Source organism: Schistocerca nitens, chromosome 4, assembly GCF_023898315.1.
Source record: "Schistocerca nitens isolate TAMUIC-IGC-003100 chromosome 4, iqSchNite1.1, whole genome shotgun sequence".
NCBI classification, from domain to species: Eukaryota; Metazoa; Arthropoda; class Insecta; order Orthoptera; family Acrididae; genus Schistocerca; species Schistocerca nitens.
In genome coordinates this window covers 262607201-262895558 of record NC_064617.1, presented here as the reverse complement: position 1 = coordinate 262895558, position 288358 = coordinate 262607201, and the positions used below count along the sequence as shown (strand labels likewise).

Here is a 288358-nt window from a genome sequence, read left to right as displayed (position 1 = left end):
TTCCGTTAATGTTCAGCAACGAGGCACTGTGTCAAAAGCAAGACAACTGAGGGTAATGGAACAGATGAAAAAAACTTTATTCAAATGACTGGAAGTAACAATGTACAGTTTATGAAACTGAACAATCACACAAACTCAGTTACAGGTAAAGCAAGCATTACATTTCAGTTGGTTGGTAGATACCTAGGAATTACAGTTTCTCTACAGAGAGACTCTTTACAAAACACTTGTACTGCTCATTCCGGAATACTGTCAGTTTGTATGAGATCCACATTAGGTAGGAGAAACAGGGGACAGAGTAAATACCACCTGGTTGCCCAAGACTTTGCACATAGAGCCTCCTGCAGTTTGTGAGAATTGATATCTGCTTCTGGTGCCTTTGAGTCATTTTTACGTGTTTTGAATGGCATAATATGAGTTTTTATAAGACTAAAGGTTAAGATGTTACCTGTGAACCAGTTGTAAGCTTCTAGCTGTGTCAGTTAGAGGTGTGTTTATCAAAATAATTGTTCATCTACAAACATGACAAATTTTGAAGCATCCTCTAATGTCACAGACACATTATGTAGCCTAGAAACAGGAGTGGGTCAAATGCCAAATCTTGTGGGTAGTTGAAGTAGTCATTCATGAAGGAGTGACTCCAAAGGAATGTTTCAATAAGTTGAACAAATGGGCCATGGAAGGGCTTCTAAGGAACAGTCATTAACCATTCTTTTCGGCTCAGTCCTGTTCCCATCTCAGTCTTCTTCCTCCTTGAAGTTCTATCATTCTTTGTTCCTGTTGTGGTCTCATTCAGTCAGACTCATTCATTTAAGAGTGGTCACTTGTACCTCATTCCAGCTTCAGCATGCCTCATTCAGTTGTAATTCCTTCCATTTATTGTATTCACCAATTCTTGTTCAGTTTCAAACCATTCTCAGGACCTTGACTTAAAGCTTATCGTGTATGCTGTTCTGTGCCCATGACCATTAAATTATAACTTTATTATAATTATTTTTTAAAATCAGCACAAGAAGTGCAGATTCACTGAAATTGGTTTTTTGATGTGCTACTGCACGTTTTTTCTAAAAGTGAAGTATTCATAAATTCTACTTTAGCTTTCACCAATGAGATGAATAGCCATAACACTTTTATTCAAAGACAGTAATTACAAAGGAATCACTGTGATTCATGAAGGTGAGATGTGATTCTTAACAGAATGTGTGATAACCATACATGGCAATGCATGCCCTGCCATGTGCACCAATGTTGGCCACAGGGTAGGTAAGCAGTTATTGTGGTAGGGCGTTACATTCCTCCACTAGTGCTGTTGACAACTATTGCATGGTCATTGGTGCAACTGGATGTGCTGAAATATGCCTGCCCAATGCATCTGACACATGCTCAATGGGGCTTAAGTCAGGTGAACAGGCAGGCCAGGCCAGTCCATTTACTGAATGTCCTCTATCTCCAAGACAGTGCTTTTCGATGTGGTCACACATTGTCATCCATAAAAATGAAGATAGGGCTGAATTTGCCCCTGTAAAAATGCACATGAGGAAGAAGTACAGTGTCACAACAATGTTGACTGATGAGTGTGCAGTGTTCAAAGATTTAGAGGTCAGTAAACACATGCAACACTATGCCTCCCCACACCATAACAACCAAAATGATCATGTTCAGCAATGCAGGACACATCCTCATATGGCAGGAGATGAGGACATGTAGTGCACCCAGTAACATTGTCAAACATGATCGTTTTGTTGGTCCAGGTGATACCGAGTGGGGAGGCATAATGTTGCTTGGACGTACTAACCTCCAAACCTTTGAACCTAGTACACTCATCAATCAACTGACACTGTACTCCTTCTTCATACGCTTCTTTTCAAGAGTGCATTCAGTCCTAACTTTACTTTTAGGGATGACATTGTGTGACTGAATGGAACAGCACTCTCTTGGAATGAGAGGATATTCAGCAAATGGACTGCCCAGTGAATTAAATTGCATCAACCACCTGTGGAATGCATTGGATAGACATAATGCAGCACATCCACATGTCCCAACAACAATCCGGCAGCTGCCAACTGCACTTGTGGAGGAATGGAATAGCCTACTACAAGAACTAATTACCAATCTTGTGACCAGCCTGGGTACACATTGCAGAGCACCCATTGCCATCTGTGGCGATCACAAACTCTATTCAGAACTATAATAACTATGTCTCACCATTTTTAATGTCCAGAGGACATCGTGAATTTCAGTTATCTCTGTGTGTTACCTTCTGTGTTATACTGTAGTAGTAATTTCTATGTATTGTCCAAGTTTCATCAAGTAATGTTACTTTGCAGTGTCTGACAAATCAGGTGGATTATTTCCGTCTGTGTGTCCCTACACCAAAAATTATTATTAATATTATTATTTTGTGAAGTTTGTGACATCTTTAGTACTGTCATTTATACAGCACAAGCACAGTATCTAAAAATCTCAAATACTGACCCTGGGCTTGTACAACTTAACTTTATTATGAGTTACCTTCTGAATCCACTAGTATAATTAGTTTGGCTGTATCCTGTGCTGATTAAAATATATCAGTGATTTAAAATTTCATTATTGTTCATACATGATTACTCAATTCTTGATGAGGTAGATAAAAAGGCTGTAGAAATAAGTAAAGTATTCAGCCAATCGGCAACAAAAATATGCTAGCAGCACCTACACTCATTTAATTTTGCAGTAGCTAACATTCTTAGATAAAACATTGTTACTGAAGTAGAACTGCATATTTAGGCATATTAACTGGCTAGTTCAAAAGAAATTATTACTGTATCTAAAAGTTCGTGTTCAAATGAGCCTCCATTATTATTTAGAAATGTAAATCTTTAATTGTTATTTGTAAAAATATGGCAAACAACAATAGACAACTTCAGTTTTAATCATTTTAAACTTATAAAAGAGGCACGTTGGAAGCCATGTTCAGTCAATCTGCAGTCAGTTTTGAATGGAGCAATATCTATGACCATCATTATGATGGAATATATCACAGCCAGTTTAGAACAGATTAAAAGTTGTAAAATGTACCACATTTCATCTGGATTTTGCAGCTGGGAGTTTAGTCAATAAAAGTTAGTGACTGTTTAATGATTAGTTGGATTGTGAATGTGTAATTATTTCCATGGACTGTACTAATGGTTATCACCAATTGTGACAATGGAGCTAGGTCATGAACCACGTTGTTTTAGAGACTGATATCTACTCTACAGATTTTATTCATTTTGGTATGGTTATTGTAGTATCGTAGTCTATTGATACTGCCAGAGCTGGTTATAAGCAGTGGCCACCTGGGTACCAGTTTTCTAAATCAAGATTACTTCTAGTCAAGAGTACTTCTGTGTCACTATATAGTGTGTAACATCATAGATTAAGAGTCAACCTGTGACAGCAATCGCACAACTTGCATACGGGCCACTAGACGCCGCCGCAAGCACTAAGAGTGCATTGCGATCGCAGGCGTGCATGTTGCGTACGGACCGCGAGGTGCCGCCACAAGTGTAACCGTATATAAGTGCCGATGGAGTTCGGCCAGCTCTCATTTTGTTGGCATCTCATTTTTGCCTATTCTCTTATTTGCTTAGTTGCTTAGCTCTTTTTCATTTATGGCTCATGTTATTGTGCTCTCTTTCAGCCATTCTGATTGTTTTGATTTACTCCCAATTGAGACGTACTCATTTTGGCATTTCACTTTTGCATATTTCTCATTTTGCTAATAATATGCTCCTTAGCTTTTTACAGTTGATTTGATTAACATAGTCTCATGTACTGCTTGTTCATTTCAGACTGTTCATATTTTGATGTTCTTTAAATACTGTAATAATTATCGGAAGCATTTCTTTCCTTAAACTTGTGTAAAGTATTCTCGATGTAGGATTTGTTCTGTGACTCAGGTGTAAGGTTTTGAATATAAATTACATAAGAAATTGAATATAAATTATATAAGAAACTGTGCTTTAATAGGAATTTATGTTTTCAGTTTGTGCTACATCAGATGACAATTTTGTGATATGAGGCAGAAATTTGAGGGGTGAACCCATGGAAATAGTCTTAAGTGATCCCCTTTAAAAATCAAAATTTGTGTGACACTGAAAAATGTGACACTGTAGGCACCGCAAAAAAAAAAAAAAAAAAAAAAAAAAAAAAAAAAAAAAAAATATAAATATATATATATATATATATATATATATATATATATATATATAAAAAGAAAGATGATGAGACTTACCAAACAAAAGCGCTGGCAGGTCGATAGACACACAAACAAACACAAATATACACACAAAATTCAAGCTTTCGCAACAAACTGTTGCCTCCTGATGAGGCAACAGTTTGTTGCGAAAGCTTGAATTTTGTGTGTATATTTGTGTTTGTTTGTGTGTCTATCGACCTGCCAGCGCTTTTGTTTGGTAAGTCTCATCATCTTTCTTTTTAGATATATTTTTTTTTCCACGTGGAATGTTTCCCTCTGTTATATATATATATATATATATATATATATATATATATATATATATATATATGTGTGTGTGTGTGTGTGTGTGTGTGTGTGTGTGTGTGTGTGTGTGTTAAGCCTATTTCTAAACTAAGTTCACAATTTATTCATCAAAATAGGAGTTATATGTATATCTTTATTTTTCTGGTAAAACTGGCATTCTGCTAATCTATGTCTGTTTTCTTTTTCGTGTAAACGAGTGTATGAGCAATTGTAATTATAAATCGATTCTTCAAAATCGACAGTTCAGCTGGTTAAACAAGTTATTTGGTGAGCAAAATGCTTTATTTTGTCCTAGTGCTTTATCTACCTGTAGAACACCCAAGTGTAGTGAATAGTTTCCAACCGATACTTAGTGAACAATTTTCCTTTCCTATGGTATGTAGCGTAGCGGGTAGTGCTGTAGATAAGTGGAACCACTGCTAAGTGTAATCAAAACGGGCCACGGTGTAAGCATGATGGACATGCGTCCCTGAATATTGATCTGTATTTCATGTGACGACTAGCCTAAGATTTGAAATTGATGTGTGTAGTCATGGGTTTACAGGAAATAGGTGAAGTACAATTGGAGACTAGTGAGACTGAGGAATTAGATGTTGCTGAAAATCTTCCCAGTATACAAAAGCAATTATGAATCATGATGAGTACCATATCCGCTATATTTTTTCAAGTAGGTGAGATGAATAAAAAACAGGAAGCCCTGTCGATAAGAGTAGATGACATACATAAAAGTCAGGAAGCCGTGTCGATACGAGTAGATGACATTCATAAAAATCAGGAAGCCGTGTCGATACGAGTAGATGACATTCATAAAAATCAGGAAGCCGTGTCGATACGAGTAGATGACATTCATAAAAATCAGGAAGCCGTGTCGGTACGAATAGATGACATTCATAAAAATCAGGAAGCCGTGTCGATATGAGTAGATGACACATAGAAAAGTTAGGAATCAGTGTCGGCACAAGTAGGCAAAATGTCTCATAAGATAGGGCAAATTTCTCAAAATTAAACACAAATGGCTCAAGAAATAATAAATCTGAGGCGAACACGAGGACGCGGTCAGAGACTTAAATTTGGATGTAAAACAGTTAAAAGGAAATCAAGGCGCTCTCGAGGTCATAGTAAATCAATTGTCTACGACACTCGACGAATTGTCATTAAAGCATACAGAAATATCTGTAGAAATAGATTCTGGGGTAAAGGAAGCCGTAAATTCCATTTCAAAAGAACAAGAAAGACAATCGATAGATCCAACTGCTCAGATTTCTGAAGTAAAAATGCAAATTACTCAGGAATTATCTCAATGGCGAAGGGGAGTAAATGAGCAATTAAACAAATTTAGTAATGAGTTTACCGATATTAAAGAGGTAGTCAAGAGTGATGTTTCCAAGATGACACGTGGAGAGAACGTAGTAGATGCTAGTACACAAAAACGGGTGCAAGCCACCAAAGTAAATTCTGAGGTAACTCGGGATCAGGAATAATATTCATTACCGGGGGCTACGACACCTTATGTAAATGTCATTATACAGGAAAACATTATCAAACACAGGAGGGGTCAGTCATTCTCACCTGACATGAGTGGGGTGCATCCAGTAGTATTTATTCGTTCTTTTCGTGGTGTGTTATCCGCAAAATGGACGGAATTACAAAAGATGCATTACGTAAGTGGATTCATGTTAAATGATGCGGCCTTGTGGGCCACTGAAGTCATTGAAAATGTTCCACATATGACGAGTTTGAAAAAAGGTTTCTTGTGAAATATTGGGCTTTAGGGGTACAGCAACGACTTCGTGAGGCTGTATTGAACCCCGAACAGTTTAGTTATAGCAAAGGAATGCTCCGAAAGTATTTTGAGAAGTATCTGAATAAAACGAAATACTGGGATGAGCCAATTTTGCAGAAAGATTTGTTGTGTATTCTTAAGAGTAAGATGCTTATTGATATACGCGAAAAATTAATTCACGCCCCAGATGCAAACATTGATGAGTTTATGCCCATCCTAGATGAAATTGATTTGATGCAGGAGGATGTGCGGGCAAGATCTCTAAATCACAGTCAGGTGTGGAGGAATGGAAATATTCAGTGCCGCGAGCTGGCTGGCAGAGAACCCAGCTCGGTGTACCAAAGCCAAGACAATAACAGTTTAGTTATAGCAAAGGAATGCTCCGAAAGTATATTGAGAAGTATCTGAATAAAACGAAATACTGGGACGAGCCAATTTCGCATAAAGATTTGTTGTGCATTCTTAAGAGTAAGATGCCTATTGATATACGCGAAAAATTAATTCACGCCCCAGATGCAAACATTGATGAGTTTATGCCCATCCTAGATGCAATTGATTTGATGCAGGGGGATGTGCGGGCAAGATCTCTAAATCACAGTCAGGTGTGTAGGAATGGAAATATTCAGCGTAACAAGCCGACTGGCAGAGAACCCAGCTCGGCATAACAAAGCCAAGACAACAACAATGCGTATGGCTATGGTAGAACAGGCCTGTGGGAATGAGGTACTGCGTATAGGAGGCAGGAACGTAGGTTCACTCCAGGATACTACAATAATAATGAAACAACACAAAACAGAAATCAAGGGAGACAGAATACCCAGACACAAAACCCGATAAATCAAAACTGGCGACAGCATCCACCACCAACAGTAATCGATGAAGTAAATGATACCGACATGCGGCCAATTTCTCAGCCAGCGGAAAACAAATTACCGCTGTATTAAGTCCTGAAGTGCAGGCGGGTGGGCGAGATAGGGACAATTCTGATTTAAGATTAAAAATGTTAAGGTACAATGATGGCACTGACATGAGAAGTGTCAGTATAATGAGGACACTAAATACAGCACCAATCATCCGGCAGTTATAAAACCTGCCGTTAAAATATTAATTGAAGGTATTTCAGTGAACGCAATATTTGATATTGAGTCTGATATTAATGTGATTTCTATGGACTTATTTAGACAGATCACTAAAGCAAAACGGGTGCCAATATTGCTGGTTAGCAATTGTAAGGTTTTGGGAGCGACTAGACGGAGAAGTAGAAGCGTGAAAATACAAGCCCAATTAGAGATAGAATTTGGAAATTTAGCGATTGAATGCACGTTCCTCATAATTGCTGCGCTGATAGTGAACTGAATTTTAGGGTTTTATTTTTTGCAAGAAAAGGAGGCAAAGATCGACTTTTCTAACGGGGTATGTGAGTTGAAGGTCAAATAGAAAATCGTCTCTCCAAAATTACTGAGGATTACCAACACACATGGAAGGTTTTGCCTGGATCTACAAATGAAGTTTATTTCAAAAAATAAAACTACAGGTTCAGGGAATCAGGTTCAAGAAATAAAATCTGACAGACATGAACAAATGTTAAAAATAGTCTCTGAATCTGCTCAACTGTCCTCAGAGCAACGTTCTGAATTGTTTAAGGTTCTCGTGAAATACGAACGAGTATTCGAAGAAAAACCTGGCATGATTAGGGGATATGAATATAGGATGAATGTCATGCCACATAAAACCTTCTGTCATAGTTCGTACCAAGTACCATGGACAAAAACAAATGCAGTTAGTAATGAAATTCAAAAGATGCTTGCATGGAACATCATAGAACCATCTGACAGTCCCTATTCAAGCCCCTTACTTGCTGTAGACAAACTACTGAAACATAGAAAAAAGAAATCGTATGTTGCTACTAATAAATTTGCTTTTTCACTGTTTTATTCAAAATTTTCAGCTAAACACGTTAACTGTCTAAAGATGTTTCCTACACTCATAAGAAAAAAAAAATTTTTTTAAGTACAACACCTAAAAATTGATTATATTATGTGATATGTGAAAGTACAGAAAGTTATAACAAAATAATGTAATATTGAGGTAGCACATTTTCTACATAAAATTTAAGTGTGTCAAGTAGAATTTTGTAAAGATTCTTCCGGTAAAATGTTGATAAAATAAATATTTCTAATTCAAAGGAATGCGGATAATGTAGTGTAAGGAACAACATAAAATATTTTTGTCTTTAAAATAAGTACTAAATAAATATAAGACCAACTGTAAAATTGTTCCTAATATAACAGGACAATTAGGTAACAAATAGTGGAAACATAGCATGAGACAAAATCTTACGAGAGTTATGGTTCTCTATATGCACATCAATACAAGAAAAGACTTGGAAGAGTCAAGTGATGAGGCAACAGTTTGTTGCGAAAGCTTGATTTTGTGTGTAGTTTGTGTTTGTTTGTGTGTCTATCGACCTGCCAGCATTTTCGTTTGGTAAGTCACATCATCTTTCATGGCAAACGAATCTGCTCCAGTCCGGAATCCCTGAACCATTACACCAACAACCTGACAACAGCTTTTGCATCCCGCAGCTACCCTCCCGACCTGGTACAGAAGCAAATAACCAGAGCCACTTCCTCATCCCCTCAAACCCAGAACTTCCCACAGAAGAACCACAAAAGTGCCCCACTTGTGACAGGATACTTGCCGGGACTGGACCAGACACTGAATGTGGCTCTCCAGCAGGGATACGACTTCCTCAAATCCTGCCCTGAAATGAGATCCATCCTTCATGAAGTCCTCCCCACTCCACCAAGAGTGTCTTTCCGCCGTCCACCTAACCTTCGTAACCTGTTAGTTCATCCCTATGAAATCCCCAAACCAGCTTCCCTACCCTCTGGCTCCTACCCTTGTAACCGCCCCCGGTGTAAGACCTGTCCCATGCACCCTCCCACCACCACCTACTCCAGTCCTGTAACCCGGAAGGTGTACACAATCAAAGGCAGAGCCACGTGTGAAAGCACCCATGTGATTTACCAACTGACCTGCCTACACTGTGACGCATTCTATGTGGGAATGACCAGCAACAAACTGTCCATTCGCATGAATGGGCACAGGCAGACAGTGTTTGTTGGTAATGAGGATCACCCTGTGGCTAAACATGCCTTGGTGCACGGCCAGCACATCTTGGCACGGTGTTACACCGTCCGGGTTATGTGGATACTTCCCACTAACACCAACCTATCCGAACTCCGGAGATGGGAACTTGCTCTTCAATATATCCTCTCTTCCCGTTACCCACCAGGCCTCAATCTCTGCTAATTTCAAGTTGCCGCCACTCACACCACCTGTCATTCAACAACATCTTTGCCTCTGCACTTCCGCCTCGACTGACATCTCTGCCCAAACTCTTTGTCTTTAAATATGTCTGCTTGTGTCTGTATATGTGTGGATGGATATGTGTGTGTGTGCGAGTGTATACCTGTCCTTTTTTCCCCCTAAGCTAAGTCTTTCCGCTCCCGGGATTGGAATGACTCCTTACCCTCTCCCTTAAAACCCACATCCTTTCGTCTTTCCCTCTCCTTCCCCTCTTTCCTGATGAGGCAACAGTTTGTTGTGAAAGCTTGAATTTTGTGTGTTTGTTTGTGTTAGTTTGTGTGTCTATCGACCTGCCAGCGCTTCGTTTGGTAAGTCACATCATCTTTGTTTTTAGACATATTATTCCCACGTGGAATGTTTCCCTTTCTCTCTCTCTCTCTCTCTCTCTCTCTATATATATATAAATATATATATATATATATTGTTCTGTAGCAGCGATGGCGAGCCATTATATATATATATATATATATATATATATATATATATATATATATATATATATATATATATATATATTTTTATTGATGTGACTTACCTTACAAAAGTGCTGGCAGGTCGATAGAAACACAAACAAAAACATTCATACACACAAAATTCTAGCTTTCACAACCAATGGTTGCTTCGTCAGGAAAGAGGGAAAGACGAAAAGATGTGGGTTTTAAGGGAGAGGGTAAGGAGTCATTCCAATCCCGGGAGCGGAAAGACTTACCTTAGGGGGAAAAAAGGACAGATATACACTCACACACACACACATATCCATCTGCACATACACAGACACAAGCAGACATTTGTAAAGGCCAAGAGTTTGGGCAGAGATGTCAGTCGAGGCGGAAGTAAAGAGGCAAAGATGTTGTTGAAAGACAGGTGAGGTATGAGCGGCGGCAACTTGAAATTAGCGGAGGTTGAGGCCTGGCGGATAACGAGAGGAGAGGATATACTGAAGGGCAAGTTCCCATCTCCGGAGTTCTGACAGGTTGGTGTTAGTGGGAAGTATCCAGATAACGCGGACGGTGTAACACTGTGCCAAGATGTGCTGGCCGTGCACCAAGGCATGTTTAGCCACTGGGTGATCCTCATTACCAACAAACACTGTCTGCCTGTGTCCATTCATGCGAATGGACAGTTTGTTGCTGGTCATTCCCACATAGAAAGCTTCACAGTGTAGGCAGGTCAGTTGGTAAATCACGTGGGTGCTTTCACACGTGGCTCTGCCTTTGATCGTGTACACCTTCTGGGTTACAGGACTGGAGTAGGTGGTGGTGGGAGGGTGCATTAGGTTTTACACCGAGGGCGGTTACAAGGGTAGGAGCCACAGGGTAAGGAAGGTGGTTTGGGGATTTCATAGGGATGAACTAACAGGTTACGAAGGTTAGGTGGACGGCGGAAAGACACTCTTGGTGGAGTGGGGAGGATTTCATGAAGGATGGATCTCATTTCAGGGCAGGATTTGAGGAAGTCGTATCCCTGCTGGAGAGCCACATTCAGAGTCTGGTCCAGTCCCGGAAAGTATCTTGTCACAAGTGGGGCACTTTTGTGGTTCTTCTGTGGGAGGTTCTGGGTTTGAGGGGATGAGGAAGTGGCTCCGGTTATTTGCTTCTGTACCAGGTCGGGAGGGTAGTTGCGGGATGTGAAGGCTGTTTTCAGGTTGTTGGTGTAATGGTTCAGGGATTCCGGACTGGAGCAGATTCGTTTGCCACGGCGACCTAGGCTGTAGGGAAGGGACCGTTTGATGTGGAATGGGTGGCAGCTGTCATAATGGAGGTACTGTTGCTTGTTGGTGGGTTTGAAGTGGATGGACGTGTGGAGCTGGCCATTGGACAGATGGAGGTCAACGTCAAGGAAAGTGGCATGGGATTTGGAGTAGGACCAGGTGAATCTGATGGAACCAAAGGAGTTGAGGTTGGAGAGGAAATTCTGGAGTTCTTCTTCACTGCGAGTCCAGATCATGAAGATGTCATCAATAAATCTGTACCAAACTTTGGGTTGGCAGGCCTGGGTAACCGAGAAGGCTTCCTCTAAGCGACCCATGAATAGGTTGGCGTACGAGGGGGCCATCCTGGTACCCATGGCTGTTCCCTTTAATTGTTGGTATGTCTGGCCTTCGAAAGTGCAGAAGTTGTGGGTCAGGATGAAGCTGGCTAAGGTAATGAGGAAAGAGGTTTTAGGTAGGGTGGCAGGTGATCGGCGTGAGAGGAAGTGCTCCATCGCAGCGAGGCCCTGGACGTGCGGAATATTTGTGTATAAGGAAGTGGCATCAATGGTTACAAGGATGGTTTCTGGGGGTAATAGATTGGGTAAGGATTCCAGGCGTTCGAGAAAGTGGTTGGTGTCTTTGATGAAGTATGGGAGACTGCATGTAATGGGTTGAAGGTGTTGATCTACGTAGGCAGAGATACATTCTGTGGGGGCTTGGTAACCAGCTACAATGGGGCGGCTGGGATGATTGGGTTTGTGAATTTTAGGAAGAAGGTAGAAGGTAGGGGTGCGGGGTGTCGGTGGGGTCAGGAGGTTGATGGAGTCAGGTGAAAGGTTTTATAGGGGGCCTAAGGTTCTGAGGATTCCTTGGAGCTCTGCCTTGACATCAGGAATGGGATTACCTTGGCAAACTTTGTATGTGGTGTTGTCTGAAAGCTGACGCAGTCCCTCAGCCACATACTCCCGACGATCAAGTACCACGGTCATGGAACCCTTGTCCGCCGGAAGAATGACGATGGATCGGTCAGTCTTCAGATCACGGATAGCTTGGGCTTCAGCAGTGGTGATGTTGGGAGTAGGATTAAGGTTTTTTAAGAAGGATTGAGAAGCAAGGCTGGAAGTCAGAAATTCCTGGAAAGTTTGGAGAGGGAGATTTTGAGGAAGAGGAGGTGGGTCCCTATGTGACGGAGGACGGAACTGTTCCAGGCAGGGTTCAATTTGGATAGTGTCTTGGGGAGTTGGATCATTAGGAGTAGGAGTAGAAGTAGGAGGCCAGACAAGTGTGTGGTTCCTGAAGAGGGGCAGCAGCCTTTTAGTAGTTGCAGGGGCAACAGTCTGGATGATTGACTGATCTGGCCTTGTAACAGCTGTGCTGGTACTGCGAACGGCTGAAAGCAAGGGGAAACTACGGCCTTAATTTTCCCTGAGGGCATGCAGCTTGACTGTATGGTTAAATGATGATGGCGTCCTCTTGGGTAAAATATTCCGGAGGTAAAATAGTCCCCCATTCGGATCTCCAGGAGGGGACTACTCAGGAGGACGTCGTTATCAGCAGAAAGAAAACTGGCGTTCTACGGATCGGAGTGTGGAATGTCAGATCCCTTAATTGGGCAGGTAGGTTAGAAAATTTAAAAAGGGAAATGGATAGGTTAAAGTTAGATATAGTGGGAATTAGTGAAGTTCGATGGCAGGAGGAACAAGACTTTTGGTCAGGCGAATGCAGGGTTATAAATACAAAATCAAATAGGAGTAATGCAGGAGTAGGTCTAATAATGAATAAAAAAATAGGAGTGTAGGTAAGCTATTACAAACAGCATAGTGAACGCATTATTGGGGCCAAGTTAGACACGAAGCCCACACCTACCACAGTAGCACAAGTTTATATGCCAACTAGCTCTGCAGATGACGAAGAAATTGAAGAAACGTATGATGAAATAAAAGAAATTATTCAGATAGTGAAGGGAGACGAAAATTTAATAGTCATGGGTGACTGGAATTCGGTAGTAGGAAAAGGAAGAGAAGGAAACGTAGTAGGTGAATATGGATTGGGGGGAGGAAATGAAAGAGGAAGCGGCCTGGTAGAATTTTGCACAGAGCATAACTTAATCATAGCTAACACTTGGTTCAAGAATCATAAAAGAAGGTTGTATACATGCAAGAAGCCTGGAGATACTGACAGGTTTCAGATAGATTATATAATGGTAAGACAGAGATTTAGGAACTAGGTTTTAAATTGTAAGACATTTCCAGGGGCAGATGTGGACTCTGGCCACAATCTATTGGTTATGAACTGTAGATTAAAGCTGAAGAAACTGCAAAAAGGTGGGAATTTAAGGAGATGGGACCTAGATAAACTGAAAGAACCAGAGGTTGTACAGAGTTTCAAGGAGAGCATAAGGGAACAATTGACAGGAATGGGGGAAAGAAATACAGTAGAAGAAGAATGGGTAGCTTTGAGGGATGAAGTAGTGAAGGCAGCAGAGGATAAAGTAGGTAAAAAGATGAGGGCTGCTAGAAATCCTTGGGTAACAGAAGAAATATTGAACTTAATTGATGAAAGGAGAAAATATAAAAATGCAGTAAATGAAGCAGGCAAAAAGGAATACAAATGTCTCAAAAATGATATTGACAGGAAGTGCAATGGCTAGAGGATAAATGTAAGGATGTAGAGGCTTATCTCACTAGGGGTGAGATAGATACTGCCTACAGGAAAATTAAAGAGACCTTTGGAGAAAAGAGAACCACTTGTATGAATATCAAGAGCTCAGATGGAAACCCAGTTCTAAGCAAAGAAGGGAAAGCAGAAAGGTGGAAGGAGTATATAGAAGGTCTATACAAGGGCGATGTACTTGAGAACAATATTATGGAAATGGAAGAGGATGTAGATGAAGATGAAATGGGAGGTATGATACTGCTTGAAGAGTTTGACAGAGCACTGAAAGACCTGAATCAAAACAAGGCCCCGGGAGTAGACAACATTCCATTAGAACTACTAACAGCCTTGGGAGAGCCAGTCCTGACAAAACTCTACCATCTGGTGAGCAAGATGTATGAGACAGGCGAAATACCCTCAGACTTCAAGAAGAATATAATAATTCCAATTCCAAAGAAAGCAGGTGTTGACAGATGCAAAAGTTACCGAACTATCGGTCTAATAAATCACGGCTGCAAAATACTAACGTGAATTCTTTACAGACGAATGGAAAAACTAGTAGAAGCCGACCTCGGGGAAGATCAGTTTTGATTTCGTAGAAATATTGGAACACGTGAGGCAATACTGACCCTACGACTTATCTTACAAGCTAGTTAAGGAAAGGCAAACCTACGTTTCTAGCATTTGTAGACTTAGAGAAAGCTTTTGACAATGTTGACTGGAATCCTCTCTTTCAAATTCTGAAGGTGGCAGGGGTAAAATACAGGGGGCGAAAGGCTATTTACAATTTGTATAGAAACCAGATGGCAGTTATAAGGGTCAAGGGACATGAAAGGGAAGCAGTGGTTGGGAAGGGAGTGAGACAGGGATGTAGCCTCTCCCAATGTTATTCAATCTGTATATTGAGCAAGCAGTGAAGGAAACAAAAAGAAAAATTCAGAGTAGTGAAACGTCCCCTTAGAAAAATTGTACATGACTGTGCTTAAACTGACACACAATATTTTTTAGCGCAACGCAATCTGACTTTCAATAATCCCTACAAAATAATGGCCCTGACTAACATTAACCTATACCTTATACCTTTCACAAATCACTTACCTCACAAAAATCTTCGTTACTCGAACTACTGCAATACAGCGAGCGCCACTACTGCCAGCTAAGGCACTAACTACTGATAGGCATAGTTAGCAAATGAAAGATTTTAATAGAGAACAAACAATGTATTTACCTTAATAGTCATAATATATATAGCAGTTCATGACATCCATTCTTACAAATGTACTGTTTCTGATGAACACACGTCCAGATTATCCATTCTCAAAAATCCGCCATCTCACTTCCCCACATCCACCACTGCTGGCGGCTCACCTCCAACTGCGCAACGCTATGCGCTGTTCACATCCAGCTGCCACTGCCCAACACTACAATGGCAGACAACAATGCAAACCAGCCACAGACTGCACACAGCATAGCCAGTGATTTTCATGCAGAGCGCTACGTGGCGTTACCAATATAAAAACCTAAACAGCCTACTTACAGTAGGTATTAAAATCCATGGAGAAGAAATGAAAACTTTGAAGTTTGCCGATGACATTGTAATTCTGTCAGAGACAGCAAAGGACTTGGAAGAGCAGTTGAACGGAATGGATAGTGTCTTGAAAGGAGGGTATAAGATGAACATCAACAAAAGCAAAACGAGGATAATGGAATGTAGTCAAATTAAGTTGAGTGATGCTGAGGGAATTAGATTAGGAAATGAGACACATAAAGCAGTAAAGGAGTTTTGCTATTTGGGGAGCAATATATTTGACGATGGTTGAAATAGAGAGGATATAAAATGTAGACAGGCAATGGCAAGGAAAGCGTTTCTGAAGAAGAGAAATTTGTTAACATCAAGTATAGATTTAAGTGTCAGGAAGTCGTTTCTGAAAGTATTTGTGTGGAGTGTAGCCATGTATGGAAGTGAAACATGGCTGATAAATAGTTTGGACAAGAAGAGAATAGAAGCTTTTGAAATGTGGTGCTACTGAAGAATGCTGAAGATTAGATGGGTAGATCACATAACTAATGAGGAGGTATTGAATAGAATTGGGGAGAAGAGGAGTTTGTGGCACAACTTGACTAGAAGAAGGGATCGGTTGGCAGGACATGTTCTGAGGCATTAAGGGATCACCAATTTAGTATTGGAGGGCAGCGTGGAGGGTAAAAATCGCAGAGGGAGACCAAGAGATGAATACACTAAACAGATTCAGAAGGATGTAGGTTGCAGTAGTTACAGGGAGATGAAGAAGCTTGCACAGGATAGAGTAGCATGGAGAGCTGCATCAAACCAGTCTCAGGACTGAAGACAACGACAACAACAACAACGACAACAACAACAACAACGACAACACGTCACAGGTGCCAAACATTACAATGAGTTGTTGGTAGTTAGCTCCACCAGCAAGCATTCAGTGTACATAGACACTCGCATGTGTGGCTAGCTTATAGCTAGCCACACCTGCCACAAGTTGGCAACAGTGTAGCATTTCCTCACCCATAAGTTGAGTACAATACATTTATTTAAAGTGCACTTGTATCAACTACACTTGCATTTGGCTGTCCAGATTCCTACAGTGACAGATCCCTTTGGCCACCTTCACCCATTTGTCATTTGCAATGAGGGCATAACATTTGGCTCCTCGGAACATAGTGGCTGCCAGCTCGCATCATAAAAGTTATCTGCTTTGAAGGACAGTGTAAACAGTGGCTTATAATGTGACTGTGTTAAGGATTTACTTGCTGCATGTGAATAACTGTGATTAAGTATGTTATGGTTAGGTTACTGAACTCAGGCCATATTGTAGGACATCAGCTGAGTGTAGCATGTGAGTATGTAGTTATTGATTTATCGGTGTATGGTTAAGGGGCTGCGGAAAGGCTCAAAATCATGAAAAGTTCAATTTTTACTTTTTTGCGTTTTCTGAATCTGCAGACTATTACCTTTTAATAGATATATAATTTACTCAATTCCGAAGACTACAACTATTTTTAAATTTTTTTTGAAATGTGTTCTACATGGGCGTGACCCACTGTGGCGCTGTTAAACTGCTGTCAAATGGTGTTATTATTAACGTCCATGTTCATCAGGTACATTTTAGTGATGTGAGATAAAGTATGTGTTGTGGCTAACCTGTGATGGTTCAATATATATCGCTGGTGTGATCGTCGATTGTTTCATGTTTATTTACTCTGTCGTTATCTCGAAAATATTCGTAATTAATTCTGTTTCTTGAGTCTCTGTTTTGTTGAAGTATAAGAATGAGTAAAAGTAAAGTTATTAGAAATCCTCTGAAGGCTTTTAAGAAAAGGAGAAATGTTGGAAAGCCAAAGGTATGTGTTATTACTGTAAACAATAAAGACGATAACCAAGTGAGTGAACCTAACCTCTCAAGTACACCTGCCCATAGCAGTCAAAGTGGGAAAGAAAATACTTCACAGAAGAAGCTTGGTTCAATGAGTGAAAACTATGAATGTTTTATGGGCGAATCGGATGTGAATGAAATATTTGATATGTCGGTTCTCAAAGGAATTTTTTCAAACTGTGTAAGATGTATTCATTGTAGTGAAGTTGGTCTGGAACTCTCCATAATAAAGCACATAGGACTTGATAGTGAAATACAACTGAAATGTGATAAGTATTCATACATGACCACCTTTTGGAACAGTGTTGCAGTAACTGCAACTGAAGAATATGGTAGCAAAATCTACGAACACAACATTAGATTTCTTTATTACTTGCGTTCAGTTGGTAAGGGTGCTACTGCAGGTGCAATTTTCTGTGGCATCATGAATCTTCCAAATCCCCCAACTAAGTTTACGACCTATAATAAATTAATAGGGTCTAAAGTAGAAGATGTCTGTATAGAATCTATGAAGAACGCTGTGGAAGAGGCAGTAATGGAAAATAATGGTAACAGAGATTTGACTGCAGCGTTCGATGGTAACCGGCATAAACGGGGACACACATCTCTTCATGGTGTAGTATCTGCCACCAGTATGTATACAGGGAAAGTTTTAGATGTAGCAGTAATATCAAAGTATTGTAGATGTCCACAAAAATATAAAGGTACACATGAAAATAATTGCAAAGCTAACTGTAGTGGCAGTAGTGGAGGAATGGAAGTGGCTGGTGTTGCCAGTATATTCCAGCGTTCTGAGGCGTGTGATAAAGTGCGATATGTTAATTACCTTGGTGACGGTGATTCTAAAAGTTTCAAACATGTTCAAGGACTGAAGCCCTATGGTGATGATGTTGTGGTGCAGAAATTTGAGTGTATTGGACACGTACAGAAGCGAATGGGAACAAGACTTCGGCGACTGAAAGCTTCGTACAAAAAACAAAAACTCAGTGATGGTAAAGGGTTGGATGGGAAGGGAAGGTTAACTGACAGTGTAATTGACAAAATACAGAACTATTATGGAATGGCTATTAGGCAAAATACACAAAGTGTCGACGAAATGAAGAAGGCTGTTTGGGCTCTTTTTTTTCATACTTCTTCAACCGATGAAAATCCCCAACATAGCTTGTGTCCCAAAGAAGAAGACGGTGTAAATATAACAAAGGATTGCTAACTGGTGAAGTGTACACTCATAAGCATAGTCTGCCTCATGCAATAATGGAGGTGATAAAACCTATTTTCAGAGACTTAGCAGCACCTGAACTGTTGAAAAAGTGTATTCACGGAAAAACTCAAAACCCCAATGAAAGTGTAAATAGTGTTATATGGTCGAGAATCCCCAAGACTGTATTTGTTGGAATAGAAACACTTCACTTTGGTATGTATGATGCTGTTGCGACTTTCAATGATGGCAGCATTGTAAGGTGCAAGGTATTTAGAAATATGGGAATGAAGATAGGTTCTAACATGGTACGAGCGATGCTTGCTTTAGACAAGGAACGCCTTCGGGCTGCAGACAGGGCTGTAAAGAGTCTAGAAATACAAGCAAGAGTAAACAGGAGGAGGAACAAGAGGAAGCTGGAGGAGGAGTTTGCAGAGGATGAAGATAATCCATCCTATGGACCTGGAATGCACTAAAAAGTTAATCCAATCTTTGTCGCTCGATTCCCAAAACTTTTATTTTCTCATACTAATTACATGTTTTCTAAGGATCTTCCAAACATATTTGTTTCAAACTTTCAGTAAATGTTACACAGTACCTTCTGCATAATTTAACACAGCCTTTTTCCAAAAAACTGTATATTTTTGAATATATAAATAAAAAATTGCAAAAAAATGTTGTGAATTTTCATTACAATTGAAAAAAAATCATCTTTAATAACTGAACTAAAATTTTGTAAAATCCCTGTGTTAAGTTGTAGCCCATATTCCAATAAATAATCTGTAAAAAGTTCAACTTCCTACCCCAAATACTTTGTGAGGAAAGATGTAATTTATAAGCGTTATTTTAACATTGCAAGTATAGGGCGTTCCGGAGCCCCTTAAAGTAGATGGGACTTGAATTGGACAGAAACAGAAGTTCATTCAGCATTCAAATGCAGTTAAGGTGTGTGAGCTGCAATTTTTGGTGTGGACTTCATTAATGGTAGTGGACAGTTCCCAGCACCAACTTTTCAGGCAGTTACAATGGAGGCACTGCTATGAAAGTTAACTTTGCAGAAAAATGGGTAAGCTACATTTGGTGCCCCACAGTTTGGGGACACATTGCAAAGGCACTGTAATCAAGTGAGATTATGAACTTACGAGACATGTGGCAAAGTGAATGATCTGATAATTAAGCGTGCGAAACAGTGGACAGTGATGGTGATTACAAGACTTAATAATCAAAGTGGTTAGAATGGACAGTGAAGGATAGGATAGCGCATGATTGGTTTTTGGGACAGTGAAATTTTAACTGAAATTATGCATAGAAGTGGCATTGTAAGGGATAAGTCTGTGTAAAGGAAGTACTGTATTGCATGATGGGTCAATGAAGCCATCTTGGACAACAACGTATCAGTGACTGGGCTTAGCCGATATCACATCATATATCACCTCAACAGATTAGTGTGGAGCGGATGTAAACAACAAAGTGATCAGAAGCAACATAGAGATTATGACTTGTTGTAGTTACCAGATGGCGCAACAGCAGCCAAAACTGCTCTAGAAAATTATCAATTTTGAATTGAGATTGTGTTTGAGCATTGTTACTTATTCATAAAAATGTTGTGACACTGAGATTAAAGAGAGTATGTTAAGTGGTGATGGACAGGAAATAACAATTGTGAATGAACATGAGGAAAATAGTGTTGTTAGGGAGATAATGGGGAAATAGATGAATATAAAGTAGAAATAAAAAGTTAACCTGAAGATGACAGTGGATTTACATCAGGGCTAGACTTAACTTTATACAACAAATTGCATGACAGCCAAATTATGGACTAAATGTCTAGGGCATTCCCCATGGCTCACTTAGTCTAAATAAAGAAGCAAACAGTTCCAAATTTGTGTAACACGTTAACATTAGACTAGAATCATATGATGGAAAATAGGGAAAGTAAGAGAAGTCAAGAAATAAGGAAATTAAGTTACTGATCTGCAGGTTGTGAAGGAAATGCATGAAAACATGTGTAGTAAGAATGTGATTAGCAGTTTAAATTTAAAAATGTACAAAACTACTATAGAAATTGGTGTGGTTAATACTAATCTTACAAAACTACATAAGGAAATGGAGTCTGTAAAAGACCATTTTGAAAATAAATTAAAAGGCTTAGGGGCAAAACTGAGTAACATTATCAGTGTTTGTACAGCTGCAAAACATAGAATTTGGAAACTATGTGAAGGTGAGTGAAATCTGTTGCTAAGTAAGGTAATGATAATTTACAAGTATAAAAGAAATTTAGTTCTCACAACAGGGAGGAACTTGGAAGTCAAATTGGTCAAATTAAAACAAATTTAGATGATAGGATAGAGACAGTAGAAAAGGAAGTAGAAAGTATATGTGTGGCTGCTATTGGAAAGGAAATGCAAAATGCCAGTGAATATACAGATTCTAAGTTTGCTCACATGTAAAAGAAATTCAACAAAGTGCATCGTGTTAAACATGGTGCTTGTACAGTATCTAATGGAGCTTCATTTGCTAGTTGTAATAAATTTAATAATTTTGAACTATATGGTAAGTGTATCCTCTTGATTGTATTAGACAATTCAATTATTTGTCAGACAATAAGGAAAAGATGTCTTTTGTAAGAGGTTTTTGAAATGTGATGCTTATGGTTGGGTAGCTGAAGTTGCAGAACCATGTAAATCATGGGATGAATTTAAGAAATTATTCTAAAATGATTATTGGTTTATAGATGAATAGCACAGTAAGCTACTAAAAACCTGCTCTGACCAATTAAGCAAAGTATTAGCCCATATACTTAATGCCTCTATGTACCAGGGTGTTTTCCCATAGGGCATGAAACTTGCTATAGTGAAGCCTCTCCACAAAAAGGGAGACACAACGCAAGTCTCAAATATCATCCAATCTCCCTCCTGTCCACTTTCGCTAAAGTCCTTGAGAAACTACTGCACTCCAGAATTGTAAGGCACCTAGAAAACTTTGGCATCACAAGTGATAGACAGTTTGGTTTCCGGAAAAGTATGTCCACAACTGAGGCCATATTTTCTTTCACAAATGATATACTGGAATCCCTAAATAATAAAATGAAGGCAGTTGGAATATTTTGTGATCTGTCCAAAGCCTTCAACTGTGTGGACCACAAAATACTCCTCAACAAAGCACGCCACTATGGGATCACTGGGGCACTGGGAAGCTGGCTAAAATCCTACCTCCAAAACAGGAAGCAGAAGGTAATTCTCAATGGGAGCAATAAAGAGGGAGAGGTAGTAGAGTCAGACTGGAGCACTGTACTCCATGGAGTACCCCAGGGATCCGTCCTTGGTCTGTTGCTGTTTCTGATATACGTAAATGACCTACCTTTTTCATGCAATACATGCAAGTTCACCATGTTTGCTGACGACACCAGCATTTTGATTAGTAACAAACAGCTCACTGATATAGAGGTTGATGCCAACAAATTACTTACAGTACTATTAACCCGGTTCCAAGTGAACTCGCTCACAGTAAACCTGAGGAAAACAAATTATATCCATTTCAGCCTTGACCACAAACTCCCCCAGGAGATTACTGTTTTAAATAACAATAATCAGATAGAAATGGTATACTGCACCAAATTCTTAGGCCTCCACATAGACAGTAGGCTCAACTGGGACCACCATGTCCTCGAGACTGTAAAAAGGCTGTCCTCAGCAATTTTTGCTGTTAGGACAATCTCACAATTTGGAGACATAAATGTCACGAAGTCCACATACTTTGCATACTTCCACTCCATTATGTGTTATGGCATCATCTTCTGGGGCAATTCACCCTCATCTAAAAAAAATCTTCCTCATGCAGAAAAAAGTAGTCCGTATAATGTGCAGAGTACCCCCGAGAACCTCCTGCCGTACGCTCTTTAAAAAACTTGGAATACTTTCCACAACCTGCCAGTATATTTTTTCCCTAATGAGATTCTTGGTTGAAAATCCTGTCCACTATGAAACCAATGAAAGCTTCCATTATCACAATACAAGAAAGAAGGCTGACCTCCACTTTGAACTAAAAAGTTTAACTTGGGTACAGAAAGGAGTGCATTACTCCAGTGTCAAAATATTTAACTTATTACTGAACTATATAAAAAGTCTACGTAGTAACAGTGCATCATTCAAAAACAATCTAAAGACACATTTAATTGAGAAAACATTTTACTCACTTGATAAATACTTCAACAGAGAAAAGTAGTCTTTGTATGTATGTATATTTACTGTTGTTTGTTTATGTTCCTTTTGTTCCTATTTGTAACCATATACTTACTGTGACAAACAGGCTTTTGCAATGTGATAAACTTTGCATAATGTATTATTCCTACGACTTTATTTTAGTTCATTATTATTTTTGCAAGTCATGTAATTTATGTCTAGTTCTGCTCTTGTAAACTTATTGATACCATGGTCTGTGAATATATATTACTCAAGTTGTTCTACATCCTAGTGTCATACGCATAACAGGATCAATGGAATTTGTAGATAAATAAATAAAATAAAAATAAATTTTAAGTGAATTTTAGGGAGGTGATAGGTATGATCCTAGGAAGGATGCTATCAAAGGTTTTTTTCAGTTTTGGATTAACAAACTAAAATATTTGCACAAATAACTGGGTAGTGAATCAATAATTATGGGATCAGAAAATCAGCTTTTGCATGCCCACAGAAGTAATATGACTGACTTCTTGAATTATGTGGAAAACATGGAAAGAGTCAGGCACACAGAACAAGATAGTGGGAGAAACTTCAAGGTCAGGAATGATTTAAGAAGAGATTAACATGTAAAATGGATGAACAGAGCAGAATATTGGAGAAATAATGGTGATCTATGGAATAACTGGGTGGCAAATGGTCCAAATGGAAATAGAAAAATGATAGGAGGAATTCCAGAGACTAAAGTGTGGCAAATAATTGTAATTTTGTATCCAATCATTTAAAACGTGATTTGCTCCAGTTGGTGCTTACCCCTGGGCAAGAAACAGGAAAGAGCCACTTGCAAATAATTGTATTTTAATTTCAGAGAAAGTCAGTGTAAATATAAATAATAAAATAGGTGCAGAACCCAAATTGTGTCACTTGCTGATTAAAAGTGTTTTGAGTAGTTATAACTCAAAAGCATGAAAAAAATTGATGAGGTAGAAAATGTTCCAACTATTCAGTGTACAGAATTTTATAAGAAGGGTATCAGGATGCCACAAATAATCTAAACAATGGAAAAAGGAAATGACTTGAATATGTGGTTAACTAGTGCGTACAGAGAACAATTGATTAACCAAGATTTTGAAGGAAATGACAGAAACAGTGATTTAAGAACAGTTCAAATGATAATAGTGAAGAAGTGATATTCAAAGCAAAGCATATTGAGTTTGTTGGTATTGTAAAGGTGGAGTTGTCACAGAGAATGTAGATGTAAATATTAACACAGGTAAGAATGTTGAAATAGACTGTGTGCAGACAGAGGATGAAACTGTTGGAAAAATAAATCACATTGGGCAGGAAGCTGATGTTAAAGAAGAAGGTGAATCATTGGTGATTAGTAGTAGTGAAAATTAGGATCCATTACTTAAGACTGGTGATCTTAGGGAGGAATTAAGACTGAATCAGAATATGTCTTTTTGGTAAATGAAGATGTGATTAGTACTTGTAATGTAAATGATGGTGTTGATGAAGGAGGGGTGAAGAGTGATAAAGATACAGGTGTGGAAGATGTTTAAAGGATGCCTTCTCAGAGGAAGAGGCATCCCTTAAACCTGCTTTCCAGCCTCCATCATCAAATCCCTCATTCCACTCAGAAGTACATATAATTCTGTATCCTAGAATTGTATTTTGTACTTTCAATTATTTCTATTGTAAGTACATGGGCTTTTCAAAAAGTAAGTTACATGTTATTATGGCAGGTCAAGTACTTTTAATGTATGCTGCACTATTCGTCAAAGTGACACAGTTGGCATCATTTCACTATGGCTGGACACAAAAAAGCATTTGGTCCACATACCACCAGAATTTTATGGCGAACCTGTGTGAGATTTACAGGTTTTGACCACAAGAATCATACTGTCACAAACACCTCAACTTTGAAGTATGTTTCTAGTTGCTGCACCTTTCACTAGCACACTGTGATGCACCTGTTACCCATACACCAGCAGAACTGTGTCTGCAGGAAACCCAGAACCACTCCTGTTGCACAATGATGTTAGCATAGGATGACATGTATAACTTACTTACTGAAGTACTGGCAGAGAAACAAATGAGATAAAATCAATCAAATGAGATGAAGGAGGGCTCCATTGGTAATAAAGAAGATGAAACTTCTAAGGACCAAAGGAGAATTGTCTAGAAATGCCCACTCAAAACTCAAGAATAACACAATAAGATCAAAAATAGAGCTGTTGTTTTGAAATCCACTTGTAAAGCGAGCACTAGACAGTAGTACTGATACATGGAAGTAGACATCTCTTTTAGTACATCATAAATCCTAGTAGGTGCAAAAAGAAAAGCAGGGAAAGGTGGGGGATGGGGGAGACATAATTTCTTCGCAGACTACACATCCTCTGGTCACTAGGCTGTATGGCAGAATGTTTTGCTGTCGAAGGGATGGCAGCTGTTGAAATGCAGGTGCCTTTGGTGATTGGGGTGATTGGTGGGTTCGGTGTGGATGGAGCTCTCAGAGAATTGGAGAACAATGTCCAGGAATGGGCTGCATTGGTACAGGACAACTAGGTGAAGTGGATGGGAGAGAAGGTGTTGATGTTGTGAAGGAATGACGATGGTGTGTCTTGGCCCTGAGTCGAGATCATGAAGAAAGTAGCAATGAATCTGAACCAGACTAGGGATTGGGAGTTTTGAGAATGTAGGAAGTTTCCTCTGGATGGCCTGTAAACAGGTTGGCATAGGAGGCTGCCATGCATATGCCCATGTCTATATCAGAAATTTGTTTTTATACCTTCCCTTTAAAGGAAAAGTAGTTGTGAGACAGGATATAGTTAGTAAGGTCTACAACGAATGAGGTGGTGGGTGTGGAGTCTGAAGGACATTGGGAGAGATAGTGTTCAATAGTGGCAAGGTCACTGGCATGAGGGATGTTGGTGTATAGGGAGGTGGCATCAACTAGTGACAAGTAGGAATCCAGGAGATAAAGGGTTAAAGGGGTGAGGGTGGTGGAGAGTCATTGCAGGAAGTGATTAGTATCTTTGATGCGGGAGGCTAACTTTTGGACAGTTGGTTAGAGGTCCTGGTCAACAAGAGTGGTAATTCTTTCAGTGGGAGCACAATAGTTGTCTACAATGGAGCATCCTGGATTGTTAAGCTGCGATTTCTATGGAGCATCTGACACATGCGGCCGCCATTGTGCATCTGCCACACTGTACTGCTACAGATGGTGTTAAATGGGACTGTGTCCCATGTTGTGTCAGCTGCATGCAGCTGACACTACAGCCACGTGCGGCTTTGGCCCAGCCGGTCTGAGAGCAGTCTAGATGCAGCCACAAAAGAGAACGCGACAGCATGTCCAAGGGAAAAGTACTGTTCACAGTGGTGGAAGATGAGAAACTGGTAGAAATGGTTTCTAAATTTCCTTGTATCTATGATGTATCGTTACCAGTATAGGACCAAATTGTGAAGGATAATGCTTGGAGAGAGATAGTGTAATTCGTGGAAAGAACAAGTAAGAAAGGTACTGTATACTTAGTGTTTATTCATAATGTTTATTACTTAGTTGTCAGGCAAATAAGGCATATTGTAATAAACAAGAATAAGTAGCATCATCCCACATAATATTCAGTTATTATTATAATAACAAAGTGTACACAAAGTGAATACCAAACCCTGATGTATGTTATAAAAGTTCAATTTATTATAATGAGCATACAAATTTTTAAAGATTATTTAGTTATGGTAGGGAGTTCAAAGCCTACTGAGTTCTGTTAACATGATCACTTTGCCAAGGTGTTATCCCTGCACCTGCATGGCTGTTGAAGTATTCGGTAAATGAATCTTGCACAGAAAATCCATCAGCATGTGCATAACTGCCACTCCTTGCTAATGGTCCAAGATTTTCAGTAGGTAGTGGTTCACTTCTGATTAATTCAAAATGAGGCTCATTATTTTTCTCTAAGAATGCATCTCCAAGTAAATCGTATAAACAGCAAGCAACAATAATCAAATTATCAGTCGTTTCTGGCTTCAGACTGATCGGTGAATAAAATAAGCAAAATACTTGACTTAACAGAGCGAAGGCATTTTCATAAACTCTACGAGCTCATGAAAGACGGTAGTTAAAAATACCCTTTTTTTTGTCAGTACTAGCAACTCGACGAGAGAAAGGTTTCATCATGTTTGGATGTAATCGAAATGCCTCATCACCTACAAAAACATGTGGCACTAGTATGTCCGAATCTGGCAGCTTAGTAGACGGAGGAAACATCTTACCACTTGAAAACATTTTCCCGATATTACTTTTATCAAAAATTCCACTGTCAACTTCTTTTTCCCATATGATCCAACATCAATGAAAATGAATTTGTAGTTCGTGTTAACCACAGCAAGAAGGACAGTAGAGAAAAAATGTTTGTTGTTGTAATACAATGAGCCTGACAATGCAGGGGAAAAAATTTGCACGTTTTCTGTCAATGGCACCAACACAGTTAAGAAATTGCCATTTTTCTTCATATTCCTTAAATTTTGATTTCAAGTGGTCAAATGACATCAGTGGCAAAAGGATTGGCAGCACAACTTGTATGATTTTACCGGCGTAAGAAGGAGATATTCTGAATGCAAATGCCAGCGATCTGAATGTTTTCCCTGTAGCCAAAAACATAAAAACAAAATAAAAATAAGATAGGAGTAACTTTAAAAATTATTATTATTTTTACATCTAACGAATATTAACGTACATAATTATTTGACTGTATTGTGTTTGACTGCAAAAAAAAAAAAAAAAAAAAAAAAAAAAAAAAAAAAAAAGGAGGAATATAATAGACACACATCAAAAAAGGCAGAGAAAAGGAAAAAGTACTGGAAGTTCTGCTTCCAGTAAAGGAAATAAATGGCCACTGGCTTATATGTTAAAATTTTTAAACAAAATGGATCACAAGCGAATGTAAGTTGCCATACAATTTGCCTGTTTATGTTATTTTTTATTCTGTTTCATTTTATTATTGACACTGAATTACCTGTATTTTTGTAATATATTTCACAGAAGTACATCCAATGTTGAAGCGGATGAAATGCAAGGCCCACAATAAGATGGTGAACTGAGTAACAGATAGGTGTGCCAGACATCGCCAACTTTGTCAGAAAAAGAAATTTTCTCCAAAGACGTGGAAGACATCGTGTCGTTCAGACCACCCAGGAAATGGTCACAACAAAATGACAAAATCATGGAGTTGATGAATTCTCGGTGGGCCAAGAGTAAAACCTTAATGAAAAGACAGGCTGAAGAAAAGCGTGATGATGACATTGATTTATTTTCTAAAAGTATCGCCCACAGCGTAAAAAAATTGAATCATAATTTTATCAATGAAGCCAAATTGAGATTCTTGCAGATGCTTATTGATTTGGAGAATCACTGTTCATTTGAATACTACTCTTCCATGCACCTTGCATCTTTCATCTCCGAGTACTTTCTCAAACTCAACAACTCCAACGACATCAAGTGTGGATAACACTGCCATCACACCATCTGACAACACAGAGACTGAAACGCCAGCTTATAAACCCATTTAATGTTGCGGTAAGTATTAATTTCTTATTTTTGTATTGTGCTATTTTCATTTTTTACATTGTGTGCATTATTAATAAAGCAATAACACATTAACAAATTTTATTGTACATACTTCAATGTTAAAGCTAGTTTTTCATCTGGTGTTATAGGGTATGGATATCTGGGAGATGAATCCTTCCTGATATCTTATTTGATGAAATTGAGAACATACACTCCTGGAAATGGAAAAAAGAACACATTGACACCGGTGTGTCAGACCCACCATACTTGCTCCGGACACTGCGAGAGGGCTGTACAAGCAATGATCACACGCACGGCACAGCGGACACACCAGGAACCGCGGTGTTGGCCATCGAATGGCGCTAGCTGCGCAGCATTTGTGCACCGCCACCGTCAGTGTCAGCCAGTTTGCCGTGGCATACGGAGCTCCATCGCAGTCTTTAACACTGGTAGCATGCCGCGACAGCGTGGACGTGAACCGTATGTGCAGTTGACAGACTTTGAGCGAGGGCGTATAGTGGGCATGCGGGAGGCCGGGTGGACGTACCGCCGAATTGCTCAACATGTGGGGCGTGAGGTCTCCACAGTACATCGATGTTGTCGCCAGTGGTCGGCGGAAGGTGCACGTGCCCGTCGACCTGGGACCGGACCGCAGCGACGCACGGATGCACGCCAAGACCGTAGGATCCTACGCGGTGCCGTAGGGGACCACACCGCCACTTCCCAGCAAATTAGGGACACTGTTGCTCCTGGGGTATCGGCGAGGACCATTCGCAACCGTCTCCATGAAGCTGGGCTACGGTCCCGCACACCGTTAGGCCGTCTTCCGCTCACGCCCCAACATCGTGCAGCCCGCCTCCAGTGGTGTCGCGACAGGCGTGAATGGAGGGACGAATGGAGACGTGTCGTCTTCAGCGATGAGAGTCGCTTCTGCCTTGGTGCCAATGATGGTTGTATGCGTGTTTGGCGCCGTGTAGGTGAGCACCACAATCAGGACTGCATACGACCGAGGCACACAAGGCCAACACCCGGCATCATGGTGTGGGGAGCGATCTCCTACACTGGCCGTACACCACTGGTGATCGTCGAGGGGACACTGAATAGTGCACGGTACATCCAAACCGTCATCGAACGCATCGTTCTACCATTCCTAGACCGGCAAGGGAACTTGCTGTTCCAACAGGACAATGCACGTCCGCATGTATCCCGTGCCACCCAACGTGCTCTAGAAGGTGTAAGTCAACTACCCTGGCCAGCAAGATCTCCGGATCTGTCCCCCATTGAGCATGTTTGGGAAGCGTCGTCTCACGCGGTCTGCACGTCCAGCACGAACGATGGTCCAACTGAGGCGCCAGGTGGAAATGGCATGGCAAGCCATTCCACAGGACTACATCCAGCATCTCTACGATCGTCTCCATGGGAGAATAGCAGCCTGCATTGCTGCGAAAGGTGGATATACACTGTACTAGTGCTGACATTGTGCATGCTCTGTTGCCTGCGTCTATGTGCCTGTGGTTCTGTCAGTGTGATCATGTGATGTATCTGACCCCAGGAATGTGTCAATAAAGTTTCCCCTTCCTGGGACAATGAATTCACGGTGTTCTTATTTCAATGTCCAGGAGTGTAGTTAAACTGCACTATGTTCAACCTGAAATATTCTCTAAATTTCTGGTCATTTTTTAACAACTGCCGATTGATGAGTTGTTCAAAAGAGCCTTCCTCAGTTCTTGTGAGGTAAATCGGATGTTTTTCAGCATTTCCCTCACATAGCTAACGCTGAATTTCTTCATCTTCAATGTCTTCTAACATTAGATAAAACAACAAATTGCGCTCATTCATCCTTTCAGCACAGACACAGCAGACCAACTAAACACTGTGCGGCCGCTGCTCTACAAGAACCGCCAGCTATGCATCAGCCACTCTATGTCAGATGCACAACGGCTGCCACATGCATCAAATGCGGCATAGGAATGCCACCTTTAGGTTTGTGGATTTTGGGGACCATGTAGAATGTTGATGTGCAGAGTGTTGTTGGGGTGAGGAGGGGGATAGTCTCAGGGGAGAGGGTCTGGGAAGGGTCCATGGATTTTAGAAGGGATTAGAGACGATGATGTACTGCTAGGATGAGATCACTATGGTAAAGCTTGTAGGTGGAGGAGTCAAGACAGTTGGCAGACACCACCCCTCAGGTAGTCACTGCAATTCATCATCACAGTGGAGGAGCCTTTGGCTATGAGGAAGATGATGAGATAGGATTGTTTTCAGGTTATGTATGACTCATTTCTTCTCCTGGGGGGTTAGTGTTCTTAGGAAGAGGCATGGGGAATGGTGATGAAGCAATTTGGAGGTAAGCAAGGGGTAGCTAGGTTGTAGGGGGGAGGGAGGGAGGACCACAGTTGGATGGTGGTATGAGCTGGGAGAGGGAAGGTGCAATGTTGGTATTGGGTAGCTTTGGTTGGAGGGATTGATGGCAAAGAAATGTTCCCACTGTAGGACTGGAAGAAGGGGAGTACATCTTTGACAAGTCCAACTTAGCCAAACTTTGTTGAGGGGCTGCAGGTGAGGACTTTTGATAGTACTGAACATTCTTTGGGACTGAAGTTTTTGGTAGAAAGGTTAACTCACATTCTGTTATCCAGTTTCCCTTATAACCACTTAATGCTTTCACTTGTACATTTCCTGATTCATTTCCTATTTCTGTAAAACCATCTCTCCCTCAGTGGACCTCTGCTCCAACTAACTGCACTGTTTCAGAAAAGTATACCTTTCACTGGCTAAAATCCAGTCCCACCTTTTGTACACTTAATTCTGCTTAAACCATGGAACGTCCCTCCCAATGGCCTAACTATAAAAATCCCTTTCTCTGGATGTCACCCCTCCTTTCACAATGACCTTATTCTTTTCAGATTCTGTCAGTCCCTATCCCCCACAAACCTGGTACTGCAGAAATGCCTCTCAACAGCACTAGCATTCCAGATCCACCTCTACTTCCACTGTAAGATATTGTTTCCGTGCAGTCCTTACTAACACCACATCTCTGAAACGGAAACCTTGCGCTTCTCCATCAACACCCATACTAATCATAGTGAACCCCCCATCTACCCCTCATAGCAGTGAACCCAACTCAGTCGTCCTTTTCAGTTTACTACATGCCTCAAAATTCCTTCCCAACACTCCACAGAGTCTAGAACCCAAGCAAAACCAACACACTGTTGGTAACTATTCCACCAAAAATGTCAGTCCCCAAATGTTTCACGCCTATCCAAAGATCTCACGTTCAGTCCCACACCCAAGTTTAACCATGTTAGACAGTCAAAGGCCTACTCTCCTCCAAATCCCTACAGTGGAAACACCTCTTTGCCACCAGTCCCTCCAACCAAAGCCAGTCTCATCCCAGCATTGAACCTTGCCTCTTCCAGCTCATATCCCATCCAACCATGACCGAACCCCCCTACCACCTAACTTCCACCTGGCCACCTTCTAGGAACTCCTTACATCCAACTTGGTCTCACCAACGTGCAAGACCTGCACAATCCCCCCACCCAGTACTTCCTACGCTAACCCTACCACAGGCTTTTGCTACCTGTCAGAATCTGGGCCACCTGTGAAAGCAGTCATGTCATATATAAACTCTGCTGCAAACACTGTACAGCTTTCTATGTTGGTATGGCTATCAACTAGCAATCCACCAGGATGAGTGGCCACCACCAAACTGCTGCCAAGAACAAAGTTGACCACCTGGTGGCACTACATGCAGCTGAGCTTAACATACTCAAACTCAATGGCTGTTTCACAACCTGGACCATATGGATCCTTTCCTCTACCACCATCTTCTTTGAATTATGCAGATGGGAATTATCCTTGCAACACAACCTTCACCACCATAATCATTCTGTCCACAGTCTTCAATAAACCACTGTCCCCGCATCCTACACCCAATAGTTTCCGATTCCTCTGCCATGCCACTCCCTCCAAATTCACATACCCATGTTGTCACGTTCAGTGTGCACCATTCCCTGCTGGCTCTGCCAACCATGCATTTCTAACTCATGTACCTGCCACCCTTCCCTTCCACATTCCTAGCTGGCAAACGGGCTTCTTCATTCCAAGCTGCTAGCAACCAACCCCCAGTTCCTCTCCTGCTGCCCATCCCCCCCCCCCCCCTCAAAAAATCACACCTGACCCAATGCACACCACAACCTACCCCAACTGCCAAAATGCAGCGCTGGCACTGTTTATCCTGTTGATACCATGTAAGGGCCTATATTAGAATGTTTTCTGTGTGTATTTTATTCCAGCTCAAAAAATGATTAGTCTAAAAACTAGCACTTTTTCTTTCTTTTTGTGTGTGCCTCTTGACAACTCAGTGCTTTTACTTTTTGGCGAGTGATCTTCTGTAATTCAAAAGTATTTGCATTCTACCAGAACTTTCTACAATGTTTAGTAAAATTTAATTTTTATAATGCATAGTGAATAATTATTATCAGAAATTATGCAGAATGTGTCACTTAAGTTGACCGTAATGTTAGTGAAGCTAGAAAAAAGTGCAAATATGAGTTTAATGACAAATAAATGTAAGTGAACTTGCAATGAGAGCAACTGAACATCAACCAATAAGATTGCTGAACTGGGAAAGAATTGTGAACTGGAGATTATGAAAAAGAGGTCCCTGAACATAAATAATGGGTGAGAATATTGAGCGTAGTGCAATTATTGTGGAGAAAGGAACCCACACAGCTGAGTCACTAATGTACACTTATGCAGTGACTTGCAACCTGGTGGTAGCCTGTTTTAATCTCGATGAAAGAAGAAATTTTGATCTCAAGGATTTGACCAACAAGGGGAGGAGAGGTGGTGGCATCTGTTCCTGCTCACCCTACTATGTATCAAAGTAGTGGATTAAATTCCAAATTGTTCTGCAATGTGATGGAGTGAGGGTGTGTAACACTGTTGATGATAATCCTTTTGTTGGAGAGGATGTTAAGCTTGACAATCCCATGGTACCACATTTCATCTTCTCTCCTCTGTCATCATAGTCATCATCAACTACAACAACAATACAGATCAGACTATACACACTCAACAGTCACTTATAAGAGACAGCTACACTTATGACACCAAGACATGAAAAGTCCCACAATAGGTACCAAGCAGAAAAATGCGCTAGACCATGGGCTGCACAAGTATATCATTGACAAAGAAATACCATGAAAAATATACAGAAGTGTCCAGAACTGTTCTGCTTTACATGATTTCAGATAAGGTGGGTTATCAGTTACAGTGTGTGGATGATGGATGCCAAAAATGCTAACTGAAGATAACAAACAAAACTAACAGAGAAGTTTCAATGCATTCACTGTTCAGTCCAGATCACACGGCTAATGACTTTCTTTGTAGGAGGAATTGCCTGAATTTCTTATCCAGCATCTGGTCTCCCTCATTACCCACCTTTAGTATTGATGTTAATGCTGATAAATATAATTTTTATATCTCTGTCCACATCAACCAAAGTTATAAGAATCAACAAGCTGCATGGAATTGTGGCAGAACTGCCAGAAAATATTAATATCTTTGCTTTTTTGTACTTCGTTTTACTTACTTTGGTTGTTGACTAGTTGGTGTGAGACATTCGTCATGACTGTTACCGTGATTGTTGAAAACTATTTCTTTGTGTTTTGATTTATATTGTGCCAATAAAAATATTACATAGTGAAAGTAAATGGTGTTTTCTGCATTGTAAGTATAACACTCGCCATACTGGTGACCTCCGACGCGCAACATATGTCCGATTCGACAATGTGGCCGTTTACTTCGACATCTTCACATCGCTTACCTTCTGCTCCTTTCAGACTACAACATGATACTAATGGTGCCTCTGCACTGCCTTTCCATGGTTTCCTACACACAACGCCACCAACAACTGGGATAAAATTGGAAGATAAGCACAACACCGTGGAGTTTTCTCCGTCATCAACAATGCCGTTGTGGTCTTTTTCAACGTCGTCAGTGATGTCACCTGTTACGAAATCTTTTTATATGTTCATCTAGAACAAACCAATCATGAGTCCTTCACCCAGTAACAACACAGGATCAGCAAGTTTATCCTCTCTGCTGGTATCACTCAATTTACGGTAATACAGCCAGGAATTGCTGCTCACCCTGTGCAATGCTCCCAACACGCATGGCGGGCCGCTATAAACGCACCAGTCCGCACTGTGACATCAAGTCACCTAACAGATCACAGGCTAGTACTTTTGAATTATTCTCTCGGACGTTTGTATATCCAGGATATAGCTTCTCAGAAATGGTTTTTAGTGGACACTGGTGCCAATGTGAGCATCATTCCACGTTCAATGGTCACTTCTACAATCACGCATTCGCCTCACCAAATCAGAGCAGCCAACAATTCCTCATTAAAGGTTTATGGTGTAACGCAACTTCGCATTTACTTCGATGATACACATAATTATGAATGGACATTTTCGGTAGTAGAAATCGACGACCCAGTATTAGGATTGGACTTCTTAACTGCTCATAACTTTTCTTTGGGCTTAATTACACCTGCCCTCTGCTCAGTGGATTTTAAACAAAAATTTTCCGCGAGATTTTCCCCATCCACACCAACAGAATGCAGCTCGAATACGTCCTGTCAACAAGACAAAGAGACAGTTTCTATTCTATCTGAGGAGGTCAAAGCTGCCATAGTGAACTTAGTTACGCAACGCCTTGAAATCGACCAACTGTCCGAAGACAATGCAAAGCTACTTCAACATTGTGGTGTCCTGACTGATGAATTGCACGGGTTTAGAGAGGAGATCAAGATTAAAAGTAATAACATGCACGAAACTACACGGGACCTGCATACTGCACCGCTGTTTATACGCAGCCACAGCAGCGCCTGCCATGACCCAGACAGCAAAGACAGCAACCCACCCAGCAACCCCCCACCCTGCGCTTCACCATCTGCCTTTCATCAAAGCACAGAGGGGACAGCTGTTACAGGCGACGCCGCGCATGCGCGCACAACAATTCCTTCGTGCAGTAACACCATGGTCAATGGAACCCCACTGGCTGTTGCACAGTGCAGTTCCGCGGACAACACTGCAGCTTTCACTGAACTACCGTTCAATGATAACGTATTTCAGGTTAGTTCCCTTTCATACTTACCGTGCACCGACGATAACATCGCTCCTTACTGCATCCCTCTACGTATTTCGGCCACACCTATTCACAAAATCAAGGCCATTACTACGGGCGTCTGTCACAGGCTTAACACAACTGAGGGACCACCTGTCCGTTCTCGCCCCCAACGCCTCAATTCAAAAAAACTTACCGCTGCCAAAGAATGTATTAATGAACTTTTACACTTGGGTATAGTCTGCCCCTCGGACAGTGCGTGGTCTTTCCCAATACATGTCGTTCCCAAAAAGGACAATTCCTTTCGACTCTGTGGAGACTATAGGTGTTTGAACGCCAGAACAATACTTGATAACTACCCTGTCCCACACCTCCATGATTATTCACAATCCATGTTCGGTGCCAATTTTTTCTCTGTGTTAGACTGCAAAAAGGCATACCATCAGCTTCTGATGCACTCAGAAGATATCCCCAAAACCGCTATCATCACCCCATTTGGACTATATGAATATTTGTTTATGCCTTATGGATTGAAGAATGCCGCCCAGACCTGGCAAAGATTCATTGACACCATTATATGTGGCCTTAATTTTTGCTATGCCTACCTAGACGACATTATTATTTTCTCCACAACTGCCGAGGAACACAAACAACACCTCCAACAGGTTTTTGATAGATTGGCACGGCATGGAGTTGAGATTAATCATGACAAATCCCAAATGGAGAAGCCAGAGGTTATTTTCCTGGGACATTTGGTCAATAATGAGGGCATTTGTCCCACCTCAGCTAGAGTACAACAAATACTTGACCTTCCCCTCCCTCAAACCTATAAAGAATTACGTAGATACCTCTGAATGGTAAATTGTTTTAGACTCCACATTCCACATGCGGCATCTCTTCAAGCCCCTCTCACTGAGGCCTTAAAGGGAAAGAATACCACAGGTGACAGACACATAGAATGGGATCAGACCATGCAGCGAGCCTTCGACTCTCTTATGTACGCCTTGGTGAACGCTATTACCCTGTCTCACCCTCACCCTGACGCCTCCCTGACAGTAACCACAGACGCTAGCGATAATGCCATTGGCGCAGTTTTGCAACAGACCCTACCAACAGGTACTACACCCCTGCATTTCTTTTCAAAAAAGCTCACCGAAATGCAAGGAAAGTGGTCCGCATTTGATCGTGAACTTTACGCCATTTATGAGGCCGTAAAGTACTTTCGTACAGATATTGAAGCCCGACTTGTGACAGTTTACACAGATCACAAGCCCCTTGTCGAGGCTCTCCGCAAACCAGCATTAGATGTACTACCCAGAAGGTTTCGCCATATGGATTTGATATTACAATATGTTTCAGACTTTCAATATATCAGGGTTAATGACAATGTTGCAGCAGACTACCTGTCACGCCTGTGCTCCCTGAAGACAGCCATTGATCCTCACCGCTTACACAAGCTCCAGCTATCTGACCCAGAGATACAGCACCTTCTCTCTGACTCTGATACTTCCTTACAAATTGCTCTACTTCCATTCCCTAATGATGATTGCTCTTTGCATTGTGACATTAAAACAGGTCATCCTCGTCCTATAGTACCTAAAGCTCTTAGGAAAGACGTTTTCGACACAATCCACAATCTCGCTCACCCGAGCTTTTGCGCGACTACGCGCCTCATTACAGAGATTCACGTTTGGCCTAATGTAAAAAGAGATTGTAATCGGTGGGCGAGAGCATGCATACCTTGACAGAGAGCCAAAATACACAAACATGCTAAGCTCCCATTAGGCAAATTTACTGTGCCCTCAGGTAGATTCCGTCATGTCCATTTGGACATCGTCGGTCCGTTACCGATATCTAACAACTTCCGTTACTTACTGACCATCATAGATCGTACCACACGTTGGGCCGAGGCTATCCCCATCGGGGACATTACGGCTGACACTGTAGCTAACGCTTTTGTCCACCATTGGCTTTCTTGTTTTGGTTGCCCTACTTCACTTACCACAGACCAAGGAAGACACTTTGAATCTAATCTGTTTAATCGCCACTGTCAACTGTGTGGTATCAACAAATTCAGAACTACAGCCTATCACCTGCAATCTAACGGCCTAATAGAACGATGGCACCGTACCCTGAAGGTCGCTCTCATGTGTCATTCTTCCTCTTGGACTGAGGCACTCCCCTGGGTCCTTTTAGGTTTTAGGACGGTTTTCAAAGAAGACCTTAAAGCGTCAGTTGCTGAGATGGTGCACACAGAAAACCTCACACTTCCGCCGGATTTTCTTGATGATCTTCCTCTACTGCCCGAGGGTCAACTTACCGAGTTGGTACGACAGGTTCGACAGCATATCACCAAGTTACGTTTTCCGCAAGCTTGATCGCATGCTACCCCTCCGGTTTTCATTCACCCACACCTCAGTTCTTGTAACTATGTGATGCTTAGAGAAGACGCTGTGCGTCCACCCCTTGCTCCACCCTACACTGGCCCATACCGGGTTCTGTCACGCTCTGAAAATACTTATATGATCCTCTTTAAGAACAAACCATCTGTCGTCTCCATTGAGCACTTGAAAACAGCATGGATCCATAACGACACCGACATACACGATAATGGATTTGTTTTGCAGGAAACTTCAGAGGCCTGTCCTCTCCCTTCTCCACAAGCTAATCAAACACTCTCTGCAAGTCAAGGCCCCCCTCTTCTATACTTCACACCTCCGAGTGCCAGCAGTAATGAACTAGTGTTTCAAGTGAACTTGAGTCACTATGATGTGGACTCTATAAAAATACAACTTGTGGACACTTTTCTTTTTTTATTTGAAATTCAAAACAATTCTGTGCCATCTGACCAGAAAGACATTAAGCTATTACAGTGCTTCAATGTGGCTCCTGGTACTTCACAAAATGACATTTCAGCCTATGTAGACTCCAATAATGTTTTATTTATAAGAGTAAGCCCCCCCCCCCCTTCTCCTTCATCTTCCCCGAATCCTCCTACCCCTATTGCTATCACCCGTGCTGGCCGCACAGTACGGCCACCTCTCAGACTTCAAGATTACGTCATGCCTTAAATGTTTACCTTCCCTGTATCACTTACTCCTCATCACTCCTCCTATGTGCTCCGCACTCCTGGGGGGGGGGGGGGGGCGCTCTGTGGCAGAACTGCCAGAAAATATTAATATCTCTGCTTTTTTGTACTTCGTTTTACTTACTTTGGTTGTTGACTAGTTGGTGTGAGACATTTGTCATGACTGTTACCGTGATTGTTGAAAACTATTTCTTTGTGTTTTGATTTATATTGTGCCAATAAAAATATTACATAGTGAAAGTAAATGGTGTTTTCTGCGTTGTAAGTAAAACACTCACCATACTGGTGACCTCCGACGTGCAACATATGTCCGATTCGACAATGTGGCCGTTTACTTGACATCTTCACATCGCTCACCTTCTGCTCCTTTCGGACTACAACATGATACTAATGGTGCCTCTGCACTGCCTTTCCATGGTTTCCTACGCACAACGCCACCAACAACTGGGATAAAATTGGAAGATAAGCACAACACCGTGGAGTTTTCTCCGTCATCAACAATGCCGTTGTGGTCTTTTTCAACGTCGTCAGTGATGTCACCTGTTACGAAATCTTTTTATATGTTCATCTAGAACAAACCAATCATGAGTCCTTCACCCAGTAACAACACAAGATCAGCAAGTTTATCCTCTCTGCTGGTATCACTCAATTTACGGTAATACAGCCAGGAATTGCTGCTCACCCTGTGCAATGCTCCCAACACGCATGGCGGGCCGCTATAAACGCACCAGTCCGCACTGTGACATCAAGTCACCTAACAGATCACAGGCTAGTACTTTCGAATTATTCTCTCGGACGTTTGTATATCCAGGATATAGCTTCTCAGAAATGGTTTTTAGTGGACACTGGTGCCAATGTGAGCATCATTCCACGTTCAATGGTCACTTCTACAATCACGCATTCGCCTCACCAAATCAGAGCAGCCAACAATTCCTCATTAAAGGTTTATGGTGTAACGCAACTTCGCATTTACTTCGATGATACACATAATTATGAATGGACATTTTCGGTAGTAGAAATCGACGACCCAGTATTAGGATTGGACTTCTTAACTGCTCATAACTTTTCTTTTGGCTTAATTACACCTGCCCTCTGCTCAGTGGATTTTAAACAAAAATTTTCCGCGAGATTTTCCCCATCCACACCAACAGAATGCAGCTCGAATACGTCCTGTCAACAAGACAAAGAGACAGTTTCTATTCTATCTGAGGAGGTCAAAGCTGCCATAGTGAACTTAGTTACGCAACGCCTTGAAATCGACCAACTGTCCGAAGACAATGCAAAGCTACTTCAACATTGTGGTGTCCTGACTGATGAATTGCACGGGTTTAGAGAGGAGATCAAGATTAAAAGTAATAACATGCACGAAACTACACGGGACCTGCATACTGCACCGCTGTTTATACGCAGCCACAGCAGCGCCTGCCATGACCCAGACAGCAAAGACAGCAACCCACCCAGCAACCCCCCACCCTGCGCTTCACCATCTGCCTTTCATCAAAGCACAGAGGGGACAGCTGTTACAGGCGACGCCGCGCATGCGCGCACAACAATTCCTTCGTGCAGTAACACCATGGTCAATGGAACCCCACTGGCTGTTGCACAGTGCAGTTCCGCGGACAACACTGCAGCTTTCACTGAACTACCGTTCAATGATAACGTATTTCAGGTTAGTTCCCTTTCATACTTACCGTGCACCGACGATAACATCGCTCCTTACTGCATCCCTCTACGTATTTCGGCCACACCTATTCACAAAATCAAGGCCATTACTACGGGCGTCTGTCACAGGCTTAACACAACTGAGGGACCACCTGTCCGTTCTCGCCCCCAACGCCTCAATTCAAAAAAACTTACCGCTGCCAAAGAATGTATTAATGAACTTTTACACTTGGGTATAGTCTGCCCCTCGGACAGTGCGTGGTCTTTCCCAATACATGTCGTTCCCAAAAAGGACAATTCCTTTCGACTCTGTGGAGACTATAGGTGTTTGAACGCCAGAACAATACTTGATAACTACCCTGTCCCACACCTCCATGATTATTCACAATCCATGTTCGGTGCCAATTTTTTCTCTGTGTTAGACTGCAAAAAGGCATACCATCAGCTTCTGATGCACTCAGAAGATATCCCCAAAACCGCTATCATCACCCCATTTGGACTATATGAATATTTGTTTATGCCTTATGGATTGAAGAATGCCGCCCAGACCTGGCAAAGATTCATTGACACCATTATATGTGGCCTTAATTTTTGCTATGCCTACCTAGACGACATTATTATTTTCTCCACAACTGCCGAGGAACACAAACAACACCTCCAACAGGTTTTTGATAGATTGGCACGGCATGGAGTTGAGATTAATCATGACAAATCCCAAATGGAGAAGCCAGAGGTTATTTCCCTGGGACATTTGGTCAATAATGAGGGCATTTGTCCCACCTCAGCTAGAGTACAACAAATACTTGACCTTCCCCTCCCTCAAACCTATAAAGAATTACGTAGATACCTCTGAATGGTAAATTGTTTTAGACTCCACATTCCACATGCGGCATCTCTTCAAGCCCCTCTCACTGAGGCCTTAAAGGGAAAGAATACCACAGGTGACAGACACATAGAATGGGATCAGACCATGCAGCGAGCCTTCGACTCTCTTATGTACGCCTTGGTGAACGCTATTACCCTGTCTCACCCTCACCCTGACGCCTCCCTGACAGTAACCACAGACGCTAGCGATAATGCCATTGGCGCAGTTTTGCAACAGACCCTACCAACAGGTACTACACCCCTGCATTTCTTTTCAAAAAAGCTCACCGAAATGCAAGGAAAGTGGTCCGCATTTGATCGTGAACTTTACGCCATTTATGAGGCCGTAAAGTACTTTCGTACAGATATTGAAGCCCGACTTGTGACAGTTTACACAGATCACAAGCCCCTTGTCGAGGCTCTCCGCAAACCAGCATTAGATGTACTACCCAGAAGGTTTCGCCATATGGATTTGATATTACAATATGTTTCAGACTTTCAATATATCAGGGTTAATGACAATGTTGCAGCAGACTACCTGTCACGCCTGTGCTCCCTGAAGACAGCCATTGATCCTCACCGCTTACACAAGCTCCAGCTATCTGACCCAGAGATACAGCACCTTCTCTCTGACTCTGATACTTCCTTACAAATTGCTCTACTTCCATTCCCTAATGATGATTGCTCTTTGCATTGTGACATTAAAACAGGTCATCCTCGTCCTATAGTACCTAAAGCTCTTAGGAAAGACGTTTTCGACACAATCCACAATCTCGCTCACCCGAGCTTTTGCGCGACTACGCGCCTCATTACAGAGATTCACGTTTGGCCTAATGTAAAAAGAGATTGTAATCGGTGGGCGAGAGCATGCATACCTTGACAGAGAGCCAAAATACACAAACATACTAAGCTCCCATTAGGCAAATTTACTGTGCCCTCAGGTAGATTCCGTCATGTCCATTTGGACATCGTCGGTCCGTTACCGATATCTAACAACTTCCGTTACTTACTGACCATCATAGATCGTACCACACGTTGGGCCGAGACTATCACCATCGGGGACATTACGGCTGACACTGTAGCTAACGCTTTTGTTCACCATTGGCTTTCTTGTTTTGGTTGCCCTACTTCACTTACCACAGACCAAGGAAGACACTTTGAATCTAATCTGTTTAATCGCCTCTGTCAACTGTGTGGTATCAACAAATTCAGAACTACAGCCTATCACCTGCAATCTAACGGCCTAATAGAACGATGGCACCGTACCCTGAAGGTCGCTCTCATGTGTCATTCTTCCTCTTGGACTGAGGCACTCCCCTGGGTCCTTTTAGGTTTTAGGACGGTTTTCAAAGAAGACCTTAAAGCGTCAGTTGCTGAGATGGTGCACACAGAAAACCTCACACTTCCGCCGGATTTTCTTGATGATCTTCCTCTACTGCCCGAGGGTCAACTTACCGAGTTGGTACGACAGGTTCGACAGCATATCACCAAGTTACGTTTTCCGCAAGCTTGATCGCATGCTACCCCTCCGGTTTTCATTCACCCACACCTCAGTTCTTGTAACTATGTGATGCTTAGAGAAGACGCTGTGCGTCCACCCCTTGCTCCACCCTACACTGGCCCATACCGGGTTCTGTCACGCTCTGAAAATACTTATATGATCCTCTTTAAGAACAAACCATCTGTCGTCTCCATTGAGCACTTGAAACCAGCATGGATCCATAACGACACCGACATACACGATAATGGATTTGTTTTGCAGGAAACTTCAGAGGCCTGTCCTCTCCCTTCTCCACAAGCTAATCAAACACTCTCTGCAAGTCAAGGCCCCCCTCTTCTATACTTCACACCTCCGAGTGCCAGCAGTAATGAACTAGTGTTTCAAGTGAACTTGAGTCACTATGATGTGGACTCTATAAAAATACAACTTGTGGACACTTTTCTTTTTTTATTTGAAATTCAAAACAATTCTGTGCCATCTGACCAGAAAGACATTAAGCTATTACAGTGCTTCAATGTGGCTCCTGGTACTTCACAAAATGACATTTCAGCCTATGTAGACTCCAATAATGTTTTATTTATAAGAGTAAGCCCCCCCCCCCCCTTCTCCTTCATCTTCCCCGAATCCTCCTACCCCTATTGCTATCACCCGTGCTGGCCGCACAGTACGGCCACCTCTCAGACTTCAAGATTACGTCATGCCTTAAATGTTTACCTTCCCTGTATCACTTACTCCTCATCACTCCTCCTATGTGCTCCGCACTCCTGGGGGGGGGGGGGGGCGCTCTGTGGCAGAACTGCCAGAAAATATTAATATCTCTGCTTTTTTGTACTTCGTTTTACTTACTTTGGTTGTTGACTAGTTGGTGTGAGACATTTGTCATAACTGTTACTGTGATTGTTGAAAACTATTTCTTTGTGTTTTGATTTATCTTGTACAAATAAAAATATTACATAGTGAAAGTAAATGGTGTTTTCTGTGTTATAAGTACGACACTCACCATAGAATCTTAAAGTAATCAGCATGGGACAGTATCCAGCTTATCAATACGTTCTGAGGTCAACCAGCTAAAACTCAAACATACTGATTCAACAGAAGTAGTATTATTAAGAAAAAACAGGTCACATTACACATACATGTGAAGAATCTTTTACCATTTTTAAACTTATTTTTCCATACATGCTTAAATTGTCATAGCAACCAAACTATTATGTTTAAATCACTATTAATCTCAGAATAACTTACGGGTACTTCTCTTAGCGGCTGCTAACTTTTGTTCCATCCAAGTGTCTACTTTCTTTTGTTGTTCTAAGGGATCCTTTGAATGCCTCACAACTGATAAAGAGTTCTGCAACTCCTTTTTAATTTTTTCTTGTTTTTTAGCTGCTTCCTTTTTTTGTAACCATGCAATCCAAGTTTCTTTGCATCGTTTCTCTTTCTTTATTTGGTCCTCTTCCCTGCTCTTCCTCTCCTTTTCTCTTTGTTCTTTTGCTAACTGTCTCTTTTCAGTTTCAAGTTTATGTTTTTTTCTGTACCATTCCCGCCATGCTTTGTTACCATCAGTGCCATGTTCATCCATATACAGGAAAGTAAAGAAAATATTGTTCACTTTACTTTTTCTTTTATTTGTAAAAATTTTCTGCATTAAGCGGAAATCATGAAGCTCTGCTCTTTACGAAGAAATGTGAAGGTCTTCTCTTTAAGCAAAAACACACTGTTGACCAACTAAAAAAAAGGAAACAAAAGAAATCCATTATAGAAAGAATAAGTTAACAGTCAACAAACTTTCATTGGTACTGTGTTTTTGCATGTACTAAAATTACATGTGATATTTATTTTATTCCACATTTTGAAAAAGTATTAATCCAACCCTTTACACATTTTGATATAACTGTTGTAAGAAAGGCAACTGAGTATCATAAAATGCACAAAGCTGTTACAAACAGGGAAAGTAATCTAGCAAAACCAAGAGAGATATGTCACTTCATAGCAGGCAGTACTTGGTGTAAGTAATATAATTAAGCTAACTTGAAAAAAAATCAATTTAATGTTGTAGTCATATATTATTCAGGAGTGGATAGATTCTTCTTCTACATAGTGTAAATTACAGTTAACACAAAATACTCAGACTTGCTGTTTGTGACTTCCTTTTTGCTCAACATAACTGCTGCTGTTTTTATTGTGTGTTCAGGCAGATAAACTGGTGTAATTCAGAAGTGGCAAACATGAAGTGGTTGTTGTATAGAGGTCGGGTAATAAAATATCTCACAAAATTTCATAGTTTACATGAAAACTACTAAAAATTTTATCCATTCCATTTCAATATAATTATGTGGGTGAATTGTGTTAGATGTAATGCCATATTGAAACTTCATAACAGATTAAAACTGTGTGCTGGACTGAGACTCTAACTCAAGATCTTTGCCTTTTTCAGGCAAGTACTCTACTGACAGCTGCCCCAGCATTACTCATGAGCCATCCTTACAGCTTTACTTCTGCTAGCATCTCATCTCCTACCTTCCAGACCTCACAGAAGTTCTCCTGTGAAACTTGTAGGACCAGTACTCATGGGAAAAAGGATATTACAGATATATGGCTTAAGCATACCCTGGGAGTTGTTTCTAGAACGAAATTTTTACTCTGCAGTGGAGTGTGTGCCGATATGAAACATGCTGGCAGATTAAAACTTTGTGCTGGACTGGTACTCAGACTCGGAACCTTTGCCTTTCAGTAGCAAGTACTTAACTGACTGAGTCATACATGCAGTTTCATATCAACACACATTCAGCCACAGAGTAAAAATTTCATTCTGAGAACATCCTATGGCTAAGCCACTTCCCTGCAATATCTTTTCTTCCTGGAGTGCTAGTCCTGTAAGTTTCATGGGAGAACTTCTATGTGATTTGGAAGGTACGATATGTGGTAATGTCAGAAGAAATGCTTCACAGATGGGCCATGAGCCATGTTTGGGTAGCTCAGTCAGTAGAGCACTTCCACATGAAAGGAAAGGTCCTGAGTTTGAGTCTCAGTCCACCACATACTTTTAATCTCCCAGAAAGTTTCAAATCAGTGCACACATTGCTAAAGAGTGAAAAATTAATTCTGTAACACCCTGTTATTTCATTAACATTTCAAGACAGAGAAACAAGGTGTTTGGCAAATGCTGTAATTTTGTTGTGTGGTTAATACTATTAACTACTGAAACAAACATTGTATTTCAAATGGGACTGTAATTTTTTAATGGTATTTGACACCTCTTCTAAAGGCAAGTACACTGATATGAAACTCGTTAATTCTGACAATGACAGTTTTTTGTACAAGTATCTTAGAAATTTGCTACATTGAGAGACCCATAGGGCTATCTTCCATGGCAGCATAACCACTGCTTAGCAGTCCTTTCATACCAGGCTCTGTAGTTGTATCAAAACCTTTTGACTGCTTAATTAGCAGAAAATATGTTGTGTACTGCTGGGCCTACTATCATATGACAGCTCATGTCTGCTTCAGCATTTCTTGCATGCAGTCATGTACACCACTGAGGAAAAATTTTGTATAATACTTGGATAAGATGAACGTTAAAGGCATACTGTCAGAACAGTATGATTGTATGGGGATACCTACCCTAATTATCAGTATTCAATGCACCGGGCAACTGCATGTATTTCAGAACACTAGTGTGAACTGCAAGTTTGAATACCAGAGGAAAAGTAAGATTAGTTGGTTGGTTTAAAAAGGGGGGAAAGGGACCAAACTGCAAGGTCATCAGTCAAAAAGTAAGAGTACTGTAACTGATAGAGCACACAATAAAGCTGTTATGGCTAAAGCACTTATGAACCCACAAGGTGGCATGGGATGTATGTAGGATCTGTCAGAAGAGTGACATTCACATCATGCATTGACATATGTTTCAATCTGGAATGTTGTACTGAATTTTTTCAGTATACTCTGTCATACTTGACAGATGATGCTATCTTTTTCAAACATGTGCTCTTTACCAGTGAAGTAATGTTTACCAATCACAGTAATAAAAACTTAATAATAGCAAATTGGGTATCAGAAAATCCTGCTGGCTTCATCAGGTACAGCAGCAACAGCTGTGGAGCCACAATTATGCCAGACAATTGGTGCCAACAAATTGCTGCAGCATGCACCACTATGTCATCTATTGATGTCCTCTTGTCTGTTCATCTGTTCCTCAAACAGCAGCTGCAAATTATGGGAAACGGTTTGAACAGCTATTGAAGTAAATTATTAAATTATGGTGTGTTGAGATAAGTATTTATTTCTTCGGTGATGGATAGTCACCAAATCATTGTAATATGTATAGTTCATTAACCCGTGTATTCCATTTAATTACAATTTCAGACAGTATTTGTAGCCACACTTATCTGACACAACCAATACGCCATGAAACTATCTCAATCCTTTATGAAACTTTTAGCCACTTTGGACACGACAGATGAGATAATATACATTTTATCCATGGACCAGATGCTTTTTTGTGGAGAACAGACAGACAAAATGTCTCTTTCATTCATTCCAAGCATGCTGCAGAAAGCCACAATGCAAGTTTAAATAGTGAACTACATGAGGAAAATGCAGGTTTTTCTACAAACACTATTCTCTTAAACATGAAGGCATCCACCTATTTAAAGTAGCTTTCCTACTCACCATCTCACTGACTAACAGTTAGTATATTGGTGTGCATAAAAAAAATTGTAGTTGACCCCTATCTCTGCCTAGAAAAATTAGACTTTTATCTTGGTAGCATTGGCTAATCTTCTTGTAACATATGATGATGGGGCCTGGGATGGTAATTCGACTTAGCATTGTTTATACCACAATAATGGATTCTGGCTGTGTTACCTCTCAATTTTGGCACATTTCTCAAAAACTTTTATGAAAAGTTTAAACCCCAACATCAACAAGAATTATAACAATGTACTCACGTTTTCAAGAGTTTCTAATCCTGTCACAAAAGTGCAACATTCCATTAAACATATTTTGGGTGATATCACAGTATTAACCATGTAACAAAATTGGGCCCAATTCTGAGTACTATTATATGCATGAAACCTTAATTCAGTATCTTGAACAGTCACAAAATAAAATAGGCATATCGTGTGTGACACTTCATAAAATGCATTAATTTTGAAAGTTTTCAACAATCAAACACCACAGAAATTATCCCAAAACAATGGGACAGACAAGAAGAACACATTTCTACATCTACTTTTACATCTACATCCATACTCTACATATCACTGTGAAGTACATGGCAGAATGTACACCCCATTGTACCAGCTATTATGGTTTCTTCCCATTACATTTCTGTATGGAGCATGGGAAGAATAACTGACTGAATGCCTGTGTGCATGCAATAATTATTCTAATCTTATCCTCTGGATAACTACACTCCTGGAAATTGAAATAAGAACACCGTGAATTCATTGTCCCAGGAAGGAGAAACTTTATTGACACATTCCTGGGGTCAGATACATCACATGATCACACTGACAGAACCACAGGCACATAGACACAGGCAACAGAGCATGCACAATGTCGGCACTAGTACAGTGTATATCCACCTTTCGCAGCAATGCAGGCTGCTATTCTCCCATGGAGACGATCGTAGAGATGCTGGATGTAGTCCTGTGGAATGGCTTGCCATGCCATTTCCACCTGGCGCCTCAGTTGGACCAGCGTTCGTGCTGGACGTGCAGACCGCGTGAGACGACGCTTCATCCAGTCCCAAACATGCTCAATGGGGGACAGATCCGGAGATCTTGCTGGCCAGGGTAGTCGACTTACACCTTCTAGAGCACGTTGGGTGGCACGGGATACATGCGGACGTGCATTGTCCTGTTGGAACAGCAAGTTCCCTTGCCGGTCTAGGAATGGTAGAACGATGGGTTCGATGACGGTTTGGATGTACCGTGCACTATTCAGTGTCCCCTCGACGATCACCAGTGGTGTACGGCCAGTGTAGGAGATCGCTCCCCACACCATGATGCCGGGTGTTGGCCCTGTGTGCCTCGGTCGTATGCAGTCCTGATTGTGGCCCTCACCTGCACGGTGCCAAACACGCATACGACCATCATTGGCACCAAGGCAGAAGCGACTCTCATCGCTGAAGACGACATGTCTCCATTCGTCCCTCCATTCACGCCTGTCGCGACACCAATGGAGGCGGGCTGCACGATGTTGGGGCGTGAGCGGAAGACGGCCTAACGGTGTGCGGGACCGCAGCCCAGCTTCATGGAGACGGTTGCGAATGGTCCTCACCGATACCCCAGGAGCAACAGTGTCCCTAATTTGCTGGGAAGTGGCGGTGCGGTCCCCTACGGCACTGCGTAGGATCCTACGGTCTTGGCGTGCATCCGTGCGTCGCTGCGGTCCGGTCCCAGGTCGACGGGCACGTGCACCTTCCACCGACCACTGGCGACAACATCGATGTACTGTGGAGACCTCACGCCCCACGTGTTGAGCAATTCGGCGGTACGTCCACCCGGCCTCCCGCATGCCCACTATACGCCCTCGCTCAAAGTCTGTCAACTGCACATATGGTTCACGTCCACGCTGTCGCGGCATGCTACCAGTGTTAAAAACTGCGATGGAGCTCCGTATGCCACGGCAAACTGGCTGACACTGACGGCGGCGATGCACAAATGCTGCGCAGCTAGCGCCATTCGACCGCCAACACCGCGGTTCCTGGTGTGTCCGCTGTGCCGTGCGTGTGATCATTGCTTGTACAGCCCTCTCGCAGTGTCCGGAGCAAGTATGGTGGGTCTGACACACCGGTGTCAATGTGTTCTTTTTTCCATTTCCAGGAGTGTATGTGAGAAATACATAGGGGATTGTAATATATTCCTCGAGTCATCAGTTAAAGCCAAATCTTGAAACTTTGGTAGTATACTTTCTCAGGATAGTTTACATCTCTCTTCATGAGTCTTCCAGTTCAGTTTCTTCAGTATCTCTGTGCCACTCTCCCATGGGTGAAACAAACATGTGACCACTCATACTGCCCTTCTCTGAATACTTTCAGTATCCCCTGTTAGTCTTGGTTGGTACGGGTCCTACAAACCTGAGCAACATTCTAGAATCAGTCACATGAGTGATTTCTAAGCAATCTCCTTTGTAGATTGATTGCACTTCCCCAGTATTCTACCAATAAACCAAAATCTACCACCTGCTTTACACACAACTGAGCCTTTGTGATCATTCTATTTCATTTCCCTACAATGTGTGTAACCCTCGAGTATTTGTATGAGTTGGCAGGTTCCAGCTGTGAATTACTGATGTTATAGTCATAGAATACTATCTTTTTTTCATTTTCTGAAGTGCACCATTTTATATTTATGAACATTTAAAGTAAGTTGCCAATCTTTGCACCACTTTGTAATCTTATCAAGATCTGACTGAATATTTATGCAGCTCCTTTCAGACATTACTTCATTATAGATAACTTCATAATCTGCAAACATTCTGGTGCTGCTGTTGTCAGCAAAGTCATTAATATACAACATGAACAGCATGGGTCCCAACACACTTCCCTGGGGCACACCTGAAGTTACTTCTATACCTGACAAAGACCCTCCATCCAAGGTAACATGCTGCGTCCTCTTACAAAAAAGCCCTTAATCCAATCATAAATTTAACTTGATATCCCACTATGATCAAAGTTTTGACAATAAGTGTACATATGGTAATGAGTCAAATACTTTTCAGAAATCAAAAAATAATGGATCTACCTGACTGCCTTGATCCAAAGTTTTCAGTATGTTGTGAGAAAAGTATGAGTTGAACTTCATGTGATAGATGTTTTCGGAATCGATTCTGGTTGGCATTGAGGAGGTCATTCTGTTCAAGATACCCCGTTATGTTTGAGCTCAGAATATGTTCTAAGATTCTACAAAAAATTGATATCAAAGATATTGGACGGTAGTTTTGTGAATCATTTGAGCTACCCTTCTTGTAGACAGGTGTGACCTATGCATTTTTTCCATGTACTGGGCATGGTTTTATGTTTGAGGGATCTTCAATAGATTATAGCTAAAAGAGGGGGTATCTCAGCCACAAATTCAGCATGGAATCTGACAGGGATTCCATCGAGCCCTGAAACTGTTCAGTTTTATTGATTTCAGTTGTTTCTCAACACCACTGACACTAATACTTATTTCACACATATTTTCAGTGGTACAAGGATTACACTGGGGCAGTTTTCCTGGGTTTTCATTCATAAAGAAATGTTTGAAAATAGAGTTAAGCATTTCAGCTTTTGCTTTGATACCCTCAGTTTCAGTTCCCATCTCATTCATTAGGGACTGGACACTAACTTTGGTACCGGTACCACTAACAGCCTTTACATACAATCAGAATTTCTTTAGGTTTTGTGAAATATCATTTGACAACATTCTGCTATAGTAGTCATTGAAGACATCACACATTGCTCTCTTGACAGTCAAATGAGTTTTGTTCAGCATCTCTGTCTGTAACCTTACACTTTGTTTTACACCTATTTTGCAGTAATCTCTGTTTCTTTACAGTGATTGCATACCATGGAGGTTGTCTCCTATTATGAACCTATCCAGTGCATGGTCAACTACTCCTTTAACCTCTACATGCTCCTGTCCTGTGCTTAAAATTTCAAGTTTCTCATTGAGGTGTGACACAACATATTTTTTTATCTAGTTTACTGAACGTGTGTATCTTTCTGCCTGTTTCAGTTGTCTTAAAGTGTTTCAGGCTGGCTTCTGTTGTGTGATGGTTTGTTATACTTCACCTCATCCACTAAACACTTACAGAAGTCGGCACTTGAACACTCCTTTTGTATACAATGAATGTTTCTTACTGAATATTTGGTAACTGTTAAGTATTATTAATGAGGGTCCAGCTAGTCCATGCCCTGAATCTGTGTGCCTTCTTCCTCCAACTTGGCTCAGACTTCACCTCCTTACAGGCTGCAGATATTGCTCCTGAAAATTAACTTCTGTCTCATTCATTCCAATTCATAAATAAGAAGTGAGATTCAATTCACCTTCATATATTATCTTTAAAATTATAAATCTTTGCATGACAAATGAGGACAGCTACTGACTTGTATGCTGCCTCTCTGTAATACGTAGGTAGCAGATCTGATATTCAACTCGTTAATTAACCATTACAATACATTTATTATCTTTGACACTTCGTGCTCTTAGATTTCATGGAGCTTCCGAACTGCCTGCTCCATAGAAACCCTATCTCCACCTAAGCAGGTAAGGTCATCTGACTGCTACCCACTTTCGTACTGTCACTGGTTTGTTAGCTCTGGTATCAGCACCTACAATTTAAAACTCCTCCTAACAGTCTGGTGCTCACCACTATTGACTACTCTCAGCCACGAAAATCTTTTCTCTGACATACGTATTTAAAGACATGATACCTCTCTTTCAAGGAATGGGATGTATCATTATATATCCCTCCACTGAGAGAAATGATGTTGTGACTATACATTGATTGCTTCTTTGGTTTCACCATCAATACACATTTCATTATACCTTATCACAAAACTCTCCTTTTTTTTAATCTTTTTTTTTTTATTGTTTATTTTTATTTTTATTTTTTTTAGAGAAGGTAAATATTATCTAAATTCTAGGATCAATTATCAGAGCACTCTGAGATTACATTGTGTCCTCAGAAACAGGTAAATTACTTAACTTTAATAATTTTTATTTAATCAACCTGGAGGACATGCTCTCTCACCCAGATTCTCTACCCTTATGCAAATAATAATACTCATAACATTTCTCAACACTGCCCTCCCAGGGATTAAGTGCTCTTTCCCGTAACTTTGTATGCTTGCTATCGCGAAATACCTCTTCCCATAAAGCAGTTGGAGTCCTCCCTTCATTGGGTCCATCTGAACCTGATATTAGTTCCTTTCTCTGGAGTAACTTACCCATGAACTCCCACAAAGTGCATCACATAGCTTCCTTACTATTACTTTAAGTACCTTAGTACTTCTCTTTTTCTATCCCTAAAACTGTTTTGATTTACAAGAAGGGTTGTACAATCATAGCCCCTTCCTTCTTGTCATTATGATTATTAAACATTTGTGTGTCCACATTTTTTGCGTCGTGCCATTGGTTTTTTGACTTTCCTTCCAGATATTTGGTCATTTGGCAATAATTTTTACTTCTCTTTTCTTTTTAAACTTTTGGTTAAACCTGATATTTTCATGATTCGTATCTTCCTGATTTGGACTATTCTTTGTATTATTCGTGGAATCTAGATTTTCCACAAATGATGACAACTCATTTACAACAGCTGAACTTTGGTACAAAATTTCTTTACGTACATAATAAGGTAGCCGTCTCACAAGTACTTTAGATAAATGAACTTCATCCTGTGGGTTGTCTAAATATTTAGATCATATGAAATACCACTCAGTATACTTTTTAAAACTTTCCCATGAACTACTGTAGTGCTTTGAAATGAGTAATTCTAAAGCTAATTTTTCTTGCATCATTTGTCACCGGTATTTACATCTGAATTCTTCTTGAAAATTCTTCCGAGAAGTAAATTCTTCTGAGTGAGCATTCCACCACTCAGTAGCATCCTCTACTAGATAACTTAATGCAAAATATTTTTTCCAAGAATCCTCCCATTTTTGAGGTAAAGATCTTAAAAAAACCTGGAAGAAGTATGTTGGATATACATCTCTACCGGGTTTAAGATTTGGGAACTGTTTGTATAGGTTCCCGCAGTTGAGTAATTGTAGTTCTTCTAATAAAAGAATTTTATCTAAAAATTTCCCTCTACACTGACATTCTGTGATTCCTTGTCTTATTTTAGCCAACTCATCCCACAGTCATTTAAATTCATTATTTGAATGAGTTATTTCATCCTTGGAATGCTGTACACTATTTAAAGTTTGTGCACTCTCTTGAAATTTTTGATCTACTAAGGCCTGTACTTTCTCCTCCAAACCCATAAAGATATCATATGAAGAAACAGAATCTCCATTCTCACTCCTTTCCTCTAAAAGTTCAGTAGGATTTTGTGCATCTGCGACATGATGCTTTACAAGTTTACACTCCTTTACTGCAAATTCTTACAAACTATCTACATCAGTATGAATTTCGCTAATATGTCCTTGAATTTTGTTATGTACAAGGTCGCATTGTTGAAGCATTTCAATTTTGTTTTTAAAAACATTCAACTTATGATCTAGTGTATCTGCCAAACACTCCTCCAAATGCTCAAGTTTCTCATCAAATTGGTCAAATCTGTCATTATTACTATTAAGTATCTCCTCTTTGGATGACTGTATTTTAGAATTAATCTTTTTAAATTGGTTTTGTATCTGCTTAGTAAATCCATTGAATTTTTCCAATTTCTTTTCTCCTGGTGTGATCATCTTTCTTGTGATGACAGGCATAAACTAATATTTTACTTCTCATCTCAACATGTTTATCATCTATATTGATATTTTCGATTTTAAAATCAATTGCATTCTACACAAATAACTCTTTAAATTGGTCGCAAGCACAGCTCACTATTAACTTTATACTGCGTGGTGTTGATGGACTGCTGGCTTCTCATGGATGTGTGCTCTCAACATGCTGCACGTGTGGTTTGCAATCTGCAGATGATTGCGTTCTGCTGACAAACTGCGTGTAGGCTGCAATGTGGCGACTACACATGCATTGCAATCTTTTGACAGCTGCTTGTAGACTGCTACTGTTGTTAGGTGAATACTGGTTCATTTCTCCCCAACAGATTTTTTTCATTTTTCGCTCAATGTTACTATTTGTTTCTGATTCAGTTTGTCATCTGTACTGTATAGAATGCCTTTTGTTTTATTCCTGTTGCCCTTGGCAATGCATTTTCTCCTTGGCCCTTTCTTACAAAATTTTGAGATTTGGCTTTTTCTTTACACATTACCTGTATTTTAGCTGCTAAGGTTGGCACGTGAACTGTTTCACACTGGCATGTGCTGTGTGGTGGTTTGTTGTACTTCACCTCACGCACCAAACACTTAAATAATCTCCCTCCTGAACACTCCTTTTATATGCAATGTATGTTGCTTTCTGAATATTCAGCCACTGTTACATATTATTAATCAGGGTCCAGTTAGTCTGTGCCCTGTATCCATGTGCCTTCTTCCACCATCTTGACTCAGACTTGGCCTCTTTACAGGCTCTGCAGATAAAGATGCTGGAAATTAATTTCTCATTCTCATTCACCCTCCACATAAATAAGAGGTGAGATTCAATTCACCTTCTTACATTATTTTTAAAATTCCACACAATGCATGATAGATGAGGACAGCTACCAACATGTATACTGCCTCTCTGTACTATGTACATGACATATCTGATGTTCAACTTGATAATTAACAATGACAATACATTTCTTTGGCATTTCACACTTTTAGATTTCATGGAGCTCTCTGTTCTGCACCATCTGCTCTGTGGAACTCTGTGGGCTTTCAAAAAAAAATTAAAGGTGGCCCTCAACTACGTACCCTCAGACTCAGAGATGAAATACTAAAAGTTTTGGATGGTTTCATTGTCTAGGGGCTGGGATATGTAGTTGCCACATTACAAGCCAAATACTGCTGAGTCTACAGTATACAATATGAATATACACACGAATCGAATGGTCAAAAGTTCCTATCACTCGGCAATTGGGAACTTTGAATGTAACATAGAGATTTATAAATGAAAGATTGCAATTAAATAAAATCTGCAGGTACTATTTCTAATGACTTTAAATGATGAGTATGACAGCAGAAGTACCTTTAAGAATGCCGTTTATTACTGCAAAACACTTACTGGAGTTGATGGTACAGCAATTAAATAAAATGCAAGTTGAATAACTAGGAAACAATAGATTCCTACTTCACGTAATTAGTTATGAGGAGGAGGAGGAGATTAGTGTTTAACGTCCCGTCGACAACGAGGTCATTAGAGACGGAGCGCAAGCTCGGTGAGGGAAGGATGGGGAAGGAAATCGGCCGTGCCCTTTCAAAGGAACCATCCCGGCATTTGCCTGAAGCGATTTAGGGAAATCACGGAAAACCTAAATCAGGATGGCCGGAGACAGGATTGAACCGAATGAGTTATGAGCAACAACATAGCTCGCAAGATATTCACTTATAAATGCATACTAGATCTTCACTGCAGAAGCCACGGAAATCTTACAAGTGCACAAGTCGGCACTACGAAATATTTCTATCTCCCGCGACCACGTGCAAACTGTTCTTCACTCTCCAAGTATTTCCCGCGACCGTCCATCGCGCCTTCCTGTCCAGCACACCCCCGTGCCCTCTGCGACCCGATGCTCCTTCCCCACTTCCATACAGTCTCTCCATTGACTTCGGTAGTCACCTACCATAGTAACAAATGCTACGATTGACTAGAGCACTCCCGTCATGTCCCCAAGCCAACGCACACTCACAAACATATTGAAACACATATGAAACACTGGATTTACATTTAAATAACTTGAAATTAAATAAATATTCCTACTGCTGGACCATAAACGTGTTCTAACACATATTATTAAATACATAAACAGATTAAATAAACAAAATTGAAGGAATAGAAACACAGTACATATTTGACCAATTTCTTCATGAATAGTATATATCAGATATAAACAAAGACATAGACAAATAAATATATTTATAAGCGTATCTGCTACCATTTTTTTGTGTAACTGTAGAGTACTTATGGCCTGACACGATCAATAGTAATAGGCCACTTTGATCTCCAATAAAATAACTCATGTACTATTCAAGTTACTTGCCTGTAATTCATATCAATTTAGGTTTACACTAATAGCTTTCTAAAGACATGTCGATCTTTGGAAATTCGTTGCTGGCTGTTACTTACAGTCAGATACTAAACTTTAAACTAATAAAGATATCTGCCATTATGGTTTCACAAAGTCCACCATCTTTGGCACTCATGGCAGACAAATATCCTTTGTCGACACAAAGCACCTTCCTCGACACAGCATCAACATGAAATTCGCAGACACGCGGTCGGCCTGGACCACGCACTGGGGCTACTCCACTTGCTCCGGCTACTGTTCGGCACCACGCGATTGCTAATGAGGCCCAGCTTGCCAAGCAGCCTGTGCGGCCACGCCAACTCCGAACTTAGAATATTTTCAGGGTGCCACAACTCGCCCATTACCTCACAACTCCTATCTATATCTCAGCAGGCAGGGTTGTCTGATTGCTACCCACATCTGTACGGTCACTGGATTGTTCGCTTTGGTATCAGCAGCTACGGTTTAAACACCTCCCAACAGTGGGTTGCTCACCACTTATTGACTACTCTCTGTCACAAAGATCTTTTCTCTGATGTATGTATTTAAGGACGTGATACCTCTAATTCATTGAATGGGATGAATCACTACAGTCCTTTGTGCTTTGGTAATAATTCTTGCCACAATCTCGTCATGGTCACTAATATCAGTTTCGATGTGGACATCCTCAAAGAGGTGAGATCTATTTGTTACCATTACACCCAAAATATTTTCTTCATGAGGGAGGTAGTTTTCAGAGAACACATTTAGTAATGTTTCACAGGATGCCTTATCATGCCTACCACTAACAAAACTGTAATTTTCCCAGTTAATTGTTAGATGATTAAAGTCTTCACCAGTGATTACAGTATGATTCCGGAACTTAACATACAAGTGAACTGAGGCTTTCTCTAAGGTTTTTGATTACATCAGGAGATGAGTCTGGTGGGTGATAGAAGGTTCCATTTATCATTTCCTATAGAGTCTGCATCTCACATGCAGCTTCAATTTCTTCTTGGTGGATTTGACTTTCTTGTCTACCACGACATCACCTCCATTTCCCATTTGCCTATCCTTCTGATACACATTTAAATTTTCCACCAGAATCTCACTGCTATCAATTTCAGGTTCAAACAAGCTTTCTGTACCTAGTATTACATGATCTTCGATGCTTTCCAGGAGAGCTTCATTTATTTAAAAAGTAGAGTGTATGCGTTTTATATTGTGCTGCAACATATCAAAATTATAAATTTTGGAATGGCAGTTTGTAATTTAAACATGTTATTTGAAGTAGAAATAAGAGTTTGTTTAACAGAGATAAAAATATTACGTGATAGTGTCCTTAAATCAATTTGCATGACAAGGGCAGTAATGCTAGGAACATACTTACTTTTGATTGAGAAGATCAACAACTCACAGGCCCTCATTAGGTTGTATTCTATGGGGAAGCATAACAAAAACTTCGTTAAACAGCCTAATTTTAATAACATGTCTAGACCTAAGAGTGATTTTTGTTGGTATTCCATGAAGGATATAAATTGTTACAGCATCCTTACATTGTGCTTCTTGATAATAAAATACAAGTCAAGCAAAAGGACACAGCTGGTAATATTTAAAATATCGATTCTTTGAAATTTTTAAGATTTTAACAAAGCAACGTGGGACCATTGTACCTGAAATGATTTACATAAAGAGATACTGATAATTTAACATCTGTCAAATACATGTGGAGCTAAATTTGTAGTGAGCCAATAGATGTTTTTTTGCAAACTGATACAGCTCATTTAGAAGTCCCCATTCTGCATTTCTTCATAAACATCATACTTCTTCTGAAAGTTTCCAAATCAAAAAATTAGTCATAATTCACATTCTTGTGATCCAGAACAATGGGATCTTAAATAATCCTTATTTCCAACACTGAGTGCAATAGCTTTGTAGGTAAAATTTTAGTGACTCCAAAAATGCTGACTTCTATTAAAAGAGTTTGTCGTTTGTTAATTATTAGATTTGTAAACTTCATTTTTAGCAACTTTTGGCAAGCTCTGGGAATCCCCAAGGAATTAAAAATTAATTTGCATGAAACAGTGCCTATAATTTTGTCTTTTTTCTAGTAGTAGAAGTCATAGTTAAACCAATTTGCTCTTTTGCTTGTTTTCATTGTTTTCAGAGTTTGCTATCTTTCATCATGTTTATTAATGTGTAATATCAGATTCTGATTTTTATTCTTATGCTTGTCTACAAGCATACAGAACAATCCTTGTTTAACCATCAAAAGTCAACATCTCTGTGTTGTTGGTGGTGAGTCCACATTATATAGTCAACTTAATAACATCTCTCACTGTCTATCAGTCAAGATTTAGAATTATTCTGTGAATCAGTCCACACCTAAAAGTTAAATTGTCAACATCTCTGTGTCACTATCAGCCTCCAAGAAGTACTGTTATTATCTGTAGTCAATAATACAATATGAGAAATGAGGTGTAACTAAAATTAACATCAAGCTATTTGATAGACAGAGCCTGACTGTTGAGAGTATTGTAAACATGTTGCCAGTCTGTCAAAACATTCATAGTGCAGGTGCTGACCCATTATACATAAACTGTTAAAACTATTGACTGCAAGTTGATCATCACTATTTTACTGATGGCAATAAATGTGAAAGGACTGCAAATAGTACAGTGTTGTGTTTGTTGTTTAATAAACTGGTTTCTAAAACAAATTGTAACAAAAAACTGAAGGAACAGCAGAACTACTACCAAGGAAAAGCCCAGGTCAGTAACCTTACAAGCAGGGATAAAAGACAAGAAATGAACAGTTATTTACAACTTGTACTGAAACTACATTGCAGTTATAAAAATTGAAGGACTTGAAGGGGAAGCAGTAGTTGAGAAGGGAATGAAACAGGGTAACAGCCTATCACCGATGTTATTCGATCTGTCCCTTGAACAAGCAGTAAAAGAAACCAAGAAGAAATTTGGAAAGGGAGAAGAAATAAAATTTTGAAGTTCACCAATGACTGTAATTCTGTCAGAGACAGCAAAGGACTGTGAAGCACAGCTGAAAGAATGGATAATGTTCTGAATATCAACAAAAGTAAAACAAGGGTAACAGAATGTAGTGGAATTAAATTGAGTGATGTTGATGGAATTACATTAGGAAACGAGAAAGTAAAAGTAATACACGAGTTTTGCTATTTTGGCTGAAGTGAAGAGGACATCTAATGCTGACTGGCTTTAGCAAGAAAAGCATTTTTGAAAAAGAGAAATCTGTTAACATCTAATACAAATTTATGTGTTAGGAAGTGTTTTCCAAACGTATTTGTTTGGAGTGTAGGCTTGTATAGAAGTGAAATGTGGACGAGAATCAGTTCAGACAAGCAGAGAATTGAAGTTTTTTAAATGTAGTGCTACAGAAGAATGCTGAAGATTAGGTGGGTAGACAAAAAATTGTGACACACCATCACTACACAACGGTATGCACTTAGGCATCAAGGATTAGCCAGTTTGGTAACTGGGGGAAGTTTGGAGGGTAAAAGTTGTAGAGGGAGACCTAAGCATGACTAAAGAAGCAGGTTAAAATGGATGTACCCTGCAGTAGTTATTCAGAGATGAAGAAGCTTGCACAAGATCGGCTAGTGTGGAGAGCTGCCTTAAACTAATCTTCAGACCACAGCAACAAGAAATAGCTACTAGAGAAAGACTTAACTTTAGAAGATAGAAGTGAATGAGCTATTCCTAGCTTTTGGAACTGTTAGTTCCTACCTCATGGAAGAAAAAGGGATAGATTTGGGAAGGAGTGGTGGTAGGGCACTCAGACCCCCAGGCTGAGAGGGATCAACCAACACACACACACACACACACACACACACACACACACACACACACACACACACACACACACCTCTAAGACAGCTACATTGTGCCAGATGAATACACAGTGACAGGAGTGCAGTTCTACTGGTACACTGTGGTTAGTGCTTGTATAAGGTACAGTGTGTAAGGGGATAAAGATGATGTGGAGTGGGAAGAAGGGTTGGGGGAGTGTGGTGTATGGCTCGAAGGGAGACAGCAAGTTCATAAGGTAGGAATACAACACATCAGCTCTGGTTAGTTCAGGCAGTCCATGACGACGACGACGAGTGGATTGGGAGATGGCAGAACAGAGGAAAGGGAGACTGTGGAGAAGAGGGTGTGTGCCGAAAGGATCTAAATGACACAGTTGTGAAGTAGCCATTGAAATCAAGCACATTGTGCTCAGCAGCACGTTTTTTCACCACTGTATTGATAACTCTGCTCTTGGCCTCCCAAGTCCTTCTAAACTGGTATTCTGTTGTCCACCCAACCTACTCAATATTCTTGTCCATCACTACACCACACACAACCCATTGCTACATTGGCACATCCCTGTGGAAGATCCAGGTGCAAGATCTGATTCACAGGCTTATCCTATCCAATCACAGGGAGAGATACCTGTGACAGTAGCCAAGCCGTATAGCAACTCAGTTGCAATTTCTGCACAGCAGTTTACGTGGGCATGACAACCAATCTACAGTGAACCCAAATAATAGGTCACTAACAAACTTTGACAAAGAAGAGAGTTGACTACCCTGCGACAATAACGTTGTTGAGCACAACATTCTCGATTTGAGTGGCTGCTTCACACAACCCATGCCATCTGAATAATTCCCTCCTGCACTAGCTTTTCTGAACTACATAGATGGGAGTTATCCTTGCAACATATCCTTCACAGCATGACTAATCATAAAGGTAGGGACCTCGGGGTAGTGGTAACGGTCTGGGAATCTCATACAGTTTGCCAAGGTTATTGCAAAAGTTAGGAGAATGACTGTGTATAGTGTGTGAAGGCAGCAATGGACAGATTATCTCATTTCAGGGCTTAACTTAAAGAAATAATAGCGTTGACATAGTAATGTATTGAGGCATTTGAGACCTGATAAGTCCTGGGTGACAAGGGGGTGCTTCTCCGTTGTTTGGAAGTGGCAGCTATATTTGTCAGAAGGAGACAACTCAGGAGATTTGTCTGTGGACAAGATCTGTGGGGTAATGACAGGTTGATGAAAGCCTGGGAGAGCTTGTTGTTCAGGTGTTAAGGGACTCAAGTGTGTGTGTTAGGGGCTCACTGTCAGAACAGATACACTTATCACATATTCCTACGTTGCAGGAAAAGGAATGTTTCATGTGGAAGGGGTGGCAGCTGTTGAAATTGAGGTACAGTTGCTTATTGGTTGGTTTTATATGGACTAAGATTTGAATATGTGCTTCAATAAGGAAGAGGTCAATGTTAAGAAAGGTAGCTTTGTATTTGACAAAGGACCATGTGAAACTGAGTTAAGAGGAGAAGTCAAGCTGATGCAGAAAGTGGAGTAGTTCTTTACCACGAGTTCAGATCATAAAGGTGTAACCAACAGATCTATACAAAGCCAAAGGGCCTAGCTTTTGGGTGTCGAGAGATATCTTTACCACAGTATGAGTGATCGTGATTCCCTAGATTCATTTTTAGGTATTCCCCTTGCAGGTGATGTAGGTACAGTTATGGATGAATTTGTCTTGGTGACAATAAATGAGTTTTAGGGAGACTTCCAAGTGGGTTTTGGGAGAACTAGTGTTCAAAACCCACATCCTTTCGTCTTTCCCTCTCCTTCCCTCTTTCCTGATGAAGCAACCATGGGTTGCGAAAGCTGAGGGAAAGACGAAAGGGTGTGGGTTTTAAGGGAGAGGGTAAGGAGTCATTCCAATCCCAGGAGCAGAAACGCTTATCTTAGGGGGAAAAAAGGACAGGTATACAATCGCGCACACACACACATGTATCCATCTGCACATATACATATGTGTGTGTGTGTGCGAGTGTATACCTGTCCTTTTTTCCCCCTAAGGTAAGTCTTTCTCCTCCCGGGATTGGAATGACTCCTTACCCTCTCCCTTAAAACCCACATTCTTTCATCTTTCCCTCTCCTTCCCTCTTTCCTGACGAAGCAACTGTTGGTTGCGAAAGCTTGAATTTTGTGTGTATGTTTGTTTGTGTGTCTATTGACATGCCAGTGCTTTCGTTTGGTAAGTCATATCCTCTATCGACACACAATTGGTATTTGCGGATGGATATGTGTGTGTGTGTGCGAGTGTATACCTGTCCTTTTTTCCCCCTAAGGTAAGTCTTTCCGCTCCCGGGATTGGAATGACTCCTTACCCTCTCCCTTAAAACCCACATCCTTTCGTCTTTCCCTCTCCTTCCCTCTTTCCTGATGAGGCAACAGTTTGTTGCGAAAGCTTGAATTTCGTGAGTAAAAACAAAGATGATGTGACTTACCGAACGAAAACACTGGCAGGTCGATAGACACACAAACAAACACAAACACAAACACACACACAAAATTCAAGCTTTCGCAACAAACTGTTGCCTTATCAGGAAAGAGGGAAGGAGAGGGAAAGACGAAAGGATGTGGGTTTTAAGGGAGAGGGTAAGGAGTCATTCCAATCCCGGGAGCGGAAAGACTTACCTTAGGGGGAAAAAAGGACAGGTATACACTCGCACACACACACACATATCCATCGACACATATACAGACACAAGCAGACATGTTTAAAGACAAAGAGTTTGGGCAGAGATGTCAGTCGAGGCGGAAGTGCAGAGGCAAAGATGTTGTTGAATGACAGGTGGTGTGAGTGGCGGCAACTTGAAATTAGCGGAGATTGAGGCCTGGTGGGTAACGGGAAGAGAGGATATATTGAAGAGCAAGTTCCCATCTCCGGAGTTCGGATAGGTTGGTGTTGGTGGGAAGTATCCTGATAACCCGGACGGTGTAACACTGTGCCAAGATGTGCTGGCCGTGCACCAAGGCATGTTTAGCCACAAACCCAATCATCCCGGCCGCCCCATTGTAGCTGGTTACCAAGCCGCCACAGAATGTATCTCTGCCTACGTAGATCAACACCTTCAACCCATTACATGCAGTCTCCCATCCTTCATCAAAGACACCAACCACTTTTTCGAACGCCTGGAATCCTTACCCAATCTGTTACCCCCGGAAACAATCCTTGTAACCATTGATGCCACTTCCTTATACACAAATATTCCGCACGTCCAGGGCCTCGCTGCGATGGAGCACTTCCTTTCACGCCGATCACCTGCCACCCTACCTAAAACCTCTTTCCTCATCACCTTAGCCAGCTTCATCCTGACCCAAAACTTCTTCACTTTTGAAGGCCAGACATACCAACAATTAAAGGGAACAGCCATGGGTACCAGGATGGCCCCCTCATACGCCAACCTATTCATGGGTCGCTTAGAGGAAGCCTTCTTGGTTACCCAGGCCTGCCAACCCAAAGTTTGGTACAGATTTATTGATGACATCTTCATGATCTGGACTCACAGTGAAGAAGAACTTCAGAATTTCCTCTCCAACCTCAACTCCTTTGGTTCCATCAGATTCACCTGGTCCTACTCCAAATTCCATGCCACTTTCCTTGACGTTGACCTCCACCTGTCCAATGGCCAGCTTCACACGTCCGTCCACATCAAACCCACCAACAAGCAACAGTACCTCCATTATGACAGCTGCCACCCATTCCACATCAAACAGTCCCTTCCCTACAGCCTAGGTCTTCGTGGCAAACGAATCTGCTCCAGTCCGGAATCCCTGAACCATTACACCAACAACCTGACAACAGCTTTCGCATCTCGCAACTACCCTCCCAACCTGGTACAGAAGCAAATAACCAGAGCCACTTCCTCATCCCCTCAAACCCAGAAACCCCCACAGAAGAACCACAAAAGTGCCCCACTTGTGACAGGATACTTTCCGGGACTGGACCAGACTCTGAATGTGGCTCTCCAGCAGGGATACGACTTCCTCAAATCCTGCCCTGAAATGAGATCCATCCCACATGAAATCCTCCCCACTCCACCAAGAGTGTCTTTCCGCCGTTCACCTAACCTTCGTAACCTGTTAGTTCATCCCTATGAAATCCCCAAACCACCTTCCCTACCCTCTGGCTCCTATCCTTGTAACCGCCCCCGGTGTAAAACCTGTCCCATGCACCCTCCCACCACCACCTACTCCAGTCCTGTAACCCGGAAGGTGTACACGATCAAAGGCAGAGCCACGTGTGAAAGCACCCACGTGATTTACCAACTGACCTGCCTACACTGTGATGCATTCTATGTGGGAATGACCAGCTACAAACTGTCCATTCGCATGAATGGACACAGGCAGACAGTGTTTGTTGGTAATGAGGATCACCCTGTGGCTAAACATGACTTGGTGCACGGCCAGCACATCTTGGCACAGTGTTACACCGTCCGGGTTATCTGGATACTTCCCACCAACACCAACCTATCCGAACTCCGGAGATGGGAACTTGCTCTTCAATATATCCTCTCTTCCCGTTACCCACCAGGCCTCAATCTCCGCTAATTTCAAGTTGCCGCCACTCATACCTCACCTGTCATTCAACATCATCTTTGCCTCTTCACGTCCGCCTCGACTGACATCTCTGCCCAAACTCTTTGTCTTTAAATATGTCTGCTTGTGTCTGTATATGTGTGGATGGATATGTGTGTGTGTGTGTGTGCGCGCGAGTGTATACCTGTCCTTTTTTCCCCCTAAGGTAAGTCTTTCCGCTCCCGGGATTGGAATGACTCCTTACCCCCCCCCCCCCCCCCTTAAAACCCACATCCTTTCGTCTTTCCCTCTCCTTCCCTCTTTCCTGATGAGGCAACAGTTTGTTGCGAAAGCTTGAATTTTGTGTGTGTGTTTGTGTGTCTATCGACCTGCCAACGCTTTCGTTCGGTAAGTCACATCATCTTTGTTTATATATATATATATATATGAGTCATTTATGTCTGTGTGACATGTTGATTAATCTGGTATCCTATGGTCTAGGGAGAGAAAATAAATACTATGTGAAAAACTATCACTAAGTTGGCAGAGATAATGTAAAAAGACTTCATAAATTGATAGCAAAAAATAACGTTGCAGTGAATGCTTCGCAGCACATTAGCAGGTGATCTGGATCCTGTTTCCAAATGCCTGCACCTCAGAACTGTCATCAGCACTTCACTACCTTGTTGGCGTGAATGTGATTTCTCCTTGTTACCTCATGCTTCTCATAAAGAAACCAGCATCTGTGCTGAAGTTTAGTGTTATACAGTAAATTATATGAAGCATGGGAAAGAATGATTTTACAGCAATGCAGGTGGTTTCTGTCATTTTCTGGGCAAATTTCTAGCCTAGGCAATCAATCTCATTTAGATTTCAGTACTGCTGGTTATCCTCAGGGACATCACAGATCTTACTCAGTGACCATCATTAACATCTGACCAATACAAGCAACCAGAAAATGATGAATTAATTTTACCTGAGTTCTGTTGTTGTAGATATTTCACAAACTTTTCTGTTCTTTTCTTTGTATAAGACAGTACACACTCATATGATGTGCATGGAGAATAATTAAAATTCTTGCAGCAAGTGTGAGGGGCCCCTTTACAAATATGACTAACAGGAGATATTGAATGGATGCAAATGGCAGCACGAATCATTACAGGTTTGTCTGACCCATGGCAGAGAGTCATGAAGAGGCTGAAATAACTTAACTGTGCGATGTTATAAGATAGATGCAAACTGTTCTGCAAAAACCTACTTAAAAAGTTTCTAGGACCAACTTTAAGTAATGATTATAGGAATATATTACAATCCCCTGCATATCACTCTCATGGGGATTGTGAAGACAAGATTAAAGTAATTACAGCATGAATACAGCCATTTAAGCAATTATTCTTCCTGTTCTCCATATGCGAATAGAACACGTGAAAGCCACTAATAAATGGTGCAATGCGATGTACTCTCTGCCATATAATTCACAGTGGTTTACAGACTATAAAAGTAGATCTACGGTAGCCGTTTCAGCATTATTTAAATTCATACACAGAATCACTGCAGTCTTGTGTTGTTGTGTGATGCACACAAAATTACATTTTGCATCCCACATCAGTGTAATTGGCACATCAACATAGTTCACTTTCACTTTGATGCAGAGTTTTATAACTATCTGATACACAGGCAGTTCATCAATAACCATAAACTGATGCACACAGAGGATGAACAATTTTCGTAACACTGTATGTAAGTAAAGAAGCAATTACAGGTTTATATGGTATCCTAACTAATAATTAGAGTTTTACACTCAACGGATTTTTCAATAGTCTTCCAAAAGCTTCCCATTCTGTTCCCAACAGTATATTAAAAATTGTTTTTGCAGAGTATTTTAATGCAAAAGCATACTACTCCACGTAAGTGTGTGAGGAAGCAGATTTAAGTGACATGCAGTTCTAACTAATTGCTTTCATACTAAGTTTTAACAAATTAATGGTTAAAAGATTCCTGCATATATAATTTTCACATTGTATGTAACAATGAGTCACTGATGTAAATGTCATAACATTTTATGTACCACATCTCTCAGCGTTACAAATAAATATTTACATCAATAATATGTTAAATGTTCTCAGGTCAATAAACTCTACTCTGTTCTAACACCTTTAAAACAATATTTATTATGTCTCAAGCCAGTATAAAACAAGTTATGAATATACAAGGGAAGTTCTGGCAGAATATAAACACTTCTGGAGTAAAGGCGATCAGTCACGAACTGCAGAAGCACTGAGTCACCTATAAGCACACGCAAAACAGAGAGAACTTGCTATCTTTTGAAATAAATCTTTGTGAAATATGAGTACAAATACACACACAAAACATGTAATGTAATAATTAAAATATTCCCCAGTCGGAGCACAACAGCAAAATTTTAAAACTATAATAGTTTAACACACGAACAGCTTTGTATGCACTTCTCCTTTTTAAACTTATTATTTTCTGTCTATTACACTTTTTGGTTAGTTTACTGTTACATTTTTTATTTTTCACTAGCTTAGCACTCTGTGTTTCTCTTGTTCTCTTGCATAGGCTGTATGACATGCAATTTTTTTATTTGATTGAATTTTTATGTTGTTCACAAACTGCAACACCTTCTAAGCTTTTCATGCTAATTAAAGCCATACAAGCATGGTGTTTTCCAAACATGCTTCTGACCAAAAAGCAATTATGGTAGCTGGAGTCCAAGGTTTTTGTTAATCATATCTTTAGCATTCTTTTGGAGATAATTCCATTGCAACTTTCATCCCTTAACAAATATTTATATCTAAACAAGAAGTGAAATACCAATTCTGAAAATTTAGCTTTAGTTTTTTTTTTATGTAAAGAAATATTTTCTTAAAAATTTTCATTCCCAATTGCACTACCTTAGGGGTTGAGTTTCCAGAAAAACATTTTTTTAAATTTCTAATTGAGAAGTCAAATACCAGTGTCATAGGTGTAACCTTAAAATCCTTTTGTAATTACTTATTTTCAAAAAAACTTTCACCACTGTTTTACCCCCTTAGTGGTTAAATCTCCAAAATGCTGAAATACATATTTTTTATTTTCTGACTGAGAAACCAAATCCCAGTTTTTGTAGTTCTATCTTCAAATTTCCCTTAGCAGCAACAGACTTTCAAAAAACCTTTCATCCCCTTTTTCACCCCCTTAGGAGGGGAATTTTGGACAATCCCTTCTTAAACGATGCCAATAGTGTCATATCCAAATTTTGAGTTTCTATCCTTAGCAGTTTGGGCTGGGCAGAGTGAGTCAGTGAATCAATCTAACTCTATTTATCCCCTCAGCGATTGTATTTCCAAAACCAGTGACATACATACGTTTTATTTCTAACAGAAAAGTCAAATACAAATTTTCATTGATTTACCTTCAAAAATGAAATTTTCCCATAATAACTTTTATACACTGTTTAACCTCCCAAAGTTTTAAAAATGATTTCATAATAAAATATTTTCGTAAAAAATCTCATCCCCTATTTCACCCCCTTAGGGTTGGAATGTAGAAAAATCCCTCCCACACCTTCTACAAATTTCAAGTTTCTATGCTTAGTGGGCACTGATGAGAGGCAAAGTTAGTTCTCTTTGCTGATGATACAAGTATAGTAATCACACCTGACAAACAAGAATTAACTGATGAAATTGTCAATACTGTCTTTCAGAAAATTACTAAGTGGTTCCTTGTAAACGGACTCTCACTGAATTTTGATAAGACACAGTACATACAGTTCCGTACAGTGAATGGTATGACGCCATTAATAAATATAGACCTTAATCAGAAGCATATAGCTAAGGTAGAATATTGCAAATTTTTAGGTGTGTCCATTGATGAGAGATTAAATTGGAAGAAACACATTGATGATCTGCTGAAACGTTTGAGTTCAGCTACTTATGCAATAAGGGTCATTGCAAATTTTGGTGATAAACATCTTAGTAAATTAGCTTACTACGCCTATTTTCACTCATTGCTTTCATATGGCATCATATTTTGGGGTAATTCATCACTGAGGAATAAAGTATTTATTGCACAAAAGCGTGTAATCAGAATAATAGCTGGAGTCCACCCAAGATCATCCTGCAGACATTTATTTAAGGATCTAGGGATATTCACAGTAGCTTCTCAGTATATATACTCTCTTATGAAATTTGTTATTAACAACCAAACCCAATTCAAAAGTAATAGCAGTGTGCATAACTACAATACTAGGAGAAAGGATGATCTTCACTATTCAAGATTAAATCTAACTTTGGCACAGAAAGGGGCGAATTATACTGGCACTAAAGTCTTTGGTCACTTACCAAATAGTATCAAAAGTCTTGACAGATAACCAACAAGTATTTAAGAAGAAATTAAAAGAATTTCTGAATGACAACTCCTTCTACTCCATAGAGGAATTTTTAGATATAAATTAAGAAAAAAAACAAAAAAAAAAAAAATTAAAAAATAAAAATAAAAAATAAAGAAAAACAAAAAACACAATAAAATAAAGTTGTTATATTAACTTAAGTATGTTGTTAAATTAACCTAATTATGTCATGTATTGGAAAATTCAACTCGTTCCACATCATTACGAAATATCGTATTCATGATCCATGGAACTAGTATTAATCTAATCTAATCTAATCAGTCAGTCAGTCAGTCAGGACACTGCCTTTTATACATAGAGACTAATTTTTAAAGCTACAGAGTGCTGGCACTAATTATCATGCGCTGTGTAAGCCTTAAAAATTTTCATTCCCTATTGCATTATGGGTTGAGTTTCCAGTTTCTTTCATGTGTACCCATTGATGATTCAAAACTTCTGCTTTTCAGTGAGTGGTCCCTTTACTCGTTAAGTATTTAAAAAGTAACTTATTATACATGTGTCACTCAATCGCTGACAGTCCCCTTCTGACTTCAAGTAACCTTGTATTCTGTGACCCTGTGAAAGTCTTTGATTGTGTGAATTATGAAAGTCTGTTTGCCTAACTGAAGTGTTGTGGTACCCCTCTTGCATGGGTGTAGTCCTACTTGCACAACAGAGAGCAGAGGGTCACATTCACGGACTGTATTACAGACATGAAACTAACCTCTCAATGAGGAAAAATAACATGTGAAGTGCCACAAGGGGGGATATTTAACTCATTTGTTTTTAATCCACTTCAGGAATATTCCAATTACTGGATTTTCCATTGTTTAATTTCTTTAAAAGGCAGTTCAAAAACTGTAATTTTGGTGATGACACAAGTATACTAATCAATATCCCACACTCAATCTCAAAAGCACAATTCAGATGGTAACTGAACACAGCTACAAGTGGTTCACAGATAACAATTTCCACGTCTAAATCTTGCAAGCACTAATTTCCAGCTAGCAATGATGATTTGTTGGCAACAGAAGTAGACATTAAAGATCATACACTACTTAAATGATATTCATAGTTTAAAATTCCTTGGGGGACCAGATGGATAGCAGCAGATAAACTCAACAAGAGGCTCAGTTCAGTGTCTTATGCCCCTAGAAGCATATCTCATTATGCTGACCTAAAGACAAGAATTTTAGTTTACTAGCATATTTTCTCTCTGTTGTCTTATGGAATTATCTTCTGAGATAGTGCACCTAAAGTAAATAAAGTGTTTGTTCAGCAGTAAGAATATTATGAAGTTGATACCTGTACATCTTCATGAGTAGTTTTAATCTATCCATTTACTTTATCTTATAAATAACTGGTTACTTCCATTGTTATAGAAGCCTTTTAAAGGATCTTTGCCGAAAAACAAAAATTGGTAAAAGTGAACTTAAGGTGTACTATGGGGTTTCTGTTGCAAGCTGTTGTTGGCAACTGCTGGCACAATGAATGATGGGAAGAGAACACGACAAATTGTGAGTCAATTGTCAGTAGACAATCAGAATGATCGTTTAAATTCCTACAGTTTGTAAATAAAGTTAGCTGGTATTCCCTTCTGTTGGTTTACAATTTAACCACATAGGCAGAATTTTTGGCATAATCAGCAATAAGACATAAAACTAGATTACTGCAATGACAAACATTATACCTCAGGTTATGCTACATTCAGTCTATTACAGTGACCATATTTGTATCGTGGAATTCATTGGCTTCGCCAGCTCCCAACCAACTTGGCACCTTCCAACCAAATCTACGTCTCGCGCTACATGATCGGTCAGTTAGCACATTTAGTTTTCTCCTACTCTCCATATCAGACACAAATCAATTTGCATACTCTGCCAAAAGAAATCATTAGATCCAGCTACTCTCATTGGCTTCTGTATACTATCATCCGATTCGCTACAACTGACAGAAACAAACTGCCAACGGCGGCATGCAGCGGAAGAGTCTGGTACACTGTAAGTGCACTCAAGTTTAAAAATCAGTTTCTGCTAAAGTGTAATTTACACCATGACAACAAACGCAAGGCAAAAAAATGTATTTTATGTGGACTCTGTCTCTTTGTCTAGAGTTCAAAAGGGAGTTGTGTACTCCAACAACCTCCCATCCAACAAAGTAAGACATTGGGATTCCCTATGAAGTCAAAAGAAAATTAAAAACATATTTCATTAGCTGCTCCTTCTACAATTTATACAGAAAACAGGTTAAGTTTATATTATTTCCTTCTTTCTTGTCAATGTACACCTCGAGTCATTCTACAGCCCTTAAGGTTCTCTTCCTCGGTGAGATGCAGGAAACATGATGGGCAGGTAGGTATATGAGTGAATAAACATTAGTAGTAGTATTTCCAAATTCCACCACACGGAAACGCTGCTGAATCCAATGCCACATTATGTATTTGATAACACTTACTGGCACAGTCCTGGTTAACACCACTACAGCAAGGCCAAGCCATTCCATAAGTGACAAAGTATTGCTTTCAGGCAGACATATTCATGTAATTTCATATTTTTATTCAAGGTGTTAAACGGGTTACACTGTAGAGAAAGCTATAAGGTTATGGCTGTCAACTTATACTCACCTGGTGTTATGAAATGCACCACATTATAGCTATGCTAAAAGATGTTCAGAGCTCACAGTGATACAGGAGTTGGGGGAGTGGTGGACTACCACTGGAAAACAAAAACCACATGAGAGAACATAATTTACCATTAAGAAGAGTTGCTATGTGGGAGCAACACTTTGCATAGCAATGGAACTTTAGGTATGAAATACCAAACATACTTTCAGTCTACAACAGAGACCATTCTAAGTGTAATTAGCTACATAGTTTTCAAATAATTGTGTCCGTTCAAACTAGAGCAGTTGTTACCACTGTAAATGGCCGAAATTGTCATAGTGGGTTTTATAAATAAGTAGGCCATGTCCTCTAAAATATGTCTGAAATGGAAACACTTTCATGTATGTTTGTCTTCCTCCTCCTGACACTGTGCCTAGTAGTCTCCAGTCGCTGAACACCTCACCAGACAGCACTCTTCTTTCCCCCACCCATACCCTGCCATCCCTCCCCCTTTCCCACCCCATTACAGATTGCTATTCACGTGAAAGCAGTCATATGTGTGTGTGCGTGTGTGTGTGAAAGGTATGCTTGCTTGTGTGAATGTGTGTGTTTTTTTTTCCTGAAGAAAGCTTTGGTTGAAAGCTATAATGTGTAACAGCCTTTCTGTTATGCCTGTCTGCAACTCAATGGGTCATTTTTATGGTGAACTGAAATATATAACTTCTTAAAATGTTTCTGCTAATGCAGATTGCCCACAAAGTTCTTCAAACTTTTTCTTTACTCCTGCAGGCCATCATTCAGCATTTCCTCCCCTTGTAGTCTTCTCAGATTCACCTTATCCTTCACTTGGTTTCTCCATCTTCTTCTATCAGTTTTCTTCCATATTCTGTCCATTCTAGAGCCCTTCTTTGTAGTCTCTTTTCCCATTCTTTTAATGTGCCAAAATCATTTCAGCCTGTTTCTCTGCATAGTTTCTTTCATAGGATTGATCTGAAGTGTGTTACGTATTGTTCCATTTTTTATCCTGTCCCTTCTCGTCTTGCCAAGGATCCTTAGTAGAAAGCACATCTCTGTTACTTGTATTCTACAATCTTTCTTTGTCCAGGTCCAACATTCTGACCCATGGGTCAAAACAGGTGACAATACGATCTGTAAAGTAATCAAAATAAAATCCTCCTGGTCATAACTGAACAGGGTAGGGAACTTAATACATAGTCAGTGGAGCACAAAATCAGTGTTATAAGTCAATTATTTCAATCAGCCTCCATCGTTGAGAAATATCCATTATACATAAAAATCTCCTTTATCTCATGAGTAATAATAATGCATTCACATATATATGCATACATGTTTTCGCATTCCATCTTAGATTTTCCATAGACAAATTTAGTTTCTATGTAGGGCTTAAGATTGATTTTGCAAATTGGTAGTAATGTTTAAATTACATAATATTACTCACACAATTACCCTCTCAAAGCCAACAATAATATATGCTGTGTTCAAAGCTAATTGCTTGCTATTATATGGTGATTACTTCATGTATTGCTTCACTCGGTAGTAATGTTATTTCATCACGGCATGTGGAGCAGGACATGCATTTTAGTAATGATCTTTCTGTATTACATTCAGTTGTCCAGACCTATGCAAATGCATATAATGTCAAAATTAAAGATGGAGTGGAAATAACCAGACTATGGAATGACAACAGATAATGTAACATAAGATAGAGGAAAGTATTTTTCTCCCTCTGAACCACCAAGACTGGAATACACTATAAAAATTATTCTATATAATGACACGAAATAAAAATAAATGTGGAGGCCTATTAGACTAAAATTATTCAGTGTAAAAAATTTCAATGCTCAATCACACGATTTTCCAGTTTTACCTAGTCCAATTTACAGTTATTGAATGCTCATGTAATGAACTCTAAACCAGAACTACATAACGTATATAAAAAAGTTAGGCCTAGTAATATGGAGTGTTGTTAATTTAGTTAAACAAAATTTACAACAGTCCACTACATCCACATTTCACGATGTTTCAATATCTGGCAAAACAATAAAAAATAATGGACAGAAAAAGTTGCAAGATTCAATTGCAGTGATAATTGTGACCAACAGTGCTTTATTACAATCTATTCTATTTATATCATTTCATAAACTTTATGTATGGTTGTCACACACAAATAATCTGAAAATAAGTAAGTGCACACAAATTGAAATTTTATTCATCTCTTCTTCCATGTAAATTTTTTCCTAGCCTTTTCTTGGCCAGGTTTCTTCCTTTCACGACGCCTGTAGTCCCTTGTTAACAGTCCAGCTAAACGCATTTTTTCTAGCATTTCTTCGTCTACAAAACTGCGTAACCCCCATGCTATGCCCCACCTTATTGCTCCTGCCTGTCCAGAAGGTCCTCCTCCAGTTACAACAGCTTCTACGTCCACTTTATTAAGCATTCCAGTGAAAATAAGGGGGAAAAGAAGCTGTTCGCGTTCTTGGGTCAGTCTGAAATAATTAATATCGCAACCATTCACCTGAAACTTCCCTTCACCTGGATATCTTATCGTGACTTCACCTCTTGCAGATTTGCGTAAGCACTGTTTAACAGTTACAAACTGCTTTCCATCTTCACCTAATTCGGGTTTCGGTATTTCATAATTCCTTGTCTGCATTATCAATGGTTTTCGATACTGGAAAATAAAGTCCTTTTTTAGAAACGAGTATGGATGTTTTAATAGTCTATCCATTGCAAGTAATAAACTGTTATATTCTGTGTCGTGTAAACGTTCAACAAGCAATTTTTCTAGGCTCTCTTTCGGCAGCCACTCTGTTCCTGTAACGTCCAAAGCTTGATCACTTTCTGGTTTAAGATGTTTACGTATCATCCTGTCCTCGTGTTTATTCAAGTAACCCAGATTGCTTACAATATCGTGGAGCAAACCAAAATAATTTGGCTTTCCAGTATAGAACAGAAAGTGATAGGGGCGCCCAGTTTCGTCAAACTCCGCTGCTTTTTTCTGAGGAAAAACTTCTTCTGGAGGTTTCATAATGGGTCTTGCTTTTCGGTCGAATAATCCTGATGGAAATAGATACTGAATAGCATTATCAATGTCCTCTTGTGTAAATGTATCCGGATCTTCGCCCATCATGTTAGCCAAATGCCGTTTACCTAATTTAAATTCGTGTTCTTGTTGTTTCATGAACTCATCATGTTTTCGAGCCCTTTCCAAGTATGCTTTCATAGCTTTGCTGATTTTTTCTTTCTTTTGTATATCTGGAGAACCAGTTGCACTTAATGTTTTCATGTCTGTACTATATAATGATGCGCTGCTCACGCTATAAATTTTAACACAACATACACATTCCTGCTTGACATAAATAGGCACGATTCCATGCCACAATCTACGTAAAGCCGATGCTTGGCGCACTACAAACGGATTCATGTTTTCACTGACAAAAGTTTTGTATGTTTTTTTGTTAAATGGAAGCACTTGAAGATCTCACACCACTAAACCGCAGCATACTACACTGGGAACACATTATCTTTTTTCTGCACATGCATTCAAATATTTACGATTACCGCCGTACTCACAGTAACATCCGTATAACAAACATCTTAACCCGTTTTTGCCTGAGAAGTTAAATCGAAAACAAGGGTACCAGTAGATAATACACTCACCTTCGTCTTTATCGAAGTAAAATATTTACGTCAAGAATGATCGAATTTCCAGAGATCTTTTGCGTGCGATCAGTGTAGTTGTAGCTGTGTAGCACCTGTCAAGTGAAGGCGTTCAGTTGACATGTGTATTCTGTTGTTGCGAACGTGTAGCAAATGTATAACTTTACCGATCCGTCACTGTTACCAGATGTTTCCTGCAATGCAATATGCAGTGAAGGTTATGAAGTAACTAATTTAACATCATCAGATGCTCAGGAAATGCGAAGAGGCTTTATGGTTTATAATGCTGTAAAACCGCCGGTTGAAATAACTTTGCAATTTATATGCAAAATTAATTTGAGTCATATTTGTATCTGGCCGACAGTCGGCAATCAAAAGTCGTGTGGGTTTGAAATAGAGATAAAAGACAGCTATGGAAAAGGAGTCGATGAATTTGTTACAACAGGAAAGCGCAGCTTCGGAGTAGAACCTGGCATTGTGTTTTTTAGAAGGGACTGTCGTGATAATGAATTATCGGTTCCTGCGCAGTTTGTTAAACATCCTTTGATAAACAAACAGAACGCACTTTCCAATTCAGACTGCTTGAAAATCAAGATCTATAAAACGTATAACTCAAGTCTTGCAGCATTGGGACGCATTGAAGTGTGGGGAACGGTCAGCAGTTCGTGTAGTCAGTCAACAAAAGAAACAGTCAGGAAATTATATAGCAAACGGACAGACAGGAAACTTACTGAAATTTCAGGAAGTTGTGTGAATGTGTGCAAAATACAAAGTGAAAAACATCACGCAGTCCCTGCAGACGCAAGTGGATTAATCATACCAGACGATTTTAAGGACGCAATTACGTTAGATATAATGAGTGTTCCAATGATTTTACCAAGCGGAAAAGTTGTGGATCAAAGCACACTAGAAAAGCATGAAATGCATGAAGCCAGATGGGGCCGCCCACCAAGTGACCCTTTCACTGGTAAACTGTTTTCAAATAACAGTCATCCAGTTTTAGCTCCAGCATTAAAAGCAAGAATTGACAAATTTCTTATAGATAATGCACATTGCCAGGAACTATTTACAGTAGCTCGTACCAGTGGAAGACGGGAGACACACAGTTTAAGTCAAAGTGCATGTGCAGTTACTAATAAGGACACTGTTGCAGTTCCAGCAATCAACACTACTGCTGTTTATTTACCAACCAGTTCTAATGATGCCACCTTTAAGGTCTGTTCTGAAAAATCTGATAGCAGCAAACATGATAAAACTGATAGGCCTACCAACAACAGATCTATCACCATTTGCAGTGAAAATTTTTTAAAAACACAAAAAAATAATGAGGAGGGACAGAAGGAGGGGGAAGGAAAAAGAAGTGTGTCATTTGATGAGATTTTGGAATCAAAATTAAATGTAGCTGTGAAGTTAGCATTAGCGAATCGTCCATCATTTGTAAATTGTGATAAGCCTGCGAAACATACAAAAACTGCATGCAGTGATTGTGATGGAAACCAGCTTCTATACATTTTGTCTTGTAAGCATTTGTTTTGCAGGCACTGTCTTTTTAAAAAAGCAGCACAAAAAACTATGATATGTTCTGTTTGCAAATTTCATTATACACATACTGATCCATGCAGATATCATGTAACATGAACTGTTTATTTTGTTATTAAATTTGTATTCATGAATTACAGCATTTGTTTTTTGCCAGTATGATGATAATTTAACCTTTGATATTTTACTTGAATCTCGAGGTAAGTGACGTTTAATGTTTAATGTGTAGTTGTGTAATAGATTATATCTAAAAACAAAGATGATCTGACTCACCAAACGAAAGTGCTGGCAGGTCGATAGACACACAAACATACACACAATTTTGTGTGTGTATGTTTGTGTTTCGTTTGTTTGTGTTTGTTTGTGTGTGTATCGACCTGCCAGCACTTTCGTTTGGTAAGTCACATCATCTTTGTTTGTAGATATATTTTTCCCACGTGGAATGTTTCCCTCTATTATATTCATATGTGTAATAGATTATGCGGAATTAAATATCTACTACTTGGTTGAAAGTACACAAATTGCATAACTGTGTAAATGGTGTTAAGATTTGTCTTCCACATTTAACAGTATTATTTTTGTCCTGAAAATATACGGTATTGCTTAGCTATAAATTGTTTTTTGTGAACCCTTGTACGATTAAGGAACTTTTCGGATGGGAAACTACAATAAAACATTAGCAGAGAGGAGAAACTATATCAAATGATTGTGAATGCTTCATGAAATACAATGTGTAATTGCGAACAGTCTATCTGCAATCCATGTGCCATTCCGTCATACTCCGCGGGACTGGTTGTGGCCCATAACCAAGATGTAACCCAGGACAGAAAGATGGTCAGTGTTGTTTGTAATATCATCTGTCATTTTTTTACTGCAGATCTAGATTTCAGCTAACAGTGCCACTATCATCAGTGTTCTAAAGGTAGTCACGTAGACTCAATGTAATTATAACAACACACATTCCAATATAACTTAGGCATGTACAAGCATTAATTGACTTTCTGCCCATGCAGCATTGGTTGGCGTAGGCTATATGATTTAATCTGATCATCATGTTATATGGCTTCAAGCTAACTGATTATTCTCTATAAATAATTTCTATGATTTTGCATGAACTAGTTTTTCACATTGGTAATTGGGCAATAGCAAGGAGGATTTCAAAATGTTGTTATGTAAGTAAGTCTGTACATATTAGCAAAATATATAACAACTTGTTACAAACATGTAGCTACTCCTGCAAACAAATTTGTGAATTGTAATTGTTGTATGCTGAGAAGCTTTTGGTTTCTCCCAGACTGTAACCATCACAATATCTGATAATTTACTTCTAAATCCATCAGATAAATCCAAAAACCATAATCAGTTAAGCATCTGATTGTGATGGTTAAATGGTAGCAATAAAGCATCCCCATACAAACACTAGAAAAATTTTTGGCACTTCAACACTCCAAGGAATATTCCAAAGAACCACAACTCGATCCCACAGTACTGAGAATATGGGGCTGTCTCATAAACGAACTTAAAATTAACAAAGACTTAAAGCACTTTAGCAATACTGGTGTTATACACATAAGTAATTTTGGTTGAGAGTTGTTTACCAATTGCAGCATGCACCTAAACTGGTCAGGTAAAACAACATTAGGCACCATTTTAAATGCATGACTTATGGAAGAAAATGACAAAACTCCACATTCAGACTCTATTCTCCTCACCTCTCCATCTAAAGACCTAGTTGCCCTACCCTCTCCCAAAATTGCCACTGTATGCCACAACAAGTGGCACTTTACCATCCTGCACCCCTACACTCCGCACCCTAGCCTCCTCCTTACTCCCACCACCCAGACTGTTTTTCCCATTGTGGTCTGTTGCTTCTTGCTGTGTCACCTTGGCAGCCAGAGACACTGGTCCTGTGTGTGAGAGTTGCGTTCGCGTGAATGTGTCTACGCATATGTGGTGCCTAATTCAGGAGGAGGCCTTTTGGCCAAAACTTACTTGTTTAGCAGTTTTTTTGTTGTGCTTGTCTGTGACTCAGCATCTCCACTATATGGCGAGTAGCAGTCTACCTTTTTCATAATATTGTCATTATTCCATCCTGGATATTCCATTATATGCTGACAAATAAGAGTTTCAGCATGTAGCCATGTTTACAAACTAATTTATAATGTGAATGTAAAATGACTCATTCCACATCATTATGATTTGTTGTGCAGAATTGTCTGTGGAACAAGAAACTAAGTAACTAGAAGAAGTTGACATTTTTAAAATCTTGGGAATAAGTTTAATAAATTCAATTGTGAGGTGCATACCATAGAACTGCTGAAGTACCTAAACAAAGCTCTGTGTGCAATGCAAATGTTCTCAGACATAGGTGATTTAAAAAAGAAAAAGCTGGAATACTGTGCTTCTTGCTTTCATTCTATAAAGCCATATGTTGTTGTTGTTTTTTTTTTTTTTTGGGGGGGGGGTGTAACTCATCAATTGAAACGAGCAGTTTTTGGGTGCAAAAATGTGTAATAAGAGTTATTTATGGTGTGAACTCATGAACATCCTGCAGTGGCAATAAAAAGTTTAACTACTAATATAGTTCAGTTTAAGAGGGGCCTAAAGGACTTATTGGTGGCCATGTCATTCTACTCCATAGATGAATTTCTTAGTAGAACCAACTGATGTTTATATTTTACTTATAATATCAAATAATGCAAATATTAATACCATCTGATTTGTGTAAAAATTCAATGCAATAATGTTATAATTGTAAGTAAATATTCTAAAATGAATTTTCCATCGGATGATGCATTGCTGATGCTAGCCTAAGAATTATCGTATGCACCCAAGCGTGTTGAACATTTACGTGTTTTGTGACATTATTTATTACCTTTTAAATGAAAACAATATAACATGGAGTTTCCTTTTAAATAAAAATATGTTTTAAGGTTTTTTGTACTTATTCCACATCCACGATGACCAATTCACAAGGGATCTGTGGAAGGTACATAGGTGTATTTGTTTTTATGACATGTTTTATGATGTTTGGGGTCTCCTCAATATGGATTTATTGAAACGAAAGTACATCTAATCTTATCTGGAGGTGATTGGTAATTTATGTAAGGGGAGAGGGGTGGGAAATCATACAGTGCATTTAGATTAAAAGAGTCATAGTATGGAACAATATACTGAAATGTGGAGTAGAGATTATGTACTATGAATGACTTGGTTGTAGTGTTAGCATCTTACAGGGAATATGAATGTGTCTGAGGCAGTTACATTCACTTTTATCGCATCTACCCTCAACATCCAAGAACTTAACTATTTCAGATTATTATAATGTAAATTTTCTAAATGAGAGCTCTAGTACAGTAGATTTAGAACAGCTACTAGCATCTTTTATCTTTATGGTAGCAGTAGATTTTTCTGACTAGGGTTACTTATAACTTTCAAAATCTGATTGGGTATATGTTTAATTTTATAGATAAGTCAAGAGTAAACAATATCAGTATACCTCGGTTGTTAATGACCTTTCTGACCATGATGATCAATTGCTTATGCACACCGACATTTTTGGAAATCTTTTACGGCAATAAATAAATGATGAGACACTTAGAAATTTCAACTACAGACTGCAAGAGAGAGACTGGAGTCCAATTTTCTATGAAACAGCTGCAAATAAAAAGTATAGTACATTCTTAAATGGATTCATGTTCTTTCTTTAGTTTGCTGGTTGAAGCTAACTTTCCCAAATTAGTAATAATAATAATAATAATAATAATAATAATTAGAAACAATGATATGGGCAATGACAAGAAGACATGGCTCACTGCAGGATTAAAAATATCCTGCTGAGTAAAGAATATGGTATCCCAGAAAGTGTAATGACCCAAAGAAATGGCATCACTACAAACTGTACTATAGCTCAATAAAAAAAGTAATAAATAAGCCTAAGAGTATGTGCATGAAAACTGAAATTTAGAACTCAGAAAACAAAGTAAAAAGCATTTGGAATGTGATAAAGAGGAAAACTGGAGGAAAACAGGGAACATGACATGCATAGAAATTGAACACAGTCATAGTACTGTAAAGCAATAAAGCAACCTGAAATGGCTGCAGAAATCTTGAACAAAGATTTTTTTGATTGTAGCAGTGAAGGCAAACTGTAAATGATCCATTGATGAAGCAGTGGCTCATATACAGAAAGCTAGTAACAACAGAACTGCACAGGTATCCTTACCTCTTGCTACAGTGATTGAGATTGAAATTTAATTAAGTCATTAATAATTAAAATGTCTGTTAATATTTCTTGTAAAATATTGTTATAAATATATAAACCCTGTCTTATGCACATATTCAGTACATCTCTGCAAGGAAGAATTGTCCCTGATACACCGAAACTGACTGTAGTGACACCTCACTCTTAAAAAAGTGATGAAAGTAATGTCAGAAACTATCCCCCAATCTCACTTTTAACTATATTTTTCAAAATCCTTGAAAAACTCATGCTCAGATTGAGTGTCAATCATCTCAACTTCTACAATATTCTCAACAAAAGACAGTTTGGGTTTCATGCTGGTCTGTGTATTGAACAAGCAATACTCTCTTTTTAATAATTAAGTTTTGGGAATCATTAACAAAAAAATGTCTCCAGTAAGTATTTTTTGTGATCTCTTGAAAGCATATGAGTGCATAAACCATCAAATTATTTTGAAAATGGCAGATTGTTATGGTTTGGGGTTACTGTCAGTTTGTGGCTCCAGCCATAACTAAAAGATTGAAAGCAGACTGTAATGCTGAACAGCTCATTAGGAGAACCTGCCTCATGTAAGTGGGGCAGCTTAAGTTGCAGTGTGCCACAAGGCTCCGTTTTAGATCCACTGGTGTTTTGTATTTCCCCTTTGTGTTTTGATACAAAGAGTAAATTTAAATTTTCACGTATTATACTACAGTTCTTATTGATGAACTGTCAGATAACAATCTTGAACAAACTGTGAACAAAGTTTTAACTGAAATCTTAAATTGCTTTTAATCAAACAGTCTCTCACTCAATGCAGGTAAAACCAATTATATGGAGGTTCCATTCAACAGAAACAGGTCTTGAAGAAAATAATAAGTATAGAGATCAAACAATACAAGAAGTTGAGGATACAAAATTACTGGGTGCTTATATAGATAGCAAATGTAACTGGTCAACCTATATTCTTCATCTTTGTAGAAGACGTAACTGAGCAATAATTGCACTATGGGTTATTGGTTCAGTTGTTAAAGTAGATACCATCAAGGCTTCCTATTTTGGCAACTTTCATTTGGATTTAGGTAGTTGTCATCAGTGTGTGTGTGATAAAGAATTATTTACTTATTTCCTTTGAACTGTATTGTGAATATGTGATGTAACAGGCTGATGTAACAGCAGAAACAAAAGTATTTTATTTGTGTGTTCTAATGACATTTTGTGACAGCCATGCTGTAGATAGGTAAGAAACAAAATATGAGCATCTCTGCCCAGCTCTCTCAAGCAGCTGGAGTCGGATATCCAAGTAGTGGAGAAATCACTGATTTCTCTTTACAAAGACAATAGCAAATAACATATTTACAACACAAGAACACAAAACAGTTCTGAACATGTATAATTTGACACTTCCACATCCTTGTGATTCATTCACTATCTGGATCTATAGAAAAGGAAATAAATAAAAAAAGTATCAAATTTATCTGAGAAGGGAGAAGTACAATTACACAGAATAATAAATGCTGACTCAGTCAGCAAAGAATGTACTGAGTGAACAGTTAGAAGAAATTTGCCAAGGATACACAGTAGACGAGATATTAAATTTTTTCCTAAATTTCTTATAACATTTTTGCATTCAGTTTCCCTTTCAAATGGTATGAGGAAGATTTACAGTGGGAGCTTAGGGAAACTGCCATCAACTTGGGGATCAAAGTCTATTGTGAGAAGATGGGAGACACATTTAATGCATAGGACTAGCTCCAACTCAGTCTTACAAGTGCACTACAGTCAATGTGTCATAAAAAAGCAAAAACTATGCACAAAAAATTGACCAACTATTAAATTCAATGACAGTTTGTAACAGTATCATAACTGAAAATGTAGGGGGGAAGAAAACTGAATGATAATGAGGTACAACATCCCGATTTTGGTAATATCATGTTCCACCCGTATACTCTTAATCCAATGCAAGATGTTCATGTGATACAATCATGCCATTTATCTAGTTATTGAGCTGGGGAACCTTCCACAGTGCACATTTTCGTCTGACATGGACACCACCTGGAGGTAAAGAGAAGCAAATGCATGATGTTGAGAAGGCAAAGCGGCAGATGGGCATCCATATCTGCTGGAGACGATTGCCTATGTTTTGGACAGATGGCTTGGCTCTGCTTTGCTACTGTCAGAGTAAAGGATGGTGTAAGACAGAAATCTAAAGAAGAAAACAAACAATTGAATGGTTGTTATGTTATTCACAAGAGAGAACTCGAATAAAACTATCTGTGATGTTGAGTGGAGATTTGAGTATGCGGCCAATATGTCAATCTATGTGTAGAATATTACAAAACCAATTTACTTGTAAAAGTGTTTTGTTAAATAAAGCAGTTATTACAAGAAACTTTCTGATTCCCTCGGTAGTTTAGACAGATGACATGAGTTCTCTTCCCAGCACTGCAACTACACAAGAGGATACAAGGTTCATCACATATTGCTGGAGCACAGTAGGGGTTGGTAAGGAAAAGAACACTATTCGTATGCAAGAAGTAATTCATCGCAATAGAAAAAAAATCCATTGGATTTATTTAGGTAGGTCATATTCCACCAACAAACAACATTATTTCCACCTCGTCTATTAGAGAAATCTCAAAAAGTCACTCTTCTGAATATGACGGTATTTTAACGAAGTACTGAAATCTTATTCTGATTTTAAGCAAACCCTTTGAGTTACCTTTTTAATCAGTCAATGAATGAAGCATATTTCTTCAAAGAGTGAAATATCCATGAGTAACTCTCATTTAGAGATGTGTTACCTGAATTACTTGCAAAACCCTCTTCAGGGGCATCGGGATCATTACACTTTTGTGTCAATACATCTTCTCCCTAATGGTTTTTGTCACTAATAATACTAGAGATCTATTTTTCAATTCACACATCTGATTATACAAAATTTAAATGACAATACAGTGCCAACTACTATTTTCTGTGGCTTGTAAAATGCATTGGACTGTAGAGAACATAGTGTTGTCTTAGAGCAGTTCAAATATTGTGATATAAGAGAGCTCGTTGGTAATCTAAAAGATTGCAGTGTGTGTGATATTGATAAACACAGGGAGATTACACTGTGAAACAGCATCTAAAGATTGATGAATGATCACTACAATTGTGCCATGGGGATTGTTTTGGATCTGATGTTCTTATTGTATATGAACTATGCACCACCAAATATTACAGAGACAGAAATAGACTCTTTGCTGATAATGCAAGTATTTCAATCAAGTCCAATGGTGAAACTTCAATACTTGACAACATGAAGAAAATTCTCTTCAAAAATTAATAATTCACTCTCTGAAAATACACTATCCCTGAACTAAAATAAAACATGCAATTCTGTACTTCACAATATCTGACCATACTATTAAAAAATAAAGTATGAGGGTAAGCCAATAGATGAAACAGAAAGTTTTAGGTTATTTCATTTTTATATTGACAAGGAACTGATGCTACAACCATATTTTACAGATTTTAAATGCTTTGACTTCACAACTTTCGTGTTACAGGTAATACCTGATTTTGGTCATGGGAAATGTCAAAAAAAGTCAACTTTATTAGAAATAAGTGAAAGACAAACACTCACCTGCAGTGGAGTGATGTGTGGAGCACAGAAACACATACCAGCAAACATTAGTCACACTAACTTTCAAGCTCTTGTTCTTTTTCTACAGGGTGTATGGTAAGTAGCTGTGCAGTTACAACGTATGTTGGAAGTGACATCCATGGGAGATATGCAAGTCTAAAGCTGCTTAATTTTATTGGAAAACACTTTCTGCAGATCTGATTGTGATATGCTGCTCATGTATACAGTTATTTCAGTTTTTAAGTCAGAAAGTGTTCATGGCCAATTGTAATACACTGCAGGTTTTGCCGCTCTCCAAAGAAAAAAGTCTGGTGCAGTATAGTCCGGTGAGCGTGTAGGCCAGAGGTTTTTTGAATGACACATTTTCCAAAGCTCTTCTGGAAGACACACAGCATTGTTAGCTGTGCATGCAGTGGTGTAATTTTTATGAAACCATGAGTAGTTGATTTTGTCTTCCTTTAGCTGACCAATTAATTAATTGATCATTAAATAATAATGTTCACTGTTCATGGTTTCTTCAAAAAATGAACATCCAATAATGTGCCGCCTGTATATTGCTACCCACACTATAGTTTTCTGAACATGCAGTGACATTTTAACCACAACAATGAAATAAAATTCTTAGGGATTGACATCACTGATACATTCACATGAAAACCACATTGACATGATTAGTTCCAGGCCAAGCAAAGTTTGTTTTATGCTCCACTCAGTGAGGAATGAGCTAAAAAGATAGTTCCCCAGTCTACTAAACTGTGTAACAATAGTGCTAAATGTATGAGAATCAGAATCTACAACCCTCTCCTGAAGGATGCAAAAAGCATTCAAGAACTTTTTTTTTTTTAAAAAAAAAAAAAAAACCTTAAGAGCACTCTTAGCAAAGCATTGCTTCTACAGCATATAAGACTTTCTTAAATGTGATCTATCATAAATTAAATTATATATTTTTATGATGTTTCAAAACCAAACTGTTTAATTAGAAATAACCTATTGTCCCTTAACGAACATTTGCTGTTTGATTATGACCAGCATTATTATTTGAACTTTTCTTACTGTGGTATTATTATGAATATGTATGTAATATATGCTATGTCTATATATGTTCTCATATAATTTGTTTGACTTGTCCCATATCGTGTTGTACAGTTCTGTACATTGAATGATTGAATGGATCAATAAATACACGAACACAACACAAGGACTCTCCTTTAACCATAACCATGTGCTAAGATGACCGAAGAGGTGCAACCGGGTCTCAGCTGTGTAGGTGATATGAAGATTATCAGTGTATTCCTCTCAATAAAAGATGTAAACCATTTGCAGTAACAGAGTCTCTCATGATCTGCATCTTTCAGGTCTTGCACTGCTGTCATTTTATACTGAAACAGTTTCAGTGTTTACTTAACTACTTTATGCACAGTTGCAAGCCTAATAACTTTTTTTGTGCCAACTTGTGCAGTGATTTTACTGGTCTCTGCTGCATAGTCAGAAGTATCTAACAATCTCTGTTCATTTAGCTTAGGTGGACTTACAATTTTTTCAGCACCAAACATTGAGCCTGTCTGTCAAATAGCAAAAACTGGGCCTGACTCTTAAATAGCAAACAATGAGCCTGTCTCTTGACATTTTTCAGTGAGTCGACAAATTGCAGTGTCATGATATACAGTTGTTTTAAGGAATTTTTCACTGAGTGCCTCCTGCACTAGTTATGTGTATGTAATGCCATGTCAGAACAAATGTTCAACAAGAAAAATACTTTCCTCAGTTGAAAGCATCAAAATATCTTAAAAAATTGAACTTCTAAACACTACAAATCACATTCAATAGGTTTCATCAGCTGAAGCAAACAGTTAAAACTCACACAACAGTAGAACTAATTAAAAAACAATTGTATATCTATGAAGAAACGCTTCTGCAAGCTTGTGTTCTTCCAGCTTTGTTTTGAACTTTCCACTTAATTGACATCCATAGTTCATAGTCAATTGCACAACTACTTCCCAAATGCACTGCAGTAAAAGTACAAATATTCACACACTTCCTCTCTCTCTCTTTTTCCCTGTTTCTCTCTTCATCTCCACCTTCCTTTCCTTTACCCCCACTTCATTCTACCCTCCTTCCCTCTCTCTAGATCTCATATATACCTTACCCTCTTAACTCCATTCATTTTGCTATGTAGTCACTGAATCATCTGTTGAAAGGCCTGCCTCGCTCTATTCCACTACCCCTCCTTGTAGGGAAGGAACTGCATCAGCCCAGGCAATTGCTATCAATAATCAGTCTCACCGTAGCTGAGGGTGTGTTTGTTTGGGTGCCTGTGCATTGTGTATATGAATGTATATACTTTAGCTATTAAAAAAAGCAAGAATTCGAAAGCTAGTGTGAATATTGTTTGCTTTTATGTTGTGTGTTTCTGTGCTCCACTCATCTGTCCACTGTAGAGTAGTTGTCTTATTTTACATGGAAAGTTGACTTTCCTATTTTTATTCACTAGTGTCTGATGACATATAGTGTTTTAACACCTCATTGATGAAAAAAGGTATTTGTTGCAAAGAAGTGTGTTCGGGAATAATATGTGATATCCCTTTTAGAGACACTAGTACACAGCTCTTTAAACAGTTGGCCATAATGACAACAGTCTTGCAATACATTTATTCCCTTATGAAGTTTGCTACCAACAGTCAATCACAGCCTTTTATTTTTTAATAATCTTCATAATACATACAGACCGAGTGTTATTTTTTTACAGACATAATCAGCTTGCTCCTTCCATGAAAGTCAATCTTCTATGCATAAACTGAAGAATTTACAATCTGTACAGGCTTTTGGTAGAATTTCATCAATCACAGTATTTTGTCTGTTTGGACCACTTGGTTTAAAATGAATAATGTTTACTTTTAGGTTGTCTCTTTCAAAGTGTGCTCTTGCCTTTTTAATAAAGTTATGTATCTTTTCATCTAAGATGGGCTCATTGTCTGCACAGCAGACACCAGATGTATCATCTGCATACATAGTGAATGATCAATTGCTTATTGTCAAGAGAACTTGGGAAATCATGTACATAGCATAGGAAAAGGACTGGATATAAAATGGACCCATGAGGAACGCTAAAATGAATATTTCTTATAATTGACCTTCTTCTCTCCAGTATTACTCCATTAGAGTATATAATCTCCATGCACTGCTGTTTACCCTTTAAATGTGTTTCTAGCAATTGCATTAGGTTTCTTGTGACACCACTCCGCAGTTTTTGATGACAGCATGTCATAATGTACTCTATCAAAAGCCCTTCAGAGGTCCAGGAATACTACAGCTGCTTGGGGTTTTTCATTTATTTTTTCACGTACATGATGGAAAAATTGTACTGTTGCTGAAATGGTACTCTAACCTCTTCTGAAACCATGCTGGCAATCACCTAATATGTTTGCATTGTTTTAATGTTCCAGGATTTTTTAAAATATTGTTTTCTCTATCAGTTTGCTGAATGGGTCTGTAGTTCTGTACATGCTTCATTTCCCCCTTTTTGTGTATTGGTTTAACTACAACCAGTTTAAACATGTCAGGGAACACACTGTCTTGGAGACACAGTTTATTAGATGAACTAGCGGTTTCATTAGTCCATGTTTGGATTTCTTCAATAGATATGGAGAAATTTCATATAACCCTGCTGATTTTTTTTGTTTCTGAGGCTATCAATAAGCTGCAGAATGTCATATGTTCTTGCTGCGGGTAGTGTACTGTAGTTCTGTTTGTTGCTGGACTCAAATGTGTGCTGTATGTCCTATTTCATAGAGACAACATTTTTGACAGTATCTATGAAGGTTTTATTAACAATATTGCTGACTAGAAGGGGATCAGAGATATCATTATTCGCAGTTAATTATAGATTATTAATTTTAGTTTCTTTCTGTTTCATTGTTTCTGATTTTATTCACATTTGACCAGCAAGTCTTTGAAACATTATCTGAATCTCATACCTGTTGGCTGATTCCTTCCGCTTTTAATCTCATTATATTTTTAATGCTTGTAGACTTCTTTATGTGACTCTGAGTTAGTCAGTCTGTGTAAGCTATATATGTTTTCCATTTTTTCTTTCAGATCTTTTGTTTTGAAATCTAATGTCACAGGTTTTGAATTTTAATGGTTGATTTTTCTGGTTACTCACTTTTTTTAATGGCATGGCTCTATTTAAGTGCTCAGTCAGAATTTCTGTGAACATGTTCCATTTATTGTTGACCCCAATGGTAGTAATAACTGATTCCCATGATTCCTGGTTTAAACTATGTCTTGGTGTAGCAACGTTGTTTGCAGTAGTATTCACCTGTGCTTGTACATTTTTCTTGTTGAATATTGGTGGGGGGAGGGGGGGATAAAATGTAATGTATATTTATTGGAAACTGATTAAAAATTGCTGCTCAAATAATGAAAAGGTAAATTTGAAAAGAATGATTAAAAAAATTGTAAGGTACACACATCCTGAGTGAACTTTAACTGGCACTATTATCAACAGACCTTCAATATTCAATACATTTAAGATCAAAATTCACCATTTAAATTTATGTACTTCTCATTATCACCATTGTGCATAGAGATGCTTATGACAATCGCCCCTCCGCTTCTCAAACAAATTCCTCTTGTTTGCTTCAATCCTCTTGATGCAGGATTCTTGGCACATCACAGAATGATGAACAGATGGTTTTTTCAATAAAATTCATCTCCCAAATAACATTTATAATACCTCTTTAATGTCTGATTAGAATACACATTTTTGAACAATATTAATGTGGTGAAACTCTTCATACATTTGCCCACTACCACTTATAGAGACAAACAGATTTTTTTTAACAATACTAACTCAGCGTAACTCACAACACGTCTACCCGCTATTAGTTATAGAGGCGAACAAATGAGCACAGAAAATTCATGTTGCATGAAGTATTGTCAGCTTTAGTTCATCATGCGCACACCCACATATCTCACACACACAGTTATCACTTTGCAGGCAGGTTTCATATGTTTTTGCACTTTCATACCGTTGCATTACACAAAATTTCTGTATTGTCCTTTCCACATACTATACGCATAACAAAAAAATACAACTACAAGAATAAACTTATCCTATTCATTTGCTGACATTCCATTTTTGATACTTATATACATTGCAGTCTGATTGTCATTTTGTTTGAGTACGTTGTGTTAAATTATAATTTCGTTACATTGTTCAATTCCAGTTACATGAGTACAATTTTTACTCCCATTTGGTTTTATATTCTTTACATAACATTCATAGAATAATAGACTCTTTTTTTCCTTCAAGGCATAAATTGACATAAATTTCATTTAAATTTACAGTGACCTCTTGTTGGAGCATAGTTATCAAGTTCAAATAATTAAAGAAGCAAACAGTAGACACTACAACAGATTCTATGTGCTGCTTAAATAACTACTCATGGCCTCGCCTTGCTAGCATTCTCCAGGAAGAATCTACACACTACATGGTTGAGTAAATTACACGGAAAGGGATTTATGTGCTCAGTTATGTCTCATTGCTGGTCTTAACTGTGTTCCCAATAACAAAACAGTTTGTTGTTTATAAACACAATGCAAACCTGATGATACCAATACTATCAAATACTTATTCAGTGTTTAAAGTGCACATCAATATTTACTTGTTATATTCATCGTATAAACAATAACCATTTCGTATGCTGAGATATACACAGTTGTATCATCAATTCTATATGTTATGTACAATGAGCATAAAATAGTGTTTAAGTAACAAACGTGCAGAAAAAGTTCAGTGTAAATCAGGTGTTTGATGCTTTCATGAGCAGTTGATGCTCCCAGTAGTTAGGTTTCGACCCCTTGATTATTTGTTGTGCTCCACTTTCGTTCAGCATTGTAATATGCGATGTACTGCAACTGTATTCTTCTACACATATTTTCACTCTATCTCATTCATTCATATCATAAATTTACAACTAAATTTACTTGTGGTGCTGCTCTTTCTTATGTTTATGTGGTACCTAACACTCATCAAGCAGTTATCTTTCTTCACTTTAGGATGTGTCGATGCATTGTTTCCTGGAAGAAAAAACTTAATACTAACTTAAAACTAAATCTTCATAGATAAGTGTACAGTGGCTCGATGGTCACTAATACTTCTTTCATATATTCAACCATGTATTCATTTACTTCAGTGTGCAGTCATGTTATCACAAACTCATATAATGTCGTGTGTGCTTCTTTACATACCTTGTAAATCTAAAAGATAAAGTGTGTTATAAGTGTGGTGCGACCTCTTATTCAGTTTGCCACTCATATTGTACTCGCTTGTTTACCTGCAGCAAGGGTTTTCTGGTCTCTTAATTACAATTAGTGTGTGTACTTTTAATACTTAAATTTGTAAATATATAGATATAATGTACATAGTAACGTAACTTCAGTAAATATTTCGTAGTTTAGGATCCCTTTCTGTGTATATACTAATCTCTTAGCTTATCCTTGTTTGTATGTATTTTGTAGATAGTCGTACTTGTAGTCTAGATTCACCTTGAATTTTCTATGTCCCAGTTTATGCAATAGGCTTTAAAAATGTTAGTGCAGGCTGTAGCTCATAGGGTTGGTTTGTTTTGGGTGCTCCAGCACTTTCAGTTGTGTCTGGCGCACACACACCTGCGGTTTGTTGAATAGCTTTCTCCTCAATGTGCATGCACTGCGTCGCTCTGTTATCATCAACATCATGGCAAGTTGTGTAGTGCATTGTGCGCTACTGTGAGTTTCACAAATTCGTTTATTCATTTACAACTGGGCTACATGCAAGGTGAAGCATTGTGTTTAAAGTATCATCGTATCTAGACACATAAAAGTAACATTCTTCCTTATTTCATCCACTTACCTTATCATTAAAACATTTCACATATAAGAAAAAGATAAAAAAACATAAACAAAATTTTCCTTATCAACTAACAACATAAATTCTGGAACGTGATTTTCCAGCATCCTAAATCTAATATTATTATTCATATATACAACTTAGAGGGTATATCTACCTTGATCGTATCTGATAAAACAAGTGTTGATCAAGCTCGTGCCCCCACTCCCCCCCAAGGTCACAGAATGGGAGCCTACCATGATCGGTTCAAGTTTTCTGGTGTCGCAGTGGCATCGATCTCTAGGTTAGGCGTAACTTCCACTATGTAGACCATTGGAGTTTGGTTACGTCAATTAGTGTCCTGAGAGGCTCTGAACTGAAATTCTCTTTGCCTCTGCATGTTATTTGACATATGTGTGTTACTTTGCTGGCCGAATTCTGCTGTCTGTGGGTTATTCAGTTGCCTGTTATTGTTGTGCGTTTGCAAGTGATTGGCTGATTATTGCTCGTAGCTTGTGTCTGCACATATTGTACAGGCTGGCAATATGCTACTCATCCATTGCAATTGTTTTTGCTAAATTTTTGCCCATTTATTTTATATCCACCTTTGTATTTATGGCTTTCTCCATTGCTGTTGTGATTACCGTTACCATTTGCATAGGTCAGTGTGGGGTAAGGTTGCCATCTGTGTTGTACTAAGAATTGATTGTTTGCTTGTTGGTCTGTAAATCTCTGCATCACCAATGGAGTATTAACAGGCTTCAGTTGTACTGGTCTCTCTTTGTATAGTAAATCTATTGAGTCCAGTACAGATAGAAAGTATTCAGTGTCATGTTCCGGGATGGTAATGAGTTTTTCCCTAATGTGGGCAGGAAAATGGCTATTTAAAATTTTGAGCATGTCTACTTGAGATACCGGGTTTGTCCAGCATCTGGTTTTATCCAAATATTTTTCAAAATAGCCCCTTAAGCTTCCATACTTGCTATTGAATGGAGCTGGGTTGAATACTTAATGTCTGAGATTCTCTTGTATGGCCTCAGACCAATACTTATCCAGAAACGCTCTCTCAAACTGTTCATAATGGAGGCAACATTCTGCCATGTCCATAGCCCACAGCAGAATGTCACCCTGTGTGTATCCAACAACAAATCTAATTTTTTGGGCTTCAGTCCAGGTGCAAGGTAAAACATTTTGAAATGCTGTGATAAAGACCTCAGGGTGTGTTCTTTTCCCTTCAGAAGTAAATATTGGGAATTGTCAATGCCTAAGTAATCCGTCATCTGCAAGTAATGCTGTGCTGTCAGTGACAGGTATGTTTATGTTCGCTTGTGGGGTAGGGCATGGCAACTGCGCTTGCTCAACAGGTGCAGCTGCCAGCAAGTGTTGTTGCATTGTGCAACCTTCACTATTTTCTTTTGAAGAGCTAACCCCATGTTGTGGGTAACCAGTGAAGATATCTACCTTCTCTAAAAGCATAACTTTGTTTTCTGTCATATGTTGTTTTGGAATGTCAGTAGTTTTAGTAACACTACCTCGTAATATTTCCTGTGCTTCCTTTAAACCCATGTTTATTTTAGCTAGAAGTTGACTTTCTTTCTCTGTTAGAGCTTCTTCTACAGTATCTACATAAATTTTGCATTCTGACACTACCTTTTCAGCAAGGGTGCTGTCCTTATCGAGCATCCCATCTTCAGCTTTTTCAGTTATTTCCTTTACATCTGCACATAACTGATCTCTCTGTTTTTTGGCAAATTCTGACTCTAAACTTAACTGATCTGCTCTTAGACTTAACTTGTGTATTTCTGTAGGTAGGTTTTTGCATATGTCTTGCAGCTCGTTGACTGTGTTCATCACATTTTTTACCGACGCATCCACTTGGGATTGCGTCTCCTGTATTTGAGAATATGCTTCACTAAGGTTTTGTAACTCACCTGCAAGTTGTTCCTGTTTATAGTCTATGGATGTTGCCTTTTCCATTAGCATATTTATTTTGCGGGATATGTCAGTAATTATTTCTTGTTTTAGTTGCTTACCAAGCTCTCTGGACTTACCAGATAATTTGTCAGATAATTCAGTGCGTATAGTTTTTCTCACCTCACTGAACTGTTGACTAAACTATTCTTGAAATCGTTAAGTGCCTGATTTTGCTGTGCAAACTGTTGGTTATTAGTTGCATGAGCTGTGTCAAAGTGTGTGTCTCATTAGTATTTGCATTGCTTTTGTGAACTGTTTCCTGAGCTTGCATTCCCAATGTTGTGAGCTTACAAAACGCTTGTTCGTCCGATTCTTGAGTATTGCTCATCAGTATGGGACCCTTACCAGGTTGGATTAATAGAAGAGATAGACATGATCCAGCGAAAAGCAGCGCGATTCGTCATGGGGACATTTAGTCAGCGCGAGAGCGTTACGGAGATGCTGAACAAGCTCCAGTGGCGGACACTTCAAGAAAGGCGTTACGCAATACGGAGAGGTTTATTATCGAAATTACGAGAGAGCACATTCCGGGAAGAGATGGGCAACATATTACTACCGCCCACATATATCTCGCGTAATGATCACAACGAAAAGATCCGAGAAATTAGAGCAAATACGGAGACTTACAAGCAGTCGTTCTTCCCACGCACAATTCGTGAATGGAACAGGGAAGGGGGGATCAGATAGTGGTACAATAAGTACCCTCCGCCACACACCGTAAGGTGGCTCGCGGAGTATAGATGTAGATGTAGATGTAGAAATAATCAAAGGAATTTTCACTGTCGCGTGCTTTAGTTTCACTATTTGAAAAAATGTTTCCCAGTGAGACCTGAGAAATTGTCTCATCGAGCATCATAAAAGTGACATCATGATTAGTTATATTACAAGTGTCATCATTTTTTAATAATGGGATGCCAACCTGGTTGTTTTGGTAGATATTAGACAGTTCACGAGTTGGCATGTTACTTTCAACTGTTGCCAAGCTCAGATTTCCGACATCTTGGCATATTGCATTTTGTACTGAGTTTTCAACAATGGCCATTTCCTTTGACTCCATTGTGAATAGTGTTTAACAAAATTATGAAAAAAAAATTTCAAAAATGAAATTTTGTTTGTATTGGTACTTTTCAATTAAAGCAGTTTAATATGCATATTCATTAATGAACCTGATTATTCTGTGATACAGTCTAACAGAATTTGAATGAATTATTTTGCACTTTCATGTTGACTTTACACAAATTTTCTTCTTTCCTATAGAAATGCACTTTCCGTGAAGGATATTAATTGGAAGGAAAAGAAATTATCTACCATGAGAGAGATAGTGCCAAGCACAGCCATATAAGCATACAGTGTAGCAGCTTCCTACATTAACTGCGAAATCCACATTCCCAGCACGTCTTGTTTGTAGGCAGAATTTAATTTTAATTTGCTCCTTCAAGTTGTTAATAGTCCCAATCTCATGGACATGTAACAAATGCAACAAAGGCATCATTAGTTTCTTGTAACGAAAAAAATGGATAATTTTCTCAAAAAATTTTTATCTCAACAATTGAAAGGTCTGTTCATATTCTGCTCAGCGCCGTTCTTTGAATGGTCACCATTGAATACTGGCAGGGGGAAATAAAATGTAATATATATATTGGAAACTGATTAAAAACTGCTGTTTAAATAATGAAAAGGTAAATTTTGAAAGAATGATTGAAAGAAATTGGGAGGTACACATATCCTGAGTAAACTGGCACTATTATCAACAGACCATAAATATTCAATACATTTAAGATCAAAATTCACCATTTAAATTTACATACTTCTCATTATTGCCATTGTGCATAGAGCTGGTTATGACAATCACCCCTCCACTGCTCACACAGATTCCTCTTGTTTGCTTCAATCCTCTTGATGCAGGATTCTCGGAGCATCGCGGAATGATGAACAGATGTTTTTTTTTTTTTTTTTTTTTTTTTTTTTTTTAATAAACTTCATCACCCAAATAACATTTATACTACTTCTTTAATGTCCAATTACAGTATTCATATCTGAACAATATTAATGTGGCATAACTCATCGTACGTCTGCCCGCTACCACTTATAGAGACAAACAATTTTTTTTTTTTTTTTAACAATACTGACTCGGCGGAACTCACAACACATCTGCCCGCTATCGTTATAGAGACGAACAGATGAATATAAAGAAATTAAAAAATTGAAGTGCACGTATATACAGGGTGGTCCATTGATCATGACCGGGCCAAATATCTCATGAAATAAGTGTCAAACGAAAAAACTACAAAGAACGAAACTTGTCTAGCTTGAAGGGGGAAACCAGATGGGTGCTATGGTTGGCCCACTAGATGGCGCTGCCATAGGTCAAAAGGATATCAACTGCATTTTTTAAAATAGGAACCCTCATTTTTATTACATATTCATGCAGTACATAAAGAAATATGAATGTTTTAGTTGGACGACTTTTTCCGCTTTGTAATAGATGGCGCTGTAATAGTCACAAACGTATAAGTATGTGATATCATGTAACATTCCACCAATGTGGACGGTATTTGCTTCATGATGCATTACCCGTGTTAAAATGGACCGTTTACTAATTGCAGAAAGGGTCAATATCGTGTTGATGTATGGCTATTGTGATCAAAATGCCCAACGGGCTTGTGCTATGTATGCTGCTCAGTATCCTGGATGACATCATCCAAGTGTTTGGACCATTCACCAGATAGATACATTATTTAAGGAAACAGGAAGTGTTCAGCCACATGTGAAACATCAACCACGACGTGCAACAAATAATGCCCCAGTATGTGTTTTAGCTGCTGTTGCGGCTAATCCGCACATCAGTAGCAGACATAGTCCGTGAGAATCGTGAATCTCAAAAACGTTGGTGTTGAGAATGCTACATCAACATCGATTGCACCCATACCATATTTATATGCCCCAGGAATTGCATGGCGATGACTTTGAACGTCGTGTACAGTTCTGCCAATGGGCACAAGAGAAATTACGGGATGATGACAGGTTTTTTGCATGCGTTCTATTTAGCAACGAAGTGTCATTCACCAACAGCAGTAACATAAACTGGCATAATATGCACTATTGGGCAACGGAAAATCCATGATGGCTGCGACAAGTGGAATATCAGCGACCTTGGTGAGTTAATGTATGGTGTGGCATTATGGGAGGAAGAATAATTGGCCCCACTTTATCAATGGCAATCTAAATGGTGCAATGTATGCTGATTTCCTACGTAATGTTCTACCGATGTTACTGCAAGATGTTGCACTGCTTGACAGAATGGTGATGTACTTCCAACATGATGGATGTCCATCACATAGCTGGCATGCGATTTAAGCAGTGTTGAATAGCATATTTCATGACAGGTGGATTGGTCGTCGAAGCACCATACCACGGCCCGCACGACCACCTGATCTAACGTTCCTGGCTTTCTTTCTGTGGGGAAAGCTGAAGGATATTTGCTATCATAATCCACTGACAACGCCTGACAACATGCCTCAGCGCATTGTCAATGCATGTGCGAACATTACGGAAGGCGAACTACTTGCTCTTGAGAGGAATGTGGTTACACGTATTGCCAAATGCATTGAGGTTGACAGACATCATTTTGAGCATTTATTGCATTAATGTGGTATTTACAGGCAATCACGCTGTAACAGCATTCATTCTCAGAAATGATAAGTTCACAAAGGTACATGTAGCACATTGGAACAACCAAAATAAAATGTTCATTATTTTAATTTAAAAAACCTACCTGTTACCAGCTGTTCATCTAAAATTGTGAGCCATATGTTTGTGTCTATTACAGCGCCATCTATCACAAAGCGAAAAAAGTGGTCCAACTAAAACATTCATATTTCTTTATGTACTACATGAATATGTAATAAAAAATGGGGGTTCCTATTTTAAAAAACACAGTTGATATCCGTTTGACCTATGGCAGAGCCATCTAGCAGGCCAACCATAGTGCCATCTGGTTCCCCCCTTCAAGCTAGACAAGTTTCGTTCTTTGTAGTTTTTTTGTTTGATGCTTATTTCGTGAGATATTTGGCCCAGTCACGATCAATGGACTACCCTGTATATAAGCTCTTCAATTTTTCAGTTTCTTTATATGGAGGAAAGAAAAGAAATAATAATATGATACATTACATTATTTTCAATTTGGTATTACAGTTTAGCAGTACTGTTTGGCCTAAATGATCTGAGAAGGGACCATTTATGATGTCCGTTGAGATGATGTGATCATAATTTGTGATAACATGGTCAACTGAACTACTATGTGTGTATGTGTGTTAGCTATTCTGGTGGGTACTAGTCCAAGAATATCTTTAGCCCCATAAGACAGGATACAATCTGTAAAATGTTTGTTTTCCTGACCATCAGGTAAAGTGTTGATGTTCAGATCTCCCTGTATGACAGGATTTACACTTCCACAACCTGGCATTAATTTTCTTAAAACTCCATCAAATGATTTCAGAAAAGCATCAAAATTCCCTCGGGGGGGGGGGGGGGGGGGGGGGGGTCTATATACACCTATGACATAGAAAGGAACAGCACAAAATGTGATTTTAAGAATTGGCATTTTGAAATCTGTCAACACGGAAGTTGTTCCCCCATACCACTTTTTTTGAACTTACATTTTCTTGAGTAGATGGCAACACCGCCACCTTTATCATGTGTTCTACAGTAGCATGTAGCTACGTTGTAGCCTTCTAATTTGCAATATTGAATGTATTCCACTGTTTTCTGATGTTCTGGAACTATTACCACATGTGAAGATAATCCCTTGATAAATAATTCAAAAGCATCTATTTTGTTTTCTAAATCCTGTACATTATAATGCAAAAGTGGTAAATTATTCTTGTGTGGACTGAAATCTGTTTGAGGCACATATGAAACACACACACTTCCATCTGGTGTTGCACTGGTGGAAAGTTTTATTGTACTAAAAAAACATCACTCTTATCCTGTTGATGTATTGTTTCACTGACCTGGCATTTTACGGTTGATTCTCCCAAGTATTCATTATTTTTGTTCATGAGAGGGATGCCCTCTGTAGCACGACACTGCACATTCAATTTGCTGTTTACAACTTCTGAGATCCGTGTCTCTTGACATGTAAGCCATGGGATGTGTGGAATCTTCTTCCTATGCAGCTTATGTCAACACACCTCTTGATTTACACATGACCAGATTGGCAAGTCATGGTAATGTGGAACAGGAAGATGATCATGTTTGAGCTTCTGAGCTCATGTAGCCTTCTTTTGAGTGAGGTCACTAGGTCTTTCATTTTGTTTCTTGCATACAAAAACACACACAAAATCTTTGACCACTGTTGTCTACAATGTAACAGATAGTCAAGTTGACTTCAAACACAAACTGAAATTGTATGTCCTTCATAACTCCTTCTATGTCTTGTACAATTCTGTGTATGTTTTTTAAGAGAGACAGAGAGAGAGAGAGAGAGAGAGATTGGAAATAGCTAAGTATAAATCACTTTATAGAGGAAAAAGGTTGCTTAAGACAATGATGTAAATGGCCAGCATGTTGGCATATTTTTCACTGAGAAAGTGTATTATAATTGTGAAACTGACTTGTTTCATTTCATAGTGACAGGTCACCATTATGGTCCATAGAACATGCAAATAATTAAAATAAACTAAACTCCATCCATGCAAGAGGAATGCTATTAGTGCTATATTTTTCTTTTTAACTCTACATTTGTGAGATGTTGTATTACTTTCTCTGTGGAGAATTCTGTAAGAAAACCAAACGAGTTCTGCTCATCTAAATGAATTAGTATTCTACAATATGGCCTATTTCTCAAACAAGTCTGAAGAGCTTGGAGATGTGAAATATATGCCCCCATCATTGATTGATTACAAAGATAGCATAAGCCTAATCTCATCAATTCACCACAAGATTTTAATATCTTTGTAGAAACAGTATCATACCCCAGAGAATGACTAGTAACATGACGAGCTTCATAATCTTCTTAGAGCTGCTTTTTTCAAACTAATGTCAGTAGGTGGTGTCTTCATAAAAGAATCTAGTGCATCTGTGTTTGGTTGTTTATTAGTGGCTGAAATATCTGCTGCCATTGTGAGGAAATGATGATTGAATTCAATGGTGATTGTTTTGAAAATGTCACCATTTCTCTCAGAGCTAGTTTCAATTGGATTGCTATTTTTGTGTGTTTTTTGTTTAATAACATACCAAAATGCTTATGTCTTATTCTCGGAGCATTTCATTTTGTTGAGTATAATGCATATGCTTAACTTTTTTAATAATAGCCTGGAAGATTTTACAATAAAAGTGGTAACTGAGTTTCAACTATTGACCACAGCTTGGTCTGTGACTTAGGTAGACTTCTCTCTTCCTAGTACCAAATACTTAACCCCAGAATTTATCCAGCCATTGTCCTTGCTTCTGTTCTACTTTACCCTTGTTTGATTCAGGCAAAAACAAGATGAAGTACCGAAGGAAGATGTTTAAGAAAGAGTTAAGTATTTAATCTAACTGGCCGCTTTATGAATTTATCTCTAGCAATCTTCTCAGAATTTCTCTTTAAATCTGACATTGGATCATTATTTACAATACAATACTTTTCTTCTATGATCTGTACCTAACTGGTCACCATGTTGCATTTTAAACTTTGGACTATCTAGGTGAGATAAACCATTTATCTATTGATTTTATATCAAAATCACTGCAGATTGTTGTGTTTGAAAACATTCAGTAATTCCTTCATTGCCAAATAAATTGTCAATGGCTGTTGCACTATGTTGTTCAATACTCACTGGGAATTTTTTCATGATAATGGTGAATAATTAATGCAAAGCAGGACAACAACAACTCTAGCTGCCATCGATCAGTACTAGTGAAGTTTCATAACCTGTAAGGTGCTTCCTGCTGGTGTCCTATAAAGTTACTGGAAGCCTGTGTGTTTCCTGCTCTGCTGTTGTAGCACAGCACAAAATTCATTAACCATAAGATCATGGAACTTAACTCCATTTTTGCATGTGTAACCACTCTCCCTTTCTTTTTACTGAGTCTGCTGTAGCATAATATTAGCTTTTATCCACCAGTATGAATCTGTTCAATACCAGTGATTTTCATGTCTGATGAAATTCTGTCTGCTGTTTCCTTTTCCTGTGTGTTTGTGGGAATTCCATCCTTTTTTTAATTAATGAGGCTTCTCTTGTTCTGGTGGAAGACACTAAATGTGTTTTCTTTAATAACTATGGCTTAGTTCAAATTGCAATATTTTGTTTCACCAATAGCTGTTTCAACTGTACTTACAAGATGTGGATTTAAAATAATGGGACTATTGCTGTAAAACTTTTTATTTTAAAAAATGTACATATTTAGCTATTGTCACCTTCAATATACTTCCCTCTTTTACACCTAAGATGCACCATGCAAATTTTCCATTGATGGAAACAGCGTTGAAAGTCTTCCTTTGTGAGCTCCTTCTTTCACCGCTTCAATGGGAAACAGCATTGAAAGTCTTGCTTTGTGAGCTCCTTCTTTCACTGCTTCAATGGACTGAAACTTTGTTCATTTTAATGCAAACTGAACATTGGGGAATACATAAAAGTCACATGGTGCTAGGTCTGGTGAATAGGATGGGTGATCTAAGACTGGGATGCTATACTTTGCTAGAAGAGACAATGTGGTATGAGCTGGTATTTAGTCTTGATGTAGAACCCATGACTTGTTCTTCCACAATTTGGGTCTTTTTATAATTATTTCCTCACAGAGTTGAGCAAGAATCTCAAGATAGTAATGTTGGTTAATAGTTTGACCTTCAGGAACCCACTGAAGATACACAGTTCCATGAATATAAATAAAGAAAGGAATCATCATCACTTTGAATCATGATTTGCTCATTCTAGCTTTGTTTGCTCTTGGTGAAGTTTGACCTTTCCAGTAGATGGACTGGCACTCAGTTTCTGGATTATAAGTGAAAAACCAAGATTTGTCATGTGTAATCACCCTATCCAAGAAATTAGGACAATTTTCAATAGTATTCAAAGTATCAGTACAAACATTTTCACAAGCTTCTTTTTGTTTGATCATGACAATTTTCAGCACCAGTTATGCACACGCTATTCTCACATTAAACTGGTTATGTAAAAGTAGCCATACACATTATTTGTCAATTTCTACAGTTTAAGAAGTATATGAAATACTCAACTGAAAGTCAGATCAAATTAGATTACCTACTTTTTTAATATTTTCATCTGTTTTCAATGTTGAAGAGTGTTACATATGTGAGTCATCTTCAATGTCTCCTCAGCCATCTTAGAAATGTCTGAATCATCCAAAAACTTGTGTACATGATAAACAGTTTTTCCACATACTTATTTTAGTAGCAGTTCTTTCAACTTTCATGTGAAACTTCATGACAATTCGTTGTTCTGTTATCACACTTATCATTTATCCAGTAAAACAAAATAACAATTCTTCAACAAACAGAGGACACAGTCACACTGATTTGTCTGCAGGCACCAGAAGTGCCAATTTGACTGAAAGGGCTTCACACTTCAAAGCTATTGGTCTTATGTCTTTGATGCTTGTGTACTTACTCCTTGACAGCATCAGTTCATTAGTTTATAGCCACAGTTCGTATATTTATTCTGCAGCTCTGTCTTTCCTTTGAATTCACACTAAAAAGACCTAGGGAGCACACTAGGAATCACTTGAACATGATCGATACCATGTTGACCAGATTGCATGCTTCCTGAAGAAAGGCACCGTCTCTCCTTACTTCCCCAGACATTTCATTCCACATGATGTAGTGCCTAGCTTTGAAATTGTTCTGTCATCCTGTGAATTCCTTAAATACCATATTCCCCAGCTCTTTAGCGACTTTTGGAACCTCATGCTACAACATGGGTCCAGACTAAGGTAAGTTTTTTGACCATACACTTATGAACCATTCTCACACTATCTCATTAGTTTCTTCATGTTCCATCTTCTTCACCTTTCTTTTCAATTGCCTGTTCCCTTTCTGCCATTCATCCCATAGTTTTCCTACACATGAAATGCAACATTATTTCATGTACCGAGAGTTTGTCTCTTTCACTTGTCTTGATTAGCTTAATCTTTTCGTCAAGTGTTAGCAATGCTTACCTTTTGTTCAACATCATGTTGTCACTTAAAGTGTTACAAGTTAACTTAAACTAGCAGAACATATTGCAGACAGTGGAATGTTTGGCCTTGCCAGGTAAAACTATTCTTTAACAGAGCAACACTCATCTCTTTAACATAACAGCATTGTCAGGACTGTACAGTCTCCGTGTTAAAAGTAGTGTTGTTGTATAGATGTGAATAACTGAAGTATACTGTAAAAAGATGGTAGTACTGTACAAACTTTTTTCCTACATTTTAAATGAATTATTAATGAAGTATTAAAATTTTCCTTCCATTTTCACATTATACATGTTCCGCCTCATACAAAAAATTTGCATATAAAAGTGTACTGAATGTGCTGGTACTGAAATATTTGTACAATTTGGCCAGCTCTGAGTTTTACACTTTCTTTTTTTATCAAGTTTTACTGTGTATTCAAACTGAGAATAGGTTCAAGGTTTCTGCCACAAACTGAAGTTAGTGATATTGCTCTGTAATTTTCCGGGTCCGTTCTTATACCATTCTTATTTGCAGAAATAACCTGCACTTTTTTCCAAGGCCTTTGCACTGGGCAAGAGATTCACAATAAATGCAAGCTAGGTAAGGGGCCACTGCTGTAGAAAACTCTTTGTCAAATTGAATTGGGATTCTATTCAGACCAGCTGACTGATTTTCTTTCAAACTTTTCAAGTGTTTCTCTACACCAGGGATGCTTATTACTGTGTCATCCATACTGGAGTCTCTCAATAGTAAAATGGTGGTATGTTTGTATGATTCACCTGCACGAATGATTTCTTGAATGCGAAATTTAAAACTTCAATTTCAACTGCTACATCATACTGGTCAATGAGGGACTGAGTGGAAGCCTTAGACCTGCTTAGTGATTCTACATAGAACCAGTATTTTCTCAGGTTCTCTTCCAGATCTTTTGCTAAGGTATGGCAATGGTATTTGTTGACTGCTTCATGCATACATCTTTTCAAAAGACCTATGAATCTCTGCTAACCTTTGCATGTCATTATTTGAGTGTTCTCTTTTGCATTGAGAGTGCAACAGTCTCTGCTTCCTCAGCATTTTCCAAATTTCATTGGTAAACTGTGGTGGGTCTTTTTCATCCTTAATCCACTACAAGGTACATAATTCTCCAGACCACAATTTACAATCCTCTTCAACTTTGCCCACAATTCCTTTCTGCCCATCTTTCTGGATCTAATTGATGGCAATTCACTGTCTCAGTGCTAACAATTGGCCATCTGCTCTTTCTAGTAGAAATACTCTCCTAGCCTTCTTGACTGATTTATTAATTTTCATAATCATAGTTGCTATGATGATATCATGATTGCTAATCCCTGTTTCTATACTGACACTGTCAATAAGGTCCATTCTGTTTGTAGCTACAAGGTCTAAGATATTTCCATTACATGTGGGCTGCCAAACTAGATGCCATGGCAGTTTTCAGAAAACGTGTTGAAAAGTACTTCACATGACAGTTTGTCCATACCTGCCACAATGAATCCATAGAATCCCAGTCTATACTTGGTAGTTTAAAGGTGCCTTCAACTAATATTGCATGACTTAGGTATTCACATGTTACTGACCACAGAATTTCTTTGAATGACTAGAAGTGTCACAGTGGAACCAGGTGGCTAGTAAAAACATCCAACATTTAACTTGATTTCACCAACACATATTATACGTGACAAGATAACTTCACTGTCACATTCAACTTTATATTCAATAGAGACAATATTTTTGTCAACTGCAATTAACACTTCCACTTTTGACTTAAGTGTAGACAATATTTTTGTCAACTACAATGAAACTTTCCCTCCTATGGCCTCTAATCTGTCTTTTTGATATATGTTCTGTGACTCAATAAATATCTCAGAGCTTTCCACTTTTGTTTTCACCCAGCTCTCAGTCCCAATTTGAGTGCAAGAACTTTCGTGAAGGGCAATAAATTCAGGAAGTTTGTTACAAATATTCAACAATTTACTGATAAAATTTTTACAGTCAAAGTGTGTTTACCCTTAATGCAGTTGGATTTGCCTTGCTGCATATCGACTGATGTGTGTTCATCGGAGTACCTACTCTAACAAACCCTCATGTGCACTCCACAAGTATTTTGCTACTCAAGTACCTGAATTCTGTGTGTAGTGCACCCCTACCTATCAAGGGGAGTCCTACAAACCCCATCTGATAACACAGGTCTAAAAATTTGCAGCCAGGACCATCACAGAGTCAATGAAGCCTTTTGTTGAGATGCTCCACTCAACTCAAAACCAAAGGACCCTGATCAACTCTGGGAATAATGCTACAAATTGTGAGCTCTGCTTGCACCCCATGTGTGAGGCCAACAGCCTTCACCTGTATTAACAGCCTTTGCTTGTATTAACTGAGGATGGCCTCAGAACCCATCCAACAGACACCACTGGTGCCAATGTGAGCCACAACTTGCAGATAACAGCACTCTGCACGCTCGAGTCCACAGACAGGGAATATTCCACATCTCAGATGAGTCCCCTACCCCCCGCTCCCCCCCCCCCCCCCCGCCCCCTGCCCCCCTCCGCCCCTCTGCCAGCAGACATAGTGAGTCCTCATTGCCTTTCTTCCCAGTCCTGAACGCTATCTGTCTAAGGGGCTCCACAAAGTGCATAACGCTTGAGCTCCCAATAGACAGTAAAGCCCCCCCCCCCCCTCTTTCTGCCTGATTGGGTCCTGCTGAACGAACGGCCACATATCCTCCCACAGGGTGAATGGGCAAGGCCAGAAGGCTGATCTTCACATAGGTGCTATGCCTCCATTAACGTCAGTGAGTTACCACCTGCCATTCACCCTGCTGTGAGGGCAGATCCACTTCGTTGGGTATACTATGAGATGCTTCGACAGCAGAGCCTCTGGGTGAGATAAGAAGGTGTCCCATCCAATGTGCCAGATTCTCTGCTACTGTTACATCCTGAGGCAGCAATCTGAAGGTGACTGACCATAGCCAAAAGTGCGTTCAGCTGTTTGCAAACTGTGGCCAGCTCCTCCTGTGTCCACACACAGCATGGACACATCCTACCAGTCCTAGGAAGTCTAACTGAAGAAGTAGATTGTAAAAGCAGACAGAATCCTAGATATGCAACTTGCCACCCTCCTGATGTGTCACCAATGGTTTCTGATGTGTTAATAAGCTCTGTAGGTGGCTGTTCAGAAGAAGTGGAAACTGCACTACAGATGGAATGAATTTAAACTTAACAAAAACAGAGATTAAACCTCTTAAACAGAAAACCATGCACATAATTTAAGAAATGTACTATGAGAAAAACACAAGAACAGATAAGTACTTAACTTGCTGCTCTATAGATATGTATCAGCCAAGAGCTGGGACCTCACTGACTGGCTTACTAATCAAACAAATGCTTGTCTTCAAAACAAGACAATAGAGCAACTACTGTGCTACAGACTGAATGAATTTACACTTACAAAAATGCAAGATTAAACTTTTTACACAGAAAAACTTGTGCAAAAGGTATAATGTAATAAAAAAAATCTATGCAGTAACTAGTGGCTGTCAACTGGTGACCAGTATCTGCTGCATCAAAGACAAACACTTAAGCAGAAATTGGACTTACTCTATTACAGTTGCCAGCTGGCAGTTAGGTTTTATGTCAAAGACTGTACATTTACATATATACACTCCTGGAAATGGAAAAAAGAACACATTGACACCGGTGTGTCAGACCCACCATACTTGCTCCGGACACTGCGAGAGGGCTGTACAACCAATGATCACACGCACAGCACAGCGGACACACCAGGAACCGCGGTGTTGGCCGTCGAATGGCGCTAGCTGCGCAGCATTTGTGCACCGCCGCCGTCAGTGTCAGCCAGTTTGCCATGGCATACGGAGCTCCATCACAGTCTTTAACACTGGTAGCATGCCGCGACAGAGTGGACGTGAACCGTATGTGCAGTTGACGGACTTTGAGCGAGGGCGTATAGTGGGCATGCGGGAGGCCGGGTGGACGTACCGCCGAATTGCTCAACACGTGGGGCGTGAGGTCTCCACAGTACATCGATGTTGTTGCCAGTGGTCGGCGGAAGGTGCTCGTGCCTGTCGACCTGGGACCGGACTGCAGCGACGCACGGATGCACGCCAAGACCGTAGGATCCTACGCAGTGCCGTAGGGGACCGCACTGCCACTTCCCAGCAAATTAGGGACACTGTTGCTCCTGGGGTATCGGCGAGGACCATTCGCAACCATCTCCATGAAGCTGGGCTACGGTCCCGCACACCGTTAGGCCGTCTTCCGCTCACGCCCCAACATCGTGCAGCCCGCCTCCAGTGGTGTCGCGACAGGCGTGAATGGAGGGACGAATGGAGATGTGTCGTCTTCAGCGATGAGAGTCGCTTCTGCCTTGGTGCCAATGATGGTCGTATGCGTTTTTGGCGCCGTGCAGGTGAGCGCCACAATCAGGACTGCATACGACCGAGGCACACAGGGCCAACACCCGGCATCATGGTGTGGGGAGCGATCTCCTACACTGGCCGTACACCACTGGTGATCGTCGAGGGGACACTGAATAGTGCACGGTACATCCAAACCGTCATCGAACCCATCGTTCTACCATTCCTAGACCGGCAAGGGAACTTGCTGTTCCAACAGGACAATGGACGTCCGCATGTATCCCGTGCCACCCAACGTGCTCTAGAAGGTGTAAGTCAACTACCCTGGCCAGCAAGATCTCCGGATCTGTCCCCCATTGAGCATGTTTGGGACTGGATGAAGCATCGTCTCACGTGGTCTGCACGTCCAGCACGAACGCTGGTCCAACTGAGGCGCCAGGTGGAAATGGCATGGCCAGCCGTTCCACAGAAGTACATCCAGCATCTCTACGATCGTCTCCATGGGAGAATAGCAGCCTGCATTGCTGCGAAAGGTGGATATACACTGTACTAGTGCTGACATTGTGCATGCTCTGTTGCCTGTGTCTATGTGCCTGTGGTTCTGTCAGTGTGATCATGTGATGTATCTGACCCCAGGAATGTGTCAATAAAGTTTCCCCTTCCTGGGACAATGAATTCACGGTGTTCTTATTTCAGTTTCCAGGAGTGTATATTAACAGACTATTTTTATGCAGAAAATGCTATAGTATACAATAATATAGGAAAAGACAGATTGCTGTTTACCATAAAGATAACACACATTCTGTCTCAAGCTGGTGGATGTGTGTGCATGAGGTGTGCTTGCTTGTATAAATTAATTGTGTGCATTTCTCTTTTTCCAATGAAGACTGTGGCTGAAAGCTTATGTGTAAGTGTCTTTTAATTGTGCCTGTCTGCAACTTAGTGTGTTATCTTTACAGTAAATAGCAATATGTCTTTGCCTACATTGTTTATATTCATATCTTGAGTTTCCATTGTTTGATACTATAGTATATTGCAGTTAAAATACCAGAAGAAAGAAAATATAATTTTGAAATTTAGTATTTAATGTTTACTTATCAAGTTTTCTTATCATACACCCTATTACAAGCAGATGTTAATATATCTGTTTATTATTGCTCATGAAATGCAGAAATGCAAATTAAATACATTAAAATGTATCTGCTACCTATAGTGCATATAACTTTTTGTTTTAAATTAAACAGCAGTGTCTGTGAAACAGAATATCTTGTACTTAGCCTCAAATTTCAATTGTTTCCAGCTTGTTCAGCATTCTACATTTTTCATTTGTTTTGTGACTTCTATGGATCATGTGAGTAACTGCTTCTGATTTAACTTCTGACTACTTTGTTCCACTTTTCGTTTTTGGTTTTCTCTGGTGATGGAAATCTAAAAGCTACTTTCAGAATGTATCTTTGTTCAGAAATTCATGTTTTTCAGTCGTCATCTCTTTAGGATAACTTCTGATTTCCTGGGGCCACTTTCACCAGGGAGATTTTACTGTAGTTAATATGTTCAAAAAACCTCTTACATATCCTGTTTTCATTCATCCAAACCACACGGCTGTAAAACTACATTCTTTGTTTTCTCGTAATTACATTTATTTGTTCCGTTTTCTTGTACAGATCTCGTTACTACTGATCCTGTGTTCATCATTGTGTTTTACTTGCTCTGATACTTTTCAGGTTTTCTATTTCTCCAATCTTAGTCAAATCCAAGCATACAGCTGCACATAAGCATTCTGGTTTTATTACTTTAACATAGAGCTGTAACTTTTCTCAATTGGTAGGTGTAATATGAGTGACTGACAATATTTTTCTATTAGTTTTACTTTAAGTAATCTTACAGAAAACTGAAACAATGTACAGTGTCAACTTTCTTAGCCACCACAGTCTGACAAGTGACTGACACAACATCAAAATTCCATTATTGTCTTAACTTATTACAAACAGTATTACATTTATGTTGTGTACCTTGTATTAAAGCACCACTATTAGTTCTCACAAGTGTAATTAAAATTCATACTGAGAACAATGTTGTCTGTAGTACTTCATTTCTGTAGAGACATTAATAAACTTCAGCATAAACACTGAACTATTATCAATCAGTTTACTGCCTTAGTGTGAAATGTTTATCAAGATCCTCACATTACTTTATTTTAACTCATATTTGCTCCATCAATGCTGCCAATGTTAAAACACCCAAAGAGAGGTTATTGTAGTAATGCATCACAGTTGACTAACACAATTTGTGCATTCAAACTTGTGAAACTTCTATACTTGAAATGCTAACGTTTTATTGTTTTCTTATACATTTACAGAGAAATGCCTTCATCATGCTATAATGCAACCTCTATTGCATTCTAGAGTCCTAATTTCACGATGGAGAAGCATTTGTCTGTTTAAGAACATCAGCCTAAAAGTGGCTGTGTTTTGTTTTTATTACATTACCAATGCACATGAAAAATCTGAATACCTTACACACAGAGTTGTTTCATTATCAGCTGCATATTACAAATACAATAACTATTTCTAGGAAAACCATGTTTACTCCAGATATGTGAAGATGAACTATAAAACTGTATATAGTGCATTCTGCAGCTGTTTCTGACTGAATAACTAAATGAACCATATTCAGTCTTCACATAGATCATATTGTTGTTTTAGTCTTCCATACATTTCCTCATTGCCTTAGACAAACTGTTTATAAAACATGGGCAACAAAATTTTTCTGAGTTTTTTGCTGTTTACAAAATAAAATTGAAAGAAGATAGTAAAACGTTACATTGCAAAGGAAAGGAAGAAATTCAAATGTCTCACAGATATAATTTTAAAAGGAAATGTCTTCGTTTTTCTTTGTTGTTGTGCAGTAAACTGAATTAGTTCCTTCATCAGTATCAATAATAAATTGTTTGTTGTTTCATCCTGCATGGCATTTACAGCACTACCATGTCATTTAACACTTTTTGTGTGAGTGTGCTCGTACACGCATATGAGATCAATATGTTTGTGGGTAGGCATCACAACGTGGATCGGCAGCAGCCCACCATACATCAGCACCTGTGTACACATCTGTACTTGTGCCAGCAAACCAAGCACCACGGGTTATTACATGACCACGCCCAAATGTTCCTCGATCAAAGCCTGTTACTGGCCAAGTTATTTTGTGCCCTTTCTGGACCAATTGCTGAGAGACCTCGCTTTGTATTCCAGATTCCAGTGACACTGTCCAGGGCTGGCTGCACAGAGGAAAACAAAAATAAGTTATTTTGTGTGGTGGTTACTTACTCTACTGGAAATTTAGCAATGGTTAATATTCACGTTTTTCATACCAGTATATATTCCTGCTAATGATTCCTTTTCACAATATTTTAAAATTCACTGTAAAATATCATTTTAATGTAACACACTCATTTGTTGTGTTCCATGGATCCCAAAATGAAGGGAAACTTCCAGGAATTTGGAAAAAGTCATAGTATACATTAACAGAGAGGAATAGCTGTCAGAAACTGATTCTGTACCTCATCTCAACAGTCATCCGTCACTAAATTACTAAATACTACTTGCACCTACACAATATAAACTAAATATAATACAGCTGGTAGAAATGACAGAACTTTGACAAGGCTGCTGATGTCTTCTCTATACCAAATAACTACTGTTTGTTTGCTGCTGCTAGATCAGTATGTACATAACTACACTCATAATAATCAAAGAATAATGGTTACCCGTATGCGGTAAGAGATCAAACCTGTTCAAATCATCAGTATTACTTATCCTGCTGTTAATGGGAGACTTCAGTCCTGTAATTGTGATAATCATATAATTCTATCAAAAGGAGAATTGAACTAATTAAACTACAAAATTTCAAGGAGATAGTATGGCTGGCCAATACCTATATTCAGTAGGGAAAAGTTCAGTGTTACCAATAGACACAATAAAAATAGAAAAAATCAGTTCTTAGCTTTCAGGAATGTTAGTTTTTTTGAGAGGGAGAAAAGAATGATCATGTACAGAAGGCTGGGAGGGGAGGCAGGTCTCTTGAGTTCAAGCTACATGATACACACCTGATGTGAGAATGAGGAGAGAGACTTTATGAATTCTTACTTCCATGCATTATGTATACTGGTGGTATGTTAAAAACTGAAATACAGACCCCACTCTGAAGTCTACAGACGCCTAAAAAGACAAATGTCTTAAAAAGTGAAAATTACTGATTGCTTAGCCTAGTTCTTCATGCATTGAAAATAATAACTGATACCAACATCAATGGAATGCAACAAAAAGTTGAAACTCCACTCTCAGAAGATAAATTTGGCTTCAAAAAATTGAGGAATCAGAGAAGGATCATTAGCTTTAAACTTAATTATACTGAAATAAATGGAAAGGAATTTAACAAGATACTTAGATTCTTTAATGTACAGAAAACACTTGATATTGTAAAATAGGAAAAATGGTTGAGGTACTGAAAAAATAGGAATTCACTGTAGAAACTGATTACCGATATGGAACCTTTACAAAAATGCCACAGCTGTTATTGGTGGGCATTCAACGCAAGAGGAAGCATAGACTCACAAACAGGTCTGGCAAGGTTGTACACTGTCATGAATCATTTTTAATCTACCCATAGAGCAAGCACTTAAAAAATTCAGAGAACAGTTTGAAATTGGAAGTAGGTAATACTACAGAATGGGGCAGTATTGTTATAGCAGGACAATAGTGTTTATTTGGCCTGTAGTTTAAAAGTTGAGCTCATCCATGAAACTGCAGCAATAATGGAGCTGGTGTGCAATGTATTAACAAAGGTAACATTATTGTTTGCTTGGCTGAATGCCAAGAATTTGTTTATTTTTCACCTACAATCAGTCAGTAAATGTTATGAGAAACAGTCTATTACATGTAAAAAATGTTAATAGTGAAAACTTGAGTTGAAGAGCTTCACAGGTTGTACAAATAGAGCAAGTTAATATCGTTGATTAGATAGTTGGATATTATATGAACATTTACATAAATCTGTATGTAATACTATTGTAAAGTTATAGTGCTTTATATGGAAAGTTGTTTTATTGTAGGGTAATAACAACGATGGAGAGAACATATATCAAGAACCCTGGATCCGGCGGAAGGTGCAAATACAACTCCATTTACCTGGAAAATGTGTTACCGGCTGTTCATCAGGGGAAAATGAGCATCAGGAGAGCATCAGAAGAGTTTGCTGTACTGTACACAAACTTTAATGATAAGTTACGGAATAAGTATAGACACAAGGTAGGTGCACCAATAGCTTTAAACAGGGAAGAGGAGAAAACAGTTGTTGAGGATTTGCTGATATGTGCAAAGTGACACTTTCCACTGAGAAACACAGACATATGTAACATTGTACAGTGTTACCTTAACCATGCAGGGGAAATGGAAAAGAGGTTTAAAGACAATTGGCTGGGATTAGAGTGGGTTCATGCATTTCTGAAAAGAAACTCTGAACTGAGATTGAAAATCAAAGAGAACATAAAAAGAGTTAGAGCAGCTATTTCAAGGGAGATCGTAATAGAATATTACGATAATCTTAGGGAAACATTGAATGAAGTTCCTGACACTAGTATAATTAACTATGATGAAACAAATTTTTCTGAAGACCCAGGAGAGGTGAAGGTGCTTGACAAAAGAGGCGTGAAATATCCTAGGAGAATTTTAGACACAGTACATCTAAAACTAGTGTCAGTGCACAATGGCAGCAGCTGCAGATGCAACATTGTTACCCCCATTTACTGTTTACAAAAGTAAGCACCTGTATGATACTTAAGCTGGGGGAGGTGTCAATGGGGCTGGTTACAACAGGAATATGAATGGTTGGTTTGATCTTAATATGTTTGAACCATGGTTCACAAAAATTTTGTTACCCTATGCCAACAGATTGCAGAGACCAATATTATGATTGGTGATACCTTATCCAGCCATCTCACAATAAGTGTCCTCAAGATTTATGAGGAATATGACATTACATTAGATTTGTCCTCCTGCCTCTAAATGTAACCAACCTTTGCCAGTCTCTTGATGTGGCAGTTAAAAAAATTGGTATTGTGCCTTTCTGTCCTGAAGAAATGTAGTGTCAGATTCCACGAAATGAGAATGATGTTAATAGTCGTAAACCTTCCTGGACTGCATCCTTTGAAGAACTTCTCCAGAAAGCCCAAGTTGGTGACCCAAATAAAGAGACACTGGAGCCTCAACCTTTTTTGTATTCCCAGATGTTGCAGATACAATGGACATAGGAGAAGAAAAATTACAGAGATGTAGCCGATGTCTTGCAAACAAGGAAAGTTTATTTTCTCTGATATTGATGTTAGTACTGTGGAATAGGACTGCTTGTAATGAAACAAGTATTTAAATCTGAGTGTCGAATTGTGTGTTGAAAGTTTTGATTTTTCTTGTTCATGTATTTATATATGCAGGCCTATTTTTTACTTTATAACTACAGTAGTGTTTGTACTTTTTAAAAATTGTAAAATTTTGATCATTGTAACTATGGAAAAGAGTAACATTTATAATCAAGCAAAATAAACTCCTGATTGGAATTACCCCACCCCATGGTGTACCACTGTCAGTGATTTCTTTCCTATACTCATAATATATTCACTTGTTTCAATTTTCTGTCATCAAATGAATGAGAAAGACTCACACATTTTAAATATAAAATTACATAGCATTACATAAATATGGTTTTAATGGCATGGGAAATGTCAGTAAAAATGACTAAAAATGATCTGTATTACCCCATTTTATGGTATGTTGCAAGACAGAAGATACACAGAGATGTGCTAATGATGCTGCTATTTTAACAGAAACTGAAGAAGGCCTTGAAACTATATTGAATAAATTGGATAAAATTATAAGAAAAAAATGGAACAGGAATATAAATTAGCCTAAAACAATGGTGCTGACTTGTAAAAAAAGAAGGTTTCTTGTGAAAAAAGAAGGCAAGCCAGTGCCTGAGAGCATGCATGTGACAACTTGCAGTAACAGAAAGGCTCATTTACTTACTGAAGAAGCAAGATCATGATATGGAAGAAACAAAGAAGAAATAAAAACTGGAACTGATCAAGAAAAGAGAGCCTTCAATAGAAAAAATATTAATCTGAAAAAATAACAGTTGCAAATCAGGATAAGGTTTCTGAAGGTGTGTACTTGGAATGTGGCTCTGGAGACTTAAAAAAGAAAAGATTGAATTCTTCTGAGATGTTTTTATGGGAACAGCCCAAAAATCAAATGGACTGATAAGATAACAAGTGAAATCCTCAAGAGATTGGGAGGGGGGTGCTACTGCACAAAAAAATGCAGATTATTTGTCATATCTTGTGATACAAGGAGCTAAAAATAATAATAGAGACATATTTTAATGGAAAAAGGAAAAGAGGAAGACCACGACTGAAGTACATAATTCAGTATATAAAGGATGTCAATGGTAACTCTTACACGGCAATAAAGAAGAAGGCAGAAAGTCATGGAGACGGAGATCTGCTGTCAAATGATCCTTAATTTAAGCACTAAAGGAGGGAAGCCACTCCCACTTTCCTTTTTTCTGGTTCTGCAGTAGTCTGATATTAGCCTAAATTCTCTCTATTCACCTGGAGGTATCACTTCAGTCTCTGTGATTGTCAAATCCTTTGTTGATGTTCCATTTGCTTTTTTATATTCTTGTGTGAATATATAAGTTCGTGTCTTATTTCTAAGGCTTCTTCTGAACTAAATTAGTGTTCTTCCAGATCATTGCCTTGTCAAGTTGCAGCATTTTTCTTGATTAGTAGCTGGTCATACTGGATATTACTTACATTTAGCCATGCAGGTAACTTCTTACCGCCGGCCGCTGGTGGCCGAGCGGTTCTGGCACTACAGTCTGGAACCGCGCGACCGCTACGGTCGCAGGTTTGAATCCTGCCTCGGGCATGGATGTGTGTGTTGTCCTTAGGTTAGTTAGGTTTAAGTAGTTCTAAGTTCTAGGGGACTTATGACCTCAGCAGTTGAGTCCCATAGTGCTCAGAGCCATTTAACTTCTTACCAGAGGCATGTAGACTAAGGTCATGCTGTGTATGATGTGACCAAGTGTCACAATGATGTACGAATGGTCAGCACACCTGAGCATTTACAAATTTTACAGAATACTTAGTTAAAATTTGTAAAATCACTCAAAGAGTGAGATAATCTTCACTTTTGTGCAATAAGTATTCTTAGTAATATGTCTAAAGTAATCTTGGAATGTATAATTAGCTTGTGGTCAAAACTGTTACCTGCATTTCTGGTCAAAACCAGTTATAGTATTGTGTAATTCTGATGTGATTGTATCACAACAAGTATAAAAAATAAAAACATAATCACTTAATCTTTAAGACAGTATGTCATTATCTGCAAAGAGAACCACTGCTTCATTAACATTTAATAAGGGCTTGATGAAAAGATGGTGGTGGCACTCTAGGCCAGAGACTTCTTGGTACTTTGCCCCACACTCCCACCAATTGCTCATTTGTTTTTATTTTTAAGACACTATTTGCAACTTTTCTTGTCATCATCTCTGTCCTCCTCAATTTCCTTATTTCCAAATGTTTGAAGCTCCACGTTACCATCACAAGCAATGTTGCTTCCATTCCTAACTCTACCACCACTGTCATCACACATTCATCACCATCAGTGCTTTCATTACATAGTGTTAAAAATACACATTGACTTTTAATGTTGCTACTACTGATCAGGTAGTTCAAATTTGAAATTTGCATTTTCACATTTAGAAAATATATTTCCCAAGTCTTTTACTTGAATGGCATATTCCAATCTTTTGTTCAATAGTTAATTTCCTATTTAGTGCACTGCATAGCTTTTTCACACTACTCATTTTTTCAGGTAGAGTGATTTTTTTCAAAGAAAAAGAATGTTAACTAAAATGCACAGGGATGACAACTGGTAACAAAAGCAGTATTAACTCCTACATGAACTGATGATAGATACAACTTTACAGTCATTGTGACAGCAATGTTAAAAGATGCCCTCCAACAGAACTCACCAATGACCTAAACACTAAGCTAGTGACAGTTGTGCTGGCCACTGGGTTGCCTTCCTTGTTTCCACTTTTCCCCTATGTCTATTGAAAATACGAGAGCTGATGGAGGTCTAGATCCAGGCCTATGTGTCTAATGCATAAATCCAGCACTACCTCTAATTCAGAAATGTACCAGGGAATGTTTCACAAATACACTCTCATGGAACACTTCAAATAAAGAGGGATGCTACAAGTGCAAACAATGATAAAACAATCTCATTAATAATCATATTTTCCAAAATATTTGAAAAACTGTCACATAATCAGGTTGTGAAACATGTTGACCAGTTTGGCATTGCGAATAAAAGGTAGTTTGACTTTCAAAAGACTGTATAAATTGAACAAGGTATCTTTACATTTGTACATGATATCATAGACAACAACAACAACAGCTTAATAGTAGGTATCTTTTGCAATTTGTCAAAAGTCTTTGATTGTGTCAGTCACAGATTACTATTAGAGAAGATCTTTCACTATGGCAATTGGCATCCAATACATAAACTACTTATATTCTACCTCATCAGCAGAAGTCAAAAAGAAGTGCTGGAAAGTGTGGACTTCAAACTAGGAGCAGCTGTATAAGATCTTTTGCAATTTGTCAAAAGTCTTTGACTGTGTCAGTCACAGATTGCTATTAGAGAAGATCTTTCACTTTGGCATCAGACATCCAATAAATAACCTACTTACATTCTGCCTCATCAACAGAAGACAAAAAGAAGTGCTGGAAAGTGTGGGCTTCAAATGGGGAGCAGCTGTATAAGATGGAGTCCCTCAGGGTTCTGTTCCAAGTCCAATGTTAACAATTTGCAGTATGTAACCAGGAATGTAAATTCAGCATGTTTGCTGATAATACTAAAATTGTGGCAGAAAATTTGCTAGCCACAGGCAGTGATTATATCCTAGCCAAAGCCCTCACCTGGTTCACGGTTAATGCTCTTTTGACCAACATCAGTAAGATCAATTTTATTCAATTCCACACAAGCCATACAGACCTAGAGGTTGTATTGGTGAAACCAACAGTTACGGAGATTCATCCAAATTCCTAGCTATCCACCTTTACTGCAATTATAATTGAGAGCAACTTGTACTGTAGGCTTTCAAGGGGGCTAGTCATGCAACAAAATTATCTACATTACTTGTGTCACTATGAAGTGTTGTATGGAGTCATTTTCTGTAGGCACTCTACTTATTCACTAAAGGTGTTCATTGTAGATACGCTAGCTTTGTCAATGCAACTGCCAAATCATATCAAAATTTCAAGTTTAGATGTTTTTTTCAATACTGTGTAGGGGTTGTGGCAATTTCTTCAACACCACAAATGACCAGCATCATTCTTCATGTAGGCTGCATCACAACATCCTACATGAGAATAATGGTGAGTTACTTGCACCAATTTACATTAGTGAAGATTCTCTAGCAGCATCTCACTTATGCTCATTTTGACAGTAAAATATTGCTGTATCACTGTATATAGCCAGGCTGTTAACTGTTCCACCTAACATCATCGCCTGAGACTTTGATCAAATACTTTTTCAGTTGCCCCACATCCTCCAACACTTGTACTCTGATGCTATTATACAACCCATTAGTTGTTTGTGAATTATACAAAGGAATTACACAAAGAAATGTCTGTATTTCCTTATGTTTGCAAGAAATGTTTCTGAGACATTTAAAATAATTTGTCAGTAAAACCACTAGAATACGTAGTATTTATAATGTCCTTTGTTACATTAATTGACGAAAATATCCTACATGATTTTAACGATCTTCTTTCTTTTAGTATCTTGGCTTTATTTTTTTAATAGAATCTTTCATTATTTTCCATAAGAGTCATTGTTATTTAAAGTCACTATTCTTTGTCATTTATTTATATTTTGTCTCTGCTCATTCCATTCTTAGTACAGTGGTATTTTGAAGAACTTAGTCAGTGACGTACTTTTGACAGAATTACTTAGATGTTCAGTTATCAACCAATTTCTCCATACAACTTCCAAATGTGAATCCTCAGAATTATAGTTTATATTCTTACTGTCTTGTCCTGAGGTCTTGCTGGTATAATTAGATGCCTCAGTTGTTATGTGTCCTGTATGCTCCTTTAGTTTCCAACTTGTCTTGTTCTTAATCTGAACTACTGAAAGTTTTCTCTGGATATATGTGTTGTCCACAAAACCATCTTATTGTCAAAATCATCAGCTAAGAAAATCACACATTTGTAACCTCACCAGTTCATTTTCTGAGACATTACTCTTATTAGACAGAAAGAGTATCTATGAAGTAAGCAATTACCTCAGAGTCAGTTTTATATGAAACAGAGATAAAAATGAATGAAAAAGATAATAAATATGAACTACATAAAGTTTTAATTCAAAAATTGGTTGAGTAGAATTAGTCAGTTTCTAAGAATATCAAGCAGCTGTGATAACAAACCTTGTACTGACATCCACAAAAAATCTTGGGTAATCCAAGGCTTGCTGTGGATCCATTCCAAATTCCACCATGTTGAGTAGCACCTGGAAGAGAGTAATTGTGTCTTTAAGATCTGGTGTAAAACATCAATGTACAACAGTTAGGAATAGTTGGGTGAGCATGTTCTAAATAATGTGGATATGACATGAACCCTATCATTTGCCAAACCTACAAATTTTCACTCTTTTACTAACTAGCAACTGTTAAAAAACAGATTTGCACTAACACCACAACAAATATTTCTTTAGTAGCAGTCTCATTTCTTTTGGGTTAAGGCCACACATATTGTGGATTTCCGTACAACCGCCAGGAGATGGACTTCTTCTAACATTGGAACAAATGATTCATATTCTTTTGACTAATTTTGGCTATATCTCTTTGTTCACTGAAAATAGCAAAACCCCCTCTTTATCCTTACCAGTCCTCCAAGAGCAGTATTTTTGTGACACACGGATACAATCAACAAAATCAAAGTCCAGGACTTTCACTGTGAAACATGACGAATAATCATCTCAGTCAAAAGTCATTGGCAACATCAATATTTTCAAGCTAAGTATACAAGAAATCATGTCTTGTTTCCTGCTTCAAAAATCTTAAGATACCATACAGCAGTAATCTCAGGGTGAACCAGAATGCTGCTGACAATCTTTCACAGATTGTTCAGGGATACCTTCTGAGTATTTTAGCATGGGGGACCTACAGTCTCCAGTGGCTCCAAGGCACTTGCCTGTGACTGTGAAGGCAGTCATATTTTATTGATACCAACTTTACTGCAACAAATACATAATGTGGTTGACTTCAGTAGCAGCTTCATGACCCAAGTCATGTGGATTCTTTACTAACTTGTCCTGCCTAGTGCCTGAGCTTCTGAACTGCAAAAGTAGGGACACTCTTCACAAGAGAATTATCATTCCCATTAACTCCATGGGCTGAATCTTTGCAGTTTCCTATCCATTACTTGTCTCTAACCATCACCTGTTCTTATGCAGGGTGTTCCTGGAGGTAGTATGGGCCAAAACAAGAAAAGATTGTCTAATCTAATCTTTAAAGAGCATACCTTAAGAGCTATGAGCAGTCCTTCAACTTCACTACTGTGACACACATATCTTCTACTGAACAACTGCTCGTTGCTATTAAAGTATGCACTTTAAATCCCATGGTTACTAGTCAATATTTTCTTGTTTTGGTCATACTGTCTTGTCCCAAAATATGGAAAGGAAAGAGCTTGCAGTAGAAGAGATTTGTTTCACAGTAGCAAAGATGATAAACTGCTCATAGCTATTATTTTTTGCATTTTAGAGCTGATGTTTACTAGAATTTTTTGCTTTGAATGGTCATTTGTGTCATATCCCTGAATACTGACCATTCCTCCTGGGACACCATGTATAATTAAAACCTCTCATGTATAATTAAATCTACAGCAGCCTCATACTAACATAAATACTTTAGCTCCAGTAAAATACATTTTTGAACTGACAAAGTCCTGAGTATTTTGGTATAAGAGACCCACTGTCTCTGGTGACTTGTAACACAGTAATAGTGTAATTATGATTTATTTGGTTTGTTACCACAATAACCTTGTTTCTGTGAAAATAACTTGGTATCAATCAAAATGACTGCAATATGCAATTATTTATAATGGAAGGATCTGGTTTCTTGTAGGCACCTATGCACAAGTGCTAAAGTACTGTTATGAGGTTTGCTGTCTCTGCAGGTACAGTTCAGCATAGCATTTTTGTGCAGCTCTTCCATTGTATTCAGCAAACCAACAATGAGACTTACTCTTCAGCACTAACTCTAGCCCTGCTGCTGTGTATCAGTGTCAGTGTTCAATCAACATTACCAGAAAAAGAAAACCCAAGACAAAACAGAGCAGTGCTCAATGCAAGCTTGAAGACATAGACCAATGTGGACAGAACTGTTGTCAACAGAAAGGACTGTAAGCAAATGGAACAATGTTGTCTCCAAACAAGATGGAAAGCACATACTGACAACATTTATACTAATGTGTACTATTTTCAGTGTAATACAGATACAAAGTTCACTGGTGCAAGACACCATGAGAAATATAATAACTCTCTTATGAGCCACTGGAGACTGTAGGTCCCCCATGCTAAAATACTCAGAAGGTATCCCTGAACAATCTGTGAAAGATTGTCAGCAGCATTCTGGTTCACCCTGAGATTACTGCTGTATGGTATCTTAAGATTTTTGAAGCAGGAAACAAGACATGATTTCTTGTATACTTAGCTTGAAAATATTGATGTTGCCAATGACTTTTGACTGAGATGATTATTCGTCATGTTTCACAGTGAAAGTCCTGGACTTTGATTTTGTTGATTGTATCCGTGTGTCACAAAAATACTGAAGGGAATGAAATGGAAAAGTCTTGAAGGTAGGCATAAACTGTCCCTAGAGAGTATATCAACAAAGCTTCAGGAACTATCATTAAATGATGACCCTGAGAACATTTTACAACCTCCTATGTGCTGACTTCCGGCATAAGAAGTCAGCCTCATTCTGCCAACGGCCTTGTCAAAGAGGGCGGAGGAGCGGATAGAGGTTCAGGGGACTCTCTTGTCCTAGGGGAGGGAAATTGCCCCTAAAGGCGGAAGAATCAGCAATGATCAACGACATGAGGATGCAGAAGGCAATGGAAACCACAACATTAAAGACACGTAACGTGTATCCACAGGACATGTGGCCTGTAATTGAAGAAGTGTCATGATGATCTCTCCATTGGCAAAAGATTCCGGAATAGTCCCCCATTCGGATCTCCGGGAGGGGACTGCCAAGGGGGAGGTTACCATGAGAAAAAGATTGAATAATCAATGAAAGGATAACGTTCTACGAGTCGGGGCGTGGAATGTCAGAAGCTTGAACGTGGTAGGGAAACTAGAAAATCTGAAAAGGGAAATGCAAAGGCTCAATCTAGATATAGTAGGGGTCAGTGAAGTGAAGTGGAAGGAAGACAAGGATTTCTGGTCAGATGAGTATCGGGTAATATCAACAGCAGCAGAAAATGGTATAACAGGTGTAGGATTCGTTATGAATAGGAAGGTAGGGCAGAGGGTGTGTTACTGTGAACAGTTCAGTGACCGGGTTGTTCTAATCAGAATCGACAGCAGACCAACACCGACAACAATAGTTCAGGTATACATGCCGACGTCGCAAGCTGAAGATGAACAGATAGAGAAAGTGTATGAGGATATTGAAAGGGTAATGCAGTATGTAAAGGGGGACGAAAATCTAATAGTCATGGGCGACTGGAATGCAGTTGTAGGGGGAGTAGAAGAAAAGGTTACAGGAGAATATGGGCTTGGGACAAGGAATGAAAGAGGAGAAAGACTAATTGAGTTCTGTAACAAGTTTCAGCTAGTAATAGCGAATACCCTGTTCAAGAATCACAAGAGGAGGAGGTATACTTGGAAAAGGCCGGGAGATACGGGAAGATTTCAATTAGATTACATCATGGTCAGACAGAGATTCCGAAATCAGATACTGGACTGTAAGGCGTACCCAGGAGCAGATATAGACTCAGATCACAATATAGTAGTGATGAAGAGTAGGCTGAAGTTCAAGATATTAGTCAGGAAGAATCAATACGCAAAGAAGTGGGATACGGAAGTACTAAGGAATGACGAGATACGTTTGAAGTTCTCTAACACTATAGATACAGCAATAAGGAGTAGTGCAGTAGGCAGTAGAGTTGAAGAGGAATGGACATCTCTAAAAAGGGCCATCACAGAATTTGGGAAGGAAAACATAGGTACAAAGAAGGTAGCTGCGAAGAAACCATGGGTAACAGAAGAAATACTTCAGTTGATTGATGAAAGGAGGAAGTACAAACATGTTCTGGGAAAATCAGGGATACAGAAATACAAGTCGCTGAGGAATGAAATAAATAGGAAGTGCAGGGAAGCTAAGATGAAATGGCTGCAGGAAAAATGTGAAGACATCGAAAAAGATATGATTGTCGGAAGGACAGACTCAGCGTACATGAAAGTCAAAACAACCTTTGGTGACATTAAAAGCAATGGTGGTAACATTAAGAGTGCAATGGGAATTCCACTGTTAAATGCTGAGGAGAGAGCAGATAGGTGGAAAGAATACATTGAAAGCCTCTATGAGGGTGAAGATTTGTCTGATGTGATAGAAGAAGAAACAGGAGTCGATTTAGAAGAGATAGGGGATCCAGTATTAGAATTGGAATATAAAAGAGCTTTGGAGGACTTACGGTCAAATAAGGCAGAAGGGATAGATAACATTCCATCAGAATTTCTAAAATCACTGGGGGAAGTGGCAACAAAACGACTATTGTCGTTGGCGTGCAGAATGTTTGAGTCTGGCGACATACCATCTGACTTTCGGAAAAGCATCATCCACACAATTCTGAAGATGGCAAGAGCTGACAAGTGCGAGAATTATCGCACAATCAGCTTAACAGCTCATGCATCGAAACTGCTTACAAGAATAATATACAGAAGAATGGAAAAGAAAATTGAGAGTGCACTAGGTGACGATCAGTTTGGCCTTAGGAAAAGTAAAGGGATGAGAGAGGGAATTCTGATGTTATGGCTAATAACAGAAGCAAGGCTAAAGAAAAATCAAGACATTTTCATAGGATTTGTCGACCTGGAAAAAGCGTTCGACAATATAAAATGGTGCAAGCTGTTCGAGATTCTGAAAAAAGTAGGGGTAAGCTATAGGGAGAGATGGGTCATATACAATATGTACAACAACCAAGAGGGAATAATAAGAGTGGACGATCAAGAACAAAGTGCTCGTATTAAGAAGGGTATAAGACAAGGCTGTAGCCTTTCACCCCTACTCTTCAATCTGTACATCGAGGAAGTAATGATGGAAATAAAAGAAAGGTTCAGGAGTGGAATTAAAATACAAGGTGAAAGGATATCAATGATATGATTCGCTGATGACATTGCTATCCTGAGTGAAAGTGAAGAAGAATTAAATGATCTGCTGAACGGAATGAACAGTCTAATGAGTACACAGTATGGTTTGAGAGTAAATCGGAGAAAGACGAAGGTAATGAGAAGTAGTAGAAATGAGAACAGCGAGAAACTTAACATCAGGATTGAAGGTCACGAAGTCAATGAAGTTAAGGAATTCTGCTACCTAGGCAGTAAAATAACCAATGACGGACGGAGCAAGGAGGACATCAAAAGCAGACTCGCTATGGCAAAAAAGGCATTTCTGGCCAAGAGAAGTCTACTAATATCAAATACCGGCCTTAATTTGAGGAAGAAATTTCTGAGGATGTACGTCTGGAGTACAGCATTGTAGTGAAACATGGATTGTGGGAAAACCGGAACAGAAGAGAATCGAAGCATTTGAGATGTGGTGATATAGACGAATGTTGAAAATTAGGTGGACTGATAAGGAAAGGAATGAGGAGGTTCTACGCAGAATCGGAGAGGAAAGGAATATGTGGAAAACACTGATAAGGAGAAGGGACAGGATGATAGGACATCTGCTAAGACATGAGGGAATGACTTCCATGGTACTAGAGGGAGCTGTAGAGGGCAAAAACTGTGGAGGAAGACAGAGATTGGAATACGTCAAGCAAATAATTGAGGACATAGGTTGCAAGTGCTACTCTGAGATGAAGAGGTTAGCGTGGCAGGCCGCATAAAACCAGTCAGTAGATAATTACAGCACACACAGAGGCATTCAAACAATCATTCTTCCCAGCCTCCATACATGAACAGAACAAGAAGAAACCTGAATAACTGTTGCAATTTGACATATCCTCTGCCATGTTCCTCACGGTGGTATGCAGAGTATAGATGTAGATGTAGAAAGAGGTTTTATATCATTCAAAAAAGGGCAGTGCCTTGTATCCCCACTCACCTGCCATTCCCTGCTTACTCAACATCAAACCACAAAGAAGCACACCTCTCATGAATCAGTACTACCCAGAACTGGAGAAAATGAATCAAATTCTCCACCAAGGTTTTGACTACCTCTCACCATGGCCTGAAATGAGAACTATCTTCCCTGCCCCTCCCACAGTGGCATTCTGCCACCCACACAACCTATGCAATATCCTTGTCCATCCCACTCCCGACCCTTTGCCCCATGATTTATATCCCTCCAATAGACCAATAGACCTAGATGCAAGATATGTCTCATACATCCTCTCTACCATGTCCACCAGTACTGTCACAGGCATCTCATATCCCATCAAATGCAGGACCACCTGTGAAAGCAGCCAGGTGATATACAAACTTAGTTGCAATCAATTTGCCATTTTCTATGTGGGGATGACAACTAACAAGCTCTTTGTCTGTATGAATGGTCACCACCAAACTGACCAAGAGCCAGCCTAACTACCCAATAGCTGAGCATACTGCCCAATACAGTTTGCTTGATTTCTATGACTGCCTGACAGCTTGTGATATCTGGATTCTTCCCACAAACACCAGATTTCCTGAACTGCGCAGGTGGGAACTCTCCCTGCAACATACCATTTGTTCATGTAACCACCTTGGCCACAACCTTCACAACAGTGGAATTTTGATTTTACGTTCCCTGATTTTATGTTTTTCATGATTCCATGGAGCCATAAATTCATAACCCCTATGAAAAACAAATGATGTAAATGCTAAAAATTCCCTGATTTTAAATTTCTTCTTAGTGAGGTTTACATCGATTCTATGTTCTTATGCAATGTCTCGCTTGACATCATCCCATATTCTTCCTATTGACATTTGATGAGATAGATTGAAGTTATAAGTGGCACTAAAGCTGGACAGTTTGCACCATGGGTTATGACAGAGTTAAAGAAATATTTTAGGCCATTTCGGAAGCAGGAGACGTGAAAGAACAAATACTGACATAATCCACAATTGGCACTGCCAACATAACTTGCAACATTTAGCTTCACTGTGAAGTTATGGTACAACCACTGATAGGTTGCAGCAACAATGGAAAAACATGACGGTTAACACAAAGTGTTCCAGACAAAGCCAACATATGATGAAGTAGCCCAGCCGACCACCTTTTGTTGTGCCACTTATAATTCACGCTCGTCTTTTTGCATGTATTTCTGATGTACTGTATTGAGCATCAATATTCATTGCCAACCTTTTAAATTCAAACACTGAGTCTTGAAGAAAATGCTCAGTCAGAATCAAGGAAATGTTCACCACTTCTGGCCAGTTAGCTTTTATTGGCTGGTGATTTGTTACAGAACCCAACAGCCAGTGCAGCCACCACACCACACTAACTCACTTTGTTTAGCTTACTACATAATAAGTTTACAGACCCTAGCCTTCAAAACATTTGAAATTCCTAAAATATTGGATTATGAGGTATAAACAGGCACAGGAGCAATGAATCAATTAGCGTGAGAATTTAATTCTTCTCCTCCTAGGTAGCAATTTTACCAACACTCATAATGTCAACTGAGAGTAAATCACGAATCCATAAACAAACAAGAAAGAAATTTCAAATATTTGTGTCATAAAATGGACCTATTAGGGAAAAAGTAGGTTTTGTCACTAGTAATACTGTAAAGTATGTAATTGAAAAGACTATCACTTTTGCTTATGATGTAAGAGGTAATTGAGCCATTTCCAACAAATTATACTGTGCTACAAATTATATCTTAAGACACACAGTTTTGAGGATTCTTTCATTTTATGTTCACCTCAAAACCAGCAAAAATTTAAGCCTACATGGTAAAATAAACTGAAAACTGAAATACCGTGAAAACTGCTGGATTACAACATCTAAGATGTTTGTAACATGTTGGATTATGTCTTCTACCTGCAGCCAATGGGTGTATAGTATGATGACATCATGCTAATGCAGTGGCTTCTAGCATATAGAATGATAAACAGCAAGCCTACTTTGTGGCTTGATCCAAAGTACAGCTGACATGATGAACTACAGTGAATGAAGTGACTGCAGCTTCCACATAGGTTTAATTTTTATAGTTACTCCTCGTACACCCTTCATTACCATGTACTAATTTCACTTAAAGTAGTTCTGCTTGGAGCCTGTTGATAAAATCCGTAGTGTATCATGCCTCTACCAACTGCAGCTAGCACAGACTACTTCATTTTCATTAACAGGATATGTTCAGTGAACAGTTGAGTGTTGGAGCCCTCAATGGTGTTTAATGCACTGTGATGGTAGACCGATTGTTATAAAAGTAATGGATTGTTGGGACACAGTAACACTGAAATCATAGCAACCTTAACTTTATTTCATATTCATCGGTATACATTAGTACCAGATGTGATGGAAAACTTGTGTGTGTATATATATATGTGCTTTCATGAAACCTGCTGTTTTTACACTACAACAAGGGATGAGTTCAAAGTGTAAATGGCACATGTTTGCAATACTGCAGAATTCTCTACTTTAACTACTCTGTGCAATGAACAAAGAAAAGCTTACAAGCAATACACTAGAGGTCACTGTGCTCACTTCACTAGAATATGCTGCACTCCCATTGGGTGCAGAAGGAAAAACACACACACACACACACACACACACACACACACACACACACACACACACACACACACTCCTGTTAGATTTGGATGCATTTCACCAAACTTCATAGTTTTGGGTTTGATTCACAATGTTAATCAATTTTTGCTTTTTTCTGGGTGAGCACAAAGGAATGATCTCTGAAAAAATGTATGTTGTAACATATAATTTGTGGCTGCAGCATGTTGGAAAACAGCTCGATTACCCTCCACCTAGATACCAATTTCAATTTTATGATGAGTTTTTAAGAACTGATGAAATTCATTACCACTAATTATTATATAAACATTGTATTGTACATTTAATTTCCTTCACTTATATAGATTTTATACATCGTATTGGAGAGGATTATGATTTTAATAATTTATGCCAATTACATATATTTTTGCTCATATTTTGTGGGTTTGAACATTCACCTCAATTCTACATTATCCTCAGTTTTGCCTTTTAAAGTCTGGACCACAGGAAAACATAAAGTAGGGGGTTCACTGTAACCCCTTTGTCCACCTGCCTATCTCCTTCCCAGCTCTCACTCCAGCCCTACACATGTCTTCTATCCCACCAGCACAGCTGCATAGTTCTTTCCTGTTCTCTGCTTTTTTTTTCTCTCCCCATTGCCATTCGCCCCTCCATCACTACCATGCCCAACACAACCTCATAATGCTGTACCTAGCAGCCCACTACCCTGTCCCCTTCACATCCCTATGTGCTTCTACAGGCAGCACTAGAATCCTCTCCTACACCTTCCTTGTTATCCCTCCTCCTCCCCAACCCACACCTCTTCTGTACAACCACTACCCACTCCAGCAAAGATTGCTGCTCACTCAGATGCAATTTCAGTCTGATGTTAACACCCAGTGGCAACAGTGGTCATTTATATGCAAGTTGTATTTAAGTGAGAACTTTGTTTTGTCTTCATGTGGTTAAGGATTTAATCCAATAGATGAATAACATCTGGTAGCTAATTTTGACACTAGTTAGTTCATTTGAAGAGTATTGGACATCTCTATAAATGGCAATTTTTAAAGTTGGACAGACAAATAATAATAGAGATACAAGGAAGGTAACTGTGAAGAAACCTTGTGTAACAGAAGAAACACTTCAATTGATTGATGAATAAAGGAAGTGCAAAGATATTCAAGCAAAGACAGGAATACCACTCTATAAGTCCCACTGGAATGAAATAAATAGGAAGCGCAGTAAAGCCAAGGCAAAATGGCTGCAGCAAAATGGTGAGGAAGTTGAAAAAGATATAGTTATCAGAAGGACTGATACAGAAAACAAAGGTCAAAACCAAAAAAAAAAAAAAATTGAAGGTGCCAACATTAAGAGCATATGAGGATTCCTTATGTTAAATACAGAGGGGGGGGGGGGTAGATGGAAAGAGTACATTGAAGGTCTCTGTTAGCGGGAGAACCTGTTTGATGATGTCATAGATGAAATGTGAGTCAGTGTGGAAGGCATAGGTGTCCAGTATTAAAGTCATGGTTTTGCAGAGCTTTGGAAGATTTGCAATCAAATTATGTGTGTGGCATAGATAACATTCTTTCGGAATTTATAAAATTAATCCCAAGATTATCATTCCTTATTCTTCGATCTGTCTGACTTTACACTTGTTTATTTTAGAGGATATGAGACATAACATTCTAGAAAGAGGTGAATTTTCAGTCTACACTGTCTGCTTTAAAAATGTCTCCCCATTGTTTGCCGCATAATTCCTTTTCAAATGACATGATCAAGTCATTGTTTGTTATTCTAAGATACAATACATTTCTCCCATGATATGTACCTGTACCCAACTATTTAATCATTGACAGTGACCATTATGGTAATTTTCAGTCCACACTGTCTGCCTTAAAAAATGTCTCCCCATTGTTTGCCCCATAATTCCTTTTTAAATGCCATTATCAAGTCATTGTTTGTTATTTTAAGACGCAATACATTTCTTCCATGATATGTACCTGCACCTAACTATTTAATCTTTGACAGTGACCATTATGGTACCGTAACATAAACCATTGACTGCTGGTTTTATAGCTAAATCACTGCAGTATGAATGAAAAAAAAAACCATGTGATACTGGTTACATATTCTACTTCCAAACTATTACACACACTTATATTAATTACACTTTTTTGTGTATAGAGGCATGCTACCAAAGGCCTTCTGGTTTTTCTCTGCCAGTACTTCATTTACAATATTGTAGAATATTACACCAGTGTCATGTGTTTTTTTTATTCATAACTCATAAAATATTTTACAAGGTACCAACGGTAAATTGCTGAAGTTTCTTAGGTCTAAAAGCAAATTGTTAATGGCTTTAACACTGTGTCCTTTAGCAGTAATAAGTAATTTCATTGCGCCAAATAATCCAAAGCTGGCCATAGACAACTATAAATGCTGTCGTTCAGTGCTATCTGACAGAAAATAGACATTAAATTCTCCCTAAACAATGATGCGCTGATTAAGTCAGCATAATCTTATTAAAAGTGCCTCCAGATGCTTTTTGAAGCTTAAAATGCATCCTTCTGGTGTCCTGTAAACTGCCAATACCACAACTTCACATGTTTCCTGGTGCACTACCATTACATAGCATTCAGTCAACTGTTCAGCACAATATTCACTATCCTGAAGGGCCTGGGACTTAACTTCCCTTTTTGCTATATATAGCCTGTCCTCCTTTGTTATGATTGGTTCCACAGTGGCCCAGTCTGTCCTCCTTTGTTATGACTGGTTCCACAGTGGCCCAGTGTAATGTTGCATGCATGAATATGGACATGTTTCATTTCAGTTATTCCCTTGCTATATTCTGACAGACATAGAAAAATGCTGACTATCTTTCATAATATGACCGTACATGAGATTAAGATTTAAGCTGTTTTCCATGAATGGCATGTAGACTTGTTCCAGTACTCTCCTCACTGTCTCTGGTATGAATGTATTGCAGATAACACAAATAGCAGGTACTACATTGGCGGCCATTCGTCCATTTCCAATTTCAGAAGGGAACCAAAATGAAAAGGAGATGAGTATTAGGAGTACAAATGGGAAGGTGTCTTCATTACTTAGGTATTCAGACACAAGTGGACAGTGAGGTGGTGTTGAGGAAAAGTTTTGTTTTGAAACTTGTTGAAGGGTGCCTGTTCCAATTTTTCAGCTTGCAAAAAAGAGCAGGTTATCAATTCACTGTGTGCACATTCTGTTTAGTCATGCAGAACTACAAATAAATTGACCAGTTTTAATGATTCTGGAGCATTTGATAAAGACTGCATTTAGGATGGCCCCATGCCACTGTGGAAAGGTAACAGGCTAGTACTAACAAAAGACAACTTTGTAATCTTTGTAGTAAATGCAAGGGACATAGTGACTCTTGTAATTAATGCAAAAGACACAGCAACAGGTCATAAACTGTCTGATGTATTTTGACTAGTTTCACTAATGTGACCATCATCAGATATTCATTATCCTAGTGGTTAAGTGCCAGTACAGTAGCTACTGATCTGCTACCTGTTTATAAAACATATAAATCCCATCAAATTTCCTTATACTCTGTCTATAAGATAATTGGATAGATAAAAAACCTACTCACCAAGTGGCAGCAAGATAAAATGCATATAAAAAAAACAAAGGAAATGTGCAAGCTTTTTGAGCTATTAGCTCCTTCTGCTAGCAGAAGGGTTGAAGAGAAAGGAAGAGGGTCTAATGTAAAGGACAAGTGATGTTCAGGAAATGGGGAGAGTTACAGAAAGTCACCCAGAACCCTGTATCAGAGGAGACAGCAGTCTGGTAAGTCTCCCATGACCAGGGATAAGTTGCCATTCACCCAGGGTCTAGGGTGACTTTTCTGTAGCTCACCCCATTTCTTAAACCTCACCAGTCCTTTACCTTCAACCCTCTTCCTTTCCCTTCAAACCTTCTGCCAGAGGAAGGAGCCACTGGCTCCGAAAATTTCCACATTTCCTTTATTTTTTTATATGTTTTTTCTCCTACTACTGCATGCTGAGTAGATTTGTTTGATTTATTTTCTTATATTGTGTCTACAGCACATACAGTAACATTATCTTGTGCATGGAATTAAGTTTGATTTTGCTTCCATTCACCCTAAAATTTTCATACTTGCACATTTCAGAGAACCTTTGTTCATGCATGGAGTTACTTTCTGCATTAGGCTTGATTGCTTTTCTTTCCTTAGTTTTTTCAAGCCATACCTTTTTCATCTGTTGCTTTTGCTGTAAACAGTTTTTTTAGCTGCAGCTCTAATAGGCCTTCCCATTATCAACAAAAAATATATAAATTAAAGCTAACAAAACAATAACAAAGCATGAAACAAACAATTGGAAAAAAATTAAAGGAAACTTCCAAAAAAATGCCTGCAAATAAAAAATCAGCCAACAATAATCATGCTCTTAACCTACTTTTTAAATTTTATATCATTATGTACTACATAAAATGGACGAAACTAAACTTTTGGGAGTTGAAAAAAAGAAAAAAAAATCTAATATAAAATAAATTAACATTCTTTGTAGTTAAGTTTCAGAGTTAAGATTACTCATCCTGTAATTTGAGAAATATATTTGAGCATCCAGTAAAATGCAGAATATGTCATAAAATTCTTATAAACATCAGTTGGTTCACAAACTATGTGATTTGTACTTATACTTAGAACACTGCAACTTCTATAGTGGTAGAGTAGACTTTTATGCTGCTAACACAGCCCAGTCCGTTGGTTACCTTCTAGTGGATAATAACATAATCACACAAATACCATGCATGGAATATGGGTCATTTAGGGCGATCTTGGCAGATGAGGGATCTCAGCATTGTTAACAAATTGCACCACTGAGAAGGAATATGGTTTTTTGTAAGTACCTCTGGGGTTTCAAAAGATGATTGCACAAGAACTGCAAGACATACAGAAAACAGACATGTATCAGTGGATAGATCATCTTTCCATGTTTCTAACTTGCATTACAGTTGCTCAACAAGGGCACTAGCAAATGTTAACACAGGTGGAAGAGCACATGCATCATGTGGAAAGAAGAGGAATTATTCCACATGTGGAACATTGAGAATACACTGCTTCAAAAAGTAATCTGAGTTGAAAATCATCATTTAACAAGTACTGACTTTCTCATCAGTTGATAACAAATCTCCACTCAAGCTATAGATACTGCTACCCATCTCACCGACTGTTTGCGTGTCACAGCTCCTGGAATCACCATCACATCTCTGTACCGTTGCCACATTGGGTGTCAAGGCCGGATCAATTCCTGCACTTATTCCCATGTTGGGATGCCTCATTGAGCTCCAGACACCACCTCCACCACCAGTGGGTATGTCTGCCACAGATCCAGAAGTTGTGTTCGAGACCCGACAACAGAGTGTTTGCGTGCATTAAACTCTCCAAATCACTGCTGCCACGAGCACCAGGATCAGATTGAGTGCTGCATCATGCTTCCATGCTGGGTTTGTGCCTGTGTTTTCTGAACACTGTGTCTCCTTGAACATTTTGTTAAGTTTTTTCCCACAGTTAATGAGACCTTGTTTTTTGTATATGAACTCAGTGTTACAAACATTGCACCTACACCAATGCTTCATTTCTTATCCTTCATACCAGTTAACCAGAGTTTGTTCATGCATCAGTGTTCTCTGAGCTGACATCTTCACACTAGATCTGCAGCCGCTCATTGCCACAGATAGTTCCTGCACAGCGCCGCCGGGCACTACCTTTCTAGCGGGACATGTGGGAACACACCTCCACACAAGCCACCATCTGCTCATGACATCACACTCTGCCACCTTTGTGCTCACACTGACATTATGCACCGCTGACACCATGCTTGCACTGACATCATCCCAAGCACCTGAAGCACAAACATGAGCTGGCTGCAGGTGTATCAGTTTTGTGCTCGAACCTACTGAGCTCTGCTCCACAAGGGGGGATTGTGGTGTCACCGCCAGACACCACACTTGCTAGGTGGTAGCTTTTAAATCGGCCGTGGTCCGTTAGTATACATCGGACCCGCGTGTCGCCACTGTCAGTGATTGCAGACTGAGCGCCACCACACGGCAGGTCTAGTCTAGAGAGACTCCCTAGCACTCACCCAGTTGTACAGCCAACTTTGCTAGTGATGGTTCACTGTCTACATACGCTCTCATTTGCCGAGACGACAGTTTAGCATAGCCTTCAGCTACATCATTTGCTACGACCTAGCAAGGCGCCATATTCAGTTACTGCAACTAATTACTTCAAGACTGCATTCTGATAAACAATATTGTGAATCATGTACCATCAAGAGCGATGTTCATCATTAATGGATTAAAGTTAAGTATCAAACTAATTACGTCCGCTTTCTGAATTCTGATTCCTTGTCATGTTCCAGACCTCACGTCAGTATAGTTCTTCCCTCCTCACGCCAGCCTGCATGAGCTAAAACGCATACATTTCGGCCTCCACTAGTAACACGGTGTTGGCTCTTCTGCCAACACAACAGAGATCTGTGTGGCAGCCTTGGACAGCAGCACAGCAAATGCAGACGACACAGTTAACGAGCTGATATTCATCTATGCATGCTCCTGTGCAAAAGTACTGTGCAAAATGTAGTTTAATCTCTGCCACGTAATGTGTAGTGCCATAAAATAAAATATAGATTAATTGTTTCTTATTGTTCACAGTTTTTTCTTGTTTGCTGGTTTTAATTATCCCCCAGAAATTGTTATCTGTTTTAATTACAATTCAGTATTAACCAAATTTTCTATGTTTTGAAATGTATTTGTCACTATAAATGATGCAATTTTAATTAGCAATAACATTTTGATTGCGATTTGACTGCTAATATGTAGAGTTTATCTTCACAGTACAAAATAATAGTTGAGTTAGCAGGATCAAAAAGAAATCTTCTCTCCCATCTTAATTTCTGTCATAATTTGCAAGGGAAGTTACCAACATATATTTCAATGTAAGTGTACAGATGCCCCTCAGAGTCCAAAGGGTGAAGAATAAAGAGATAAATAATGGGTGTATAGTGAGTCAAAAAGATACAACTGACAATGTATGGCAGTTAGAAAATATTTCTCCAGTCTATTCTTTGTTCTGGCAACTTTCCAGGAATAAGCTATAGTAAATTATATTACCTTTATTTTTTCACATATAACTTCTTCCATATTTTGTGAGATTTTGAGAAAGTGAATGTATACTGATGTGGAATCATTTTTATGGAGACATTCCGTGCATAGTATAGATGCTTTTAGAGTGCAAATATGAGCTCTAAGGATAATTTGTGACCTCAAAAAAATAGAGTCATGCAAATTTTACATTACTGAGCTTGGTGTTCTGAATGCCCCATGCTTATTCATTTATGAAACTACCTTGTTCAGAAGGGACTTCCTCTTGAAAGCAGGCAAATTATTGCAGACCAAGAATGTACACAAATATTGTACCACGAGACAATGAGATATACACCAAACATATAGCAGGGTAACATGCAATCAGAGGAGCATAATTAATACTGGTATCATATTACACAATAGGATACCAAAAGAAATAAAAAGTGCTACTTATCCAGCCAGTGTTTAAAATGAAGCTAAAGCCATGTCTAATACTGTACTGTTTCCATGCTGTAAAAGAATATAGGTATATGTAAAAAAATGATTGTTATTTGAGCAATTACAGATAAAATTAGATTGTAAAAACAGGTATTGTACTTAATAATAATTTGCCTGTTTATTTTGCTGATACTGTATATTAGTGTATCCGTATTTTGACACGTTCTTAACCAATACCTGAAAAACGTAGGCCATAAGAATATGCACCTATTTATTTTCACTTAATTCTTGTTTACACTAAATATGACTGTATCCTCATTGTGATCTGTTGAGTATCACTTGTATAATTTGTGCTGTATGATAAAACTGGTCAGATAAAAAGTCAGTCAATCAGTTATTATGTAGTTCAGAATCTATGTTTACCCATAAGATATATAAATAAATTCATAAATTAGATCTTTCAGGACAAAGCTATGGTCCTGTGGAATTAAACCATCCACTGCATCAATGACTTATTTACTACATATTATATCACACCAACTCCTCAGTGATCACATTTGTTTTTTGTTTATGACTATTGCATATGTTTGTTTATCTCACACATTCAGTCCAAGATACACTGTGATTCACATATTGCACAAATTTATTCTTCAACAAGAGATCTACCTGGACTTGGGCCTGAGGTTGCATGAATCCACCCATTATGCCATACGTAGCCAAAAGCTCTCCAGTCTCAGCATTTGTTACCATGCTTGGTATAATTGTGTGTTGTGGGCGCTTCTTTGGAGCAAGAACATTGTTTTTTGTTGGATCTAAAGTAAATAGGGCCCCACGATTCTGGAACAGACACATTTAAATTATGTAGTTTTTGTTTGTGAGTTCACTTAGCAATTTTTGTTTATTCAGTTAGAAGGTTCAGATGCTAGGAAAAATGAGGAGAAAATAATCCTGTCATTACACTGTTTATTTGTTTTACTTGGAAAGTAAAGAAGAAAATTATCAGTAAGAATATCAATACTATGAGAAGGAAACTTGCTACTCACCATATAGCGGAGATGCTGAGTCGCAGATAGATGCAACAAAAAGATTCTCACAATTATAGCTATCGGCCGCTAAGGCCTTCATCAGCAATAGACACACATACGCGTGCATGCACGCATGCGTGTGCGTGCACGCGCAGACACACACACACACACACACACACACACACACACACACACACACACACACATACACTCTCTCTCTCTCTCTCTCTCTCTCTCTCTCTCTCTCTCTCATACCAACGCAACTCACACACAACATGTGGAGTGTGTATGTGTGTGTGGATAGGTGTGCCTATTGTTGACAAAGACCTTATCAGCCGAGAACTATAATTGTGAGTGTTCTTTTGTTGTGCCTATCTGTGACTCAGCACCTTTGCTATATTGTGAGTAGCAACTTTCCTTCTCCTAATATTGTTACATTCCAATCTGGATTTTCCATTAAGAATATAAAGTTGTTCACTTATCAGCTATAGGCCTACATGGTTGCTCTGTAAAAAATATAAACATATGTCAAAAATGTGCTTACTGTTGCCCATCTTATGTAGTACACATTTGGAATAACTCAACATTTGTTGTTTGCAGTAATGGGGATTTTTATAACTCTGTGCTTTGATATAATGATGGATAATTTATGGTTAACATTGCATAAACAGTGCATTCAAAACTTGCATTGCAAACAACATTTTTTTTTTTTTTTGTAACAAGTGCTTCATTTATTGTACAACAGTCACAAAAATAGAGAGTGCATTTTCATGTAATATGCCATTTGTTGTAATACAGTACTGTTAACACCAAATAATACTGCATTATTGTAATAATTGTTAAATTTCAGCCTGTAAGCAACAGAGAAGCTATTCCATTAAATACAAATAATTTACTTCTGAAAAGATTATGGAACATGCTTTATCTTGTCTAACAGATTTACAAATGTTTTGTATTTGAGGAATCCTGCAGCCTTCATATGGTCATAGTTGACACCTTGAACACAAAACATAAATAAGTAAGTCAGACACATATAATTAAGTACTGAAAAAGTCACACTTACAAGAAATACAAATAAAGTTGTGAATTTCTAATAAAAATCCAAAAATATGAAGTATCCCAGTAAACACAACATTGTAATGAAATAGGTACTACATTTTCAGTTCTCTACATACAGGGGGATGGAAAAAAATATGGAAACACCAAAAACACAGCAAATTATGATGCCTATTACAGCATAGGAAACCCAATGGCATTCAAAACCACTTCCAGTCATCTTAGAATGGATAAATATAGGTCCTGCATGGTTTCCAAGGGAATCTTCTACCATTTGTCCTGCAAAATAGTGGCAAGTTCGTGTAACAATGATGAAGGAGGATAGCAATCATGTATCCTTCTCTCCAACAGAAAAGGAGAGGCATAGAGGAGGAATAGAAGGCTGTGTACTGCTGGAGTGGGAGCAGGGAAGGGGATAGGTGTTTGATGGACAGGGAATAACAAAGGTTGAAGATCCAGGGGGGAGGAGGGGGGAGTTACATCAATGTAGGATATATTGCAGGCACTTACACAATTCAGAAAAGATGAAGAAAGAAAGAGAAGAAAAATTATGCAAGGAATAGCAGATACTGTGTGAAGTATGTAATTTAAATCTAGCAGACAGGTAAAGAATACTAGGGCACTATAAGAAAACAGAAAAGAGAATATAAATGCAAAGTGGCAATGAATGTTCTGGGTCAAATATCAACTGAAAGGAATTAGATTATGAGGGTGTGATGAAAAGTAATTCCTCTGAATATTTTATGTGAAAACTCTTAAAAGCTTTTTACATAAAACAAATGCTATTAACATTCTACATCTTTATTCTTCATGACTACATATTTACAGCCTTATGCTGCTAGAGGGGTCCAAACTGTAGTGTGTTACATGGTGGTGTGCAATGTAACTATATTGGTGTGTGAGAAACAGGATGCTGTAATCAAGTTTCAGATCTGAAGAGATCATTCATACAGATCACCCTCTCCTTCAGCCTGCCAATGCCAGACCACACATGAGTGCTACAACATCTGCAACAATCCTTTCCTTGAGTTCCCTGTCATCAATCATCCTCTATACAGTTCCAATTTGGCGCCAAGCAATTTTCACTTGTTCTCAAAACTTAAAGAACACATTCATAGGCTTAACTTTGATGGTGATGAAGTGGTACAAGCAGAGTTGAGGTTGTGACTTTGTCAATTAAGTCAGACGTTTTACAGTGATGGTATCAAGAAACTGGTCATTCAATGGGAGAAATTTGTTCATAGCCAGTGTGACCATGATGAGAAATAAATATATAGACATGAAGCATGAAGAGATAGAATGTTAATAAAATTTGTTTTAAAAATCTTTAAGCATTAAAAAAACAATTGGAGGCATTACCTTTCAGCATGCCATTGTAGAATTGCTTGGAAGGAATTAAGAAGTAAGGAATAAAATAGCTACAGAATTTATGTAAAAATGGCAGACACACATAATAAAAACAAATATGACACTAAGAAAGTATGCTACAGCCTACATTTACATGCACACAAAGCAATCGTCCACACTGTTAAAACTCCATACTTTGCCCAATTCCACAACATTCTACAGTATTGAATTGTGTTTCAGGGTTGCACAACTGCTAACTGTCATCTCTTTAACCCAGAAAAGAGTTACAAGACCAAAGTGCCATGCAGCACAGGCAAATTCCTATTGGGCCTTTTTTCAAAAGTCTTCGCACTTCTCAATCTTCTTCATTTTTATTCTACAAACATGTAAATATGTAGGAATGAATTTAAAAGAGACAAATAAAAACTTGAATATGTATGAAAGTTATACCAAACAAAAGACAATTTCTGTGTCCCGCCAGTAAGGACAGCTGCCCTTTAAACCTAAACTACAAATAGTGCTGTACAAATGTTCAAGTTATTCCCTCATTTTTGATGTTTTATAAATCACTAAGAGCATTCTTATTAGATTACTGCTTCTAGCTGCTATTCAGTCACAGAATTTTTAGATCATGTGAAGTGCAGCAGACTTGAAGCAAGAATGTGCAAAAACTACTGCTGCTCCTAAAGCAAGATCAAACAGAATTAATTTATTGCATTATTGCAATACATTTTTCATGTTATATGTAGTGTGTGTGTGTGTTTGTGTGTGTGTGTGTGTGTGTGTGTGTGTGTGTGTGTTCTATTTTCAAGTAATTATTACAGCTTCGGTAATTATAACCGTCTTTGATCATCATTTATAGTCCTTGATGTGCAATATTGAGCTACCTGAATAGATGTTTTCACTTGATAGAAAATGATTAATTAATATCAAGTAATGATTAAGAAGTTCTTGCAGTTTGACATAGCTTATATGCTTCATAGTATTCTACAGCTTCCAGCTCATGGCTGGGTCTGTTTTGGAACATAAGACTGCATCTTTGCCTGTCCTCCCACCACATTTCTCTTTCCACTCTTTTCCATTCTTCTGCTTTCATCACACATTCTTTCACACCAGTGATCCAACTCTTGGTCTCTAGGTTGATGTAGCTTATACTGTTATTATAAAGTTAATTTTTTTCATTTCAGTTGATGTTTACTCATAGAAAACTTTTACCTGTAGAGCAAATCCACATCCTTCAGGAACAATTCCAGTTCCAAAGCTCATGTAATTGCTATTAATAAAACTACATGCATTTCCTTCAGCATCTGTGACTGTCATGTAAACAGTATCTGACATCTGTTTTATATCTGGATCCCCATGGACAGGGTAATCACTTGCCCTTAAATGTAAAAAAGAACAATTAAATAAATTTTTATCACAATTATTATTATGTTAAAATAATATTCTTCCTATTTGCATACAATAGTACATCTAATTTCTTTGACTACTTATTTTTCTCATACACCTAACTCCAACTTCTTAAACCAGCAAAGCTGTAATTCATAGATTGTCACCACTGCTGAGAGCTATCTTCAGCCTCCACCCTTGTGATGACCAATACTTCTGTGCCATTTATTAGCCCTTTATTAATTACTTAATTCTTTTACCATGTTCCAAAGATCTCATCATAAAAGAGACACTTCAGAGATGTTGAACAAGTTACCATTGTTAGAAATACCATTAATAACTGAATACCATTTAACTGCTATAATTATTTGTGCTTGCTTACGCTAAGCTTAACAGGAATGTCACTATCTTGAAGCATAACTGCTCCTCCATCAATTATATTAAATAGCTGCTATTTATGTACTATTAATGACTTGATACCTACCTACACAGCTTATCGATATTTATCTCATAACTTCTATTGAGATGACAAAGGAATAAAACACTTTACAATAGAAATTGGTGTTTGCCAAACAATTAATAAGACTCTTCAGGTATTTAAATCTAGATGATCAGATACATTTTAGGAGTGGATAATAAGGCATTTGCTTTTGTATTTATAGGGATTCTATATAGCACGGTTCATGTTAAATAGGAACTTTTTGAAGACCTTCTCACTAGATTATAGGACCTCCCTAGGATTCTGGATAATGAGGCAAAACCTATTAGTATTTTTTTCTTTTTTCTATTGTGGTTGTGTAAATAAAAAAAGTACAATTTTATTTTTACTTTTAATAAGAAATACTATGAAGAAGTGAATGTACACTGCCTGACAAAAAAAGTATAGTACCCATAAGATACGAATGGATGTCAATGTAACTTTGTACAAGTACACACCATAATTGGATTTGTAAATGATTAGTGTTGCCATTCTCTGTGACAGACAGAAAAACCACCAGAGCACATTAGTGTTGGTCATAGTCAGCATTGTTACCAGGCCTCATAGGGTGTATAAAGTGCATGAATAATATCAGATGCTGAATGATCACTGTGAAGAATGCAGAGATGCCATGTACTCATGTGATACAGCTCACTCAGCACCTGAAAGATTTTGAGAGATACCTCATCGTGGGTATCCAATTAGCTGTCTGGTTGACTCCTGCAGTATCCAGATCTGTGTGGTATTTGAATGTGACAGTGGTCCAGTGCTGGACTGCATGGGAATGTGAGGGCAGGCACACTCATTGTCTAGGTTCTGGTTGATGTCGTCTGATCACCATAAGGGTACAAGGTGAGCCTTTTGGGTCAGTGCCAGCTGTCTGAGAACAAGTAATGGATTCCCTGCAATATTCTGTGTCATACTGCACCTTTGGTTGGAGATTACCTACAGCAGGACTACAAAACTACTGTCTGTCTCAAGCATAGGTCCCTGTTAATACTGAAACAGAAATGGGATGATACCATGACCACAAAACATGGACTGCTGTTGAATGGTGTTTCATTGTGTTTCCCAAAAAATTGATACATAATATCGTCTGTGGAAAGTATATAATTTTGTATATTTCCTACGTGGGCATTTTCCAGTTCTATGTAGCTTTAAGTGAATTTTCAACCAGAAATGATATGTAAATTTCAGGTAACCTCATGATGTGGACAGGAAATTTTCATTTTTGTGCTTTAAGTGTTAGTTACATGATATATTCCATGGACACTCACCATAGTCCTTTAAATATAAGTTGTTTCATTGATGTTGCATAGTATCCTCAGCCATGAGTTGAAACAAATTGATAGTGAACTTAGCTGTGTGTTTAAATAAACTACATGATATTCCCAATTGAAGTTGTGCCATGTTAGCACACCAGACTTTCATCTGAACCACTATACATATAATCTAGTATCCTGGAACTGAATAGTGCTTATGTAGCTCACAGAACTTTATCAAAAGCCTTGACGTTCTAGTAGTGTCTATACTACACACAGTATTCCATGAACTATTGACTGTGTGAAATGGTATTGTGAGCCATGGTAGTGCCAAAAAGGCACAGAAGACTTGCTTCTGAGATATGGTTTGGATTTTTTGATAGTGAAATTGATATCGTAATCTACAAAATTGCAAATGGTATTGTATTTTGCAGTTATTTCAAAAGTAACAGAAAAGACTGTTTTCAAAATAGTATCAACTTTTCAGAAATTGAGTAACTTTAAGAAGTTAAGCGTATAAGAAAACAAATCATTTATCTGATAGTTTTCTGCATCCAAGTTAAAATTTACTGATTGTTGAGTGTTGATTTTAGGCTCGTTACACCTAATACATTATATTTACTTTACAATTTTGTCTTATTATAAGTATTTTTTTCTAAAATATTGCTAATTAGTATCTGTACAAAATTCAACAGCATAATTACGTCTGACAAAATCTAAATTTTTTTTTTCTGCGAGAAGTGACCTTTTCCAAATTTTTTTCAAGATGAGTTAGTATTTGCTTTTGCCTAAGAGAATACCAAGTATTCTTCTCACTTATCTTCAGATCAGTTAAGAAGTAATTTTGACTTTTCTCTGGGGTTTATTTTTATTTTTTTAAATTCATATTCTGAGAGCCTTGCTTATCTTGTAATTTGCTCATGCAATGTTTCATATACGTGACTAGGGAATGTTGGATCCTGAAGCTGATACACTACAAAATGTTGTGGGAAATAGCCTGGGAGCTGTCTCCACTCCTAAAAAATTATCAAGACCATCAGCAGTATGAAGAACCATCAGATACCACCCTCCAATTCAACACACACCAGCCTTCAACTATTCAGACCACAGAAACTTACGATGACATTTTTTTTTTAAAGGAGCTTGTATTACTTCATGTTCCACTTTTCAAATTTGTAAACATCTTGCACGCCTGTGAGACTTTCCCTTGCAGTGGAATGCAAGCAGGGGGGGGGGGGGGGGGCAACAATGTGCAATAAGCTGTCTGGACCATGTATCTTCTTAAATTTATTATATTACCTTTTTTTATCTTATTTGAAATGTTTTAAACTCCAACTGTATAATATGTCGTGCTCACACACTTAACCTCTGTGATTTAAAAATCAAATTTAAAAAAATTACTGTACTAGAGAAAGATATATTTTTTTGTTTATGTAAATATATGTTATCATAATTTGTTCTATTGTACTGTTGAGTAAATTTCATTTTTTTGTAAATTATTTTCGATTTACTATTCTATGTTTTGATCTTAGCATGACTACATCTTTACTGATGTATTCTGGAACAATGTTAACTCGGTGCAGTTGGCTTGCATGTGTGTGTGGCGGGAAGGAAGGAAGGGGAAATGTAAGGTTTTCTGGAGTTGCATATAAATGGAATGTATTTCACTGAGTGAACATTGTAAATTTTTGGCAGCAAGGCATCTAGGACGATTAAATATGAAAATTACATAGGAATCAGTTTTGTCGTCTGCGTTATTCTACAAACATGTCAACCTATAGGGCTTCCAGGCCTACAAGAGAACCTGGCTTCCAGACAGAAAAAATCCAAGCAATGGATTGAAGAAGAACCTGAAAAACCAGATGAGTAATTTCTCTTTAAAACTACCACTAGACCCGGCCAACAATATTTAACTACTCCATGAACATTTATTACAATTAACAGTCATCCAAAGTGTGTAACAAAGGAGGTCATTAAAACTGATGCAATAAGTTTCTCTAAAAAGCATTGAAAAATAGCTGGTGCACTTGCCACAGCAAAAGGCAAAAGCTGGTATTGATGAAGTTCATGTGGGGTATTGATAACTAGAAGACGTTGGGATTCTCATATGCCTCTGCCTCTGCCAAGTTAATCTGTCAATCTTTGAAAAGTAATACCCCTCCTCCCCCCCCCCCCCCCCCCGTCACCCCCACCCCTCTGATAATTTTGCTAATAGCTCATCAGGGCATGGCAAAGGATAGGTATCAATGATTCACCATGCATTGATAGATTTTTTAAAATCATCACAAAGGCATAATTTTCCAGTAGGTTTTTCTGACTATCATCAATGGTGTTGACCATTCACTGGAAGAAATAGGTTGAGTAACATCAAGGGATTGAAGACAATCTACTTCTGCTTTTACTTGATCCTGTAAAGTTACTGGGTAGGCCTGGAAAAAAGGGAGGCAGGCAGATTGTTCCATCATAATATAAACCTGAAATTCTGTTACACAGCCTAGTCCTTGAGGACATAGAGAGGAAAATTAGGCACAGAGAGGATCTAACTGTTGATCTGGAACTTTATCAGAAACCAAATGCACTTTATCACCCATGGAGAATCCAAACTGTTTGAAAGCACCCAAACCAAATGATTTTCAGTGTAAGCATTATCCACAAATAAGAGTGTTAATGAATGAACCACAGACTTGTAAATCACAGGTACAGAAAACTATCCAAGAATGGGAATCTGTTGTTTGTTATAACACACCAGCCTCTGTGACACTGGAGTCAGAGGAGGAAAACCCACATACACGGGGTTTGAGAATTCACCAATGTTGTTGCAGCACCCATGTGCACCATGTGCTGCTGCATTCTCAATGGTTTGTTAAACACACAGACTTCAATTTATACATTACTTTGAGACACTGTCACCACTGACACTGTTCACATCCATGTTTGTTTCATTCTTACTCATTTTGGAAAGGAGTTACATACAGAAGCAATGTATCCTTTCTTATAGCACATATTACACTTTTCCCGGGAGTTGGGACATGTAGCCTATTCACTTTGAATGAAGCACTATGGGCATGGAGGCAGCGGACTGTGACATCATTGCTGTTGTGATGCAGACTGTTGTTGTTGCAAATGATGATTACTTATAAGATGCTAAGACATTTGATGGACTGCTGCAATGGCATCTACATTCCCTTGAAAACTGACTGAAAGCTGGAAGGAGTGAGAGGAACTGATTTCTGAAACTTTGGACCAGGCTTCTATCTGACTACCTGCAGCCCATGAAACTTCAAATGACTGAGCCGTGTTCAATAATTCTGTTAGAGCAGGAATTTCACTGTTGAATTTCCCTATTTGAAGCAAGATGTATGATTGCATCATGAACCATATGACCTACATGGTACTCCTTATGAACATTTGTCACAAAATTACAATGGTGGCTAAGTCCATGTAGTTCTGCTGCCCATGCCCTGTATGACTGTTTTTGCCACTTTTGGCAGTGGTAAAACTCCACACAAGCAGCAATAATGTGAGTGTGTTCGCAATGACAGGTACAAAGTAACTCATACATCTGATAAAAAGAAAGACTTGAAGCTTCTTGTAAGGGGGCAAACTGACAGAACAACTGATACATGTGAGGTTAAATCCACAACAAAAGAAGGACCTTGCACAAGTTTACATCTGTTACTGCAAATGCCTCGAAATGTTGCTGAAGGCATTTTTAATTTGTCTCAGACTTTTGCTGCACCGTGTTACAAAGTGAATGGTAGTGAATATGTTGTTGACAGGGCTGTAGGTTGTGTCACTGAAGTCATTGTACTGGAAATAGTGACTGTCAGCACCTACTGTTGCGTGAGAAGGGATTTAAGCACTGCTTCCAAGGAAATTAAACTTAAAGGACCAATGACTGAAGTGGAACATGTGGCATCGAATCCCATCCTCATGACCAAAAATGTGTTCTAACCCAAGAACACTGTAATTTATTGCTTGAACCATACACAAACCTGGAAGACAAGGTACACTACAATTAGCAATACACAAGTGGCTGGCCGAGCCTTGTGCTCCAGCCTATATAGCCTTTAGTTCCATCAGGAGGTGCAGCCAGCAGGCTGTGCACACAACTGCTATCATATTATCAGGCCAGATGACCCATAGTGGCCAAATTGAGCACAAATTTCACATGCAAATTATGAAGCAGCACACCCACAAAATTGGTGCTTACAGCACAGTCTTCTATCATGTTCATAACTTCACAGCTGCCAACTGCAGCTCTCAACTGATAAAATTCTGCTTGTGCTACTTTGAGGACATCTTTGAGTTTTAACATCAGATGCTCTTTCTCCATAATCGTGAAGTGATAGACACAATAACTATAGCACCAAAAGGTGGCCACAGCTGATTGATTCACAACACGAATGAAAGTGTAAGCAGTCTTCACTCTGCCAAGTAGTTCTCATTACTGTTTGGCAGCTTTAAAACTTGTTCATTGTGACAATATTTTTTTAGTCTCATTTATTTTTTAGTTTAGTAGGGACTATAGGTTATGCTGGCTGGGATCATATGGCAATCTCTGCTCATATTCATAAGTCCATCTCAGAATCTTTCCTCCAGATTAATCTTCTTGCTCACACCAACAAAGTCCAAGCACACCCACGTTGTACATGCTTCCCAAAATCCCTGAAACCAACAATCCTGGATACCCCATGTAGCTGGGTACTGTACTCTCCCTGAGAGAATTTTCGATCAATTGCCCTTAGCCTAGCCTCTCATATAAAAGATATGAAGCACTTCCTTCACTGAATCTTGACTATCCCCATCCCATTGCCACCTTTTACAACTACTCATCACTCTTGATACCATTCACCAACATCCTCCAACCTCATGGTCTTGGTGCTATCAAACATCCCACTATTTACATCCTCACACACAAATAATTCTGAAGATTTTGCTCCCATGAGGATCCACAGTCTCTAAGTGTTCATTAAAAGCATACATTGTCTGGTGTAGGCATATTGTGCTCTATTAAAATAATACTATTAGCTAATTTTGACCATGAGCCATTATCAAGTGCATTTGCTATGTAATGTACTTCATATCATGCTTATCACATTCTTTTATGTCACATACATAAATCATACCCCATAATAACATATTTTAAGTGCTGCATCCTCACAACTCTTGTTATGACGGAGTACAACTTCTTGTTTTATGTATCTGACATAAAAGAATGTGATGAGTATGATATGTAATACATAACATAGCAAATGTGCTTGATAATGGCTCACAGTCAAAATTAGCTAATAGCACAATTTTAATAATGCACAATAGGGCTTACAATGGACAGTGTATTCCTTTATTAAACAACTAATTCTCCTTTGAGGGGAAGATATATTAACAAATCTGCAGCACACCCATGGGCACCTGTATGGCTTCCTCCTATGCCAATCTGTTAATCAGCTATCTAAAAGAAACCTTCCAAGTCTCCCAAAACCACAAACCTGTTGCCTGCTTCAGGTTCATTGATAGTATCCTCATGACCTGGATCCAGGTTCAAGACAACCTATGCTCATTCCTCCACAGGTTCAACACCTTCTCTACAATTCACCTCATCTGGCACTTCTCAGACCAATGTGCCACCTTTCTGGTCATTGACCTCCAGTTCTCTGAGGGCTCTGCCCATAGTTCTGTCCATATCAAGCCCACTAACCATCAACAGTATCTGCATTTTGACAACTATCATGCTTTCAACACCAGAAGTGCACCCCCATAAAGTCTATCCAGCCATGGGCAGGGCATCTGAAGTGATGAGAATTCCCTTGCTCAGTATGCTGAAGGTCTCACTCAAGGCCTCCCCAGACAAGCACTATCCTCCAACCCTAGTCCACTAACAGATTTCCTGTGCCATATCCTCCCACAACCCTAATCCTCCCACCACCTCTAAGCACTAACTGCAAAGGAGCGCTCCCTCCTATACCCCCCCCCCCCTCCCAAAAAAAAAAAAAAAAAAAAAAAAAAAAAAAAAGTCACCCAGCATCACCCCAGAACTAAAACAACTGCCCCATTTATTCAGATCCTTCACCATGGCTTCCGCTGTCCATCATCATGCCCAAAAATGAGGGACATCCTGCCTGAAATCCATCCACCTTTCCTAAAGAGATCTCATTCTACTCCAGGCCCTTAACAGGCTTATCCCATCCCATTAGATGCAAGTCTGTCTATGAAAGCAGTCGTGTTATCTATCAAATCTCCTGCAACTTTTCCACAGCATTTTATGTGAGCATGACCACTAACCATTTGTCCACCACAATGAATGGACATGCTGAACTGTGGCGTAGAGCAGAGCTGATGTGCTGCTGAGCTCAATATGCTCAATTTCAATAGCTGTTTCACAACTTGTACCATCTGGATCCTTCCCTCAGGCCTGGCTTTTCTGAGCTACATAGATGGGAGGTATGCTTGCAACTTATCCTTCTTTCCTGTAATCTCCTGACTTCAAACTCCACTAATCCCCTGCACTCACAACCTCACCCCAACAGTCTTCCCTTCCTCTATTCTGTCACCACCTCACTCCACAAACCCACATCATCATCGTCATCATGTGCTGTATGAACTCACTGGTTCTGGTGCCTGTGTGTTGCCTACCTATTCCCTTGCACTGACTGCTCTCCTTCAAGAGCTATTATCTCGTACAGGTCCAAGCTGTCACTCACCTTTCTGCAGCCTTCACTTCCACCTCCCATTTCTTTTCCTGCCTCACTTGACACAACCTCACACCCAAGGCTACCTGAAGTGAACTGCAGCCCCATCACTATGTTGGCACAATGTATGCATTTGTGTACTGAAGCTGGGAAAAGGATTCATTAGTAAGCAGTACTGTTCTTACTACAATGATACCTGTGGAAAATCATTAAAACATTGGCTGGTATGGAACCATTGAAAGTGTGCTGTACCCCCAGTGAGTGCACAGTTGATGCCTGTGGCATCTGAGTGCCAACTGCTGAAGATGTTCTGGGATGTATGTTAGCTGTGATGTAACACAGAGTCCATATGGTCGTAGTACTACTGTCATTCCATTCCCATATGTTATTGTTTACTCTAAACCCAACAGATGACATTTAAATCTACAGTAATCACCTTTGTAGTCAGTTTTGTGCCAGCAGGTTGAGTGAACCCATATCAAATTTTGTAGTTTGCTGTAAATCTAGCATATGCCGATCTGTTGTTCAGTGCATGATTACTTTGGCATTTCAATGTCGACACTTTTGATGGGATTTCCCAACTTGAGGGTTTGCTGCAAATACCACTAATAAGTTTCAATGTACACGCTGTGATCACTGTCAATTTTGTAACTTCATGCTTTGCTGTTAGATTGTAGTGCTCTTACAGACTGCAGTAAATAGAGCAAAAATCATAAATAAATACTGCTAACTTTGTCGGTGCCTACCCAAAGCACAGAACAAACATAATGCTGAGAAATGGTAAGTGTTTTGAAAATGTTCATCAGGTAGTATGAGCCAAGAGCCATGATAATACAACACACGAGGGACAGCCAACAAGTCTTGAATGTAGCTGTGGTTAATATCTAGCACTAACATGATAGGCTATCCTAAAATCATCTTTGTAGTCTGTAAATGGCTAAGGACATGTTCCCTGACCGACTTGGGTTATTGTATTAACGTCTATCTATAAAAATGGTGATACAAAATTTATTTCTATTAAGGACCCATTTCACTTCTTCCAGTCTTTCAAAAATTTGTAGGAAAGTAGCCTATGATGGAATGCTGACTCATTTTTCTGAGAATTGTTAACTGGCTCTCAGTTTGGCCTAAATAGAAGTTTCTCCACTTAGAAAGCACTACAAAACATCATAAATGAACTCCTTGCAGAGTGAAGCAAGAAAAATTATCCTCTTGTTACATTGTTACCTTGCCAAAGTCTTTGATTGTGTACATAAAAAAAATTCTACTTGGGGAAAGTAAATGTTATGGTATTAGTGGCATTCCTCTTTCATTGTTGGCATCCTACACCCCTAACAGAAAGAAGAAGGTTATGGTGATGTACTGTGTGATAGGAATACGGCTATTCTTCCATGAAATTTTAGTCAGACTGCCAGATGCCAATAATTTGCTGCCACATGGTAGCAAGTTACTGATATCCAGCAACTTGCCCAAAATTCCATGGAACAACCCATACATTATCAAAATTTTAAATTCTGCAGGAATATAACTAATCTCAGAATGGGGGTACACAACCTGTGGATCCTACAGGTTTGGAACTGAGTGCACTGAGGTACTTAATCTGCATAAATGGTTTTCCAGTGACTTTAAAGACAACTAAACAACTGCAATGTTTGCTGATGCATTCTGATCAATGGCATTCTGAAACTTCCTGGCAGATTAAAACTGTGTGCCAGACCAAGACTCAAACTCGGGTCCCAAGTTCAAGTCTCGGTCCGGCACACAGTTTTAAACTGCCAGGAAGTTTCATATCAGCACACACTCCACTGCAGAGTGAAAATCTCATTTGGGAATGACATTCTGATCAATTGCATAAACTCATTCTTAACAGACACAGTCACGATGAGAGCTTAGCAGGCCTATTATTGGTTCACAGTAAACAGTGTAAGTGTTAATCTCACAAAGACTCATATTATGGAATTTTATACAAGCAAAACTAACCCTTTACCATTATGCACAAATGTTAATGGTCATTTCCTAAATATTATACTGTCTGTACACATGAATAAAATAAATGGAATAGCATGTAAATTTCATTGGGGTCTAGCTTCGTACCAAGTTAAAGTGATTTAATAGCTTCATCACAGAGGCTGGACATAAGATTGCACACTAAACCTTATTTTTCATGTATGGTAAAGTAGGGGATCATCATGCATCCACAACCAAGCTGAGGTTGGATGAAGGTTCTAAAAATGGAACAGACAGGCTCAGGCAGATCTCCATAAGGTGTGACTAACCTTGTTCTTAACAGGCTTAAATTAATTGTTCTTGGTATTACTTAGCTATGTAATGACTGTAAAATTACAATCAAATTGTAGGCTTCATACACTTGATCATTTCAAACAATGCACTACCAGGAATGCTAAATACAGACTAAGTGGCAGTTAATACTTCACTTCCAGGTTTTACATGTGCTGATAAACAGGGTAAAACAGTGTATTTATTTAAAATGTTTATCATGTTTTATTTGTCGATTAACACCTTTCATTGCCTTAGCCATAATGTTCATCACATATTGTTTGTCTTCTGTGATACTGAAATGCTTTAGGGGAAAGTTTTAGCTTATTTTACTTTCATTTCTTCGATTCTAAACAGTAAAAAATTAGGTTCTCATCCAAACCACTTCTATCATTATTATATTATCAAGTTTGTGGTAGTAGAAATTATAGAAACAAAGTTATAGCTGAAATCTAAGTAGTCCACCAACTGATTTTCGATGTACTTGTACATATAAAAACTTACGTATCGATGGAAATAAGCTTCCTTCTCTCTGCAGCATATGATTTCTGTAGAAGGCCTGAAGTTGGTACTGATACAATGTCAGGGTCAGCCACATAGTATAAGCTATCAGCAAAACTGAGCTTTAAGCTTTCTATAAGAAGGTGAAAGTAATCAGCTGAGCCTTGTCCCAGTGCTGCAACAAGAAAACAAAAATAAATTAAAATTAAAGTTGCTTGTTATAAGTTATACATTTATTGTCAAATCATTTCAACAGGTTTAATGATCGCAAATTGTTAAAAGCTACTTGGAACTTTGAGTCTCAAACTTTTTATTTTGTGGAGATTATGATCACTAACAAATTTAGACAACAAATTCAAAAAATAGTGGAAATTTGCAACAAATGAAGACAATGAACACTGCCGCTGAAAGGGAACATAACATTAAATGATTTTTGTAGAAGGTGCAGAACACAATATTACACTGCAGCAGTCGACTTTGTAAGAGTTGTGACCATGTGCTTCCAAACACTTCCTTAGAACAAAGTGAAAAAAGGTGCAATTGTTATACAAATTGTGTAAATAGTTACACTTTGATTAAGGGAAAATGATTTTCCGTAGCAGATATTGCTGCCAAAATATTTATAATGCGCAACTCAAACAATGGAAAATCCAGGATGGAATGTAACAATATTATGAAAAGGAAAGTTGCTACTCTCCGTATAGTGGAGATGCTGAATCGCAGATAGGCACAACAAAAAGACTGTCGCAAATAAAGCTTAAGGCCATGGGGCCTTCATCAAAAATAGACAAAACACACACACACACACACACACACACACACACACACACAGCTCGCACACCCATGACAGCAGTCATGTGTATGTGAGTTGGGTTTGTGTGTGTGTGTGTGTGGGGGGGGGGTGTCCATTTTTGATGAAGTTTATTTGTGACAGTCTTTTTGTTGTGCCTATCTGCGACTCAGGATTCTGCTATATGGTGAGTAGCAACTTTCCTTTTCATAATATTGTTATAATGCACAACTGTGGCTTGCAACTAACAGTTTTCAATAAAATATGTAATGTATGACAGTGTAACCTCCAAAAAATTTTCGAAAATGTACCTTTCTTTATGTAGACAGGCACTGAAATTGAGGGGAACAATTGTCTAAATGAGGATACTAGTGCTAAAATTGTACAATGCACAAATGTAGATTACAGCTAATGCTGTAACACAAGACAAGTTTTTTACAGGGCTCAATGTTTAAAAAAATATTCAATCTATCATGTCACACACTTGAGTTTTGAGTCCATCAACATGAAGAGCAGTTTCAATTTTTATGTAAAATGTTAGGATCTACATTTTCAAAGACAAGGGAAATACTTAAAGTCAGCATGTATGTGTTATAAAATTGTATAATGTATGGATTTTGCACTTAGTTCATTTTGTGACACCTTCTACACTAGTTTGTCAAAGATGAATGCTGTAGCATCAGTTTATCCCACTTAAAACAACAAAAACTGAGAAAGCGTCTGGATAACAATGCATTGGCATAGTTTTTACATGGTTGGTTGTCCATTATCCCAAAGTTCTTATTAATTCTGAGGAAATATTGTCTACTTTTCTTTGTCTTAAGTTTTTCAGTGCACTGCCAAATTCTATTCACAGTATCACATCTCCCTCCTTATTTTAATTTGCTTCCTCTGCCCTTTCCTCTGTGTACCAACTGAGTGTTAATTTACCTAGCATAGGGCATGCCTATCATATGTCACTGTTGATTATGTTCTTTAAAATATTTTTTACAAATGCAACATAATTATAGTTACATAACCTTGGTACAAATGAAATACTTCAATCATCAACAGGTTAATACTGTCATATAATATCTTGTTATTCGTAGCATTTAAAATCTATAAAATCTATCTAATCTACCTAAATCTATAAATATAATAGAGGGAAACATTCCACGTGGGAAAAAATATATCTAAAAACAAAGATGATGTGACTTACCGAACGAAAGCACTGGCAGGTCGATAGACACACAAACAAACACAAACACACACACAAATTTCAAGCTTTCGCAACAAATTGTTGCATCATCAGGAAAGAGGGAAGGAGAGGGAAAGACGAAAGGACGTGGGTTTTAAGGGAGAGGGTAAGGAGTCATTCCAATCCCAGGAGCGGAAAGACTTACCTTAGGGGGAAAAAAGGACAGGTATACACTCGCACACACACACACACACACACATATCCATCCACACATATACAGATACAAGCAGACATATTTAAAGTAAGTCTTTCCGCTCCCGGGATTGGAATGACTCCTTACCCTCTCCCTTAAAACCCACATCCTTTCGTCTTTCCCTCTCCTTCCCTCTTTCCTGATGAGGCAACAGTTTGTTGTGAAAGCTTGAAATTTGTGTGTGTGTTTGTGTTTGTTTGTGTGTCTATCGACCTGCCAGCGCTTTCGTTCGGTAAGTCACATCATCTTTGTTTTTAGATAAATCTATAAATATTTAGAGAAAGTGACAGCTTTAAGAACTTTTCACTAATTTTGTAATCAAGTACTATTTGAGCCAACACAGCAAATGAATGGAATGGAAAGACTTCCTAATAACTGATACATGGGAAAGTATCCTCTGCCTTGCACTTCATGGTGCTTTGGAAAAAGCTACTATCTCCCCATTTATATAAATAGCTATTGTTCTCCTCCTATTGGTAGTTTAATATTTAGTTGATAACTTTGGTACTTCTCAAAGAAAGTAGTTACCTACACCATATGCTACATTGTAGTGATACTTTACATTGTGCAGCTACTTTCCTTGTAGTTAACATAACTTTTCATTCCTTGAATTCAGATTTAAAAAAGAGTGTCTAATGAGGTACATTTATAATTTCCTTTTGATGTAGTTATGATTCTCATTTTATTGGTTGATATGAGCTGCTGAATACCTTTCCACCAGAATACGTAACTTAACTCTGAACACTACAGAAGAGGGCCAAGTCAGCCTGAAAATTATTTCTGTCCTTTTACTATGATTACATATCTACATTTACATCTACATCTATCCTCTGCAAATCACTGTGAGGTGTATAGCAGAGGATATAACCCATTGTGCCAATTATTAGGGTTTCTTCCTGTTTCGTTCATGTATGGAGCATGGGGAGAATGACTGTCTGAATGCCTTTGTACATTCAGTAATCATTCCAATCTTATCGTCATGATCCCCACATGAGCAATTCATAGGAGGTAGAACGGTGGGATGTCGAGGCAGTAGTGGTGGTCTGTGGTGGCCAGAGAAACTTGACTGCAATGTAAACATTCTTTATTCATTTTTTATGATGACTGAATTGTTATGATGCCATGGACATGGTCTGCCACTTCTTGTGTTTGGGGTGGGTGATGTCCATATCCCATACTGATGGCATTATTTGCTCACTCAGCCATGCATGGCCCACTGACAATGCATGGCTATGAGCAAGGACTGCCAGTGACACAAACATCCACCAGGATTCTAGTAAAGTCCCACTGCAGCTGGAAGAGAAGCTTGATCTGGTGCAGGTGGTTGGTGGTGGTACCATCCTGGCCATGAACCACTGCCCTCCAGGGCAGGAGTTCAGATACTGCTCTAGAGTATGGAAATGGCTTGTCCGCTGTACTGCTTCAAGTCCACAGTTGTGGAATCAACCCCATGAATTAGTCTGGAGGAGATGGCTGCACAGACTGAGGTCAGCTGTTCGTTGGCCCATAATGCAGGGGAGACTTGCATGGCCCTGTCATTGTGAAAGATGCTGCTGGACTGTGTGTAACTGTACTAGAACCAGAGGGTATTTATAGTGGTTAATGGCACATTTGTTGTGCTGATATGTTGCTTCTAGGCATGTAGAGGTCAACGCCTTCACGGAATAATCATGTGGAAACACCCCTCAAGCTGATTTGTAGTTTCTATGATGTTGCTGAGAGTGCATGGCTCAGCCCAGCTCACCTGGTGGTAGGTAAGCAGGTTCATTTATGAAATCATATACCAGCATCTCTACACCTGCCTGCTTGCCCAACATACTGTTGCAATGGAGTTGCTTTTCTTACAGTAATGACCAAAATTAATGATGGCACTACAGAATACACCAGCATGATAATTTTTCTTGTTTAGGTTTGTGAAGACACTATTTGTAAGGTATTGTATCACATTCTCTGTGGCAATGCCTTTAGAAAAACCAAACTGAGAGGCAGTTAACCATTTTTGCTCATTTGAATGAGTCGGTATTGTATCATAGGCCACTTTCTCAAACACTTTTGAGAAAAATGGAAGGATTGAAATAATTTGTAATTAGAGGTGATTTTCTTATCTCCAGTTTTATAGAAAAGTGAATAATACATCCTGAGTCATTGATTGATCACAAAGATAGATTAAGGGTAATCCAATCAAGTAAGCTAAAGATTTTAATATTCTGGTAGAAACACCACCATACCTAGTAGAATTTGTTGTATCCTGCCTATTCTTCAAATATGGGGCTCCTAGGAAACTTGCTTTCTCGAATTACTAGACAACAATTTAGTCAAATCATATTAATGAGTTTTTATTACAATAGAATAAATGACAATACTTAACTTTGAGAATTTACAATGATGTGTCATAAGCAAAGGGGTACATGCAATATAATCAAAGTCTTTCAATATAATGATCCCAATACAAGTGAAGTAATATTGTGGATGCTTCTATCCAGGTCACTGGTCTTGATGCTTCTGTCAAACAGGGCCATGGCCAGTCAGCACTGCCATCATGTTGTCACCCTGGACAGTGGTCTTTCAGTGTGCAATTGACTGACGTCTTCTTCACAGCCCTCTCTGCTCTAATGTTTTTGACTGGCATGCCGGCACTTGACTTAACAACGGAACAAAATTTCTACTATTTTTCGAGCTGACAAATTTAGCAAGCCCCTTAGGGACTGTATTTTTTAAACAAATGTCTGTTAGTGGTGCAGGCAGTGTTGCTGTTGTTGTTGTGGTCTTCAGTCCAGAGACTGGTTTGATGCAGCTCTCCATGCTCTTCTATCCTGTGCAAGCTTCTTCATCTCCCAGCACCTACTGCAAACTACATCCTTCTGAATCTGTTTAGTGTATTCATCTCTTGGTCTCCCTCTACGATTTTTACCCTCCACGCTGCCCTCCAATACCAAATTGGTGAGCCCTTGATGCCTCAGAATATGCCCTACCAACCAATCCCTTCTTCTAGTTAAGTTGTGCCACAAATTTCTCTTCTCTCCAATTATATTCAATACCTCCTCATCTACCCATCTAATCTTCAGCATTCTTCTGTAGCACCACATTTTGAAAGCTTCTATTCTCTCCTTGTCTAAACTATTTGTCATCCATGTTTCACTTCCATACATGGCTACACTCCATACAAATACTTTCAGAAACGACTTCCTGACACTTAAATCTATACTCGATGTTAACAAATTTCTCATCTTCAGAAATACTTTCCTTGCCATTGCCAATCTACATTTTATATCCTCTCTACTTCGACCATCATCAGTTATTTTGCTCCCCAAATAGCAAAACTCATTTACTACTTTAAGCGTCTCATTTCCTAATCTAATTCCCACAGCATCACCCAATTTAATCTGACTACATTCCATTATTCTCATTTTGCTTTTGTTGATGTTCATCTTATATCCTCCTTTCAAGACCATGTCTATTCCGTTCAGCTGCTCTTCCAGGACCTTTGCTGTCTCTGACAGAATTACAATGTCATCGACGAACCTCAAAAATTTAATTTGTTCTCCATGGATTTTAATTCCTACTCCAAATTTTTCTTTTGTTTCCTTTACTGCTTGCTCAATATGCAGATTGAATAACATCGGGGAGAGGCTACAACCCTGTCTCACTCCCTTCCCAACCACTGCTTCCCTTTCATGACCCTCGATTCTTATAACTGTCATCTGGTTTCTGTACAAATTGTAAATAGCCTTTCGCTCCCTGTATTTTACCCCTGCCACCTTCAGAATTTGAAAAAGAGTAATCCCATCAACATTGTCAAAAGCTTTCTCTAAGACACAGGCAGTGTATGTAACAGTAAATATAATGCAATTTGTTATGCTTTTCTGTGACTCCGCATGTCTGCTATTGGTGAGTAGCAACTATCCTTTTCATAATATTGTCACATTCCATCCTGTATTTTCCATTATTTAATCTTCAAATTTGGTGGTCAATGACTTGAAAGTGTCATAATTCCTACTAGTGTTACTTTTTGGCAGTTCAGTAAAATTTTGGTTGCTATTTTTATTTATTACTAGTTTAAAAGCAAATTGCCAGTCTTTGCACCACTTTGAAATCTTATCAAGATCTTATTTTAGGTGCTGACCACACAATTTGTGTTTTAATTTTAAATAGTTACACTAATAATTTAATGTGTTGTATGATAGCACTGTGACAAAACCCACATAAGGGCCACATCTTTTCCTTTTCACATATGGATTTATGATCTGAGATGTTTGTGCCCTTAACTACTGTGGCTGTGTGAAATCCTTATTAGGGATACAAACACATGTTGCTTCCTTCACATTGATGGGTGGAATGCGTCATGCTATATTAATTACAAATATGTTACTATGGTGTAGCTTGATAATGGCTGACAGGGAAAAATAATATAATCTCCAAATAAAAAAATAAAGTTGTTATTTCAAAATAAAACTGGCAATGCAGGAAAATTACTCCCTCCAAGTGTGAAAACAGCACATGCTTTTTCCATGCTGTATGCTGTGAAGCTACCAATGTGGATAGAGATATGTCTAGCCTTTGGCACTGTAATAGCTGTACATACAGTATTGCTTCATGGTTATGGAAAAAGAGTGGCCGATTATAAAACTTAAAGTTCATCTTCTACTAGCAAAGGAAGAATTAGTATGGCTGAGGGCTGTGGTTGGCAGCGGCAACGTTAGTAATTAGTAAATTCCATCCTGGATTTTCCATTGTTTGAAAGTTAGTAATGGGGTAGATAACTTGACTGTGATCAAACCAGCCAGACCAGGCATGAGTTTCAAAAGCTCTGCTATCTTCAGTCCGGATGCCTCCAACAGCTTCACTTCTCAGGAGTGTAGACAAAAGTGTGCAGAGAACCCAAAGAGTTCAGGAACACACTGATAAGACAAGGACAGTAGTTAGGTGGTTAACAAGCTCAAGAAAGCACTTATCCTAGGGAGTACTAATGTGAGGGGGTTGTCTGAGCCAGTACAGAACTCCCTGAGTAGTGAATACCAGGCAACTACTATTGCTAAGCCAAGCGAAGGGCTCAGAAATGTCACTAAATGATTTAGGCTCTCTGGGGAAAGATCTTGGTGACAGGAAAAAAAAGTGTAGGTCATTCCCATTTTCAAGTTGGGTAATAGGGCAGATGCACATAATTATAGGGTCATATCATTGACATCAATTTGTTGTAGAATTATATTTTGTGCTCAGTATTATGATGTTTCTGGAGACTGAAAATCTCCTCTATAAAAATCAACATGAGTTCCACAAACAGAGCTCTTGTGAAACTCAGCTTGCTCTGTTCCTCCATGAGGTGCATAGTGTTGTAGACAACAGTACTTAGGAAGGCATTTCACACTATCCTACACTGCCATTTAGTGAAAAAAATATGAGCTTACAGAGTATTGGACCAGATTTGTGACTGGATACAAGACTTACTTCCTTACAGACAGAACTCAGTATGTCACTTGTAATGGAACGAAATTGACAGATGTAAAGGTACTTTCCAGAGTACCCCAAAGAAGTGTGATAGGTCCATTTCTTCTTACAATGTATACAAATGATCTAGTAGAAAGCATCAGAAAAATTAAAACTGTTCACAGATGATACTGTTGTCTAGAAGGATGTAGCAATACCAGAAGACTATCAATTTGCAGAATGACCTGCAGAGGATTGATAAGTGGTGCAGACTCTGGCAATTGACCCTGAACATAAATAAGTGTAACATATAGCACATACATAGGAAAAGAAATCAACTGCTGTACAACCATACTACTGATGACAAATTGCTGGAAACAATATGTACCATAAAATATGTAGAGCGACCTTAAGTGGAATGAACATGTGAAACAAATAGCAGCAAAATCAAATGCTAGACTGGAATTAATAGGTAGAATCTTCAGGAAATGTAACTCACCCACAAAGGAAGTGGCTTACAAGGCACTTGTTCATCTGTTTCTTGAATATTGTTCATCAGTCTGGGATCTACTGTGCATAGAAGAGGTAAGGGAGATCCGATGAGGAGCAGCACATATTGTCACAAGATCATTTAGTCTGCATGAGAGTGTTACAGAGATGGTCAACAAACTCCAGTGGCAGATGCTGTAAGAGATGCATTGTACATAATGGAGAGGTTTACTATCAAACTTTCAAGAGAGTACTTTCTGGGAAGAGTCAGACAATACGTTACTCCTCCCACATACATCTTGGAAAAAGACAATGATGAGAAAATTTGAGAAGTTAGAGCTAACACAGAGGCTTACTGACACTCATTCTTCCCATGCACCATTTGTTAGTGTGATGGGGGAGGGGGATTGGTTAGTGGTACCAGAAGTACCCTCCACTGTGAACCATTTTGTGGCCTACAGAGTATGGTGTAGATGTAGATGAACAACCCCTGAAAAGAACAGCTTTCATAAATTCCATCTCAGTTACCATACCTTTGAAAGTAGAATTTAAAAAACAAAAGAAAAAGATTCGAACATCCATGTCATGCCAGTCAGTATGTGCTATACTCCATTGTACCCGAATTTGTGATTTGTCTGAAAAAAAGAAACAACTTCCAGGAACCTCCTTATTGTACTCTGAGATTTCTATGGGTGATGGTAGCCCTATAACCCAGAAACCATATCACAAACCTTATTGCTTGCAGTCTACAGTAGAGAAAACTGTTTTAAATTTTCCAGAAGGAGGAGTAATTCAATCTTCTTTCAGTCCTCAGTTTCATCTATAGTGATAGTCCACAACCTTTTGTTGTCAGTAGCAACACATGAACAGTGTCTTTAGTACATACCGCATTCTGGGTTTAGCGCTTTTCCTGCTACCATCTTAGTGCAGCAAAAAGTCATACATTTTTCTCAACTTGTGTCTGCCTCGATAGCTGAGTGGTCAGTGAGACCAAATGCTGTGCAAAGGGGCCCAGGTTCAGTTCCCGGCTGGGTTGGAGATTTTCTCCTCTCAGGGACAGAGTGTTTTGTTGTCTTCATCATCATTTCATCCCAATCAACACGCAAGTTGCCAAAGTGGCATCAGCTCAAAAGACTTGCAACAAGCGACCAGTGTACCCAACAGGAGGCTCTAGCCACACAACATTTCATTTCTCAACTTGTGTTTGCACAGTATTTTTTTGTGTTCAAATTTTAATGACTTTCATAGAAATGACCCCAAAGATTAAGCCACAAGAAGATGACCATAAGAGAAAGAAAATGACCTTAGAAATAAAATGTAAAATCTTTGAAAAATGTGAATGTAGTGTGAGCGTTGCTGAGTTAACATGCACGTACAACCAGTCTGCATCAACTATTTGCACCATCCTCAAGAACAAGGACAAGATTAGGGAGATAGGTGCTTCAAGGGGAGTGAGTAGAGCATCTAAATAATAGTTTCATATGCTGAATGATGTCAACAGGTTGCTCCTTATATGGTTGAATGAATTGGCAGGTGACGCTATTAATGACAACATCATTTGTAAGAAGGTGAGAGAGAATGAGTTTCGTCGATCTTGTTAAGAAGACGCCTGGATCATCAGCGGCCAAAGAAGATTTTAAGGGAAACTGTGGGTGGTTCCAGAAGTTTAAGAGAAGAACTGGCATCCATAGCATTGTGAGGTATGATGAAGCAGCCAGCTCCAACTAAAAGGCAGTCGAGAACCTCATCAGCAACTTCAAGATGCTCATAGATTCTGAATTATCTGCCACCACAGGTTTTTAATTGTGACAAAGACATGTGTATTCTGGAAAAAGGTGTCAAAGCATACCTTTATAACAGCAGAAGAGAAGGCATTGCCCAGTCACAAGCCAAAGAAAGACCTTCTCACACTGTTATTTGGTGCCAATGCAAGCTGTGGTTTGAAAATTAAACTGTTGCATGTTTGCCATACAGAAACTCCATGAGCCTTCAGGAAGTGTAAAGTCCAGAGGAGCAGGTTAAATGTGATGTGGAGGTCCAACAACAAGGCTTGGGTGACACTTGATCTTTTTTGTGATTGGATCAATGAAGTGTTTTGTCCTTCAGAGAAAATGTATTTGCTTGAGATTAATCTTCCACTCCATATCTTGCTTGTTATGGGCAACTCTCCTGCCCATTTTCCAGGTCTACAAGACCACTCCTTGGAGAATTTAAATTTGTTAAGATCCAATTTCTGCCCCCCAAACACTACTCTATTACTCCAGTCTATGGACCAGCAGATTATTTCTAACTTTAAGAAGCTCTATACTAAAGCATTCTCCAAGCATTGCTCTGAGCTGACAGAATCTACCAATATCACTCTTTTAGAGTGTTGGAAATATCACTTTAACATTGTTGCATATGTTAGGATGATCAAAAAGGCATAGGAAGTGGTTACTAAGAGAACTCTCACTACTGCTTGGAAGAAGCTTTAGCCAGAGTCAGTACCTGTGGAGCCTGTAGTCAATGAGATTGTGTCTTTGGCCAAGAGCATGGGACTAGAAGTGGATATCAATGATATTGAGGAGCTTGTGGAAGATCACACCCAAGAAATGACCACTGAAGAGCTTATGGAGTTGCAGTGTGTTTCACGGCAGGAATCTGTGGAGAGGAGTTCTTCGGAGGAGGAGGAGGTGGTGGTGGTAACAGCAAAGCAGCAATCTTCTAGTGCAATAAGAGAAATGCTGAAAGCATGGGAATTGGTTGCATCTTACATTGAAAATCACCACCCCAATAAAGCAGTGGTTATGCTCACTACAAATTTATTTGACAATAGTGCTGTGTCGCATTTCCACCAAGTGTTCAAGTGTCAGCAGAAACAAATGACTATAGATAGCTTCCTAATAAAAAAGAATTAGTTATGTATCATGAATAATAAAGTACATAATACTGCATGTATAATTTTCTTTCAATAAATGGCATGAATAAGATAAAACTTTTAATACTTTTTCTGCAAGGAATCCATTATCACATTTTACATTAATTTATATGGGGTAAACTGTTTCACTTAATGAATGTTTTTCACTATGAGTAAGATTCTGGAGGTTCCACTGTACTTATTTCATTCATCTTTTCAGTGGTATGAGGATTAAATGGGGGAAATTATCCTGGGTTTCCCTTTGTAAATGAATATTTGAAAACAGAGTTGAGCATTTCAGCTTTTGCTTTACTACCCTCAATTTCAGTTCCTTTTCCATTAACTAGAGACTGGACACTAACTTTGGTGCCACTAATAGGCTTTACATATGACTAGAATTGCTTTTGTTTCAGTGAAAGATAACTTGACAATATTCTGCTGCAGTAGTCACTGAAGGCATCGTGCAATGCTCTCTTAACACCCAAATGTGTTTTACTCAGCATCTGTCTGTCTATAGCTCTACACTGTGGTTTACATCTATTATGCAGTAATCTCAGTTTCTTTACAGTGACTGTATACCATGGAGATTCCCTCCCATTACGAACTATTCTACTGTGTACATATCTTTCCAGTGCATGGTCAGACTTTACCCAGAGTTCCTGTGCATGCCCCTGCCCTGTGCACACAAATGATGAAGAAAAATCAGTTGGTTATGCATTGTGTCAACTGTATCAAACTGAACAAAACTGTAGCACCACATAGAAGGAACTTCTGGTGCTTGTTTTTGGCACTCATTACTGTCAGTACTAGTTATATGTACAACAACCTATGATTATTACTGTGCATGCTGCCTTACGATGGCTATTACATTTAAAAGATACCAGTAGCAGACTTGTTAGGTGGGGATTAAAACTGAAGAATATGAGTACATAGTCAAAGACAGGCTGAGCAAATTAAATCAGAATGCAGGTGCCTTGAATAGGACAATTAAGGTCCTACAGTAAATGATGTTCATATCGAGGAATTAAGAAAGGCACAAGACTCTGATGCCAGGGGTAAGAAATTGGCTACATCTCCCTATTTTATTACAAGAGATGATGTTTCAAAAATGAATCTTGGAGAACAGACAGTAGTTCTGAAGACTATCGCAAGCACATACTGCAACAATGTCATGATAGCATGCACATATATCATGATGCAAAAAGCATAACAAAATGAGGATATAGAGGATTATGTTCAAAACTTTCTCCCTTGCATTAAGAGAGTGCAAGGACAAAGACCAACTATACCTCTTCAAACCCTACCTGTGGCAGCAGGCTCTTTTTAAATCACAGCACTTGATATAGCTGGGTGATTCCCCATTACAGCCAAAAATAACAGATATTTTTTGTCTACCACTGATCATTTCTTTCATTACTTTGTTATGATACTGATTGAACACATGACCACTGAGACAGTTGTGAAAGCAGTTACCATTCATTTATTACTACCATCTGGGAGTCTAGAGTCTGGGATCATCTACTGTCAAATGTGATCTCATCAAACAACACGAGGGCACATGAAACCACAGGTTTGAGTCTCTGTGAGGACATTTTTCATTGCAAAATGCAGTTCTCTTTCAAAATTGGTAAGCTGCTATGAGATGAAACACCTGGTTAAAAAATGAAAGTTTCTTTGGAAGACAGTTCAGCAGAACATTGCAGCCATGATGAAAGAATGTTAGGATGTCACTATATTAAGTAGGAAATTATGTTATGTTACAACAAACCACCATAAAACTAGGCAGAACTGATAAATTTATGTATCTCTGGGATAGACCATTCTGTATACTTTGTTTTACAGCAGTTGTTAATGTCAAATTACGGCTCCCTCATCAGAAGATTTGGGTTCATTTTGACTGCTTCACCAAGAATAAAGGTAGCAATACGTAGTGGATCCAACAAAACTTCATTCAGCCAAAAAGCTAATGCAGAGTGAAACTGTTACACAGCAACCGATGAGTTCCTGTTACAAAGTTCTTTCCCCCGGTACAATTTACTATCTAGGGATTAACAACAGATTTCATCTTAAATCTTAGGTGGGAGTATATGCCAGTATTTTCTGTTTCAGTCTATTGTTGAGCCATACTGGTGATTGTGTTGTGTATTCTCAATACATCAGTCTCATGTTTAGCTAGAAATTTTGCTTAAGTGTTGCATACATGTATTGTATCTTGTTCACTGACATCCCCATGATTCCATACCTTAGCGGCTGTATCATAAGCAAACATCTAGTGTTTTAGCTTGACCATACTATGTTCCCATTTTGCTTTCATAACATGGCCAGTTCTATATTCTTTTGTCTTTTGGCACAGTAAAGTGTGATTTTTACATATTCCATTCCCCTGAGTGAATTATGTGACACTGTTAGTTTGATAGTACCATTCCTCTGGAGAGAACTTCTCCTCCACTGAGCTGCTTACTATGTGCAATAGCCTGTACATTATGGACATCTGGCTTTTGTCAAACAACACCAGCCAAACAGCTGGTGCCTTTTCTTTGCCTCACCCCCCCCCATCCCCCCCCCTCCCAACCACAATTCTCCCAAAACTAACTGATAAGCCATTTTCATCCTCATGTCATTCTTTTACGCCTTTATCTATATTTTATAATCTGCTTTTACTTTGAATATTTCTGTCATATGTTTGCAATATTTTTCTACATTGTCACATAGTTTTAACCATTGTACGGTATGGCAAAGTTATGTTCAAAGTTTGTGAAGTTTTGAGAACTTTTGCTATGAAACCATTGCTCTCAAGTTTGCTGCTTTGTTTTAGAAGGAATCTGCAGAAATAAGATCTCAGTCTCCAATGGATCAAACCACCTACTGTTCATTTCCTCCAGCAAGATTCGCCCCCCCCCCCTCCCCCCTCCCCCCACTGTTACCCTCACCATGTAATTCTCATAAGAAATTATAACCATACAATTTCAGAATATCAGTATGTTATTTACAAGCCCATACTGTATTTGAATCCTGTCTGCAGCCATTTCCACTGAGCAACTGTACTAGAGCATTTGCCTTCAAAAGATAAAGAGTCCAGGTTACAGTTACAGTCCAGCACACAGTTTTAATTTGCCAGGGAGTTTCAAAAATCTTCTTTAAGATTTCCAGGAATACCATCAATTATAGTTAGTGTTAACAATAGGACTGAAAAAATGAAGTTAGTTTGTAACAATTAACTGTCACTATAGTACACAACTTAGTTTTACTATTTTATTACCTTGAATATCGTAACCTTCTAAAATATTCAGTGCCATTAATGTTGTGATACCAAGACCATTAGGTGGTATTTCCCAAACAGTGTAGTCCTTGTAATCTACAGAAATGGGCTGCACTTCAGTACTTGTGTGATCTTTGAGATCATCCAGTGCTAAGTAACCTCCAAGTCTTTGAACTTCTGCAACTATAGCTTGTCCTATACGACCTGTATAAAAGCTTGTCTTTCCTTCCTGTGCAAGAACCTGTGAACAAAATAAATAAATTATTTAAAAGCATCTATCGGCAGGAATTGTCTATGACCTATCAAAGATTTTAATTTTTTTATTTTTAATTTATTTTCTCTCCTTTGGCATCAGTTTACTATTTTTAAATTGATCCATAAGAAAATCTACACATACTGTTAGAATGCATGGATAATCCAGAAAATGCATGGTCATGTGAACTTGAGTTTGAATGGAAATACTTTTACAAGCTGTAGAAAGGGATGGATGAAAGAAGTGAGTAAGGGAAGCTTGTAAATATAAATTACAGTTTATGGGAAGAACAGTGAGAAAAATTTAACTGTTGGTTGCTTGGTTGGCTGGTTGATTTGGGGGAGGGGACCAAACAGCAAGGTCATTGGTGCCATCTGATTATGGAAGGAAGTTGGCCATGCCCTGGCAAAGGAACCATCCTGGATGGCCGGATGCAGGCTTGAACTATTGTCCTTCCAAATGCGAGTCCAGTGTGCTAACCACTGTGCCACCTTACTCAGTAATTTAAATGTACTCATTTTCTTGTTATTCTGGAAGGAAAATATATGAATGACAACAATCAATGTGTTAAAATATAAAATAAAATATATAGATAACAAATTTACTCACCAAGTGATCATAGGAGAAAACACACATCAAAGATATGAAATGCACAAGATTTTTGAGCCAGTGCTACCTTCTTCTGGCAGAAGAGTTAAAGGGAAATGAAGAAGGATGAAGGATAAGGACTGGCAAACTTTAGAGAGTGAAGAAGTTATGAAAAAGTCACTCAGAAATCCAGATCAGGAAAGACTGTATGGGATGAAAAGAAAAGACTGGTTGTTGGTGGCAACACTAGATGAGATCTGAAAAACCTGAGAACTTAAAGATGGTAGATAGAGTAATGAGCAAGACACAGATGATTGAAAAACACTGTGCACGGCAGCAAAGAAAGGAATAGTTACCAAAAAGAAATTTTGAGACCACAGATGGTATAAATTTAGGCCAGGTGACTGGCAAAAACCAAATGCATATTGTAATGCTCATTCCCACCCATGGAGTTCTGAGAACCTGGTGTCAGGAAAGAGAATCCAGATGACATGTATAGTGAAACAGGCATTGAGATCACAACTATTGCAACAAGATATTGTGTATTACCACTATACACCCTCTGTCTATGCCCATTCACACTAACTGATATCTTGGTGGCATTCATACCAATGTAGAAGGCTAAAGAGTGCTTACATAACAGCTGGTACATAACATGTGTCATTCCATAAGTGGCTCTTCTTTTGATAGTATATATTTTATCAGCTACAGCACTGGTATACATGGTGGTAGGAGTGTGCATCTGGCAAGTGTTTTAGGGGGACAGTCACAGGGGTAGGAGCCATAGGATAGGAAAATGGGCACAGGGATCAATAAAACCTGGAATGGATGTGATGGCCCAGGAAATCCGGGATAGTTACATACAGTGAAGGCTGAGGTGAGAATGGTGATTTACTGCTATAAAGAGTCTAAAAAGAGTCTGCATCTGAACAAATTTGTTTGCCTTGAATGCCAAGGCTGCATGGGCAGGAGGGGTGGGGCACTTGACATGAAAAGAATGACAGCTGTCAAAAATGTAAATATTGTTTTTTGTTTGTAAGTTTAATATGAACAGAAGTGTGCAGATGACCCTGTATGAGAATTAGGTCAGTATCAATAGAAGTGGCATGAGATTCAAATAAGAACCATGTATAATTTAATTGAGAGTATTTATATAGGAATTTCAAAACTTTTTACAGATCAGTCTCATTACGAGCCTGATGTGGCCACCCACTTCATACATAGTAGCGCCTACTGCATCGGCATTCCACTTCCATGTCCAACCAACACGGGATGCATGTATCACAGCGCATATACTCACCAGGAAAACTCTCATTGTCTGTGTTGTCAAGAAAAATATTTACTGGTGGCCACAACACAACACAACACCAGATCTCCACCAATGGCCACCAGGGCCACTATCCATTCATGAAGCCTGCAGAACAGTTTACCAGAGGTTGCAGCTAGCCCAAGAGCTACTTTGATGCACCAGGCATGTGATCACAAATAGTTCAGGCAGATACATCTGCCAAATGGGCTTTATAGGGTGGCGCACTGCCAGCAAAGGGCAGTTCAACACACTGCTTGGAAGTGTACAGAGCTCCACCTGGCAGCCACAGCCAGACGCCTCTTCTAGCTGGCCAATCTCATACAGATGGACTTGATATAGTTGATGAACATCTTGATATTGTAGAATTGTTTTATTGTGATCTCTCCCTGTGAAGAGTTGGGTCTTTTCTATTATTATTTGTTATTTTATATTTGTGACAATCCACAGCTGGGATCGAATCTGTTGTTCTTTTGGAGATTGTATTATTGTTTCGTTTTAGTGAGTCCAATAAATTGTTTTTGGACTTGTGTTTTCCACATTTCTATTCTGCTAGTGCAGATACTTCAGATTCCATGTGGCAAAATGTCATCAGTGTATCTAAAGTAAACCAACATCTAAAGGAAAGCTCACTCCAAGCCACTCATGAGAAGGTTGACATACAGAGGAGCCATCGTGTTCCCAAGGCAGTAGCCCTGATATGATGTATGTCTGCCCTCAAAGGTAAAGTAGTTGTTCGTAAGTGTCAAGGTCATTAAGGTGAGCAGGAAGGTTGTCATAGGTTTGGAATCAAATGAGTAGTGGCTGAGGTAATGTTCAGTAGCATCCTTGTACATGGGGAATACATGCTGCAAGTGGGATGAGCACAGATTTGAGATAATTCAGGAAATCGTCGTGTCTTTAATCTAGGAGAGCTAATAAAATCGTATATGAGCAATAGAAAACAATTTGTCTTGCTTAAAACAAACAGTGGGTCTTACAAATCTAAAATTACTGATATCAAATATGGAGTGCCTCAAGGTTCTGTCTTGGGACCCTTTCTTTTCTTGATTTATGTTAATGATATACAGTATTGTTCTCCTAACTGTACAAAAATATTGTATGCAGATGACACATCAATAGTGTGTAAACACAAAGACTATGAGAATCTGGAGGTACAGTGCAACAGTGTAACTAATGAAATAGTCAAGTATTTTAATGAAAGCCATCTAAATGTAAGTGCTTCAAAGACTGCAATGATGGAATTTAACACAAGGAAAAAAATAGAATTTGACATGAAATTATCCATAGGAAATGACATTGTAAAAAAGGAAAAATGGACAAAGTTGTTGGGAATTACAATCAAGGACAGCCTCAAATGGGACTTGCATATTGATTCCTTAGCATGTAAGCTGTCGAAGAATTTGTTTGCTATAAATATGATCAGCAAATATTGTAAGGACATGTGTGTACTAAAAACTGCTTATCATGCCTTATTGTCATCAAACTTAAAATATGCTGTAGAAATATGGGGTGCAACAACTCAAGCCAACCTAAGTACATTATTAATACTACAGAAAAAAGTTATCAAAATTATTTGTGGTGCCAAACCTCGAGAATCATGTCGGAATCTGTTCCCAAAATTAGGTGTGCTTACCATTATAGGTGTATACATATTGAAAGTTATATTGCTTGTGAAAACAATAAATCCGAATTTCAACTGTGACCTGCACCAGTATGATACAAGGCAAAAGTTCAGATACCATGTAAATAGCCACAGAACAGCTTTATACGAAAAAAATGCACTTCATGCTGGGCTGAAGCTAGCCAATGCCCTACCAAAAAGTCTCACAACCCTTCCTACTAACAAATTAAAAGATCAACTAAAACAAATTCTAATTGAAAACCCTTTTTATTCCCTAGACGAGTATTATATCTGTATGTAAAGTGCTTCATAAGTATGTCAAGCTCATAGTTTTAAGTAACCTGCAACTAATATAATGCTGATAAAAACAATATTTGTAATATCGTGATTGTATACTACCAAATGTAAAATCCATCAAAATGTAAAATTTATTAATACAAACAAATCTTTAGTTTGTAATTTATAAACTGACGTATTCAGAAGAATAATCTGTATGATGTCCTGAAACTGTATTATTTCTAGGGATTGTATTTGATTATTCGATGTTGAATAAATATTATTATTATTATTATTATTATTATTACTGTAGGTTACACATGTTAATATACCATGGCAGATATATGTTCGGTGACTGCTTTGAAGCCAGCAACTATGAGGTGGCAAGGCTGGATATTAGAAAGAAGGTAAAAGGTGGATGTGTGTGATTTGGGATGGTGTAGGAAATTCTACAGTTGATCTGTCAGTCCTTGTGAAGGATCTTAGGTTTCAAGGAGAGATGACATGTCAGTTTGTACCACAGCAATGGGATCTCAGTGGGAGATGCTATATGTAGAAGTTTCAGAAAGCTGGTGTAGACCCTTTCTTACATATTCCTGTTGTCAAGTACCACAGTGGTAGATTGCTTGTCTGCCAGGTGTCTGATAATAGAGTCATCATTTTTAAATCTGCAGAGGACATGTCAGGGTGAGAAAGTGAGTGAAGCAATGCTGGATGTTAGGAATTCCTTGAAAGCTTGTAAGAGGTGATGAGGTACTGGTGTTGGATTAAGTTGGACTCTTGGTTGAAACTGTACAAGGCAGGGTTCAATGTCAAGTTTGCAGTTGGAAATGCTTTGAGATTAAGTTTCACAGTGTTACTTGCAATTCTTTCACATTTTTATGTGTTTCAAACTGTCCTGGATGATTGTTACTATTTCCTGCATATTTTACTTCTCTAATCTAGCAGATTAATTTTTATTTGATGACTTCCTGTCTCTGTTTGCCCTGTTTTTCAGCTTTTGTCATTTTCATGAACTTTGACAATCACAATTTTTTTAAAACTTTCTTATCATATTTTTCAGTTTTCTTGAGAGAAATTCTGCTCCCCTGTCAAATCAGTCATTATCTTTCTTAGTTTTTGTCTGTTCTCACAATTTTCATTTTATTTTCCTACATTTTTCCAATCTTCTGCCTTCCTTGTCTTTTTTCCCTCTCATTTTCCCCTCTCTGCTTCTTTTTCACCTCTCCCACTATCTCTGATACAGTAAACCCTCTTCTTAGCACATAATGAATCTAATCATATATTATATTTTGTCCTTTTGAAAACATGTTTTTGTACTACCTAAATTTAGGTCCCAAATTCTCTTTCTTGAAACATGCTTGTCCCTTTGAGCTTCCCACAAAGATCTAAGTTTGGAAGTCATCCAGGACATCTACAAACCACAACAACAGCTAGACTTCACCTCCAAAAACCATCCTACATTCTCCTAAACTACTTTAACAGTGGTCTTTCAATCCTTGTCACACTCCAGCTCCCAAAACAGCCACTCCATCAACCACCACTCCTCTCCTGCAAACCAAGCTTGGCCAACTTTCTTAATATCCCCCAACCTTCACAACTACTTCCCAGAACATTGACACTCAGGATTTCAAGGACCAGCCAGAAGGTACAGAGAAGGTACAGTATTCTCAATCTCACATTTAAGGTCTTCTCCCCTCCTGAATTATCTATATTATAAAAGGGTCTCAGTTTCAAACCTAAACCTGCCTTCAATCATATTGATTTGGTTAAGAACCTATTTTCCTTGACATGTAATGTCAACTGGAAGTATCACTTTGCAGCCAATCACAAAACATTTTCAACAGCAAATCTGACACTGAATTCTGTCTTGAACAGTTGAAACAAGATCCCAACTTGATCCACCACCACTACCCCTTACAAACTTTCCAAGAAGTCCTAGCATCCAGCATTGGTTCACCACTCTTTCTCAGTTGCCTACAACATGACCTTAACATGTCCTCTGCAGAATCACAGGCACTTCATTTGCTAAAATCTTATGACTCCATCACTATTCTCCCAGTGGATAAGGGATCTTCCACTGTGGTAACTGAGGGTCTATGACAACTTTCCAAACTTCTACATACAGTATTTTCCACAAGATCCCACTCCTGTGGGACATGTTGACCTACCGTCCCTCCTTTAAAACTCAGGCCCCTCACAAGGACTAACACATCAAGTCACAGAACATCTTACCCCTCCAAAACTGTGTATTCCTTCTTTTAACATGTTTCTAAGATCCACAAACCCAATTACCCTGGCTGTCACACAGCTTTGCTGACTTAAAAACACCCATTGATCAACACCTGCAACCTATTACAACATCACTCTCCTCCTATATTAAAGACACTAACCATTTCCTAAGTCATCTGAAATATGTGCCTGACCCCCTTCCAACACACACCTTGCTTGTCACAGTTGATGCTATCTCCCTCTATACTGACATCTCCAGATACAAGCTCTGTCTGCAGGTGAACATTACCTGAACCAATGCCTAACTGATTTCACACTTATGAAAACCTTCCTGTTCACATAATGAATTTTATACTTATGCACAATTAATTTATCTTTGTTGTTGGATGTACGTCAGACCATAGGTCTGGTCTTTCGAACAGGATGGCTCCTTCCTATGTGTCAACCTTTTCATGGTTAGCTTGGTGGTAGCTTTCCCAGCATTCATAAGCCTTTAGCCTTTGGTTTGGATTAGATATACTCATGATATCTCATGTCACTTTTTTGATGTTGATTACATCTTCAACAAATGTCAGCCATCCTTTTCATGTCGAATGCTCCCCTTCCTTACCTCCTCTATACAACCTTGACATTCAAGGCAAAGGTATATGTAACAATCCCACCAGAATAATTCAAAAACATATTTCCACTCCTGGTTTTTCTGATCCCTCCAAAAAAATCCTAGGAGTACAGCTCTTGTCACTTAGTATTATCTGGATTTTGCAAGTATTAATCAGCTACTTCAACAAGACTATGACTTCCTAAAATCATGCCCTGAAATGGGGCCCATTCTAACTGACATTTTGCCCACCACCACACATAGAATAGCCTTTTATAGCTCCTTCAATCTGTGCAATGTCCTTGTCAGATCATATGCTCCTTCTCCAACTATGTTCCTACCCTATGGTTCCTACTCCTATGGCGATTCTCACTGTAAGACCTTTCTGAAGTGCCATCCTACCATCACCTATACCAGCCCTGTATCTGGCAAAGCAGGTACTAGTATAGGGAGAGTCACCTGTTAAACAATACTTATTGTGTACCAGCTGTTATGCAAATACTTTTCTACCTCTATGGTGGTATGAATACCATGAGGTTATTAGTTAGCATGAATGGGCATAGACAGATGGTATATAGTGGTAATACACAATATCCTGTTGCAGAGCACACTCTATAACATGACAGCCATGACTGTGTTGCCTGTTTCACCATACATGCCATCTGGATTTTCTCTCCTGAAACCAGATTCTTAGAACTTCGCTGGTGGGAATGAACATTACAATATGCATTGGCTCTTGGCACCTACCTTGCCTACATTTATGTCAATTTCTGTGTTTTTTCTGACCAGTCTTTTTTTCCCCCATCCTCTCACCTGACCTGGGGTTCTGAATGGCTTTTCTGTAACTGTTCTCATCTCCTAAACCTTGCCAGTCTGTTTCATTCATCCCTCTTCATTTCTCTTCTGTGTTTCCACCAGAAGAAAGAACTGCCAACTCTGAAAACTTGCATATTTGCGTATCTTTGTTGTATGTTTTCTCCTGTCACTGCTCAATATGGTATATTTTTGACATTGACTTTCTATGAAGATAACACCAAAAATGGATAGGTGGGCTTTCAGATTGCTTATGTTTGTTTTATGTGCACTGAGTTACATTTCCATGTGTGTGTGTGTGTTGTGTGTGTGTGTGTGTGTGTGTGTGTGTGTGTGTGTGTGTGTGTGCCAGTGACTCAGCATCTCTGCTATATGGTGAGTAGCAGCTTTTCATAATACTGAATATTGTTATTGTTACTTTGCATGGTAATCACTGAATGACCATTTCACTATTTTTAACAATAGAGTATTTTTCATAATTAGTTATTTTAGTCCATAAAATGAAGCCAAGTGTAAAAAGTATGTTTTGAAAATGGGTGCACATCTTTATATAAATCTTGCATCTAAAATCACTAAAAATCACCTAAGAGCATTACCACATGAAGTCTGGTAGGGTTAAGCAAGACATAATTTCAGTATACTGTGAACACTACATGAATGGGGGACTGACATTGGGTCACAGAGAATTTATTATACATGGCGTGTGTCGAACATTTATTAGAACAAAGCAACAAAGACAGAGAGACTGACTGAATCACATATTAGGATTTCTTCCCATTCCATTTCCTTGTGGAACATGGAAAGAATTACTGAGATTTTCTTGGACACAGCCAATGCATTTGACTCCATGAATCATTTCATACATGAACATTATATCAACAAGTGGTTTAAGATGGCAATGCGTGTTGATGTAGTAATAAATCGCTCTTTAAACTATGAGTATTTAGCATCTACAAAGTGCATATTGTGTGATAAAATACACTCCTGGAAATGGAAAAAAGAACACATTGACACCGGTGTGTCAGACCCACCATACTTGCTCCGGACACTGCGAGAGGGCTGTACAAGCAATGATCACACGCACGGCACAGCGGACACACCAGGAACCGCGGTGTTGGCCGTCGAATGGCGCTAGCTGCGCAGCATTTGTGCACCACCGCCGTCAGTGTCAGCCAGTTTGCCGTGGCATACGGAGCTCAATCGCAGTCTTTAACACTGGTAGCATGCCGCGACAGTGTGGACGTGAACCGTATGTGCAGTTGACGGACTTTGAGCGAGGGCGTATAGTGGGCATGCGGGAGGCCGGGTGGACGTACCGCCGAATTGCTCAACACGTGGGGTGTGAGGTCTCCACAGTACATCGATGTTGTCGCCAGTGGTCGGCGGAAGGTGCACGTGCCCATTGACCTGGGACCGGACCGCAGCGACGCACGGATGCACGCCAAGACCGTAGGATCCTACGCAGTGCCGTAGGGGACCGCACCGCCACTTCCCAGCAAATTAGGGACACTGTTGCTCCTGGGGTATCGGCGAGGACCATTCGCAACCGTCTCCATGAAGCTGGGCTACAGTCCCGCACACCGTTAGGCCGTCTTCCGCTCACGCCCCAACATCATGCAGCCCGCCTCCAGTGGTGTCGCGACAGGCGTGAATGGAGGGACGAATGGAGACATGTCGTCTTCAGCGATGAGAGTCGCTTCTGCCTTGGTGCCAATGATGGTCGTATGCGTGTTTGGCGCCGTGCAGGTGAGCACCACAATCAGGACTGCATACGACCGAGGCACACAGGGCCAACACCCGGCATCATGGTGTGGGGAGCGATCTCCTACACTGGCCGTACACCACTGGTGACCGTCGAGGGGACACTGAATAGTGCACGGTACATCCAAACCGTCATCGAACCCATCGTTCTACCATTCCTAGACCGGCAAGGGAACTTGCTGTTCCAACAGGACAATGCACATCCGCATGTATCCCATGCCACCCAACGTGCTCTAGAAGGTGTAAGTCAACTACCCTGGCCAGCAAGATCTCCGGATCTGTCCCCCATTGAGCATGTTTGGGACTGGATGAAGCGTCATCTCACGTGGTCTGCACGTCCAGCACGAACGCTGGTCCAACTGAGGCACCAGGTGGAAATGGCATGGCAAGCCGTTCCACAGGACTACATCCAGCATCTCTACGATCGTCTCCATGGGAGAATAGCAGCCTGCATTGCTGCGAAAGGTGGATATACACTGTACTAGTGCCGACATTGTGCATGCTCTGTTGCCTGTATCTATGTGCCTGTGGTTCTGTCAGTGTGATCATGTGATGTATTTGACCCCAGGAATGTGTCAATAAAGTTTCCCCTTCCTGGGACAATGAATTCACGGTGTTCTTATTTCAATTTCCAGGAGTGTACTATAAAGTGGTATTAGAACATGCCCAGTGATGCATGTGTGCATCATCCACACTGCTTTGTGAAAGTAAATCTTGAAAACATATTGTGTGCTTGTGGAAATCAAGTGCAGCGGTTATCTAGCTGCGACTGGAATGTATCAATATTCAAAGAAGCAACATGCAATATACAAAACAAAACGTCTAGTCTAGGACAAAATGATTATGTTGTCGTCTTAGCTGGTGCAAACAATATTAATGGATCAAAACACGGTTTTATGACATCACTAGATGAAACCATTGCAATAACTAGGCACACACAACTAATTCTATGCACAATACCATATAGATATGACATGCCAAATGAAAACTGCAAAATCTACTAAATGAACAGTTACTTGAGGCAGAAGGCATCTTACAGTGAACACATCAGAGTTTTAGATGTAAAAATAGCTTCCTTCAACAGAAAGACTTCACTATGCATAGGCTTCACTTACATTAAAATGGGAAAAAGAAACTGTGTGTTAATCTGCTGAATGCCATCAAAAGTCCACTGGTAACAAGAAGTGCCATAAAACATGTTACACCAGGACATCAAACATATTTGTGGTCCAATGCAGCTAATTTGGTGGAAATTCTCAGAAGAATGAGCAATACTGCAGCTGAACCAACAACAACATCAGGAGCTGAAGAGCCATTAGTAACAACAAAAAAAGTGAATATGCAATCAGGATCATCAAGGAAAACAACAGAAACAGTGTTAGACAAGAAGAAGGTATCCACAGTCAGCACCAAGTCACCACCAACATCCTGTGCAAAAATCTCGTCAAGTGCCACAAATCAGTCAGCCCACTACATCCAAGTGGAAACAGCAAAAAATGAGCCGCCACACTCCAAATAAGTAGCACTGGAAACTGTGACAAGATCTTCAACACGAAAATGCAAAACTCCAGCCTACAGCCAGGATTTTTTATGGGCAAAAATACCAGTAGCTCCCTGCTAGCAGCAAACCAAAGAAAAACAGATGCAGAGCAAAATCCACATGAACCAAAACTACAAGAAAACCCGGTGAGTGGTGTCAAAAATCATTCCATTGGAAAGCTGTCACTATTATCCTTTAAAATATTACACCATAATGTGCAGTCAGTGTTTAATAAGTTACTAGAAATAGATCTCTTCCAAAAAACAAAGTCACACTTAGATGTTCTCTATATTACTGAACATATGTTAACAGAAGACAAAATTTAAAAAAAAAACGCCACTTGGCAAATTTACTCTAGCTGGTTATTCTTGTCGGAACAAAAGTAAGGGAGGTGGTACAGCAATCTATGTCAAAAAAATTTAAGGTACAGAAGCCTCACAAAGTACAATAATATGCTAATAGAAACAGACTTTGCATTCTCCTTAATTATCTTAACAGACTATAACCTATTGATACTGAATGTATATCGAGCTCCTGATGGGAAATAGTAAATGGTTTGAATGACTATTTTAGCAAAATAGCAGAAAAACTGATAAAGAAAAACTGCCACAGACCAAATACTCAACACCAAACATTAATGCAAACCATACCAGTACAGGCATCAATGTTTCTTCACAAAGTCTCCAATACTGAAGTACTTACAGCTATAAAGGGACTAAAGAATAAGTACTCCAGTGACAACATTCCTGATTAATTGTAAAGAAATGTGGAGAATCCATTGTAGAACTCCAAACCCACATGATAAATGCATCCTTTACAAATGGAGTTTTCCCTGATCTACTAAATACTTCTAAAATTACCCCACTTCACAAAAAGGGGCCTAAAATGATATAGCCAATTACAGGCCCATAGCAGAAGTCAGCTCATTCTCAAAAATATTTGAAATATTATTTTACACCAGATTGGAAGACTTTACTAATAAACTATCCTTATTAACAAAACACCAGCATGGTTTTAGAAAACAAAGGATGACTACCACTGCTATTTATGAGTATCTCAACAAAACCTTGAAAGCACTGGATAATAAGGAAATCTCTACTGGTATTTTTTTTAGATTCATCCAAAGCCTTTGATGTAATTGACCATACCATACTCCTTAAGAAGCTAGCAAATAAAGGTATAAGAGGAATTGCAAACATATGGTTAGAATCTTATCTGTCAAACAGATTACAAAAAGTTGAAATTAATTTTGAAAAAAAGAATACAACCACTCATCAATGTACTGTCCACTCCTCCAACAAAATGCCTATTAGATATGGTGTGTCACAAGGCTCAATCCTGGGATCCATACTGTTTCTGCTATACATTGATGACATAAGCTCGAAGCTTGCTACAGGACATACCACACTATTTGCCGATGACACGAGTATACCAATAACAGGTACTGATACACAGGACCACAACCAAAAAATTAAACAGCTTATGTCGTCACTCAGCAAATGGTTCAACAAGAACAAACTGATTATAAATATACAGAAAACAAGGTACATCAACTTCAGACTCTCATCCAAAAACAAGAAATGCCCAATTTGATTCTAAATAACCAAGAGCTTACTCTGTGGACTCTGTCAAGTTTCTTGGCATATGGCTTCAAGAAAATCTTAAGTGGGAGACTCACACAAGTTATATCTCAAAAAATCTATCAACTGTGTGTTACATTTTCAGAGTACTCAAAAAATCAGTCACAAAATCTGTTCTCGTACATGTATATTATGCTTACTTCCACTCTACATTACAGTATGGAATCATATTTTGGGGGAACTCACCTGGGGATAGACATATTTTCAAAATGCAAAAAAAGGCAATACACATAATATGTAACCTAAGACATAACAAATCATGAAGACAACATTTCAAAACATGGCATTATGACACTGCCCTCTGCTTACATTTATAATATCGTATCATTTGTCAAGTCATACCTGTTAAACAATGACTGCACACTAAAATTCAATGGAGATATTCATAACTATGCAACAAGGCAGCAATTTGACCTACATATGATTCAGTCCAGAACTACCTGCTACCAAAAAGGTTTTTAATGTTGGGATACAAATGTATAATAATTTACCAAATGAAATCAAAGCAGCAAAGAACCCAAGAGCCTTCACACATAAGTTAAAAAAATATCTCTTGGACCAATGCTTTGATGCAGGTGATCATTTTTTTGAAAGGGGTTAAAATTGTAAACAATTTTATAATAAATGTTCAATTAGGTCTGAAAATTATATACTGTGAATGTCTATGAAATATACTGGATTATTATATACTGTACATGTCTATGAAATATACTGGATTATTTTACTATTACATTTGTATGGGCTGTTTGTATTTTACTATACAACATTTGTATTTACTGTTTTGTTAAAGATAGATAATTTCCTCACTACAAAATCAATTTGTAAAAATTACTTGTAAATATGCTCTCTTTACCCGTCCAATATCATATGTACAACTGTACAATACTATGATTGCCTGGATCAATACAATACAATACAATACAATTCACAGGTAATGGAAAAACTGTATCAGTATGAGATCTTCATGGACTTATCTAAAGCTTTAACTACACAATTCACTCCATACTAATGGAGAAATAACATCAGTGTGGGATTCGAGGAAAATGCAGTGAGATAATAGACCTGTACATCATGAAAAGGCAACAGTGGACATAAATCAGACATACCAGTGGGGCAAATATAATAAATTACAAATCTGAGCTACAAATTGTCACATGTGGTGTTTCACAAGACTCTGTATTTGGACCAATACAGTTATTATTACATAAGTAATTCCATAGACAATATAAATCAGAAACTTAACATTGTATGATGATGACAGAACAATTATCTCTGCAGTGCAGAGCTTGAAAATAAGGCAGTCCTGAAGATTAAAAATGCAAATTAGAATCTACTACAAATCAGTATTTTTATAAATCTGTCCAAAACAATGTAGTGTTTCAAACCAAAATGGGTTGAAAAGTATGATGTGAGTAATAAAATAAATAGAGGAGCAATTAAAGAAGCATGCAGTACAAAGTTCATATGTATTGAAATGCACAAACTGGCTACAAAAAAAGGAATATTTGTAGGTCAGAAAAGATCAGTGAGTTGAATAACAAAAATACTAACTAGATAGTCATGTAGACAAGCTTTTATACAGCATAATATTACAACATTGTACTCACTGTATATGTATCAAGATATTATGACAGTGACAAGAAGTAATAATCACCTTCTTAATAAAGACAGATGCGGACATTCAACAAGATAAAAGGAAAATTGTTACACAACAAACTGACAATGAGTGCTCCAGGTCAAACAGGAAAAAGGTTTTTTAACAAGCTACCTAGATCAGTTGAGGAGATGAAAAGACTTCTCTTTTTTTTAAATCATTTAAAAGTTTATCTCACAGAGAAATGTATATACAATATGAGTGAATGTTTTTAAAATTAAACTAAATATGAGATGTTATAGTGTAACTGAAAATATGTAATAAACTGCAAAGTATAATATTTGTCTTATGTAAATCTATGTTTGTCATATACACTGTAGTGCTTAGAGAATTTCGGAGTAAATTCTAGAACCACTAGGCCTTCCACCATTTCAAACACCCAATATTTTAGAGGTGAGTGGGAGAAATGAATATTCTGTACTGTGCATTGGCTATTTGTATGTGCAGGTCAAATACAGTTATGAGAAAAAGACGGACCCGGTGGCCAAATGGCGGCAGACAAGTATCTGCTGTACAGTCTACGGAGTTTCCGTGTATGGGTTGAGAAGAACAAGGAAAGTTTATGTAGTATTCTGTACTCTTTAGTGTCTGTGTTGATTGTAAAAAGACTAATGAACAACTGAATATAGATTTCTATGTTCATTCACATATTGGACTCACTTGAGACTAGAGACTTTTAACTTACTTCATGTCTTGGCTGTGAAAAAGGCAAGACACATGTACGATGTTCATAAATTATTTAGTTATCAAACCAATGATATTTGAATACGTGTAAATGAGTCTAATGTTTAAGGGCTAAGTTAGCTTGCAGAAGTTGTTGTCTGTGGAAGTTGAAAATATAAAGTGATTGAACTGAAAAGTATTCTACGAGTACCCAAATTATTTCAATAATAGAGAAGTAGTTTAATAAATTCCTTTAACCAGCTATAGTCTGGAGAAGAAGCTTTTGGGAGATTGACATAGCTGATTACCCAGAGAAGAGGATCAGCTACACACAATGTGCAAATTAACTGACTTGAGAGACGTGTGAGCCTTGCAACCCAATACCACACTGTCTCTTGTCATCCAAAAAATGTTAGAACATGGTGACCCAAGTTACAGGACCCAAAGAAAATGGGAATTTCAAGACAGAAACAGGAAGAAGATATTAGGTGTTGCCATAGCAACCAGGCCTAACAAGATACAAGAACTGTTTCCAGTAATTTTATTGAGTCCAATAAACCAATGGAAGGATGTTGCGAGTGCAACGCAGTAAAAGACGTGAGAAAGTAATAGTGAAAAAACAACGGAGAGAAGACATCAACTTTTCGACTAAGAAGATTAGGGGTGGAGAGTAAGCAGTTCTGACACACATACATCATGCTGACGCCGAGACAGTAACCAGCCACCGATGCCGACTACACCAGCTGCTGCTCACCAGTGCTGACTCCACGTCCACTTGCCGGTGACGACGCTGAAACCAATATTCAATGCTGCCATTACCAGTGCTGTCCACCAGCACTGATAACATATCCACTCACCAACACAGCTAGAACTCTATGCTGGGTGAGCGAAAAACAATAATTGTTTGTTAAAGTTGAAGGAACTGTTGAATAATAGTAGTGTAGTTACTGTACTCAGTGGTGAATTTTCTTTTATATGATTACTAGGTGTAAAATCAATAAAGTTATGCACCAAGAACAGCAACTAGCAGAACCAGCCATGGCTATGACAGTGAATAAGGAAATGCCAGACTGGGCTGAAGTAGTAAATTTAATCAAAGAACTAAGTCTAAAATTAGACTTAGTAAAAACAGATTCAAATTCTCAAATTGCTTCTCTAAGTAAAAATTTAAATGCTCAAAATGCTTCCTTGAGAGATGAACTGAGTGCGAATTTAAGTGAAAAAATAGAAGCACAAAGTCCAACTTTAAGTGAAAAGCTGGATGCGCAGAGTGCTAATTTAAGTAAAGAAATAAACACAGTGAATATTCAAGTAAATAATAAATTGGACGTTCAGAATAAGACTTGAGGATTGTTAAGTGCAAAAGTAGATGAACAAAATAAGGAATTTAGCAAGTTGCATGAAGGTATGCGAAATTTGAAGGCTGAATTAGATATTTTAACCACTAAAGTGGAAAATCTTAAGATAGATTTGAAAGGTGAATTCACTAGCTCTTTAAGTAGTCACGTCAATCATCTGTTCACTGACTTTAGTTAGACGCAGAGTAACCATTCTCAGGATTTGGCAAAGAAACTAGAATTTGATATTGAAGATAAATGTAATAGTGTAGAGTCTGAACTGAGCACAAAACTAGGATCATTTCAAAGTATTATGTAATGTTACATTTGATTCTGTAAAACAAAGGTTACACACTTTAAGGGAAAATGTTGAAAAGAATGACAAACTAATTCCTATAGTCCAGGCGCAAATCGCAGGCATTAATACATGAGTTGACAATGCGGGAAAAAACTTTAAGGAGAAACTAATCATTTCAGACTTAGTAAATATAAGTAATCTGGAGGAACAAGAAGAAGAAATGAGGGAATGAAAAGTTGCCATGAGGATAATCTCTGGAAATGTTTTGACTGTTACTTTTTTCAAACATAATGGTAATAGCAGTGTTACAGACAACTTGTGTGAAGAATTCAAACTTGTCCATGACAGAGTAGAAAATAAAATAACTTAACCTGATGTTGTGTTACCTACAAAGTGGTAAATGTTTTGTTGTGGGGAGGCTTTCACACAAAATTTAATGAGAAGTATTGGTCCATAAGTAATCAAGTGAGGTTAATGTCAGGTCCATGGGATCCGGGCAGAGTCACATCTGTTACCCAGGGACATTAACATTCTGAGTTAACGGGTGGAGTGATGACCATCGGATCCTGAGTTGTTTTTGGTGTTTCTTCCAAGGTAGTTTTCCTGCACTGAAATCTCTTTAAATCTTAAACTGTTCTATAATCTATTCTCAAAATCATAAACTATACAATAATTTTAGTATGTAGGAAACCGGATATGACAGTCAAGTCATAATAGAATCACGAATGAACAGTGATGTCTAGACATGAAATGAAACAATGTTGTATTAGTGAAATGTATAATATGATGGTACTATTTAAACCAAGTGATGTCGATACAACATAAAATGAATAGAGGATTTTATGTGTGTATAAAAGTATAGTATAAACTGAATGAATAAACAATTATGTTATCGTAGTGTATAATTTTCTGTTTTTATAGAACATTTTATACCTTTTGTGAGACGTGAAGTGGATGGGAGGGTTTGTATTAGTTTGCGAAGGGGTGGGTAGTGTAAGTACAAGCATGACTAACACTAAACACACACCACAGCTTTCAGACAACCCTCACAGTCAAGTGTGACTGACTCTTTATACATCTACATCTACATTTATACTCTGAAAGCCACCCAACGGTGTGTGGCTGAGGGCACTTTACATGCCACTGTCATTACCTCCCTTTTCTGTTCCAGTCGCGTATGGTTCGCGGGAAGAACAACTGCCGGAAAGCCTCTGTGTGTGCTCATATCTCTCTAATTTTACATTCATGATCTCCTCGGGAGGTATAAGTAGGGGAAAGCAATATATTCAATACCTCATCCAGAAACGCACCCTCTCGAAACCTGGACATCAAGCTACACCGCGATGCAGAGCGCCTCTCTTGCAGAGTCTGCCACTTGAGTTTGCTAAACATATTCGTAATGCTATCACGCTTACCAAATAACCCTGTGACGAAACGCACCACTCTTCTTTGGATCTTCTCTATCTCCTCCGTCAACCCGATCTGGTACGGATCCCACACTGATGAGCAATACTCAAGTATAGGTTGAACGAGTGTTTGTAAGCCACCTCCTTTGTCAATGGACTACATTTTCTAAGGACTCTCCCAATGAATCTCAACCTGGTACTCACCTTACCAACAATTAATTTTATATGATCATTCCACTTCAAATCGTTCCACACGCATACTCCCAAATATTTTACAGAAGTAACTGCTACCAGTGTTTGTTCCGCTATCATATAATCATACAATAAATGATCCTTGTTTCTACGTATTCACAATACATTACATTTGTCTATGTTAAGGGTCAGTTGCCACTACCTGCACCAAGTGTCTATCAACTGCAGATCTTCCTGCATTTCGCTACAATTTTCTAATGCTGCAACTTCTCTGTATACTACAGCATCATCCGCAAAAAGCCACATGGAACTTCCGACACTATCTACTAGATCATTTATATACACTCCTGGAAATTGAAATAAGAACACCCTGAATTCATTGTCCCAGGAAGGGGAAACTTTATTGACACATTCCTGGGGTCAGATACATCACATGATCACACTGACAGAACCACAGGCACATAGACACAGGCAACAGAGCATGCACAATGTCGGCACTAGTACAGTGTATATCCACCTTTCGCAGCAATGCAGGCTGCTATTCTCCCATGGAGACGATTGTAGAGATGCTGGATGTAGTCCTGTGGAACGGCTTGCCATGCCATTTCCACCTGGCGCCTCAGTTGGACCAGCGTTCGTGCTGGACATGCAGACCGCATGAGACGACGCTTCATCCAGTCCCAAACATGCTCAATGGGGGACAGATCCGGAGATCTTGCTGGCCAGGGTAGTTGACTTACACCTTCTAGAGCACGTTGGGTGGCACGGGATACATGCGGACGTGCATTGTCCTGTTGGAACAGCAAGTTCCCTTGCCGGTCTAGGAATGGTAGAACGATGGGTTCGATGACGGTTTGGATGTACCGTGCACTATTCAGTGTCCCCTCGACGATCACCAGTGGTGTATGGCCAGTGTAGGAGATCGCTCCCCACACCATGATGCCGGGTGTTGGCCCTGTGTGCCTCGGTCGTATGCAGTCCTGATTGTGGCGCTCACCTGCACGGCGCCAAACACGCATACGACCATCATTGGCACCAAGGCAGAAGCGACTCTCATCGCTGAAGACGACACGTCTCCATTCGTCCCTCCATTCACGCCTGTCGCGACACCACTGGAGGCGGGCTGCACGATGTTGGGGCGTGAGCGGAAGACGGCCTAACGGTGTGCGGGACCGTGGCCCAGCTTCATGGTGACGGTTGCGAATGGTCCTCGCCGATACCCCAGGAGCAACAGTGTCCCTAATTTGCTGGGAAGTGGCGGTGCGGTCCCCTACGGCACTGTGTAGGATCCTACGGTCTTGGCGTGCATCCGTGCGTCGCTGCGGTCCGGTCCCAGGTCGACGGGCACGTGCACCTTCCGCCGACCACTGGCGACAACATCGATGTACTGTGGAGACCTCACGCCCCACGTGTTGAGCAATTCGGCGGTACGTCCACCCGGCCTCCCGCATGCCCACTATACGCCCTCGCTCAAAGTCCGTCAACTGCACATACGGTTCACGTCCACGCTGTCGCGGCATGCTACCAGTGTTAAAGACTGCGATGGAGCTCCGTATGCCACGGCAAACTGGCTGACACTGACGGCGGCGGTGCACAAATGCTGCGCAGCTAGCGCCATTCGACGGCCAACACCGCGGTTCCTGGTGTGTCCGCTGTGCCGTGCGTGTGATCATTGCTTGTACAGCCCTCTCGCAGTGTCCGGAGCAAGTATGGTGGGTCTGACACACCGGTGTCAATGTGTTCTTTTTTCCATTTCCAGGAGTGTATATTGTGAAAAGCAATGGACCCATAACTCTCCCCTGTGGCACGCCAAAGGTTACTTTAATGTCTATAGGCGTCTCTCCATTGAGAACAACATGCTGTGTTCTGTTTGCTAAAAACTATGCAATCCAGCCACACAGCTGGTCTGATATTCCGTAGGCTCTTACTTTGTTTATCAGGTGACAGTGCGGAACTGTATCGAACGCCTTCTGGAAGTCAAGGAAAATAGCATCTACCTGGGAGCCTGTATATAATATTTTCTGGGTCTCATGAACAAATAAAGTGAATTGGGTCTCACACGATCACTGTTTCCGGAATCCATGTTGATTCCTACAGAGTAGATTCTGGGTTTCTAGATACGACATGATACGCGAGCAAAAAACATGTTCTAAAATTCTACAACAGATCGACATCAGAGATATAGGTCTATAGTTTTGCGCATCTGCTCGATGACCCTTCTTGAAGACTGCAACTACCTTTTCCAATCATTTGGAACCTTCTGTTCCTCTAGAGACTTGCGGTACACGGCTGTTAGAAGGGGGGCAAGTTCTTTCGCGTACTCTGTGTAGAATCGAATTAGTATCCCGTCAGGTCCAGTGGACTTTCCTCTGTTGAGTGATTCCAGTTGCTTTTCTATTCCTTGGACACTTTACCATTTGAAATTCCATAGGGGTTGCTAAGATTTTTCTTTGGAGACTTCAAAGGTGAAGGCAAGAATGTTCATTCTGTAGGAGACGTTTAACATCATACCCCCTCTGGCTTCTCACTCAAGTACCGGAGAAGTAGGAATCCTAGGGAAGGGGGGTGGGAAGGATTTCTTGTCTTTGGGGCTATCTTCTTTCTCTTCTTTGATCTTAGCAACCATTTCTACTTTTTCCTTTCTAACTTCTCATCTGAGTACCAGTCTATCTTTCACTCTTTCCTTATGCATATACTTCTTTTGCTGAAGTCCTTATTTTCCGTGGTTTCCAATAACCTTCAACTTATTTCATGTAAGTAGGCTGAAAAGTCACGCTACACAAACACACTTCCACATATACATACCACAACATGAAGACACAAACAATGAAAGTACGGATTAAAAGGATGTGAGAGCGATCAAGTGTTGTAGGGGGAAAGAATGTGCACACAGAGAAACTTACGGTTGATTATTGTGACAGTTCTACATCACCTAGTTACTTGTAAAGACTATCATGTAGATATTTATTAATATGTATATATAGGAAATATATGTATAAGAACAATGACGATTCTATATCGCATAGGTATACAAGGATATAAAAACTTTGGTAATTTTACATCGAGTATACCTAAGTAGGAAGTGTGAATAAGAAAAGAGAACATAAGCCACAGAGGTCAGTCTAACAAATATTCTGATGACTTGTAGGATAGTGGGACTCCTATAACTTAAGTAAGCATATTATATATTGAATAATGTCTGTAGGCATGAAGCAGATACTGGAAACGTAGAAGTGGATGAGTAATGGAGGACTCTAGGGTATAAAAGAGAACTATGAAAAAGTGAGTGTGACGTAGATTTTAATTTTACCAGGTAGGCAGACCTAAGAAAGGCTGACCTATACTGTGCGGACAGGGGCACTAAGAAGGGGATTGACCTGTACCATAGGAAAATAAGAATTAAGAATGGGGCATACCTACCAAAATGGAGGGAGAAAGGGTACTCATAGGATCAACCCATTTGTGAGGTATAGGTACTGTTTCTAGAGGGGAAAGGGCAGTTTTGTGACAAAAGTCACAAAATTTTGTAGAAATTATTCTGGAAAGTTTGAATTCTGTACTTCACTAGCTTTATTATGTTTTATGAGTGTCAATAGGAACACTTTTATTTTGCCCAGAGTTCTACCAGACTACAAAAGGCCTATAAATAATAAGACCATTGCGTAATGAAGAAGCGGTATAAAGAATTAGAATAAAAATAAAGTACTCAGACGTCATGAACACCTGGAATTTGCGACTGGAAATTGAGACAGAGTCCTAATGAATCCTAAATATTAGTAAAACTTACCAGGTCACCATTGAATATTCGAGTTTGATGTCAAAAAAGAGTGAGAGTAGAATGAATGAAAGATTAGCTAGAGTTTATTCTAAATGAGTACAAAGATCTATGTTGGTATGTATACTGTTAGAACAGTATGTGATATAAATTTACATAATGACCATATAAAATATCGCATGTTTGATTTAAGGGAAGGGGGAATATGTAGTGCTTCGAGTATTTCGAAGTAATTCTAGAACCACTTGGCTACTTACCATTTCGAACACTCGATATTTTAGAGGTGAGTTGGAGAAATGAATATGGCGTACTGCACATCAGCTATTTGTATGTGCAGGTCAAAAAACAGTTACGAGAAAAAGATGGACCTGGTGACCCAACAGCGGCAGACAAGCACCGGCTGTATGGTCCACAGAGTTTCCGTGTATAGGTTGAGAAGAACAAGGAAAGTTTATGTAGTATTCTGTGCTCTTTAGTGTCTGTGTTGATTATTAAAAGACTAATGAACAATTGAATATAGATTTCTATGTTCTCTCATGTATTGGATTCACTTGAGACTAGAGACTTTTAACTTACTTCATGTCTTGGCTGTGAACAAAGCAAGACACATGTATGATGTTCATAAATTATTTGGTTATCAAACCAATGATTTTGAATATGTGTAAATGAGTCTAATGTTTAAGGGCTAAGTTAGGTTGCAGAAGTTGTTGTCTGTGGAAGTTGAAAATATGAGGTGATTGAACCAAAAAGTATTCTACGAGTACCCAAATTATTTCAAGAATAGAGAAGTAGTTTAATAAATTCCTTTAACCAGCTATAGTCTTCAGAGAAGAAGCTTTTGGGAGATTGACATAGTTGATGACCCAGAGAAGAGGATAGGCTACACACAATGTGCAAGTTAACTGACTTGAGAGATGTGTGAGCCTTGCAGCCAAATACCATACTGTCTCTTGTCATCCAAAAAATGTTAGAACACGCCACAGCTAATCTTTGACATAATCTATTATGGTAAATGAAGTCAAAACAAAGATGTTATGTCTCTCTTAGGCTGTATGCATATAAAATTGTATGATGGAGTCCACGGGCACAGAATAAATAAATAAATAAATAAAATGAAATAAACATCTCTGTTTATGCAGCAATTAGTCAACTGGTCTATTGTTGTCCTCACAATCCCTCTGGGAGTGATAAATAGGGTATTACAATAGATTCTTAGATTCTCCACTTAATACTGATTCATGAAACTTATTAAGTAGGCTTTCAACAGGATAACTTTCATCTAGCTTTAAGCAACAGCCAATTCACATTTTTGAAACACTTTCTGCATGTTTCAGAAAACCCTCTTAAACATCTCAGTTTCCCTGACCTGTCACTTCCTAATACAGGTACAGTTCAAAGAGTCCATGGTATACTGTGCACAGAAGCTGTGCCAGAAGCTTATCACAATGGCTGCTTCGATGTGAATATAATGGAGCTATATCAACTAATAAAAAGTCCACATTGGAGTATCAACAATATTATTAACAGGATAGGTTGCTCCTCATCTTAAAGCTAACACATTGCATTGCAGATAGGCACAATGAAAAGACTGTTCCACACTGAGTCTTTGATCAAAGCTTTCTTGATTCACACAAGCAAGCACACCTCATGCACACATGACTGCTCCCTACAGCTCCTGTGGCCAGAACGCAATGGTGCCATGTTGAGCAGAAGCAGCAGACTGGAATGGGGTGGGGAAGGGGCAGGGATAGCAGGGTATGGGTGGGTAGGAGTCAGCACTGCCTGACAGAACCTACAGGGGCAAGAACGGGGCCAGACAGGGCTGCCTGTTAAAGTGTTGGGAGATTGTGGGGGAGGGGGGAGGGGGGGGGCAGAGGAAAGGGAGCAGAAAAGAAGAGCAGCAAAGAGCAGAAAGGAGCTGTGGCATTGGCAGAGATAGGAGTTGGTAGGAGGTGACAGGACAGAGGAGGTGGAAGCTGTTAGGTGGAGGGTGGTAGGGACAATGGGGTACCTTAAGTTGGGATGGGATAATTTCAACAGCAGAGAATGTGTCAACACCACTGGTCCCTCCCCTCTCCGCTGGTCTCCTTTTCTGCTCCCTGTCCTGTCTGTCTCCCTCCCCCCTCCACAGCCCCACAACACCATGCCAGGCAGCCTTTTCAGGTCCCCATCTAGTACCTACAAGATCTAACTGGCAGTGCTGACTCCTCTCCCCCCACCCACATCCTGCTATCCCTCCCCATTCTGCACTCCAGGTGGCTGCTTCTGCTTGATATGGCACCACTGAATTCTGGCCTCAGTGGCCGGAGTGAGCAGTCATGTCTACATGAGTTGTGCTTGCTTGCGTGAATGTGTGTATGTGTTTTTCTTTCTTTTCTGAAGAAACTTTTGGCCATAAGATCAGTATATAATAGTCTTTTTGTTGTGCCTATTTGCAACTAAACATGTCATCTTGATAGTGAGTAGCAGTCTATCCTTTTCGTAATATTGTATGATGGAGCTGAGCTTCTTACAGACAGAACTGATATGCTGTTCTCATTTTATGAGTATTCATTATACATAGCAATACCTAAGAATCTAGAGTATTCTACTTCCTCCAGCCTTGTTTCATTTACCTATTAGTCACTATGCTCAGACTTCTCTTTGTTTTTGAACACTATATACATTCTTTCCTTGAATTTACCACCACTTCATTTTCCATGAACCACTGGGCTGTGAAGTTTGCAGAAATGGTCTTCTCTCAAGCTGTTCCACATTATGATAATTATTCAGTAGTCTCATGTCACCCACATAGAGTAATTTCTATGCTTTCTCTTCAGCACCTACCTCATTTAAAAACAGATAAAATAGCAATGGCCCTTTTACTGAACCCTGTGGCACTCTCTATTTGATGTCTTACCCTTAAGCTATCTCTATTATCAATCAATAACTCAGGATATATTTCCAGATAGACTTAAATATGCTGCAGTAAAGCCCATCTTTAAAAACTGGAGATAATCAAACTGCCTCTAATTGCAGAACTATTTCATTTTTCAAAACTGTTTGAGAAAGTGCTCTATGACAGGTTACTGACTCTTTTAACATAACAGAACTTGTCCAATGCCTCTCAACTTTGGCTTTCATAAAGGATTCTCATGCAAAAAATGTATGGAAAGTTCTCATTCAGAACTGCAAATTATTTAGCAATAAAGGAGGTGACTCGCTGAAAGGCAAAAGTGCTGCATCGTTGATAGGTACACAAACAAAAGGTAAAGAGCTTGGCTGGATTTCACAATGCACTTCCTTATCAAGCTTGTAGGAGAAATGTGCTTACAAACACACACACACACACACACACACACACACACACACTCACTCACATGCACACGCCTATCTCTCCCTACAGTGTACTCAGTCGATATGAACATGAGTGAGTGAGTGTATGTGTGTTTGTGTGCATGTTTTTCCTACAAGCTTGAAAAGGAAGTGCATTCTGAAAAATAGCCAAGCTCTTTACCTTTTCTTCTTGTACCTATCAATGATGCTGCACTTCTGCCTTTGGGAGAGTTCTCTCCTTTATTCCTAAACAAATCACAATTCTCCACCATAAAAAGCATTACAAGATCTTATAAATAAAGTCTTTTTAGTAGTAAACAATAAAAATTATCCTGATGGTAAATTTAGTGACCTGGCCAAAGCAATTAATTATGTGGATGGAAAAAATATACTTAACAAACTCCAGTGCTATGATTTAATGATACCTCCCTTGTATGTATGAAGTCTTTTCTTCCTAACAGAAAGCAATGGGTAACGTTCACACACTGTGTCACAAGTTTGAATCCAACCTCAAAATTGGAAATATAACGTTTGCAGTCCCACCTGTATCGATACTGTGCCCACTCTTTTTCTTAATCTACATAAATTATCCTCCAGTCACTTTAAATGGAACATCAAAAATTGTAATTTTTCCGAATGACAAAAATATTTATCCAAGTTACAAAATCAGCCTTAATAGACAAAGCTCTGATGATAGCAGCAGTAGAAGATATTAATCGTCATAGACTTGTTGACAGTAAACTGTCTTATACATATCTGTGCAGTGTACACTTTGAATATTCTTGTTATCTCTGAACTTTGAATAAATGAATGATGTATAGATTTGATTTGCAGTTTGTGATTACATGATGTAATTAATTATTGAATGTTTTATTGCATAAATTGTATTTTCACACCTTTGATGACTCTGAGTTTCTGATCACACACCAGAACAACAGTATCACATGCCAGAGAAATTAAATCATGGATTGGAATGATGAAATGCATCTTACATAAGTTTTCGCACCAAACATACCATGCAGAACTACTCATGAATTACCACGCCACCTAAACTACACCTAACATGGAAAACAATCAAACTGCTGACCAAATAGTTGAGATGTGTTCATCCAGGGCATCATAATTATGTCCACCAGTGCAGAGAGATCTCCAGAAGCACTGCTAACACAAATAGGTGAACTGTCTAAGCACATTGCAGCTCCCAAAAAATTTGGTGCTCTACATGTGTGTCATAATGTCGATGCCCTTTCAGTAGAAACAAGTGTTCACCAACCAGGGAGAATATCTGTAGGATCACAAAAAAACTTGGAGCTTCAGCTTAACAGTGTAGACCAACCTGCAATGAGGAAAACACCACCAGAAATTAATAATGGTGGCTGCTGATTTCAAACCAGTCACCAACTGTTCATAACAGAGATTGATACAAGTGCTGATCTCTCAGTTCACCCTTCATCTTGTCTTCCATGGTGATATACCAAAAATAGTTATTTAAGTGCTGCAAATGGATCTTCCATCAAGGCCTATGGCCACATCACATAACATCTAAACTTTGATCTGAGAACTATATTACAACAATGTGTACAATATAACTATCAACCTCCAGCTTTCTTCAGTAAAAACATATCAGCAACACAAGAAAATGGGACAATGTATGACTATGAATGCTACACGGCTTAGGCCTCAATCACAAATTTAGGCACATGCTTTGAGGTGGGTATTTCACACTTATGAGAGAACATAAAACATCTTCCAATCCCAGACAAGGCATCATGATGCCAGTTTTGACATTTGGACATCACTGCACAGTTTACTATTGGTATTTGACATCTGGATGGTGAGCAGAATGGATCATTAGATGCACTATCTCTCTTTGACACCATAGTAAAGGAACTTGATTTCACAGCACTCACCAATTCCCAAGAAGAGTACAAGGATCTGCAAATGTTCCATGAAGCTTTGACAGAGTTGAAGTTCCAATGTAATAAAATCTCATGCTGGAACATAGTGTTAGTTGCGATGTATCACTATCTCAAGCATGACCATTTGTTACAGCAGATTTCTGCAAGCAAATAATTTTCTATCTTCACAACCTCTGTTATCCAGGAGTAAAAGCTACTGTATGATTAGTGGAAAAGGCATTTGTTAGGCCAAATATTGCAAGACTTCTGTCTGCTGCTGGATGTGACAGTGTATCAGTTCAATTCTATAAAGAGTTTGCAAAAGAACTTGCTCCTCTTTTAGCAGCAAGGTACTGAATGTCTCTACAGAACAAAGCATTCCTAGTGATTCGAAGAAATCATTCCTGTTTTCAAGAAGAGTCAAGAAGAGAACACCAAACTACAGGCCTATATTCCTGACTTCAGTGTGTTGTAGAATTTTAGAACATGTTTTATGTTAATGTATTATGATATTTCTAGAGACTGAAAATCTCTGTAGGAATCAACATAAGTTCTGAAAATAACTATCATGTGAAACCCAGCTCCCTCTGCTTGTTCACGAGACACAGGAAGCAGTAGAGACCAACACCCAGGTAGATGCCATATTCCTTGACTTTTGGAAGGTATTTGATACAATTCCACACTGCCATCTAATGAGAAAAGTGTGAATGTATGAAATATCAGACCAACTGTGTTATTACATCAAATCATTTCTAGCAAACAGAGCACAGCAGGTCATTCTGAACAGAGAAAGAAGTCCTCAGAAGTAAAAGTAGTTTCGGCCTTGTCCCAAGGAAGTATTATAGAATCATTACTTTTGACAATACATATAAATGATGTAGTATAATGTCAGAAGTTCCAGGAGAATTTTTGTGAATTATGCTGTTTATACTGAGAAGTCACAATGATGGAAAATTGTAGAGAAATTTAGGAGGACCTGCAGAGGATCAACAGTTGGTGCACAGACTGGCAATTGAGCCTCAACATAAATAAATGCAACATATTATGAGTATGTAGACAGAAATACCCTTTACTGTATGATTACACAATTGCAGAACAATCACTGGAAACAGTTACCATACTTGCCAACATATGACACACACTGTCAAAAAAGATGCACCCCACTTTTAAGATTTTTTTTCCAAAGAATGGCTGAAGTAAACTAGTTGGCCCTATTGGAATTACAACTAACTGATTCTTCAATTCATTCAGTCTATTTCCAATGTCTTCCATTCTGTGAGAATGAAACTGATTCCATACTAACTGCACAGGCTTCTTCAGTAGGCCACCAGATGTCCTAGACCACAGTTTATGTATCCATAACTTCATTCCTGCTCCTACCATAAAGCCTTTATTGTGTACATGAACAAATACTACTGTCAGTAATTGTTCCTTAGGAAGTGTCTTTCTTTTAAAATTTAAAAGTGGCAGCAATTTTGTCACCTCAGTACAGCAGGATAAAATGAATGTGTAATGAGTCTCTTTGTGCCCTGAAGTTTTAAGTATGATGGCTTTTGTGCCCTTGGAATCCACAATTCTGTTAGAAGGTACATCAAAGATAATATCATCCATTCTCCATTTTGTGAAAGTTCAAACTTTTCACTTTTCCTTGCATTAACGACAAACTGACGACATTCAACAATCTGTTCTTTGTACTCAGCTGGGGTCTTCTGTGATATTTTTATCTTGGTCCACATACAAAGCTGATTCCTCTTCATAAATCTTGAACACCATGACGTTGATCCAGTAAAGTCAGTGATCCCTTTACTGGTGGATGCTGCTTTCGGTAGATGTATGATCATTTTCGTAGAAACTGGAATTGCTGTTTGTCTGTTCAGATCCACATATTGAGTTCTAATTCACATTTTTCCCATTTTAAAGTTCCAATTCTCAGATTATGTTTACTCTAAGGTACTTTCCTTAGAACATATTCCTCATTTCACAAAGTTCTTATAATTTTTTCAGTTGTAAGTGGCCCAAAATGCCTTTCTGCAGCCCCATTTCTGTGCTTTTTAAAATAATAAATCGCTTGCAGTTTAAATATAATAACATAGCAATTCCATTTTTCAGCTATAGTTTGCAAATAAAACCAAAATACATGTATAACACAAGTGAATCTCCAGGCTGATCACCGCACAACTGAAGCTTGAACAAACAATATAAAAACTGTTAATGATAGTGCATGTACATCCACTGCACTCTGTACAACTGGAATGTCCAAAATCTGCAGGGAAGCACCTAATGAATTGCTTCAAGCTAAAACATACCAATTTGGTACAAATGGAACTTATAGGTCCTTACCTTAACTTAATACCAGTGTATAAGATGCATCCAGTTTTTGGGCTTATTTTCAAAGGGAAAAAAGGGTGTCTTATATGCCAGCAAATACAGTATTTCCATAAAATATCTATGAATATGTATATACCAATACTTGAATATTGCTTGTCAATTTGGAATCAGTACCAGATTGTAATGATAGAGGAAATGGAGAATATCCAAAGAAGGCAGCATATTTCATTACAGGTACATTTAGTAAGTGCGAAAAGCCCTGGAGATGCTCAACCAAACCCAGTGGAAGACATTGCAAGAGAGGCATTGTACACCATAGTGAGATCTACTGTTAAAGTTCTGAGAGTGTACATTCCCAGAAGAGTCAACTAATACATTGAATTCTCTTAAGTATGTCCCATGAAAAGACCATGAAGATAAAATTAGAGAAATTCAAGTCCACATGCTGGCTTACCGGCAATTGTTCTTCCCGTGATACATACAAGGCTGGAACAGCAACAGAGGGATGTGACACTGGTACACAAATTACTCTCCATCACACACCAAATGTTGCTTGTGGAGCACAGGTGTGGACATAGATGGAGATCTCTGCCACTGCAATGCTTATCCGTGCAACAAATAACAGTATGTTACAGCTCCCCTTCATACTTTCATCTCACCAAATCAGCAATTTTAACATTTCCACATCGACATTATTGTACTTTTACCATTGTTTGAAATATATTACAACTGCCTGGTAGCAACTGACCATTTCTCTATCCAGTGAAAGATGCAACAGCAGTCACAACTTTCTTTCATGACTGGATTGCATGATTCGGCAGTCCCCTGTATATCACTATTGATCAAGGCAAACATTTCAAGTCATACCTCTTCAAAGCATTTTCACCATTGCTTATCATGGACTGGATTGGACCTGTGCCTGGCACCCTGCCACTAATGGTCTCATAAATGGGTATATCGACGATTAAAGGCCTCACTAAGATGCCAACCCATAGAGCATGTGACAGGTAGCTTCCTTATTGACTTACTAAGTCTCCAAACACCTTTCAAAGAAGATCTCAACATGGTAGCAACTGAATTAGTGTATGGACAGACAAATTGACTGCCTGGAGAATTCTTCACTGACGTATTAAACAATGTTATCGAAGCCTCAGACTTTGTGCAACATCTACTCTCCCAGACTCAGCAGAACCATCCAGCTGTTTCAGAAGAACACTATATCCCACAACCATTCATTTTCTATGAGAGTTACAGTCCACCAAACAGGTTTTCATTTGACACAACACTATTCAAAAACCTCTCCAATCACTGTATGATGGCTCATACTCAGTGCTAGTAAGCCATAACAGAACATTTGAAATTGACATCCATGGCTCTTTCATCATGATGTCCATTGTCAAACTTAAGCCATTCTTTATCCCAGCTGAAAGTCACAATTGTTCAGGGACAACTGTTAATATTGAGATGCCACCTATATGCTATTCCATGAGGATACACGGTGCACACATTCATCCACTGCCACGGGCTGTGCCTTTAAGTAAACCTCCTGCTACAACTCATTCTGGGAACAATGGACACTTCAACCTCAAATATTTTTGGTACTAGTGGAGCAGTGATGTGGATAGTAAATTATCTTATACATTTTATACATTGTGTAGATTGTTTAATTATTTGTATTATCTCTAAATAAATGAATGATATGTATATTTTCTTTACAATTTACAATTATGTGATTTAACTATTAGGCTACTGGAATACGTTTTGTTCAATAACTTTATTTTCCCATGACACATTAAATGGGGCAGTGTGTGCAAAATTATTTGAAACCATCTAGATAACAGATTAAAATATTTTGATTCTATGGGGATCCATAGTCTGTAACAGTTTAATAAAAGATTACACTGTCTGTTCTAGGCTGTATTGTGCTTTATTGAAATTGTGCATTTACTTGACAATGGCTAGTGACCAAAATTAGCTAATAGCACATTTTTAATAAAGTAAATGACAGTCTACAATGAACCATGTATTCTTTTATTAGATTAAAAGACAGTTTCTGTAGTTCAAGCCCAAATAAAAAACATTTTGAAATAGACACAAATCCTAGGCACGACTGTTTTTAGTAAACGGAGGATGGGAACATGCAGTAAATTTCACTGTGTAACTAAAACATTTAAATTACATAATTTGTACTTTTGTACTGCCACAAAGCGTTATGGTATAGATTATTGGGATAAATAAGTTATGAAAATAAAATCTTTAAACTTAAAAAATCAGCAGTCAGAATGAGCCTTATGTAAGATGAAAAGACAGTTACAAGACGCTACTCAAAAAATTAGAAAACATTTTATATACATATAAAACCACTCTTTGTTGAAAAAAAAGGTGAGAAAAAAGAAAACATAAACAAATTCATCTCCACCATACTACAGCTTACAATACTAAATTAACTATAACTCAGTACAATACGGTACAGATTTTTTTTTTTTAAATAGAAAAAAAAAGGAATCAAGTGGATATGATAATAAAAGTGTATAGCATTTTGCTTATTCATATTTCTAAAGTCAATTTGAAAAACAAAAGTAAACAAATGGTGAAACTGTTTCTTGTAGAAAGACTTTTCTATTCAATGTGTATGGAATACATATGTGTATATGTAGGGTGTATAATACGAGGTGCGGCTAGAAAAAAACTGGACTGATGCTGGAAAAAACATTTATTTACAATTATTTACAATTTCATGTTATCTCCTTCAATGTACTCTCCTCCTCGGTCTCTACACCGCTCCATACGAATTTTCCACTGTTCATAGCAATGCTGCAGATCATTTTCGGTAAGTCCATACATTACTTCCGTCGCTTTTTCTTTTACTGCTTCAACAGTCTCAAATCTAGTTCCTTTCAAAGCTGACTTGACTTTAGGGAAAAGAAAAAAGTCACAGGGGGCCAAATCAGGTGAGTAGGGTGGATGATCTAAGATGGGAATGTTGTGTTTTGCCAAAAACGTCTTCACTGACAACGCACTGTGAGCTGGGGCATTGTCTTGGTGAAGGATCCATGACTTTTTTCTCCACAAATCGTTCCGTTTTCTCCGTACTCGCTCACGTAGGGTAGCCAGGACGCTAATGTAGTAATGCTGATTCACTGTTTGTCCCTCTGGTACCCAATCAATGTGCACAATCCCTTTGATGTCAAAAAAAAAAAAAACAATCATCATTGCCTTGAATTTCAATTTTGACATTCGTGCTTTTTTTTGTCGTGGAGAACCAGGAGTTTTCCAATGCATCAATTGGCGTTTAGTTTCGGGATCGTAAGTAAAAAACCACGATTCATCGCAAGAAATAACATTTTGTAAGAAGGTGGGATCACTTTCAATGTTTTCCAGGATGTCAGAACAAATCATTCTTCGGCATTCCTTCTGTTCAATTGTGAGACACTTTGGAACCATTTTTGAACACACTTTGTTCATGTTGAAACTTTCATGAAGAATCTGCCTAACACTTTCCTTGTCAACTCCTGTTAACTCAGACACTGCTCTGATTGTTAAACGGCGATCTTGTCGAACAAGTTTACCGATTTTTTCAATGTTTGCATCAGTTTTTGCTGACAATGGTCTGCCAGTGCGAGTGTCATCACTGGTGTCTTCGCGGCCATCTTTAAATCGTTTAAACCACTCAAACACTTGTGTTCGCGATAAACAATCATCGCCGTACACTTGTTGTAACATTACAAACGTTTCACTTGCAGATTTTCCTAGTTTGAAACAAAATTTGATATGAACACGCTGTTCCTTCTGTACACTCAACATTTTCCGACGCACAGACAAAACGTCAACTACTTAAAACAGACGCCACGGGCAGACTGAGCGCAGGAGGCAGATGAAACTCGAGCAGTAGGCGGAGCGAGAGTCACGTGACAGGCCACGCGACTTTCAGCCTTATTGCATTCGTTTTATTGTTTCACCAGTTCTAGTCTGGTTTTTTTCTAGCCACACCTTGTATATTTTAAAATGTGTGTAATGCTGCATTCAAACATGTCGATTTTATAAAATGTAATTTTTATTATAAATGTGCTGTTTGAAGATTTCCCAATGTAATCACTGGTTGAAGGATAGTCAAGTGTAAGACCAGATGCTGTCATGGAAACTGGACGAGGCAACTACTCATCATTTTTAGGAGCAACTGCAGGGAGCTGAAGGGGAAAGCTATTTTATAAGCTAGATTTCTAGAAAGAACAGGTGCCAGGAAGAGTGGAAGACTTTACTATCATCACCAGGGAGGGGCTGTTTAATTTCAAGATGCCATGCAGGAGACCTATCACTGTGCAATGTAGGCACCATGGCCACAAGCTGTGGATCCCAGAATATGTCCAGCTTAGCTGTCCTGGCTTTGAGCATCATTGGTTGTTCTCACTAGATTCCTTTCTCTGTTTCCCAATCTATTCTGAGCACAAATTCTATACCTACATTAAGTCCTGTAATATGTGCTGTCATTCAGAGGTCATGTTGTCACATAGAAGATGGCAACATGGATCAATATTAGCATGCAGAAGCTCCTCAGTTTGTGACTTCATTTGAAGGAGTCAACATTATAGTACAGGACCAAAGTGATAGTTAAGGTTTCTGATGGACTTGTTCATTTAAATGTGGAAGATTGTACTGCAAGGGATCAGTTTGTTAATCTGTGCATGAAGTGGTGCATTAAAGTCAATAATAGCTATAACTTATCAAGCAATCCTGCAGCAAGGAAGGGTGTCAAAGTTAAGTAAATCTGTTACTCATTTTTGTAATAAAGTGAACTAGATTTCACGTGTTCTAGTTTAATGTGTGACCTCACTGAACAGTAAAAGAACACACAGTTGTGGCAGGATGATTGTAGTTTTGTGTGGTCACAAATAATATATGTATTTTGACAACTCATTAAATCAAAAATTTGAATACACAGTACCAGTATTACTGTTCCACAATAATACTGTATATTCAAGTTTTTAATATGTCTTTGCTCCTCCAATAAGCAATGGAATATTCCACAAACTTCTCAAATGATCAAGTCTTTATAATTTGTGGTGAAATATAGAATCTTGTTCTCTCTACAATTCATGCCATCAATCATAGTTATCTAAACAGTGCTCAGAAACAGCAGATTTTTCTGACTGATGTCTATGTTTATGAAACCTATCTTTAATAATGTGACACATCTGCCCAGTATATGATTTCACAGGCTGACAAGAGATTTTGGTCATGTCCTGGTCATATGTAAAGGCTGTCAATGGCACCAATGTTAATGTATAGACACTCATGGGTGGCATGGGAACCAAAATTGAGGGTAGCAAAGATAAAGCAGAAATGTTGAACTCTGGTTTCAATACCTTCACGGAGGAAGATACAGAAGTACTGCCTGAGTTTAATTCTCGCATCACCACAATGAGGAATGTAGCTTCAGTGACATTAAGAAGCAGCTGAAGTCACTAAAACTAAATAAGGCACCAGAGCCTGATGGTATTTGTGTAAGATTATATACAGAATTTGCAGCTGAGTAAATTCCTCAAACAAAAAAACTGTACCCTATGGTTGGAAGGTAGCACAAGTCACAGTGGGCTGAAAGAAGGATGGCAGAATTTACCCATATTTTTTGATAGACATTTGCTGTAGAACCTTAGAACACATGCTGGGCCCTAACACAATGAGATATCTCAAAAAAGAATGACCTCTTCGAATCCAAGAAGAATGGATTCTGGAAACATCGGTCATGCAAAACCCAACTCACTCCTTTCTCTTATGACATCCTGAAAACTGTGGATCAAGGCAATCAGATGGACACAATACTTGTTGACTTTCAAGAAATATTTTAATTTAGTATCCAAAAACAATTGTTAATAATATTATGATCATATGAGTATCAAACAAAATCTGAGACTGAACAGAGAGTTTCATTCTAAGTGTTTTGAATTGGCAGGAGCCAATTCACGGGGTTTGGAGGAAGCCGAAAGGCACAAGTTTAAGCTCACGCTGGCTGGCGCAAGGTCTGGAACAGGTAAAGTAATTATACTATCAAGAAAAGTACGTAGCTGCTGGAATACTTAACTTTAATCCATAATTGGTGAACATCGGTCTGACTGTACATGCATCCCAAGATAAATAACAAATGATAATGGCGCCTTGCTAGGTCGTAGCAAATGACGTAGCTGAAGGCTATGCTAACTATTGTCTCGGCAAATGAGAGCATAATTTGTCAGTGAACCATTGCTAGCAAAGTCGGCTGTCCTACTGGGGCGAGTGCTAGGAAGTGTCTCTAGACCTGCCGTGTGGCGGCGCTCGGTCTGCAATCACTGACAGTGGCGACACGCGGGTCTGACGTATACTAACGGACCACGGCCGATTTAAAGGCTACCACCTAGCAAGTGTGGTGTCTGGCGGTGACACCACACTAAGGAAGGATGCAGCATGTTTTCTTCAATGGAGAGTCATCAACAGAAGTAGATGAAACTTCAAACTTGCCAAAGGGTAGTCAAGATGACGTCGGGCGAAACCTGCTCATTTATTGATATCTCAGTTACTATAAAATGTAATAGTGATGTGTGTAAAATTTGTGTAAAAAAGGTTAAGCGAGGTATTCTGTGTATCGAGTGCATAAAAGTGAATCTGAAGTATATAAAAGATGATCATGACCTGGACAAGACATCAGTGCTTAACAAGTCCCATGAAAAACAAACTACTGAACACACTAAAATCAAAAGAAACAATAGTAAGGGTTCATACAAACGCTTTAGTGACTATAATCACAAAATACCAAGAACTCCAGAAGAAATATCAAGAACTGGAAATAAAATACCAAGGATTTGAGCAAAATCATTGCCTAGCACAAGATGTTGCTGTAAACGGTCTATCTATGCAGAAAACATGGCATGGGCTGACTAAAGCATGTAAACAAACAGTAAGTACAGCTCCAGTGATACCACTATCAAATAAATACTTGGTTTGAGATGAAGATTGTAATAAAACAGCAAATACAGATGAACCAAAAGCAGTGACAAAACGTCTAATAAAGTGTACAGTCAACAAAGTTTGTACAACCAATAAAACAGGGAACTACAAAAAACAAATCTTTTTACTTGGTGACAGTCACACCAAGAGAATTGCTGAGAAAATGAATGAATACAGTTCATCATTTATGGCCACAGGAATAACCAAGCCGAGCGCACCTTTGACCAAGATAATGAAAAACAGCAATTCACTAAGTGAGTTATCTAAGAATGACATGGTCATAATCATGGGTGGAAGCAATGATGTGTACTGAAACGAGGGTAAATTTGCCACACAATGTCTAGAAACAACACTACTGAACCTCAAAGTGACAAACATGCCTCACAGGCATGACCTTCAGGGCAACTCAATCATAAATTTTGAGGTTACAAAAATAAACAGGCAATTTCATAAAATATGCAAGTATTATCAAAACATAACATTCTTTGAACTTCCCAGCTCAAGAGATCGGTTCATAAAACATGGTCAACACTATAACAGCGCTGGGAAGTTATGCATAGGCAAAATGCTGACAAAACTAATACAGAAAGACAACCACACTGCAAGAAATACAATTGCTATACTGTCAGCTTTGATCAAGGAAATACGAAAATACAATAACAGTTCCATAACAAGAAAGTCAGTCGCAGCCACAGCATCAGTGCAGCCAGGATCATCATTTTAACAAGAAGAGGCAACACCAGAATCATCTTCAGCAAAAATAGCAGGAAAATGTGAGGATCCAATGGAAGAAACAGTGGCCAGTGCATCATTTGGTAGGATAACTGTAACACCTCATCACCAAAAAGATTTTTTAGGGCAAGGCAAGAGAAACGTAAAGTTTATGAGGTTAGTATTGCTCAGTGCTTCTCAGTCTTCCACCAAAATATGAAGTGCATAAGAAACATAGTGCAACAATTAGAAGTGGAACTGCAGTCTATTGACAGCTCACTTGTTCATATAATAGAACATTGGTGTAATGGTTCAGAATTAACAAATGTAGCACTAAATTCTTATATTTGTATTTGTATTTCTTTTTGGTCCTGTAAATCATGTTTAGGTACATATTTTGCACAAACGATGTAGGACAAGTCTGGTTAGTACAGTATATACAACATCATACACATTGTTATTTTGAAAGAATAAATAATTAAAAATTATTCAATACATGTTGAATAATGACGACAAATTTAATATAATAAAATAAAATGATAGACTTATTAAGAAAATCTGAGCAATTACACTACACTTTTCTGGTACTCTAAAAACTCAGAAACAGAATAGAAGCAGAAGCAGTGGTCAAGCAAGTACTTTTTCAGTATCACTTTAAACTTTTGTAAATTTTGCATCTGTTTCAAATAGGATGGCATGTGATTGTACAGTATTATGCCAGTATGATACACTCCTCTCTAGCAAATGTTTGTTCTTACCGTATTGACATGTAAGTAATGCTTCTGCCTAGTATCATGAGGGTGGTAATCACAGTTATATTTGAAGATATTTCCATCTTTTAAAATACTTCCTTTTGTGAAATTTAATATTTCATACATATATAAGCAAGGAAGAGGCAGTATACTCAGATTTTTAAATATTGGTCTACAGGTGTCTCTGTACTTAGCATGGTTTATTATTCTAACAATCTTTTTCTGTAGCCTAAATGTTTTGTTTGTACCTACGGAGTTCCCCCAAAAGATAATGCCGTACATCGGTAGTGACTGAATACTGCCATGGTACATTGTGATCACAGATGCACGGCTTGTATTTTGTGTGAGGATTCTTACTGCGTACATAAGCGTGTTAAGCTTTTTATTTACATGGTTAAGATGTGTCTCCCATTTTAGGTTCTGCTGAATATGTATACCTAAAAATTTTGTGTCGCTCACGGATGAGACAGTTTTTCCATCAATTTTAAAAATTGGTCTTGCAGGATGTAGTTTCTGTGAATTGTGGAAATTGACTGTCACTGTTTTTTCATTATTTGTTATTAGCATGTTTGTTCTGAACCATTGTGTCAAATTTTGTATTATACCTGTAGCTGTTTTTTGTAGGCTTTCCTCATCACGTGATTTGATTAGGATATTTGTGTCATCAGCAAAAAGTACTGTTGTCCCTTTAGTTATTTTTTCTGACAAATCATTAACATAAAGAATGAAAAGAATTGGCCCAAGGATTGACCCTTGAGGAACTCCATATGTAATATTTTGTGCATTACTGTAAAAATTACAATTTTTTTGTGTTTTTATGTCTTTGTATTTTATTTGAGTGATCTGTTGATGGTCATGAAGGTTGGCAGGCCTCGTATTCCATAATTACCTAACTTCTGCAACAGAGTATTATGATCAGTTACATCGAAGGCTTTACTAAGGTCAAGAAATATGCCAGACACATGTTGCTTATTATCTACTGCAGTCAGAATTTCATTTAAGAAGGTATAAATAGCTGACTGTGTTGATGTGCCAGTTCTGAATCCGTGTTGCACATCACTTATTATGTTTTCTTTATTTAGAAAGACTGTCAGCCTTCTAAGAAATAGTTTTTCAAGAATTTTACCAAAGCCTGACAATACTGATACAGGTCTATAGTTTGCAGCTTCATGTTTGTCCCCTTTCTTATACAGTGGTGTCACTTTTGCCATTTTCAGATTTTTTGGGAATATACCACTCAGGAATGATGAATTGAAAATATCCGGTAATGGTTCTACGATATATGTTATACTTGCTTTGATGATAATATCTGGTATTTCATCAGTACCTGCTGAATACTGATTGGGTAACCCTTTTATAATGGCAGATAATTCCTCAGGTGTTGTTGGAGACATGAATAGGGTTCTTGTAAGAAGTTTTGTATCTGAGTGGAGTGTATTGCTGTCTGGTTGTGAGTTGTAATGTTTGGTAATCGGGTGGTGTGCTACATTAGAAAAGTAGTTGTTAAATTTATTAGCCACTACTGTGGGGTTGATTATTTTATTGTTGTTTTCATGAAGTTCTATATTTTTGTGGGCTAATGATGTAGTACCCGTTTCTCTTTTTATGAAACTCCAGGTTGCATTAGTCTTATTCCTGGAATTTTTATTTGTTTGTCATTTTCCATTTTCTTTGCTTTTGTTATAACGTGTCTAAGTATTTGTTTATATTGTTTAAAGTAGTTGATAAATACAGGATTTGTGGTTTGCTTTTTGAGTATTCATATAAGTTCCTTTTATTCTGACATGATATTTTTATTCCTGTTGTGATCCATTTATTTGGTTTGTGCACCGAATTTATAAGTGACGTTTCTTTAGGAAAGGCTACTTCAAAAAAATGTTTGTATGTGGCCATAAATTTATCAAACTTGTCATCTGTGCTGTTTGAACTGTAAACATCAGTCCAGATTTCTCTTCTCAAGAGAGAACAAAAGTAATTTATGTTTTCATTATTAAAATTCCTCACAATAGTTCTAGTTTTCTGGGCTTTCGTGGTTCCTGGAATAGCGATTGTTTGTATTTGGGCATTGTGATCACTAAAACCAGTGTTTGCCATCTGTGTGTTGCAGATATATTTATCTGTGTCTACAAACACCTGATCTATGGTTGTTGCAGAAGTAGTGGTTACAGTGTAGCCTGTCATTATTGTAGAAACACTATGAAATGTGGTGGTGGATCATACATATATGTGAAGGAGGGGATTATGTATAAAATTAGAAACAATGTTATGGAATTAATTGAGGATAAACACACAGAAATATCAGCTTTAGAGATAAAAAAAACCTAGATATATTCCAAAGACTAACTGTACTATGTATTTATCATGCTCCCAGTGGTGACATGGACACATAGACTACAAAGTTAACCCAAGCATTAGATATGGTCTCCAGCCCTAAAGGCAAAATAATCATTTGTGGGGATCTAAACATTAACATAATGAACCCAGATATGTCATGCAACAGTTTTCTGAACATTATGTACACCTATGGTATGTCACCATTAATTAACAGTGCCACTAGGATAATCATACATCCAGCATCAAGTATTGATCATATGCTAATGGGCATAGAGAAAGATAGGTGTGACATTGTCATAGATGACCTTGGTATCTTAGACCATTCACTTAGTTATTAAAATTAGGCATAGAATTAGATAATAACACTAAAATACACAAGTACAGTAGAGTTTTCTCTAAGTCAAAAAGAGTTCTATTTGTCTCACTAATTAACAGTGAAACATGGGAGGAAGTGTGCAGAGAAACAACTATAAATGGGGAGTTTTCAAAGTTTACGTCAATATTTAAATTCAAGATTTGAAAAAATATTTCTTAAAGTTCTAAGAATAATTAAATCAATGAACAATAATAGCTGGGTAACCAATGGGATAAGGAAATCCTCTGACACCCTCAAGCACCTTAGCTCAATGGAAAATTACCATAATTATTCAGCATTCCATAATTATCATACATACAGAAAGATCTATGGAAAAGTGTTGTTAGCGGCTAAAAGGTACCAAAATGAAAAATTTGTAGAAAAAGCTAACAATAAAATCAAAGCAGCATGGAAAATCACCAAACAGGAAACTAACGGGAAAAAATTACAGCCAAAAAACATGCAGCTTCAACACAATGATACCAAATTAAATGACCCCAAAAAACTAGCAAACTTTGCCAACCAGTATTTCAGCAACATAGCAACCAAACTACAACAGAAGTTCAACAAAACAAAGCATTTACAAATGCTGAACAAAATACCACACACAATGATGCTACAACCAACCACAGCAGAAGATGTATGCAATGATGTGAGTAACCTAAAATGTAAAAATTCAGCAAGCATAGATGAAGTACCTGTGTGCTTACTGAAGGACTGCATAGACAACATCAAAGATGCTTTAGTGCACATCAAATGAATCCTTCGCCACAGGTTGCTTCCCAGACATACTGAAGCATGCAAAATTCCTACCTACATATAAGAAAGGTGACCTAGAAATCATAGAAAATTACAGATCAATCTCATTACAGTCATCCTTTTCAAAAGTCATAGAGACCATAATGAAAAAACTGGCTCACGGGGTGCTTAACAATCTGCTGAGTAAAGAGCAATTTGGTTTCTGGGCTGGCAAAAGCACAAATTCAGTTGCAGCTCATTTCTCAAATGTTACTCTCAAAGCACTAGACAAAGGAGACCACATAACAGGGATCTTCCTTGATTTGACCAAAGCATTTGAGACAGTAGACCACACAATTGTTCTAAACAAACTAAATGCACTAGGAGTAAGAGGAGTAACAAACATGTGGTTTCATTCATACCTGCAAAACAGGGTCCAACAGATGGAGATCACTGAAACTAACTCCAATCATACCTTTTCATACCTTTCAAACCCAGAATACATTAATATAGAAGTCCCCCAAGGAAGTGTGCTGGGCCCAATCCTCTTTATAATATACATCAATGACTTTCCATGAAGTGTGAAACATGGTGAATGAGTACTGTTTGCTGATGACAGTAACATCTTAATCAAAGCTGAGTTGCCAAGTGTACTAAATGGAAAACCTGAGAAAACACTTAAGCATCTATGCCAGTGGATAGAGGCTAATAAATTAACCCTAAATGTAAAAAGAAACCAACAGTATTAGTTTCCAGTTAAACACAAAACCAAACAGCACCTAGCTAAAAGTTAATGATAAGCACATAGAATGTGTACCATCAACAAAATTTTTAGGTATGCTTGTCGACTCTCATACTAAATTGAACCGAGCACACTGCAGTACTTGGAGAGCGAACAGCTTCACCATGCTATGCACTTAGGATAATAAATTCAGTGTGTAGTAGCTCATGTACTAGAACTACATATTTTATGTATGTCCACTCTATAATTAATTATAGCATATCCTTTTGGGAATCAACAGAGCAGAACAGACAAATAATATTTAAGTTGCAAAAAAGAGCCATACGAATTATAAAAAAACGTAGCGATAGATTCCATTGCACGGAGTTATTCAAATCTTTGGGTATATTGACAGTTCTGTGTGAATACATTTTGCAAACAGTAATATACATAAAAAAACACATTGACCAGTTCCTGATAAACAGTTCTATACATGCACATGAAACCAGACACAGACAATACTCACACCTCTATAGGAAACACAAATCAATAACTCAAAATAGCATGTTATATAATGGAATTAACTTGTACAATAATCTTCCACAAGGTATCAAAGACATAAGTGAACTAGATAACTTCAGGAAAATATCTCTTGGAGAAGTGTTTTTATACTCTCAAGGATTACTTGGAATGATGTAAATACATAGTTATATGTAAAAATTAGCAACTGTGTTATTAAGTGGTTTAACAATGTATCTTTATGTTACAATATCCATGAATTCCAATTGTCATAATTATAAATTTGTGTACCTATTGTATATACTTATGCTGACAACATCCATACAATCGTGATTGTCTACAAATGGATAAATAAATAAATAAAGTGGGTCTGTTGTCATTTGCATTGTATAGCATGACCTAGTAGAAAATATTAATGGTTACTTCAGACTTCTGCAGATCATGCAGTTCTATAATGAAGTGCTATCTGAAACAAGTTGCACAGTTATCCACACAGATCTTCATAAGATTTCTCAGTGGTACAAAGAGTGACACCTAACTTTAAATGTGCATCTAACAATTTTCTCAGTGGTGCAAAGAGTGACACCTAACTTTAAATGTGCATCTGACAATACACAGAAAAGTAATATCCTGTGACTAAAATGTCAACAAGCCACAACTGAGCAGTCAACTGACATGAATATCAAAGAATAGCAATTTTTATAGATATGAAATGGAATTTTTGCATTGGCTCTATCATAGGTAAAGCAGGTGTCAGACTTTGATTTACTGGCAAGATACCGGGAAAACGCAATCAGTTTACAACAGTGATATCTCACAAAACATCTGTGCATCCCATCTCAGAATATTGCTGAAGTGTGTGTGTGGGACCAGTACTAAATAGAATTAACAGGGGAACACTTAGAAAGAAGTTCAGCACAAATGGTCACAGGTTTGTTTGTCTCATGAAAGAGCATTATGAAACTGCTGAAAAATCTGAATTGGCCATTGCTTGAAGAAAGACAGCAATTATTATTCTCAAAGCCTACTTCCAAGGAACTCAAGTGAAGATTCTAAGAATATGCTTCAGCCACCCTCATATGGCTCCTGCGAGGACCATGAAAATAAAACTAATTACAGCATGCACAAAGGCATTTAAGCAGTCATTCTTCTCATACTTCATGTTTCATGCACGAATGGAATGGGAAGAAACTCTTAAATGTGATATAATGATAAGTACTCTCTTCCATGCACTTGCAGTGGTTTGCAGTAAATGTATTTAGGTGTATATGTCAAACCAACATGAACTACACCCACACCAGAGAATGGAAAATACATTTCGATTTGATGCTTCTTGAAAATCTCATATCACCAGTATAAGACAGGAAAACCATCATAGTCATTTTCCCTGTACCTACTGGCTGCTAATGATGTTTAATGTAAGGTGGTCAATCTACATGGTAGGTCTGTTTCTCAGAATACTCATTCTGAGCTAACAAAGAGCTAAACTCCACTGTCAAGCTCTCAAGATCTGGTCTAACTTGTGCTCTCTGAATGAGCATCTTTAGTACACTGCTGTGTTGAGATGGGTGATGCTAATTCATAAATAAAAGTTAGTACGTGTTGTTTTTTGACATACACTGTAGCCCAAAGTGCCATATTGTTATTGATTAATCATGACATCTGGGAACAAAGCTCTACAGTTTTCTCCACTTCTACAGTGAAACAATTGCCAGGATGAGGAAAGTTTAGATTTTATAATAATACTGTTACTGTTGTGCTCTCGTGTGGCCATAACACAAAAATATCAGCTCTCCAAAAATGTGTTGTTTCCAGAAACACTGACAGAATTACTTTAGGCTTGAAGTCCTCCATAAAAACATTAGCTACTATATGGGGTGAAGAAATACTCACAGAAATGCCATCAGCTTGTTTAAAATATTATTTGTTGGATGTAAAATAGGTAGAGGCCAGCACATGACAGATGAGATGTATGATCTCGGCATAGTTCCTATGAGTTGCAATGACGCCAACAAAGACATGTATAGCCCTACTATTGTTTGGTAACTGAATTGGAAACAAAAATTAGGCTTCCCTTGGAATAACTTGGATTCCAGCACTTTTAACAGGCAACACAGTTTTCTTTTAATATGACCTAAAAGTAAAATTAATGTTAAAAAGCAGGGTCATGCTGTGAATTATGTTCAAAAAAAGAGGAAAATAAAATAGTTCATCTTATAATAATCATGTTGCTGTTGTTATTATTGTTGTTATTGTGATAGTTATGGTGGTGGTGGTTATCTTCAGTCCAAGGACTGGTTTGATGCATCTCTCCATGCTAGTCTATACTCTGCAAGTCTCCTCATTTCTCCATAACTACTCCAAACTACACCCATTTGAACCTGCTTACTGCACTGGTATCCCTCTGTAAGTTTTACTCCTCACAATTCCCTACGTTACCAAAATGACAATATCTTGATTCCTTTGGATCTGTACTGTCAACTAACCCCTTCTCGTAGCCAGATTGTGTAATAAATTTCTTTTTTCTCTTATTTTGTTCAGTGCCCCCTGATTAGTTGTTTGGTCTACCTGTCCAATCTTCAACATTCTTCTGTAGCCCTAAATTTCAAAAGCTCCTATTTTCTTCTTGGCTGAACTAGTTATTGTGTATGCTTCACTTCCATAAAAGGCTCCACTTCATACAAATTTATTTATGATGATATATTTCTGCCCCTCATCAATGTTTTTACTGCTCTTGCAAGTCTGCATTTTCAGTCCTCTCTGCTTTGACTGTCAATAGTTATTTTGTTCTCAAAATAGCAGAACTCATCTACAACTTTTGGCATCTCATTTCCTTATATAATTTTGCCTACATCACCTGATGTAATTTGACTGCATTCCATTCCCCTTGTTTTACTTTTGTTGATTTTCACCTTATAACCTCTTTTGAAGACACTGGCAACTCCATTCAACTGCTCTTCCTTCCTTTCTTGTCACTGACAGAATCACAGTGTCATTCACAAACCTCAAAGTTTTAATTGCTCCTCTCTGAACTTCAGTTCCCTCCATTTGTCTCCTTGGTTTCTTTTATTACTTGCTCAATGTACAGTTTGAATAACAATGGGAATAGGCTACAGTCCTGTTCCACGCCCTTGTTGATAACTGGTTTGCTTTCATGGTCTTCAGCTCTTGAAACTGCAGTCTGATTTCTGAACAAGTTGTAGATAACCTTTCACTCCCTGTTGTTTATCCTTCCTACCTTAAGAATTCCTTCCTACCTTAAGAATTCAAGTCGACATTGCCAAAGCTTTCTCTGCATTGACAAATGCTATCAAAATAGATTTGCTCACAGCAATACTTTCTGCTTTTTTAAGATATTATGTGTTGAAAATAAGAAAGGTAGAGATGAACACATGACAGATGAGATGTATGATCTCAGCATAGTTCCTATGATTTGAACCTATTTTCTAACATAAGCAGAAGAATCAGTTTTGCCTCTGTGTTCCTACATTTCTCTGGAATCCAAACTGACCTTCCTCAAGGTTGGATTCTATCAATTTTTTTCCATTCTTCTGTAAATAATTCATCTCAATATTTTACAATTGCAACCCACCCAGATAGCTGCACGCATTAGCACACTGATTGTGGGATGTGGGGAAACCTGCTGGCACCAAACTGAATCTGATTGCAGATTAAAGATGGGTTTTTAGGCAGTTTCACACATCCATCTAGATGACTACTAGGCTGGTACCAAGGTCCTCCATCAGTTACATTATTTTCAAACACTTCAGACATGTTCTCATGCCTTCACATCTGATGACACCACACTAGATGTAGACAAGTGGAATACAGAGATTGCTTCCCAGGGGGTGGGGTATTGTGGAAGTGGGGGTGGGGGTGATGACAGGAGGGGTATACAGCCACCCTCTACCATTAACATCACCAAACCCAATGCACAGAGGCATGAGGTAAGGCCAGAAAAAAGGAGTACTTTGTATCTGCAACTTATCAAACTGACCGTTAAGTGATATTCACAATTGTCAGCACCTCAAGATGCATGTTGATGATAAGCAAGACCTTCTGACTCACAAAATATAATAAATTAAGACTAGGCATGAGGTATCTCTATTTGCAAAGAAGTTCTCACAGTCTAAACTCATGGAGCACTGATAAACAAATGACCAGCAATGTCAAACAAAGGGCACCTCTGGTAGCTGGCTCATGAACTCAAAACACAACAGGTGACTTATTTGCTATATCTGCCACCTAAAGAGAAGTGGAGTGCCATCCATATATCTTGCCGGAAAGTGAACTTGACATCTGGAGTGCTTTCTTTTGTTGTAATGTGTCTCTATTTTGCATAGTATCATTCTTCCATCAGTTTTGGATGTAATACTTGCATTTTAGGCTGAGGATGGTGTTGAGGTACAAGAATAGGCAGCATATCTGGAAATAAGTATGTTGGTTTCACCTGTTGATTGAGACAGTAGTAGTTTTACCATTCAGTACAATATCAAGTGTTTGTTCTCTTTTATTCACCTGATTTGAGTCTGTGTATGAAGTTTGTAGAGAAGATTGGACAGCACCTGTATGCAACAAAAAATACACGTGTGTTTGGAGGTCATAATGCATGGACGTAGGTTCCATTCCATGTGCGGAGGCTTGATGACAATGAATGCTTTTAATGTGCTTCCTCAGGCAATAAATCAAATCTGATGGGTCATGGTCCAGTAGCTGTGCAGACCTCGAATCAATGAATTTGCCAGGCAGTCAAAGTGTTTTGCCATAAATGAGCTTCCTTAATGATGACTCTTAAGTCCATTTTTGTAAATAGTGTAAAGGCCAAGTAAGAACATAGGTAATGCATTTGTCCAGCTGGTGGCATGACACATTAATGCAGCCTTTAAAGAATGGTGCCAATGTTCAACCATGCCATTGTTCTCCAGGAGGTAAATAGTTGTCAGGTTATGGAGAGTACGTCAGAATTTGCCAATTTGGTTAAATAACTCTCACTCAAATTGTTGGCCACGGTTCCTAATAATGTGCAGTGGACAACTGAAGTAAGAAACCGAATTTTAAATGAAGGCAAAGGTTTGTGTGTCTGCCAATGTGTTTTCAACTGGTGTAGCTTTCAATCAGTGGGTAAAATGATCAATGGTAGTCAATAGATAATGGATGGGGAGGAAGGAAGATTCGGTTTAATGTCTGTCAACATTGAGGTCATTAGAGACAGAACACTAGCTTGGAGTGTGTTGAGGACATGGAAGGAAGTTGGCATTTGCGTGGAGTGATTTAGAGAAATCATGGAAAATCTAAATCTGGATGAATGGATGTAGGTTTGAACCATTGTCCTCCCAGATGTGAATTCAGTGTGCTAACCATTGTGCCACCTCACTCGGTAACAAGTAACATTGACCATTAGAAGGTGATAGTAGACCCACAACATCAGTGTGCACATTAATGAATCAATTTGTAAACCTGGGAATTCTTTAATGGCCACAAGCACATGAAAGGCTATTTTACTGTACTGGTACTGAAGGCATACTCGAGCCCATTCATGACAATTCTTCTGTAAACAAGGCCAGACAAAATGTTTTCATACCAGGCAAGTTGATGCTCTAATGCCAAGGTGATATATATTGTGAGGGCTGTTGAAAGTATGTCTGCAGAAAGCATGTGGCAGAAATGGGCAAGATCTTCCACTGGAAATGTTCCAACATAATTTGTAATAAGAAGCAGGAATGCAGGAATGTTGGCAAGCTGTAATTGAAGGCTGGATGATGCATCATGCAATTGCTTCTGGAGTTCATTATCTGATTCCTGTTCCTTTGTGAAAGGAAAAAAATCAATAGAATTTGTCACACGATTGACCTGCAACAGACAGTCTGTGACCACATTTTTTACAGCAGAAACATTTTGGATATCAGTACTGAATTGAGCAATAAATTCCAGATGGTTGTACTACCATGGAAAACACTTGTTGTTGTTGTTCTGTCTGAATGTATAGACAAGCAGATTGTGATCGGTAAATACTGTAAACTCTCTTGCTTCCAACTGTGGTTTGAAGTACTTGATTGCTTTTTGCATGGCTAGAACCTCATGATCATAAGCACACCATTTACACTGAGAGTTGTAGAGCTTATGTGAGAATAAGACAAGCAGTTGCTATGCACCAAAAATTCAGCATTCTCAAGAAAGAGTGTAGCTCCTTGATGGTTTCTGGCTGTCGGATCTTCATAATAGCTTCCACCTTTTCTGGTAGTGGCAATGACCCTGCAGACGAAGTTAGATGGTCCAAAAAAATTATCTGGGGTTTGCCAAAAATACACTTAGCAGTGTGTGCAACCATGCCATGTTCTATGCATTTGAAAATCTTCACCAGGCATTTCTAATGCTGTTCTGCTGTGGCTGAAAGAAATGAGGATATCATCCAAGTATGCAAAGCAGAATGACAGTCCTTACAGCATGGAGGCAATGAACATTTGCCATGTTTGCATTGTGCAAACCAAATGTCAAATAAAAACTTCTGAATAAGCTGAACAGAGTGATTATAGCAGTCTTTGGTATGTCTTCATTCACTACAGGAATTTATGAAAAAGACTTTGCACAGCCCCATACACTAAACACAGTTGCATCACTGAGAGCATAATTGTAGTTCCTTAATAGAGAAACTGGATATCTGTCCAGAATTGACCTCACATTCAGCACACAGTAATCACCACAAGGTCACCACATGCCACCATTTTTAGGTACCAGATGGATGGGTGAAGGCCAAGGACTGCTAGAAGGGTGAATAACACCTTCTGTAAGCATTGAGTTAAACTCTGCCTTTGTGACCACTAAATGATCGGGATCTAAATGTACAGAACAGTATGAAACTGACAGGTCATTGGTAGTTTTGATAAAATGCACATTGTTTTGACAGACCTCCCTTGACAGTTCAGATGGTCAGGTTATGACATTAACTATTTGAGCAACTTGTCTGTTTGAGCAACTTGTGATATCTGCTTTCTGGGGCCTGCCCTAGCTTGGTGCTGTGAATAACTACACTGTGTCAGAATCTAGCAGTAGAAAATCTGGTGACACTGTTGATGAGCCTTGTATTTGCTACATCAAGTAACAGATGGTACTACACCAGGAAACTGGCTCTGGTTATAGCCTCCACGATGTATACAACAGTAAAATTCCAGATGAAGGCATGACACAGACCCAAGTCTAGCTCAGTATGTTCCATACCATAAGCATCTACTGATAAGTTGTTAGTAGCACAAAGGCTGGTAATTATAGAGGAGAGTTCATGGATAAATGCAAAAATCTGAGTCAGTGTTCAAAATAATTTCCAGTACCAAGTATAGAGATGCTGATAGACTGTCCTGCAATAGGCTACACCTACGAGGTGCATTCAAATTCTAAGGCCTCCGATTTTTTTTCTCCGGACTGGAAAGAGATAGAAACATGCGCATTGTTTTAAAATGAGGCCGCATTCATTGTCAATACATCCCAGAGATGGCAGCACCGTACAGCAGATGGAATTTTACTGCCAGCGGCGAGAATGAGAACTGTTTTAAATACTTAAAATGGCGACGTTTTCCTTACTTGAACAGTGTGCAATCATTCGTTTTATGAATTTGCGTGGTGTGAAACCAATTGAAATTCATCGACAGTTGAAGGAGACATGTTGTGATGGAGTTATGGATGTGTCGAAAGTGCGTTCATGGGTGCGACAGTTTAATGAAGGCAGAACACATCGTGTGACAACAAACCGAAACAACCTCGCACAAGCCGGTCTGACGACATGATCGAGAAAGTGGAGAGAATTGTTTTGGGGGATTGCCGAATGACTGTTGAACAGATTGCCTCCAGAGTTGGCATTTCTGTGGGTTCTGTGCACACAATCCTGCATGATGACCTGAAAATGCAAAAAGTGTCATCCAGGTGGGTGCCACGAATGCTGACGGACGACCACATGGCTGCCCGTGTGGCATGTTGCGAAGCAATGTTGACGCACAACGACAGCATGAATGGGACTTTCTTTTCATAGGTTGTGACAATGGATGAGATGTGGATGCCATTTTTCAATCCAGAAACAAAGCGCCAGTCAGCTCAATGGAAGCACACAGATTCACCGCCACCAAAAAAATTTCAGGTAACCGCCAGTGCTGAAAAAATGATGGTGTCCGTGTTCTGGGACAGCGAGGGCGTAATCCTTATCCATTGCGTTCCAAAGGGCACTACAGTAACAGGTGCATCCTACGAAAATGTTTTGAAGAACAAATTCCTTCCTGCACTGCAACAAAAACATCTGGGAAGGGCTGCGTGTATGCTGTTTCACCAAGACAACGCACCCGCACATCGAGCTTACGTTACGCAACAGTTTCTTCGTGATAACAACTTTGAAGTGATTCCTCATGCTCCCTACTCACCTGGCCTGGCTCCTAGTGACTTTTGGCTTTTTCCAACAATGAAAGACACTCTCCATGGCCACACATTCACCAGCCGTGCTGCTATTGCCTCAGCGATTTTCCAGTAGTCAAAACAGACTCCTAAAGAAGCCTTCGCCACTGCCATGGAATCATGGCGTCAGCGTTGTGAAAAATGTGTACGTCTGCAGGGCGATTACGTTGAGAAGTAACGCCAGTTTCATCGATTTTGGATGAGTAGTTAATTAGAAAAAAATTCGGAGGCCTTAGAACTTGAATGCACCTCGTATATCACTGCCACTATCATTTGGGTAGGTGCAAACTCAGATACATTTATACATCTGATCCCCAAATTTCCAGTGATACCAACACATGTAGGTCACTGCTTTTTGCCTCTTGGAACCAAAACGTTCATTATGGAATGACTGAGTGATCTTCCTTTACAAAGGAAAACCCAGAAGAATTGTCCCAGTTTAATCTTCATACCACTGAAAAGATGAATGAAATAAGTATTAATGTCAGCAGTATTGAGAAACAGCTGAAATTGTTAAAACTGAACAAAGCTCCAGAGGCCACTGGAAAATTCTATACTGAATTTGTGGCTGAGTTAGCCCCTCTTCTAACTAAAATTTGTCATAGGTCTCTCAAACAAAAAACCATGTCCAGTTCTTGGAAGAAAAAAAAGCATGTCACACCTGTGTTCAGGAATGGTAGTAGAAGTGATCCACAAAACTACTGTCCAATACCCTTGATAGTAATTTGATATAGAATGTTAGAACATATTCCGAGCTCAAACGTAATGAGGTAACTTGAACTGAATGACCTCCTCAATCACAACCAGCATGGATTCCAAAAACATTGACCATGTGAAACCCTACTCATACTTTTCTCACATGATATACTGAAAACTTTGGATCAAGGTAGTCAGGTAAATGCAGTATTTCTTGACTTCCAAAATGCATTTGAATCAGTGGCTCACCTATGTTTATTATTAAAAGTATTATCATATGGGGTATCAAATGAAATTTTTGACTGCATTGAGGACTTTTTGGTAGGGAAGACACAGCATTTTATCTTGGCTGGAGAATCATTGTAATAACTTCATGTGTGTCCCAGGGAAATGTGTTGGGACCCTTGCTCTTCTTGTTGTATATTAATGACCTCACAGACAATATGAGTAATAACTCAAACAATGGAAAATCCAGGATGGAATGTAACAATACAAGAGAAGGAAAACTCAGAACTTTCTGCAAATGATGCAGTTATCTATAATGAAGTACTATCTGAAATAAGTTGCATGAATATTTAATCAGATCTTAATAAGACTTCAAAGTGTTGCAAAGATTGTCAAATTACTTTAAATGTTCAGACATGTAAATATTTGCAATTCACAAAATGAAAAAAAGGCTGTATCTATGACTATAATATCAATGAGTCACAAGCAGTATCTACAACTATAATGTCTTATGAGTCACTGATGGAATCAACTAACTCATACAAATACCTGGGTGTAACACTTTGTAGGGATATGAAATGGAATGATCATATGGGTTCAGTCATGGGTACAGATGTAGATGTAGGTCTTCTGCAGTATTGATCTCTATACTTACTGTAGCTGTGTCAAGCCAGTAGTTCACTCATTTAACCAACAAGAGCATCCACTTTGTCTGACAGGTAATTGTGATGTGCCTGCATCACTGCTGATGATGAACCACTATTGTATGGCACTGCTACAGTTCTGATTGATGGCAGGATTATTTCATCTTGAATCCTGTCAGCCAGATTTGTGATGGTGTCCAAGAGCATAGAATGCTATCATGACTAACTTGAGCCAGAAGATGGCTACTCTGGAGCATGTAAAGTAATGTGGAATGCACAGTTCTGACCTCAGGTACTGTGACAGCTTCCTGCCCTAATGTCTTTTTGTGTTAACACTGGAAACATGTGCTCCTCTTCTGCCATGAAGACTTGACAGATCAACTCTGTCTTCAGTTCAACATACAACTCTTGTACAGGAGGTATTGTGTTTAAGTTTTGAACTTCATCTACACAGCAGTGGTCAAGCTGACTGACTAATAGAGCAAACTTCACAGAATCTGTGGCTATTTCTGTGTAATGAAAACTAGCTTCCATCTGTGCAAACCACAGCAACAGATTGTGAGGCTAGGATGATGGTAATTGCATGGAAAGTTGTGACACTGTTGGATTTTCAGCATCTGCAGGATCTTGCATTTTAGTAGACTGGAAATTCTGTGGTCAGTAATGACAGTCTCTGTCTGCTGATTACATCAGGGTCACCAGTCTCATAGCAGCTATGGAAATAACCATCCATACTTCTTATCCATATGTTCAGGTAAATCAGCCATGATAGCATATAAATTATTTGAAAAGCATGAATGCTGGATACTCAGCAAATAATATACAACTCACAGCTTTCCTCGGCACTACTTTTGTGTTTGAAATTGGTAAATTACAACAGTGCTATATTATTCTTCTTAGATAAAACTTCACCAGAAATGTGTGAAAAGATTCAATGTTTCTTCAGATGATCTATTTGTGTGACGTAGAATGATGATCAGACTTACATGATTTAAGCAAAAGTTGTTTGTGCTTTCCTTGCCCATACGTCTGCGACTGATGTGACTTGTTCATTGGAAGTGCACTTAAGCAAGAGTTGCTTGTGCCTTCCTTGCTCATATAACTGTGACTGATGTGAATAATTCATTAGAAATGTTATTAGTTTACTTTTACCAGATCATGACAACCTACACTAAATTTGGTAGCCCCTCATTATATAAAGCATTTGACGGGTCAAAGTATAATACAAGATGACACATATAGAGATAGATAAATAGACAGATAGATTGAAAGAGAGAGAGATGAACAAAGTAAGAGCATATGGACTATCAGGCCAATTGTGTGATAGGATTGAAGAGTTCCTAGATAACAGAATGCAGCATGTCATTCTCAATGGAGAGAAGTCTTCCAAAGTAAGAGTGATTTCAGGTGTGCCACAGGGGAGTGTCGTAAGACTGTTGCTATTCACAATATACATAAATGACCTTGTGAATGGCATCGGAAGTTCACTGAGGCTTTTTGCAGATGATGCTGTGGTGTATCGAGAGGTTGTAACAATGGAAAATTGTACTGAAATGCAGGAGGATCTGCAACGAATTGACGCATGGTGCAGGGAATGGCAATTGAATCTCAATGTAGACAAGTGTAATGTGCTGTGAATACATAGAAAGAAAGATCCTTTACCATTTAGCTACAGTGTAGCAGGTCAGCAACTGGAAGCAGTTAATTCCATAAATTATCTGGGAGTAGGCATTAGGAGTGCTTTAAAATGGAATGATCATATAAAGTTGATCGTCGGTAAAGCAGATGCCAGACTGAAATTCATTGGAAAAATCCTAAGGAAATGCAATCCGAAAACAAAGGAAGTAGGTTACGGTACACTTGTTCACCCACTGCTTGAATATTGCTCACCAGTGTGGGATCCATACCAGATAGGGTTGATAGAAGAGGTAGAGAAGATCCAACAGAGAGCAGCGTGCTTTGTTACAGGATCATTTAGTAATCGCGAAAGCGTTACAGAGCTGATAAACTCCAGTGGAAAACTCTGCAGGAGAGATGCTCAGTAGCTCAGTACGGGCTTTTGTTGAAGTTTCGAGAACATACCTTCACCAACGAGTCAAGCAGTATATTGCTCCCTCCTACATATATCTCGCAAAGAGACCATGAGGATGAAATCAGAGAGATTAGAGCCCATGCAGAGGCATACCGACAATCTTTCTTTCCACGAACAATATGAGACTGGAATAGAAGGGAGAACCGATAGAGGTACTCAAAGTACCCTCCACCACACACCGTCAGGTGGCTTGTGGAGTATGGATGCAGATGTAGATGTAGAGAGAGAGAGAGACAGAGAGAGAGAGGGGGGGGGGGGAGTGAGGGAGGGTGAGGGAGAGAGGGAAGGGTAGGGAGAGACGGAGGTAGGGAGGGAGGTTGGGAAGTTGGTAGGGAGAATGAGAGAAGAGCAGAGAGAAGGGGTAGGGGGAAAAGGTAAGTGTACAATGAGACAGACTGTGCCTAAACAAACTCCATAGAAATTATTCTTTACCTCAAAGTCTGTATTTGAAACATCCATTCCTAAAATAGAGGAAGAAAATATATATACAAAATATTAGAGAAGTTGCTACTCATCATATAGTGGAAATAGGTACAACAAAAAGATTCTCACAATTGTAGCTTTCTGCTGTTAAGGTCTTTGTCAAGTGAGTCATATGTGGGAGTTGCGTTGGTGTGTGTGTGTGTGTGTGTGTGTGTGTGTGTGTGTGTGTGTGTGTGAGAGAGAGAGAGAGAGAGAGAGAGAGAGAGAGAGAGAGAGACTGTGTGTGTCAATTGTTGACAAAGACCTTAATGGCTGAAAGCTATAATTGTGAGAATCTTTTTGTTGTGCCTATTTGTGACTCAGCATCTCCACTATATGGTGAGTAGCAACTTTCCTTCTGTAATATTGTTACATTCCTTCCTGGATTTTCCATTGTTTGATAAACAAAATATTCATGGATGAGCTGCAATAGTCAAACTACTGGGGAGGCAGCTGACTCAAGAGCAACAGAGGAAACCAATGGAAAACTCTCATAAGGTCTAACAAGGCAACCTTCACACAATTTGAATTTAAATAATGACAAGGTGGGTTTACATGATGACACCATTAGTCTAAGCATACAATGTGGGCTGCTTTATGCCAAAGCCATTCATAGGATTCATCATGACCAGGCATCTATGCTTAAAGGTTGGGCTCTTCTTAAGGATTATGTGGAAATTCAGTTAACTAGAGCCATCCTCTGAGGCATACTTTTCTACCTTCAGGCAATATCTTCTACCAAGACCTCAGTGAAGTAGAATCTCTGTGGTTTGTTTTGAAGAACATGTCTCACCTCTGTTACCTACTTCATGAATGTGAGTAATTTTTGTTTGAAGAGTAAAAAGGAAAAAAAAATGTTTCCAAATCCACCAACTAAAACTAGTATTCATCAGTTCCTGCTCATATTGACTCTATGTCACACTGTATGGCAAATATTCCTTTTAGGTGGTGTTGCTACATTTTTTCCATCTAATTTATAAAAAGCATGACAATTGTGAAATTTTTTTTCTCTGTTTAATATTACACTGGGAGAATCAAGATTAGTGCCATTCTTCAGACCTGTAAAAATTTTATCATGAGAGTAGTTTATTTCAATACATTGCTTACCTTCAGTGACTCTGCCATAGTAGGTATTTTCATGAGTTCTGCTACTCTTGGGGCTTGTCCATTCAGTAGAAGCTCACTTCCATATTGCTGTGATTGTAGAAGTGATTCACTTTTCTTCCATATGTCAGCAACAACAGGTGTTACTGGGAAACCATTTTCAGCTAGATTAATTGCTGGGGCCAGCAAGTCAGACAGTGTAAGCTGCAAATTCACATAACTATGATCAGAGTCTCAAGGTCATTTAGTGATTAAATCTGAAAATAAAACATTTAAAATTTTGGTGCAAAATTCTAATAAAAATGGATATATAATGAAAATGGGAAGAACAATAACTGCTTGGATACTGAGAAGGAAACAAAGATGGAAGCACTTTATGTCCACCAAGATAAATGCATACACAGCAACAGCAATATCACATTTTGTTTTAATTAAGCCTATGTTGAAGATCTAGGTTGGGTACCATCTCATGTTGGGGAGATGGGAAGCACTCAAATGATAGAGAACAGGAATGTATTAGTGCAGAGTCTAATGCCTAAAACATATGATAAACAGTCAATGATGAGTACCCACCATGACAATTAATGACAGTAATTGATACCTATAATTTATTTTTAGATGAATAAAGACAATATATTTAAAATGTTCATTTTATAATTATGGAGGCTTAATGCTCCATGTTCCAAACCTATTACTTATGTTTTCTGTAAATGTAATTATTCAGTTGACAGGTAAAATCCTTGATGGTACACAGAAGTTCTTAGTTTTTATTGGCATTACCTGTAATATTTTTTAATGATGATAGGAAGGGGTCTGTCATTTATCAACCAATTCCTCAAATCCATAAATGATAAAATTTGACTGTGTAGATCCCAAAATTCTTCTTATAAAGCCTGATAACTATGGCTCATATGGTAAACTAAGTATACGGCTCAAATTCTATCTAGATGTCAGAAGGCACTACTGAATAATTCTGCAATGGCACTTGCCTACTCTGACTGAGGCACGATGAAATGTGGAGTACCACAGAGCTCAGTGTTTGGTCCCTTACTTTTCCTAATCTTTATCAATGATCTGGAATGACACACATCACCCTGTTTGCAGACAACACCTGGGTCTTCCACAGGAAGGATCATATCCCTGTGGAAGACCCAGGTGCAAGACCTGCCAAATCCACCCACCCAGCACTTCCTATTCCAGTCCTGCTACAGGTTTATTGTACCCCATCAGCAGGCAGGCTACCTGTGAAAGCAACTATGTCATTTACCAGCTCTGCTGCAATGAGTGCACAGCTGTTTTATTGGTATGACTACCTACCAGCTGTCCACCAGGATGAATGGCTACCGCTAATCTGTGGCCAAGAGTTAAATAGACCACCCTGTATGCAACCTGCAGCTGAACATAACATGCTTGATTTCAATGGCTGCTTCACTACCCGAGCCATTTGGATCCTTCTCTCCACCAACAACTTTTTTGAACTGTTAACATGGGATTTATCCTTAAACACACTCTCCGCTCCAATAATTATCCTGGCCTCAACTTATGGTAACATACTGTCCTCACACCCTCCACCCAACGGTTTCCATCCCCTCTGTCCTGTCATCTCCTCCCCATTCTTGTCCACCCTCATTGTTTGCTGCCCTCTGCCAAATCATCAACCCATCTTTCCCTGCTCCTCTCCTTCTTCGCTCCTTTTTTCCCCACCTCTCTGTCCCACAACATCCTGACACTGCATCTGTTGGCATTCTAGTCCATGCACACTCCACCAGATGGTGATCGTCTCTATCTCTCCCCACCCATACACTACAATCCCTTACTCTTCCCTGCCCCCTCCAGACTGCTGCTTGTATCTCATGTGATAGTTGCATTCCAGCCCAAGATGCTGGAGTTGGTGGTCATGTGTGCATGAGGTGTGTTTGGTTGCATGTATGAATGGTGTGTGTTTCTCTTTTGCTGACGAAGGCTGTGGCCACAAGCTTTATGTAAGTTTCTTAATTGTGCCTGTCTGCAACTTGACATGTCTTCTTTATGGTATGCAGCAATCTATCTTTTCCTACAGTGGCTGTGTAAGCTTTTACAGTCAAAAAATTCACATTTTTTCCACCTAATGTGGAAACTAGAGCTGTTAGCAGAGTCCTCCATTCTCTCACTGAAGAGAATCTATGCTCTGGTATCTACAAAATTTAGAAAATTTCCAGAGGAAACTATTTTACAACTGTAAAATAGTTAGCTCTCCATGATATGAAGTGAGTGCTAGGAATGAGAATTCTATATTAGATACCACTCACAGTATATGATGTGCTGTGGTAGAGCTCTGCTTGAATTTCTTTTTCCTCTATGTTATTCGTTTGATTTTTGTATGCTGTTAATATCTGTGCTGAGTGGATTACTCTAGAAGTGTCAGTGTCCATTCATTTTATTTTAGTGCAGATAAATATGTTAATGCAAAGGTTCCTTAAGCAGCTTTCAACCAAAAGGCAGTTCATCATGTGCAAAGTATCACTCAACTGAAATTAAATATTAAAAATGACATATCCAGTGAGGTGATATTCATCTTTATTTATGAATTACATTTTACACTGTAAGTTTAATTTCTGTTGAATATGTTTTGAGGCCACCCATTGAATCTACCTTCGTTTTGTTGCAATTATTTCTGGGATGCTTCTGGCAAACAACTTTTTAAATAATGAAATTTTCACTCTACAGTGGAGTGTGCACTGATATGAAACTTCCTGGCAGATTAAAACTGTGTGCCAGACTGAGACTCGAACTCGGGACCTTTTCCTTTCATGGGCAAGTGCTCTACTGACTGAGCTACCCAAGCACAACTCACGCCCCGGCCTTGCAGCTTTAATTCCGCCAGTACTTCGTCTCCTACCTATCAAACTTCACAGAAGCTCTCCTGCGAACCTTGCAGAACTAGCACTCCTGGAAGAAAGGATATTGTGGAGACATGGCTTAGCCACAGCCTGGGGGATGTTTCTAGAATGAAATTTTCACTCTACAGTGGAGTGTGTGCTGATATGAAACTTCCTGGCAGATTAAAACTGTGTGCCGGACTGAGACTCGAACTCAGAACCTTTGCCTTTCGCGGGCAAGTGCTCTACCGACTGAGCTACCCAAGCACAACTCACACCCTGTCCTCACAGCTTTAATTCCGCCAGTACCTCGTCTCCTACATTCCAAACTTCACAGAAGCTCTCCTGCGAACCTTGCAGAACTAGCACTCCTGGAAGAAAGGATATTGTGGAGACATGGCTTAGCCACAGCCTGGGTGATGTTTCTAGAATGAAATTTTCACTCTACAGCAGAGTGTGTGCTGATATGAAACTTCCTGGCAAATTAAAACTGTGTGCCGAACCGAGACTTGAACTCGGGACCTTTGCCTTTCGCGGACAAGTGCTCTACTGACTGAGCTATCCAAACACTACTCATGCCCCGTCCTCACAGCTTTAATTCCGCCAGTACTGGTGCAGAAGCTCTCCTGCACACAGTTTTAACCTGCCAGGAAGTTTCATATCAGTGCACACACCACTGCAGAGTGAAAATTTCATTCTGGAAACATACCCCAGGCTGTGGCTAAGCCATGTCTCCGAAATATCCTTTCTTCCAGGGGTGCTAGCTCTGCATGGCATGCAGGAGAGCTTCTGTGAAGTTTGGAAGGTAGGAGATGAGGTACTGGCAGAAATAAAGCTGTGAGGACGGGGCGTGAGTCGTGCATGGGTAGCTCTGTCGGTAGAGCACTTGCCCGCGAAAGGCAAAGGTCCCGAGTTTGAGTCTCGGTCCGGCACACAGTTTTAATCTGCCAGGAAGTTTCAACTCTTTAAATAATTACAAATAAGAAGAATAAGCCCATATCAGTTTATTCTGTGTTATTATTGTTATTGACCATTTATGCCTATTTAATGAAACTAAGGAAAATATTACAAAAATTTTAAAAAATAATCTAATTTTGCTTCAGACATACGTTAAGCAAACAGGGATAAAACTCTTTAATAATCATTCAACAATCTGATAGAAAACAAGAATAATTTCTCTTTGGTAATTCCTTCACAAGCTTCTGTGTATAAATAAACTACAAATAGCCATCATGTAATTTGTGTGAATCTTCTTTATAAAAATGGCAGGGAACACACACAGACTCACGTCACATCATGAATGCAAGAGCACATTAATTTTAACATAATTACAGATTGAGTTTTCGACCTCAAGTTGTTGACTGTCTTTGTCAAGACAATCAATGACTTTTTTTTTTCACTTGTAATATATTTCCCTCTCGTGTTGCTGGCTGTCACCTCCTCTTGCACAAAGAAAATCTTTAGATCCATATGCTTGGTTCTTTCGAAAGCCCCACAATTTTCATCAAATTCTTTCCATTTTGATTATTGATGAAAATCGTCATAGGCTGGACAGGAAACAATCATGACAAATCTCACTGAGAAAACTGTTCATCCACTTGCTTCTCTTACAGATTTATTCAATGCACAAAACTCTGCTTCAGTGGTACTTTGTGCAACAGTTAATTATTTTCTGCTGCCTCAAGTTATAGCTGCACTCCCAAAAACTACCAAGTATCCACTTAAGCATTTATGATGATTTGAATCATCTCTACAGTCTGCATTGATATACATTGTGATTTTCTTACCAGTCTTCTGGTAAGCAAGCACATCATTTATTGTAACTCATAAATAATGTAGTGTGTGTTTGATGGCATGCCAGTGCTCCTCACTGAGAATACTGCTGAACTTGCTTAAATAAGTCACTGCATATGCTAGTCTTAACTTATACCCATTGTCCAATATAGAAGACTTCCAATTGTGGTTCTGTATTTTGACGCATCTTGTTCAATGAGGTTGTCTCCATCTGCCACATTTGTAGCTCTACATTAATAATGAGAGGTGTTTTCACAGGTTTGCAGTTTTACTCTTGGAATTCTTTTGGTCTAAAATCAGTGTTCCATCTTCTCCTGTAACCTGAACTGACTGTGCATGTCATGCTACTTCAAGGTCAGTTTCTTCAAATTCAGTGCTTAAGGTATGTTTCATTTTCTTTATTTCACTTATATTGCACACATATGCAGTTACTATGAGTTCACACTGTAGACCATAGTAAACACACAGGTATGTTACTGGTTACAGTATCTCTTGTTAGCACAGGAACATGCTGAGTGTTTCATTCCATCTTCCACCAAACTGATGAAAGCCATATTTGCACTTTCAAGTCTGCAGATCCAAACGCCATTGTTCAACTCCTCCTAATCTGGTATGCCATTAAATTTTCTTTGTCAGTGGCACCTGTGAAAACCCATTTCGTTCATATCATCTTTGCATTGTTAGTACATGGTACAAATGTCCAGCTTCAGTTTTGCCTTAGATTTCTCATTTCTTCTGACACTGCTTCTCTTTTATTTTTATCATCAGTTCACATAGCTTACTATATACTTTGTATATTTTCTTCTCTTGTTGTACTCTCTTTTTCAAGTGCAGACACCTTCTTCTTTTCATTTGCCTGACTACAGTCTGTCAACAATTTTTGTGATTTGACTTGTTCTGTAGTTTCGTATATTGTAGATTCTTGTTGTTCACAGTTACTATCATCTGTTGTGGGGTGCTCTCAGTCTTCACTCCAGTCTCCTTTTCTACAACTCTTCAGTTTGTTTGATGCCAGATATTTCTCCTGATTCCACAATATCTAGAGTCTATAATGCTTCTTCATTGTATGTGATGGTCGTGATCTTCAGATCAATAACTTTTTAACACCTACATTCAACTTTGCAGGAAAGACATTTTCATCAAATACAAGATCTCTGGCAATCATAATATTTCCTGTTTCTGGATTCCACAATCCATACACTTTCATGATTTCTGAATATCCAATCATTACATGTGACCGGCCTTTTGGTTCAAATTGGTTTTTCATTTTTGACCATGCATGACATCCCAATATTTGTAAATGATTAACATTTGGTTCTCATGCATGCCATCATTTTTAGGGCCCCATCCCTCACCCCCTGCCAGTGCCACTGGTTTGCATGCTATGGTGTGACATGGCATTATGGTGTTCAGTAAATGACACTATACAAAATGCTCCAAGAACAAGAAAAGCATAAGTCCATAGCATTTTTCCATAAGTTTAATAAAACAACAGATACACATAACACAGACTTTCGTCATCAATAATATATTCTCCTCCACTATTTACAACAGTCTGCCAATGCTGGTGTAACTTTAAAATTCCGCAACTGTAGAAATCATGTGGTTTTGAGGCAAAGAACTCATAAAGCCATGTTTGGAGTGCATTTTCATCCAGAAAGGAAGTCCCTTGAAGATTGTTTGACAGAAAGCAGAGGAGGTGAAAGTCTGAGGGTGCAAGACCAGGTGAATAAGGTGGGTGCAACCCAACTCCTGTACAGTGTTCTTTGTTAGTCTAGCAGAATATAAGCAGGCATTGTTGCAGATCACTTCATGTAGTCTTCCTGGTTATTGTTGTTGGATTGTATCAGAAAGACATCTCAGTTGTTGAAAATAAATGTCAGCAGTAATGCTTACACCTTGAGGAAGCAATTCATAGTACACCAAACTGTCATTGTTCCACCAAATGCATAACATTATCTTTTGTGGATGTGCACACGTCTTTGTACAGAGAGTTGCTGCTTCATTTGGGTGCAACCATTTCTTTCTATTCCTTATGGTAGGGTACTGTTACCATTTCTCATCACTAGCATACAGACACCATTTCTCATTACCAGAACTGATACAGGATAGGAGTAATGGTGTTGTTCATGAGCCAATTGATGATGAACAAGCAGAGATGCTCATATGACCACCCACCAATTTTTGCGACTTTGGCTTAGAGAACACAATACCCGTACATCTGATTTTTTAATTTTATCCACTGTATGCAACTGTCACGTGATGATGGAATAATCACAGTTCATCAGATTTATCAGTTCTTGAGTACACAGACAGGGGTCATTGTGGGTTAATGTGTTCAAATGATCTTTATCGAACTCTGAAAGTCTTCCTGAATGTGTAGAGTTACCAATGTCAAAATGATCCTCCCTAAAATGAGAAAACGATTTTGTTGCTGTGCTCTGTCCAGTGGTATTATCCCCATACAATGGAAATGTTTCTAGCTGCCTCTGCTAGTGTAACACCTCTACTGAACTCAAACAGAAGAATATGTCACAAATATTCCAATTTCTCCACTGGAAACTCCATTTTCTAGTACCTGCAGCTCCACTCAGTATCTCCAAATGACAATATGACAATATGTAAACTCAAATAGCAACAGTTAAATACAAATAAAAAATGACAATCAATAAATGAACCCACAGCAACCAGAATAGCAACATGCAAAACATAAATGCTATGACCTTATGCACCAACCTAATATAATAATAATTAAGAAAATGTATAACTACTCTACAAATAATAAATTCTCCTAGTAGAAAGGAACTATGAATATGATTTGAGGAAAATGTTACTAACTAGATAATTAAGTTTCATTAGTTATGCAACATTTATGACAAGTGGATAATGTTTGTATGTTTCTTCAGATATTCCTGTTTCCTCTGTTTTAGCATCACATTCTGGATTTATTCATCAGGCCCATTTTTACTGTCTGTATTGTATGCTCTTGAATGTTTCTCTGTTATCATAATATGAACCAATAAATAAAAATTATCATGCTGATGATAGTCAGTAGAATTTTACTAGTAACTTTTAAATTCTAAATTTTTACATTTCTAGAGCCCAGTAAAAGCAGAAGAAAAAAATAATTTATGTTTTACATAGATTCAAAGGTAATATCAATATATTAACAAAGTTAAGCAACTCTGTATGTATCCCTACTGCTATTAAAACAAGCATAATGTGAAGCATAGTGTTGTGCTTCCTTTGGTAAAAGTTACAATTCTACTATTTACACTTTTTTCTTTTGCTGTGACAGCCTTGTCAGATTATTATCCACATTGGTATGCACAAAGTTTCATGGTGTTGGAGAGATGCCATTGCTTCTAGGAACAAGTATACAATACATGGTGCAGCCAGTGACTCATTAATTGAGAAATAATGGATTGATAACTCAACAGTTACATTGTTTTAGTTCAAAAATAACTTAAATACACACATTTCTTAATAAAAGATGTTGTTAACAAACCTGGCCAGATCCAAAGAGACTAACAGCATCACTCCATGCAGCTGCAGTCCCTGGAACTGTTACATTGTGGACATGGTGATCAGGAAGAGGATTCTGGGCATTGTAGCCCTCTGCTGCTAGTATATCCAAAGTAAGACCAGCTGCACATCGGCCACTGTGAGGAACAAAATTATTTTTTGATTCAGTCTTTATCAAATCAAAGCTGGACAATTGCTTTCTGATACATTATCTTTCTTAAAGGCAGCATCATAAGCATATAGAACCTTCCAGAATGAAATTTTTACTCTAGCTGAGTGTGCACTGATATGAAACTTCCTGGCAGATTAAAACTGTGTGCCGGACTGAGACTCAAACTCGGGACGTTTGCCTTTTGCAGGCAAGTGCTCTACCAACTGAGCTACTCAAGCACGACTCACACCCTGTCCTCACAGCTTTAATTCCACCAGTACCTTGTCTTCTCCCTTCCAAACTTCACAGAAGCTCTGCTACATGGCTTGCAGAACTAGCACCCCTGGAAGAAAGGATATTTCGGAGACATGACTTAGCCACAGCCTACGGGATGTTTCCAGAATGAAATTTTCACTCTGCAGTGGAGTGTGCACTGATATGAAACTTCCTTGCAGGTTAAAACTGTGTGCAGGAGAGCTTCTGCGAAGTTTGGAAGGTAGCAGATGAGTTACTGGCAGAATTAAAGCTGTGAGGATGGGGTGTGAGTCATGCATGGGTAGCTCAGTTGGTAGAGCACTTGCCCACGAAAGGCAGATGTCCTGAGTTTGAGTCTCGGTCCAGCACACAGTTTTAATCTGCCAGGAAGAAACATTTGGAGAAGGAAATAAAGTCCAGGAAGAAGAAATAAAACTTTAATATTTGCCGATGATGTTTTCTGTCAGAGACGGCATAGGACTTGAATGGAATGACATGTATTGAAATGAGGATATAAAATGAGCAACAACAAAAGCAAAACAAGACTGATGGAATTTAATCAAATTAAATCAGTTGATACTGAGGGAATTAGATTAGAAAATGAGACATTTAAAATAGTAGATGAGTTTTGCTGTTTGGGCAGTAAAATCACTGATGGTGGCTGAAGTAGAAAACATAAAATGTAGTCTGGCAATGGTAAGAAAGCCGGACGGGGTGGCCGAGTGGTTCTAGGCGTTACAGTCTGGAACCGCGCGACCGCTACGGTCGCAGATTCGAATCCTGGCTTGGGCATGGATGTATGTGATGTCCTTAGGTTAGTTAGGTTTAAGTAGTTCTGAGTTCTAGGGGACTGATGACCTCAGAAGTTAAGTCCCATAGTACTCAGAGCCATTTGAATGGTAAGAAAAGTGTTTCTAAATAAAAGATATTTGTTAACTTCAAATGTAGATTTAAGTGTTAGAAAACCATTTCTGAAAGTATTTGTATTGACTGTAGGCATGTATGGAAGTGAAACATGGATGAAATGGTAGGTCACACAACCAATGAGGAACTGGTGAATATAACAGAGGAGGAAAGAAATTTGTGACACAACTGGACTAGACAAAAAGATCAGTTGACAGGACACATTCTGATACATCAAGGGACCACCAGTTGGAGCGAAGTGGAGTAGGTGGTTGGGGAGTAAAAATTGTTAAGGGAGACTAAGAGATGAATATAGTAAGCAAATCCAGAAGATGTAAGTTGCAGTAGTTATTCAGAGATGAAGAAGCTTGGACAGAATAGAGTAGCATGTAGAACTGCATCAAACCAGTCTTCTGACTGAAGAGCGGAAAGGTCGGGGAAGAAGGCCAGTGTTCACTCTGTCTGCTTGCCGGGGGGTAACATCCGAGATGTGGAGGAGGCCCTGCCGGCGGCGATAGAGAGCACTGGGTGCACCCGACTGCAAATTGTTGCTCATGTCGGCACCAATGACTCCTGCCGTCTGGGTTCAGAGGTCATCCTCAGTTCATACAGGCGGTTGGCGGAGTTGGTGAAGGCGGAAAGCCTCGCTGGCGGGGTGGAATCTGGGCTATTTGTAGTATTGTTCCCAGAACCGATCATGGTCCTCTGGTTTGGAGCCAAGTGGAAGGCTTAAACCAGAGACTCAGACGATTCTGTGGAGATCTGGGGCGCAAATTTCTCGACCTCCGCTATAGAGTGGAGAAATGTAGGGTCCCCTGAATAGGTCAGGTGTGCACTACATGCAGGAAGCAGCTACAAGGGTAGTGGAGTACGTGCAGAGTGCACATGTGGGTTTTTTAGGTTAGAGAATTCCCTCCCTAGGCCCGACAAGACGCCTCCTGAGACACGGCAAAGTAGGAGTAGGAAAAATGCAACAGGGAATAACAATATTAACCTGCTAATAGTAAACTGCAGGAGCGTCTATAGAAAGGTCCCAAAACTGCTCTCATTAATAAACGGTCACAATGCCCACATAGTATTAGGGACAGAAAGTTGGCTGAAACCACATGTAAACAGTAATGAAATTCTGAACTCAGATTGGAATGTATACCGCAGAGACAGGCTGGACAGTGAAGGGGGAGGCGTGTTTATATTGATAAGCAGTGTAATAGTATCGAAGGAAATTGACGGAGATCCGAAATGTGAAATAATTTGGGTGAAGGTCGCGGTTAAAGCAGGCTCAGACATAGTAATTGGATGTCTCTATAGGCCCCCTGGCTCAGCAGCTGTTGTGGATGAGCACCTGAAGGATAATTTGGAAAATATTTCGAGTAGATTTCCCCACCATGTTATAGTTCTGGATGGCAGGGACAAAGAATCCAGTGAAATTTTTTTAAGTGCTTTATCTGAAAACTACCTTGAGCAGTTAAACAGAGAACTGACTCGTGGCAATAACATACTAGACCTTCTGGTGACAAACAGACCCAAACTATTTGAAATAGTTAACACAGAACAGGGAATCAGCGATCATAAAGCGATTACTGCATCGATGATTTCAGCTGTAGATAGAAATATTAAAACAGGTAGGAAGATTTTTCTGTTTAGCAAAAGTGACAAAAAGCAGATTTCAGAGTACCTGATGGCTCAACACAAAAGTTTTGTCTCAAGTACAGATAGTGTTGAGGATCAGTGGACAAATTTCAAAACCATCGTACAATATACGTTAGATGAGTATGTGCCAAGCTAGATCGTAAGAGATGGAAAAGAGCCACCGTGATACAACAACTGAGTTAGAAAACTGCTGCAGAAGCAAAGGGAACTTCACAGCAAACATAAACATAGCCAAAGCCTTGCAGACAAACAAAAATTATGCGAAGCGAAATGTAGTGTGAGGAGGGCTATGCGAGAGGCGTTCAATCAATTCGAAAGTAAAGTTCTATGTACTGACTTGGCAGAAAATCCTAAGAAATTTTGGTCTTATGTCAAAGCGGTAGGTGGATCAAAAAAAATGTCCAGACACTCTGTGACCAAAATGGTACTGAAACAGAGGATGGCAGACTAAAGGCCAAAATACTAAATGTCTTTTTCCAAAGCTGTTTTGCAGAGGAAGACTGCACTCTAGTTCGTTCTCTAGATTGTCGCACAGATGAAAAAATGGTAGATATCGAAACAGATGACAGAGGGAGAAACAATTACAATCGCTCAAAAGAGGACAGGCCGCTGGACCTGATGGGATACCAGTTCGATTTTACACAGAGTACGCGAAGGAACTAGCCCCCTTTCTTTCAGTTGTGTACTGTAGGTCTCTAGAAGAGCATAGCATTCCAAAGGATTGGAAAAGGGCACAGGTCATCCCCGTTTTCAAGAAGGGACGTAGAACAGATGTGCAGAACTATAGACCTATATCTCTAACGTCGATCAGTTGTAGAATTTTGGAACACGTATTATGTTCGAGTGTAATGACTTTTCTGGAGACTAGAAATCTACTCTATAGGAATCAGCATGGGTTTCAAAAAAGATGATCTTGAAAACCCAGCTTGCGCTATTCGTCCACGAGACTCAGAGGGCCATAGACATGGGTTCCCAGGTAGATGCCATGTTTCTTGACTTCCGCAAGGCAGTCAATACAGTTCCCCACAGTCATTTAATGAACAAAGTAAGAGCATATGGATTATCAGACCAATTGTGTGATTGGATTGAAGAGATCGTAGATAACAGAACGCAGCATGTCATTGTCAATGGAGAGAAGTCTTCCAAAGTAAGAGTGATTTCAGGTGTGCCACAGGGGAGTGTCTTAGGACCATTGCTATTCACACTATACATAAATGACCTTGTGGATGACATTGGAAGTTCACTGAGGCTTTTTGTGGATGATGCTGTGGTATATTGAGAGGTTGTAACAATGGAAAATTGTACTGAAATACAGGAGGATCTGCAACGAATTGACGCATGGTGCAGGGAATGGCAATTGAATCTCAATGTAGACAAGTGTAATGTGCTGCAAATACATAGAAAGAAAGATCCCTTATCATTTAGCTACAATATAGCAGGTCAGCAACTTGAAGCAGTTAATTCCATAAATTATCTGGGAGTAGGCATTAGGAGTGATTTAAAATGGAATGATCATATAAAGTTGATCATCGGTAAAGCAGATGCCAGACTGAGATTCATTGGAAGAATCCTAAGGAAATGCAATCCAAAAACAAAGGAAGTAGGTTACAGTACGCTTATTCGCCCACTGCTTGAATACTGCTCGGCAGTGTGGGATCCGTACTAGATAGGGTTGATAGAAGAGATAGAGAAGATCCAACAGAGAGCAAGGCACTTCGTTACAGGATCATTTAGTAATCGCGAAAGCGTTACGGAGATCATAGATAAACTCCAGTGGAAGACTCTGCAGGAGAGACGCTCAGTAGCTCGGTATGGGATTTTGTTGAAGTTTCAAGAACATATCTTCACCGAGGAGTCAATCAGTACATTACTCCCTCCTACGTATATCTCACGAAGAGACCATGAGGATAAAATCAGAGAGATTAGAGCCCACACAGAGGCATACCGACAATCCTTCTTTCCACGAACAATACGAGACTGGAAAGAAGGGAGAACCGATAGAGGTACTCAAGGTACCCTCCGCCACACACCATCAGGTGGCTTGCGGAATATGGATGTAGATGTAGATGTATATGTAGATGTAGATCACCACAATAAAACTTCTTTCCAATTTTGTCACAAAGATACTATAGTAAGTGCACTTCATGCATTACTTATTATCCAGTAAAATACATCAAATATGTCAATAAATGCCAAAAGGTTTTTAATACATGACGATCTAAATATTGATTTTCTAGAAGAATCTACCCAGAAATCACTGTTGGTTAATTTAGTAATGTCATTCAACTTGAATGTCAAATGCATGTTTCCAACATAAATGACTGTCTTGATTAACAACTAACCTTGACAGCACTTGAGTGAGTGATAATAAGTGTTGGATTCTGAGACCACAGTCCAGTTATTATTTCTGTGAGATCATCACAGCAGTGTACTTCTAACAGAAAAGGCACTTGTAAGGAGTAGGAGACACAGTGATAGTAACCTAAATAATTTCATATAAGACCTAAAAAAAGAGAAAATGAAAAGTGCTCCTCTACTTGGCTTACATAACAGATTTACCTAGAACACTGGATGACTCTTCAAAGACTATAGTGTTTGCTGCTGACACAAGTAGAGCCTATATTGTTAGAGGACCAAATACATCTTTAACAGAACAGACAGTGGAATAATGTACCAGGCTTACAGCTGATCCAAAGCTAACAATGTAACACTTGATATTACAAAAGTTTATATTGTGCTTTTTTTTTGGAAATAACAATGACATACACTTACCAGAAGCAGAGGTCAATGGGCATACATTGGGTGAGATATCATGTGAATTCCTAGATATCCAGTTGGATAATGAACTGAGGTGGCACCAATACATAGATAAGTTAATTAAAAACTCAGCTCTGCCTACTCTGCACTTACTTGTTAGAAATCTTTCTCACAGTGTTGACCTGTAGACATGATTGCAAACACACTTTCCCTCATCATTGTGCTATAACATAATCATCTGGGACAAAGCAGCTAGAGCATAAAAAAGTATTAATTCTACAGAAATGTGCAATGTAAATAGTGTAAATTTGATGACCGAACATCTTGCAGACTTTTGTAGACCTAGGGAATCTTATACTTATGTATCATTCTTGTGCTCAATAATCATAAGTGTGATTAATAACCAGAGTGTACCTACAATAAACTGTGCAATTCATGACTACAACACTAGAAGTAAAAATATTTTCCGTGCAGACTTTGCATTTCTTTCTAGGTTTCAAAATGAAATTTCATACTTTAGTGAAACACTTATAACTGATTTCCAGAAATGTAGGATGGCCAGACATTAAAAAACAAAGCAAAAGAATACCTCATCAGCCATTCCTACAATTCAGCAAGGACTCATGAATGTAAATTCCACATAACTCTATTGCTTGCAGTAAATAAAAATTGACTTTACTAGTATATAGACAGCTATAGTGCTCTGTGTAAAGGTAGTGTAAGATAAAAACAGCAACAGAGTAGTATAAGAGAAGGAAGAGTGGTTCTTTCCAAAGGAGATATTTTTCTCCTAATAATCATATACAGCATAAGTAATTCTCATGGAAATTTTTTGATGGTGCCACCTGGTGGCATAAGCACACTACAAAAAATTATTTTGTCATTCAAAATGCATAAAGTGAACTTGTGTTGGATGGGAGATGATTTTATTTTAAACTTGTGTTTTGTACACTGTACTTATTTATTGCTTTTATATGTCAAAATATGTAAATGTGATGAAGTATAAAAACAAACTGTGAAAGCTTTACTGAAATACAGCACACTTTGCTGTAACAGGGAAAGGAAGGGAACCAGATAAAAATGCTGATGTCAAATCACAAAAGGACAAATATGCTCCTCTTTAAAACACTCTGACAGAAAAATGGGGATCCAGCTACCTCAATAGTCATTCCGCCTTCCTCCCCAAAATGCACATTAAAGGAGCCTGTCCACGACTCAACAGCTCCTCTGTGTGGTGAGTAGTACCCATCATATTTCATATTGTTATTATTCCATCCCAGATTTTACATGATTGAGTAGATTAGCAGTACTCATAATTTGTTGTTAGTATACTCTACAGTAGTAGACAACAGCAGCTGCTTTGGCCTGTTAATCAACAACTTCACTCGTTTCCACATTTCTGAAGCCCCTTGTTTATGATGGGACTTACAGAACATGATGTGTGAATGAATTACTGAATGTTTTTAATTCCTCAACAAGAAGTGAAAAGTTTAATAACTTCATCTGATATTGCCCGGAGAAACAAAAGCAATAATTCAGAAAGAGAAAGATTCTTAGATAAGGGTACTAAAATCAAACAATAGAAAATCCAGGATGGAATGTAACAATATTAGGAAGGAAAGTTGCTACTCACCATATAGTGGAGATGCCAAGTCACGACAGGCACAACAAAAAGATTCACACAATTATAGCTTTCGGGCATTAAGGCCTTTGCCTATGTGAATCTAGTAATGGTAGTAATAGTGTACAGGCCACCTAGTGGTGATCCCCATATCTTTCTGGAGAAACAACTCTTAATGTACTTATGTATACCGAAATGGAAAAAATACAATTTTTTTCTCTGTATTTTTAAATATATTTGAAAATAACATCCCTCTGAAAAAATGTACAGTGAATATTAGTAGTAATTACAAGAAAAGGAAAATGAAGGGATGGTATACTCCACAGTTAGGGCAACTGAAAAATGCTGTTATGCTGTATTCTAGTCTGTACAAAACCAGTAAATCAGAACTATATAAAGAACTGTATGCTAATGCTAAATACAAGTATAGGCAGGCAATAAATGAAGCAAAGAAACTGCATAACATAGTAAACATTGAAAAATCTAACAATACATGCAAAAAAGGCCTGGAGTGTAATAAACTCCATTGCACACACTAAACACAAAGAGGAAATCACCATTACCCCAGAAGAATTTAATAAATATTGCATTCAGTCCATTGGAGAAATTAGTAGTTCAATAAACAAGCCCCCTGAAAATGCACTTAGTATTATGGACAGCTGCTTTGAAAAGCTTCCCCCAAGCACCTTCACTTTCACAGAAGTGAGCCCATATAATATCCTAAAAATAATGAAAAATTTCAGACCGTCAGTTAGTGTTGATTACTATGATATGTCATGCAATTTGTTGAAAGATGTTATTGGTTGTGTGATTTATCCTTTAACTTTTTGTGTTAACAAATGCCTAGTTGAAAGTAAGTTCCCCAACATAAAAAAAAAAATGGGAAAAGAGCTGTCCCACTAGTTACAGACCTATATCCATAGCTTCAGTTTTTTTCAAAAATTTTAGAAACAATTATGTATGAGCAAGTTAGTGTCCACTTGGGTAAACTAAATATAATTAGTGATAAACAGTTTGGATTTAGGAAAGGTAAATCCACAATGGATGCAATGGACTCCCTCGTAAAATTAGTCCTAGATGTGTTCAAGGCTACATTTTGTGACCTGAGCAGAGCTTTGGACTGTATATAGCATGACACTGTGCTGAATAAGCTAGTTTACTAAGGTTTTGATGACAACAGTATAAATATGTTCAGGTCTTTTCTAGAGAATGGTCAACAAGTTGTGTGCATTGGTAGGCAGAAATCAAATCTGGTTAATGTTAGGTACGGAGTGCCTCAAGGGTCGGTGCTTGGACCTTTACTGTTTATACTAATGATTAATGGCCTGCCCTCATTCATGAATTCTCACACAATATTGTATGTGATGACACAACTTTTCTACATAAAATCTCTGATCTAGGTACACTGATAACACTGACCGAAAATACCCTTGCTCAGTCCTCATTATGGTTCAAAGCTAATGGCTTCATACTAAATGAAAACAAAACCCAGACACTTTACTTTAGCCTCAAAGAGATTCCTAACTACCAAGAATTAAGAACTGTAAAGTTTTTAGGTGTTACTATTGACAATAAATTGACATGGGAACCACACATTAAAAATATATTGGCTAGGCTTTCAAGAGTTATTTATCTAATTAGAAATTTAAAAAGACATGTTCCCAATGACTATGTGAGATCAGCATATTGTGCCTTCTTCCAAAGCATCATCTCTTATGGAATCTTACTGTGGGGTAGTAGCTGTCATGTGAATGACATTTTACTTTTACAGAAGAAACTAATAAGAATAATAACGGATTCTGATAAAACAGAACATTGTAAACCTCTCTTTATTTTTCTGACATTAGTAAAAATTTAGTTATTTTTGAAAGTATGACCACTGCTCTTCATCCTAAACTACTCAGTTGGTTTTTTCTACTGCTTCGTATTACATATTTATGTATTTACTGATTTCAGATAACATGTTCAGAAAGGTAAACTTATTCATCTACAATGTTTTATTGTACATTAGAAACAATATCTCTAATTTTCTGTTGAGAAGTGATATTCATAGCCACAATACTAGAAACAGAACATCTGTAGACGCGCCATATCATAGATTATCAAAATCACGGAACTCCTACCTAGTCCTTGGACTAAGGATGTTTAATAGACTAAGTGCTGACTTTAAAGAACTGCCTATAAATATTTTTAAAGCTAAATTATACAAGCTGCTAGTGAACAATCTGTTTTACACTATTTATGAATTTTTTGAAGATGAAAATACTGTATTCTAACACGTGCCTATTTTATGTAAACCAATTTACATCAATATAATAGTTTATGTAGAAACGTATGCTCTTGACTTTATCTACTGCTGTAATCAGCCAAATGACAATAAATTTATTATTATTATTATTATTATTATTATTATTATATTATGTAAACCACTGTGTGTTATTAGGATTTCTTCCCATTCCATGTATGTATGGAGCATGGCAGTAATGAGTGTTTAAATGCCTCTGAGACTGCTGTAATTAGTCTAATCCTGTCTTTGCAATCTGTATGAGAGTGAGACATATCAGGTCACATTTTTATTCCTAGATCCCTCACTTAACACTGATTCTAGAAGATTGTTGGCCTCTACCTTTAAGTGTCTGCTAATTCAGGATTTCATCATTTTTATGAGATTCTTTCATGAGTCAAACAAACCTGTGACTATTTGTTCTGTCCTTTTTTGTATACATTCAATATCACCTGCTAGTCCTGCTAGGTACATGTCCCATACATCTGAGTGGTATTTTAGGATGAGTCACACATGTAAGCAATCTTATTTATAGAGTGACTGCATGTTCCTAGTATTCTGCAAATGAATTCAATTCTCCCACCTTCTTTACCTACAAGTAAGTAATCATTTCTTTTATTATTGTCATAGTAGAATACCATATTTTTACATTTTGTGAAGTGTAAAATTTTACCTTTCTGAACACTTAAAATAGTTTTCCAATCTTTATGCTACTTTGAAATCTTATGAATATCTAATAGAATATGTGCATTTTTGTGCACTATTTATTTATAGATAACTGCACCATTTGCAAAAAGTCTGACATTACTTTTAATATAGTCTGCCAGATCCCTAATATACAACATGACCATGTCATTTGTGCTCCTGCAATATATGTTCATACTAGCAGATCAAGGACATTACTATTGCAGAAATACTACAAATCAGCTAGCAATTCCAGCTTTTCCTCAATCTCTCTGGCACTAATATCTATATCACTCATCTGTACAGTGATGTGGAGGTTCAACAGGTGCAAAACTCTAGGAATTTCTTTTTCTAAGTGAACATTTGCTATGCTCAGTTACAGTTCCTGTATCATGAGTGCCTGAGCAACTACTTTGGTGCCACAAGCACAGATCTTTACAAATAACCAGAAATTCTTTGGACTTTGTGAGAGTTCTTTCAATACGATTTTGCTAAAATTGTCATTAAGATTTCATGCACTTTCCTTTTGACAATCCAACACATTTCATTTAGCAACTCTCTGTTCTTTACCCATAACCCCATGCATTTTTTTTTACATTTACTATGTAATACTACTACTACTACTACTACTACTACTACTACTACTACTACTAATAGTCACTGTTTCCATAGAATCACCATATTGCCCAGTGCTTAGTCAAGTACTTCTCAAAAATTTACATACAATTCCTCTAAATGCTGTAGCACAGAGGAAAATGTTTGACTGTCTCATTGAGACATGACATGACTGCCTCTTTATCTACCTTTCTGAACATGTTATCTGAAATCATTAACTACATAAATATGTAATGCGAAGCAGTAGAAAAAACCAGCTGAGTAGTTTAGGATGAAGAGCAGTGGTCATACTTTCAAAAATAGCTTAATTTTTACTAATATCAGAAAAATAAAACAATTAACCTGGAATTAATTCCTTAGTTAAAAGGTATGTAGATTAACACTCATTGTAAATATTTGCTACAATGCTTTACAGATGTAGCTTGCATTGACTGCTTCTGCTTATTAAAGTATATTGTGACTCATTCCACATCATGAAGGATGTTCTTCATTATGGGATTTACACAACATGAAAAGTGAATGAATAAATAAATGAATGAACGTTCATCTCAATGTGCAGTTTTATACAGTCTTTGTAACTATTTATCACTGTTGCTCTAGCTAATGCTACAGGTACCTTAAATTGTAAAGTGTTTCACTAATATTATGAATGTTTGTACCTTCCATTTAGTCCATAGACTTTCTTCTCATTTGCATTGTAATAGAGACAGAAAGCATCTCCACCCAGGCCTGTACTACTTGGTTCTACAACAGCCATTGCTGCAGCCACAGCAACTGCAGCATCCACAGCATTACCACCACGCTGAAGAATATCTGCAGATAATTTACATTATGTTACAAAAGAAGCACAGCCTCCACCAAAAATTGTTGCCTTTCTAGTAATTTTGAAATTACTATGCAATATTTAATATTAACATAAATTTCACAAAACAAGATCAAAATTATTTCATTAAACACATATATTGTTATAGAAACAAAACATGACAGTGAGGTAACAGAACAAGAAAACGTGATGGAAAGTATTGTAAAAGTAGAATGAAAGGTTTATGGTTCTGAATACTGCACATTTGTGATGTGTGAATGTGCAGACCTACACACCCTCTTATCAGATTTGTGGAAAGCACAGTGATTTCAAGCTCAGTCTCAATAATGTAGATGAAATTGAGTAGTTATTCTACCTATTTAGAGCATCTGTTGCTGAATTACATGAATAATTTTGTGTTAAGGTACCAGCAATCAATGAAAAGACTGATTTGTGTTTAATTATGTAGCATGGAAATTATTGTTGTCTTTTATTTAGCTAGCAGTAAAAGCTCCGTTGTACACAAAGAGTTGCATTTTAATTTGAGTTTTGACTTCCAATGCTACATAACATAGGGTAAATATTTGTCATAATTCACCAAAATATTTCTCTTATGATAGGACACAAAATATGATGTTTTACACTACGTCATTTTATTGTTTAGAAATTGTAGGCCTTATGGTTCATGATTGGGGTGGTTTTTTTAAATAATAAAAGATTATTTTTCTTAAAAAATTTTATAATTTTAAAACTTTTGACATAAAGTTCATAAAAGATGTAATACTGTGTCCTTAACAAAGCTAGTGACTGTAACTGGTCATATTACCTACAAATTCACTTGAAATGGTGTAGGGAACTCTAGGAAATCTAAATAGTAAAAACCAGATGAAGACGTAGACCTCAATCATTCAAAAAGGAAATCCAGTGTCTTAAAACTGTGGCATCTCATTCAGTGTATAATGTGTTCTTACAGATTGTTGATTGGCACTAAGTAAATTGTACTACTGTCTCTGAACCATAAATACAAAGCAGATTATCTCATTTCCAAGGTACAGTCTTTTACTGAAGGAAGAAATAATTTGATGTGTCGGCAGCTGGGCCAACACCTTGTAGAATGAAGTGGCTGAAAGTGCACGCTAAACTAACGCAGACGGGCGTGAAGTACTGGAACATGAGACTTATTAATGAATAAGAAGAAAAGTACGTAGCTGGAATAATATACTTAACTTTATTCTCTTGTTGGAATACATCTCTTGAATAGTAGTAAGCTATAAGCACTGATACAAATGGCGCCTTGCTAGGTAGTAGCTATGGAATAAGCTGAAGGCTATTCTATCAGTCTCTCGGCAAATGAGAGGAAGACTTGGTAGGTCTGGTCGCAAGCTATGTCGTCCGTACAACTGGGGCGAGGTCATGTCCGTGTCTTGTGACCTGCCATGTGGTGGCGCTAGGATTGCGATTACACAGTGGCGACACGCGGGTCCGACATGTACTACAGGACCGCGGCCGATTTAAGTTACCACCTTGCAAGTGTGGTGTCTAGCGGTGACACCACATTCCTCCCCCGCAAATCGGCGAACGGTCGTGAGATAAGGCTTCCGCCCGCCGTGGGGAGGACCCCATGTTGACGTATGCGATGAGGTGGGGAGCCTAACAACAGGCGAGGCTGTGCCACCCGCACCCGGCCATTCGGTCCGAGGGGAGCTAGGAAACGCCTGCAAACCTAGTCCAGGGTGCACGTCAACATGCGGTGTATGCGCACGTAATGAGAAAAAAGGGTCGACCTCCATGTGGTCGGAGCACCCGACGGGCGAATACGACATCTGGTCCGGAGCGGGCAAGATGTCCATGGCGGGGGACGGCTGGTCACGGGAAGCGAGCGACGGCGCGTGACCCAGGGAGGCGCCAGGCGGTTGCAGCGACGCGTCCACTGCGGGCGGCGCCGGCGGCGGCTGCGGCGGCGGCGCGACGCCATGGGGCAAAATGGAAGGCAGCGTCGGTAACACCTGGGGATGAGGCGAGCCATTAGATGGGTCCCCAAGGCGCTGACCTGACGGCTCCGTCGCTGAAAGCAGACGGGGAGCGGCAGAACCCAGGCGACGACAGAGGCGCAGCTGATTGAGATGCCGACGCACCTCACCAGAGGCCCCCAAAACCACATACATCGCGCGGCCGAGGCAGCGAAGAATGCGCCCTGCGAGCCAACGCTGTGAACCGCGATAGTTGCGATAATAGACAACGTCGCCAGGAGCAAAAGCAGGAGTCTGCCGCTGCACAGGAACCTGATGTGGCGGATGCAACAAAGACATCAGGGTGCGATGAGATCGACCATGGAGCAATTCAGCCGGCGAGCGACCATCGCGGGGCTGAGAGCGATACGATGACAAAAAGAGTAACAAAGCGTCCTCCCGAGAATGCGACTCTTTCAATTTCAACATCTGGGACTTGAAAGTCCGGACCAATCGTTCAGCGGCACCGTTTGACTGAGGCGAAAACGGCGCGGACGTCAGATGTTGAATACCATTGGCCTTGCAGAATGACTGAAATTCTGCGGACATGAATTGTGGGCCATTGTCGGAAACAATAGTCTGCGGAAGACCTTCAATGCAAAAGATAGCAGACAAGGCTTGGATTGTGGCAGAAGACGTCGTGGAAGACATCCGGACAACAAAAGGAAAATTACTGAAAGCATCGACCACAACCAACCATCGAGCATTCCAGAATGGACCAGCAAAATCGATGTGCAAACGTTGCCAAGGGGAAGTGGCATTCGGCCATGCAAAGAATTTACGCGGCGGTGCGGATTGGTGTTCGGCACACGCCACGCAAGAGGAGCACATATTCGTAATCGCAGCATCGATTCCGAACCAAGTACAGTGCTGACGAGCAAGTTGTTTCGTACGCACTATACCCCAATGTCCTTGGTGAAGAAGCTTTAAGACAGAGGACTGCAACGAACGTGGGACCACGACTCTGGACTGATCATTATCGGAACGCAACAACAAAACACCACGTCGTACAAAAAGTCTCTCCTTGTGAGCAAAAAAACGGCGAACCAAAGGATCTTCGATCCGTGACTTTGACAAGGGCCATTGCGTAGCAACAAAACGCAAAACAGTAGCAAGGACAGGGTCAGCAGCTGTGGCTGTAGCTACACGACGAAAATCAATCGGAAACGATGCGACCACGTCATCGGCTTCCGAATCAATGAACATGCAAGCAAGTTCGGAAGAATCGAATGCTTTATCCTCAGCAACAGGCAAACGGGACAACGCATCAGCGTTTCCGTGCTTAGCAGTGGACCGATACAAGATATCGTAGCGGTACTGCGAGAGGAAAAGAGACCAGCGAATGAATTTCTGCGCTGTACGCGGAGGTACAGGCTTGTTCGGATGAAAAAGCGATGTCAACGGTTTGTGGTCTGTGATGATGGTAAAGTGACGACCATACAAGAAGTCATGGAACTTGGTAACACCAAACACGAGAGCTAAAGCTTCCTTCTCTATCTGTGAATAATTTCTTTGCGCAGATGAGAGCAATTTGGACGCAAAGGCAATAGGGCGATCATGCGAGCCATCCTTGTGCGCAAGCACAGCACCGATCCCGAAATCCGATGCATCTACCATCAACAAAAGGGGTTTTCGGGGATCGAATGGCGTAAGGCAAGTATTTGAAAGTAACGCCGATTTCAACTGGCGAAAAGCGCGTTCGCATTCCGTCGTCCAGACGAACGGAACACCTTTACGGCGTAAGCGATGAAGCGGAGCTGAAATGGAAGAAGCATTGCGCAAAAATTTATGATAATAATTTATTTTACCCAACACACTCTGTAGCTGTTTCAAATTCTGCGGAGCAGGTAAGTCCTGTATGGCACGGAGGTGCTCTGGACGCGGATGTATACCTTGGGCATTTATGACATGCCCCAGGTAGGGTAAGTCCCGAGCAAAGAACACACATTTGTCCTTTCTCAAGCGAAGACCATTCTGACGCAATACCTGAAATAATGTTCGGAGATTTTGCAAATGTTCGGCTTCTGTCTGTCCGGAGACCACAATATCGTCCAGATAGTTCGCAGCAGTAGGGACCGACGCACAAATAGTTTGTAAATATTGCTGAAACAATGCAGGGGCGGATGCACACCCGAATGGCAGTCTTTTGAAGCGATACAAGCCAAGATGCGTGTTTACCACCAAGACGCGCTGGGAGTCTTCGTCCACAGGTATCTGCAAGTACGCATCTGCTAGGTCCAATTTTGAAAAATATTTTCCCGGGCACAGTTTGTCAAAAAGATCTTCCGGGCGGGGCAAAGGAAAAGTAGCAGTCACAATTTGTGGATTCACAGTTGCCTTGAAGTCCACACAAAGTCTCAATTTTCCGGAAGGTTTTGGCAAAATTACTAAGGGTGAGGCCCAGAGAGAAGCCTGCACACGTTCAATTACACCTTGAGATTCTAAATCGGCCAATGTTCTTGCGACCTCATCACGCAATGCGTGGGGAACATTGCGCGCTCTGAAAAATTTCGGTTGCGCGTCGTCTTTCAATTCCAAATGTGCAGCATAGTTCTTAGCGCAACCAAGGCCCGGTGCAAAAATGTCTGCAAATTCTTCACAAAGACTAGAAACACTGGCGGAAGGCACAGTCTGATTCACTGATAGGACCTGATTTACTATAGACAAATTAAACAATTGAAACAAATCTAAACCAAACAAGTTCACTGCACTAGAAGAACGAAGAACGTAAAATGATACAAGTTTTGTTTGTCCCTTGTATGTTGCAAGAAGGCTGCACTGTCCTAACACAGGGATCTGCTGTCCTGAGTAACTATGTAACTTAACATTTGCGGCACGCAATGGCGGTTTGCCCAGTTGTTTGTACGAGTCGTGATTAATCAATGAAACTGCAGCTCCGGTATCGAGCTGGAATGGGATCACTTTGCCTTCAAAGTCTAAGTCCACAAAAAGTTTATTGTCCTGCTGACGACAAGAGCGACTGTCACGTGCAATTTGAACTGATACAGGTACAGAAGCACTTGCGACTTTACGGGATTTCCGGCGACGTCGACACACACTTTGGGTGGGACGAACACAGTCACTGTTAGCTAAAGTGTCACTGGACGGGTGGGAATGAACTACATTAATGTCCATGGGCGAAGGTCCACGAGCCTGATTGTCCTGGGTGCGATTCCGGCGCGAAGCAAAAGGCCTGGAATTATTGCGATTGTCTGATCTAAGCTTTTTCTGGCAAACACTTTGAACATGTCCCTTCTTTTGACAGTAAAAGCAAATAGCTTGGCGTGACGGGCAATTTTCACGCGAATGTCTAGTTGCACACCGCGGGCATGATTTCACTGCAGTTGCTTGCTTACGCGGCGCACGTGTTTGCGAGCGAGGCTGCGACGGGCGCGAGGGCCGCTTAGCGTCCCGTGCAGCGGGCCCGGCGGGCTGATTAATGTGACACACTGCTGGCGAAGTTTCAAATGAGTCCTGAGCAAAGTCAAGTGTGTCTTGCCTATCCAATATGTCTATCACTTGTTGAAGGGAGGGATTTACGAGTTTCAAAATCTGTTCCCGTATGCGAACATCAGAAACGTTCTGTGCTATTGCATCACGCACCATTGTATCGGAATATGGGAGGCCACATTCACAGGCAAACGCGCAGTCTCTAGTAAGGCCTTGCAAAGTTGCAACCCACTCCCTATTAGTCTGACCGGCCGTACGTTTTGTACGAAAGAACGTATACTGTTTTGCAACTACATTTACTGTTTCTTTGAAATAGGCATCTAAAGCCGACAAAATTTCCTCGTAGGTCAGAGTTGCTACGTCGCGTCGGGGAAACAATTTCACTATCACACGGTAGGTAGACACACCGACACAAGAAAGCAAAAACGGCTGCCGCTCTTTACCTTGAATTCTGTATGCTGCGAGATGAAACTGGAACTGGCTGGCCCACTCAGTCCAGGTTTCGCACGTGGCCTCAAAGGGCCTAAATGGCGGTGCGACAGCGTTGTGTGGCTGCGGTAGCGATGAAGCGGCGGCTGCCGCATCGGTTTGCAGCGCACGTTGACCCTGGACGAGCTGTCCAAGGGCTTCCAATAACGCCTGCGTCTGCTGATGCTGCAAGCGAAAAAATTCGGACAGTACATCTGGAGATTGTGGCGAAGCCATGACACAAGCAAATCAGAGCACAAAAAGGGAAAAAGAACAAATCAGTCCAAAGCAGAAAAAACACTTTCTCTCGTCGCCATGTGATGTGTCGGCAGCTGGGCCAACACCTTGTAGAATGAAGTGGCTGAAAGTGCACGCTAAACTACCGCAGACGGGCGTGAAGTACTGGAACATGAGACTTATTAATGAATAAGAAGAAAAGTACGTAGCTGGAATAATATACTTAACTTTATTCTCTTGTTGGAATACATCTCTTGAATAGTAGTAAGCTATAAGCACTGATACAAATGGCGCCTTGCTAGGTAGTAGCTATGGAATAAGCTGAAGGCTATTCTATCAGTCTCTCGGCAAATGAGAGGAAGACTTGGTAGGTCTGGTCGCAAGCTATGTCGTCCGTACAACTGGGGCGAGGTCATGTCCGTGTCTTGTGACCTGCCATGTGGTGGCGCTAGGATTGCGATTACACAGTGGCGACACGCGGGTCCGACATGTACTACAGGACCGCGGCCGATTTAAGTTACCACCTTGCAAGTGTGGTGTCTAGCGGTGACACCACATAATTACCATATCTAAATAAAACCAATTGCATGTATTATGACTTATGTAGGTACCAAGCAACTAATACTGAAGATGTGCTACGTAACTCTGTTTACATAGTTACATTTTAATTTGTGTTCTAGGTTTATCCAGGAACATATTTTCCATATTGGAAGCAAGAGAACAGACATACTACAATAATGACAAAATCTCATAAACAAACTGCTGACATCATAAGCTTCTGATACCATACAAGTAAAAGGTCAAAGTAATAGAAATGTGCTGACTGCTCTGTCTAATCTTATACTATATTACATACTATACTGTTATAAAATTTTAATTTTTACAGATAAGTATGGATTTGGTTTATCAGTTGCTTAATTTCCTTTGCCTATGCATTTGAGGGTACACATCATTGTATCATATTTATAAATGATTAGATTGACTGTTAAATAAAAAAAGGAAAACAGACTTTTTTCTTTCCTTGTTTTTAGTACACTGCTTTTGATGAGTTTCAGTGTTTGTTTAAGATGGCTTCTATAATTCAGTGTGTTGTTGGTGGCTGCAGCACCTTTTGATAGGCACACAGCAGGTGTTTAACATCATTGCATAATTACTGCCTTCTGCTCAAGAGATAACAATAAGTGATCACAGAGGATAAAATATGTGCAAATAACTTCCAGTGTTATGAAAAGGATAGATTGCTACTCACCATATAGAGGATATGTTGAGTTTCAGACAGGAAAAACAAAAAGACTGCTATACATTTAAGTTTTCAGCCAAAAGGCCTTCTTCTAAAGTAGAAAACACACACACATTCACACAAGCACAACTCACATGCACATGACCATTTTCTCTGGCCACTGAGACAGGAAAGCCTCTATATGGTGAGTAGCAATCTATCCTTTCCTTAATACACTCATTATTTTCTCATGAGTTTTGCATTGTTTGATTTTACCAATAACTTCCGTTAATTAAACTAAATATTTGATGGGGATGTATTGGTTATAGATTGTTATGTAGAGCTCGCACATATTATTGCTATGTGCCATTTATTTCAGGATGACTAGAATAAATACATGGTCACACAACCTGAATGATTATTTTAATCATGGTGGAAGTTAAATGGTGTATTTAAAATTTTTCTTGAAAAGTGAAAGATGAGACATTTTGACACTTATCACAAATGATGCTGGTTTTGGTCATGATAGAAATAGTCATTTGTAAGAATAAAGTTGATACAGGCAAGTGCTCCATTCCAGGTGTCTTTTGAGATAGAACACATCTGATATAAATATTTTTTTCCCAAGTGCTATGAGATTTCTATCTTGCCTACCTATCCTCTTTGTTCTCTGTCTTAAATATCTATACAACCATAACATTTTACTATTTATATCACATTTGACGGTTGCTTTTTGTGACTGTACAAATGAAATCATGGTAACTGTGGTTGTATCAGACTGAAGAATCATATAGCTGTCTCATTCTAAAGTGTTTACTACAAATTTTTGCTCAATGTATAGATATGTTTGTGGGTTCTGCAAGAGCTGTGATATCACTATTATAGAAATTATTTGTTATTGTTATTTATTGACCTCAAATTATGAAACATCATATGTTTTCAAGAGTTTTCAACATATCGTGTGAAATTGGTGTTCATTTCATTTGAACGAGGAGTTCAACAAAGTATACCATAGTAGCAAAATTTATTAACAGTTTTCACTGTAGTCCTACAGCTAGAATGTCATAATATTCTCAACAGCACATGAAAATATGTGTTGTGAACATTATGTGCAGAAAGCATGTAGTCATTTGATCTCAAGTATGTAGCACTTGTTCATACTGAAGACAGCACTATGTGGGTTTAATTTTATCATTGATTGAATAGCAATTGTCATTTGCTTGTATTAATGTTATTTGCTGATGAAGCAACATTTACACTGAATACAACCCATAACAAAAGAAGGAATCAGCAATTGATGGGCAATCAATGCAGAATAATTGAAACAAATTTGAAGTTTATCTGTTAATGTAAGGCATAGTAAGAACAGTAATATTTTCAAATACTGTGTTAGCCTAGAGCAACAAATGTAAGGAAACAGTTACATGCAGTACTGAAAAAATAAGTTATGCAATCTGAGGACATTGTGTAGGCAACTGTAAAATCCATTGTATTTCCAAACTGATGGTACCTCTCGTATTCTAGCATATGTATGAGACAATACTTTAACTGCACTACCCATCTGTAATCAGTGAATTAATTGTTGCTGGCTACCAACATCTTTAGACCTAATAACATTAGATTTTTGCTTCAGATTAAATTAAGTGGATGTAAAAAGGAATGGTGGTTATGCAAGATGAAATGTTAGGCTGTATAATGGACAATGCTAGTGTCATACACTGGACTCGCATTCGGGAGGATGACGGTTCAATCCCGTCTCCAGCCATCATGATTTAGGTTTTCCGTGATTTCCCTAAATCGTTTCAGGCAAATGCCGGGATGGTTCCTTTGAAAGGGCACGGCCGATTTCCTTCCCAATCCTTCCCTAACCCGAGCATGCACTCCGTCTCTAATGACCTCGTTGTCGACGGGACGTTAAACACTAACCACCGCTAGTGTCATAAAATAATGTAGAGATGCATTAAAGAAGCAATACAAATTTATGTGTAGGAATGGAGATGACGTTATTGCTATTTGCCATTGATATTGTGATATGGGGAACCAACAGTAAGGTTGTAAGACTATAAATAGATGATACCTTACATCTTAAAAATGCAGTGTTGGGTAATGCAAGGCTATTGTTATAACCAGAGGAGACAGAGAAAACAAGGGACAAATTAATTTTGAAGGACAGGATGTTGAAATTGTTGACAACTATAAGTATCTGGGAAGGGAGAATGCAAGTATGGAGGCAGAATTTAGCAAAAGGATACAGCAGAGCAACGAATTTTACCAGTGTGTGAGGGGCTTGGTCTGGTGTAGGATTGTGTCGCTGAAGTGCATCGACATATGCACTGGTGACATGGAAAATTACAAAAAGAGAGGGGTGTAGAATGAAAACCAGTGAAATAAAATTACTATGTTACTGAAAATGAGGAGAGAGAGAATGAGAATGAAGATGTTATGAACAAAATTGGAGCAGGAAAGCTGAATTAGAGAATTGAGAAGAACAGTTTAAAATGGTTTGGACATGTAAACAGAACAGAAGATGGAAAAATACCAAAACAAATGATGAAGGCCAAGTTTGAGGGCAAGAGGGAGACCTAGAACGAGATAGACTGACTCAGTAAATACCAGTTTAAGAAGAAGGAATCTGGACTAGGACAAAATAGTTATAGAAGAAGAATAGTGGAAAGACAGGGGAAAGTGGAGAGGAACCATAAATATCCAGACTCAGCCTGATGGTGGATAAAGAGAAAATTAAGATGAAAACAACTTCACAAGGATAGATGTTATAGACTGAAAACTGAGCAACTTACTGTTTAATTGCTATGTTAAGACCATAAATTATTGTAGATATTATTTACCAGATGTTCATTTCAGTGTCATTTCTTTGCAATTTATGAACTCAAACATATTGATGTAAAATAAACCATACCATACCTATGCCAGCCTTAGTAGCAAGTGTATTGTTTGATGACACACATCCTGTTGTTGAAAAAACTGGAGATCTATGAGAAGTGAAATTCTGCATCTGATCCATCCTGCAAAGTACCAAAGTCAGAATTATTTGAATTATATTTAACCTGGACAACATATTCAGAAATGAGTATGAGCAACTAAATAGAGACAATTCATAATGTGACTGGAATTATTATCTTCATAAGTCTATGTACTGTATTTTGTGAATCAAGGAGCTAATCAGATGTGTGTCTGTTTTGAGCTCTGTCTAAAACTGAAATCCACACTCTACAGCAGATAAATAAGTAATACCTTGCCATCAGAGCACTATGTATTTAGTAGAAGTTTACGAGAAAAACTACACCTTTGTATCATATTTGCAAATTCATTCATTTATATCCTAAGTTGCTCCAGGGAACATTTGAGTGGGCACCGATTGGCCATGGAAAAAGTCATCAAATCCAATATGTAGGTCACAGGATATCGGATAAAATAATAGTAATAAAAAAACCAACGAGTCTGTCGCAGTTACCTCTATTGCACAAAATGTAGAGGCCCTATGCCTCAATGGGCTGTTCATCTTAAATATGAAGCTCTGGGTTGATCCATACGTTTTTCATTTGCGTTAGAAAGCTAGTGAAAATGGAACACAATGCTGCTTTTCACTCTAAAACTAAATAAGAACATAAATACTGTAATTATGTACAACATTGCCGCCTTGTTAAGGGGCGCGTAATTCCGAAGCCTCATATGAAACTGGTCTTCTAAGCAAAAGTCTTACGGAATGCCAAATGTCACAGTCAAGATTTTGTAATTCTTAGGAAACACTGTCTTGCTATAGAACAAAGTAGATTGACTTCCAAATAAACCATCTCCGTCATTCAACTGCTTACTTAAGGTGCTGTAACTATTTACAGAAGCAGCACTGTCAGCTATATTTAACGACAAATGATCCACGAGCCATGCCGCTCCGCTTTACTACAGTGTTTAATAATGTTTTTGGTATAAATGAAACAGTTCTAGGAATAGGAGGGAAAGTTTGATGAAGATGCAAGAGGACTTCCAGTCGAAAATTTGAAGAAGCCGTTTGTTTTCGAAACGCCGGTTCTTTTACCGCCGCACCATTCTTGCCGCTCATATTATATCTTTTGCGGCAATGTCCTTGGTCTGATACCGTAGACAATGTCACGGCCGAAGCCGCGAATCACTCAATGGCAAGGACATCGTACTCTACACCCGATGTGTGAACTTTTTTGCACATCTGCACATCTGAACAGCGCAACAAAAAGTTTTATTCCAACGTAACGTCACAATAGAAAGTAGGTTGCGTAATGTGAGTAGGCGTACTAGTACCTCTACAATATTTCTGGAACGAACGCACTACTCTGACAGAGTTTCGAGAGCAGGCGTCCACTGGCCAGCTTTTGGTTTTCTCTCTCTTTTTTTCCTTTTATTTTGAAAGTACGCCAAGCCACGGTAAAACCGGTTTTTCGGTTTGAATCTGTTGCCAGTTTTGATCGTTCTTACCTGATACGTAATGCGCAGGCTGCAACAGGTCCACTGCGCGGCACCAGAAGTCGTTTTCGAAATGTGTTTTCTACACCCGTAACTTAGTTGGCGCGCAACCCAAACATCAGTTCTCGTTAAGCATTTGTCTTATCGCCGCTTATCGACGCGAGAAGCAACAGACAGGACGACACTGGACATTGGAATAGCCAACGCGCGCCCACACACATAACCGCGTGCGTACACTTGTTTGCTCTTGAGAAGACTCAAGATGATAATATCAACGTTACAACTTCGCTCTTGAAATTTCACTTTATCGACACAATTTCCTTTGTACCGGTTCAGAGCTTTCTTTTCTTCTCTTAGCAGCAGTCCTTTGTTTAATCTTTGACAGTACAATATGTCTCACGCGTTGTTTCTACTCCGTCATGACCAGTGTGCGATTTGCAGGGGGGGATGGGGGGGGGATTTCCCGCCCTCTGCATCAGATCATCCCCTCCTATGGTTTTACTTTATGCATCCCAACCTGGGATGTTTATTTCCCACGCACTGGAGTAAAACTTTACATATAATTTAAATTTGTGGAGCCGAGCACTGAAAGTTTTTAATACAGTCTTACTATTAATACTATTAATATGTTTGCTTGTTAATTTTGAAAAAGTGTTATGCAGTAGTTAAGCATTTCAAAATCTGCTTCTCTCCTCTATCACCTCCTACCCCCTCCGTCACTCTCCCCTTCCCTAAGGTCAATTTCTCTCCCCCTCTAAGTCAATCTCCTCCTCCTCTCTCTTTCTGTCCCTGTGACATCCAACATTTACGTATTGAAAGCAGTAATTTGCGTCTACAATTGCCATAAGGACAATGCTGAATGTTTTTTTGTAGTTGATGTATTCACTTCCAGTATTCGGAGGACACATAATTTGCACATGTTTGTCATATATGGCTCCTATCCAGTGAGGGAAATTCCACTTCACTTCGAAATTTCTTGCTACCTTCTGCCATTCTTCAGTATACTTTGGAATCTGAAAAGTAAAACATACTGATTACTTTCCCTATTTTTTCAGACTGATGACACAGAGGACACAGTATCAAAAGATGACGGCGATGAAGCTCTTGAAGAAATGTACCCCACACATATGTCAAGCACATATTTTCAAATGTTCTTTTTAAAGCGGCCTTGCGGGAGCAGAAACAAAAGAGCTCGAATTAATTCGATTTTAGAAATAAGTGTTTTTTAACAGTTCTTTAATATCCATTTTAATTTGCTTTAAGTGCCAATAAAACATTACATAAATGAAATCAGTACTGAATGTTGGGTGCTTACCTTTATGTAATTCTTCAACACCAATGAAATAGCTTCACATACTTCTGGCACTATGAGGGAAATAGCAGAATATGATACTTTAAATAAGTACATTAGTGACTTATATGAATCGCCAGTGGCTAAAAATCGTAATGTTATGGTCCATCGAATTGCAGTAAGTAATTAAAGTCTTCAGTCGACATTCTCGTAAAATTACTAAATAACACACCATCGTCTGCTTCTAGTTCCTAGGATACTATTTCGTGGACCTTCTTTAAATACTCTTCTCTTCCACCATCGTTTTCTTTTCCTTTGGTTTTCATTTCGGTTGTTAGCTGCGTTTGCAAGTACCAAGTAGGCTGCCGCTGCGATCACTTTATCATCCATTATACTACAAGACCGACACACGTGTGGCACAAATTCTGTTGCTTTGGTATAAATTAATCCTTCCGCATGCAACATACGCCGCAAGATGTTGCCTGTTGTAGCATGCTACAAGACGACGCACGCCACATTTCCGTAGCATGTCACAATGTTGCAAGACGTCGCCCCAGCGTAAACGAGGCTTTAGAGCCAGGTCTGTATTGTATGGTGGATGTGACGTGTTGCGTACGCACTAAAACCTGCAATCAGATCCAAACGTCGTGGAAAACCGTGAAGAGGTGTCATCCTGCAGCAAGATAACGCTCGCCCACATTCTGCCAAACGGAGAGCCGACGCAATAAAGGAGTTGAGATTCTAGGTACTGGAACATCCACCATACAGTCCAGACCTGGCTCCAAGCGATTTTAACATATTTGGACCCTTAACGGAAGCACTACAGGGAAGAAGATTTGAAAGTGATGAAGACGTCATTGCTGCGATGCAAAATTGGTTACAGATGCAACCGAAAAACTTATTTTCTGATGAAATAAAAAAAAAAAACTCGTAAAACATCGGGAAAACTGCATTGAAGTCCAGGGAGGTTACGTAGAAAAATAACGCATGTTTCAGTTTTCTATCATCAGAATAAATACAGCTTTTCACAAATGTGCCTTTACTTTTTGAATTCCCCTCGTATACTGTATGTAGATGATTTTGTAAATAAGCTTTACCTATAATGTACTTTTAAAGAGATAACAAGGGATGGCTTTTCTGATAGTGCATACGCCATGGGTAACGCCACGGTCCAAGCTAGTAACATATATAATTAAGACATCCGCCCCACTGGTAAAAGCACAAATCGCACACTGGTCATGATGCAACCTGCGGCTCCTTACAGTAACCTCTTCACGAAACTTAGGACGATCCACCAGCCGTTTCTAACGCCACGCATACCGTCCGAGCGTTCTATAAATCCAAGGCGGATTCCGAAAACATCAGTTATATGAAACCCAATCCTCACTCTTCCCGCACGTTATCCTAATTGTCATGAATGCCCCTCGCTGGATACAAACTTTTGAAACACAAATCAAGTCGACCGTGGCCTCCAGGTATCTTGGGGTGATAATGTATGAAAACATATGCTCAGTTGTGGACAAAGCAAATGATAGGCTTCGATTGTTAGTAATATGCAGGGAAAATGCTGTACGTCTGTAAAAGGGATTTCAAAACACACGCACCACCCACTCTGGAATATTACGCAGCTACGTTCTACTAGTACAGTGGCAGTCTATCCACACAGAAAACGTAGGCACTTTTTACGGTAGGCCCCGCAACGTACTGCCTTTTTCTCTTGAGAAAAATTAAATCAGCAGTTTCAAACTGAAAGTAATAACACTGTTAAGTTTTATATGTACATGATTGCGCAGTATTTTTAAAGCTGGGGAAATAATAGAATTTTTAAACACAAAATTATGTGCTGTTTCATACGGTTTGAAGAACACATTTGATATAATCGTATTTAATTACACCACTTTTACGAATAACAATTGGTCCAGGAGTTTTGTTTACTGGTACGCTTTCTGCTCCACCATGGTCTGCTGATCATTATCACGAACTTTCGCCACGCAATACATCGACACCCACACTCTGCAAACCACTGTGAAGTGTATGGCAGAGGGAACGTCCCACTGTACCACATATTATGGTATTTTCCCGTTCAATTCGCGTATGGAGCGTGAGAAGAGAGACTGTTTACAAGTCTCTATGGGCGTTGTAATTAGTGTGCTACCGTCTTCCTAATTCGTACGAGAGCGATAAGAATGGGGGTTGTTGTATATTCCCGCATTCATCACTTCAATTTCTTGAAGCTTTTTAAATAGGCTTTCATGAAATAGCTCGAGACTGCCGTCATTTGTGTGCATGTTCAGTTTTTTCAACATCTTCGTGACACTCCCGTACGGGTCAAAGAAGTCTGAGACCATTCGTGCTGCCCTTCTCCGTATACAATATCCACGGCTAGTTCTATTTGGTATGAATCACACACACTTATCATAGGACAGGTCGCATGAGTACGCAATCTCTTTTGTAGACTGAATTTACCTAGTATTCTACCGAAGTCTGCCACCTGCTTTACTTACCAATGGGTCTATGTGATAGTTCAATTTCACACACCTACCCGGGTGTTTGTATAGCTTGATTGATTCCAGCTGTGTCTTACTGATGTTACAGTTATAGGACGTTAGGTTTTTAGTTTCTTTTAAGTCCCCAATTCCCCAATTTTACATTTCTGAAGATTTAAGTTGTCGATCTCTGAAACTCTTTGAAATACACTCCTGGAAATGGAAAAAAGAACACATTGACACCGGTGTGTCAGACCCACCATACTTGCTCCGGACACTGCGAGAGGGCTGTACAAGCAATGATCACACGCACGGCACAGCGGACACACCAGGAACCGCGGTGTTGGCCGTCGAATGGCGCAGCATTTGTGCACCGCCGCCGTCAGTGTCAGCCAGTTTGCCGTGGCATACGGAGCTCCATCGCAGTCTTTAACACTGGTAGCATGCCGCGACAGCGTGAACGTGAACCGTATGTGCAGTTGACGGACTTTGAGCGAGGGCGTATAGTGGGCATGCGGGAGGCCGGGTGGACGTACCGCCGAATTGCTCAACACGTGGGGCGTGAGGTCTCCACAGTACATCGATGTTGTCGCCAGTGGTCGGCGGAAGGTGCACGTGCCCGTCGACCTGGGACCGGACCGCAGCGACGCACGGATGCACGCCAAGACCGTAGGATCCTACGCAGTGCCGTAGGGGACCGCACCGCCACTTACCAGCAAATTAGGGACACTGTTGCTCCTGGGGTATCGGCGAGGACCATTCGCAACCGTCTCCATGAAGCTGGGCTACGGTCCCGCACACCGTTAGGCCGTCTTCCGCTCACGCCCCAACATCGTGCAGCCCACCTCCAGTGGTGTCGCGACAGGCGTGAATGGAGGGACGAATGGAGACGTGTCGTCTTCAGCGATGAGAGTCGCTTCTGCCTTGGTGCCAATGATGGTCGTATGCGTGTTTGGCGCCGTGCAGGTGAGCGCCACAATCAGGACTGCATACGACCGAGGCACACAGGGCCAACACCCGGCATCATGGTGTGGGGAGCGATCTCCTACACTGGCTGTACACCACTGGTGATCGTCGAGGGGACACTGAATAGTGCACGGTACATCCAAACCGTCATCGAACCCATCGTTCTACCATTCCTAGACCGGCAAGGGAACTTGCTGTTCCAACAGGACAATGCACGTCCGCATGTATCCCGTGCCACCCAACGTGCTCTAGAAGGTGTAAGTCAACTACCCTGGCCAGCAAGATCTCCGGATCTGTCCCCCATTGAGCATGTTTGGGACTGGATGAAGCGTCGTCTCACGCGGTCTGCACGTCCAGCACGAACGCTGGTCCAACTGAGGCGCCAGGTGGAAATGGCATGGCAAGCCGTTCCACAGGACTACATCCAGCATCTCTACGATCGTCTCCATGGGAGAATAGCAGCCTGCATTGCTGCGAAAGGTGGATATACACTGTACTAGTGCCGACATTGTGCATGCTCTGTTGCCTGTGTCTATGTGCCTGTGGTTCTGTCAGTGTGATCATGTGATGTATCTGACCCCAGGAATGTGTCAATAAAGTTTCCCCTTCCTGGGACAATGAATTTACGGTGTTCTTATTTCAATTTCCAGGAGTGTATTATCAAAGTTCTATCGAGCATTTGTGGAGGTTTTTTCAGGCAGTACTTCATTATAGATAACTGTATCATCTGTGAAATGTGTGGGATTACTATTAATACTGCTTGCAAGGACATAAATGCACAACAGGAGCTAGAAGGGTACCAACACACTTTCCCTGGGACACGCCTGAAATTACTTCTAAATCTACTGGTAATTCTCCATCAATGCCATCCTGTTTCCTCCCTACTAAGCAATCCTTGATCTTCCACAAGATTTCGGGTTTGCAGCCGGATCTCATTGACTTCTTTCCACGATATTTCGGCTGACACTTGCCTGAAGATGTCTGTAAGGTTGTCAGCCGAAATATCGTGGAAAGAAGTCGATGAGATCCGGCTGCAATCCCGAAATCTTTTGGAATATTCGACACGCCGGGAAAACTTCAAGAGTCAAATCCTTGACCTACTCACAAATATATTTAGTACCCAGACAATCGCACTTTGATAAGTGTATGAGTGGTACTGAGTCAAATGCTTCGTGGAAGTCAAGAAGCCGGCCAGAGTGACCGTACGGTTCTAGGTGCTTCCGTCTGGAACCGCACGACCGCTACGGTCGCAGGTTCGAATCCTGCCTCGGGCATGGATGTGTGTGATGTCCTTAGGTTAGTTAGGTTTAAGTAGTTCCAAGTTCTAGGGGACTGATGACCTCAGATGTTAAGTCCTATAGTTCTCAGAGCCATTTGAACCATTTGAAGTCAAGGAATACGGCATCTACTGACCGCCTTGATCCATGGCTTTAAGAAGCTCATACGAGAAAAGCGCAAGTTGAGTTTAACATGTTCGATGCTTTCGGAAGCCATGCCATTTGCACGGAGATACGTGAGATACGTGATTTCATTTGAGCTCGCAGTATAAGATTCTATAACAAATGGGTGCCAATTATGTTGGACGGTAGTTTTGTGGATCACTTCTGCTGCTTTTCTTATTGATGAGAGTGACCTTGGCTTTTTTTCCCAACAACTGGGCACAGTGGTTTGTTCGGTGAATGTCTGGTATCTTGCGGTAAAAAGCGGATCTAACAGAAGTCGCAGAATCCGTTTATGGAGCTTTGTTCAGTTTTAACGATTTCAGCTGTTTCTCAACTCCACTGGCACTAGTTATACAATCTATTTCACTTGTCTTTTCAGTGGTACGAGAATTAAACTGGGTTTGTTAATGTACATTCGCACCCAACTACTACCGTACCGCGAAACAGAATACTCACAGTGGACAGCATTGCGTTTGAATTGAAGTATGTGATAATCTAGCTCACTGCTGTTTCTGAGCTCTAGTTTTATTTTCATTTCACTAATTTTTATTTCGGGTTCAAATAGTTCAAATTGTTCTGAGCACTATGGGACTTAACATCTATGGTCATCAGTCCCCTAGAACTTAGAACTACTTAAACCTAACTAACCTAAGGACATCACACAACACCCAGTCATCACGAGGCAGAGACAATCCCTGACCCCGCCGGGAATCGAACCCGGGAACCCGGGCGTGGGAAGCGAGAACGCTACCCCACAACCACGAGCTGCGGACTTTATTTCGGGTACACTGTCTCTTTAGAGAACGTTTGTCTACCATTTTTCACTGCATTTCTGTAACGTTGCCATGCAAGCTTTAATGTTTAAACCATTCAGATACGGTAGCGTCTTCATTCTTTCCCACTTTGCTGCAGTGTTAGGTTTCGAGCTTTGACCTCGAAGCAAAACGATTTCCCAGCCGATATGTTGTGACCTTTTAACTGTGTGGCAAAGGAATATGGAGTGTGTCGTAAAATTTTATCCTACTCCGAGGTATAGAATTCATAAGCTTTACAGTGTGGCGCATTTTACTTTTTAACATAAGCTGCAACAATTTTTGGCCGCGCGCGATTAGTCGAGCGGTCTCAGGCGCTGCAGTCATGGACTGTGCGGCTGGTCCCGGCGGAGGTTCGAGTCCTCCCTCGGGCATGGGTGTGTGTGTTCGTCCTTACGATAATTTAGGTTAAATAGTGTGTAAGCTTAGGGACTGATGACCTTAGCAGTTAAGTCCCATAAGATTTCACACACATTTGAACATTTGAACAATTTTTGATCAGTTTCGAGGCAGTCTTCACAAATCCTCGCCTGTAATGGAACCAAATAACAACCTGTTACAATTCTTGCAAGGGCCGAAAGTTATTTTATGTGTTCAAAGTGACCTCCATTAGCAGCCAAATAACATCGATGCCGCTGAAATGTTGACCGAACTACGGGTGTTAGTGTTGCTGATGTAATAGCCGCACAGGACGCCTCGATGGTTTCACGTAGGTCGTTCAGCATAACTGGCTTCTGTTTTCAAGGTCCCCCGTAGGTAGAAGTCAAGAGTTGTAAGGTCTGCAAACCGTGGTGGGTGCTCAACAGCTCCTCTTCGACATATCCATCGTCCAGGTAGATTTTCACCCAAGTACGCTCTGGCATCTTTGTGGTAGGAGATGGGGCGCCATCTTGTTACAGGTAAAATCTTTCATTTCCAAACACATCTCCGATGGCAGGTTCAAAAATAGCTCTGAGCACTATGGGATTTAACATCTGAGGTCATCAGTCCCCTAGAACTTAGAACTACTTAAACCTAACTAACCTAAAATCATCACACACATCCATGCCCGAGGCAGGATTCGAACCTGCGACCGTAGCGGTCGTGCGGTTCCAGACTGAAGCGCCTCGAACCGCTCGGCCACTTCGGCCGGCCGATGGCAGGTAAAATAGATGTTTGCAGCATATGAAGATACACCAGTTGCGGTATCTTCAAAGAAGAATGGGCCAATCAGACCACACGATGACAGACCACACCACGTATTAACACCCAGTAGATTATCATGTTGGTCCACGTGAACGTGATGGTTTTCAGGAACCCAGTACACACAGTAGGGACAGTTTACAGTACCGTTCAGTTTGAATTGCGCTTCGTCAGACCAGATAACCATCCATGCAAACCGTTTATCCTCGCCAAACATACCCTCAAATTACTCACAGTATTCCATCCTTCGATCCGGGTCATCCTCCTTCAGAGCGTGCAGTGGTCTTGGAATGTACACGTACCACTTTGCAGCCTTCAGAATTCGTTGTATGCTTGATTGGCTTACCCCGCTTTCATGTGCACCCTGTTTCAGAGATTTTTGAGATGCCCCTTAAAAGATGCAACACAGCAGTTCTGGAAGCTGGGCTTGTTGATGCTTTTGTTCGGCCAGACCGTTCCTTATGGACACCCTGAACAGTATTGCCGCCTTCAAATTTATCCCGAATACGATAAATTGTTGTACGTGTTGTTGGCTGAGATCCGCTCACATTACGCTATAGCCATTGTATCTGCGTCATGTTTTCGTACTTCCAGTACCGCCACTTCAATATGGCCTAATGTTACTCAAACGACAACCTTACTTCATTCATTGCTGCACTGTCATCTGCTGGAAAATGAGTCCCAAGAGCTGTTGAGAAAACAATGGGCTACGCTACTGTGCAAAATTGCGGCGATAGTTACTTTGTTCCAAAGATATTAACTATCAAAAGTGTCTACATTTTTCTGGACCCCTCTGTATGAAGATGGGCGTCATTTTTCACTGTAAAGGGAGTTTAAAAGATATACTTAAAAAAATTTACTGACATTTGAAGAGGGACGCAATATACACTGACGCGAAAGAAATCACAACTCCAAGAGGGAGTTCTACGACATAAACGAAAGTTGCTAGGGGTGTTTCTACCAGCGTATATGAAAAATGATGTCTATTCAAATTTCGCGCGCCGGTAGCATAAGATTGGCTTTAGTAGCCCGCTATGAGGACGCAAATTAGGATCGCTTTAAACACACACTGTAATGGTCATGAGCGTTAGTTATCTTTGAGATTGTATGTGGTGAGTGAACGTTAGTCAAGAATGCCTTTCAGGCGACAAACACGTCATTATCGGAGCCTCACTGAGTTTGAAAGAGGTGGTGCGAGTGGGTTACAAGGAGATGAATGTTCTTTCTGCGTTACTGCAGAAAGACTGCACAGAAATGTAGCCACAGTATATGATTACTAGCCGTGGTGGTCACGCTGGTCGCAAGAGGACCTGACTCCAGAAGGCCACGTGGCACTACAGAGAGGGACGACCATCGTGTTCAGCTTATGGCTCTCGCGCATCGTACTGCATCTGCAACAGCCACTGGAGCAGCAGTTATCACATCAGTGACACAAAGAACTGTTTCAAATCGGCTACTTCAGTGACAGCCAGACGCACTGTGGCGTGCATCCCACTGGTCCCAAAACACCACCACTTGCGACATCAGTGATGTCTAGCGGGAGCTCATTGGAGGGCGGGGTGGAAGTCTGTTGTGCTTTCTGATGAAAGCTGGTCCTGCGTCGGTGCCAGTGATAGCCGTTTGTTGGTCAGAAGAAGGTCAGTTGAGGATCCGCACCCAACCTCTCTGCAGTCTAGACACACTGGACCTACTCCTGGAGTTATGGTCTGGGATGCGATATTCGTGAAACAGCAGCAGCACTCTCGTGGCTATCCCGTACCCCTGACCGCAGAATTGTATCCGTCAGTCAGATGATTCGACTTGTTGCGTTGCCATTCATGAACACCATTCCAGGGGGTGTTTTCCAACAGGATAGCGCTCGCCGACATACTGCTGTTGCAACCCAAAGTGCTCTACAGAGTGTCTGCATATTGCCTTGGCCTGCTCGATCACCATATCTGTCTCCAATCGAGCACATACGGGACATCATCGGACAACAAGTCCAGTGCCATCCAAAAACTGCAATAACCGTCCATGTATTGACCGACCACATGCAACAGGCACAGAACCATCCCACAGCTGACATCTGGCACCTGCACAAAACAATGCTTGCACGTTTGCAGTCAACATTCCGGCCGTTACATCAGTTATTAATGTACCAGGATTTCACATTTGCAATGGCTTATCTTTGGTCTGCATTAACGTGTGACCTTGCAGTGTTAATCACTTAAATATGTTACCTAGACAAATGCATTCTCGAAATTTCATTAGTCTATAGTAATTATTTTTTGATGTTGCGATTTTTTTCCGTCAGTGTACTACAGTACTTAAAGCCCTACTTAGAAGAACTCTAAAACGTGGCTTTCAGGATGCAAACAATGAATAATCTAGTCTAGAAGAACTCTAAAACGTGGCTTTCAGGATGCAAACAAAGGATAATCTAGTCTTCAGTCTCCTATGTAACAACTTCGCAAGTGTAGAGTACGAGGGTAATCCCAAAAGTAAGGTCTCCTATTTTTTTGTAAGTACACAGACCTGTTTACTTCTAAAATGGTTTACATCAGTTTACAACTTGAACATTTTGCTGTTTTTCAACATAATCGCCATTTCTGTCGATGCATTTTTGTAGACGCTGTGGCAGTTTTTGTATGTCCATGTCATACCAGCTCGCCGCCATGCTGTTCAGAACGTTATGAACCTTTTCTTTCACCTCGTCGTCGGAGCTGAATCGCTTTCCGACCAAATGTTCTTTTAACGTAGGGAACAGGTGATAGTCACTGGGCGCCAAGTCAGGACTATAGGATGGATGGGTGATTATGTTCCACTGAAACTTTTGCAGGAGAGCAACGGTTTGCCGAGCGATGTGTGGGCGAGCGTTGTCATGGAGAATGTGTACGCCCTTGCTCAACATTCCTCTTCTCCGGTTCTGAATTACCCGTTTGAGTTTTTCCAGAGTCACAGAGTACCTGTCAGCGTTAATTGTGGTCCCAGCGATTCAGCTCCGACGACGAGGTGAAAGAAGAGGTTCGTAACTTTCTTAACAGCATGCGGCGAGCTGGTATGACATGGGCATACAAAAACTGCTACAGCGTCTACAAAAATGCATCGATAGAAATGGTGATTATGTCGAAAAATAGCTAAATGTTCAAGCTGTAAACTGATGGAAACCATTGTAGAAATAAACAGGTCTATGTACTTTAAAAAAAAAGGAGACCGTACTTCTGTGATTACCCTCGTACATAAACGTCGTTCGAACAGAGGCATGCAAGTAATCATTCTTTCTTCATTCCTTTATTGAATGGAGACGGAGGAAATCTTGATGTATGTTTTAATAAGTCCCATTTTCTACGCCTTTTGTAATGATTCAGAATATAAATGTACAGCAGATGTAGAAATTAGCACAAACGGACGAGTGAGCGCGAGCGCATGCGCGCACACACGACTGAAATATTTCTGACTAGCCCTAGACCATTATTTAATGTGGAGACCATGCCGATTAATCACACAGGAAAACTCACAAATCACAAACTACTGGCACTGTTAACATGCCGATAAACGGGGCTACGTTTTTCCACCATTCCACATACCTACAAAACGAGTCCGGTCCCTTATTCTCTATCACACATAACACTGATTTCCTCCTCTTGAAAAATCACTCCTTCGAATGCCTTAATACCATTGCACTAAGAATTTGCTAACCCTCCTTCCCACAGAAAACCTTTACCCGATCATCAAATTTTTCTTCCTTCTTATCCATATTGAGCGCCTAAGAAGTACACTGAGTTGACAAAAGTCATGGGGCAGAGACGTGCACATATGCAGATGGTGGTAGTATCGCTTACACGAGGTACAATAGAACAGTCCATTGACAGAGCTGTCATTTGTACTCAGGTGATTCATGTGAAAAGGTGTCTGACCTGATTATGGCCACACGACGGATATTAACAGACTTTGAATGCGGAATGGTAATTGGAGCTAGACGGTTGGGACATTCAAATCGTTGGGGAATTCCGTGTTCCGAGATCCACAGTGTCAAGAGCGTGTCGAGAATATCAAATTCCAGGCATTATCTCTCATCACAGACAATGCAGTGGCCAGCTTCCTTCACTTAACGAGCTAGAGCAGCGTCGTTTGTGTAGACTTGTCAGTACTCACAGACATCAACACTGTACGAAATAACCGCAGAAATCAACATTGGATGTACGACGAACGAGTCCGTGAGGACATCGCGGCGAAATTTGGCGTTAATGAGCTATGGCAGCAGACGATCAACGTGAGCGCCTTGTCAACGGCATGATATCGCCTGCAGCGCCGCTCCTCGGCTCGTGACCATATCAGTTCGACCCTAGAAGACTGGAAAACCGTGGCCTGCTCAGATGAGTCCTGATTTCAGTTGGTAAGAGCTGATGGAAGGGTTCGAGCGTGATGGAAACCCACGAAGCCCTAGACTCAAGTTGCCAACAAGGCACTGTGCGAGCTGATAGTGGTTTCATAATGGTACGCGCCGTATTTACATGGAATAGAGTGGGTCCTCTGACCCAATTGAAGCAATAATTGACTAGAAATAGTTATGTTCGGCTACTTGGAGACCATATACAGCCATTCATTGACTTCATGTTCTCACACGATAATGAAGTTTTTATGCGTGACAAAGCGCCGTGTCACCGGACCACTTCGTGAATGGTTTCAAGAACATTCTTGGCAATTCGAGTGAAGGATTTAGCCACCCACATCGCCCGGCATAGTACATATTCGGGACATAGGACACAATCGAGACGTCAGTTCGTGCAAAAAATCCTGCATCGGCGACAGTTTGTTACGGGCGGCTCAATATTTCTGCAGGGGACTTCCAACGACTTGTGGAGTTCATGACACGTCGAGTCGCTGCATTACGCCGGTCAGAAGGAGGACCGACACGACATTTGGAGATATCTCATGACTTTTGCCACCTCAGTGTTTATAGTGTGTCCACAAAGCCGCGCTATAATTTTAAAAATCACAACTTGGCGACTATTGGTGGTGAATCACCGTGGTACCACACCATAACACCGCCGCCTCCGAATTTTACTGTTGGCACTACACACACTGGCAGATGACGTTCACCGGGCATTCGCCATACCCACACCCTGCAATCGGATCTCCACAATGTGTACCGTGATTCGTCACTACACACAACGTTTTTCTACTGTTAAATAGTCCAATGTTTACGCTCCTTACACCAAGCGAGTCGTCGTTTGGCATTTATGACTTATGAGCAGCCCGCTAGACCACGAAATCCAAATTTTCCCACCTCTCACCTAACTGTCATAGTACTTGCAGTGGATCCTAATGCAGTTTGGAATTCCTGTGTGATGGTCTGGATAGGTGTCTGCCTATTACACATTAAGACCCTCTTCAACTGTCGGTGTTCTGTCAGTCAACAGACGAGGTCGGCCTGTACGCTTCTGTGCTGTACGTGTTCCTCCACGTTTCCACTTCACCATCACACTGGAAACAGTGGACCTAGTGATGTTTAGTAGTGTGGAAATCTCGCATACAGACGTATGACACAGGTGACACCCAATCACCTAATCACGTTAGAAGACCGTGAGTTCCGCGGAGCGCCCCATTCTGCTCTCTCACGATCTCTAATGACTACTGTGACTACTGAGGTCGCTGATATAGAGTACCTCGCAATAGGAGGCACCACAATGCACCTAATATAAAAAAAACGTATGTTTTTGGGTGTGTCCGGATACTTTTGATCATATACTGTATGTCTTATTCGTGTACAGTATGCAAACTCATGTGAAATAATTGTCACTCCAAAACTTTCCTTTTGTAAATGTAAATGCTTTTAGCTAAAAGTTCACATAATATACAGAAGAAGTTAACATGAACCACTTTTTCAGAAAGAAAATAAACAAAAACCAACTGAAGATAGCACGTGAAGTGCTGAACCGCGCTTGGGCAAAACAAAACTATAAAAGTGTGTCTTTTACTAGGAGGAATTCGTCTCCAGTTTTTCAAGAAATGTGTTACGCGAAGTGAACAAGAATTTTCAACCTGATACGACGCAAGCACTGTATCCAATAAAATACTGATTTCAGCGATAGTTTCTGAGATATATCCCTGTTGTGGTAAATCTCTTCCTCTAAGATGCTACAAACTCGTTTCTTGTGCTAAAAGTAAAAGTTTCTCTGTATTGAGTGTGAGAACGTCGGCCGATTCGACGAAAGGAAAGAAACTGATTTGGTCTTTTAGTAAAAAGTAGTCCAGTTCGAAGTGATTTCTTTTTATTTTTAGTTTTTGATAACCGTCCTCAGACCAAAGGCTCCACATGACGCGAGGAGCCACACGGAGCCGCTATGTAGAACCTGCCAAAAACTGTTCAATGCTTTGTACTATATTAATTATTTATTAAAATATTGGGCAAGATCGCTGTTGTTCCACAAAAACATCAAAATTGTAAATTGATCTGAATTCCGCCGACCATCGTTAGAAATCATACTGGTTTGAAAAGACGGGTCGTCGACGGAATGTGTCGATGACGGTGCCGCTGTGACCACAGCCGTCAGCGACTTTTCTGTTTCTGATATTCGATGGAGTTCAGACAGACGACGGAGGCGTTGTACATCCATAGCCTGTGGATTGGCGCAGTAGCTCCTTGCTATCCGTTGCAGCGTGAACCAGGATCTCAGCTTCGCGAGAAGTACCGGCCACTGCTAGGGAGGGCCTCGCCTCGCCCTGCTTTTGATGTCTGCGCGGTCTTTGTTATTTATAATGTCATTCTTGGGCGGTTACTGCGCAGCCGAGTCTATAGTAAGGACGCACGCCGTTTAATTTTGTTAAAATTCCTGTTACAATCATAAATGTGTACGCTTTAGATCCCCGAAAGTGTAACATCTCTAGGTTTAAAATCTTTTGAATGGATGAAATCAAATTCAGAAGTGTGTATAAATCCGTTCAAAGCTCGGTTCAGTTTTCGAGTGAAAAGGGTTAACATCTAATTCTGATGGCTGCTGAGATCATTTATGTAATTTAACTCTTTTTTAGAATCATATGTACTGTCGTATAGAAATTTATATTGTAATGATAATTGGGTTAGATATTGCAATGACAGCGAATATGAAGGTTGTCATTCAGAACTTTTAAAAATAGTAGCGCACTTTTTCGCTATTCCAGCGCGTAATGTAAATGTTGAACGTGATTTACCGCTAATTTCGGCCAAGTAGGCCAATGAAAGAAACAGATTAGATACAAGCACATTGAAGGGCATTATATTTCTTCAGCACAATATTTAACCTTGTAACTAGCTCAGGTGTTCGTAGTGGCTTAGTGCGAAGAGCACTACTCCCCGGGTCTGGAGTTCCTAGACTCCGTACCGCACAGGGTAGATTTTTTCATCGTTCCTGTCCCTCCAGGACGGCTCCAGGTCCGCTCAGCCTGCTATCAAATGAGAATCAGAGATCTTTCCCGGGGGTAAAAGGCGGCTGCCCACTGGCCAGCCGCACACGCCCACTGCCGCAGCGAAGAAAGGTTGCGATCGAAATTTTTTTACTATATTTCAAAGCAAACAGAGATATTAAATGAGGTTCATTCCCGAGAGAAATATACTCAAAGACAAAAAAAATGAAAAATTGAAAAATAAAAGCACGACATACCATGGAGGAATTATTTATCTGGGACGGAAATCGGTAGATTTGATGCACGTGTTTAAGCAAACAAATGATTACAATATCAGAAAAATTGGATGATTTATTCAAGAGAAAGAGCTTCACAATTTGAACAAGTCAAAAACGCATTGGTCCACCACTCGTCCTTATACAAGCAGTTATTCGGCGTGGCATTGATTGATAGAGTTGTTGGATGCGCTCCTGCGGTATATCGTGCCAAATGATGTCCAATTGATGCGACAGGTTCTCAAAATTGCGAGCTGGTTAGAGGGCTCTTCCAGTAATGCTCCAATTATTCTTAGCTGGAAAGAGATCCGCCGACCTTACTAGCCAAGGTAGGGTTTGAAAAGGACTAAAACAAGAAGTAGAAACTCTCGCCGTGTACAGCCGGGCATTATCTTGCTAAAATGTAAGCCGAGGACGGCTTGGCACGACAGGGAACAAAACAATGCGTAGAATATCATTGACGTGCCGCCGATGACAACCATAGGGGCCTTGCTATGAAAAGAAATGGCACCCGGGAACATCACTCCTGGTTGTCGGGTCGTACGGTTGGCGACATATAGGTCGGTATCCCACCGCCGTCCACGGCGTCTCCAGACACGTCTTCGCTGATCACCGGGGCTCAGTTCGAAGCGGGACTCATCACTGAAGACAGTTACTCTCCAATCAATGAGATTCCAGGCCGAAGATGTGTCTGGAAACGCCCCAGACAGTGATGGGATACCAACCTGGCTACCGCCCATCATACTACCCGACAACCAGAAGTGATGCTCCGCTACGCTGTTACAGCACAGCGGTACGTCGATGACATGTGCGCCCCATTTTGTTGCCCTTCGTGACAAGACATCCTGAGCTTACATTTCAGCAATGTAATGGCCACCCGCACACGGCTAGAGTTTCTACTTCTTGTTTTTGTGCTTGCCAAACCCTGTCTTGGCCTTAAGGTGGGGGATCTCTTCACAATTGAGAACATATGGAGCATTATGGGCAGTGCCCTCCAACCATCTCAGGATTTTGACGCTCTAACCAGCCAGTTGGTCATAATTTGACATCATATCCCTGAGAAGCACATCCAACAACTCTATCAATCAATGCCAAACCGAATAACTGAATAACTGCTTGCATAAGAGCCAGAGGTAGACCAATGCGTTATTGACTTGATCAATTTATGAAGCTCTTTCTCATAAATAAATCATTGAATTTTTCTGAAATTGTATCACTTGTTTGTCTGTAAATGTTCAACACAGCTACCGATTTCCGTCCATATTTCCTTCATAATGCGTAGTTTTTTCTTTCTTTTCCTTTTTTTTTTTTTTTTTTCTTAGAGCGTATGAATTACGAATGACCGGATTAAGGTCGTGCGGAGCCCGTGGGTCTGATGGTGTGTGGGGCCACCCATTCAGCATATTTTTATAATATCTGTTTTACTTCCATATAATATGTGAACGTAACGTCTGCTAAAATTTTATTCAACTAGTGTTACGTGAAAAAGATGCAATGCACTTTGTTTTTGACTAGTTATCTGACCAACATAATACACTGATGAGCCAAAACATTATGACCACCTGCTTAATAGCTCGTTTGTTCGTTTTTGGAACGAAATACATAACTGATTCTGCGTATCAGGGTTTGTTGGTAGGTTTCTGGAGGAGGCACGTGGTATTCGTGTAAATAACGGGCCACTAATTTGCGTACGCGGTGGCGGTGCCCGATAGCGACCTAGATGGGTTCAATAGGATTTACATCAGACGAATTTGGTCGCCGAGACAACAACGTGTCCTCAAACATATGTAGCATGGTTCTGTCTCCGTCCGCCGTTCATCTCGATGACGGCGTTTGTGAGTAGCAAAAATATGATTCAGCTGCAGAGCGGACGCGTTTCCGTTGATCGACAGTCGAGTCCCGATGGTCCTGTGGCCACCGTAATTGTAATTGACGATGATGTTATCATGTGAACACCTATGGGTGGTCTGATGCGCAGCTCAATGTTCAACAATATACGACGAATGGTGTGCTTCGAAAAACTTGTGCGTGCACTAGCATTGTGCTCCTTCGGTAGAATACCACAGATCACCATTTATCCTACTTTACAGAGGAGAGAAGCCTCACAATCGAACGTTCTGTGAAGAATCGTGTACGTCCAATCATTTAGCGCCTAGTGGTAGTTTCGATGCCCTTCTAACTCTTCTGGCAAATGCTCACAACAGTAGCACGTGAACATTCGACCAGCTTGACCGTTTTCGAGAATTCGTTCACAGGCTATACACAATGATAATCTGCCCTTTGTGAAAGTCGCTTAATTCAGTGGATTTCGCCCTTTGCAGCCCGTATCATCGCTAGTGTGATCCCCCGTCCGTTCTCTCCTGCTTACACATTTTGTTACTGCATCACGTGCCCGCCACGCCACCAGGAGGCATCCAACCTTGCGGTGGGCAGTGGTCATAATGTTTTGGCTTATTAATGTAAACATTTGTTACCATACGTCACTAAAACAACCCGTCACAATTGGCGCTTATTAGCTTCATTTACAAAATATATAGGAACGAATAAATAGTTAAATATCACCTCTTCTTCTGTACTCCATCTCTTATCAGAAATTTGTTACCGGTACCTGCTGAGGTGAATATGCAGCAACATGTTGTAACACCATAATAGGTGTCGTTACATGACTAAAAATGAGTGCGAAAACAAATCTCCGTATTACCTGATATATAATATTGTAAAATTAAATCAATCTTTATGCAACTAATTAATCTCTGCTCCGACAACTGCATGCCTGTAAAAACAATAGGGGTCTACATATTTCTTTTCAGTCTTATGAGAACGTCCTGTGTCCTGATTTCCATATCTCACCCTTCCTGAAAGTGTGTGGTCAAGTGTGAAAGAATTAAATGAAGCAGCAGACGGACTAGAGAAGTGGTTGGTTTCCTAATTTTCTACCAACTTTAACGGTGTCGGTGGAAGGCAGAGAACAGGAACAGGAGGGCTTGGCCAAAGATGAGTAGAGCAAAAACGTTTTTCGTAGCAGAGGTTGGTAATGGGCCTCCCCCACCATCTCGGGCGGTTCGGATAGGACACCGCGTGACGGTTACAGAGAGTTGTTCGGAAGACAGGTAAGCGACCAGACGCTCCTTCAGAACGTCTGCGTCGAACGAAGGACGAAAAGGTATTTGATGTGTTAATAATTTTTAATCTCAACAATAGCTTCTCCTAGCTATTTTGAATTTCCATTTAGGTTCTGGTTACAATTTTGGTTCAGTTGATCAGTGGCATAATAAGACGATTTCCGTTAGTCGCGACTATGTGGTCCCTAGATTCATATCGTAGCCCAAGCCTTAACAATTTCGGATTGCCATATTATTTTATTCGTGGTGGACTTCTAAATTATCAGTAAAATTGTATCGAGCGTACATTTGGCAAAGAATGAATCGATTTGATTTGAAACGCTTCACGCAAAGGTATGGAGCCATCCAAAATCGTGCTCGATGCCAACCACGAGGTACACACAACACTTCTTACAAAAATGCTATCAACATTTTGTTCAGCATGTGGATTTAGTGCACATGAGTGTTTGTGTTTCGAAACTGGGCAGTGACCACGTGCTCTCCGAATTTCCCCACCCCACAGGACTCGCCAGATTAAGGCGAACGTGAGGCCATAGTCTCAAATAAATGGTTCAAATGGCACTGAGCACTATGGGACTTAACTTCTAAGGTCATCAGTCCCCTAGAACTTAGAACTACTTAAACCTGACTAACCTAAGGACATCACACACATCCATGCCCGAGGCTGGATTCGAACCTGCGCCCGTAGCGGTCGCGCGGTTCCAGACCGTAGCGCCTAGAACCGCTCGGTCACTTCGGCTGGCTCGTTTCTAGCTGTTACTAACACAGGAAGAGCCGTTAGGCGGACAGATGTCAGTGCTTTGTTTCATGCTGCATGTTCTTGAGTAGCCGCAATCCAAACAGCTCATAAATCCTTGGAGCCATCGCTAATATTCCCGCTCAATCCGAATGTCTTCACAGCAGAAGACTTTGCTTCATCAGAAATCGTTGAGACAACCGAATTTCCAAGAACTGAAGAAGGCAAAGGTGTTTAACAGGAGCCCACGGACAATGCCGCTCCTCACTGATACATGATTTGTCTGTGCAATCGCGAGGAAAAAACCAAGAACGTGACACGAATGAAGTTCAGAGCGCTGACGTACGAACAGGCCTTTTAGGTCTACCCGGTATTTATCCACTACCAAAATATGATCGACCCACACAAGTAAGAAAATGGCAAAAAGATCCGAGATTTTATCTCTGTCTCCGCACAAAAATGCATTGTTAGTGAAACACGCTTAACCAGACAAAAACATGAAGAAACAGAATACCAGTATCAATGACGCGGAATCTCTAGGGCTAACCTGGTCTTAATAACGCCATCATCTTCAGAAACAACCAGATCTAAATTTAAGAAGGGATCTGATGTCTTAAGCCGGGTGTGGTGACGTCTACAAGGAGACTGTCATGAAAGACAGTATGAAATGTGATAATTGCTCCCAATAGTGGCATGAACAATGCACAGGTTATGAAGGACAAGGTGAATTTTCTTGTGATTTATCTTAGTTCGTTCTGTTTGACTACATGTTGCGTACTCTAACCAGTCGATGCGGCTACGAGTACGAACGAGCAGTGTCTTGCGTATGTTACATTTAAGCTTTGTATTAATAGTTAGGCAGCTGTAATTGATATATGTTGTTTCCAAATAAACCAGCATAATTTGTTATAAGAAAACTTTGTTTAACCGTCTCATCTGCTAGATACGAGAAGTTAAATACCAACTGCGCACTCTTATCCGACTGTTCCCTACTACGTAAAATTCCTTGGGGTCCAGTTGGATGTTTGTTATATTGACTACAGTTATAAAATTCAGTAAGCTGTAGCGAAATTATTCGATGTTCGTGGTATTGTAAAATTTACACTGTTGATTTTAAAAGATGGAATGGAGAATTGGCTGAAAGATGTTGCAACAAAATGTTGCTTCGAAAGTTAAAAGGTGATTCACTCGAAAGATATGGCGTCAACCTCAAAGATTTCCAATCAGTACTTTGACGTTCAAGAATATGATGTAACGACTTCAGGCACCATGACTTCAAGCAGTAAGATATCTGACAACTCAGTACTGGTGAAAAGAGGAAAGTATGATGAATCTTACACCAATCACGGAATTGTTGATTCTAGTGGCTCATCTCTCTGCATGCTGTGTAGCAAGCTACTTCGAAATAGTTCCATGATATCTGCTAAGATACATCGACCTTTAGAAACTATGCACCCCGTCCACAAAGACACGAATTAAGATTTTTTTGTAAATAAGAAAGAACAATTATCAAGAAGTCAAAAACTATGAAGTAGGGTACCCTAACTGTGAATGAAAAAGCCCCGGAGTTGTCGTATTCAGTAGCTATCGCGGCACTAATAAGCGGAGTGCTCACAGTAGCTGAGAATTTAATGAAAAAAAATGTGTGCCACACACAGCGCTATACATGCTCGATGAAAAATATGAAACGGATTTTTCCACAGTGCCGTTGTTGAAGAATACTGTTCCACGTCGAATTAACGATCTCGAAGGCTGTCTCAATCAAGAACTAGTTGTCGCCTTCACTACAACAATTTCGTCTTGTAAATGGATAACTCGACCGATGTTGCTGGACTAGCCATATTGTTGATAATACGATATCCATATAATTAAATGTATTTTAATAAGGAAAACGGACATCAGTTTTCAGTACTAATAATAAAATAACAGCTTTAAAAAACAGATTTTTTGGTTGTTTGTGTTGGCAAAAGAGAATTACACTCATATAAGTTAAGAATAATTGCAGAATGTGGTACCACACAACGGGGCACCACACAAAACTGGCGCTAATAGCATAGACACATAGGGAACACACACGACACAGATCTGTAAGTCCACGTTATTGATGATCAGTTGAGAAAACCGTCCCGAAACATATGTGCTACAAAACACCACTGTTTCCTGCGCATGTACCCCGACATCAGTATGGAATATGATCACCATGCACAGGTACACAGGCCGCACAACGGGTTGGCATACTCTGAATCAGGTGGTCGAGCAACTGCTGGGGTATAGCCTCCCATTCTTGCAGCATTGCCTGTCGGAACCCCTGAAGTGTCGTAGTGGTTTTAAGAGGTGCAGCGATACGTCGACCGAGAGCATCCTAGACGTACTCTATGGGGTTTATGTCTGGAGAACAGGCAGGCCACTCCATTCGTCTGATATCTTCTAATTCGAGGTACTCCTCCACGATGGCAGCTCGGTGGGGCCGTGCGTTATCATCCATCAGGAGGAAGGTGGGACCCCCTGAAAAGGCGGACATACTGGTGCAAAATGACATCCCCATACACCTGACCTGTTACAGTTCCTCTGTCAAAGACATGCAGGGGTGTACGTGCACCAATCATAATCCCACCCAACACCATCAATCCACGACCTCCATACAGTTCCCTTTCAAGGACATTACGGGGTTGGTATCTGGTTGTTGGTTCACTCCAGATGAAAACCTGCCGAGAATCACTGTTCAGACTATACCTGGACTAGTCCGTGAACATAACCTGGGACCACTGTTCCAATGACCATATACTGTGTTCTTGACACCAGGCTTTACGGGCTTGCGTGTGACCAGGGGTCAGTGGAATGCACCTTGCAGATCTCCGGTCGAATAAACCATGTCTGTTTAGTCGTCTGTAGACTGTGTGTCTGGAGACAACTGTTCCAGTGGCTGCGGTAAGGTCCCGAGCAGGGCTACCTGCAGTACTCCGTGGCCGTCCGCGGGTACTGATGGTGAGACATTGGTCTTCTTGTGGTGTACACTGTGGACGTCCCGTACTGTAGCGCCTGGACACCTTTCCTGTGTGCTGGAATCGTTGCTATAATCTTGAGACTAGACTTTGTGGCACACGGAGGGCCCGTGCTACGACCTGCTGTGTTTGACCAGCCTCCAGTCGCCCTAGTATTCTAACCCTCGTAACGTCATCAGTATGTATTATTTGAGCCATTTTCAACACACAGTCATCATTAACACGTCTGAAAACGTCTGCACACTTACTCGCTGCACCGTACTCTGACATGCACCAACACACGTCTGCGTATGTGGACTGCTGCCAGCGGCACCGTGCGACGACCGCAGGTCAAATGCACCGCATGGTCATACCCCGAGGTGATTTAAACCCACAAACCGCCCATCAGAGCCTTGTTTCACCATGTATCAGCATTATCCTTAATTTATGAGCATGAGTGTAGAAAGCTATATTCAGATACGATCGCTGGTGAGATAGCAAAATTACCAAATTAAATATTTAAAGAGCTGATCCAATATCTTCACGATATGCGTGCGTCTGTTGAGACGTACTCTCCTGAAGAACAGGATACAAAACGGAAAATGAAATGATAGGTTCAGATTCCGCTTGTACTGAATTTTCAGAAGCCAGTAAATATGTCAAACGAAACCTTCGAGTCTTTCTTAGAAATGACATCAGATTCAAACACGTAATCATTTTCAAAACAGTATCACTTAATGAGATTTGGTGCAGGGTTCGTGATGAATCTCCTCAACTTGACACATAGGCTCTGACTGTTCTTATCCGATTCACTGCATACTTGGGTGAACCGGAATTCTCAGCGTATGGAGATGCTAAGATAAAGTACCGCAATAGAACAGATGCTAAAACTGACATGCGTCTTTAACTCTGTTGTATCAAACCTGACATTAAACAGTTGATAAAAAGTAAAAACAACTTCACACCTCCCATTAAATGGAAGCAGTTTCATCAATTTACAGTGAAATCAGTACAGTGTTATTATGTGTATTGTATTTTTGTGTGCTGGTTCGTATGTTGTTTTAGAAGTTAGTAGTGTATAATGTACTTATTTTTGTATGATTTTCATTGATGATGATGAAGTCCCACACTCCGTAACAGAGCGTAGGGGACGATGCGGGAGAGCCGCACCGCCGTACTAGGTAAGGTCCTAGTGGAGGTGGTTTGCCATTGCCTTCTTCCGACCGTAATGGGGATGAATGATGATGATGAAGACGACACAACACCCAGTCATCTCGAGGCAGATGAAAATCCCTGACCCCGCCGGGAATCGAGCCCGGGACCCCGTGCTCGGGAAGAGAGACGCTACCGCGAGACCACGAGCTGCGAACTGATTTTAATTAACTGCGAACTGCGAACTGATTTTTAATTAAGTGATTATAATTAAAGAATGAACGTAAAACCAATGCATCTAAATTGCTTACTCAGCGGAGACGAGTAGTAAGAATGACATGCACGCACGTGGACTTTGCTACAGTGTCTAGGGTTGAGAGTGGAGTAATGTACTCTGGTGCAAAAATATTAAACAAGCTCCTATGTAACTTAAACTAAGCAACTCGAAATACAAACAGTGCAAGTGAAAATCGAAAATATGCCTCATTAGTCACTCGTTCTACAAATTAATCTGAACTTCTAAATTCAAGCAGTGAATAGTTCTGTCATTGACATGGCAAGTACCAGTGTTCACTGTAAAGTAATATGCCAAGTACTTATTTACGGTAAACAGTACTTTGCCGGCCGGTGTGGCCGAGCGGTTCTACGCGCTTCAGTCTGGAACCGCGCTACCGCTACGGTCGCAGGTTCGAATCCTGCCTCGGTCATGGATGTGTGTGATGTCCTTAGGTTAATTAGGTTGAAGTAGTTCTAAGTTCTAGGGACTGATGACCTCAGATGTTAAGTCCCATAGTGCTCAGAGCCATTTGACCAAGCGAGTACTCTGTATTTGCAGATATACAGACTTTCTTTGAAAAATATGAATGTAATCAATTAAATATTAAGCTTCCAATAGGAGATAAACAGCAGCTATTTGCTATAACAGAGGACTCATCTGCTTTCTATCTATTGATTCCTTGACTTGCGCCATAGGGTGGTGGGGTTTCGGGTTCCGCTGAATAGGTCAGGAGTTCACTACACTCAGCTGACGGCTACACGGATAGCGGAGGCTGTGTGGCGTGGACTGGGCGGTTTTTTAGGTTAGAACGCCTCGGGAAAGTACGGGGTAGGCTGCAATCTCAAAGGGTGCATGGCAAATACAGGACGTGCTTGGATTAAGGAACAGTCGGAATTGTAGTTGTAAATTGTTGTAGTTGTGCTGGGAAAGTCCCTGAGCTACAAGCGCTAATAGAAAGCACAGAAGCTGAAATCGTTTTAGGTACAGAAAGCTGGCTAAAGCGTGAAATAAGTTCTGCAGAAATTTTTACGAAGTCGCAGACGGTGTTCAGGAAAGATAGATTAGGCAGAATTGGTGGTGGAGTATTTGTGTCTGTCAGTAGTGGTTTATCTAGTAGTGAAGTCGAAGTAGATACTCCGTGCGAATTGGTATGGGTGGAGGTTATACTTAACAGCCGAACTAAGTTAATAATTGGCTCCTTCTACCGACCCCCAGACTCCGATGATATAGTTGCGGAACACTTCAGAGAAAATTTGAGTCTCGTAACAAATAAATACTCTACTCATACGGTTATAGTTGGTGGGGACTTCAACCTTCCCTCGATATGTTGGCAAAAATACTTGTTCAAAACCGGTGGTAGGCAGAAAACATCTTCCGAGATTGTCCTAAATGCTTTCTCCGAAAATTATTTCGAGCAGGTAGTGCACGAACCCACGCGAATTGTAAATGGTTGCGAAAACACACTTGACCTCTTAGCCACAAACAATCCAGAGCTAATAGAGAGCATCATGACTGATACAGGGATTATTGATCACAAGGTCGTTGTAGCTAGGCTCAATACCGTTTCTTCCAAATCCACCAGAAACAAACGCAAAAATTTTTTTTAAAAAAGCGGATAAAGTTTCGCTAGAAGCCTTCCTAAGAGACAATCTCCATTCCTTCCGCACTGACTATGCAAATGCAGACGAGATGTGGCTCAAATTCAAAGATATAGTAGCAACAGCAATTGAGAGATTCATACCTCATAAATTGGTAAGAGATGGATCTGATCCCCCATGGACACAAAACAGGTCCGAACGCTGTTGCAGAGGCAACGGAAAAAGCATGCGAAGTTCAGAAGAACACGAAATCCCGAAGACTGGCTAAAATTTACAGACGCACGAAATTTGGCACGGACTTCAATGCGAGATGCCTTTAATAGGTTCCACAACGAAACATTGTCTCGAAATTTGGTAGAAAATCCAAAGAAATTCTGTTCGTATGTAAAGAACACAAGCGGCAAGACGCAGTCAATACCTTCGCTGCGCAGTGCCGATGGTACTGTTCTACATCTACATCTACATCCATACTCCGCAAGCCACCTGACGGTGTGTGGCGGAGGGTACCCTGAGTACCTCTATCGGTTCTCACTTCTATTCCAGTCTCGTATCGTTCGTGGAAAGAAGGATTGTCGGTATGCTTCTGTGTGGGCTCTAATCTCTCTGATTTTATCCTCATGGTCTCTTCGCGACATATACGTAGGAGGGAGCAATATACTGCTTGACTCTTCAGTGAAGGTATGTTCTCGAAACTTTAACAAAAGCCCGTACCGAGCTACTTAGCGTCTCTCCCGCAGAGTCTTCCACTGGAGTTTATCTATCATCTCCGTAACGCTTTCGCGATTACTAAATGATCCTGTAACGAAGCGCGCTGCTCTCCGTTGGATCTTCTCTATCTCTTCTATCAACCCTTTCTGGTACGGATCCCACACTGCTGAGCAGTATTTAAGCAGTGGGCGAACAAGCGTACTGTAACCTACTTCCTTTGTTTTTGGATTGCATTTCCTTAGGATTCTTCCAATGAATCTCAGTCTGGCATCTGCTTTACCCACGATCAACATTATATGATCATTCCATTTTAAATCACTCCTAATGCCTACTCCCAGATAATTTATGGAATTAACTGCTTCCAGTTGCTGACCTGCTATTTTGAAGCTAAATGATAAGGGATCTATCTTTCTATGTATTCGCAGCACATTACACTTGGCTACATTGAGATTCAATTGCCATTCCCTGCACCATGCGTCAATTCGCTGCAGATCCTCCTGCATTTCAGTACAATTTTCCATTGTTACAACCTCTCGATATACCACAGCATCATCTGCAAAAAGCCTCAGTGAACTTCCGATGTCATTCACAAAGTCATTTATGTATATTGTGAATAGCAACGGTCCTATGACACTACCCTGCGGCACACATGAATTCACTCTTACTTCGGAAGACTTCTCTCCATTGACAATGACATGCTGCGTTCTGTTACCTAGGAATTCTTCAGTCCAATCACACAATTGGTCAGATAGTCCATATGCTCTTACTTTGTTCATTAAACGACTGTGGGGAACTGTATCGAACGCCTTGCGGAAGTCAAGAAACACAGCATCTACTTGTGAACCCGTGTCAATGGCCCTCTGAGTCTCGTGGACAAATAGCGCGAGCTGGGTTTCGCACGACCGTCTTTTTCGAAACCCATGCTGATTCCTACAGAGTAGATTTCTAAAGTCATTATACTGGAACATAATACGTGTTCCAAAATTCTACAAAAATGGACAAATGGCTCTGAGCACTATGGCAAAATTCTACAACTGATCGACGTTAGAGATATAGGTCTATAGTTCTGCACACCTGTTCGACGTCCCTTCTTGAAAACGGGGATGACCTGTGCCCTTTTCCAATCCTTTGGAACGCTACGCTCTTCTAGAGACCTACGGTACACCGCTGCAAGAAGGGGGGCAAGTTCCTTCGCGTACTCTGTGTAAAATCGAACTGGTATCCCATCAGGTCCAGCGGCCTTTCCTCTTTTGAGCGATTTTAATTGTTTCTCTATCCCTCTGTCGTCTATTTCGATATCTACCATTTTGTCATCTGTGCGACAATCTAGAGAAGGAACTACAGTGCACTCTTCCTCTGTGAAACAGCTTTGGAAAAAGACATTTAGTATTTCGGCCTTTAGTCTGCCATCCTCTGTTTCAGTACCATTTTGGTCACAGAGTGTCTGGACATTTTGTTTTGATCCACCTACCGCTTTGACATAAGACCAAAATTTCTTAGGATTTTCTGCCAAGTCAGTACATAGAACTTTACTTTCGAAGTCATTGAACGCCTCTCGCATAGCCCTCCTAACACTACATTTCGCTTCGCGTAATTTTTGTTTGTCTGCAAGGCTTAGGCTGTGTTTATGTTTGCTGTGAAGTTCCCTTTGCTTCCGCAGCAGTTTTCTAACTCGGTTGTTGTATCACGGTGGCTCTTTTCCATCTCTTACTATCTTGCTTGGCACATACTCATGTAACGCATATTGTACGATGGTTTTGAACTTTGTCCACTGATCCTCAACACTATCTATACTTGAGACAAAACTTTTGTGTTGAGCCGTCAGGTACTCTGTAATCTGCTTTTTGTTACTTATGCTAAACAGAAAAATCTTCCTACCTTTTTTAATATTTCTATTTACAGCTGAAATCAGCGATGCAGTAACCGCTTTATGATCGCTGATTCCCTGTTCTGCGTTAACTGTTTCGAATAGTTCGGGTCTGTTTGTCACCAGAAGGTCTAATATGTTATCGCCACGAGTCGGTTCTCTCTTTAACTGCTCAAGGTAGTTTTCAGATAAAGCACTTAAAAAAATTTCACTGGATTCTTTGTCCCTTCCACCCGTTATGAACGTTTGAGCCTCCCAGTCTATATCCGGCAAATTAAAATCTCCACCCAGAACTATAACATGGTGGGGAAATCTACTCGAAATACACTCCTGGAAATGGAAAAAAGAACACATTGACACCGGTGTGTCTGACCCACCATACTTGCTCCGGACACTGCGAGAGGGCTGTACAAGCAATGATCACACGCACGGCACAGCGGACACACCAGGAACCGCGGTGTTGGCCGTCGAATGGCGCTAGCTGCGCAGCATTTGTGCACCGCCGCCGTCAGTGTCAGCCAGTTTGCCGTGGCATACGGAGCTCCATCGCAGTCTTTAACACTGGTAGCATGCCGCGACAGCGTGGACGTGAACCGTATGTGCAGTTGACGGACTTTGAGCGAGGGCGTATAGTGGGCATGCGGGAGGCCGGGTGGACGTACCGCCGAATTGCTCAACACGTGGGGCGTGAGGTCTCCACAGTACATCGATGTTGTCGCCAGTGGTCGGCGGAAGGTGCACGTGCCCGTCGACCTGGGACCGGACCGCAGCGACGCACGGATGCACGCCAAGACCGTAGGATCCTACGCAGTGCCGTAGGGGACCGCACCGCCACTTACCAGCAAATTAGGGACACTGTTGCTCCTGGGGTATCGGCGAGGACCATTCGCAACCGTCTCCATGAAGCTGGGCTACGGTCCCGCACACCGTTAGGCCGTCTTCCGCTCACGCCCCAACATCGTGCAGCCCGCCTCCAGTGGTGTCGCGACAGGCGTGAATGGAGGGACGAATGGAGACGTGTCGTCTTCAGCGACGAGAGTCGCTTCTGCCTTGGTGCCAATGATGGTCGTATGCGTGTTTGGCGCCGTGCAGGTGAGCGCCACAATCAGGACTGCATACGACCGAGGCACACAGGGCCAACACCCGGCATCATGGTGTGGGGAGCGATCTCCTACACTGGCCGTACACCACTGGTGATCGTCGAGGGGACACTGAATAGTGCACGGTACATCCAAACCGTCTTCGAACCCATCGTTCTACCATTCCTAGACCGGCAAGGGAACTTGCTGTTCCAACAGGACAATGCACGTCCGCGTGTATCCCGTGCCACCCAACGTGCTCTAGAAGGTGTAAGTCAACTACCCTGGCCAGCAAGATCTCCGGATCTGTCCCCCATTGAGCATGTTTGGGACTGGATGAAGCGTCGTCTCACGCGGTCTGCACGTCCAGCACGAACGCTGGTCCAACTGAGGCGCCAGGTGGAAATGGCATGGCAAGCCGTTCCACAGGACTACATCCAGCATCTCTACGATCGTCTCCATGGGAGAATAGCAGCCTGCATTGCTGCGAAAGGTGGATATACACTGTACTAGTGCCGACATTGTGCATGCTCTGTTGCCTGTGTCTATGTGCCTGTGGTTCTGTCGGTGTGATCATGTGATGTATCTGACCCCAGGAATGTGTCAATAAAGTTTCCCCTTCCTGGGACAATGAATTCACGGTGTTCTTATTTCAATTTCCAGGAGTGTATAAGCTGAACGTCGGTGAAGTTAGCATAGAATCACAATGCGAAATTACTTAGATGAAGATAAACGTAAATTATTCATCAAACATCGTCATCGGATGTTTTTATAGATCTTGTCTCAAGAGAATTAATGGCGAAACGTTACAGAGAAAACTTCCTAAAGATTGCATGTAAATTTCCTTCTCATGTTGTACTGTTTCTCATGAGTGGACTTGGGTTTAAGAAAAATGTGAACTAAATAATACGATGAATTTTATAAATAATCGACAAGTACGCCAAAGAAGAAGAGATAGAACTACAATGGACATGTTATTCCATGGACTCTTGCGCTTCTGTGCATGAACTATCTTTCCTTTGTCATTCGCTTATCTTATCTGCTTGGATTCGGACCTAAGAGGACGTTCTTGTGTAAAGCTCATCGTCCTGTACCAGCTTATAATGTCAGTTGCACTTAAAACCCGAAAAATATAATGGTTATTTTGTCAAAAGAATTGGTGTATGTGGTCAGTCTGTTGTGAGTCTGATACCTAGACTGCCTTAAGTAGATATGGGCCTTAACAAAGAATTTTCATTGTTACGCGCCATCTTAGAAAAATCTTTAACATTTTTTCTTTTAGCTTATCTACGAGACGTGCCGTCGGTTAGGACAATTAACTTTATTTCAGATCCCACGAGACCGGAGGCAGCTACTAATAATTTAACAATTTTATTTACAGATCTTCTGTATATAACGAGATAACATCCCAGGCAGGAAAGGTCTGGTCACAGGATTCCATTTCCATTATAGGATTTCATTTGTAGATGCTACTCTTGTTATCCTATACTGGGGAATCGAGATGAAACCACGATAAGATACATACTACAGTAGCGTTCATCGAACAGACTTGGCAAATATTTTCTGGTGCAATAAGCACATCCGTAGTTTTGGGAAATAAGAAAAGGACAATTAATTATGGACGATTACTTAACTACCATGAGAACTGAGCTAGTTACTGAGTGCTTATACACGTCGGGCTAAATTAAACAACATATTACACCGTTAATAATATTCCTACATTAGTTATTTCTCTTTTGCATTAATGTGTGTTTCTTTTTTATATAAGTCACGGCTCATATTTATTTTATTACAATAATAAAAAACTTTATTTATTTCATTACAATGTTATAATATTAGATTTCATACTCACGGCTACAGATTGTGAGCCTCAGCTCAAGCAGGGACAGGGAACGTGTGAGATTGCTTTTAACGCATTATCCGAAAGGTTCCTTGAGCAGTTAATCAGAGAACCGACTCGACAGTGTAACCATTTAGATCTCCTGGTTACATAAGGGTCTGAACCTGTCGATTCAGTTAAAGTAAAGCATGAATCAGTGATCATAAGGCTTTTTAGCGTATCTGACTGCTGTTGTTGTATTCAGTCCAAAGATTGATTTGCTGCAGCTGTCTTTGATATTCTATCCTGTGCAAGCCCTTTAACCTCTGAATAATTACTGCAACCTACATCAATTGTACTCTCAGTCATGTGCCGGTCTCCCTAAACAATTCGTAGCCCCTCTCCCCCCCCCCCCCCGCCCACATACCTGTGTTACCAAACTGTCTATTCTTCATGTGGTATTACGCACTGGGGATACCACCCCACAGCGTATCACAGTCAGCAATGGAATTGCAAGTTATCGTACAACGCCCATAGTGGTTGTGCAGAATCCAGCAGTCCTAAGGGGGCACGGGCACAGAGCCACACCTCCATGACCTCGATACCACGACCGTCCTCTGCCGATGCAAGATGGTATGGCCAGCATCAGACACTCGCCCCACTCATGCTAGAAGCCACTTCGCAACGCTACGAAGACACCACTTACTTGCAGCTCTCTCTTCATCGTTTGTGCTTTAGTAAAGAGAAACTTTTCCATGAGGACATTGTGACAGCTGGACTATTTATATTGAGTCTTTGTTCGTTTGGAGACGTACAAGTAAGTTAAAGGTTGTGTTTCCTTTGTTACTTGTTCACTAATCATTTCTCCTCCTGTCCAGCTCTCACCTCTCCACTCTGTTGCCCACTTCTCCTTACCATTGTATACGAAGCCGTACACAACATCTGACGATAGATCTTCGAGGTTACATGTGGCCGTCTTATTCCTTCTTCCTGTTCTGTCATCATTTTGCTTCGTTTGTTGGTGTCTTGATTACCCAATGTTTGCCTTTCAGTGCTCTTTATGTTCTAGATTCTGCAGTTGATACTTTTGCATCTCTTTTTACTTTCGCTGTTATTTCTGTTTTTTCTGTTTGTTATATGAACGTGTGGTGTCTGTTCTTCCACAAATGCCCAGAAGAGCAGACTCACGCATTCATATAACTGATTCACCTAGATGGGCAACGAATCCATCTGCTTCAGTGCAGATGCACAAATACGTTCGATCTCTTGTGGAATTTCTGAGTAGCGAGCATGGAGAACATTGACAGGGATTGCGGATAGGTGCCATTAGGTAGGAATGTGGGTCGACTGAGATGCGTGCCGAGATAGTCCACACAGTATCGATAAACACTGTGCCCTGGTGGCACAGTGGTTAACGCAACTGCCCAGTAAGCAGAAGATGACGGGTTCGATTCCCAATCTGGCACACATTTTCCACTAGTCGCCGCTGATTCCGCGTAATGTCTTGATCTAACTGACATCAATATTCCCAACCTTTCCTTTCTCCTCCCTCTACCTTCGATTTACACGTAATTTGCTGTTTGTCTTTGTGCATTGTTTCATAGATTATGGCTACCAAGCTGCAATTGCCTGTTTTGTTGCCTGCAAATGATATATATTATGTGATCAAAAGTATCCGGACACCTGGCTGAAAATGACTTACATTTTCGTGGCTCCCTCCATCGCTGATGCTGGAATTCAATATGGTGTTGGCCCACCCTCAGCCTTGATGACAGCATCCACTCTCGCAGGCATACGTTCAGTCAGGTGCTGGAAGGTTTCTTGGGGAATGTCAGCACATTCATCACGGAGTACTGCACTGAGGAGAGGTTCGATGTCGGTCGGCGAGGCCTGGCACGAAGTCATCGTTCCAAAACATCCCAAAGGTGTTCTATGGGATTCAGGTTGGACTCTGTGCAGGCCAGTCCATTACAGGGATGTTATTGTCATGTAACCAATCCACAACAGGCCATGTATTATGAACAGGTGCTCGATCGTGTTGAAAGATGCAATCACCATTCCCGAATTGCTCTTCAACAGTGGGAAGCAAGAAGGTACTTAAAACATAAATGTAGGCCTGTGCTGTGATAGTGCCACGCAAAACAACAGGGGGTGGAAGCCCCCTCCATGAAAAACACGACCACACCATAACACCACAACCTCCGAATTTTACTGTTGGCACTACAACTGGCAGATGATGTTCACCGGGCATTCGCCATACCCACACCCTGCAAACGAATCGCCACATTGTGTACCGTGATTCCTCACTCCACACAACGTTTTTCCACTGTTCAGTCGTCGAATGTTTACGCTCCTTACACCAAGCCAGGCATCGTTTGGCATTTACCGGCGTGATGTGTGGGTTATGAACAGCCGCATGACCATGAAATCCAAGTTTTCTCACCTCCCGCCTAACTGTCATAGTACTTGCAGTGGATCCTGATGCAGTTTGGAATTCCTGTGTGGTAGTCTGGTTAAATGTCTGCCTATTACACATTACGACCCTCTTCAACCGTCGGCGGTCCCTGTCAGTCAACAGACGAGGTTGTCCTATACGCTTTTGTCCTGTACGTGTCCCATCACGTTTCCACTTCTTTATCACATCGGAAACAGTGGGCCTAGGGATATTTATGAGTGTGAAAATCTCGCGTATAGACGTATGACACAAGTGACACCCAATCTCCTGACCACGTTCGAAGTCCTTGAGTTCCGCGGAGCGCCCCATTCTGCTCTCTCACAATGTCTAATGACTACTGAGGTCGCTGATATAGAGTACCTGGCAGTAGGTGGCAATACCTAATATGAAAAACGTATGTTTTGGGCGTGTCTGGATACTTTTGATCACGTAGTGTACCTCAGTTTATTCAGTTTCGCCGGCCGCTGTGGCCAAGCAGTTCTAGGCCCTTCAGTCCGGAACCGCGCGACTGCTACGGTCGCAGGTTCGAATCCTTCCTCAGGCATGGCTGTGTGTGATGTCCTTGGGTTAGTTCGGTTTAAGTATTTCTAAGTTCTGAAACGTCCCCTTAGAAAAATTATGATTGACTTGTGCTGTAAAACCTCTTTCGTTTTGATACAGAGACAGCTGAGTAAAACTGAAAGTACTCAGACAGTTCTCCCTTTACTTATTCTGATCATCACTAAAATGACACACAATACTTTTTAGCGCAACGCAATCTGACTTTCAATAATCCCTACAAAAGAATGTCCATGACTAACAATAACTTATACCATTCATGAATCACTTACCTCACAAAAAATCTTCGTTACTCGAACTACTGCAATACAGCGAGCGCCAATACCGCCAGCTAAATAAAAGATTACACACGTCCAGATCGTCCGCTTATAGCAACCTCTCAAAACTCTGGCATCTCTCTCTCCACATCCACCACTGCTGGCGGCTCACCTCCAACTGCACAACGGTACACACTGTTCACATCCAACTGCCCAACACTACACTAGTGAATATTTCAACAATGAGTCCAACCAGCCACAGACTGCACAGAGTGCAGTCAGTGATTTTTATACAGAGCGCTACGTTGTGTTACCAACATAAAGACCTAAACAGCCTGCTTACAGTTCTAGGGGATTGATTACTTCAGATGTTGTCCCATAGTGCTCAGAGCCATTTTAATCAGTTTCGAGTCAACAAACGGCGCAACTGCTTCAAGTCACGAATCGCTTCATGACGCCGTAGGTGGCTTCACACCAGATGCCGCACCCAACAGCATTGCCACCTGTGTGGGGCCCCGCCTTTTCGTGAGTTTGACGAGGTGAAGGAAGTCTGGACAGAGCACTTCGCAGAGTTCAAAGCGCACTTCACAACACATCACATTCCACGTACTGACAAACGTTCTTACTTATTGGCCATGGAGAGAGTGACTGTATACCACATGTGCGCCAAATTA

At 39.6% G+C, this 288358-nt stretch overlaps 4 protein-coding genes across 10 annotated transcripts in view; 1 reads left to right on the top strand and 3 right to left on the bottom strand.

Annotated features, from left to right (window-relative positions):
* LOC126253533 (golgin subfamily A member 6-like protein 22) overlaps positions 1-75697 on the bottom strand; it is a 98001-nt gene extending 22304 nt beyond the window's left edge. The window contains exons 1-5 of one of the 5 annotated variants that reach the window (XM_049954918.1): positions 75504-75697; positions 73282-73461; positions 72657-72971; positions 71844-71934; positions 43875-44354 (exon numbers count right to left, since the gene is read on the bottom strand). In XM_049954918.1, the coding sequence (XP_049810875.1) occupies positions 43875-44274 (400 nt within the window). In that variant the 5' untranslated portion in view covers positions 44275-44354; positions 71844-71934; positions 72657-72971; positions 73282-73461; positions 75504-75697. Of the gene's footprint in view, positions 1-43874; positions 44355-71843; positions 71935-72656; positions 73150-73281; positions 73462-75503 lie in introns of those variants that run through there. The other 4 variants (XM_049954919.1, XM_049954917.1, XM_049954920.1 and 1 more) reach the window with 4 other exon arrangements.
* LOC126253532 (28S ribosomal protein S9, mitochondrial) lies at positions 73916-75475 on the bottom strand. The gene has a single exon (XM_049954915.1). It carries the CDS (start codon positions 75265-75267, stop codon positions 74053-74055), a length of 1215 nt encoding a protein of 404 aa, XP_049810872.1. The 5' UTR covers positions 75268-75475; the 3' UTR covers positions 73916-74052.
* Positions 75509-77176, top strand: LOC126253531 (RING finger protein 37). Its single transcript, XM_049954914.1, has one exon. The coding sequence runs from the start codon at positions 75657-75659 to the stop codon at positions 77139-77141; it is 1485 nt and encodes a 494-aa protein (XP_049810871.1). The 5' UTR covers positions 75509-75656; the 3' UTR covers positions 77142-77176.
* A 32574-nt stretch (positions 77177-109750) lies between these two features.
* On the bottom strand, positions 109751-253491 carry LOC126251819 (glutathione hydrolase-like YwrD proenzyme). 3 transcript variants are annotated; one of them, XM_049952476.1, is made up of 11 exons: positions 253269-253491; positions 251724-251824; positions 241276-241429; positions 229680-229833; positions 221523-221723; positions 165259-165499; positions 150974-151145; positions 139590-139755; positions 135613-135783; positions 118840-118922; positions 109751-110566 (listed from the first exon to the last, which is right to left on the bottom strand). In XM_049952476.1, the coding sequence occupies exons 2-11, from the start codon at positions 251821-251823 to the stop codon at positions 110326-110328; spliced, it is 1683 nt and encodes a 560-aa protein (XP_049808433.1). In that variant the 5' UTR covers position 251824; positions 253269-253491; the 3' UTR covers positions 109751-110325. The 3 variants fall into 3 exon arrangements, with proteins under 3 accessions (XP_049808433.1, XP_049808434.1, XP_049808435.1); XM_049952477.1 differs by lacking the exon at positions 253269-253491 and adding an exon at positions 253095-253228; XM_049952478.1 differs by lacking the exon at positions 253269-253491 and adding an exon at positions 252274-252666.
* Positions 253492-288358: the final 34867 nt, after the last annotated feature.

Bases quoted from the DNA above. Each gene is read 5' to 3' on its own strand.
- LOC126253532 (XM_049954915.1), bottom strand. From the start codon at position 75,267: ATGAATCCGTTTGTAGTGCGCCAAGCATCGGCTTTACGTAGATTGTGG.
- LOC126253531 (XM_049954914.1), top strand. From the start codon at position 75,657: ATGTATAACTTTACCGATCCGTCACTGTTACCAGATGTTTCCTGCAAT.
- LOC126251819 (XM_049952476.1), bottom strand. From the start codon at position 251,823: ATGGATCAGATGCAGAATTTCACTTCTCATAGATCTCCAGTTTTTTCA. The intron at 221,724-229,679 runs GTTTGTTAACAA...GTGAATTTGCAG, and splicing joins GTCTCTTTGGATCTGGCCAG to CTTACACTGTCTGACTTGCT. The intron at 135,784-139,589 runs GTAAAAGTTTTC...TGTCTGTTCCAG, and splicing joins GATGTGGATTTGCTCTACAG to AATCGTGGGGCCCTATTTAC.